General features: G+C 40.1%; 18 protein-coding genes and 1 long non-coding RNA gene across 30 annotated transcripts; 10 read left to right on the top strand and 9 right to left on the bottom strand.

Annotated features, from left to right (window-relative positions):
- The first annotated feature begins 8,320 nt into the window (after positions 1 to 8,320).
- Positions 8,321 to 12,178, top strand: svip (small VCP interacting protein). Its single transcript, XM_022755879.1, has 4 exons — positions 8,321 to 8,932; positions 9,183 to 9,233; positions 10,061 to 10,174; positions 10,735 to 12,178. Exons 1-4 carry the CDS (start codon positions 8,870 to 8,872, stop codon positions 10,747 to 10,749), a joined length of 243 nt encoding a protein of 80 aa, XP_022611600.1. The 5' UTR covers positions 8,321 to 8,869; the 3' UTR covers positions 10,750 to 12,178.
- Positions 12,179 to 12,428: 250 nt separating this feature from the next.
- On the bottom strand, positions 12,429 to 30,532 carry gas2 (growth arrest specific 2). The gene is made up of 8 exons (XM_022756212.1): positions 30,392 to 30,532; positions 25,961 to 26,122; positions 23,088 to 23,218; positions 19,918 to 20,062; positions 18,494 to 18,557; positions 18,166 to 18,376; positions 17,966 to 18,073; positions 12,429 to 13,935 (listed from the first exon to the last, which is right to left on the bottom strand). The coding sequence occupies exons 2-8, from the start codon at positions 26,103 to 26,105 to the stop codon at positions 13,726 to 13,728; spliced, it is 1,014 nt and encodes a 337-aa protein (XP_022611933.1). The 5' UTR covers positions 26,106 to 26,122; positions 30,392 to 30,532; the 3' UTR covers positions 12,429 to 13,725.
- Positions 30,533 to 31,188: 656 nt separating this feature from the next.
- Positions 31,189 to 32,779, top strand: fancf (Fanconi anemia complementation group F). 3 transcript variants are annotated; one of them, XM_022756303.1, is made up of 3 exons: positions 31,189 to 31,220; positions 31,491 to 31,902; positions 31,984 to 32,779. In XM_022756303.1, the coding sequence occupies exons 2-3, from the start codon at positions 31,539 to 31,541 to the stop codon at positions 32,565 to 32,567; spliced, it is 948 nt and encodes a 315-aa protein (XP_022612024.1). In that variant the 5' UTR covers positions 31,189 to 31,220; positions 31,491 to 31,538; the 3' UTR covers positions 32,568 to 32,779. The 3 variants fall into 3 exon arrangements, with proteins under 3 accessions (XP_022612024.1, XP_022612022.1, XP_022612023.1); XM_022756301.1 differs by having other exon boundaries at positions 31,491 to 32,779; XM_022756302.1 differs by lacking the exon at positions 31,189 to 31,220 and adding an exon at positions 31,221 to 31,243 and having other exon boundaries at positions 31,491 to 32,779.
- A 6,335-nt stretch (positions 32,780 to 39,114) lies between these two features.
- slc17a6 (solute carrier family 17 member 6) lies at positions 39,115 to 49,476 on the bottom strand. Its single transcript, XM_022756275.1, has 12 exons — positions 48,943 to 49,476; positions 47,238 to 47,493; positions 46,652 to 46,770; positions 45,516 to 45,630; positions 44,370 to 44,457; positions 44,050 to 44,136; positions 43,704 to 43,846; positions 43,471 to 43,620; positions 41,649 to 41,781; positions 41,445 to 41,555; positions 41,224 to 41,351; positions 39,115 to 40,892 (listed from the first exon to the last, which is right to left on the bottom strand). The coding sequence occupies exons 1-12, from the start codon at positions 49,026 to 49,028 to the stop codon at positions 40,563 to 40,565; spliced, it is 1,746 nt and encodes a 581-aa protein (XP_022611996.1). The 5' UTR covers positions 49,029 to 49,476; the 3' UTR covers positions 39,115 to 40,562.
- A 666-nt stretch (positions 49,477 to 50,142) lies between these two features.
- Positions 50,143 to 51,556, bottom strand: LOC111229747 (P2Y purinoceptor 4-like). Its single transcript, XM_022756218.1, has 2 exons — positions 51,491 to 51,556; positions 50,143 to 51,198 (listed from the first exon to the last, which is right to left on the bottom strand). The coding sequence occupies exons 1-2, from the start codon at positions 51,554 to 51,556 to the stop codon at positions 50,143 to 50,145; spliced, it is 1,122 nt and encodes a 373-aa protein (XP_022611939.1).
- A 128-nt stretch (positions 51,557 to 51,684) lies between these two features.
- On the bottom strand, positions 51,685 to 71,121 carry ano5 (anoctamin 5). The gene is made up of 20 exons (XM_022755994.1): positions 70,875 to 71,121; positions 67,693 to 67,760; positions 62,051 to 62,158; positions 60,500 to 60,568; positions 59,974 to 60,258; positions 59,592 to 59,711; positions 59,282 to 59,397; positions 59,040 to 59,174; positions 58,822 to 58,927; positions 58,580 to 58,640; positions 58,096 to 58,247; positions 57,201 to 57,275; positions 56,455 to 56,683; positions 56,119 to 56,297; positions 55,903 to 56,000; positions 55,647 to 55,777; positions 55,032 to 55,237; positions 54,734 to 54,933; positions 54,017 to 54,122; positions 51,685 to 53,792 (listed from the first exon to the last, which is right to left on the bottom strand). The coding sequence occupies exons 1-20, from the start codon at positions 70,942 to 70,944 to the stop codon at positions 53,562 to 53,564; spliced, it is 2,745 nt and encodes a 914-aa protein (XP_022611715.1). The 5' UTR covers positions 70,945 to 71,121; the 3' UTR covers positions 51,685 to 53,561.
- Positions 71,122 to 74,922: 3,801 nt separating this feature from the next.
- ano9 (anoctamin 9) lies at positions 74,923 to 88,231 on the top strand. Of its 4 annotated transcripts, XM_022756042.1 has the most exons (25): positions 74,923 to 75,133; positions 75,348 to 75,397; positions 76,106 to 76,180; positions 76,308 to 76,430; positions 76,518 to 76,654; positions 76,933 to 76,982; positions 77,075 to 77,133; positions 77,931 to 78,010; positions 79,194 to 79,328; positions 79,458 to 79,548; positions 79,630 to 79,690; positions 81,070 to 81,152; positions 81,260 to 81,364; positions 81,584 to 81,748; positions 81,830 to 81,866; positions 83,136 to 83,247; positions 83,414 to 83,471; positions 83,606 to 83,703; positions 83,818 to 84,014; positions 84,097 to 84,249; positions 84,936 to 85,083; positions 85,176 to 85,298; positions 85,651 to 85,744; positions 85,998 to 86,110; positions 87,320 to 88,231. In XM_022756042.1, exons 2-25 carry the CDS (start codon positions 75,377 to 75,379, stop codon positions 87,333 to 87,335), a joined length of 2,334 nt encoding a protein of 777 aa, XP_022611763.1. In that variant the 5' UTR covers positions 74,923 to 75,133; positions 75,348 to 75,376; the 3' UTR covers positions 87,336 to 88,231. The 4 variants fall into 4 exon arrangements, with proteins under 4 accessions (XP_022611763.1, XP_022611764.1, XP_022611765.1 ...); XM_022756043.1 differs by lacking the exons at positions 74,923 to 75,133; positions 75,348 to 75,397 and adding an exon at positions 75,170 to 75,290; XM_022756044.1 differs by lacking the exon at positions 74,923 to 75,133 and having other exon boundaries at positions 75,299 to 75,397; positions 86,029 to 86,110.
- A 4,315-nt stretch (positions 88,232 to 92,546) lies between these two features.
- sigirr (single Ig and TIR domain containing) lies at positions 92,547 to 98,975 on the top strand. The gene is made up of 10 exons (XM_022755944.1): positions 92,547 to 92,812; positions 93,972 to 94,250; positions 94,549 to 94,756; positions 94,860 to 94,987; positions 95,642 to 95,782; positions 95,873 to 96,016; positions 96,240 to 96,342; positions 96,496 to 96,646; positions 97,213 to 97,390; positions 98,127 to 98,975. Exons 1-10 carry the CDS (start codon positions 92,743 to 92,745, stop codon positions 98,297 to 98,299), a joined length of 1,575 nt encoding a protein of 524 aa, XP_022611665.1. The 5' UTR covers positions 92,547 to 92,742; the 3' UTR covers positions 98,300 to 98,975.
- A 381-nt stretch (positions 98,976 to 99,356) lies between these two features.
- On the bottom strand, positions 99,357 to 118,146 carry pkp3 (plakophilin 3). 2 transcript variants are annotated; one of them, XM_022755943.1, is made up of 14 exons: positions 118,079 to 118,146; positions 114,395 to 114,572; positions 109,897 to 109,988; positions 108,648 to 109,366; positions 107,502 to 107,625; positions 106,384 to 106,588; positions 105,081 to 105,255; positions 104,422 to 104,539; positions 104,161 to 104,325; positions 103,878 to 104,060; positions 103,628 to 103,781; positions 102,493 to 102,688; positions 102,241 to 102,328; positions 99,357 to 100,691 (listed from the first exon to the last, which is right to left on the bottom strand). In XM_022755943.1, the coding sequence occupies exons 1-14, from the start codon at positions 118,085 to 118,087 to the stop codon at positions 100,650 to 100,652; spliced, it is 2,448 nt and encodes an 815-aa protein (XP_022611664.1). In that variant the 5' UTR covers positions 118,088 to 118,146; the 3' UTR covers positions 99,357 to 100,649. The 2 variants fall into 2 exon arrangements, with proteins under 2 accessions (XP_022611664.1, XP_022611663.1); XM_022755942.1 differs by lacking the exon at positions 118,079 to 118,146 and having other exon boundaries at positions 114,395 to 115,100.
- A 3,605-nt stretch (positions 118,147 to 121,751) lies between these two features.
- LOC111229912 (CD81 antigen-like) lies at positions 121,752 to 132,004 on the bottom strand. The gene is made up of 8 exons (XM_022756440.1): positions 131,763 to 132,004; positions 129,761 to 129,875; positions 124,233 to 124,330; positions 124,010 to 124,084; positions 123,739 to 123,852; positions 123,484 to 123,582; positions 122,568 to 122,651; positions 121,752 to 122,446 (listed from the first exon to the last, which is right to left on the bottom strand). Exons 1-8 carry the CDS (start codon positions 131,826 to 131,828, stop codon positions 122,381 to 122,383), a joined length of 717 nt encoding a protein of 238 aa, XP_022612161.1. The 5' UTR covers positions 131,829 to 132,004; the 3' UTR covers positions 121,752 to 122,380.
- A 1,617-nt stretch (positions 132,005 to 133,621) lies between these two features.
- On the top strand, positions 133,622 to 147,466 carry kcnc1 (potassium voltage-gated channel subfamily C member 1). Of its 3 annotated transcripts, none has more exons than XM_022755985.1 (4): positions 133,622 to 134,360; positions 138,050 to 138,965; positions 139,560 to 139,733; positions 147,405 to 147,466. In XM_022755985.1, the coding sequence occupies exons 1-4, from the start codon at positions 133,794 to 133,796 to the stop codon at positions 147,464 to 147,466; spliced, it is 1,719 nt and encodes a 572-aa protein (XP_022611706.1). In that variant the 5' UTR covers positions 133,622 to 133,793. The 3 variants fall into 3 exon arrangements, with proteins under 3 accessions (XP_022611706.1, XP_022611705.1, XP_022611707.1); XM_022755984.1 differs by lacking the exon at positions 147,405 to 147,466 and adding an exon at positions 143,484 to 143,828; XM_022755986.1 differs by lacking the exon at positions 147,405 to 147,466 and adding an exon at positions 140,827 to 141,619.
- On the bottom strand, positions 145,240 to 155,863 carry sergef (secretion regulating guanine nucleotide exchange factor). Of its 2 annotated transcripts, none has more exons than XM_022755987.1 (11): positions 155,808 to 155,863; positions 155,379 to 155,517; positions 154,011 to 154,163; positions 153,274 to 153,368; positions 153,023 to 153,083; positions 152,830 to 152,943; positions 152,642 to 152,704; positions 151,844 to 152,002; positions 150,324 to 150,490; positions 148,887 to 148,923; positions 145,240 to 146,339 (listed from the first exon to the last, which is right to left on the bottom strand). In XM_022755987.1, the coding sequence occupies exons 1-11, from the start codon at positions 155,847 to 155,849 to the stop codon at positions 146,176 to 146,178; spliced, it is 1,194 nt and encodes a 397-aa protein (XP_022611708.1). In that variant the 5' UTR covers positions 155,850 to 155,863; the 3' UTR covers positions 145,240 to 146,175. The 2 variants fall into 2 exon arrangements, with proteins under 2 accessions (XP_022611708.1, XP_022611709.1); XM_022755988.1 differs by lacking the exon at positions 145,240 to 146,339 and adding an exon at positions 147,508 to 147,762.
- Positions 155,864 to 156,708: 845 nt separating this feature from the next.
- tph1 (tryptophan hydroxylase 1) lies at positions 156,709 to 162,524 on the bottom strand. 2 transcript variants are annotated; one of them, XM_022755957.1, is made up of 11 exons: positions 162,357 to 162,524; positions 159,930 to 160,064; positions 159,622 to 159,805; positions 159,412 to 159,512; positions 159,251 to 159,318; positions 158,966 to 159,162; positions 158,706 to 158,841; positions 158,487 to 158,613; positions 158,291 to 158,386; positions 157,781 to 157,914; positions 156,709 to 157,657 (listed from the first exon to the last, which is right to left on the bottom strand). In XM_022755957.1, the coding sequence occupies exons 1-11, from the start codon at positions 162,444 to 162,446 to the stop codon at positions 157,483 to 157,485; spliced, it is 1,443 nt and encodes a 480-aa protein (XP_022611678.1). In that variant the 5' UTR covers positions 162,447 to 162,524; the 3' UTR covers positions 156,709 to 157,482. The 2 variants fall into 2 exon arrangements, with proteins under 2 accessions (XP_022611678.1, XP_022611679.1); XM_022755958.1 differs by lacking the exon at positions 162,357 to 162,524 and adding an exon at positions 161,057 to 161,180.
- A 9,686-nt stretch (positions 162,525 to 172,210) lies between these two features.
- On the bottom strand, positions 172,211 to 180,052 carry saal1 (serum amyloid A like 1). Of its 2 annotated transcripts, none has more exons than XM_022756191.1 (13): positions 179,940 to 180,052; positions 178,896 to 179,095; positions 178,376 to 178,477; positions 177,871 to 177,954; positions 177,699 to 177,778; positions 177,564 to 177,623; positions 177,373 to 177,488; positions 177,001 to 177,187; positions 176,458 to 176,540; positions 176,143 to 176,328; positions 174,019 to 174,176; positions 173,765 to 173,857; positions 172,211 to 172,573 (listed from the first exon to the last, which is right to left on the bottom strand). In XM_022756191.1, the coding sequence occupies exons 1-13, from the start codon at positions 179,941 to 179,943 to the stop codon at positions 172,496 to 172,498; spliced, it is 1,431 nt and encodes a 476-aa protein (XP_022611912.1). In that variant the 5' UTR covers positions 179,944 to 180,052; the 3' UTR covers positions 172,211 to 172,495. The 2 variants fall into 2 exon arrangements, with proteins under 2 accessions (XP_022611912.1, XP_022611913.1); XM_022756192.1 differs by having other exon boundaries at positions 172,213 to 172,573; positions 177,001 to 177,166.
- Positions 180,053 to 186,902: 6,850 nt separating this feature from the next.
- LOC111229746 (mucin-2-like) lies at positions 186,903 to 195,997 on the top strand. The gene is made up of 27 exons (XM_022756217.1): positions 186,903 to 186,988; positions 187,117 to 187,372; positions 187,468 to 187,582; positions 188,090 to 188,177; positions 188,271 to 188,404; positions 188,509 to 188,725; positions 189,074 to 189,199; positions 189,305 to 189,419; positions 189,507 to 189,657; positions 189,778 to 189,891; positions 189,987 to 190,056; positions 190,188 to 190,325; positions 190,914 to 191,078; positions 191,250 to 191,344; positions 191,431 to 191,557; positions 191,685 to 191,940; positions 192,100 to 192,152; positions 192,245 to 192,354; positions 192,589 to 192,740; positions 192,862 to 193,000; positions 193,514 to 193,624; positions 193,711 to 193,890; positions 194,089 to 194,328; positions 194,426 to 194,582; positions 194,900 to 195,028; positions 195,217 to 195,378; positions 195,885 to 195,997. Exons 1-27 carry the CDS (start codon positions 186,913 to 186,915, stop codon positions 195,995 to 195,997), a joined length of 3,789 nt encoding a protein of 1,262 aa, XP_022611938.1. The 5' UTR covers positions 186,903 to 186,912.
- Positions 195,998 to 203,919: 7,922 nt separating this feature from the next.
- LOC111229602 (intestinal mucin-like protein) lies at positions 203,920 to 209,609 on the top strand. Its single transcript, XM_022755995.1, has 19 exons — positions 203,920 to 204,267; positions 204,371 to 204,540; positions 205,258 to 205,432; positions 205,539 to 205,786; positions 205,959 to 206,142; positions 206,235 to 206,445; positions 206,561 to 206,736; positions 206,893 to 206,962; positions 207,161 to 207,261; positions 207,353 to 207,384; positions 207,477 to 207,654; positions 207,759 to 207,863; positions 207,956 to 207,996; positions 208,123 to 208,245; positions 208,370 to 208,468; positions 208,651 to 208,779; positions 208,866 to 208,905; positions 208,981 to 209,104; positions 209,266 to 209,609. Exons 2-19 carry the CDS (start codon positions 204,421 to 204,423, stop codon positions 209,468 to 209,470), a joined length of 2,361 nt encoding a protein of 786 aa, XP_022611716.1. The 5' UTR covers positions 203,920 to 204,267; positions 204,371 to 204,420; the 3' UTR covers positions 209,471 to 209,609.
- A 2,503-nt stretch (positions 209,610 to 212,112) lies between these two features.
- Positions 212,113 to 228,110, top strand: LOC111229745 (mucin-5B-like). Its single transcript, XM_022756216.1, has 27 exons — positions 212,113 to 212,128; positions 212,229 to 212,490; positions 212,600 to 212,714; positions 214,593 to 214,683; positions 214,764 to 214,867; positions 214,952 to 215,165; positions 215,276 to 215,401; positions 216,703 to 216,820; positions 216,911 to 217,066; positions 217,170 to 217,260; positions 217,352 to 217,424; positions 217,525 to 217,662; positions 217,762 to 217,926; positions 218,012 to 218,106; positions 218,232 to 218,358; positions 218,453 to 218,708; positions 219,943 to 219,953; positions 220,092 to 220,192; positions 220,299 to 220,450; positions 220,564 to 220,702; positions 220,780 to 220,887; positions 220,985 to 221,164; positions 221,254 to 221,493; positions 221,636 to 221,792; positions 224,008 to 224,136; positions 224,391 to 224,541; positions 228,035 to 228,110. The coding sequence occupies exons 1-27, from the start codon at positions 212,113 to 212,115 to the stop codon at positions 228,108 to 228,110; spliced, it is 3,591 nt and encodes a 1,196-aa protein (XP_022611937.1).
- A 1,338-nt stretch (positions 228,111 to 229,448) lies between these two features.
- On the top strand, positions 229,449 to 237,138 carry LOC111229603 (intestinal mucin-like protein). Its single transcript, XM_022755996.1, has 18 exons — positions 229,449 to 229,508; positions 230,021 to 230,192; positions 230,322 to 230,566; positions 230,715 to 230,898; positions 231,047 to 231,248; positions 231,346 to 231,524; positions 231,623 to 231,692; positions 232,360 to 232,496; positions 232,583 to 232,614; positions 232,712 to 232,880; positions 233,625 to 233,729; positions 233,852 to 233,892; positions 234,046 to 234,168; positions 234,847 to 234,945; positions 235,058 to 235,186; positions 235,709 to 235,748; positions 236,202 to 236,325; positions 236,434 to 237,138. Exons 1-18 carry the CDS (start codon positions 229,449 to 229,451, stop codon positions 236,600 to 236,602), a joined length of 2,280 nt encoding a protein of 759 aa, XP_022611717.1. The 3' UTR covers positions 236,603 to 237,138.
- A 3,210-nt stretch (positions 237,139 to 240,348) lies between these two features.
- LOC111229902 lies at positions 240,349 to 241,006 on the top strand. The gene is made up of 3 exons (XR_002665421.1): positions 240,349 to 240,438; positions 240,530 to 240,594; positions 240,682 to 241,006. It is a non-coding gene; the product is annotated as an uncharacterized LOC111229902 (long non-coding RNA).
- The last annotated feature ends 5,724 nt before the right edge of the window (positions 241,007 to 246,730 follow it).

Below are 246,730 nucleotides of genomic sequence, written 5' to 3'. Positions count from 1 at the left end.
GTAACTGACAAATTAAAACTAGAATACAGTTGTGAATGAAGCTGCAGGTGAACTTCACTGTCACAAGACAAGTCTGCATCATAAAGAGGTGGATGAATCTTATTTAGTAACAAGTAGAAATTCTCCCTCCTCCCTCCTCCCTCCTCCCCATCCACCACCATCCATGGCTGTTGTCATGGTGACGGCCGGTAGGGGAGGTCCTGAGATAGACACGTCCCCCTCCGTCCTGATTTACTGACTCCAAATAAGCTGCGGGAAATTACCAGGGATAGCTGATTTCAAATGGACTGACAAGAACATGTATTGATTCGCTCATCAATCATTCTCTTTTACCCGCGCCGAAAGCTGCTTGAACCCCCAGGGATCACATATGAACTATTAGGTGCGAAAAATAGGCTACGGTTTGGCTTCTGAAAAAAACAAAACATGCAATAGCACCTTCAATATGCATATTAATTTCATTTTTTTTTATTTTAATGCCAACATATTATCTAATTTAAGACATTAGAAGCCGTTTTGGGTTATTTCTATCGGGCCATTTTGTTGCCATGAAGTGATACTTGATGAGAAAGTCATTCTAAATATAGGACAGCCTCTTTAGACAGACTGCAGCGCATTATAGCAGAAAATTCAGATAGGATTTCACATGCACAAAGGCCACCAGATTGTCTAAACCCACTGACCGTCATGTAATCCTCAACATAAATCACAGATGACAGTGTGTTGTGTTGTTGTCGGAAGCCATCAGTTTGTTGCCCAAACAGACACAGTGAGACTTTATACAAAGAAAATTAAACCAAAATAATAAAAGCAATATGGGCTTTTTTTTTTTTTTTTTTTTTTTTTTTTTTTTTTAAGGCTGAACAGTTTGCTTTGGCAGGCATTTACGACTGAGAGGCTGTGAGAAAAACTCTAAACAATCAATACTATAGCTCACTACTACAGGGCTCACAGATCAGCTGTGTAGACACACTGCTGCTGCTGTGGCAGGGGATCCCTTCTTTGAGTGCAAATATAACATCAGTCATGAAAACTGAGGAGGGTGGTAAAAATTTGTGCAGTATGGTTTAAGAGCCTCATATTAAAAATGGTGGCATATTTGACCTTTTTATATTTTCTGTCCTATTTATGAGGACAAGGGGAAAATGTTGAAGTTGAGTTGTGGAAGTTAATATAGATTTGGGGCGGTAGTAAGAATGCAAAATACAGTACATTTAGTTTAATTAAAAAACATTCACTGCCCATTGAAAAACAAGATAATATACAATACATTTTTGACAGCTTCTTTATGTGGCATGAAAAACTGAACAGGAGGCAAATTATTAATCACAGTGAATTCATGTGACTGCAAAACCTGCATCAAAGAAAGAATATTAAGACAAACTACTCAATATTGTCTCAATCGCTCCATCACTCTGCCTCTTCTTCAATTGCACTGTAGTACTGAGATCTTATGGTTTATCTGCAAGGTCACTGGTCTTATCTCAGTGTCAACAACAATGAGCTGCAGACCAGCAGACCTCCAATCAGGATCGGATCCCCCCGGGTGGGTGGTGGTGCTGGTGGTGGTGGGGCCATGTTGTTCATGTTGTCTCTATGTGAAAACACACTGAACTGCTGTGATGTGGTCAGTCTTCACTAGGACACAATAACACAGGCTGCCGTTTGGTCTGTGGCCCTACTTTTGTGTATCAATCTCTGTCTGTGCCGGGATTCTGTGGAGTAGTCTGGCATCTGTCGTAGATGCAAATACCATCTGTTTTTTCGCAGCTCAGCACGCCTCTCCTCCTCCCACTGTTCTGATGTTTATTGAGCACTGGTGGCAGAGCTGTGTGTGCCAACCCATATAACATGTCATTGAACCACCAGGCAAATGCGTCTCTTCCATTGGGCCAATGAATAAATAAAAAATCAACTTTTTATAGGGTCAGTGCCATTTAAAATTTTATCTCTTCCATTCCTGCCAGTTAGTTTAGAGATGTAGGTCAGATGACAGGCTGCAGAGGGAGTAAGGTTTTAGATAAATAAAATACTGCCACCCAGTGGTTAAATACAAGACTGACTGAGTTGTCGGCATTAATTTCCATGAAACACAAAGGCTTTTTGCATTATTCACCTCAGCGTATGCATGTAAATATACAACCAGGAAGTACTTCTCACCAGAGCATACTCTTACAGTCTCCAAACAAAATCGTTAACTGTCATGTCATCTTTGCATCTAACGCCAAAGAATCATTAGAAGATATCAAATCCCTCAGTAGTCCAAATGATATGACTGCAAAATAATCACAGTTATTAAATGGTAATAGGTTCATTAAAAGCTAACACTAAAATTAGCAATTAAATATTCCAATCAAAGAAAATGTTACAAGCTGGCAAAAACAATCAAAGCTGTATACCTGCCCTAATATTCAACACATCTCTGTGTTTGCACGCTGTTCAAAGAATCACAGAACTCCCCACTCGCTCTCACTCAAGAGGCTCCTGAATGACAGTGACATCTCACATCAAGGCGTTCAATTAAATTACTACTGATGGCAGCTCTGAGGCTCTAGCAGCCGAAGGATCTGCTGATGAAGCTCTTCTAAAAGTTCAGAGCAAACAATCCGACTGAGGGCGTAAACAGTGTGGTCAACACAGCCAATCATTACTGTGTTGTTGAGTACATCTGATGTCCAGTGGCCACAGCACAAAGACAACCATAGTTGACAGCCTCATTAACACTCACAAGGGCAGAAGTAGCAAGCTGCACAAAGGGTAAGACAGGTCCTTATTTATTGTTGCCAAACTCACCGGAGTGTTGGTCGGTCTCTGTCTCCGTGCCTCCAGAGTGGAAGCTGTTGGCGAGCGAGGAGCTCCAGGACACTGAGTGGCTGATGGTGCGATTGATAGCAACATGCCCGTCGCCTCCAGATGAGCTGGACGCCTGACTGTCCAGCAGGGGCACAAACATACAGTTGTCCTGATGACATGATCCTGCAAAACACACACACACACACACACACACACACACACACAACACACACACACACACACACACACACACACACACACACACACACACACACACACATACAAGCATCAGACAAAGAGGTGATCAGAGTATATTACTAAAGTATTGTTATTGCTTTTATCTTGAATACATCCTATATTGAAACCATTACACCAGTTGCTTGAGTCATCAGTGATAAAATCTAAAAGTTTGTATGATCAGATCAGAATAATTTGCAAGTGATCACAGCAGTCCAGCTCTCTACTTATCCCTCTCCTGTTACTGCACTCATACATTTTTAACACTTCTTTAAAATTCCTTTTAGCCTCTGACACTTGACACTAATGGGGAGCAAAAAAGTCTCTGGCTCCAAACCAACTGTGTAACTCGTCTGATCAGGTTAGATTGTCAATGAAAACCAGTAAAACTAACAGAAATGTCTAATAATGTCAGACTACAAATGTATTCATTTAAAGTGCTCTGGGATAGATGACTTGTGGATTAAACATTTGTCTAACTTGCAGCTTTGTTACCATTGAGTTTGTTTTCCAGCTCCAGCAAAATGTCTGCAACAGATTCTCTTTTTTCTTAAAAGTAAAATAATGAAAATCAGTAGAGACACTTCACTGACTCGATACATGTCTTAAATATTAAGGCCTATATGATTATGTAATATTATGTAATACTTCTCAACTGCACATTTAGAATATGAATCAATGTTGATGTTCACAACTATATAAACAAACTGATCATTCTTGAATTCATTTCTACACATGGCCAACTCTCATAACACACAGTATTATATGCAAAATGTCAGCTCCTCTGAAAATGTGGAGATGGGGAATAATCGGAACAGTAAGACTAAAAATGGATGGATGCACATTATAAATGAATGTTTACCCTTTTTGCAAATAGCTACTGAGCCATTACTTTGTAGTGATCGCCTTATTACATAATGTACAGAGGCTACCATTCTGAATCCTAAACAGGTCACTGCTAAGGTCAACCAAGTTACCACACAATAATGCATTTTAATTTGTTTACAATGGGAAAATAACATCTACATTCAGAGATTTTCATTCAGTGTGTGCTGATGTGCGCTCCCTCCCTCGTGTGTGCATTCAGCTTCATTAAAACCAACAGGAAGAGCCGTGGGGATGTGCTCAGAGTCCAAACAGCGTGACTCACCAACATTCAGACATACTTTGCATCTCAGAAATGATTCTCTACAGCTTCAATAGCGACATCTCCCTTCAGCATCTCTTCTCGATGGAGCTGGCAAGAGAACAACACGTGGATGCCAGACATGCTGGTGCTTAAATATGCTAAATGCTAAATATTAAAAATACACAGTTTTGTTTGTGACAACAACAGTAATTACTACCAGAGGTCTTTTTTACAAACAGACTGCAAGAATGGAGGGCGGTGTAACACAGCTGAAAATAAAGGGAGTCTGTTTGAGTGATTTCAGAGTAGTGCAAGTTGCCATCTCCCAGTGGTGCTTCACTGAAAAACACAAAGACTGCCATTAAAGAGATTCTTGCACAAAAAGGGAGAGTCAAGGCGTAATACTAAGATGGAAACTGCTGCACCTATGTCCCCAGAGACCTGGACAGCTGGTCAGAAAAAAAAAATCACTTTCCTTTAAAATGTGCTTTGTCCATTACAGCTGTTTAGTTTAAGTGCGTTGATATACTGTCCTGAAGATTTCAAAAGTATGGAGACATTAGGTAGATCGATTGATGACCCGGTACTTCCTGTGTGAACTTCCTGGCACATTGATTACTTATTTAAACAAATACATCTGAAAAGGTACATGTCACTAATTTCCACTCCCAAGTAACCGATGAGGAAAGTGTGACTCCATTAACCATGTAAATACATAAGGATAATCAGGTAAGTATAATTTATCCAGGAAAATAAGCAGCCATATGGTTTGGCAAATACTCCTTACTATACTACTTACCCTGACTAAATTACTGCTTTGCAATAAATGTCACAATCACATCTTGAGCTTATTGATAAGCTTAGGGCATTGCATAATTAGTGTATGTGCACAAACACTTTATAACATGGAAATGTCAGCAGCTGATAAAACAAATCTAATTTAGTTTGAGTGCAGCCAGGTGGACATCTTCTCCAGCAACTTGTTAATTCAATAAAAGTGGCATCAATGTTTATATACATAATACCTATAAGCTAAAGAGTCCGGAGGCAATTTATACAGAAGTATTTCCATTACATGATGGCTACTCCAACCTGGTCTGTGAGACTTATGTCTCTTAAACAGCTTACATAAATCAGCAGTGATTACTTCAGGGAAAATAAATGTTTCAATAAAACCATCACACTCCGGCCTCCTTCCATATTTCCATTGTGTGCAGATATGATATTGGGCTAACAACAGTTAGAGTCTGTAAATACTGTTTTAAACAATGAGCATAGTTGTAAATAGCATGCAAAATAAAGAAAAGTAAAAAAAATCATGACTCCACAACAGGACTTTGACTTTGAGCAGAGTGATACAGTTTCTGCTGAACTTGTTAAATCCTCCAAACCCCAGAGAGATTTCAGTTTTGACAAATAAAAAGGTGAAACATATGGGAGCTATTTAGAACAGAATGATAGACAAGTTCAAGAAAGAAGTTACCAGTAAACACAGCTAATACACAGCTTTATTTTATAGTTTTATCATGTTTTTTCATTAGCTATCACTGCTGAGAGAGAACAGAAGAAAATATTTAGCAATTTCTAATCAAAATCAGATTTTCTTCCCAGGGAGCTTTTTTTTTTTTTTTTTGCACACAACACCTCTATTATTGGATGAAGGGGTACACACTGAGGGATCCAAACCAGTGTCAAATGCTTGATGATTTATACTGTGGTAAACACTTCACCCAGCTTCCAGCAGAGCCACCACATCACAGTTTGCCCCCATGACCCTCTCAGAGTCTCTGCACACCACTGAAAATTATCCACATGGCTCAACACAGATGAAAACACTGTCCTATTAGCTATCACGACACAACCAAGAGTTTTGCCATTTTCATCTTTGCCTGGGGCAATGATGATTTAGAATAACTAATAAAAGCCACAGCATTCATGCAATGGATAGCTCATTAAACTGAATGATGTTGGATATTTCTCTAGAAAATAGTCACGCTCTCCTTGCTCCAGACTGGCTGACCATAGATGTTTAACCACAAGATTACAGCGAGCTTTCCTGAGTGCTGTGCAAACATGTCAGAGATAAAATGAACGGCATACACCAGAAAGACACATAATTTGGCCTGTATAATTATTATTCTATTTAATCTATGTGCATGCCCACTTAATCTATTTCTCATTTATGCAAAATGACATGAAGGAAGCATCCATGTGCACTCTTCTTAGAAAACTATCATTGGGTAATGTACCTTCACTAACTTCCCCGTTCATTCACTCAATATCCCGGTTCATGAATAAATTAATCGTATAAGATCAGTTTTCATCAAATAGATTAACAGCATATTTTACACACACTGAACTCATCTGCACTCATCACTATATATAGTGGTTTGCCACAGTTTTGGAATAACAGACTGAGAATTATGACGGCCAGCTGTTCAAAACAGGTGTACTTTTACTTTTTAATAACAAAGAACAAACCATTAAACACACATATCTGGTTAATAAGAAATCATATAAAGAAGCTATGAAATCAGTTAAATTTCATAGCTATCTGCAGTTTTACTACCATCCCTTGTGCCTCCTTCAGAAGTGAGTTAAACCTACCTGAGGAGATGCCAAGAGCCTGTGACACGTTGACTTCCACTGCATGTACTTGCGCCTTCAGTATAAATCCCCCATCCATAATTTTCTGAATGACAACTTTTACAACTACAAAAGCTGCGCAATCTCATGGACCTTCCATTCCCACAGTGCAGCAGCCTACCTTTGAGCTGTGAAACAGCCCGGGCAAGTGCAGCGCTGATGGATGGGTGGAGTTTAAAATGTTGTCGGGCTGTAGCCGTCTACATTTAACTCCCATGATTGAGGAATATTGATTGGACGGTACTGATGTATGGAGGATCATTCACTACACAGGGGGCTTTCTCATTAGTCTACGCGATTGACAACAAATTATAACAAGAGAAGATGAAGAGCCAGTCTATAGGGTAAGTCTTTAGATTAGTTACACTTGTTACAAATTCGGTTATTCGGGATGTCCCGTGTCTCTTAAATCTCGTTCAGTAGCCGGCTGTATTTATGGGGTAATGCACAGAAATCCACATTTGCTCTCATGAAAAGTAATACTGATACGTTGCTTTCATGATTTTAGATGTAATCTCGTTGTTTTGTGTAGGGGATTTAAAATCATTTACAAAATCAACATAATAGATGAGGGTTTGGAGCATTTCCACTTTGATGTACGAAAATGGTATTTGCCCATAACAATAAATAGATGAGCCAAATCAGATATATTAGATAGGCAAAGAAGATGAAAAACAATATAATATGGGAAAAATACTGAGATTCTATCAATCTTTAAGGATAAGCAGACATCGATGGTTTTTACAAAACAGGAAGGCCTAGGGGGGAAGATGGTTAGGGGCTGCTGTTTCCAAGATGCAAAAACAACACAGTTCATATTAAAACCTGAATATACTCAAATAAAACCCAAGTGGATGTTACAGATGTTATAGTTTTGTAATGTGTTCATTTAACATTGGGGGCAACCAGCCAAGATAAACAATAGGCTAAGTAAAAGTACTATATATGAAAAATAAAAACCCATAAGTGTGGGCCTGGGTTTTAGCCTCACAGTCTCCAAAATCATCTTCTTGACGAACTAGTCTGTTGTCAGCTTTTCTTTGGCTCCTGGACCCTAAAGGTGGGCGAGGAGCTGGGTCTGTCACTTTAAAGTGTTCTGTGTTAAATGTAGAAGAATTAGAGGGATGGCTCTACAGTGACATACAATAAACCTGTTACAAAAATTGTGAGAGAATCAGTCTGGTTTGATTAAGGACTTAATTACCTCATAGTTCCACAAGGTGGAGTTGTGATGAAAGAAATCTCGAGAAAATTGAAAACCAAAAAGAAAAACGCAGAAGCCCTTTTTTTTTTTCAAATGATCCAACATTTTGTAGGGAGTCATCGTTACTATGGTGATTTTTGTGTTGGTTTTGTCCCTCGCCACACAGTGGCGCTGTTTAACCAGCTATCAGAAGTGTCAACGCCACCACGGTCGCACTGAGCTATGTTCAAGATCACCAAACACAGACCACGAGCACTATGAACACATTTTTACGCGATGAAGTTAGTTACACTGCTACTTACGATTCATTAACTGTGAAACGCAGTAGTAGCCTCGTGGGATGCTGACATGACAGTGATGTTACTTTTGTGTCTAGAGCAAGCTATCTGAAATCGTCAACTGTGTTTATTAATTTAACGCTATTGAACATACTCTGGCAGATTTGTCAGCCAGTTGAATTCGGACCAAAACAAACACAGAAGGAAAAATATTTGGCTTAGACGTCTGACAGTCAAACAGCTATTTTCCAAATGCCGATACGATTAAACAAGAGGTGTGAGAAGAAAATGTTCATTATGCGGCCTGCAGCAGAGACTGGCTTTGTAGTGTAGCAGTAACTAGCTTTTAGCTAGAATGCTAATGTTACCGTAGCTAACAGAAGCTACCGTTAGATAACGGTAACGTAATGCAAGACGACCCGACAACAGTAGCTGGGAGTAGAGGCTACTGCTTCTGTTGCCTTAACTATCAGCCCAGTTGTTTGAAACGGGCTTGTCACCTAGCCAGGTAGCTATTTAGGCTAAACAGAATCTCTGATAACTTATTTTCAACGTTGCCTTTTTTCTGCCGGAATAACAAGTATGGGGATGTGCTTACCGTGCCTTGGTGGAGCAGCGGACGACGTTGTTGTCACTCCAGATCCCGTGAGTTAATTTACTACAGCATTTAATACCAGCTGTGATCCATTATAAACTATAAAATGTCTCACATTATTTGAACCTAAGTGAATTTCCCTAATCATCAGTATAGGCACTACTCGGTAATGTTTAGGAGGCGTTAACTGTGTTTAGCCTCTGTACACAATGGCATGACAAGTATGCTCCAGGCCCAACATGGTTAACTAAGAGAAGACGACCTGCCTGCAGTGTTAGCTTAAGTTTTCTGTGTTATCAGGATACAAGGAGACGACAGTTAGCCGAGGCCGCCGAGAAGAGACAAAAAGAGGTAAGTTATAAGTGGTTTTATATGTTTGCCAATGTGTCAATTGCTAAAACACTTTTATACAGCTATAACTAGGACAGCAATAAATCCTATCATGATGAAAGCTTGATTTATGGTAGGCTATGGTTTATAACCTTCTCTGAAACAGATTAATCAAAGACTGGACGTTATGATCTTTAAAAATATGGGATTTATTGGAGGGTTGTTGTTTCAGACTGCATTAGTTTTAGCTAGATCTACCTAATAATCCGGTCACTGACTATAGTATAACGTCCTAACCTTATATTAAATACATACACCCCATTCAAGGTAGATGCACTTGACAGTGTGGTGAGTAATTTTTTATTGTACAGAAAAGCCACTTGCAAACCCGTAAGAGACATGCTAAAGCCATATCAAGGTAAGTAGACATGGACCAGAATGAATCCTCTTCTTGGCCAGGTGAATCTTTTGGATTGACTACAATTTTGACTATAGCACATCTTTCTGCTCCAAATCACTATTTTCCTCTTTAAACTGGCACACTGTCAGTTCACACTTTTACTACCACAAATGAAAGCTCCTGAGTCCTAAGCCACAGTCACTAGCAGTACTGCACTATTCAAAGCAGCTTTAGCTGAATTGCCTTATTTGGCAGTTGAATGCCCTTTTGCTAGTTGTGATTGAACATGCCTTGAGCTTTCTGAAATGGTTGTGGTAATACAATTTACTACAAAAATGCTTTTGAAACACATGCATGTTTTTAAGACTCCTTGTATAGAACAGTAAATAAACAAGAGATAAACACCATTGCCTATATACCCTTGGTCATAGTCCACTCTGTTTTTCAGACAGCATACAGGGGTGTTAAAAATCCAGAAGCTGTCGAAAGGAAAAGGAAAAAAAACGAAGAGACGGAGAAGCAGGCCATGACCACCTCTGTGTCTGGTGGTGGTGGGTTGAAGGTTAGTTTTATGTTTATCCTTAACAGCTGTTTACCTACCGGTCTAGCAGAAACATTGAGAGTGCAGCATCACACTTCATTCCTTTACTTGCCAAGAGATACGTCCAGTGGTGAAAAGTAATGCCAATTTTTATTTCTCTCACTTCTTTCCATTTTATGAAGTTTCCGTGCTAACCAGCCAGCCCCAGCCTGGCCCATCTCATAATACAACTTTTTGATAGTGAGTCACCATAGTGAGTCTGCCCTCAGTTCAGCATGAGAGGATGAAGAAGTAGCGTTGCCAAGAGGGTGTATTTTAACCTCTCGGCTTGTAAATGCAATGATGGCTGAGGCTGTTGGCAAACTACCATTATCATGACCACCACCACCACCTGCTCCTGGCAAGAAACCACATTCGATGGCAGAGAAAACTTATTAGCACCTCAAAGTTAAAATTGTATACACACACACACACACACACACATAAATATATATATATATATATATGAACTAGCTCCATTTCTTAAAACTGAACAATGTTGTAATATTATGATATTTTGTCCCCATTTGTTTTTCCTATAGTGGCAGGTAGGATGAAAACCCTGATGGTAAAACCTGAAGTCTCGACTCTGAAGTCCAAAACAACATGAAGAATTGCTGCAAGATGACTTGAAAGATGTCGGAACTGCTGTCCATTGTTCAACCTTTTTTTTTTTTGCCTATTTTATGATGTTATGAAGTGATTACAGACAGAACAGCTGGACTAGCTCCTTTGTTGCCAAGTTACACAAGCCTGGACCTTTGGACAAATCAAGAACGATACACAGTATTGTGCAAGCAAATACATATACTACTGTATTAGTTTTATTTGACAGTTGATTAGACTAGAGTCTTACAGTGGCTCGCATTAGATAAAAACAAAATAATATAATTATGAAGTCAAGTTGTATCTCTGGTGACTGTGGTCATATTATATGAGCTGTCCTCAACACACTTATAACATAGGCTTCATCATTGCACTTTTCTTATTGGGTTTCATAGTCGAGGATCAATATTCACTGTATATCGGTTAATGGCCACATTACTTTTTGTATGACTTCTCCAAAAATCCATTATGCAAATGACACATTTCACAAGACAGTTTATGTTTACGAAGAAATCTGAGTGTGCTTACTGTAGTATTGGTGTACAGTAATAAGAGTCCAGTTAACACTCATTTCACCTTGTTCAGGGCTCTATTTGTTGGTAACACAAAGGCTATTGCAAACAGTGCTACAACTTGTTGGCAGTTACTGAACTTGTAATTCACTTTGACAGTCTCTGGGGTACTTTCGTGTTGATGAGATAGACAGTGCAAAGTGTTGGTGTCTTTCACATTTTGTTGAGAATAGGTCTTTCCTTGGTGCAATGTTGTTTGGTTGCTAATTTGGTGATTCCATCAGTAAGCACAAACTGCATACTTCACAAAATGTGCACCAGCTACAGATTAATGTAATTAATGAATACATTATTTAGTGTAAAACAACACATTCTCCAACCAGTAAATTTGATGACCCTTTAATGACCTATTGCACTTTGCACTGGCCTTTGCTATTTCTCCTTTTAATAGAGCCTTTTTTGGGTTTTCTTCTGCACAATTTCAGTTTGTTGTATTGAATTATAATGTATGCAAAACACTTAATATGTTGCCTGCTAATATAAATGAGAAATGAAATGTGTTTATGGATTACTATAGGACAAACAGAAGCTTTTGTTAGACATTTATTTGCACACAGTTTGTCAGTATTTGGTAAAGAGCGAATAGGCTTGCTTACATTCTATATTGGGAGAGATTCATGTCAGCTACAATGGAGATGTGAAGAAAGTGAAGGAAAGAATAAGTGTGTATGTTGTGAAATTTTTACTTTGACTTGCTTAAAATGAGTGCATTTCTTACAGCCTTCACTTGATCCTTAAATGCTTCCGGTGCTCTCGCCATTTTGTAGAAAGCCAACGTTATTTGCTACAATAAATCACATTTCTGCTACATTTGTGTGGATTTCGCCTGTGGAATTACAGTTTAACAGAAAGATGATTTAAGTTTAGATAACATTTTTTATTTGGTTAAAATGGTCAGTTATAAAATCAGCAAAATATTGCATTTGAGATTAATTCTTGCTAATAAATATTTACACATAGTTGTATATTTTATGAGTCTTCAGTTGATAAAAAGCTGACCCAATAATGGTTTGTATATCATGAAAAGACAGATTTTTCAAGTTTTGAAAATTCAAGTTTTAAGAATTTATTGAAATTTTACATCTAAAAACAGACATTGGACTTACCGCACATACAGGCTTATGGGTTACATTGCATAGCCACTGATCTCATAACAGTCCCACATTCATTTTCCAAGGAGGACGTTGGAGAAATGAACACATTGGACGATAATGTTGTGAATTATGTCTCTTAACTGCAAAAATCTAAAGCTAATCTTAAACATAACTCCTCAGATTTCAATGATTGCACTGCCTCTAGAGGCCAGTAATGTATAACATAAAAGAATTGCAGAACCATAGATGATTATGGCTACTGTATTATTATCAATGAGGTTCTATTTAACTACACACTGCATCTTGTCCAAGCGATTGTCCCCATTCTTATAAAAGAAATGCTATAAAACAGGAGCTAATAATCATTAAAAAAAATATACAATGGTATAAAAATGCATTGCATAGAATTGTTATTCAATATGTAAACAATCTAAGCATTGCGTCATGTTGTTAGCCTGATAAGAAATAGATTATAAAGAAAAAGCCATTACATTTTATGCACAATGTTTGGTTTCTAGGAGAGATGTGGTAGTTTTTACAGTAATACTATACAGTGGACTGATGTGTTAATATTTGTTTCACTTGTAATGCCACAGTTAAAGTTCAATTTGAAGCTTGAGTGTGGTGTCCTACTGTAAAGAATTTAGGATAGCAATATCAGCCAAATTACAATCAATTATAAAAAACAAACACAAAAAAACAGGAAAAACAATACAATGTCTTAGTGTAAAATGTATAGTGTAAAAAAATTCTGTCTGCCAACAAATCAAGGAATCCACTCCAGGTTGCCAAGGGCTACAGACTTCCTGAAGGTCCTGGAACCTCCACCACTTACAAAAAACTGAAAACATTCTACCTACTCAAAGTGATACTGTATATTGCTTAAAATACAAATACAATGTACAGCTCCACTGGTACCCAGTTAATTCATTATATTGTCATGATTAACACATTTTTTCAAAGCTTTCATTTTGCAGTTCTGCAAAACTAGATAAAACACAACCGCAGCCAATGTTAAGGGCCTACTTGTGTGACTCCAGACTTCATCTGATCAAAAACATCCATCTGATTGAATTCTCTTTGTCTGAGAAAACAAAGCCAAGCATCACTATTACACAAGTGAGCTTTCCATGAATGCTGTTGTGTCTGTAGCTGTGTTATTTATAAAATCAGGCATATGTTAGATAGCCATGTCCATTATGGAGGAAACAACAGAAAGAAGTCCTCCTCTGTGTCCTTCTGTTAATGGCACTTTTCAGTTTCACTTTTTGCTGCGGTAGTGAGCTGCCACCACCAGGTAGCTGTCAGGGGTGAGGTCCTTGATGTTCGGGGACTTGCCGCTGACAGGGGACGTCTTGCCCTCCACCCGGGAGATTTGGAGCATGCGGCATGGGTCGTGTTTCAGCAGGTAGCTCTCAAAGGTCTCCCAACCTCCACCAACGCGCACCATCACGTGCTTGTTGTGCAGCATCTGCAGAGAGAAATAGGATTATGGTTTTGCTTCTGATGTCAAAGGAGAGCTTTGAATGGTTGTTGCTGAGCTCCCCTTTCTACAGGACTAATGTCATTTCCCTGATTGAGGCTCTGGGTTGAAGTAGACTGAACAGTTAAGCATGGCTTTGATGTCAGAGCTTGTTGATTGATGGGGAGACCTCAGACTGGTTGATGTCCCTGGAGGGAGACTTTCTCCATCTCCCACCAGCTTAATGCCTTGTTGAGCAAGCTACTGACAAAAAGACTGACAGAGACATCTCACTGTTTGATGTATGGAATTACATAGCCCAATAAACAAGATTCTAAGATGCTAATGTTAAGCAGGTATTAAGTTTACCATTCAGCTGAGACTAGAATGTCATAAAACAAAAGTATTGAACACATTCAACAAACACAAATTCTGACCTTTTGATGGCGTAAGAGGTAAAGTTATTAAGGCTCGGCCTGAGAGGGACATGAATGTTGAATGAAGCAAATTTTCTTGGCAAATCAGTCCAGTAGTTCCCATGGTGGTGCTAGAGACAAAGTGAGGGGATCACCCAAGGCCTTACAAGTCTGTAATTTCAACCCAATTTTTGACTGACAGACAAAAACATGAACCTCCTGATGCGCTTCAGGAAAAGCCAGTCATCAGCCAAGTCAGTTGGATTCATGTGGGGACCATGTCTCCATTAAATCTTATGACAGTCCAACCAGTAGTTGTTGATATATTTCAGCCTGGACAATTACAGACACTACCGTCCCTAAACGCACACCATTAGCATTTCTAACAAATATTCTGCTCATGGACATTTCATCACTAAAAAGGATCAAACCCAAAAATGATATGCTCTGTTTAACCAATGAATTAAATGCAGTATTTGTTTTTGTTTTTTTTTCATTGTTAAATCTGCAGCATTTGCTTCAAAATGATGCCCCCTGCCGCATCAGGACACATTCTCAAGGCTGGCTACCATGGCAACATTAGCCATTATAATAAAGAGAAGAAGAAATAAAAGGCTCTGGTATATTGGAAGCTCAGACACTTGCATTCCCCAGAGGCCACACGCATAAAACATGTCGGCCTCACTGTGGAGCCTTATCACCCCCTACCTCATTAAGATATCATTACACCTCCACTAAAACAAGCCTTGTTACTGAACGCCGCCAGAAGCAGAGTAAATAAGCAGGTTACTGCAAAGACCTCTGTGATGCTACATTTGTCTTTAAAAACACAATCAGTAAGAGAAGGGTTCAGACAAATACCAAACTAAATCGTAATGATAAAAAGGGTAAACTACCTCATGAGATTGTCACCTCAGTCTGGCCAGGTATGAGGCTTCCTGCCCTCCAGCACCATAACATGCAACATTTATAAGCCTCTTAAAAGAATCAATCTAGAGGGCAGTGGCAGGGCAGTGCTTCCAATCACCAGCACCAGGCCTTCAGGCTTTGTGACTGTGGATTTAATGGATCCGAGTGATGCAGAGCGGTTTCAATCATGCTGCTCTGGGACGAGACCCCTACTGAAACCGAGTCTCCCCTCAGCAACCTAGAGAAGGGCAGAGGCCCGGGGCCGAGCTGGGACAGCACCTCTCACAGACGCTGCAGCGTTAGTACTGCTCCCTTGTTGAAGCCACAACCACCTCATTTATTCCAGGAGCTGAGAAGGTCAGCCTCTCAGGCTGTACAGATTATTGTGAAGTAGAGTCTTATGTGTGCTGCATGCCACTGTTGTCCTCGCTCTGCAGCTGCATACAGACACTGGCTGGCCGTGTATTCATGCCTTTTCAGTGAGAACAGCTGCTGAGGGGTCAAATAATCGGAGGAATTTTAATTAAAGAATCTTCTCCGTGAAGAGTGTTGGCAGAGAGACAGAGGAATAGAGGTTTAACACTTGGTTTGACTTGATCAAATAATGTATCACACATACTGTAACTGTGAATAGTACACATGATGACATGGTAATACACATGTAATATTTGTGTTTTTTTTAGACTACATACTGTACAACTGCACTGAGCGGGCACTGTGAATTTCTCACCATTTGTCCTTGGTTGCTCAGCAACACAATGAAGAAGCGTTCAGTAAATGAAAAGCATAAACAATGATAAATATTCAGATTTAAATTGTTTATCATGTTCATTCCAGCGTGAAATACTTTTTATCTTACAAATTAGCGACTTACTTTCCTCACTAATATTTCAAAACAGCTTTGTTCATCCAAACCGTACAATGATTGAGATTTGATTTGGTTGAGATTTAACAGTAGCAGTTGCAATATAATGTGCTGACAGCAGAGGACATCCAAGAGTAACCTCTCTTTTGCACGTCTGCACATCCTAAACATACCGTCGGCATGAATCACATTCTTAGAGGTGTGAATCCTGGTTGTGGGTTGCCAAGTAACCAAGATCCCGAGGGGACCGGTGCTACTTCTCTAATCTGTGTTAGCCTCCATTTATCTTTCTCCAGAACCATTTTATCCCTCCACTCCGGAGTCAAGCTACATTTCCTGGGCTGATAGATTCAGTGTGATTATAAGATGTAATTAATACAACAGCCAGTATTGGGTGATGCAGCTTAGTTAAATATTTTCCGAGTAATACCTTGGTCCTCAGATCATATGGAAATGAGTGGCTTTTATTTTCCTTTTATAGCTAGTGAGCCACATTATGCTTGGCTGAAGATGGACATTGTCGGAATACCATTACCAGCAAATGAAACCTCACAGCAAAGGCGGGCTCTTCAGACACAATGGATGACTTTCATCCCAAAGCCAGCCAAGTATCAACACACTGCCATATGGTGTGTGAATGGAGAGGAGTTTGCACTGCAGTGTGAGACTTTATTGTTATCAGCCCTGTGTTCCACTGTAAAAATCTATTAATTCTGTACAACAATTAGAGTAATTCTCCACAGCTAACTTGCACATATTTTCACTCATTAAGCACTATGAACAGACTCATAGAGGTAAGTTTAATCATACAGTTCACTTCACTTTTTTTTTTGATTATTTCCATTTTGTTGGACTTCATATTTTTATAAATATAAAGAGTAGAGAGTAGCCTACTCACTGAGCACGTCCATGTCAGAGTTGAATTATTATTACTGGAGCACTGATGTGCAAGAAAGATTTTAATGTGGCATTGTGTCTGGTTGAGGTGGAGATAATTCTTTAACAATATATCATATTTCATGCTGATGATAAGGTTTGTATAAAAAATATTAATTTGTAAAGTCAAAGTTAGTAAGTACAGCTGTCAAATAAATGTAATGAAGCACAAGTAGCATAAAACTGAGGTACTTAAGTAAAGTACAAGTATCTCATAATAATTATTGAAGTACACTTAACACCATTCATAACTGTGAAAGCAGAACATTCATCAGCTGCGGTCTGTATTTCCGACAACTTCAAATAAGCAATTCAGATCTTCTAATAGTGGAACTCAGCTCCCAGTAAAGTTGTAAACCCATCCCCAGAGGGTTTTATAAAACATGCTTTTCAAGTCTGAATAATATTTTGATTCTGGTCTGCACAGATGAGAGCATAAATGACGATTTTAGTTATTGTGCTCCTGAAATACGATGTTGTTGGAATGATGATATCTGATGCTCTTTTAATGGAACCACAATCCTTTTGTTTTGTTTTTTTTCTCTGCCTGCCTGCATCTTTTATGATTTTATATATTCAATTTTTTATCTGTCTTTTTATATTTCATTTGTGTAAATAAATTAACAAGCAACCTCTCTTCAGCCTCTCAAAACAATAAAATACTGCTTATGTGTTAATCAACAAAGATTCTTCACAATCAGTACTTTTACATTTAAATTGCAAAAATTAAGGTTTTGATAGTTTTATTCTTTTCCCTGTGTTAAACTTTTAAACCAGAACTTTTACATTAAATTAATCATTTTTCCACTGTGGTATTCTTAAGTTTCATTAGGATTTGAATACTTTCCAACCAGCTGATCCTGAATACGTCTAAACATGAAGCCACGTTATAGGGTGATTAGAATACACTCACTCGGATAAAGAGCATCTTCTCCCCAACACGGTATCGACCCTGCGACTGTCTCTCCACACAGAATTTATTTGGACACCTGCAGGGCGGATCATCAGCGATATGTCTTACCTGTAACACACACAAAGATAAACTTATTACAGATGTTTCCCCTCTGATATTTAAAATAGAAACAAAATCAGGAGTGAACTGTGCTGACTTACAGCATCATCCAACAGCTTCCCTGTACTTTTCTTGCTGGAAGTCACTTTGGGAGGAGTCGGGGACGGGGAAGGAGACGGGGAAGGAGATGACGCAGGAGATGCTGGGAGGGGCTGAGCTGGAGATACAGGTAATGGAGGAGGTAGAGGTGCTTTCTCTTCTTGTTCAATCTCTTTCTCCAGTTTTATAAGGCCAGGAGGCTCCACATTGTACCTGTAATGTTATTCCATAGGTGTCAAATTAAGAAACGATACACAAGAAGTATATGGGGAAATAGTCAAATATAAACGTAAATAAATAATGAGAAAATATGAAATAGCCAGACCGTACCGTGATGCTATCCGTCCCAACTCTAAAAGACAGAGGCACACTTCGCGTGGCTGCTTGTGAAGAACTGCAGGAAGTGATAAAAGAAATGTCACTCTTGGGTATTTACAGTATATTGACATTGTACGGTATCTGTTACAAGGCAATGAATGAGAGTGAGTGGCTGTGCGATGGAGAGGACAATGGTAAGATGCAGAAAAAAAACAAGCTCATGAACTTCATGCATTCATCCCACTGCAATCCTGTTTGCACCAAATGAAAAACTATTGTTCAAACTTGGGATGTGTACAAAGGCTCAAGGTGTTTATTTTACCTTCACTGACTATATGACCAGACAGTGAGAGTGGACACAAGATGAATGATACATGTGACACACCACACCATGCATTATAGACAGAATATCCACTGCATGATAGCAAACCTGGTGTTGTTACATCTACTGCTGAACTGATAAATCCATCCAGAGAAAGAAAGGAAGCGAGAGAGAGAGAGAGAGAGAGAGAGAGAGAGAGAGAGAGAGAGAGAGAGAGAGAGAGTGAGAGAGAGAGAGAGAGAGAGACAGAGACAGAGACAGAGACAGAAGACAGACATCAGGTATTGTTTTCTAAAGTGTTTCCACAACATTTTATATCAAAATTACATGTCTGCTGCATTTGAAGGAGCGGTGCTGACAGCTTGCTGTGTGTGTAACTTGGCCTTCAGAAATTATTTGCATAGTTTAAATTGCTTAGCCATGGTCAAGCAGCCATTAGTCAGAAATTACAAGAATGTATGAATATTTTAGGTATTTCTGTCACAGGCAGGGTCACATACTGTACATCTGATCGTCAGCCCACACATATCTTGCCTGTGAACATATTAAATGACATAACGTGCAAGAAATCCTTGCAATAGCTTGGAGAGAGACAGATAACATACTGAGAGCATAAATGAGAAAGAGAGCAAAATGCCCCTGTATGAGCTGAGGAAAACATTTGCATAGTGTTGGCCTACTTTTCCTACTAACTCACACCCTTCTGTCTGTGCTCCCTTTGTTTTACTCCAGACATTTTGTGCATGAGCACAGTATTCAAGATGCACACGTCCTTATCGGCAGGTAGAGCTGCTGCCCTCACACCGCTCCCAGCAGACTGCTGCCCTTGTGAGCTTTGTGTGGAAGTCAAAGGAGCTGAAGCAGAGCCTGGAGATGTGAGTCCTCTGAACCGCAGAGGGGAGGAGAGGGAAACAGTTCAACCTGTGTGATACCCTACCTGCACAATCAGGCCATTCACAGGAAACAGAAATCTGAGTCTGATGCCCTGACAGTGGCCAGAGACAGCCAAAGGTTGACAGAGGTACAACACTCTTTGAGACCTGGATCCTGTTTGTCCTACATTCAGGTTTTCTAGTGTTGTGATGTTTATGGCAGAAAAAAAAAACAGACTCACCTAAATCCTCAGACTCAAACAGACATGTCTCTCCAACTCCAACCTCGCGACACCAGGCCAGGAAGTTAGCTGTGTTGTCCCGTGCAAAGAAAGAGCCGGAGGGGGCGCTCTGCCGACATGGTATCCTCCGATTGGGAATACGCTGCTGCGGACATAAAGGTCAGTAGATGTCCTCATGTACGCTACTCAAAAATGAACCTAAGATGGAGAGTCACTTTCATTTTTGAATAGACTCTGAACTGAACATGAGCTTTTACTTTGTCTGTGACAAAGAGAAAACAAAGGTCCACCAGGGTGACTTGTCCACCCCAACCCCCAGAGTTTCCATCACAACACAGAGTCACACACTTTATCTACACAGATTTCTTCTCCATCTGCTGAGGCTCTGGTTTCACATCAGGATCAAGGACCCTTTTTCATAGAGATCAATATGGGAGATGGCGGGTTAGAAAACCAGGGCTACTTTACCAGGCCTTCTATGATTTGGGATCAAATGACATGCTTATGGGTCTCAGCCCCCACACGGTCTGTTCGGAGAGATTTATGCGCCTTCCTGTGGTTTTATACAGGATATGTGCGTCTGTGCTATGAGAAAGGTGCAATGAGCTCATGCTGGAAATATGCAGGCTTTTGTGGGTATTTTTCTTTTCTTTCCAGGCTCTCCTTTGGACTTTTTTTCTGGGATCCTTTCTGTTGTTGAATTACTTTGCATTCCTGGTGAAATAATCTCAACCACATTGGCAGTGCGGTTTGATCTAACAATCAAGAATGACATGTTATTATTTCTGGGGTGCCTCGCTGAATTATACCTGCACCTTTATGTGTGTAATGATTGCACAGAGGGTAAAGAACTTTTGGAAGACATTATGTTTAAATGGACGGGAAATAATAATGAGAATGAGGAAGTACTTTGCTCGAAAATCACGTCATTTTCTTTCAGTCAAGAAGAAAAACTTTATTATTTATGTGCACCTGCAGCATAATCTCAATTCCTCTACCCTCACAGCTGTACAGGCATTTCTTTAAAGGACTAGTTCAACATTTTGGGGGAATATTACTTGGATTTTATAACAACTACACAGAACCATGATAGCTTTTCCCCTTTTTCTCCATGGAGCCAGCAGAGAGATTTTATATTGGTATCATGTAATAAGGCTTTAAATTTGTGTGTTTCAATGTCTGTGTGACAATAGTTAGTGGCAACAGTTGATGAGATGGTTGTATTGAACATTGCACATGGCAGTAATATGACAAGAAAGAAATATAATCTTCATTCATCTGTAGTTCATGTTGATTGATGTGAAGACGTAGGAAGATGAGCAGGAAACAGCGCGCTTTATCCTGTCCCTCTGCTGGAATCACTTATTCCCACTCCACACACCACATCCACTTATAATGGGAGTTGAACACAGATGGATTTTCTCTTTAAAGTGGTGAAATGTAAACAGTAAACAGCTACAGCCAGAAAGAACCACGACAAAGCAACAGTTGTTTGACGTGAATTGTAAACCTGACGAGTCATAAGGTGAGGTACAGTACAGTGTATCAGGCATGAAGAGCAATATTAATCTTTCACAGCTCATTAAAGTGAAAGCACTTAAGGCAAGGTCTATAAAGCGATAACATGGACAAACAGCAATAAATCACGCTCACTATAAAACATCATAACGTGGCTTTGTTTGATTTTGAAGTCGCTTATCTGTCTGATCACTCCTCTGCTCTCTGTTGGCTTCCGTCATCAATAGGCTCCTCTATTTCAGCAGCTCCTCTGTCATCCCACGGTCATTGACCTCAAGTATTTCCTCACATCTGTGCTGCTGCTGCACTCACACTGAGATCAGGAGACCCGCCGTCATCAGCGCAGTAATGCCTCAGTGCAAACATCAACAACTTTCACTAAAGAGCCAACTGCCTCTTTGAACAGAAACATGAACTAATCAAACATATGATCCCACTGAGCAACAGACGTCAGCTCAATGTGTAAGTAGATATCTATAGTAACTGCAGATATTGAACAACATGCAATTCACACCTGCAAGATCATGACTTTGTCATATTAGAGATTATGACAATTTTTATTTTCATCTTGAAACTGGCATGAAGCCAAATGTTAGTCTTGAAGAAAACAAACCGAGCTAAAAATTTTTTTTGCAGGGTTGATCAATGCAAATCTCAACAGGATGTTTCTATTGACATTTACACAGGTAGAAATATATGTGAAGACCTCAGAATTGCCCTGCAGTAGCCCTGAAGCTGATACAGTCGAAGGATTTGTGCCCCAGTTGTTTGTAAAATATACATTTGCACTGATTGCTTGGGTTAAATTACAGATAACCACATAAAGTTATCCTTTAATCTTTTCAATTCCATAAACCCTCACTCACGACTCATGACTAGCTCTGCCAATTCTCACAGGGGATGTGGGGCCCCGTCAGTTAATGTGTCCTTGCCAGCCTCACTTTCTCATTTCTGCCCTGCTGAACGCTGCCGGCCCCCATCCCCCATCCCCCACCCCACCTTTGTGCTTTGCTTTCTGAAATTGTGGAGGCCCTTGCAAAACAGGGATTCATAGTCAGAGCTGCCAAAACCAATCAACAAGTAAGATGTGAGACACACGGTGGAAAACAAATGCTATTTATAATTTTTAAGTTTTGCCATCCAGAGGTCATGATATTGACATTTCTTTGAGATGAATATAGTTTATATTGATCTTGTTGAGGGAAACCTGGGGTACAGCTGTTTTCTGTCTCAGTGATAGTAAATAAAACTTCGATACTGTTGCCTTTAAACCATCCTTTCGAAATAAGTAAAAAATACACGGGATTTCAGTGGTTACTTTATGTGGCAATACCAAAAAATGATTCTAAATATGGATTTGAGTTAATAACATTCACAAAAACAGTATTTCTTATGTCTGGATTTCACATCTTTTATAATCAAGCGGTAGAGTTGTTAAAATAGCTGAGACTAAAGTGATTGTCAGTCAGTCTGATTCAATCATTGAATACTGCCAGACTGATGTTTTCCCTCTCAGAAACAATTTTCTGTCAAATCATTCAAGCTGAAAGTTAGTTTAGGAACACTTTCAGCCAAGATTTGGCTTCTAGATTAGTGTTTTCACTGTATCTGTTATCATGCCAGACTACTGTAATCCTCAGGTTTCTCTGTACCTTGCTGTTGCCAATGGCAGACAGGTCTCCATTACTTTGCCTGAACTTCTCCTGTAGCGTCTCAGCCAGCTGGCACAACAGGAAACCATTGTCTAAGCGATCCATGAAGCTCTCAGCGGTGATTTCCAGACCTGACCAGGGGACACATAAAGAAAGCAGAGTCCAGCACCATACATTCATCATAAAAGTGCTCATTTAAAATATATACTGTATAAGGAAATAAAATCTAATCTCCAGTCCATTCCCAGTTGGAGCTGAACCTGATGCGATGTTGTTGACTCTCAAGAAACTGCTTGGCTGATTGGGCTTGGCTTGCACTGCCGGGTTTATGCAGCTCTGCAGAAGCCAAATGTTCAAATTTTATGACATAATTTGGGGGAATCTGGGGGGATTTTCTGGGAAAACACCACGGGGTGGTAATGACAGCCACATATGAAAAGGTAGCATCTGATCGTGCACAGTAATGCTTCATTGCCCTGCACAGTTGCAGAGATGGATTGGTGATCAACATGTGGTGTCCAGTTGACTGACTTCCAGAGGACCATTCTTTCTTAGTTAGATCATTGTGAAATAGGAGGTGGTGGCAGGGGGGTGTCTGTGGAAAGAAACTGGAGAGATTTTTTTTTTTTTTATCCCTTTTCTGTTTCTTATAGGAGGAGGGGTCTGGGGGTTCGATGTTTAATGAGTTCCAAATGTTGTAAATGAGCCCAGAAAAGAGAGATTGAAATCTTGAGAAACACTCAGTGAGCTCCCGTCTTATACGCTCATTCTCTCCCTCACTCCTCGCTGTTTGAGGAAAATATATTCCAGAGGGCTCTCTGGGAAATATTCTAACTCATATACTCAGTCCTATAAATTGCTCAGTTCCTCCAACCAGCCTCCCTTCTCAACAACAATATGACTCATCAGTATAACCAAGCATCCACCTCCTACTCAATCAGTGGACTCATCCTCATACCACACCGCTCCTCCCACCTGAAACTGTAAACCCTGCTCTGCATAAAAAGACTTTAAAGGTACTGAGCATGGCTTTAACCAACAAACTGGTTCAATGCTGTGTATTTACAGGTGACACACTGGTGCTTGTGCTTCTGAAGCCTTTATATCCTTGATCCCTCACCACATCAGACCAGAGGTTTCTGGCTTAGCTGGTTCCAGTGCAAATACACAGAGCGCCAGAGGTAGAAAAAAAAAGAAAAAAAGAAGATACTGAAGTTGTTTTAAGTTGCTCGCACAAAGTCAGGAGTCAGTTTCAGGGACTTAATTGGCTTCAAGTCCATTAGGCAAATGTCAGTTTGACCGTATAAAGTCTACAGGATTTCCAATAACTCTCAGTTTTTGGGGGAACAATCTTAAACCATGTTAATTGCAGCCATACATGCTTCAAAAAGAAAAATCTCAAATAATGAGGCAGCAGACTGCTTCTCCACAGTCTAACAAATCTTAAAATGCTGACAAACACGCATTTTACCTCTTGGAAATTTTGCAAACAATCGCTTAATTCTTACATTGTCACCTACTCTGCTCGAGCAATTCCGAGAATTTGTGTTTTGCTAACAAGAACATTTTTGTGTTGACACTGGCGGGTCTGTGGTGCCACAGTTAAACCTCCCAATCAGCATCTTTTAGAGCAGTGGGCCAAACCTTTTTTGTGTTTTGAACTTTTGTGTTAACCGCTAACACAAAGCAACGGCTACTTGTTACCTCCATCACAGGGTGGATGCCCTACGAGTTGCAAGTAGTTCAGTCACAGAGAGAATTTCCATTCACAGACTTTTTGTTTCAATTGACTCATATTAGATGCATTAAGAAGACTCATATTGGTACATTAGTACATTGAGTTTGAAGGTTTGTTATCAACCTTATAAATGGTAGTTTGACAAAAAATTCTTAGCACAAGGTTCCATATATAGTATATAACTCAAAAATAATCAACGACTAGAGAAATGTCAAAAAAATAGATATAATTTTGTGTAACAGAATTTAGTTTTTTACTTATTTACTACCCTAGAAATCATCTCATGACCCCTTAGAGTCATCTCGAGAACCTTTGTGGAAGTCCTGACCCCCAGTTTGAGAACCAGGCTATGGAAAAAAGTCTGAACCACCCTAAGTCTCTCGTGTGTTAACCTGAAATGCAACTTTCTTCAAACATGCCCAAGAGTTGATTTGTGCTAAACTGGAGTCACTAAATTCAGGTCAGACCGACAGACTGCTTCATGTAGATTTATTATACAACAGCAACGACGCACAAAGCTTCTGCTGATGCTCGCTCCGCTGCTTAATCTCCACCACTGGCTGTGCATTTCTCAAGCACTGTTAATGATCCCCATTATTCAATTATGGCAAATCTATGGGAGCGTGTGTAACATAGAAACAGGTTCACACACTCTGCCGCTTTCAAATAGTTTGTAATGAGATTCAGATTGATTCCAGTCCCCTGCACAGGGGTTTACATCAGCAATACCAGTTCAATTACTATATATAAGAATAAGAAATAAGACAATGTGCAGGACTTTTCAAAGCCAAGCTATTTTCTAAGAGAATGATTTGAATGAATCAGCAACAACACCAGATAAAAAATCCTCATTTTGCTGCCCTGAGGATTTATAATGCAAAAATATGAACTACAACTGTTTGATTTGTATGTGAATTTGTGAAATTCTTCAAATCCAACTGTATATGACTATAACAAACACCAACAGATTAAAGTTAACATTTCAAGAAGATGTAGACCTGTTCTGGCTGTGTAAATTAGCTATACACTGTATTACTAATCGGTTTATGGCATGTAAACTATCACATAACTCTGATGCTGACCTATCCTCAAAGTCAGATTGGCCTTTCTTTTAATGTGCTGGAGTGTTGCTTACCGAGAATGTTAGTGAGCCACAGGGCCAGGTCCTCCTTCATGGGCAGCAGGCTGGCTTCATGTCGACTGGCCAGCCACTGGTGGTACTGCTGCATGTCTGTGAGGCCGGGGCCACTGGGCTGTTTGGGGCTCAGGGAGCTGCACATGGTTCCCTATTGACAGCCTGAGAAGAGAAAGGAGAGGAGGAAGACAAGACACACAGAGTTTCCTACAATGTGAACCTTCAATGTGATTTGAAAGGAACCCCGGAGACTTTACATGCATGTAAATCTATATTGATATAACCGTGCAGAGCGACTGTGCCACAGAGGTGTTGATTCAGCTCCATGGAATATTTTTGGGCCAGATTTTGTTGTTGTGTTGGTTTGAATTACTTAACACAGGGTTTGTCCCCTCCTTTTTTTATGTATATGTTGGAGTATATACTATGTGTATGTAAGCACTGAGATGTATAGTATTCAAATATAGCATGTAGTTATGTAGATACTTTATATAATTTGCTCTTTAGGAAGCAGTGGCTGTGACATCTACACTTAGTTACTTTGCAGAATAAAATACAAAACCTACAACGAGCTATATATATATATATATATATATAATGTGATGTGACAGACTAAACTACACAACAGCATGTAAAGTCAGTAAACTAGCTCAACCACAAGCAGCATTAAAAAGCTGCTTACACAGTAAGGCGTCAGTGATAATGATACATTAATATATGATGAAATAAACACATCTCAATAAAATAGCCTTGGCATTGGTCATTTTACTGCACAATGTGTAAGACTTTAAGGACAATTAGCTAATAATACTTCTGTGCTTTTTCTTTTGAATGCAGGACTTGTAATACTTGTAAGAGAATAGAATAATATTTCTACTTCTGATCTAATTAATAATCAGAATGAATCCATATGACAATATTCTTCAAATACAGCTGACATTTAGTCCCATTCTTTCCAAAAGGAGCAGAGGAGGACCAGATGGATATAAGAGAAGAGAGATCTGAGTGCTTTTGTCCTCTTGGCCAGATCCTGGTGTGGTTTACAGTTCACCTGATGACATGAGACGCTCTCATGGACCCTGACAGCACAGTTCCTGTCCGCCTCCTCACTGGACAAGAGAAACCTTTTATACCACACATCCAGAATCATACAGTAGGACTCTTATTCAACAAACACCAGACACAAACAAAGAGCTCCTTCACATGACTCTGCCATCTTTGATACAGACAATCATACAGTCCAAATCAATCCATTACAGTCAACACTGCAGCAGGCCTTAAATTACGACCTGGTGGAAGAGACTACAACTGACATAAATATTCAAGAGCAATATTTAACAGCTACTTAATGCCTGTAAAGTGAAGTCATTGAGTAAATGAGACATTTCTCACAGTCTTTTCCAATACCCTGCTACAGTATGCCAAGTGTTCCCTGTATGAGCTTTAATGTGAAAATCTTTCACATTTGAGTCCAGTGTCACTCCATTTGCTGCTGAGACGAGTGAGTGATTGAAAAAAATAACTGGGCACCAGATGTAAGACCTGAGCAGCGTAACAACACACATCAACAGCTCAGCAGTTAATATTCACAGTTTAAAAGCACGGCTGCTGTGATTACTGTGTCTCCAAAAAGTACACTCTGGTATGGAAAGACTTTGAGATGCAGAGAGGTGAAAAATTCAAGGCTTGACGGCAGCATCATAGGAATACTGAGGAACTTTTGTTTTTACTCAAGGCCTGCATTACTTCAAAGGCTGCTGTGGTCATCTAATCAAGGGATTTTATTTTAAGATATAAGGAGATGAAGACAGCATAAAATGGACAAAGACTCTTTCAGAATTTTTAAGATGTGGCTCTTTTTAAAAGTTGATAATGCTCCAGGTTGCAGCCTTAACTTTTTCCTATTGTTACAGATTGTTGAAGAGCATAGATGACAGACAGATGATATGATGATATTATGTTGTACTGTATCCATCCTGTATGTTTGTCACTGCTACATTCTATGTTCAGGCCACATTAAAGAAACAAAAAGTGGAAGTGAAATTTATTTGTCACATTTAAACAACGTTACCTCCAGCCTGGGCACAAACAAGAACACCTTACATTCCACCATGGTAGGCAAATAGCATCAGGATATTTAATGCAAATTACAAGAAGAGCTTATGTAAACAAGAGAGCAATGCTGCCATGAACAATTAGTTCATAGTGTGTGATAGCTGAAAATTTCCTTTGAATACCGAGGGAGTGCAACACAATGTGAGGAATCTGACCTTTAAAGCTGTGTAACATTTCAAGGTCCCACTGGAGTTGGCTGTAACCAAATCACACAGTGGTGCAACACTGGACATCAGGACCTTGATGTCGGACCGAGGTCGTCTTATCTTCCTGAAGACATGAGCTCCTCGTTGCGTACACACACTAAACTCCGGAGCTCAGCACTCACACACAGGTGCTACATTCCCATGTCCACTGTGGTGCAGGCTGACGGACAGAACAAGGGCACTGGGACAAATTCTCATGTCTCAAAGTACAAAACCCATTCACACAAACCCATTCACTGCTGCTATGTGTAAATAAAAACATGGGTATTTGACATAGCTGTTGATGGGCAACTATTTTCTAGCCCAGAGAAGATGTTATCTTAAATATCTTTCGCTCATTATTTTTAATACACTGTATATTTTAAATATCTTCAGTGTCTGATGAAAGCCATGTTTGTGATTTAGAATTTTGCAGATAAACTGAAGGAGCCTGCTCCTTTAAGGGTTGAGAAAATTCTACTTCTTGAGCTAAAAATATGATTTAAAACAATGCATTGTCCCCATATTTGCTGTTGAGCTGACTCAATTTTAGGGACTTGATCTTTTATCTTGATGTAATAGTAAGTCTTAGTTCAAAAGATTGTATTCTCCTCCGCAGGACCATGACCAAACATCCTGTGGGTTTCCCCTACATTTTCCCAGGAAAGAGTCCTTAGAGAAACAACCAGCTGTTATTGAACATACCTGGTTCCTCTCATCACACCGTAGCCTGACCTCTTCAACTTCAGACCAAAAGCACAGCCAGAACCACCAGGCTTTATGCTGCATGTACCCTTTGCTGAACTTGCTGCTTCATCTATCTATGTGTGATTTTCAGAATCCAGCTCAGAATTTGACTTTAGAGATGGGATTAGAATCAGAAACAAATAACCTTTATGGCTCAGAGATATTCAAATATACAGGGATATCTAAATATACATTTTCTCAGCTCGAGAGGCCTCATGACTTCAGTAAAGCCGTCATAACATGCCACAGTTGGTTGCAGATTGCTTCAGGAAAGGCATATGGATGGGAATTTTGACTGCTGAATCACATCAATTAGAAATAACAAGAGTGGCTCTGTCCTCGTAAGCCTCGCCGCTCTTCATTCCTTTCTCCTATACAACAGTAAACTGATCCGGAGGCTGATTTGTCCATTTAAACAGGGGAACTCAGCATGTTTCTACTGCAGATAAATACTGTGAGTGAGTGTAGCATTCAGGTAACAGATCGTATCAGCAGCTTTACAATGTCTCCAGCAGAAAATGTCAATAAAAAGCAGAATATTCTGCTGTATGATCTCACACAAGAAAACATAAATAAACAGCACAAAGCTTGTAATAATATCATATCATACATATATATCATATATAATATCACCCTGCTTTTGTCCATTAGTGCCCACATGGAGTGTCATAAATCCTCAGATGTTGTACTGCACTTTTAAAAAAATCTAACAGGCTGTCTCAGGCCATCAGTTGACCCCTGAACCATCAAAAAACAACATTCAAGGAATGTGATACACATATATTGCTCACAATGCGATACTCACATTTGTTGATATATCTGAACTTAGAGCCATAACTTGGTTTTGGACTGTGTTGCATTGGCCTATTAAAACCCTGGGCGGCACATTTCATTTACAACTACAATAAGGTTTTAAGGCTGTCTCCTCCTTTACAACTGTCACAAATAAAAAACAACCACAACAGACATTTCACCACTCTGGAAATAAGATCAAGGGAGGATGCCTGATGAGTTATGACTGAAATCCAGCTGAGCACACTCTAATTAAACCAATGAAATGACTGAGAGCTGCAATTGTAGAAAATATGCCAGAGTCTGGGTAATTAAATACACCTGGAATTAATTTTGAGAGAAATACAATAACAAAAACTTTACAGCTTTACATTAATTGTCAAGAAGTAAGAATTTTTCTGAGCCCCAACTTTTAAACAAGCAACAGAAGATGGCATTATTCTGGTAGAAGAGCTAATGACTGCAAGTTACACCCCCAAACCTAAAAAAGAATATGCTTACAGACATTCAAAAGTCTGGCATTCATTTGGCAGTAAGAAAGCAGCGAAAATGTCTTGCATGAGTCCACAAAAAGCTTCATATCTGTGCTCACCCTGAGGGTTCAGCTCGTTGGTGCGCACCTTCCTCTCACTCGTCCTCTGAACTGCTGGATCCCACTTTTCATGCTTTTCACAGCGGTGCATCGATCTACAGGTTAGGCTCCAAAACACTGAGCCAATGTGGACCGGGGAGGTCTTTCTCACTGCGCATTTGCACAAGGATCTGCCCGCACACAGACACATATATACACTCACAGCAAGCTGCTGCTGCTGTTGCTGCTGCTGATGGGAGGGAAGTTTGATCCTGCTGGCAGTGCCTCCCTCTTCTCTACTCTTTGTGTTGCCTCAATATGACATATCTGGGCTGAATTCAGCAGGTTACTCCGTGAAATTCAATTCACGTTGATTTAATGGATTTTCTCTTTTTTTTTCTCTATATGTGCCCATGTACTTTGATCCAAATGGCAGACCTTAACTGTGTCAAATTTGGTACATTTATACTTGTGAGTGCTACATTTTTATTTTTAGTTAAATGTTGAGTAATTCACGGCCATTATCATGACGCAGACAATCACAAATATATAAATGCTGCATTGCTATGTTCACAGAAATGCACGAATAGATTCTTATCATACAGGTTAGATACTTCTTTACAGTAGCATTGCCCATATATTGTAGATCATTTAAGTGAAAAGTCTGTGTGTGTTAAAAATGTGTGTATACTGAGTTCGTTTAGCTTCCTACCTCTTCTGTAGTCTGGCAATTATAGGCTTTTATTTTGAAGGAAAACAGCTGTTGAAGCTTTGGATGCACTGACGCATGCGCAGTGTTAAAAGCGACAAAACGGGCGGCGGGACAAGAGTAAAGCGAAAAAGAAGACAAGTGAGTTCAACAACAGCAGACATGTTTATTTCCACTAAACAGTCCTTTGTTAATGTTTCATATTCACTTTTGTGTGTAACACTAGCTGTTCGCTGGATGTTGTTTTGAAACGTGGCTCGGGAAGACCTGTTTAACGTTAGCTGCACTTTGTTGACTTGACTTGCTAACTAACCTATAGCTAGCTCGATAGCTCCATAAAGTTAGTTATATCAGTTTCTCGGCGGTGTGGGTGGTTTGGGTGAACATTTAGGTTTTGTCTGTCCTCCACAGTGGCTGTCCACGGCTAAGAGGCTGAACTCTGAACGCAGAGAGCGCCACATGGAGGCGGTGCTGAAAAACTTGGCAAGCACGGTGGAGCTGCTGGCCGTGGCGGCGCACAGCGGTGTGGTGGAGCAGTGGGATAAACAAACCCTGTCCAGAGCTTTCCACTGGGCCCGGTATTGCGAACACCTCTTTTCCAGGTTTCACAATAACTCAGCGGTAAGGAGGATTATGGAGAAGCAGCTCCAGCTCACAAATCAAAGTTTGCAAGCTGCCATCCCTGGATACACTGAAGTCTCCTTCTCGGACCTACCCCGGTGCCAACACCACTTGCTCCTTGGACTGTTAAACAACCCTAAGCTGCCCAGCTCCATCATGAGGATACTCTTTGACAGCAAGAGTCCTGCAGACACCAAGCACAGTGAGTATCCGGATGTTACCGGCCTCTGCAGCCACATGATCCAGTGCAAATCTGCATGTAAAGTCTTGAATCCTCTCACAGACCCGTCAGCTGTTGGTGCTGATGCTGAGGTGCAGGGGGTGATGCTGATGGAAAAGCTGGGTGCTTTGATGAGCCAAAGCAGTGAAGCCTGCAGGACAGAGCACTTTTTAGACTCTGTCCTCCAGGGATGTGAAAGAGCAGCAGAACATTTCTGTCGGGTCATTGCTGCAGCTCTGCTGACAACGGAAAACTCGGCCGCACAAACTGCTTTGCAGGATTTTCTCATGGACTGGCTGCAGAAAAAACACATGCTGAAGCACATGTGTTCTGCACTGCCTACTGCACTTCTTATGGACCTGGCCAAAGAACACCTGAAATTTAGAGATGCATACTATGATGTACTGAAAAAGTGGGCCTCTGATATGGAGTACAGCATAAGTGAGGGTGAATGGGTTCAAACCAGCACAAACCCCACAGTGTCCTTCCAGAAACTGACTGAGCACTTTCAGGCCTTGTTTGAGACTTGTCCCTCTTTGAGGGATGATGTGGAGAAAGAGCTGAATGCTTTGAAGATTTCTGATGGAGATTTTGATGTTAGAGGTCTGAGTGTGTGGGGAGACCTGCTGTCAGTATTAAACCGGTGACTGTCAGTCTTGGGGTCTTTGTAGAACTGGAAAATGGCCAAATGTATATGTCTATTTATATCTTGATGCAGTGTTTGACTAGTTTGTCTCTAGCACTGATTTTTCAAAAAAAAGTATAATTTTGGTTACAGTACCAAAGCTCAGGTATCACATCGACATCAAAACATTTCAAATGGTACCTATGCCTGTGTATGACATCCTTAATCTGTGAAATACACGTGAAAAACATACTGCTCTTGAATCTTGTCCAGTTTCTGTTCCATTTTAATATTTGACCCCTAATGCCACATGCTGCTTTTTCGACATATAATTGTACGCAGTCTAACACAAACATTAACACAACATATTGGATAAATTTTCAGTATCGCATTTGTGCATCTGACAAGCCCGGAGATACACTGCACTAGCGTGATTCTCACAGTATAAATACTTTTTATAAAATTTTAGCTATGTGCCTGGTGAGAATTTAAGTTATTGTTTCACAGCGTTTGGACAGATGGCAGCATCACATGCTGCCTTGTAATCAGCTGCAACACATGACCTGACTGAATTAAACTGAAGGCAGTGAATATTTTACACTTACACTATAAATTGGTCTCTGGAAAGTCAAGGCTACATTTAGTATCATTAATTCCAACTTACTACCAAATCATCATAGATATGCTGTTTTAATATCTTTCTGTTATTGTTGCTTTCCACAGTGTGCTGATGTGTAGACAGAGAGATGAGTTTACTACAATATTTTAAAGGACAACATGCTATAAAAATGGCAATAAGGAAGCAAAGGCATTGTGTAATCCAATTTTCCCTTCTCTATTTGTACACACCTAAAATCATTTTCAGTTTCTCACACACACCATCTGTCAGTATTGCCTCTTCACAACAAAGCTGCACGCTGTCTGAATCTAAAAATTTTGATTGGCCTAATGCCAGTCATGTGACTGGACTGCCAATTCACACATCTCAGCCCTGGCCCATGTGTCCGAGCACCTCTGCGGCGAGGGATCAATTAGTCAGATCTGGCGTCTTCAATCAAACCCTCCACAATAGCTGGTGTGTGACATAACTCTGGCAGACAGCGGATTAGAGCCCCGGCCGCCGTGTGGAGGGAAACACCAACACGGCCACGGCTCGTTTAACACACCGTGAAAGCAATTCACCTAGAGACAGACAAGGGTCACTGAGTCAGGGGCAGCATCTACACAACCAATTTATTTCCACCCAATGAAGAACATATGCATCAGGCTGGATGGAAACCAACTGTGATTGAAGGGATCTCACGTGCTCCCATGTTATGAATACATGCAAAGTCATTTAATGTTTATTCATGTTGATTGTAGATCCGATTTGAGCCAGTTGAGTAATCAAGACTGTGAGAAGAAAATAATTAAGTACTATCTTATTTAAGAATTAATACAGAGACAATTTTAAGGTTTTATTTCAACAAACTAATGAATCTTCAACTTCACCATGTTACAGAGCAGCACATTATCATTTTAGGATTTGGGATTGAACACTGATGGATTTCTTTTTACATTTTGTGTTTCTCACTCTGTCTTCACAGACTCACACATAAGTGGCAGGGTTGGTGAGCAGCCAAGGTGTCCGACTCCAAATGAAAGACTTAAAAGAAGGCAACATACCATAATTTAGTGCTATGCCTGTATCTATCTATGTTAACTAAAAACATGTTTTAGAAATTATTTTTATTGGATAAATACGCACGTGTGACACCTGATAAAACAAAAAGGAAACCCCGTTATTGTCAATCTTGCCCCCTGCTCTTAACCTCGAGGTAAAATTACAGGTTAGTGTTACTGTGTCACTTCAAACAGCAGGAGGTCGACACAGCTCCTTAATATAAACCAGCCCATTTTGATGTGACACTGTTCACTAAATTATAGGCTACATTACAAAATTCTGACATGTGAGTCTCTTAGTATTTGTGGGAATAAAACACTTCCTGCAAGATAAGAAATAAATTATTTGGATGTAAATTTACGACAGAAACATACTGTATTTCCTCCTCTTACATCTCCTCCCTCCTCTTGTTTTATCATCCAGTATAATGTTGTATTGCCAGGTACCAAACTGCAGTGAGACGTGCTGAGGGCGACTGTTGTTCTGCGGCTTTTAAAGGGTACTGAAGGATAGCATTCATTAAAACTCAGATCCAGCCCCCATCTGGTGGTCTGAATAGGGAGTCTCCTAAGGGGCGGGGTGGAGGAGGAGGAGGAGGAGGGAGGGGGGAGGTAGAGCCCTCCCTCGGCACGTGCCTAAGCCGATCCAGCCTGGCCCGTGTCTGGCCTCGGTGACGGATCACAGAGGCAGGAGGGCCCCTCTGCACACCTGTGTCCCACTCCAGAGGATGCTGATGATCAGCAGCCACCGTCATCAGGCACGCACGAGGCACAGGCAGTGTAATTTAATTTGGTTTGACGCAGCGAAGCTGTGAGGAAAAGATTGCTGTAATGTGTGTAATGTTTTTACAGAGTATTATCAAGTGTGGGCGCAGCTTGTGAAGAAAGAGATGGAAGATATTCACATCGTCCCCGGCCTGACATAAAAAGACTGCACCGTCAAGCACGCCGGTGAGCTGCTGTGGGTGCAGAGACACTTCTGTATTTTGGCACATGAGGAGAGGGAGCACAGCGGCTGCATTTGGGTACAACTGAAAAGAACAAAAGAAAGTAGAGCTGAAAGAATTACTGTTGTGATTATGGATCAATTGTTGAATCTATTTATATAAGAAAACAATCATTTCCTAGTTCAAGCTTCTCAAATGTGAAAATGTGTTGCTTTTCCTTATCTTAACATTACATTTAATTGATTATCTCAGTGTTTTAATCTGTTAGTCAAACAAAATCAGACACTTGATGACATCACCTTGGTCTACGAAACTAATGAGCATTCTGAAAATAATGGGCAGATTTATTGATTATGTATATAATCATTAGATGCAGTCCTGAAAGAAAGGTTACTGTGTTTTAAATATTTTATAGTCATGGAAAAGTCAGTTTACATCCATGTGGGAAAAAAAATCTAATATCTTCCCTTATCTTCTTATTGTATCATGACTGAATCCGGGTTTCTCTGTGAGCTGGCACTACATTGCCAGCTCTGAGAGTATCGCGTGAAATCTTATCAGCCTCTCATCCTTTGTCTGTGGTTGATACTACATGAGCATGTTGTAGAGAGGAGGCAATGAAGCTGTCAACATAATGTGATATGGGGGAGGGGAACTGGAAGGACCTGTGATAGATTACCTCACATGCAACCCTAGGAAAACCAGCTCTGTGGAGGAAAAACAATTGAATGTAGCAATCTCCTTTCTCTGATCAGGGAGGATACAATTCTCACTCTGGAGATGGCAGCTGAAAATGTTACTCTTTATATGGCATCGCCTCATTACTGTGGGTGATAGAAAATTTAGTTTGGTGCCAATAAATGTTTCAGTACAAGTAAGCACAGATGAAAATAAAGACAGCACACATTTCTTATTGCTGTTTTCAGCCAAGCAAGATGGAGATGTTTTGCAGTGGACGCAATTTGCATATCACAAAAGGAGGATTTTTTTTTTTCTGTTTTCATACTGAGCATTTTAAGCAGAAGCTCATTGCAGATTTAGGGGAGACTAGAGAGTAAAATATTTGTTTCAGTGTGTTGCAGTGGGTGGAGGGCAGCGAGATATTTCATTTCATGTGAGACAAGCTGATTTGGGGCGGCAAGCTCTCCATTAATAAAGCAATTAGCAAGGGGGGAGAGGGAGGTGAGTGTAAATTCAATTGCCCCGAGGTAGTGTAATGTCATGCTGGAGGGTGTCATAAAAGAGTAATTACTTCAATCCTGCTTTGAAATTTTGGGTTATAATTACTTTACTTTAGCATGTGAGGGAGTTGATTTCTGGACTGTGAATGGAAGGGAGAGAGTGCTGTGTACAGTCTGGGCTGCAGACGAGAAAGGAAAGAAGGAATCAGGAGGATAATTGCATGCAGGCAGAGTCCCAGGGGAGGAGTGCAACCCCGTCATCAAACACTCATTCTGGCTGGGCCTCATCCCATTACAGTCCCCCAGGAGCCAAACTGCACCTGCCCCACAGACTGACAACTACTCAATCCCCCCTCACTCTCCCCTGCGATTACACAACCGGAAAAACAACACCAAAATATCACAATGACTAAGCCTTCACAAAAACATAAGAAGGTGAAGTTTTCAGGCAAGTGAATGATGGGAGAATTTCCACCTATGCACCAAATGTTGACATCAGATTTAGTCCAATTAACGTGCACCCTAACAGGCACGTCACCGGTGCAACAGCCATGACCACTCTGGCTGGTTAGGCATGAGAAAACATGTTCCACGTGGCTGGTGACACAATTGTGTTTTCTGTCAAATTAACATGTGCACCGAGGAGCAGGCAGCGGTGAGCGTTAATGGTTTCCGCTCTCAGCCGGGCAGATAATCGGAGGAGAGGCTGAGATTTATTGTAATCGCTGCCACTGCTGCTACTGGAAGTGTTTCAGACATGGATCTGCTTCCTGTGATGGAAGCATCAGTCAACACAGCACAAGACTACTGTAAACTCAGCAATGCTACTGCACTGTCCGTCCCCCACCCACACCTGATTTCATACCTGTCTATCACTTCCTCTCAGGTGAGATGGAAGTTACAGAGTCTTCATTTGCAAAAGCCTGCAGAGGTTTTTCCTGCACACATTATAATCACCCTGTACAGTCAGAAGCAGCAGACCAGACCTCTGATGATTGACTCGCACATTAGAAAATGTTTTATCTGCTTCCCACCAGCAGAAGTTGAGAGGCACGGTTAGAATCAGGGTGTTTGATGTATGCAGTGTCTTTCACACCATCGAGCCCTTCCTGCTCCAGGGAGGAGCGCCATGTTTTGCTGAATTATTTACCACTTCAGTAATGGACTGCACTGTGTGGTGTGTTGGACACACTGCAGAGCGGCAGAGAGGTACCACAGAAAGTAAGATCACCTTTCTTGTTCACTCTCCACACCTGTGACTTCAGATTTAAGTGTGAGTCGTCAGACCTCCTTGAGAACCTCTCATGACTGTGAATGTGGGACAAAACAGTGATATGTTGACAGACAACAATCAGTGCTCTCTGTAGCACAATGAACATAGTATGACTGTGTGCAAACTTGGGCTACAACTAATGATTATCATAATTATCGATTAAAGTGATTCAGTTTACTCTCACAGGAGACTAATAAATCCAGTAATTCAGCCTATTAAATATTCATATTTGCTTTTAAAAATTACTTAAACAATTAATCGATTTTTTTTTATGTCAATTGACCAATCGAAATTTCAGCTCTGGTTCAAACACAGTATCCTGTTGTCATGTTGTAATATTATATATATTACATAACACTGTTTGCTTTGTTTTTCCTTGTCCCAGTCTCTTGTTTTACTGTTATATTTGTTATCAGGTCATATTCCTGCTGACTTCGCTAGTCTTTCTTTCTATTAGAATTTCTTAAGTCAAAAGATTATTTTTTATTCCATTTTTCATTCAGCTTTCTTAAAAAAACAAAGTGACCCTTTGCATTTATTGCTGATGGTTGCTGATATTGATAATGTTGCATTCATTATAAGTTACTTCATGTATGAACTTCAGGTCTATTGAGTTTTATTTATTATATGCTATGTGTTATAATTCAATTTGTTTTTCAAGCATGCATGAAATACTAACAACTAAAAAAAATACAGTGATTACTACAAAGGCAGCATCACCCTCCTTGTCATCAACATTAATTCTGAATTCAAACTTTCATCAGAAACCTTTTTGTTTTTAAAACTCCAGTGTGCTCTGGATTCAAACAGTTATTGATTGGTCGCGTGATTAGATTTAATGCAGGAGCTGGGTCAATAGTTGAACGTGTTGCACATAACACTGTTGACCTCAGATGTGTGAAACAGAGAAGGACACACAGAGGGAAATCAGCTTGTGTGTTGCACATATAATACACCACATTAAACACCTTACTTTCTCACAGTCTGTCTCTTTTACAGTTGAGCTTCTGATATTTTCTTTCTCCTGTTCAAGTTGGAGAGGTGTGAGATGCTGCTGAGAGATTTAATAGGCTTGTCACATTTTTTCTGCACCTACATGACACCTCAGCAGCAGATTTTACACTGCATATTAAAGTCAGGACTCTTTGTGAACACAGACAATGATCCTGGTTTGTAGGGATGTAAGCTCCTGTAAAAGCATTAACATCACTGTTCCTCCTTCTTTTTAGCAATTACCAAGCTGCAGTGTCCAATACTCTCCCCTCGACTCCGGAGACCGCCGTCATTGATTTACTAATGAGAAACATGGAGAGGATAGGAGATGCACGACACTGATTGGAGAAGGTGGGTAACTTGTCAAGTAGTTTGCGTACTGTCTCTCGGGACGTCTAACCTTCAATTGAATAGCTAAAGAAAAAATTTCCTCACGTATTACAGTAAAAGACATCAACACACAAGGTGAAACAATGACTAAGAACGACAAAAACATGACTTTTGGTTGTTTTTCTTTTTTATAAAATGATATGAGTATTTTTATAACACTTTTTGACATCAACATACCTCTTCATTAAACACAATATTAGAAGCCATAAAATCACATTTATCTGTTTACATAAATTTCAGGCACAAAGCCGTAATAGCATCTTTTGGTCATCTTAAACATTCTTAAATATTCATATATTTTAAACATCCTTGCAGATTCCATACAGCAAACAAAGAAAAAGTGTTCAAATAGCAAATAAAGTCAGGTGGAAGAGCCATCTATTAATCCATGTGGTCCACTCAAACGTGACAATATCAAAGTGTCAATAAAGTACGTTTTGGTGACGATGAGAACAACCGAGAAACACCAAGAGATCACAAAACCTGGTTGTTCAAATACAGTACTGCATTCCCCGCTGTCAAAATGAAACATGTCCTGCATCATGAGCACTAAAGCTGGATTCTCCAGACACTAGTAATTTGTTAAAACACACACCTTAGTGTTGATCATCACATGACTCCAAAACAATTACAGTTAGATACAGCAAGCCAGTGTTACATTACAAAACAGAATGTGATGGGTGGCGGCTGGTACACAGAATTTATTGCAGGGCACACCAAACATCAATAAACAATGTCTTCTGAGCAATCGCCTTCAAAACTCTTTTGATTTGTCTCACGTCACGGCCAGAACCTGAATATTAAAGTTCATTTTATTGTTTATAATGGCAGAAGACACTTATCTAAGAACAAAGCAGGAGGCTGAATGAGGACTATCGGTGACTGTGAGGCGGCTGCATCTGAAACATTGATCTGAGCAAATTCATGCAACAAACACACACTAAAACTCTACGGTTCAACTTCACTCACGCTATTTTTGTCTTATAGTGTATTATAGGCCTCGCTCGAGAAGAAGAAGACCTTTTTTGCAAGCAGACATCTCCCTGAAAAGGTACTGTCCATGAAAAATATGGCCTTTTATATTAATGTTAACACAGATCAACGACCCAAAATCCACAATAGTCTCACAGAAACAGTATACAGGTATATACAGTACATAAAACACATTTGAGAAACAGAATAGAATCTTGTTTTTAGAATACTTATAGTTTCAGTGCAATCAGAGTGGTATTTCAGAGAAAGATCCTATATGATGGTCAACTGCAGTGTCATCTGGCTCATGTTGTTCAAGTAGATTGATGAGGTTTGGGTGCCTAAGAAGTACAACATAGGCCTGCAGTTTTCTTTGCAACCGCTATCTGTATAGTGAAGCTCTACCGTAGGTACATGTGATGGGAAACATGTGAGAATCTAATGAGGATTGTTCTGCATTGCCATTAACTATTTCTTTACATTGGCTTTTTGAAACTAGTAATACACGGAATGGGTTTAAATATCTAATATAATGATTTCTTGTGCAATCTGTGATGGAGAGTCTCTTTCTGTAAGCAGACTCACCACAACTGTCTGGTTTAAGAGTAGCCACGCTCAGCGTACATCTTTCCCGCCGGTTCCTGTACATACTCCTCTGTCTTATCCCAGTCCTGCACCCAACCTCCGTTGAGCTGTGCGGTGGCCCCATAGCTCTTAGCCGGACCGCCCATCGCACCGTAACTCTGCGTGATGTCGCCCGTCTCCTCGGCCAGCTCGTCCTCATCAATAAAGCCGCACTTCTCTTCGCTGGTTTCTTCCGGGTCGGCCCACGGCTGCTTCTCCCCAGATGCAAAGATCCCATAAAACACCACACCTCCGTAGTGCACGAGGGAAGCAATGAGGAAGACGTACTGCCACTCTTCACGGGTCTAGGGACAGAGAAGAGTTGAGTCACTTAAAGGCCCTTGTTTACCTGTTTAACTTGATGACAGTTGTGAGGTTTGCTTATGTTTCCAGGTCACTGATCTGATCAAACCACACCCACACTAGTCTTGATGAAGCAGACCAGTCTTTTAGGATAAATATGGATTCCTAACAATGTTTTCTTGCTAACTTTAACTTTGATTGTTGCACATTTGGTAACAAATATTTAGTGTTAAACTTAAAATGTGAAACCATGTTTTCAGGAGCTGTAAAGGGTTCCTATCTGCATGACTCTCTAGATACATTCACACCATTGTGTGAATAGAAATGACTCACCTTGTTCTTTGTCATTGCTCCGACTATTAGAGGGCAGACCATCCCGGACAGGGTACCCACGCCGTTTGATATGCCCATGAGGATGCTGGCGTAGCGAGGAGCGATGTCTAAATGGTTGACATTGAAACCTAGAGCAAAGAGAGTGAATATTCTGACATTTGTCTTCATTTGAACACAGACGAGGGAGAATTTGAGCTAGAGTACATTGTTTTAAAACTCACCTGATATTGCAAAACCACTAAAACCCACAGCCAGAACTAAGAAAGAGATGGCCACCCCCTTACTGTGAGAATAACCAACCACTAATAAGAGAGTGGCCTCCATCCCAAAACCTGAAAACAGCAGGAGAAAGAGTCAAGTGATGCACTGATGGCCGATATTTCTACAATATCATGATAACAAAGACCTGATGTTTGAAGCCTCACCTCCACAGTTCATGATTTTCCGGACCGTAGTGGTGGACATGATGTTGTGGGTCCGCAGGTAGTCCGCTAACTGGCCTCCTAAGGGCACGATGATGGTCATGACCAAGTGAGGGAGAGCCGACACGATTCCAACCTGAGGAACCATCAAACACTTGTCACAACAAGTGGTCTCTCGGTCTCAGGACAAATCTCTGTCTGCCTTTCTCCCTCTGACTCCAGTGTCACATCAGAGCAATAATTCACCTGCAGCAATCACAGCGTGACTACAGGCTCATCCTGAGGCTGAATTACAGCTGCCAAACCAGCTTGATTCATGCTTCATACTCTCACAGCGGGGCAAAGATTATGACATCCTTAAGATTATCTGGACTCTGTCATTAGGACGTTCACTCATGAGAGGAGACAAGAACCACAGCAACTAAAAAAAAAAAAAAAACGACAGCAACTCATCGTAAAACTGCCCCCTATAAATGATTCATCTTCTTCAAATGTGTTTTCTTAAAACATCATACATTATACCACGTAATAACTCATAATAATAATCCCATCCATCTGACTGAAGCAGATTTTTCAGTCAAGACAAATCATGTCATAGATTTAGGCAAACAATTTATTTAAACTGTAGTCGATTGTTTCATTTTAGATGTGACCATATCCTGCAGAAGACTTCAGTATCTCTCACAGTACCTGGCCTTGTAAGCTCGAGCCTGTCGAACAGGAGCATGTTGAGGCTCAGTGTGCAGACTGAGGACAATAGAAAGAGCCAGAGTTTAATTGACTCCAGCTCTGAATTGATGGCTTATACACGCTACACCCTTATCAGGAAGCTCGTCACCAACTGTGCACACAACAACAAAACTCACACTATAACCACATTTTGTTCTTAATAATGAATTATAACAACAGTGGATTTGTGGACACGTTGACAATGTGAACCTCAATAACCAACCCTGTTTCTGTCTAGAAATTATGTTTATATGCAACTCAATCAACGGTCGGGGTGGAGGGAGGGTGTATAAAGCTCACAACTGTCACACCAGAGACCGAGGTTCACATCCACAGTTTTGGTTTTTGTTAAATTTAAATAAACACACAAATAAACACACACCTGAAGTCACCATTAAACGAGACCACGATCTGTCCCTAACCTGTGAGTGCCTGAACAATCAATCAATAATGCTGTCGTCTCTACAGGTGATATTGTACTGTAAGATCTTTTACTGATATTTGACTGATCTGTTCAGTATCAACATTTTTTTGACAACTTATCTTCAAAACATTGATAGATTTAATCTGGTCAACATTGTGTTTCCAATATGTGGTTGCAGTTTAGCTGCATATAAAGGTCATTTCTAGGCAACAGCTTTGCATTTACTCCAGTAACAAAGCATGAACACACACAATAAGAATTACGTCCGTGACTCTGTTGCACCTCAGGATGTTCAGGTATAAGCTCATGCAAACTATTCATATTGGTTTACTGTAATATTTGTCCATAGCCTCCAATTTAATTTAATCCAAATAAGAAATTTAGATTAAATCAATTTACAAATTTGGATTAAATCAAAAGTGTCACTTTTGTCAAAGTTTAAATTAGCATAAAATAAATAAATTATTTTTCACTGTTGGAATTACAAAATAAACACTGAATGAATGAACAGTATTATTATTATAGTTTTTTCAAAATGCCACGAATCTCCTTACACAAAGGAAATTGCACTGAGATTGTGTAATTCATACCTGAGAAGCTCTCAGTTTATAATCACATGCGTTCAAATATATTTTTATGGCTGATACCAGGCATTATTAGGGGTTTATTTACCTTGCTGATTTCAAAGCCAAACACCTCTTCAAAGTACGCAGGCTGACTGATGAGGAGCAGATAAAAAGTCCAGCTCCTGCAGAAGTTGGCCACGATGATTGCATAGACGGGCATAGAGGAGAAAAATTTCCTCCAGGGGGTCTTGAATTTCTGTTCAAACAAACAGAGAATCAGCCTGATGTGCAGTAATTGGCATGGTGTCACGGATAAAGGGATGCACACTCAGAACTCACTTCCATGGCGCCCATCAGCTGGGCGCTTTCACCGATGCTCTCCTCGATGTAACGCCGCTCTTCATCAGTGATGGTCGGGTGCTCCGCTGGGCTCTCGTAGGACACCAAGATCCAGAACATGTACCAAACAATCCCAAAGGATCCTGCACGGATCATTAGAGGGATGAAGTCAAGAATCAAACATGACATTACAAACTAAAGCTGCGCCACCAAATGTTGCTCAGACCCAACAAAACTTTATGTAAATTATAGTGGATATCCTAAAGTTTTCAAATATACCTTTTAAAAGTTACACGGTCTATTTTAAGGTGTTTACATTAAATCAGTCCATGAAGGTGACACTCACCATACACATAGAAGACAGAGGACCATCCTGTGTACTGGACCAGGATCCCAGCCAGAGGCATGGCTATCACTGCACCAGCATAGGATCCTGAACAAGACAAAATATCATGAGCAGGCAGAATGTGATCCCGGCTGCTGACTCAGAGAGCGGTGTAGTCCCGGTGTGTTCAGTACACATTTACACACATTTTAGGAGAAATATTTTGTCATTCCAAACCGTCATTGCAGTGTGTGCAGTAATGCGATGATAAAATCCATATGACACTAATGAGACGATCTGACATTTTCACAGAAACGTGACTATATGTGTGGATGTTGTACCGCAGAAGGAGATGGTTGCCAGACGACTTCTTTCCAGCGGTGGAGCCCATTTACTCCAGATCCCATGGCAGGCCGGGTAAGTCACTCCCTGCACGGTGACAAATGACATTACAGTCACGCTATGATCTGATCAGATGATCTGAACAACACATGAAGATTATTTCTTACCAACTTTATGATATTTCTCCCCCAATTTCATGACTGATAATTGTCCTGTGATTGCACGAGCGGTTTGATTTTCTAAATTCATCAATAAGATTCACATCTATTTTCCCACTTTCAGTCAATAGCAATTTACATAATGTGAAGATATTCTGCTGGATTGACGTAGTCTGTCCTTATTTGCCAACGACACACAGGACAAATTGTAGTTAATAACAAACAAACTGATATGCATTGTGGCTGACCTTTCTAATAGAGACTAATGGGTGAGGTGTGAGTCAGTGCAAATTCACTTCATGGAAGAAAAAAAAAACTGAATTGCGCCCATTAAATCTTCATTACACACTAAGTGGCATACAATCAACTATTGATAGACACAAATTGCTGGGGCTTGCAGTGGGAGACACCCTGAAATGCTAATGTTTAATTTGCAGTAATAAGTTGACGCTTGCTGAGCACAGGCGACTCTCTCCTCTCTCGATGGTCATGAGCTGCTATAGAAAAAACAGTATGCAGCTAAAGAAAATAACAAAAGAGGATGACCTTCAGTCTGATAATAGCATCTCTCTCTGAAATCATGTCCTTTCTCTTGAGCTGTGGGAGCCGCCTGTATCAAGTGGGTTTTATCCCTTTTGTTCCACGTGTTTCTATATGAACATGGAGATGTTTTGGTCAGGTAAACCAACAATCAAAATCCATGCTATTCAGGGTTTTATGTCGTTTTGTGTTTGTGGACTAATCTGGTAATTGTGTGCAGTGTAATGAATGGAGTTTGAGCATAATGGGCTCCATTTTCCAGTTCAAATTCAAGTAGAAAGCCGGGGAGCTCAGCGTGAAACAGAGGGTTTCTGTAAAACGTGGTTAAATATTGAATGTCAGGACAATTTCATTAGGGGTTGAGTTCAGCTCTCGGCTTGATAATGAGGCATCATTTTTGAGTCTTTTAAAAGGTCAAGATCTGATGTGCAAACTGTGTATCAGTACCTCCACCAACCCTTGTAATATCCTCACAAAGATGACACATCCATAGTGCGCCCGGGCGGCGGAGGGAATGAACATGTTCAGGGTGGATGTCAGCACGATGGCAGCCCCAAAAACTCTGGGTAAACAGTGTGTTGGGATTATTTGTCAAAATATTATCGAAACAAGATCATCATCTAATTCAGCCAGAAAAACAGCAGCAACATTCATCAGATTCAAGTAGGTCATAGAGATTTAAACAATCATTAAATAGAAAATAGTCTGCAGAACATTACAGTATATTGTATAATTCTTTACTACATATCGGAATAATAAAGACTGAGGGGGAAGATAAATCAGCGCTAATTGGATGCCACATACACACACACACACACACACACAACAGGCAGTTATTCAGTTTCCAGGGGAGTGAGGACAGGAGGTGTTTGCAGCAGAAGGCGTCAGTGGGCTCAGCTGACTTGGCATGATGAAGCTCTTCATCTTGCATCTTATTTAAGCTCCATTTCCCGCACGAAGAATCTCTTTCACAGTCCTATAATGTTAATATAGAAGGACTGTGACCTTACACTACTGTATCTCCTCCTGTAGTATCACTGTTACATTTACATGCTTTCCTCAAAAGGACTTTTGTTGTCATCATTATTTTTTTCTACAGTTTTTACAGACTAATTGTTCTCTGCTGCACATGTGCTCTGTTCCTTTAGTCTAACTGTAGCTGACTAATCAGTTGCTAGTGAAATAATGTGCTATAGATGCGGTATGGCTATTGAAATCATACTACAATCATTACTCAGAGGCGCATTGCACACGGGGCTTTGGCTGGTGTGGTTGCCATGCCTCTGAACATAAAGGATTAGACATGGTTGTCCCGTGGGAGCTCATTAACATGAGGAGGCACGCCTGGCGGGCATCAGCCAAATCCCCACTTTATCTGCTGTGAGGTCACACTCCTTTCTTCAAGCCCATCACACACATCCATAAGACTGACCAGCACAAATATTACAACCAGATTTTCATTTTAAGAATACAATAGAAACGTGTCCACCAAGGGGGCAACCAATATTTCTTCATCACACTCTACCACATTATTTGTTCATAGTTTGTTTAATAATAATAATTTGAATAATAATAGCTTTTACCTGTTTGCAGCCAGCCTTGAGGAGATGTACCCTCCTGGAATCTGAGTAACTATGTAGCCCCAGAAGAAGGAGCCATGAATCATCCCCACAGTCTCTGGGTCCCAGTTGAATTTCGCTTTCTTTCAGACACAGAAAAATAAAAATAAAGACAAATTTAATTCCATTTTACTTCCGGTAAAATAAATAAATAAATAAATAAATAAATAAATAAAACAGGCGTAAAATAGGCTATTGATATAAAATTGCTGAGAGTGAAATTAAAGAGCCTCTTTTCGAAGTGTGAAATATTGTCAGTGGACGATCATTTCATTTGATGCTGTAATACTTTCGCAGCTACAGTTAAATAAGGTGATAAATCAACTAATAAAGCAGAAATAAGCAGATATTCAAGAAAAGTGTGAATAATAATAATACAACCTACATCAATTTGCTTCTGTTTATAATATAGAAGCCTATAGGCCCATCTCCTGAATTACAATTATTATGGTGAAATTAACTACATTGGGGTTTTCCATGTTTTCACTCTATGGGCTATGGCCCTCATCACCTATCAAACACAGGGGGGGAGGGCGGGGTTTACGTGCACCTCTTTGATGATGATCTTGCCGTTTTGATGGATCGTGTGGTTATTGACCATGCTGACGATGGCCACACCCAAGTTACACCGGATACCGAAGGAGATGCAGAAGCCGAGCCCGCTCAGCATGGCGATGATGTATCTGCGCGGGAGCCCGAAGCATGTGCAGTCACACAGGGGCGTCTTCCTCTCCTGGTCCTCCCTGGGTCTCCCATCCTCCGTCAGCTCGATCGCCTCACCTGTTTGCTGCCGCTTTTCAAGCTTCCTGCACCACAAGCCGTTTAGATGCTCTTTATATATTTTATATGCTTTTTTATTTCATTTTATTTTTTAGGTTTTATTAGGGGTTTATGAAATGAAACATCGAGGCAGGTTGAGCTGCCTTTAAAAGAAGAACCACCAGTGGGAAATATAACCTGTGATTTCGTTAATTTTCTGCAAAAACAGCAGGAATAAATCTACTCACATTATACTCACATACATCCTTCAGACTATTTGCAGCTTCCTCGTAGAAAACGAGGTCCCATCTTTGCATTGGTCTTTCAACCACAGGCCTTAAATCTACCTTCATTTTGTTCCTCTCATTAGGCACAGGCCCCTTAAAGCCTGCGCCGTTTTATTTCTACTCAAACTGTGTTTTTTCCCCCTTCGTTCTCCGCTGAAATTCTCCATGTCTCTGTATCAGAAAAACGCTGGTTGGCAAACGAAGAGAAAATGACCTTCATACCGCATTGCAGCAACATCAGCATCATCGTTGTTTGGAGTTCATTTTGCTCCTTTTTTTTATTTCTGATTCGCTCTCATCAGTGAGGTGTTGGCATTTTTGCTTTTGGCGGCTGGCACTCGGAAATTTGTTCATAAAAAATAATAATAATAATTGAGCTTCATTTAAAAATCTAACATTGAAATGTGAAGGCCTCGTCCAGTAAAGCATCAGGCCTGCTACACCTCAAATGAATCCAACACATTTTTTTTTTGTCACAGCTTTGAGTCACGTTTCTGTGATGCACCTCGCAATCAAGTTCAACAACTGAGAGGCATTTCAGCACCAAAAAGAATCAACAAAAAAACTCATTATCATCTAAAATATTTGTAGCCTAATTGGGAAATGCTTCGTGTTTTCAGATTTTCTGCTTTAATATTCAAAAACTGATCATTTTTATTCGCAAATGCAATAAGAATTAAAACAATTCAATTTTATACAAATGAAAAACACCTAGCTTCCCCTGCTATGACTTTAAAACGAGGATGTGTTTGCTTTGCTCTGCAGTCAGTCATCCGGCTTCGTTCAGCTCCTTGTGACACTATAAAGAATATAAGGAAGTCTATTGCTATGAAGTCCATCGATCTTGAATTAATACAGATGGATACATAAGGTAATAGATATCCTCCGACCTTGTGTCACGACTCGCTCTGTTTCATTAATTATTAAAAAACACCCACAGCTGCTGGTGGAGGGGATCATTCTCCAGGGAAATATCTGATCCTTAAATATTCGGGCCACACGACTCTGCTTCCAGCGTCCTGTCCGTGATCCAGCTCATAAAGACTGAGATTTCCCCCGTGATTTCATTTTAATTCAGGAATAAGCACATTTAAACATAGTGAATTTTTTTATAGGTGTCATCATCATATATGGATATTTTCTGTGTTTAATTTCTGACTGCAGATCTAATTATATGATTAAAATACATAAATGTTCATTTCTTCTTACCTGTACAGATTCCCGAGGGCCTTTCCTGCGATTTGTTTTATTCCCTCTTTAGAGGTGGGGACAGCTTTCTCCTTGCCTGGCTCCATATCCAAATTGTCTTTTTTTTATTCTATAATACTATAACAAATGGAAGTGCAGCATTAATGCGCATATTGTTGAGATATTAATCCAAATAACGCGTCTCTTTCTTTGAAACAGAAAACGTCTCGGTGTCCTGAAAAGATGAGCCGATGAAAGAGGAGAAAGACGCTCAGTCTGAAAGGGCTGCTTTCACAGTCACAAAACAGCAGTCAAATAAGTCCGCTTCTGCCTTGCGCAATGTTAATCCATGCAGTGCCATTTTAAGATCCAGCCAGCGATTAGGAAAAAGAGACAAACTGAGTATAAAAAAAAAAAAAAAGTGAATTATTTGGTTAAAATTGTGCGAGGACTCAAGGACGGAGATGTGAAAAGCTTCTTAAGCCGGCGGAGGTCAGCGGAGCTCCGGTCTAATCTGAGGTGAGGATCTCCGGTGAGGCTGCAGCCGGAGCAGGCTTCAGCACCGCGGACAGCGCACAGCTCGTCTACCTGTCAGCAGCTCCTCCCTCCCTCCCTCCCTCCCTCCGCTCCCACCTCCTCTCCTCTCATTCAATTACTGCTCAAAAAAAAACCTGTTAACGGCGACAACTGTCTACAGCCGGACCCGTGTCCTTCACTCTCATCGAGCTGAGTTGAAAATTATTTCAGGTTGAGCTCCGACCACTTATAAATCACTTGCTGCAGCAGGCACAAAGCAATGACCCCCCCTCCCCTCCCCCCACATCACCCACCCCACCCCACCCCCTTTACATCCGGTTACTTCTCGGTTTACAGACTGTTACAACAACAGGGACACATTTTCAAAAAATATTTATTTTCACTTAATTTAATTAGCTGTGAATTCGGATATTTTTTTAAGAAATAAAGAAAGGCCTTATATTCACAGCAAGTGTAAAGTAGAGTGTGCAGTCAGCCACGCAGAGGCAGTGTTGTGAAGGAAGTTGAGGAGACCAAACCTCAACTGACATGAGATGAGATAAGAGACTGGAAACCATTGTTACAGTGGATTCGTCTGATTCTGTCAATCAAAGAAAACAGCTGATTAAATAAAGAACATACAAAGGGTTTCTATACACCTTCATAGTAGACACGTAGCCTACAGGTGATTAACGTTTCCACAGCTCATTGGGATCCAGATGCAGGCAGTGCGCACACGGGTGTAACAGTGGACATCCCCTGCCTCTTCCTCACCGTCATCCGGGTCCGCTTGGATATGAGAGAGGCCACCTGCATGCCTGGACACTGGGAAAACATGAGAGTAAACGTGTAGTGAAAATCTTCTCGGAACTGGCGGCCTATGAAGCAGCTGAACAGAGGGTTGACGCAGGTGATGAGGCTGCAGAAGCACATCTCCAGGGCGAAGGCCAGGTCTGGGGGCCCCCAGGAGGCGTGGTCGTCTGGGTAGACTGCCCGCATCACGACGGCGGCGTTGCGGCTCAGGTGGTAGGGCAGGTAAAACAAGGCGAAGAGAACCAGCGCTGCGCTCAGCACCCGCCGGAGCCGGCGCTGCTTGTGGTGCGGGCCGGGCCTGCGGCGCAGCTCTCTGACGCTGCGCAGGCCGCAGTAACAAATGGAGAGCAGCGGGAAGAGAAAGGCAACGGTGGAGCAGAAGATGGAATAGGGGAGGCTCTCCCCGGTCTCACTTAGCAGTACGTACAGGGTACAGACCGTGCGGTTGCTCCCAGGGCAAGTCTGGATAATAGTCATTCTGGCAACAGGTATGCTGAGGACCAGAGTGGCCGCCCACACCGCCGCACACAGCAGGCACGTCTTCCTCCGGCCCAGCAGCACCAGCGAGCGCAGCGGGTGCACGATGGCCAGGTACCGGTCCACACTGACGCAGGTGACGAAGAAGATGCTGAGGTAGAAATAGTTGTGGTAGAGCATCCTGACAGCTGTGCAGAGCGGCAGCCCCAGCCTCCAGTAGAGCCGCTCCAGATGGTAGTGGATGAGGAAAGGTAGGGCCAGCAGCCAGGCGGTGTCAGCCAGGGTCAGGTTGAAGAGGAACACCGTGCTGCGGGTCCAACGACGCAGGCGGTGGAAGTAAACCCAGAGGGAGAGCAGGTTGAGGGGAAGCCCGAGGATCAGCACCGCCAGAAAGAAGGACGGCATTACATAGAGCTGGACCACCGGTAAACCCTGATGTGTGTCCAGGTCGCAGAGGGCTTCCTCTGGAGGCTGCATGTTCACGGGCACAGAGGTTCAGCTTGGGAGTTTTCACACTCAGTGCTATCTAAAGACAGTTTCCTGCCTGATGTTATAAAGTAAACTTTTCTTCATCTAAAGCTTCATTTATAGATTGGGCTTTAGTTCACTAAACAGAAAATAGTGACATGTATTTAACATCATAGAAGAAAACACTAAACTTAAACCATCCTTTGCCTTCAGAAACTACTTTTTGCTGTTCCGTAAATCTATTTTTGTCTGATAGATAAAATGTTCAATATCACAGTGAACCTCTTCAACCTACCTGGACCTGAGTGTTGCCCATGTCTTTGTTACGGTGGCTTAGCAGTGTGCCAAGCGCAAGAACCATGCCAACATATTTTGGTGTAAAACACACCCACCAAAGTGAACAAACACTGCATAGTTATCAGTGTTCTCTCAGGCCATCTGTTATGTGAACAGCATCTTTCATGTCCTCAGCACAGGAGCAACAACTACTCAAGTTGAACTGGTACTTTATTTTGGAGAATTGTCTTTGTTGCATTACACGTTTGGGATATAGGACAATTGGAAAAATTACAGAAGAAAATAAATGAAAACATGAAATTGTAACTTTAAGCATACAGTAAACAGGTTCCCCTTTTTCATGTTTGGTAACAGTATAAAATAAAATATTACTACAACATGACGAAAGAGGATAGACATAAGAAAAAAGTTAATTTAAAGGAGATGTACAAAGAAATAAAAATAAAAGACAAAGTAATTAGATGTATTAAGGCATCAATAGGCATCAGTTTAGCTAAGCGCCGGCCATGAAAAAGGCAAAGTGGAACAGTCCAACATTTCTCTCAGCTGAAGTGGTCACATCTACACACATCTCAAACCAACATAAGATTTAGAGTTTGAAGCACAACCAATCAGTTATTTTACATAAAATTCAAATACTTCAACACTACTCACATATTTCTGTGTATGCAGCTTAATTAACATGAAATATCCTGATATAATCTCAAAACAAAAAACTACATGTTTCTCTACGTTGGCATTTAAGCTCAATATAAATATCAAAACCAGAACAATGAACTTCTTACGACAGTACAACTGTTGTTCCATTTAAATCAACAAAGACTATCACACATTGCTGCTTGAAAACACTGATTATGAATAAGTAGTTTCAGGACAACAAATAGACTGACATGTTTATGCCTTGGTAGTCAGCTTTCATTAAGTGCTTTGTGCAAAATAAAAAAAAAAGAATGTGTATCTTTCCTTCTCTACACAGACACAGCTGAGGGAACCAGAAGCATGAGAACTAGGCGATGGCTGATGTGCTTTGTGTAATGGAGCAAACATAGTTGAGTAGGTGGGGGCAGGCTTTCATTAGCGCCAATGTGTTGGTAAACAGAGGCACATTAAAAAGTGATCTCTTCACTCACACTTCCCATCTCCAGGAACAAGTCAACAGTCAACATGCACCAGCTGCTGCTGCTGCTGCGTCTGCTCAACAACTGGCCATTGCAGGACAAACTCTGCCCTTACTCACAGTGGTAACAGCAGCACAGGTTTCTCTTCATAAAAACCTACTTCACATGTCAGGTTCTGTCCTGGAGCAACTGTCGGGCTGTTATGAGATCCTAGCAAAATGTGACCAGGCCTCTGAACAGCCAGTGGAGCGAGGACAATAATTTGGTAAAAGTGTGTTACATCCTTGCCATGACCTCAATGCTGTCAAATAAACAATGCTCACATTTGTTGCAGTAAAAACAAAATAAATCGAGTTGAACGTAAACTTACAGTACATGACAGTGGAACCGTTCATATCGCTGTACATATAAACAAAGAAATATCCAAACCGGAATACAAGCAAGATCTCATTTCCAAATAATATTGTTATTCTACTGGCAGATACAGAATATCAGTGATACGTGTGTGATATATTAAGGCATCCAGTCTTTGGTTACTAATGGTGGCACTTAAATAAATAGTCCTATATGAAAACCAGACCAAATTGTCTGGTTTAGACACAGTGTGTAAGATTTCCTCTTTCTTTCCTTACAGAAAATTTTGATTATCCTCAGCACTATAAGGACAACATAGAGAGTGAAAAGCCATAAATATGAGACAGACATTTAAATTCAAGTGCCTGGAGTTTCAGCATGCATGGAGACTTGCTCTTTCACCTGTGTGCACTTCCACTATCAGCAGATTAGTAGAGAAAGGATGGCTGTGAATTAAGGAAGCCTCTAGTTCTTAATAAAGGTTGTTTGTATGTGTTTGCTGCACAAACAACTCAGGCACTGCAGCAAAGAGATGCTCAGTATCACAATACACAAGCAGGGCATCATGTCCAGCTGATTGACCAGCGGCTCGCTGGGCTAGAGACACTCTGACAGCACCTCATGTTGGGGCAAAGATGGATAGATCATGGGCGTGCAGGTACAGTCATTGTTGCCGTTATGGCTGAGTTGGACCTTCAGCTTCTCCACTTCGTAGTCATGGAGATACTCCTGGACCAGGTAGCGCTCTCTCTTTACTCGAGCCCTCACATCAGAGGGAACATCTGGGATCATCCAGGCTACGAAGAACTTGACAGAGAACACAACATGCTGAGGAGGAAAGAGCACAACAGGTAAATGTTAAATATTTACTTTAAACTCAGAGCTGCAGAAGCAACACTGCATGGAATCAGGATATGTATTATATATGGAAAACAGGTGTGAGGGATGATAAGGGGTTACTATTACAGTAATGTAACAATCAAATACAGTCCAATGTAAGAATCTGAGACTCAGTTCAAGTGGTCAGTAAGTGTTGGTGGTGCTGGTTTTACCTCCATGATAATGATGAAAGCCAGCTTGGCAGCCAAAATATGCCAGAACTGCATAGTGTGGGAGTACGGCTTCTCATGGCCAGGCGGATTGCGATAATCACGATACCTACAAAGAAAGAACACCAGAGCCATACAGTAAATGACCTGCAAACTTTTACACTTATTTCACTCAATGCACACAGTATTAACCACACAACATTTAAATCTCAAGTTAAATAGTGATTTAAGTGAAGGGGTTTGCTAAAATTACAGCTGTGCTGTATTTATCAGGCTTCACTGCATTAAAATTCTTAGCTAAACTTACATTTTAACGCATTCATGATAATAACTAACTGATGTAATATATTTAGCACTCAGAAAGGGGCCCTTCTTTGTAATGAATACTTACACTTTTGATACTTTAAGTACATTTTGCTGGTAAAACTTACAGTACAATCTCTTTAACTAGAATTCTGAAAAAAGCCTTTTACTTGTAACTGATGTTTTTCAACAATGTGGTGTTTCTTTTACTTAAGTAAAGGATCTGTGTACTTCTTACCCCACAGCTATACTGTATATAAACAGAACGCACATCATCCACCTTTTTACATCCACACTCTCTCTTTCTCTCTCACACAGAGCCTTACACTTCACACACACACACACACACACACACACACACACACACACACACACACACACACACACACACACACACACACACACACACACACACACCTGCAGGTAGTGATGGAGCTGTTGAACCAGGAGGGGTTCTCCCCTTCCTCAGGGCTGTTGGCCAGTGGGATCTCAGAGATGTTAAACACTGACAGGCTGTTGTTTATGTAGCCTTTCATATTCATCTCACCCTGTGGTCGGTAGGCATACATGTACACGAGCCGAGGGATCATATCAGAGGTGAAGGCCACAATGAATGCCTAGAAAGCAGGGAAAGAAATGATGTGAGGAAGACTATAGATAAAACTGGGTAGATCATGAGCAGGCACACATCATATGGATTTAATCTAGCACTCACATTTGTGACAACAGAGAGGACAGCAATCCCACTGAGGATTTCCTCCCACGCTCCGATACTGTGGGCCTTGGCTGCCACGGGACGTCTGAACTGAGTGGTGAGCTTCCAGGCATCCACTCTAACCTCAATGATGTTGTTGATAAGTGCCAGCAGTGGTGCCAAGGGGAAGGAGGCAACAAAGAGTGTGATGAAACCAAACTGGATCACTGGGACGCAGAGAGGAGAGGTTAGTGAGAGACAGTATGACGGAAACAGCTTCATCTGCAGGACATCAGAGGACACTGCATCTATCTATCTATCTATCTATCTATCTATCTATTGCTCTATTATTAATCTCTTTTTACTGAAGTTGAATTTGAATGTAATTTTAAGGATTTCAATTTGAAATTAGTAAATGTTGTACTGCAGTATTTACACAGCACAGTTTAGTATTTAAACAGCTTAATACTGATTTTTGTTTTGGTTTAGCTCTAGGCCTGGTCCAAATTCAAATTTAACCTGGTCTTGGTAGTGATTAGGACTCCACCCTGGTGGTCGTAACTGCAGTCTTATTTTCAAGCGTGTCTCTAAATCTCTCCCTGAATGTAATGTTTAGACTGTGTGACGGATGTTTACCCATTTCCAAGTACTCGTAGAAAAGGCCCAGCTGCCCAAAGCCCTGCAGGTCGTGGTCCTGCTCCCAGCGGCTGTACAGACTCTCTGGGTGGTTTCGTGCCTTCCTGCTGCCCCACCAGTTCATCAGCCACCTGAAGGACACAGGAGGGGGGTAAAGAGCTTTGAGGCGACATGACCACAACCGCATGACAGCCACAATACAGCTGTATTGAAATGCTAACAATGGCTATAAACCACATTCGGTTGGAGTACTCACGGGACCAGAGCCTCTTGGATGTTGCCCCACACCTGTTTACCGGTCATCACTATCACCAGCTGGGTGGTCAACTCAATCAGACAGCCACCAGGGTCACACTGAATGTAGGCAGGTTGAGGTAGAAGAGGGATGGGAAAGAAACATGAGCTCAAATTTATGCTCGGGCTGAATTAGTGATGCTAATCTTATACAACTTAATGTAGTTATATCTGGTACCTCTTCATTCCTCAGTTTGCTCCAGTTGCCAAACATGTAAGTGTAATTTCCAGGGTGGCCGACAAACTTGCCCTTGAAGAAAGCCACGTAGAAGCAGGAGGAGTAGTAGTTGACAAACTGGAAGAGGAACATCTTCACCGTCAGTTTGTTCTCATACTCCAGGTGGGTCTTTGGAATTTCTGTCACATAGTAAAAAGTAATAAAAGATAGATTTTAAATACATAAACCAACTAATTTTCACAGCTTCAAGGACAGTGATGATATGCACTGATGTCTGGAGACACAAAGACTGGAAATGTAATAATTTTGGATACGTTCTGTCTCTTTGGCCCTCACCCATATCAGTGATCCAAACAGCCACTCTCTCATACATGAGGTTGAGGACCATGATGATGACAAAGTTGATGCAGGAGGCGGTGACAGAGGTGGCCAGCTGTGGCGTGATGTAGGGGCCAACCACCTGCAGGTTAGTGGTTGGACTGTCCTTCATGATGCTGGCGAAGGCCGCGTATACCGCCAAGCGGTACGCTATCACCCCAATAATGCAGGCAATGATCAATGAGATCTTCAGGACAGAGACAACAGTGACAACATGAAAGAAAACTACAAGGCACAGTAAGTCACAAGACAAAGGTACAGTGAGAACATCACACCAAAACACAGATACATATAAGCATAAACAAGGTGAATTATGGCCAACATAAATGTTAGAAGCAACTGTCAGGCTGAAAGTGTGCATGCATGCCCCATGAAAACACACCTACCACAATCTTTCCATTAGCTCATTCACAGGTGACAATTTTTTAATTACAAGAGAATACAACACTTATAGATTCTGGGCTGGTATGTGTAAAACTTTGGTTTTAAATGGGTCACAATTGATTAGAGATTAGATTAGATTATTTCAAGGGAGCTCCACTTCTTAAAAGTTTTACACATACTGGCCCTGGTCACATGATACTGTTCATTGTGATTAGGATGATGAACAGTATGATGAGAAAGACAAATGACACAGGGTGGAGAACAGGTAGAAGATGAAAGCAGCTTTAACTGATCAAGTGTACCAAAGATACTATGCTCACCCAGAACAGGACGGTGGCTCCAGATAGACACATGCGTGCACACTTGCTTGTTATGGGTAAGTACGGCTCCATTTCCTACATCATAAGCAAGCAAATAATGGACACAAGAGTCAGTAACCATTTGTTATATCCTGAAAAGACAGCTCTAAAAGGCCAGGTTCCTTTAATTACCACTAGCCTCAGATGAGAGACAGATCTAGTTTGACCAATCAGAGTTCTTTGTGTGTAGGCGTTTCGGCCTGGGTCCAATTCTGTCATCTAACAGTCGCCAAGTGAAGCCATGCTTTTGCAAAAACCTCTTGAAAGAGACTGATCCACAAAACAAAAAGTAACGTGATAGAGAAGGAAACTTGTGCCTCCAAGTCTTTCCAGATATCTCTGTTATCCACACAAATGACATCACACCAAAACCTCTCCCTCACCAACACTGGCAGTCCACATTAAATGCCACCCTTACCCAGAGGATCACTGTGGCCCAGCACAGAAACAATTTCCCCAATAGATCTGTAGCAGTCCTTTCAAGAACCCACTCCGTTTCCTAAAGACGGGGTGGATGTGGTCACAGCAAATTACAGCACCCTGCTTCCATTCATTTCAAGTCTGTGTCTGCCACTATCACTACCTACTCACTAGCAATGTAAATAAATGAATGTTTTTAATCAAAGAGTCTCAAACCAGCTTTTTAGTTCAGGAACTGGCATAATGAATGACTGCAACCAACCCAGTGTTTAGAACCTGTATCCAATAAATACAACAGATACTGTAACCTGTAATCATCAAGTCCTAACATACAGTATGTCTGCCTGCTAAAGCCTTGCGGAGGCTACACAGATGTAGAGCTGTACAATAGAACAGTATCATACAGTATATTAGTATGTCATGAGCACACAAACACCTGAGTGATGCGGTTCAGCTTGCGGTTGGTGCACTTGGTCTCGTACTCTGGCCGAAGCTGCAGCTGCTGTTGCTCCTCCTCAAAGTCGACCAGATCCCACTCATACTCAAGACGGGCCTGCCGCCTCTTCCAGAACTCCAGGAACAGCGTCACTGAAGAGAGATTTAACCCGCCACACCACGTGTATCATAGCAAAAATATTAACCTTGTTTTATTGTTTATTTAAATATAATTTTTCAGTTTCAAGTCTTTAATATTAGTGTGGTAGCAAAAGTGTCAGAGCTCAACACATGAGCAAATGAAACCAAAACTAAAAGTGAGAGGTGAGTTTTTTGGTTTTTCTTTTGTGATTGGATATACTGATCCCTTAAATACAAAGCAAGCAACAGTGATTATAAACGACTACTAGTAGTTCAACATTTCCCACTAGGTGGTGCACTGGGTCAGAAAATACACAATTCAAAGAGCAGACATTTTTACTCACCCCAAATCCCCATGAATATGGCAAAAAACACTGTTCCTACGTTGTCAAATAAGTGTGATTGCTGAAAGAAGAACATGTTTGAGAAATAGTGGGATAATGAAAGACTGAATTGTTAACATGTAGCTCCAACCATCCTTCAAATGGGGGCAGAACATGAAAACATGAAACATGAAAACATGAAAACATGAAAACATGAAAACATGAAAACATGAATCACGAACAAAATCAATGGGATGTCTCACCCATGAGGAGTTGCATGTTGAGTTGAGTTTCCAGTAGCCACACTTCTTGTCACACAGCGGGCACATGACAATGTTGCCTCCAATTTCCTCGCTACATATTTCTTTACTGTTGGGAAATGACGATTGTTTTCAATAAAAGGAACATTGATGTATGATGTAATACAAATAATAACTTATAATGCAATGACACACCAGGTTAGCATTCTTGTAAGACTCACCTCCACTCGTTGTCATCATAAGTGAGGAATCCGTGGACGAAACAAATTGTCCCTACTATTGCAGCAAAGAACAACATCTCAGTGTAGAAACCCAGCCACGCAAAATAAATACCTATCTTCTCTCCATAATACTTCCTGTTGAAGGGGGAAAAAAAAAAATTTCTTCATTTTAATTCTTCCTCTACCAGACTATTGTAGAGTAAATACACATCAGATATGACAACTTCATTTTCAGGTCTTGCCTAATAAGGTTGAGGGGCTGCTCCTTGAAGAAATAGAAGAATCTGGCCCAGTTTTTGTAGAGATTGTATCGCTCACTTTCGCAGTTAGCATCCCTTGATCTTTTCCAGTATCTACACTGCATGCACAGGAGAACACAGTTCACTAGCACATTCGTTACTTTACTCATCCTTGCATTGCAACATCCACCGCTGCCTCCAACAGGTTGTTACTGTTGGAAATCAATGAGTGCACATTTCATTAAAGACATGTGTCATACGTCTTTTTCCAATGATAAAAAAAAGTGGCAAAAGTTCACCAAAAGAGACTCACATCATGTAGGGGGAAGGCAGCAGTGTAGGTGCCATTGTTGAGTAACCTCTTGATTCCCTTCTTGTCTTTGTCCCCACATTCATCCCTGAAGTATGAACAGCGGGACAGGATATAGTAGACCTGGGCAGAGAGAGAAACAGAATAACAGTGTTTTGTTCTTCAGAAGCTTGGAAATTGTATGAATAAAAACTATAATGCAAAAATTAAAATATAAAGTTCCTTCTGTGTTCACAGACATTTTAAGATAACTTTTTAAAAATGTTACAAGGTTTCAGGCCTGCCAACAGAACTACAGCATACTGTAGTATTTCTAGCAACATCAGTTTTTCAATGTCAGGGGAATATTATAACAAGATAAGAAAGCCAGAGTCAGCATCCTTACTATCCTGTTGCGAGTGGAAGGGGGGAAGAATGTGTCTTTGTTGTCGATAAGGAAGAAGTCCGACTTGCTCTTGTTGAAAGGAGCTGTGAAATAGTCTGGCTCAGGGTGCATGATTTCCGCTGGCAGACGAAAAGGGGTGGACAGCCAGTTCATGGGCATGTCGCTGTTGTCTGGGATGTCGTTGGCCTTGAAGGGGACTTTGATCTTCAGTACATCTGCATACGTTGCCAACACTTCCCATGGAGCATGGATCTTCACAAAGTAAGTCTTTCCATCATCTGACTCCTGAAGATAGTGACAGTGAAAGAAGTGTCACAGTAAAATGAGTATAAGGCTAATGATTCATAAACTAAAATAATAATTCTGTAACAAAGGAGCATTCACAGGTTTATGTAAAATTCATAGTTTAATGACTAAATAGCACAAGATAAAATCAAGAACACAGCAATGTGAAATGATATATGCATGTCTTTACAGGCCACTGCATTCCCTTTTCACATGATTAGACATTAGACAGAGCTCTTACTGATTTATGTTCCGTCTCCAGCTCCAGGCCAACTTTCTCTAAATTGGCCTCGTACACCTTCCTCCTCTCCTTTAGAAGTAAAAAAAAAAACAGACAATATATATATATTTATTAGTTTGATATACATTTTTGTACAATTATGACAATGAAATCTATTGTACAACTAATTAAGTACACACAAACATTAAATAAAACACCACATATGTTGATTATGAGGCATACAGACATAATATGTACGAATCTCTAGTAAAATGCGCTAATTTAAACTATCAACACACAGCCAAAATCACAGCCAAAATGTTAGGTTGAAGTAAATATTTCAAAACTATTTACGACTGGACAAATCTTGAAAAGTTAATGTGAGATGAAATGCATACTGTGAGTGCACATATAGCAAGGCACAAATTAAATGTAAAACCAAAGTAAACATACAGTCACAGTCAGCGCAGCAAGTATTCCAGTGGTAAAAACACAACTAAATAAGTTGCCTATAAACCAGTGTGGACAAGGCAGGGTCAGTTAATTCAGTTGTGAAAGTTACTTGTGGGAGTGCAGTAGTATGACATAAATTCCCATTTGGCACTTGAAATTAGGTTGAATGTTTTCAGAAATAGGCATGTAAAAAAGGAATTGCCCATATTATCACAGAAAAATTGACAAAGAGAATGAAAGCCTTCTAGTTAGAGCTGGAATTAACCCATGAACCCTGAAATGCCCCATTTTACGACACACGAATAACACAGGAAGTGGCCTCCTGCCTGGCTTTCCTCATACCGTGGAAAAAATGAGCAAGTTCCTGACCAGGCTAGAGGTCTGATTGTTGACTCAGTGATGACACTGTGGGCAACATGCCAGTCAGCTGTGACAAACTGCCACATACCCGAGGAGTGGTAACATCCAGATGTGAAAGGCTAACAGCTCAGTATCAAACACCAAAAGTGTTTCAGCACTCCACAGCTGATAGAGAGACTCACTAAAAAAAAACTTGTGATCAAAGACAGTATGGAGACACTTCAAGTAGATTTACTGAAGGAAAAATGCTTGTGAATCTACTTCAATGTGACCTTCTCAGAAAATTCCTTGAGAGGATTACTGATACAACTGAGAATAACAGTTTATCTAGCTTAACAGTGTTGTGGTATTTAAGGTATGCTGCTGACACACACTGTGACTCTGAGGATATCCTATAAGAACCAGTTCTTACTGTTTAGATCAAGAAGTAGAAATAATATTAGCTGTTCTTTTGTGTGATATATTAAGATTTAATTTTAAGGTATTTAGTTCTGGCGATGAATCATATTCACTGTTATTCTGCTAAATTGGATATACAACAATAACAACACTGGAAAACATAAATTACAAACATGATCTTGCAGTTAAACATGTAAAACCAGAGTGCACATACAGTCACAGTCAGTGAAACAAGTATTCAAGTGGTAAAAACACAACAAAACAAGTTCTATATAAACCAGCGTGGGCAAGGTAATGTCCGTTAGTTCAGTAGATTTAACAGCAGCAGTATACATACAGTACCTAGAAGTTGTTTCTTACCTGTTTTCTCTCACCATCTTTATCATCAACATAGGACAGAACAAAATCAATCCTGCGCACTCCATCACGGAAGAACACTGAGTCTTTACTTTGTTGTTGTTTGTCAATCTATAATGAGATAGAACAGAGGTCATAACATTTAAAATATACACTGGTACAGTTTCAGCTCAATGGGTCTTGGATGCATTCACCACAGCAGACCACAGAGTCAAACAATGTGTCAGTAGCTAACAGCAAAACCCCAAGAACAAAGCCTCCACACCACATCACACTCGACTGTTTGTCTAAAACAAACAAAAATGAGGATTATCACATTTTTACTACAAACACAAATGATATGCTAAATGTAAGGCGGCTGCTGTGACTAAGATCTTTCATGTTGCTCATGTCCTTAAGACTGGATTTATTGAACAATAACAATAGGCCTTAAAGAAACCTATGTTGCGCATGAGAACAAAATCCAGACAGATATCCAGAATCCTATGAATGCTTTAATTTCAGGTCATCTGACTACTTAAATAAAACCTCAGGCTATAGCAAAGGATATGTGGAGAGGACCACAAATTCATAATCCTTATTGTGTAGAGAAGAAACATAACTCTTAACATTCCACAAAATTGTACTTTATTTGCTTGATTGTCTGTAAATCCTGGGATTCATAGGGGCTGAAGCATCTTTTATTGGTGGCTAAAGAAATTCCAAGCATGTGGGGCAGCTAATGCTAGCCCTGCAGTTGCTGTCTCTTCGGCAGCTACAGGGTCGAGGAGAAATGAACTGCACAGGAATGCTTTACAGGAAGAAAGGAAGGCATTGCTTTCAGTGCTGCTTCAGCTGTTCAGAAAGCTAAAAATAACCATGTACCATGTACAACTGTCATCACCACACATCACTACAGTAGCTACCTACACAGGACTGCTGACAATTCAGAGAACTCACACATAAGCGAAGCAAAAGCTACAACACCCCACTCAGCCAGATCTATGGCTACTGTGCTGTAGTTCTGACAGAGTTTTCCCGTCAGTCAGCCCAATGCTGTGGTTGTAGGGAGGAAAGGAAGAGCACTTTACCTCCATGGCCCACTCCCTTTGGTTATAATGCATCAACGGAAAGGCCGGCTGCCTGAGCAAAATTTCCTTTCTCCTGGGAGCACAGTCCAGCCCTTAAAGTACTGCTTCTCTCACTCTCACTCCACTGATAACCCCCGTCAGAGGAGCTCCAGCCAGTCCACTCATCTCCCAGGACAAGCCCTCACTTGGCCAGACATTTAGAAAAGAGACAGAAGGGGGGAGCACAGGAGAGAAATAGAGGAGACTCCTAGAGATGACATCAACATGTTGGTAGCATAGCTGCTGCCAGCTCATGCTGCAAATCTAGCTAATGTAATAAGAGGAGAGCCTCAGGCAGGGGGAGATGACATCACTGTGCTGTGACCATCAGGAGAGTAAAAGAAACAGTGCCTGAAATAGGTTGTTCAATATCTCAGATAAAACCTTAGCTGAAAAGCCAAATGACTGCGTGAAGAAATCTGCTCTGATAAGACTGATGTGGACAAACTACAGAAAACCAGTGATTGATCCAGTCTGACTTGACTGTTTGAATTCAATTAATCAACGTGGAGACCTTAGCACAATGGTGTACAATGTGCAAATGTGGCACTATCAATGGAACATATATGTAAATTGTCTTAGCCATGTTACACATTGTCTGCAGCAGCAGCAGTTCCTGCTGTACGAACTCATAGAAGCATTTGTGGCTACATCTTCCAAGCTTTTTATGGGTTTTCTTAGGCAAAATGATGCATATGTTCTAACGACTGGTCTGCATTACCTCCCAGTTTAGATCAGACCATGTTGACCATGGCAGGTTGGGAGCTTTCTATAACTGGGATGTCCCTGCAGAAACTCTCTAATTTGCTGTAATTACAGATCAGCCATATGGAATCAGTGCATCTGCTGGGACCTGCCTCTGCTAAGTAAAGCCAGTAGAGGCCACAGACTACTATACATTTACCAACTAACCCCTAACCACTCAGTGTTTAGAGATATATGTACGTCTTAATTAAGGAGGGTGAATGTAGAACATGTGTAACATAAGAAGGCTTCTAATTTCAGGGAGAGGGTTCTGTAAAATATTACTTTCAAGGCATTTCTTTTTTGGGGTCAAGAATTTGAGCATATCATTTTTATTAAACTGGTCACTTTTGATTTTGATGTTCAATAAATTGCTGCTAAATTGTCTGATAATATACTATAGTAATGTATTTTCTTCTGAGAACAATTCTCCTGTTTAGTTGTAGTTTCTATGCTTCAAAATCCTCTCCTCTCCAACGTACTCTGATGTTAGTGCTACAAAATGTAACAGTAAGGTTGCATGGAACTCTTTCTAGTGTTTTTCTAAGTAAATTGTAGCTACTGTATCACTCCAATATGTCTTTACTGTGTTGCAATAAATCATTGCAATCCTCAAATTTGTTCTAAATGCAGAGATTTTAGGCTTTTCTCCATAGCTAAAAAGGAAAACTGGACACTCCTATATTCAGATTTGCAAAAAATTATATTTGGTTCAGCAACACTCTCTAAAAATACACATAAAAAAATATTGTTGAAAAATTATATGCTTCCACACAGGTGCACTGCATTGTACAACTAAGCAATTCAAACCCAACCATGCTCTGTGGCATGAATAAAAATATTGTTTTATATCAAGACAGCAAGAGTTAAAGATCTAAGACTTTGAAAGAGGGTTCATTGTTGGGGCATGGATAGCAGGAGCTTCAGTCACAAACGCTGCTTAACTGGCTAGTGTTTCAATAGGAACAGTGACTAAAGTGACATCCACATTTAGATCTATGGGATGTCAGTAAGTAAGGTCAGAAATTGACGGTGCACATTTGATCACTCGACTCTGATGCTCACACATTAGTGAAATATTTAAGGAAAAACAGAAGAGCACGCCTCCTCAGGTGACTGGGAATGTCGATCTCAATGCAGGACTTAATTGACTTATCCCATCAGACTGTGTTAGCGAGAACAGTCTGCTGATAATTACACAGAGAGATATCATAGTAGGGTTATAGTGCATAAACCCCTAATTACAAAGATGAATGCACATTTAAGCCACAGGTCTACAGAGATGTGGAAAAACGTGATATGGTTAGAAGAGTCATCCTTCACTACATCCTCAACAAGCAGGTGAATGCATGTGTGGCGTACACCAAGAGAAGAGTACAGGCCTGAATTCTTGACCCCTACAGTGAGGGGATCTGGTGGCTCCGTTCTGCTGTGGGCAGCATTTCAATGGCATGGTATGGGTCAAGTTGTCCCCTTTGAGGGAAGTGTCACTGCAAATCAATGCAAAGTTGCTCTGAGTGATCACTTTTATCCTGTCGTGAAACATTTCTATCCTGAGGAAATAATGATGTCAATCATATGCTATGGCCTTCACAGTCACCAGATCTCAAACCAACTGAACACCTATTTGAGATTTTGGACCGATGTGTTAAACAGCGCTCTCTACCACCATCATCAAAACATCAAATTAGGGAATATCTTTTTCCTTCCCTCCAGTGGAGTTCCAGAGACTTGTTGAATCAATGCCAAGGAGCAATGAAGCTGTCATGGCGGCACAACACTTTGTAAAGGCACTGTATGTTGGTTTTTCTTTTAATTTATCACCAGTCTTTTAGGAGGAGGGCTATACAGTCAGCTTCTTTTTCCATTCTTGATCACAGCGACAATTTATAGATGTGCAGCTGCCTCCCTCAAAAACTCCTTTATGTCATCCTCCACGCAGCCTTCAGTTGGAGGGAACAGGATTACTAGAAAAACTAATTGTAGGTTTTTTTCCCCTAAAGATTAGCCGCTGTTAAAAGGGGTAATGATTCCACTTTTCATTAAAATGGGCTGAACACTGTTTAAGCAAGACCATATTTTAGAGCTTTCAAAAAAAGATGCCTACTGTACAGTATGTGGTTAGCCACAGCAGAGTTCAGTCCTGTCATGAGCACAGGGCAGAGTCCTGATTAAAGTATAGACTGTATACTGTGTATAGACACACACACACACACACACACACACACACACACACACACACACACAAACACACACACACGTAAGCGCACACAGAAAAACAGCTAGACAAATGACAAATATGGTATAAAGTGTGTGTCCAAGTCTGTTTGTGTATGTGCGCTTGTGTGTGCAAGTGTGACCATTCTAATTACACTGTAACACCTCCAGGCTGTTGCTTCCTCTTCAGTGAAGCAGACGATTATCACAGGTGAGATCAAAGCAAGTGAAAAGGCCTTTTCCATTTTTAATGAACTCTAATGATGCATCAACATTATAGCTCATGCCAATGTTTCCATTCCTCTCTGCAGAAAACAACATGCTCTCCAGAAGCCACTATCAGCTCTCTACAAAGATACTGTATTACTGTACTTTGTATTGATTTTCAGCTCAATGCCCAAGCTTTATTTTCTGAATATATAATGCTGCTGGAGTAACTCAACACTGAAAAGCCATTCTTTAAGATTGAAATTAAGTCTGGCAGGCAGACATATGCATAGAGTTGCATCACATCACAATTCTGTTTTACCATGCCATACCCTTGAACGAAACTTCAGGAATAGAGCCCGCTTTCTCGAGAGCTGTGGAGGAATCAAGTGGACAGTGAGGGAAAGCCTAACAACACGACAAATTCAACAGCAGACAGCTAAAACTGTAGCAGCAACCTTACAGAGTTGATCAAAGCGGATCAAAGTGTCAGACACTCAACACTTGCATTACGTTTACACATCCTTACAGATTACACTCAAAAACAGTTCACGACACTAGAAAAACCAGTAAATGTTAGAAGTCACAATCAGGTCTTGAGCTCTGAAAGGATATGAGATGGCACAAACACATAAACACTGACACAGCAGCATGCATCTGTGTCCTCGACTGGCGTCTTACCCCAGCCAAAGAATTGATTTGCTCTAAGGTCTGAGCCTGAAAGTGTGGACTGTCGCTGTGGTCAGAGGTGGCCAGGGAGGCTAGGCTGGTGCTGAGAGACTCACAGGTCTCTACAGACACATCAGGCGTAAAATGAAACTTTAAGCACAGTGTAGAAGGGGGAGAATAAACAGGAGCATTAGGGTTGCATCTGACTCTCTTGTGACATTTTCAGGTTGTAAACAATTATTTGGATTGAAAACTGAAACTACTGGTTGTGGGCAGTACTAAGATCCATAAACTAGTGGGTGGGTTTACAATGAGAAAATCAGTGTGGCTACTAAACTCTGAAGAGAGAAGGAAGGGGATCTAAATAAAGCAATTAACTTGTACACAATTAACTTCCTGCTACCATGCTTATAGGGGGTAAGGCAGAAGTGAAGATAAACTGCTAAACAGAGATCTTTTGTGCATCTGTCCTGGAGACCTAAAACTTAGCATAGAGGAAGGACAAATCTTCCCATATGTAAACAGATGGTATATTCTCAAATCATCTAAAAATATGCAGACAATTCTGAGGCACAGGGTGCTATAAAACTCTCTCCCACCCACTATCTATCCACCACTGAGGCAAAATAATTTGCTTGACTGAAATGTCTGTATGAAGGTGCTGAGTGAATGTAAACATGTGGTGAGTTCTGTGTTTACCGCTGATTGTCCCTGCTGGAGGGATCCTGTGCTGGATGAGGCGTGTTGGTGGTAGCCATTTACATCATCTGCAAGACAGTGACATGAGGAACTCAGAATTAAAAACAGAATTACCATTGTTAATTATGGCAGTATTCTCTAACCATTGTAAAATAAGAATGGCAAGTAGCATACTGAATTGGAGGCAACGAAGTTCAATTTCAGGCTAATGAACAGCTGCCTGTATGGAGAGAGGAGCGCTGACTATCAGCCAATGTTGTGGTCTATATTTGTACAGCATTTTGTGGTGGTGCTCCCCACAAGGCCAGACAGCATGAACTAACGATCACTGTGAAAGAATACTCACAGCCATGTTGCTGCAATTCAACCACTACAGAAGTGACTGCAGGAAACCAGAAGTCTAGTAAACCCCCTCAATATGTTTAACAGTAAAAGCTGTGATGAAACATGGTTTTAACCCTGATAAAGTTCTTCGTTTGTCTGTCAAATTCATTCATTCATTGCCTGTCAAATGCAATTACAACCTTCCAAAGTACAGTAGATTCTGAGAAAAAAGATTTACATAAACAAATGGCAGATCAAGTAATGTTGGCATGATTTTTACAAAAAAACAAAACAAAGTCTGGTTTCAGCCTGTGTGTCTGTGTTTTTAAATAGAAAAGCAACAGTCTTAATTGATGGTCTCTCTGAGGTTATATTTAGTCTGGACTCAACACAGAGAATGTGCTTACACGGGCCTGAAACAAGCATTCAAACCTTGTAATATATAAACCTTTTCTGTCTCTACGTTATTACACACCAAGTCGGCAAAGTATAACTTAGTGGTTCAAAACTAGAATGAATGATATTTATTATAAAAGCTCTTGTCCAGAACTGGAATATAGCACAACCTGTGATGCAACTTTTCCCACTGCAGACTTCGATTTTTATTTTGTTGGACTAAACAAATGTTTTTCATTTAACATAAACTTTAAATGACTAAACTCTTGATACTGTAACTCACAGTAACAATCAAAGAAAGGCAATTGTATTTAGAATATGAAACTCAACCTTGCTGTTATCATGTACATACACAGAATGCTTATTGTTACCAACATCTTTTGAGTTATGGCAGGATGTTTAACTTAAAGGAGACTGTCGACTCCTTGACAATGAGTACTATATAGTACAGTTTACAGCTGATTTGGATTTCAAGCTAAAACAAAACTTGTTATGATACTGACCTTGTTTTGGACTGCTCTTCTTCATTCCAGAATATATTTCTTTCACACATATGCCTCTCAAACAGTTGTGCATATTTTTGCACAGTTGGACACAGTACTGGAGCTCTCTGTATTAGCCACAACTACGCCAAGAGTCTTTTCCCACCTAAGTAACCTCCACAGTTAATGCTTTGTTCACGAGAGAGCAGCTGATCACAGTGGAAATGCCACAAGGCTGCTTCTGTCTCTCTTTTTTATTACCACAGCAACAGCAGACTCAACCTCATGTATATGTTATTTACACAAAGAAAGTTATTTTACAACTCAACTTAACTGATAATAAAGGGCAAATCCTGCGGTATCCTAAAACAGTGGCAACAGATACAGCTGGTTTATTGAAATAACAGACATGATCTCCAAGCTACTAGTACTCTTTAGTATCTGTATATCTGCGCTGAAACACAGATTTTTTTTGTGAAATGAAATTCAGCAGCGTCACTTCAAGCATTTTGTGCATAACCACAGTGGGTGGGTTTGTCTGATGTGACAGGAAGCACGCACTCATGTTTAGAGTTGCGATTTTCAGGTGCACACAGACACATACACTTGCTTTCACATATCAAGACAGTCCGAGCTACATAATCTATGTTTTCAGAAAAGGTGAGTAATGATATGACAAAAAGCAACTGTGAGACCTTTAGCTGTCCACATGTTTGAACTTTAGACTCAAATTATCTTTTTTTTTATTCATTTAAACTCTAAATGTGTTTTCTAAAAACATTAGCCATCTGAAGATATATACTTAAGATGTACAGTATATACAGCCTGAAAATTCATGTTTGCTGGTTCTACATTGAATAAGTGTTACTTGTATGATAGAAATACTGCATATTCAGTTCTGATGGGTCATGGAAGCTAGAGAGAGGCTGTTTGCCATCACTAGACCCCATTGTACAATCTAAAATATGTACCACTACATTGAAATAATTGGAGGATTTGTGTGATCTACTGTTGTGAAGCTGTGACTGTGATGTGTGGATAACACTGCTTCTATTGTTATCTTTACACACAATAAACACGCAACACCAAGGTAACAGTAACTATAGTTCACGATCCTATAGCGATCACTCATACTCTCACACAGCTGGACCACAATAATATGATTCTCTCTATGCTGCAGATGAAACACTACTCTTTTACATCAATTCATACTGATAAGGGGTTGCTGGAGAGCATCCAGGGTGATTCATGCTCCATTCAACAACACCATAAATGGCTAAAAACACAACCCTCTGTCTAAGCGATTGTTTAGAATTCAAATTTAGTCAGGAGGAGAAAAAGGACTTGAGGTCTGTTCTGGTGGACAGTGGCTGCCTCTAAGCGACAACAGTGTTTCCAGTAAGCAAGCCAGCTGTCAGAGGCTGGCTGGCTGTAAGTCACCACTGTTTCCATGAACAGAAAGCAAGACTCTGACCTGGTTGGGGCGTTAAAGGGGGAATTTGCGATGTGGAATCTTTAGAAAATGTAAATAGTTGAGTTGTGTCACCTAAATTGATTTTAAAATCAATGTTTTTAGGTGAAGGTGATACTAGTTATTGTTGGTGACACAGCAAAGGCATGGCCACACATTTCACTGACATCTAATTTTCTGTCCTGTTTACTTGAGTTGTCAAGTGAGAAATGTTATGGTAATGGTATGTTGCTATGGTTGTTAGAAAGTTTCACTTCATGTAAGATAGAATACTCCTAAAGAATAATGATATTTTGTAGGTTTAGTGTAGTATTTGTTAATATTCCTCGAAAACTTACGTTAAGTACACTAATATTTTTCTCAAGGCCATACAGACTGGGGGATATCAACCTCAGTGAAATCTTAATTGATTACCCAGGAGGCAGATATTCCAACCCTAATGACGCCCAACATATCAACTTCATAGCAACATGCGCAGTTTGGGCTGGCTCTGGCATTTAGCTACTCACCGTTGAAAGATTCTGTGGGGCTCATCTCAATCAGACTGTCCCCTCCAGATTTTCCTGTTATTCGATGCATGTTGACTGTCTCGTGTGGCCAAATCGTGCCTGCTGGTCCTCATCTACACCATGAAATCCGGAGCCAGGCGATTTCTGTCCCGCCTGAACTAAAAGCCGTTCAGCTTCACAGTCGTCCTCTTCAGAGACTCCTCAGTTAGCTTGCCAGGCTGCTCGCCAGGCTGCCGTCCTTCCTGCACCCACCGACCACTGACTGCTGCATCATTCACTTCAGTACCAGAGGGAGGTTCATGAGGGGAGTGGCTCCACACCGCAGACCAATAGTTTACCCTGGAGTTGAACAGTTACCGTATCCAAATGTCTACATTTCATGTCAGAAAGAACGAACAGAAATAGACAGTCCAAATATGTGACATTAGCTAATTATATGCGAGGAGCATTGTGTTGGCTAACAGTCAGCTATCAGACAAGTTGGAGGCGAACTTTCCTCTATGGAGTTGATTAAATTAAGACAACCGGGAATGTATGTTTGTACTTGGGTATTCTACTTACCAAGAGAGAAAATAAGAGCTAACACTGCTAAATTGGGTCTAAAAAGTTGAATGTTTTTAAGTTCTAGTCAGTGAAACACAGAGGTTCATTTTTAACGGACGAGTGTTCATGAAGAATGTTGTTGCCATGGTGACGGGTTTATAATCGCCATATAAGATGTAAAGTTGCTTTATTAATGGTTTATAAATAATTTTACTATTGGTTTATAAATCAATCATAAGACATTAATAATAGCAGCTTTTGGGTTCCCGGGTTGTCCAGCATGACACTTTGATGGCGCATAAATTCATTAAGGAGACCCCTGGAGGTCTTCAGGTCAACAGTTAAGTCATTAAGAAAAGGTAATGGTAATGGTAATCTCAGTTTGTAATAAGCCAACAAATAAATGGTAAATAGATCAATGAAGGGTTCTACAATAATGAATTGTGCATGTAGTTGTAAGTGTTAATAAGCTGTTTATAAATTGATTTTGGTCCAGATGTCTTGCAGCTCTTTCCCAAATGTTCAGTGGTCAAACAGTCCACTGGAGAGGTCTCCCTAATGAATTAAATAGCTACCTAAAAAACAAAACTGTCATGTTTGAGGGTAATTTTTCCATAACCTGGCAATTTAAATTATGTTCTTATTAATGGCTTATATCAGATCTATAAAACATAAGCACATGTTATAATTTATGCCTTACAAGAAGGTGGTACTGTCACAGAGGGGTAGGGCTGGACTCAAATGCAGCCAACGCATGGGAGACGGTGCACACAGGTTTATTAAACTAACAAAAAGGAACTTAAACAGCATAGGGAACCACAGGGGATGACAACAGGAGAACATGAACAGGTAACATGAACAGACCGAAAACAAACCAGACATGAACAAACTAAGGACAAACCAGACATGGACAGCTTGGGGACATACTAGACATGAACAGGCCATGTGAACAGATTGATGATTAAACAGACATGAACAGATCGAGGAAAACCCAGGGAACAACAGAGAGACAACAGACGAACCGACCCAGACAAAGGGAAGCACAAAGACTATATAGACAAGGGAGGCAAGGGTGGTTGAACAAAGGTGAAACGCATTAGGGCAGGGCAGACAATCACCACAGACACAGGACCAAGACAGGAAGCAAAAACACTGACACACAAGGAAACCAATTACAAAATAAAACAGGAAGTGCGAAAAGTCCAAACAAAGCTAACAAAAGGTGTCTGCCATAGCAAACCATGACAGGTACCAGTAGTTGAAAAACTGTGAAGTCAAACCAGATGAGTGGACTATAACACTGAAACTGTAAGATATCAACCTATAGTGCACATAGCCATACCATGTGATAAGATCAGTGATCAGAGCCATTGGATGTGTATAGAAATGAGACATTAAACATGAAACATTAAACACAGACAGACATCAAGGATTTAGGTTTCTTGGGTCACTATGTTCCATTACTCATTTGCTTAGATAGGCTATTTGTTTGGCAAATACAGTGAGAGCTTCCAGGAACTCCTTCACAACCATTAGCCTATTACCTCATGCCTTTCCAAAACTGTTTCATATCAAGGATTTCACAAGAAACTTATCCTTTCTCCCATCTGACATATGTTCAAGAGATTTAAGAGAAACATCATTTTCCATTATAATTGGAGAATGAACCCTCAGTGATCATTTTATGCTCTTAGGTTGTAATTGTCAAAGTCTTTTGTAAATAAACAATTCATGTTCAAGTCTTTGCTGAAAAGCCCTTTCAAGGCCACAGACTGTGGACTTTAATGTATCTTTCATCAGTCACTGGGATGTTTAGTTCAAACAACTTCACGTTTGTCTTTTTCTTCCCACTCGTTCACACGTCAGTGTGTCTGTTCTATCAGCAGCTTTCCCCTGCTCCTCCCAGCCATCTCTCTACTCTGTACTTCCACTCCGGTCAAATTTAGTAGCAGTGGCCCCCTCTGTCACCCTTCAAGTGGTTTATACAGTCCTGTACTTGTGTAATTATGTTATCCTCCTCTGTGGGGTGTGGCTGAGTACAGAAATATAGCTGCTTATTTTTGCGACCACTTTTACTTCAACATCATTTCATCTCTCTTCCTTGACATGTGGGTCTTCCTGGGTGTGCACTCCTTCCCAAGGTTTCCAAGACTAACGGTAAAAATCAGGTTTAATAACAGGGCACGATGGGCCACCCCTTTGATATGTTAGTTTTTCTTTCTTTTCTGTCAAAGAGAAAGGATGAGAAACAGACATAGGTTTGCTGGACTGTGTAATGGGATTCATGAGTGAGATATTCTTTAAAAAATCAAATAAGTTCACAAAAGTAGGTAGTAGATAGTAGTTCTGTACAGAGAGGCCTCCTACTGCAAGTGTCAATATAAATTAAAATGGATAAAAACTAAAGCATTATAGTATAAAACTATGGACAATATACAACCACTTCAAACAGCAAGATACCAGTGTAAAAAATGACCTCAGAAGTAGAAGTCCTGCCTTTAAGATTTTACTTTTTAAGTAAAACAGTACTAAACAGTACAAGTAGCCATAAAACTTTCAGAGAGTAATGCTATTATTTATATTACATAACAAGATCATTACTAGTTATGGATTAGGCAGATTATCTGTGTAGTGGTTAAGGTGGAGTAATATTTAATAGCTTTATACTGTTGGGAAGTTTGATATGTCACAGTGTATTTTATAGGTTGATCCTATGTTTTGTATGTAAAATATTAATATAAAAAAGTATTGGATCAAATAAGAGATACTGGCGTAAAAAGCTAATGTATTTCCATGTGAAATGTCGTAGAATAGAATTTATGACGTTTGTTTTGGACTTTTTAGGTTGGTTATGAAAAAGGGGAATTGACAGTTGAAAGTGAAACTCCTGAAGCACCATCTTAGAAAGCTGATGTGACACTGTTAACTTCATAGAGGAATGAGATTGTTTTCATATTCAATAAGTTGAGCTCCCACCTCCAAACAGCTAATAAGGTGAGTTTATTTTGAACATGTGTAGATACAGTATTAGTTTAGCTTGTGGTAGCTTATTTACAGCTAAACTGATGGTATAGCTCAATGGCTACCTTACGCTAAACCTAATGTTTCTGATTAATGTAGGTGTAAATATTGACACTGAATGGGCTTTATTTTGTATTTTGTAATATTTCCATGCTGGTTTGCTCTTATTTGAATTATTCTGCTGTGAATAGTAATGCACCAGCTCAGCCTTTCCATTAGGGGCCTACTTAAGTAAGTACTTTCAAAGTGTAATTGAATGCCTCAAAGTTTGTTTTGTTTTTTTAACAAATGTCACAGCCAGTGCTGACTGGTGTGTGTGTGTGTGTGTGTGTGTGTGTGTGTGTGTGTGTGTGTGTGTGTGTGTGTGTGTGTGTGTGTGTATGTGTGTGTGAGAAGGATTATTCAGTCACAGCTGAATGCAGTGATTAACAGGCAGATGAAGTCAGTGTGTCTGCCTCCATCTAGCGGTGGATAAATGGCGTCTTGCATCAGCGAAGAGGAGGCAGCAGCAAAAATATGCCATTCCTTTGCACCTGACAAGCCATCTCGTGGTTGTTGTCTGTTTTTGAATGCAGTTGCTGAAGCACACAGGACACTCTGTTTATTTGTCAGTTTGTTGACCGCATCGCTGAAAGAGACTGAACGGAGGAGGAAAAAAAGAGGTGGAGGCTGGACAGCTGTGACACCAGCAACAGGTAGAGTCGCTTTTACATTCCTGAGCCAGTGAAACGACAACACGCTTGTTCCTAGAGGAAGTACGGAAGTTACCCAGCGCCTGTTCAAAAGCCCTCATGTCATTTTATAGTTTGGCTTATCGATGAGCTGGCCGAGCGGCTTTGGGATCAGTAAAGGGTGACTGAAGCTTTTTTTCTTTTTTCTTTATTTATTTATTTATTTTTTCTATCAGAGAAGTCGCATCTGCACATCAAATACACATCATGCCGGTCCACAGGAGGCAGGTAGGTGATCTTATTCATAGAATACAGGGATTATATCGATACATAATGGAGCTGTTGCTCGTGTTGTTATGCTGCCATAGGCCTGCTATGTCTTTAACATGACTGCCAGTCCTTGTCTGAATAGCATAACAACAGAGACTAATCCCAGTGCTGCCCAAGATCCACCCATACACATATCTGGAGTACATGTGAATGTTTATATCTGAATTAGGATTAGATGGGATATATTGGGCCTCCTTGACTGTGATATTGTTCAAATTGAATTTCTACATCTGCCACACCTTGCCACTGTTTTTGGCCTACATGCAACAATGTGTAGACTATTCTGTAAGCGAATAGCATGGGTAGGCATGACTGGGAACACACATCAACATGCCATGCTGTTCAGTCAGAACAGAAGTTAGATGAGCCCTCTCCACTGACAGTGAGTGAGTCAGGATCACTACAGGTTTTTGTTAGCTCAGTGGCATTCATTGACACACCCCCACAATATAGTTGGACAGGATTCTTTTGTAGATTATCACCTTTCTGCATTTTTTCACAAGCTCGGTATTGCATATCAATGAAACCCAATTCCAATTTCTGACCTAAGCTTTCCAATCAATCAATTTAAAAATATAACATTTATTCATGATGTGTACCTTTTCTACAATAGTGTGGATGACTTCTCCTTGTATTATTATTATTCTTATTTATTTTGTTGTATAGCCCAGTATTGAACTACTGGAATTAATGGGAGTGGTAAGAGAGAATGGCAATGAACAGACATCACTTCCTCCTGTGGTAAGACAGTTTAATGTGTCTACTGTGAGACTATTCTATCTAGTTCTGGCAGCTTTAATTTATCAATGAAGATTCATCCATAAAATGTCTGAAAGTCTGACTTTGGCATCTCATTTTTGTCACACAGCACACTCCACTGTCATATGACTATGTCCTGGTTGCCAAAACAAGTGAAAACCAGGAGAGAGTGGCTTTCAGGAAGCAAACAGAATACATTGAAGAATTGAAAAAGAAGAACATGAGAGTCACAGTAAGTCTTTGATAATAAGCAAAAACGTACCTTTACTGTGGCAAAGGTCACACGATTTATTCATTCATCTTTTTCCGATCCTGTTAGAAAATTATAGATGATGATCTCATCTTCTATGGGATTCAAGCGCCTAAAGAAATTTTTGAGAAGTACAGGTATCTGCTCAAAGTGTCTGATGCTTGTAACTGGAGCTCGGATCAGAGCATTATGCCTCTCAGCACCAGGTAAACCATGTTGTCATGTCAATGTGTCTCATATGATCTTATCATTACAAATGTGCTTGTTCTTGTGCAAATTGTCTCCTCTATGTGATATGGTTTTAGCTTCTTTTGTACATCTGTTTGTGTAAACTTTATAGTCTTAATGATCTCTTAGCCAAGCTATGCTTTGTTATTTATTATGGCTAAAAGACTCCATAAAAATTTGACTGAATTAATGAAGTTTTTATTGTCCCTTGCTGCAAGTTCAATTTTTAAGCGTGCGATACTTGTTCTATTTTCAGAATAAGGATTGTTCACTTTATCTTGAATCACACCCCTATCCATTCAGGAGGTGAGAAAGACTCATTGAAAAATTCCTTCTCTTTTATTCGGACTCCAAAACTTTTCCAATATTCCTCTAACCTTACCTGTAAATCTTCTCAGAGGGTCTGCGCTGTCTCATGAAGATGAAGGTTTTTGAAGCAAAGTTCTGCTTACATGAGGTAAAATTCCTAAAACATATTATTATACTGTTCTCTTTACAGACTCTTCCTTGTACAGCATCAGTGTATTATCTCAAACCTTTACAGGTGTGATATTGTCAGTTGTCACCATATCTGGCCTGAGCAGGCAAGTAAAAAGATATAGTCCTTCAATGAGACTTGGTTCAAAGTTTCCTTAAGATGAGATGTGAATGGTTCAATTAAACCAGCAGTATCTGCCATTGTTTTCTTCATGGAGATCCACACATTCTTATGCTGAAGATAGTGACACTATTATGTGCTGATACATCTCTGCTTTTCATTTGATACTTAAGTGTTTTAAGCGCTTCTAAAACTATGAAGTGAAACTTGGCAGTGGCCTTACAGAACAATACATTGCTGCCAAAAAATATTTGTTCACCTAGATCTTATGCAAGTCATATTAATACAGTGAGTCATCCGATGCTTGGAGTAAATGTGTATCTGAGAATACTGTACATTGCTACTGTACATACTATGTACACATGTTGGCATTTTACATGTGTGTTCTTCTGTTTACTTTACTTTATAACGTTATGGGTGAAGTCATTTCCAGGAAATTGAAATCTAAAGGATTACTCCAAATATGAGGCAGCAATCATTTTGGATATTTTTTTACAGTACATATGAGCTAGTAAACTCTGTTAGATATTTTAAGTAGATTATATTTTTTACATTGTAAGCATCTGTTTTTGGTATCACTGTATACTGTGTTAACCTATTTGTACAAAGCTCTTCATGTTGGTGTTTTCCTGTTTTTCTTGTGCTCCTGCTCTCAGAAAAGGAAACAGAGAGAGCTGAAGGAGAGCTGGGCACGATGGACAGCCTGTCTCCAAGGGCAACCCATAACTGCTGTCAGGTTTGGACAACAGCCTATTCATTATTCTTCGTTGGATACAGTTGCAGATATTGCAGCTTTATTGTTTTCCATGTCATCTTACTGTGAAGTAGGTTCAAGGATTAACAAGGCAACAGCAAACATGTCACCCCCCACACATCATGCAGTCATTGTTTGGACTCATCATTTAAAATGACGTACAGTACTCAATGCTGGTACTGATCAGAGCTGTCTTTGTCCTTAGATTCAGTTGAATAATGAGCAAACAACAGGACACAATTCAAACAGGCATCATGCCTCAATTTTTAAGTAAAACAATGGACATATGTAACCATTCAAGTCAGCATGTAAGCAGAGAGATAGATTCACATTAAAGCCTATTAACACACCTCGGTGACAAGAGACATAATCACTCCAAGTTTTGTCAAAATCAGTCCAGCCCTTAACAGCATTATTATTTTAAATATGAAATAAAATCTAAGAAATTTATGTTGTAAAATTCAAAATATTGTAAACTTTATGTATGAACATACAGTGTTTATGATGCCTCCGTGCCGGCGACAGCCAGGGCCGGAGGAATTATGTTTTCGGGTTGGGCGTCCATCTGCCCGTCCATCCCTCCATCTGTCCATCCATCCGCACGTCCCATTCTCGTGAATGCGATATCTCAGTAACGTCTTGAGGGAACTTCTTCAAATTTGGCACAAACATTCACTTGGACTCAAGGATGAAGCAATCAGATTTTGTTGGGCAAAGGTCACAAATTCATACTTTAATTATGCCACAATTTAACTGAAATGTCTATTAGGATAAAATGAAGCGAAAACATTTTATATCCAAAGGGTCAAAGGTCAACTTCACTCTGACATCATAATGTTCTGCAGAAGCACTTCTGGCCATTATTCAGTGCTTGTAGATGAAACATTATACTATGACGGTGTATATCACATACTGTTCCTAGATGTTTCATTCTAAGCATGACATGTACTGAGCATCATGGATGTCAGACACTAAAATACATCTATACACTATAAGCATATACAGTACTTATTATATAATGTTATATACAGTATATCCGTTTTTATCTTCATATACTTTGATTATAAAGTGTGTGTGTGTATGTGCGTGTGTGTGTGTATGTGCGTGTGTCCGTGTGTGTGTGTGTGTGTGTGTGTGTGTGTGTGTGTGTGTGTGCTCATGTCAGGAACTACTTTGGGGAGAAGGTGGCCTTATACTACCTGTGGTTGGGCTGGTACACATATCTGCTCATCCCTCCTGCTATCATTGGGATCATTGTCTTCCTCTATGGCCTTGCCTTCTTTAACACCTCACCCCTCATGTAAGTTTTTCCACAACTCTGCAGTGTCTTTGTTATTACTTTGTTTTTTACAGATCATTTTAGTTTAGTGAGATTATTTAGTTATTACAGATTTACACTGTAATAACCAAAGTGTTTGCTGTGTTGTAGAAAGGAGGTTTGTGAGGCTGACATAGTCATGTGTCCACTTTGTGATAAATGCAAAGTTTGGCAGCTCTCCGACACCTGCACATACGCCAAGGTACATCAGTGCATTTACTATTAGACAGCTGAATGGTGTACTTGTCTGTTGGTGCTCACTGCAGGTAATGTCTACCTACAGGTGAGCCTGCTGTTCGATAATAATGGCACAGTGCTTTTTGCGATGTTCATGGCCGTGTGGGGTGAGTTGTTTTTTTTTTTTGTCTATATTATATGCTTACTCTTGTGTTGAAATATGATGGATTTTCAATATTCAGGTCCTTGCTTAAGACAGATTGTTATTGATCACAGCCAATAAAAACCCATGCAACAGGCACATTTAATAAAAACAATAGCTAATCAGGATGCAGAACTCTTCTCCAATACTGTTGTTTATTCGCCTGAATGTTTTTTGCTATACAGGACAACTTGTACAGACAAGTCTTTTATCTGCCTCAAATATATTTCATCTAACTGCCAGGGTGTTTTTATGTTCACTGAGACACGTACTGCCAAGGAGATGCCACATCACAGAGAGAACCTACTCGTCCTGGCTACTCACATCTTAATCAGCACAGGCCATCTGGCGATGGGGGTGGTCTAGCAGTCATCTATAAGAACACATATCAGTGATCAGTCACTTTGTTATTCAGCTTTTACTCTCTGTGTTTGGCAGATTTTTAAATGTTTACAGTTTGTTTCCAAACCTATTCCTGTGTCACATGCATAACTCTTGTAGAAAAAAAGGATTTCATTTGCAATGATGATTTACTCAAGCAAAGTTTATTAGAACAGCTGTGGAGGAGGAGTACAGTACAGTTAACTACAATGGCCACTGCAGCCTTCAAAGAAAAGAGTGATTACATGAGTATATGAGAGGAAGTGTGTGAGGGAGGGGTGAGATAAAGAAAGAGAAAGAATGTCTCAAGGACATAAAAGTGGAACATTGATATTACAGGACAGACTGTGCACAGTTGAATGGAAGTCCCCTGAAAAACCCATATGTGTTGAAAAGCAATGACTAATAGCCTGTGACTTTGCATTAAACATCTGAGAAAAAGGTTTAAATCTCACATGATGCATATCTCCATCAAAGAAGTAGTTTACAGTCAGACCACAGATCAGCACCTGAGTTTTCTGCTGCCAGTCAAATTTCTATTTTTAACTAAAGCTTATGTGCACAAACCGTAACCTAAACTATAACCAAACGTCCCAAAACATAACCCTCATCTTTACTGTAACTTAAAGCTATAGTTTTTAATTTTGTCTGGTCCTGTGTTTTACTTAAGATGTGATATTTTCATACATTCAGTAACAGAGTAATGCAAAAGTGCCACCAAATATCCCAAAATACAAATTGGTGCTTCTGTTATTTAGCTTACACTCACTGATATAAATGGGATGTACAAAATAACAGAAACACCTGTCAGAGTGATGTAAAACAATTCAACACCATCTCAAACTATGTCCTTTAAGATGACCCTGTAGGGTCTGTTGCAGGGCTGCTGTATCAGGCTGTGTTAGTTTTAGCAAGGCGTACCTAATGATCAGTAAACTGAGTGTAAGTCCCTGTTTTTCACAGCAACACTGTTTTTGGAGTTTTGGAAGAGACATCGGGCTTCCTATGTGTGTGAATGGAAAGTGTCTGATTGGTGTGAGGAGGAGGTATGATCAGTTTTATACATTATATCCCATGTCAGTAAAACCAGTTCAGCCCTCGCAGTGGAATTCATGGCTGTGTGTTTTTTTTTTTCTCTTTCATTCAACTGTAGGAGGAACTGATCCTGGAAATTGTGAACAATGCAAACTGTGAACCCAAGGAATATAAGCACTCCTACCTGCGCAGCACTTTGGTTTTGATCTGTGTCACAGTTATGGTGGGTTCCTTGTCATTTTGCCACTATTCACACATTTAAAGGGGCTTGTACGGTGTCACAACCTTTATTTTAACTAAGGCTAAAATAACCTTTTAACTCTGGTTAAAATAAGAATCAGGTGGATGTTGCTATGGTTCAGGTTTCATGTAAAAACAAGTACTGTAAGTGAAAGCCATCACAAGTATCATGGTATAAATAAGTGTTTCTGCCTTTCCACAGATATTGGTTATCATTGGCCTGACACACGCCTTGGTGGTGTTCAGGGTGATTGCAGCAGTGCTCTTTGCTGAGGGATCATGGGAGTTCCTGAGCACCAACTCCAACAGTGGAGCAATGATGCTGGGGGCCGTGTTCCACTATCTTATCATCACTGTCATGACACGGGTACACAGGTCTCTAAATGTGCTTCTCTGTTTCCTAACAGCGATATTCTCTTTGACGCTGACTTTGTCTTTGTCTTTGCAGATTAACAGGATTGTAGCCATGAAGCTCTGTGAAATAGGTTTGTTTACGTATTCTGTTTATATCCAAATTTCAAATAGATGCAGTTAAACTCAGCAAGACTTTAACCTTAGCTCTTAAATGTCCCATGATGTACAGCTTTTATGATTTTATTTCAAAACGTATTGTGGTTCAGGATAGAAAAGGTTAAATAAGCAGTTATTTGAATAGTCAGTAACAGCTGTCACTGGGTGGGCAGTGAGAACAGGCAAACAGATCCAAGAACGCTGCAGCAAATCAAGACAGGATGCAGGTCAGACGCACAGATGACAGACTACCAGCAGGATCAGGCAGGCAAGTAATGTCTAGCGCACTACAGCAGCTTCGCAACATAAATGATGTGGCTAAGAGAGACTGAAAGCTGTCCTCTATTCAGTGGCCCAAATCCAGCGTTAAAGAATCACGGACTTTGATGCACATTTCTACAGCAGCAACCACAGTGTCTTTATCATACAGTATGAAAGCATTGTTCACAGGCAGAGTGCAGGGCTTAGCATGAACATTGGAACTGAACCACCATATAAAAGCAGTTGTAAAGATGTGCAATAGCTTAGGTGATTTATCAGAGGAGGGAGACACACTGAGGGCAGGTACATGGGCGGGGCAGGTACAGATCAGGCACAGGGCAGGTGAGAGGGGCAGGGAGATACACTAGAAATGTGGAGAGAGAGTCTGAGCTTGATGACCATGAAAATATAGGCCATGTTTTGATATTTAGTCTTACGGCACTGTCATGCAGAATATATCTGAGCCCCTCTGTATGCCATTTGTTTGTGGTACATGGTATATTTCTGCCTAGGACCCATTAGTGAATTAATAGTCCTTTTTCAAAGCAGATATTCTGACTTGTCATGGCAGGTGAAGCACAGGACACTGAGGCAACCTGCCTGATATCAGAGGAACATCTAATTAGAATGATGCCATCATTAAGGTTATCAAATACACCTGTGCTTTGCCCTCTATTACATGTCAATGCTCTATTCGGTGGAGTGAAGCGCCCCAAGCTCAACAGTAATGTTTATAAAAACTGACTGACAGTGTTTTTAAAATAACTTTAGATTTCAACACTGAAACGTCTTATCTTAATATTTCATGCACCAAATACACAATATTTAAGATGAACTGGATGTAAACAGAGTAACGCATAACGGAGGTGAATCTGAACGTCTGTGGGAAAGGGCTTCCGTTAAGTGAGATTGTGCCATCCATAGGCCAAATAGTGAAATGCAGCCACACGAACAAACAATGACATGAGGTCTGTCTTCACCAGAGGAAACGAGATCCTTTGCTGCCACAGAGAAAAGTTTCACTGTCAAGATGTTCACCTTCCAGTTCTTCACCTATTTCTCCTCGCTCTTCTACGTGGCCTTTTTTCTTGGCAGGTAAGGACTTGACTGAGACGGGGCTGGTCGATACTTCAACATTAGTGTGAAGTATCTGTGACTGTTAGTGGTGAAATACAGTGTATGACAACGTGATCATACTGTGGTCTTGTTTTTCAACAACAACAGACTAATACTGGCTTGTTTTTTGTAACATACCTGACAGGATAAATGGTCATCCTGGTGGTTACGTACGAATCGCAGGGAAATGGAGGCTTGAGGAAGTGAGTGAACATGGATCTCTACCCCACTTAAAACAGCTAAATTGTCCATTTCTTTACAGTAATTGTTGCATTTTCACATGAATAAAAATATTGCATCTGATTTTATTCCAAACATTTCACTCTCTTTCGTGCAGTGTCACCCCAGCGGATGTCTCACAGACTTGTTCATTCAAATGGCGATTATAATGGTTCTCAAGCAAACCATCAACAATGTCTTCGAGTTCACTGGCCCGTAAGTATAAAACAGATTTTATGATTACATAATGTACATGTCCAATGTACACTATACTCCACTTCGCTAATGCTGGATTCCAGGCTGGTGAAAGCCCACTCTTGTTTGTATCAGCTTGCTCTGCAGGTGGTTGAAGAGGAGAAGAACCCAGAAGCTACAGAGGAAATGTGCCCACTGTTATCTGAAAGATGAGTCAGAGGCCAAACACAGAGCTGAACTGTGTGATAACTGCAAGCTTCGAGACTGGCTCAACAACTACCGCCTCAATGATGTCGACTCCTTCAGCTTGTTCAATGAGTTCCTGGAAATGGGTACGTACTCTGCAGAATGCTTTAACAACAAAAATAGTCGACTAGTTTTGACAAATAATATTTTTCTTTGTTCTCTCCCCAGTCATCCAGTTCAGCTTTACCACCATATTTGTGGCAGCGTTTCCTCTTGCTCCCCTGTTAGCCCTTATTAATAATGTTATTGAGATTCGCTTGGACGCCATTAAGATGGTCACTCTGGAGCGTAGACTGGTTCCCAAGAAAACCAACGATATTGGTGAGGATCAATGATAAACTAAGTACTAATATGTTAACTCCTAGTTGACAGTATCACAGTAAAATAACCTGTAAGTCTTTTTTCCTGTAATTGTAATATCATAAACCTGTCTATAAGAAATCAGATTTCATGATTTGACCCTTTGAGTAGCTCATCTGCAATGGTCACACACAGTTGTTATCACATGATTATATAATATATAGTATTAGTGTATATATATATATATATATTCGTAACTGAGCTCCTTGTGAAATGTTGCTCTTTGTCACTCTCCTCTGACATTTTCCTTTCAATACTCAAGTAATATTTCATGAATGTCTTCCATCTTTGAAGCGTTGGTGCTTCCTTATTTTTACAGTTTTTGCAATATGAGTTTCTTAAAGACTAATGGTGAAAAAAGAATTTGCCATCCATGATTTGGGTATCAGATTTTCTCAACATTTTGAGAGAGGAAACCCATTGGTGAGAATGCAACTTTATCATCTAAGTCTCAAATGACCAAAAAGTATGTGCGAGGGAGTAACCCTGACTACCACATTTTAAACATCAATCTGAGGAGCAGATCGCTTGTTTGTACCTTAAATTGTCTGTTTTTCCTGCATTCATTTTAATCATAATTTCATTAACCTGCAGGTCTTGTTTGTATATTAATTCTTTCACTCTTCATGTCAATGTTGCGGTTGCAGGTGTGTGGACAGATGTGTTGGAGGCTATTGGCGTCTTAGCTGTCATAGCAAATGGGCTGGTCATTGGCATATCCTCGGACTTCATCCCACGACTGGTGTACCATTACTACTATGGCCCGTGTGCCAATGGCACAGCAACAGATACTGAGTGAGAACGTGCACTCTTCTAGAAAATATTTTTGTTTTTACATGTTGTATGCAACCCTCTTTTTAAATAAATTCTTGGGTTTTTTTTTCAAGCTGCATGGTTGGCTACATCAACAACACTCTGTCCATTGCACGACTCGATGACCGGAACATATACAACGACTTTTCAGCTAGTCAGATGACAATTCCTGGTGGCTTGAATGTCACTTACTGCAGGTTTGTTCTATTTTAATAATTTCACTGGCACAGTTCTGACATATCGGTTATGAGAAATAAAAGTCAAAACATATAATTTACAGCTAACAACAGATTTGAAAGCAGTGATTGTTCTCACCACCAGAGTTACCTGCTGTTGATCTGTCATTATCCTGATAGTATTGCACTGTTTCTGTGACGACTGTGTAACCTCTGATAATAGAAGTGCTACACAGATAAGGTTTACAGTCCTCATAAAAATGGGTTGCCATCACTGCAGCGGATGCCCACAATCATCAAGTGTTTGAAGACATTTAAAACAACCACTGATACTGGAGATAACATCAGCTCTCTGGTTTGTTCCTCTTCACAGCTATAAAGACTACAGGAGCAATGAGGACTACAGTTTTACCCCACAGTTCTGGCTAATTTTAGCTGTGCGCTTTGCATTTGTCATCCTCTTTGAGGTAAGTCATTTTGCACATAGACAGAGTATGCAGAGATTTTTTGTAAAACAGTTTGTAAAACCGCCAACACAACCCCAAAACCCTCCAAAGCCCTTTGTCTTATTTGAAATTCAGCAGGTCAGACTTGAGTCTTAAAATGTCAAAACAGTGAGTTGGGTTATAACAAAATCATGGTGTGTTGTCTCTAATGAAAACATATTTTCACAGATAGAAAGCGAGACTACATTCCTAACATTTACCTCTCTGCTTGCAGCATGTTGTCGTCATTTTTAAATTCGTTGCAGCCTGGTTTGTACCGAGCGCTCCCATGCAGGTCAAGAATGACAGACTCTTTGATAAACTCAAAAGACTAAAAGAGGAACTCAGGTGAGTGTCAGATAGTATGTGGTTGGACTGGTGTGGCAGCTGGTTGCTAAAAAAAAGTACAATCTTGCTCATTAGCTCTAAAATTGCTATAATGTAAAACAGCGTAACATAATATGTGCCTCTTGTGATTTTGTTTAAATAAATAAAAACATGCACTAACTACAGATTGACCCACCTGGATCAGTAATAGTTTTGATACTGACCTTATTAGTTGGATCGGGAATCACCCATAATGTGACCAATCGCCAGTAATTACAGTTTTGTTGTCAAAGTCATTGTAAACATTCAGTGTTTCCACTTACAGTTTAATTCATTATGTCACAGCCCAGTTGCCAAGTTTTTAGTGCTGCAGCAATCCCATCTCAATTAGTTCCACTCAGTGAGGTTAGCAGATTTTATGAAACAAGAAAGCAATGGATTGATGCTAGGTGTCACAATCGGGATCAGGAGAGGAAAAGCTGGATCCTGCATTCCTAGCCCAAAACATATTTCTCATTAGTTACTGCAACTGAAAACAAAAGACACAAGGCGCTCTTGCTGCATTTGCAGTGATCTCAAGAGTAAGATAAGCTTCTTCTATGTTTGGTTGACTAGCATAACTACTTCACTTATTTCCCAGTCAAAAGTCTATTTATCTTGTGCTTTATATATCATTTTGCTATCTTTAAAAATCCAGCTAAGCTCAGTCTTGTTACCTCTCCTTGCACTGTAGCACTCGTTTTTCACGGACCTTTTTACAGGAGACATTTTGACTTGTCAGAGCAGGAAGAGCACAAGTGGAACTAATAACATTGATGATGACTCAGTTTCATTAACTACTGCAATACCACGCCACAAATTAGTGCCATTATTGGTCACACCTGTGTCTAACAAGTCAAAGTGTGAGCTGTGAAAAAAATCGTTTCAACTTTAGTTTCACTCCACATTTTCACCTCTGTCATCTTGGCTCTCTGCCATTGCGTTACTCCCTCCCCACACCTTCACGTCAGAGCATCTAAAATGAAAGCAAATGAATGCCTGCACTATAGATATATAATAGAGCCAGCATCACTCAAAAATATACTTAATGGTAGTTTGTGGTATTAATTATGTGTTTACGATATGATTGTGCCAGATAAAATATTCCGAAAAGCTAAGACCCAAATGTTTTATTGGGTCTTAGGTTTCTTGACATAAATGCTAACCAATCCTTGCTTTTGTTTCCTGCAGCTCATTTGAAGCGTGACAGAATTCAGACACTTCAATGGGACACATTTTTCCCCGAGACCATGAGCCCAGTGTTGCCTTGTGCAGGGTCCAGGCTATCACAGTGTTGAGTCGACTTCAAAGCCATTAATCATCTCAGTGAAGAGTTCAGACAGAGGCCTCTCGCTCTTCTTTATTGTTTGGAATCTGGATTGTCATCCATGAAGTGGACTTTGAGGACAGATGATTTTTTCTCGGACAGAACAAATGTACAGAAACTGATTTTACTGACCACGTCTTTCATGAGATTATTCTTATTCTATTTTAAGAATGCACTGACGGCTTTCTGGTGGATCTCTATATTTGTGAGTTGTATGTGAGTGTTTTTATTGAAAGCCTAAAGATAATTTATACTGCCACTGCAAACACAGTATCAATTGTGTGTTATGATGTTGCCTTATATTGTAAAAAGCGCTGTGATGATTGTTGCATTATTGCAGATAGAATCTAATGGTGTCTTTTCAGACACAAGAATGTTTTGCATTATAATATTTTATATAAATGAATGAAAGAGGAAACTTTTCTCCTCATGAAATGTCTTTTAAATTCAAGTTTGTCATTTAAAGTATGTCATAGTCATAGCTGACATTTTGAATTTGCTAAATTACAGCTTTTCTTTGTGCTGGAACCATATGCCTTTTTTGTCTAAGGTACAGTAAGGTACAGTATTTCAACAACAGCTAAATTTATGTAACTGTTTATAAGGCTGATTTTAGTATTTCTTGTTGTGTTACTTTTTTATGCACAAAGGAAGAATATTTTCCTGCAATGTGGAAAAGACCATTGTGTAGGTAAATTCAAAGACAATGTAATTGAAATGAAGAGATACCACCCAATCTTTTATAATGGAGTTTTAAGTTGTAACAAATGTGTTTATTAATGGTACATAAAACATTTACTATTGCTTTATACTTAAGTTATAACCATTAATAAGGACACCGCTTGGGTCTCCAGGTTGTGAAAAAGCTCTTTAGCTGGTCGCTTACAGTCTGGACAAAACTTCATTTTACTAACAACTTGATAACTTGATGATTACAACCCTTTATTAAGGACTTACCAACATGTATACCTGCTATATTAATTGGTTGTTTGAAAGTGAGAAACTCATTAACTCTCTCAATAGATTAGTCACATTTTTAGCTGAATTTTAACCAAATAGAATAAACTCTATTACACACATTGCTATTTAAGATGGAACAAAAAATCACCTGGAGCCCATCCTGCTAAAGCCATTAGGTGGAAACAAGACAGCTGTCATCCATTCCTGTGAGTTAACCAATCATTGTAGGTTAGCTGTTATGACATCATTTAACACATCATTCAGCACCACTGACCGTGGCTTCACGGTGTCAGATGGATAGAGTGCAACAGTCAGCACATCCAGGAGATGATGCTGATTCTCCTGAACAGGCAGAGCAGAGCAATCACGGCTGACATGTGTTTGTCAAAGGACAAGAGGAAACAGCTGATGCAAGATATCACTCTGGAGTCGATAGTAGGTAGTCTGGAGTAGATAGACTCTTTTAATCAAGAGAGTCTAAGAATATTTGTAATACTTGGGCATCTGGATTGATGACAAACCTTTAGTGTACATATTAAAGTATTCATTTATAAACTAAGGATGAAGTTGAAGCTGTTAAACAAAAACCGGCTGTGGAAGGCATTTTTGTCTCAGTCCCAGATTATGGTGATGTTTTCTATGCTTCAATCTGCCTCCTGTTTTCATCATTTACCATTCTGTACTCACATTTTTAACTGCAATTTTCATGTGGGCTGGACTTTCCTCTGTGTAAGAAGCAAGCATCACTGGCTTTCAGTTATTTATGTAGCACTTCTAAATACTGAGGACATTATCAAACGTGTTCTGCAGACTGACTTATATCTACTGACAGGAACTGAGCAGCTCCACAGCAGCAAATGAGAACTGTATCTCGAACATCTAGCCGATGGTTTGCAAGGTATAGAGGAAAGTGTTTGTGGTCTTTTATATTGTAACACCCAATTCTCCTAGCTGTCTTTATTTAAGAAACTAAAGGGCCAAAAGTCACTGCTGCACATAAAGGAAGGAAGCTGTACTCTTCTTGCCTTTTAACACACATGATGCTGAGTGATGTGAACCTGCACCCACATTACCTAGCATCCTCAACTGCTGTTGATGAGCTTGCAGTTGATCGACCTTTACTTGAAGAGATCTGGAGAGGAACAGTGGGGAGGGAGTGCAGAGGATGGCCCTCAGCTAGGGGGTATAAACCCTTACAGAGAAGGCTTTAATGTGGGGAGACACTATTTTTTCTACCAAGGCAACATTACACATTAAAATTTCCTTTTTGTGAACACACAATAAGTGACAGCAATGTTCTTCTCTAATTTCACTGAATATTTGAAAGCAGTGAATGTCTGATGAATGTGTGGCGTAAACTCTGAAAAACAAAACTATTTATTCAAAGTTAATTATATTGTTTAAAGTAAATAATTTTTGATTGTTTGCACTGACTCATCTTAAAAAAATACACGTGTGAATCATTACTTAGTTTTTTTTTTGTTATTATTTTATCATAGTGTGGGAGGAAACCGGAGCACCTGGAGTAAACCCATGTAGACATGTGGAGAACAGGAAAACTCCACCATGCTACATATTTGTGAAGATTCATGAGCAGCAATCTTTTGCCCAAAACCCTTAATCTGCGTCTTCTCTGGGAGTGGCGGCACTAGTTCTTCCTTTGGGCGTGGATAAACCAGTAGCAATTCCTTCTTGGACTTGGGAAAAAACAAGAGCCATTCTTCTTCGTGTTCTGGAAAGGGCAAGTGCAGCACCACTGAGGAGTCTGGTGGAGACTGTGATAATCCACCAAGCCCAAGCTATGGGCCAAAATTTCTGTGGGTCTAAGTCATTGGCCCTGGCAATAATAGCTTCAATATGTTCTCTGGTTCTAGGTATAGCAGTTGCAAATCTGGCTGTGGTCCTGGAAAAGAGTGCTTTAACTCTTGGTCTTGTTCTGGAAAAGAGTGCTGCAACCCTTGTTATGGTCCTGGAAAAGAGTGCTTCAACTCTTGCTGTGGTCCTGGAAAAGAGTGCTTTACCTCTTGTTATGGTCCTGGAAAAGAGAGCTGCAATTCTTGCCGTGGTCCTGGAAAAGAGTGCTGCAATTCTTGCCGTGGTCCTGGAAAAACCAGTTGAAATTCTTGCTCCAACCATGGTAAAGAAAGATGCAATTGTTGCTTGGGCCATGTTGAAAAATGTTGCAATTATTTCTGGAGTTTGGACAAAAACATTTGCAGTTTCTCTAATGATAATGGACAAAAAATCTACAGATCCTGCTCTGGCCATGTTGAAATAAGTTGCAACTGTTTCTCGCGCCATTGATGAAAAAGCTGCAAGTCTTGCTCGAGCAAGGGCAAAAAACATTTCTCTGAGTCGTGTGATATGAGTTAAAAGTGCTCCTTCATCTATGGACACAACAGGTGTTGATAAACTGCTGTCTGTTGCTTCAGCTAAAACTGCTGGAGTTCCTCCTAACAATCTGCCAGCACACTTTGGTGTCTCAGGGTCAAGTGACTTGATATTTTTCAAGGCTCTCTCATTCAGGGGGCAAGAATGGCAGAGAGGTAGGGATAGGTAGAGAACAAGAGGAGGAGGCTGACTGTTTGAATCCTTCCTTTGCATCACAGCAGGGCTGCTATCATGCTGTTGTTCCCTTTGCTGAGTTTCATTACTCAAACAGTCCAAGCCTATGGATTGATGGCCAGCATCATGATACAGCAATTTGAGATTACTATAGTTTCTGACCTTGAAGTCTGTCTGGGCTGGTGGTGGTACCCACTCACTTAAAGGTGATCCATGACCCACAGGTTCTGTGGGGTTAACACTGGATGAACTGGGACAATTAAGTCCTAGACCAGACTTGATGAGGTGAACAGCATTTTTGGTGACCCAAGGCACCACAACAAAACCCACCATTAAAATTGGCATGTTGGCAGACAGATGAAGTTGAATAACTATGACAGTATTCCTTCTGCTACACAAACTAGAGCACTGCCTGTGACATCAGACTTCTGTGTGACATTTTAAAAAAAAAAAAAATTCAACTGTGTTTATTTTGTGATGTCACTGATGGTCACACACTCACTGATGACATCACAGTCCATACTTGTTTTATTTTTTGCCACTTGTTTATTCTTCATAGTTCTTTGTTATCCATTAATGATTACAAAGGATCAGTTGCACAATAAAGCGCAAACTCACACATCTTTAAACAGAACTGATGTTGTCACATTTAGGCTAACTATGATTCATAACTGGTATTTAACATTGATGTCTTATATTTCATTATCATTTACAAAATGCACAAAATCAAGGAGAACATACTGCTTTGTTTATTTACACATCTTTTTTTAATATTCATGGTTCCACAAAAGGTTTCTATAACATACTTTAAAATCAACCACTCAACGGAGAGAATAAGAGACAAATACCCTAACACTTTGTTAACTTTTCTCACAGTTGAGGCCTACTTAAACAATTAAAAAAATGTTTTATCTCCATGTATCTTCAAAAGACAATCTTGACTTGGCCGGGGCCAGAAATGAATAACTGAGACAGGTTACTGTTTTAACAGCAATCCTTGAACAAATACAGAAGTTATCCTGACATTGTTGTTCTTAATGGGTGATACGGGACAACATACAGAGAATGGGACTGTTAATGCTTAGCTTTTATATTTGTACAGTTAATGTGCATTTCTATACTGTCAATGTCCTTTTAAAAGGGCATCTCTTTATTTGCTGTCTGACTTACTGTCCATTTTTGCTTCTGAAGCTATTATTTCTTGCAGTTTGAAAACAAGAGTATCTGGACTCATAAAGACGAATTCTCAAAGTCAAAGACCTACAATAATAAGTCGAGTTATTCTTGTTTCCCATGACCAGTGGTTGAAAACCTACAAAAACCCACTGCAATATAGTTTCCTGAGGGTTTGAAGAGCTGAATTGATAATGTTATGTATAAACTAACAAAATATTTGGCAATAATTGATTTATTAACCATTAACAGAATCGTTAATTACCCCTTCTATAAATCCTCTATTAGAAAGTTATAGGCTACCTTTAAACAATTACAAAAGAAAAGTTTCACTGCAACGCAGGTAAAAGCTCGTGCAAGTGTCACGTGACCTCAGGGAGCCTATAGCCGGGAGAGTGTCTGGTCTGTCCAGGTGCAGTTGATCAACCTGAAGGCTGACGTCCGCGGAATCAGCTCTACGGCTCCTCACAATGTAGCTAAACTGTAATAAACTAACACGTTGACTTTTAGGTAGTAATGTAGATTTACAAAAACTCTTTTCTCGGTTCATTTCTCACCTGAGGACGGAGGAAGAGGAGACCTGCGGCTCATGGCTGTGATTGTAGTCGCTCTCATTTTGGTGTGCACCGGGTTATGGGACAAGACTTTCCTCACTGCCGGTAAGGATGTTCAAAATGAAACTTTGTTTACTTGAATTTTCTCAAACAGGATAGGTGTACACTTTGTCTGAAGCTCCAAATTAAAGTTGCTTCCGTTTTTCCACAGCTGTATGATTCACCTTCATGTTTTTGACAAACTTGTCCTTTATAATCAAAGTGGTCGCAGTCAGAGTTACGGGATGCTGGATAGGTAAATACCAGGTCAGTGTACATACGGTCAGTGTGTACAGCGTTTCAGTATCTGTCAGGCTGTCACATGATGTTGCTTGGTAACATGAGGACCAGGCCTGGACTTCGGACCCGGATGTGTTATTATGTTTGAGAAACGGTTAAAATAAACAAATAAAGCAAATGGAGAGTCAAGGAGGAACCAGAGAGAGCAGTCATGCAGGTGATTTGTGGGTCACGATGAGCGCATGCGCTGAATATGTTGACGAACAGGTCCATATTTAATGGGCCAGTGTTCTTTAGTTAGTTTGATGTATTTTAATTCTGCCCGGACAGAGAATCGATGAACACGACTCTGCTCTTTGCATTGAGCATGTCCTCAAACCGAGAAGATGATTCAGTACTTTTAAAAAACAATCTAAGTCAGCATTTTCTCAGCGCCAGCGAGGGTGAAAGAGCAAACAAGATCACCTTCTTGCTCCATTAGACACTCACTCTTTGTCAAAAGCAACACTAAAGCTAAACACACGGTCTTCTGTAGCTCCACACTGTATGCAAACTGTTTACATCCACAGGCTGTATGCAAAGCGTTTTCTCAAAAGGAAGCAAAGCCACTTCTAGGAATTTGCATAGTACTTGTGTTTGATCACATAACAAAGTTGAGCTGCATCTGCCCCAATACTGTCCTTGTTATGTGGACCAGGTGTTGGCCATATGAAATACAGTTTCACTTTAGTGTTTTATCTATTAGGTGCATCAGTTTTTAGTCCTTTTTAGCAGTCCTTGGTCTCAGGTTAACTCACATAAAAATGATTCCAGAGACTTCCACACAGTAAGGTGTAGCGATTTTAAATTTGGAAAGAAGAGAGCCCTAGTATGGGGTGTGTACTCAGTTCCCTGAATTTAGGGAAGTTTTGGGACAGAAAAAGTTGGATTGTTGGATCCCTAACATAAAGAAGACTGTGTAAACTTCCACTGTCTCTGTTTGTAGCTCAGACTTGTGTGGATGAGAGCAGGTTTAAGGAACAGATCGTCTACGTGGAGCCGCAGGGGCCTCCATATCGGCTGAAGTGCCCTGTAGAACCTTTTCAACCCCAGAGCTCCCCACAGCCCCGGGTGACCTGGCAGAAGGACTGTCAGCAGCTCCACAATCAGGAGGGGAGGGCCTACCTGGAGTTTATCAACCTCAATGTGGAAGACCAAGGGAACTACACCTGTATGCAACAAGGCAACAGCACAGCCTCATTCACTGTGCGTCTCATAGTTAAAGGTAAGTACTATTTATAGTACAGTGTAATAGTGTAAGTGCAATGAAGTCACTTAAAAGCTGACACTGTAATTGTGTGGCTCTCGTCGTAAGCTATTATTTGTCCCTGCAGTAAAATTAGAGTTTGTATGGGGAGTGAAGGGGCTAGTTGAAAAGGCTGGCTACAACATCAAGGTGGCATTTTGTTTCAGCGTGCCCTCCAGCAACTGTCTCAGGCTGTACCTGGCAGCTGCATATGAAGGCCTCTATTGTCTGCAGCTCCTGCAGTGAACACAGATAACAGTGGTATGTCCTTACACAGAGTCCCAGTGCTCGAAAGCCCCAGAATTTCAGCCTAATGGAGGCCTGAACAGACTGTGGAGCGATGTGGGATCCTCTGTGAAGCTCAACTGCACTGCTCTCCTCCTCTGGGACCCAAATAAGGAGCAATGTGGCACCACACTGCAGTGGAGTAAAGATGGCCAACCACTCACCAACCTCACACTTTACATGCAGAATACCTCCTCGTGGTGACTAAGCTTTTAAAACAGCAGATTTCAATTATCATGCTCAGGCTTTAATGAAAGTGTTTGAGAGTGAAGGTAAGATCGAGTTTTCTGTCCTGCTTACCAGGTCTCCTGCTGTCGGCCAGCTGATGGTAAACAGTCTGTTGGTGATTACACTCAGGGAGCTGGAAGATTTTGGGCTCTACAGCTGCACAGTGAGGAATGTTTCATCTGATTTCAGCCTACAGAATTCAAGTAAGAAAACATATCTTATATGCTGGATCTGCATTGTCTCATCCTGCATCTTGTGTCATATTGTCTAAAAGTGAACGTACAAAAGAATTTTACAAAGACACACACAAACCTAACAAAGCAGACAGGACAAAATGCAGCACAGAATATGTCCTGTATCTACACTGAAAATCAAATGAAACCACACACAGATACATCCTGTCTGTATAATCTCATAGCAGGGAGCCAGTGTTAAAAAGGTCAAAATCCTTGTGAGTCACAATATGAATTGATTGTAATTAATGTTACACATCTGTGAATTAATTATGCATTGAAAATGTGTTTTTCTTAGTTGCAAGGACCCAGTTGTTCAGACACACTCTACTAACAGAATCCCTCTATTGATCGGTTGATTATTATTATTTTTTTTTATATATATTTTTGGGCTTTTGTGCCTTTATTGGACAGGACAGTAGAGAGAGACAGGAAATGGGGAGGCAGAGAGAGGGGGAATGACATGCAGTAAAGGGCCGTCCGATGCGGGATTCGAACTGGGGCCGACTGCAGTGAGGACTGTAGCCTCTACATATGGGGCGCCTGCTTAGACCACTGTGCCACTCGACGCCCCTGGTTGATTATTTTATGCTTATTTTGTATTGTTTCTCTGTGTGTGCTCAGACAGACCCAGCCACACTGCCGCTGTTATCGCAGCCACTGTCCTCCTCCTCTTCCTGGCTATAGCTGCTCTTGTGTACTCCAGGTGTCACTTGAACATCAAACTCTGGTACAGGAACTCCTATGGAGACTATGAACTCAATGGTGAGTCTGCTGCTTGGTGACACAGCATACGATGGCTGTAGACGTGCAAGAATGCAGCAATAAAGCCAGTGTGTCTCTCTGTGTCTTCAGATGGGAAATTATATGACGCCTACATCTCCTATGTGAACAATGACTATGACAGGAAGTTTGTCAACTTTATTCTCAAACCTCACCTGGAAAATAAAAATGGATACAAGGTGCATCTCAATGACAATGACATCCTACCTGGTGGAGGCAAGTTCACACTATATTGTACTACATGTGCTATTTTACAATGATGAAACTATGTAAATACTCCTCTACACACTCCTGCCTTGTAGTTTTCTGGCTGTTTGTTCTCATTTTTTACCTGTAAAAGGACGTTTTGCAGTATATTGATATGTTGTTGTTTTTACCTGTTACTTTGGGTTTCCAATTATAAATTAGTTACTTAACACAACACACAATGTGTCTCCAGAACCTTCTGCAGAGCTGCTGATGAACGTGAGTCGTTCTCGGCGTCTCATCGTGTTGCTCTCTCATGCTTACCTCGAGCAGGACTGGTGCTGCAGTAACTTCAGGTCAGACTCACACAGACTAACTGAATTTATTATAGACAGAATAAACCTGAGTGAAACTGATGTGGCATGATAACAATGTACCACCTGAGGTCAGTGTTGCTGCCATATACTGCAGTTGCTTTTGTGACATACTGTAGCTGTGTGTGTCTTCAGGCAGGGCCTTCTGCACTTGTTGGAGATATGTCCGCAGCCTATCCTCATCATGTTGGAGGGTCAGTCCAAACGCATGAGGCCTGAGATCAAGCAGCAGCTCAGTGAGCACCAGCACGGCCTCACTGTACTCACCTGGAGACACAACTCTGTGGTAAGATCTTCTATAATACCTATTCTTTTAGAAGAGCGAAAGCTTTTTGAGCACACCTACAACAACATACAATGTGAGTAACTTTACACACCATTACTCAGTCCACTACAAACCAGGGAAAAAATAGAGACGGTCCAGTAATCAGACACTAACCGAAAACATTTCCAACTTCAAGCAGAAAAGTTTGTGTCCATGTATGATCACATCGCTCGTAGGGAGAGAATGATTCAGAAAACAGGGTCTCAAGGCCTCAAAGTAATATTGAGATTAATATCGATTTATTTAGTGTGGAAAATTATATGCCAGCAGTTGGGAGAAAGGAATTTGTGATTTGCTAATAAATCAGTTGGCAACAATAAATTATGAAATAACAATTATTACTCAGTGTGGAAATGTGTGAAATGAATCCACATTCATTTAGAAATGTACTTATACAGTAAAACATATTGTAATATGATACAAGCAAGTAAGGCTGTTTACAGTTGAGGAATAATTAATGCGTCAGTCTGACTCTGATAGCATGGTGTAATATATCATGTTGTGTCCCTGTGTGTTTGTGTCTACAGACTCCCTCCTCAGTCTTCTGGAAGGAGCTGGCCTTAGCGATGCCTCGCAGGGTCATTTTCCGCACTGAGCACGCAGGCGACCCACAGACAGTGCTGCAAGATGACAAAGACCCCATGCTGACCCTCGAACCCGACTACCTGGACTGCCGCTCAGACACTGACCCTGCTGGAGATCTGGGTAAGAGCAGCAGTCGCTGCACTAGTAAAGTCCTCAAGTACTAATGTTAGGTTCACTGCTCACTTAAAGATAAGATAAAGATATATAAAAAATGCCATTCATATTTTTTTACATATAAAACTTACTTAAGTGCAGTTGAACCCTGCTTGACCTAGTCTGAATCAACAGACAAAGATTTAACTAAAGTGAATCTCAAACTTCAATACCAGGAAATCATATCATATGATGAACCTGTACGTATCTACTGTACCAGCTTGTTTGTGATGTTTTGTATCCAATGACACATGTTATACAGTTCAAGATATTAGGAAATACGCTTATTTCAGTTGTTGTAGGACGTAAGAGTTGGATGAGTAGATCGATATCACTCTGATGAAGCTACACCCAGGAGATGGTTATCTTAGCTTAACACAAAGGCTGGAAATCAGGAAATAGCTGGCCTTAGTCCAAAAATAACAAAATCGACCTACCAGCATCTCTAGAGTTCCCCACCTAAGCATGAAAACAACAGGTCGTGGTTTAACATGAGGTTAGTTGCTGGACTATTTTTGTGGTGCAGTGACTTTTTGAAATCTTGTTTCACTGTGAGGCAATGAGGGACAGCCTGTACAGCCATACACTGTGTATAACCAAAGGCCGAAATTTCTTTTGAAATTTAGGAGAGATGAGACACTGAGTTACATAAAAAGTAACGACCTTTACGACCTTTTTTCCACCTTTCGTCTTTCTGTTGCAGGGCTGCGCCTCCCTGTGTACAAGGCTCTGGCCTGTACAGCTCCTGTCCTCCCTGCTGCTCCCATCACAGCCGCTGAGCCCAAATCCTCGGATATCGACGTGTCGGACTTGGGATCACGGAACTACGGGGCCCGCTCAGACTTCTACTGCCTGGTCACTGAGGAGGACATTTGAGCCACACTCCCCTCACTTCTACTGATCACTTAAAATGACCATCTACATGGAGATTCCCAGTAGCATTGCTGGGAGCTAAATTTATTTCTTTTCTTTACAATATGTTGTTAAAATCAAAATGTTACCTTTTTCTACTTCCATTCACCAAAAGAGAGGGGAGAGGGAGGTAAACTCACAGCCATGATGTCTCTGTCAGTCCCCAGCAGAGGGCAGAGTGATGTCAGATAATATGAAAGGAGCAGTTTGTTGACAGTACACAGATGGTTTGGAATGACTGAGAAAATACATGTGACAGACTCCAGAAGTCGGATTTTAACTGGGGCTAAATGATATGAGAAAAAAAGTAATTATTTTGACAGATATTCTGATTGTGATATGAGTCACAATTTTAGTTGAAATGGTAATTTTTGCATTTAATTTCACTGAATAAAATGTAAAAATTATGCTGATGTGATTTTTGTTGGGTCTGAACCAAACAAGCATGGTCCCTTATGTCCGGAGAAGATGAATTGCAGCCTGCAGTATCTCTGTTGCACCACAATGCTTCATTTATAATGGTATGTTGTGACACATTTTACTTTAATCGACAACTTGCATCTCCTGTCATTTAGATATTGCACTTGGCTGTATTGACATTTCAATAAAATTTTGATTAATTGTTCAGCCATAATTTAAACCTTGAAAACTTGACTTGTTTGCACTCAGGTCATTCGATACAGCACAATGTCCGAGTACAAAGATCTAACAGTTCTTGGCATCTCTGCTGTGTGTCATGTAAACTGACTGATAACAACGTGGCATTCATGCTAATAAAACACTTGTTAGCAGATTAATTCTCTCTGTAGGGACCGACGCTCTCTGTTCTCCCGCAGTGAAATAAGAGGCTAAATAAGGGTGCAGCACAGGTCTGGTATTGTTCCTGTCTGAGCAGGAGCAAATATGTAAACAGGGAGTGGCCGACATTTCACCGTGTTAGTGTCAGGGTGTTACATCTACGCAACATTGAATGCTGCAGCACACACACGAGAAATGCTTATAAAATGACATTTCATTTCCACATCTGTCTCTTTATTGGCTGAAAAATATCCAGATGATACATCTGCCTCTATACAACACAACAGTAAATATGAAAAGTCAGTGTTTTTAAACACCCACACAGAAACACACAATTACCATTTATTCCACAGAATAGTCATTTTTATAATTGGGTTTTTTTTTTAATTGAACGTTTTGCTTAAATACGAAAACAAGTTGCACAAAGAGTTTTAAAAGTATTCAACAGTCCAATGTCAAATAGTTCAAACAGTGTGTGAATATTGCAATTGGTCTCAAACAATAAACAAATATTGTATTTGTTTTGAAAACAAAGTTAGGACCGTATCCTTTCCCCCCATTTCACACACAGTATTTATAACATTAGACAGCAGATACAATGACATGTTAAAGAAAAAAAACTTTATGAGTTCTGTTTGACAAAGTGATTACAAATGACACATCAGCATTTTGTATGAAAAGACAGATTTCACAACTTTAAAAAGCACGTAGCTAAATACAAAAGTCAACTTTGAAGGTACAATCATTATCCCCAGATTTCTAAATCAAATGTATTAACATCCAAATTTCTGTTTTTCTAAATATCCTCTGGTTTACATTCAGTTATAACTATGTTACAATTTTGACTCACATATAAAGACATATTTATCTATCCAAAAACTACAAAAACAAAGTACATAGCTACAGTATACAAAATATTTCATCTGATTTCTGTGTAAGAGAGAAAGCATTATTTACAAAAAAAGATGCTATGTTAGTACCAGCCATGTTGCATTCATGCTGTTAATTAAGTGCAACAGCGAGAGGATAAGGCACAAATGTCCACTATATTGTCAATGAACAGTTTGACACTGTTTTTAAAAACGGCCATGGACCACAAACAGCTGCGGTTTCATCTGGAAACATGTTGCTCTGACAGAAAAGAAATCCCTGATTCCACGTTAAACCCACAGACAGTTCAAACAAAGACAGTAAATGGTTTAAGGTGCACACATATGTATCAGAGTCCATCAATAGTCCATCATACTGGATCCACGTTTCTTGCACTGTACTGATGTCCATTGAGTTTTAAAATATGCAGGATGTCCTTTCTGTTTTTTTTCCCATCAGGAAGATCCTCCATCACTTATGTGTTCATGTTCTTATCAGAAAGTATGGCAGATAAAGACTGAGCCTATGTTATCTTTGAATAGTAGAAAGAGTTTATTTACTCCTGCATACCTGGAAAGATTTCTTCCATAGGATGCAGGACTGATGGCCGTTTTATAAAGTGAACTTGTACAACATTACTTTTGTTTTAGAGAGTCAAATCTGCAAAATCCGGTCTTGTAAACCCTTTCTGTAAAGCAAAGAAGAGAAAGAGGAAGTGTTATGACATGGTATGGACATGAAACAAAAAAAAAGATGTAATTTATTTATTTAAGTATTAATTTAAGTCTTTATTCTTCTATTAAATATACTGCACACCACAGAGGTGTCTGTAAGCGTGAACAGCAGCTCACTCAAGGTTGAAATTTGACTTGGAGAGACGTCTGAGCTCACAATCCATTTCAGAGTTACGCAATTCATAGTTTGAATAGCTTCATTTTTTTGCACAAGTACATTGTTTGTCACATGAACTCGACCGATGTTGTGTGGGTATCTGATTATTAAATTCAAAACTAGAAGCAAGATGAGCATTAACGCATTTTTTGTTCTGTTGTGACTTGTTCATTAGGAAATAAGCTGAGTACCGCACCCATGGGAGGGGCAAGTCATGATCTGCGGAAGGCAGTAAACCTACCTAGTCCTGCCCAAGATGTGGACCTGCCTGACTGGGTGTGTATACGTGTGTGTGTGTGTGTGTGTGTGTGTGTGTGTGTGTGTGTGTGTGTGTGTGTGTGTGTGTGTTTGTGTGTGTGTGTGTGTGATGAAAGAGCAGCAGTGTGAGCAGCCAGAGATATATGAGTTTTGAACATATGCCATCCAACTGCCGAGGGAACTGCAGAGACTGAGGAATGTCATTCGTCTTTCTCTCTCTCTCACACACACACACACACACACACACACACACACACACACACACACACATACTTCTGTCTTTGGAGGTCACTCATTGACATTATGCATTCCCTTGCCACTTACCCTAACCCTAACCATCACAACTGAATACCTAAGCCTAACCTAAACAGAATTCTAACCACTCTAAGTAAACTCTAAAACCAAGTCTTAACCATTAAACAGCCCTTTGAATGTTTGTCGGAAAGTGAGACCAGCCAACATGTCCTCACTGATACTTTTTTTTGGTTCTTACACAGTAGCATTTACAAGTACACACACACAATCTCTGTCACTCTCACTTTTTTTTACACACACACACACGCACACACACACACACACACACACACACAGATACGAGAATGAGGGTGGGGCAGCGCCATGAAGAGAAAGCTTTTCCACTGAGCTGTGACTTGTGTGTGGCAGAGTCTAACACGTTGCTCCTGCCTCATGAAAAAGAATGTTTTTCATGTTGTAAATGTTTTGTACTAAACTGAGGACACCTGGACATGTTTTTGTCATTTTGAGGGTGCAACACTTTGGACAGAGTCTTTTATATCAGTTTTAAATGTGATTATATAATGTGTTGTCAGTGAGTTTCATACCTATTAAAATATAGAACCTTATGTTGTGGTTTGATAACGATAATAATCAACTTGATTTGTACAGTCTTAATTTCATCTGGCTGGATGTGATCAGAACCTGTTGCTCTCCTAAGATTAAAAAAAAGATTGAAAATATTTTAAAAACTGATGTTGTGTATGTTGTTGATTTTTATTCCCCTTGATTTTTTGACTGTATAATGATTGATCATGCAGAGCTCCGTTTCACTCATGTCTACAGTCTCTTACGTCTTTGTACTGTTTGTGCAGTTTCTTGTACTGGAACATGTTGCTGAGAACTGTGGCTGCTGCTTTGGACGCTTTCATCTTCCCAGAACTAGAAAGAAAAGATTAATTCAAGGTTAACACTCGGTAAAAATAACCTCATGTGAGAAGTCTGCAATAGTTTGTGTCACATTCAGCATCAAATGTCTGCAGTCTGCATCAAGGCAGCCAGTAGACACACATGTTGTATCAATTGTCATTTTAAAGAGCACTCACCTGCTGTCACGTGTGTTCTTGATGGCGACCAGTTTCGCCAGGCCGTCAAAGAAGGCGATGTCTCTGGCAGCTAAAGAGCTGCCGGTCACCAGGTTGTTGAGAACACCACAGATGTTGACCACCACCTCACTGGAGGGCTCCTTCTGGTGTCCGTCAGCAGGCAGCTTGGTCACCAGGTTGTTCACCACCTTTGTTGCTGAAGAAACCAAGATGTGTTGTTTGGATAATATGTTTAAAGGCCCTGAAAACCTGTTTTCACAATCAGCTAATTACCATCAGCGATGATATCCTATATGTAACTGCAATTTTCTGTCAAAGTTTGAATAGTTTTGGTTAATTCTCAAGAGATTTTCTTTGGTTTCTGTTTTCTGTCTTTTCTCACTGATTTGAAGAGGGCAAGACTCGGCTTGACAAAGGTGATGTCACAGATTTCTATGCACCAATCAGGATTTAGCAACTTTTGAATCAAAATCTAATGACGGTTGTGGTGTTGTTTGCTTTTTTGCTTTTGACAGAATGATTGATATCTGATAAAACAACACCCACAAAGTCCTGATCAAACAAACTAGCTCAAATTCTGAGAGTCAAATACTTTATAAAAAACCCTTAACAATATTTTCCCAGATTCAAATCTTGATTGCTGCACCTTTAGTGATAAATATTTAAATATAAACAGACGAATGTTTGATTCCATCATCCTTTGTATTCCAGATGTTCAAGTTTGTGTTTCTCGTCCTAAATTTTGGTGTCTGAATTTAAGCAATCCATTTTTTTTTGACTTGACTTCAATTATTCATTCAGAATTTGACTAATTTGACTTATCTGAAATTATGAATCCAGTAAAAAGAATACAGCATCAAACATTAAGTAAACAGTAGTGGTTATATCTCGCAATGAAGTATCCAGCTGCCTTTAAGTTTCAGATGATCATGGCTTATATTTGCTTCCATGTGAAAGAAAGTGAAGAGAATCAAAAAAGGCTACAACAGGCAACAGCAGTGTGTTAACTCACAATGCACCGAACTAGAGTTTGTCTCAAATGAGACACAACAACAACAGATTATAGACGTTCTGAACGAACCTGTGACTCAGAGGGATCCAGCTTTTTAAGAGGAAGGAAAAATGAAAGACTTACCCATGTCGCCCTTATCCCTGGCATGGCGGGACAGATTTCGGAGGAAGCCGGTGAGGGAACGCAGCTCCAGGTCATTGTTGGTACGTAGGAGGTCCAGCAGCACGGGCAGCATGCGCTCCTGCTCCAGAGCCACTCGGCTCAGCACCGACGCCCACTGCAGGACCAAGAGAGAAACAACTCGTATATGAGACAGTCTGAGGTCGCTGCATTTGAATGCTTTTACAGGAGAACTGATGAACATGCTCCTTACCCTCTTGTCTCCAGCTGTGATGTTCTGCAGAGCTCCAGCAGCTGCCTCGCGGGTGGTGGAGTTGATCTCACACTGATGCAGCACGCGGTTGTACACCCCAACTATCTGAGGGTGCCACAGCCACTCCACACCCTTTGGCACCCGAGCAACCTCGGTGAAAGTGGACAGATCCTGGTTCTTGCTCTGTCAGGGGGGAGGAACGTACAAGGAGACGGTGTTAATTAGACGTGCTGGTCCGCGCACACAAAACACCTGCTGATGGATAAATCTAACATGCACGTACATTTTTGGCTTTCCTGCTCTGAGGTGTAAAGCAGCCAATGGCGTCACCCTTCCCTGTGTCCTGAGCTCTGGTTGGTCCTTCCAGGCGCAGCATAGCAGATGGAGGCATCTCACTGTACAGCTGGTAGGAGAGGTTCCTCAAGACACACACTGCATTCTCCACCCCCTAAGAACACACACACACACACACAGATAGATTAACACACACAGTAAAGGTAAGACTAGGGTTGAGAAGATCAGGCTCAAGCTCTTCTCGTCTCACCTTGTCTTCTGACTTGTTGTCATCCAGGGAGGCCTTGACGTAGCCCACCAAAGAGTCCACCAGTCCGTGTGTCTCTCTCATCTGCTGACGGGTCTTTTCGTTCACAGAGCTCAGATTCCTAAGCGAGTGAGAGGTCAAGAGAGTTATTTCAGGTAGTTCATTCAAGAATCGTGCATTTTATTAGTTTAACGACATTGTGCAAACGGAGATGCCAAGAGGGCAGGACAGTTTGGGCCTGGGGATGTGTTTCCACTCCTGTGTTGCAGCAATGCGCGAGTAAAGCTTTGATTTTGCACCGACATGATGAATATCATGCAGACAGCATTGCAAATATTCCCCAAATGGTAATTTATTTGGAGATAAAAACCCAGTGCACACACAAACAGAACAGAACCAAAGCAACCAGAAGCTGGAGTCATGCAGGTGTTTGAAAACAACAGTGAAAAGTAATGGGTGTGGTGAAAAAAAAAAAAAAAGAAAAGCTCCGGTAGCTGTCAGCTGACACATGAGTTAGGAGTGTCCTGCCAGAACAAGCTCACCAAATGCAAATATCATGGTCATGGGAGAAAACGCAGGCCCAGACGAGCCAGAGGGAAATACAGTTTAACGAAGTAGCACGATGCAACCAAAGAGCTGAGACGCAGATAAATGAAGTGCACCTGAGGCATCCTGTGGTGTTGTAGAAGATGTCGGCCTCAGAGGGGGAGAGATTGACGTCCATAGAGTCTCCGCCTCCAGACAGAGGGATGAGGATCTTCTCAGTCAGCTCAGGCAGCGTCTCCCTGGCCAGTTTCTCCTTCAGATTGTCTTTGGATGAAAGGTTCCACAGGATACCTGCACACACACAACACCAGGGACATGTCAGCAAAACCAACATTTATTCTTCATTTCCACCACTGCTTATAGACATTTTAACATTAATCTTCTGATTTTATACTAAGCCCAGTTCAAAAACGCAGTTTAGCATTTTAGGAAATAAACTTATTATCTTTCTTGCCGTAATTACCAGACAGTCATTAGAGCGGTATCAATCTTCTCATCCAACTATTAACAAGAAAACAAATAATTTCCCAAAATGCTAAACTACTCATTTAAGGCTTAAACGAGCTATAAAGCACTTGAACCTATAAATCACATCAAAGAGAAATATAAGAGAAACTCAAAGGGCCACTCTGCATTATTTATCACCTCTTTCCCAAAGTTTCTTACTGGACACATGACATTGACATGAGTTTCTCAATGATCCAACCAATATAAATCAAGGTGCAACAGCTCAAGGGAAACAGTGACAAGGCCTTCACTCATAAAAGGGAGTGGCAGATACACTGTTGGTCCACAGGCCCAGACAACTCCCTCACACTCCCTTATCGTCTTCACACACCCTATAGAAAAGACAGCAGCTCCACCTCCAGCGCTTTGTGTACTCAGACACACTACATGCCTAGAAGATCTCCACACCATGGAGCTGGGGTTGCAACATACATTATTTTTTTTCTGCTGACAACATATATTTGCGAAGAATGACCGCAGGCAGAAGCAGAACTTACTTAGACTTGAACTGTGAATAGGCGACAGACATTAATGGCAGTTACCAGAGAAATTACGGCACACTGACTAAAACAAAGAACACCAATATACAGAAGACTGTTTGTGTCCATTCCTGCTTAATAAGACTAACTCAAACTATAATTTAGTTACAGTAAATACTGACAATCTGGATTCTCTTTGTTACAGCTTGCTGTCCTCCTGTTTATTTGGTGTAGAATAATATCAATTTCAAAGGCTACTGTTTGCTGAAAGGATTTCAAGGACACCACTGCCAAGATCATGTTGCATCCAAACACTGTCTAATTTGCATTCATTTCTGCTTGAGGTTAAAGTCCAAACCAAGCAGTCTGAAATTATCCGTGCTTGTTGTGTCATGTTTTTTATTTCTAATAACTGTGATCAGAGTTTTCCTACCTGTGATATTTTTGTGGAGCTCATCGTCTGTCTCCTTGAGCGCCTCGACCAGCTGTGGGATGCCGCCCTCCTCGATCAGGGCCACTTTGTTGTCCATATTCTCATAGATGAGATTGCGTGTGGCGCCAGTGGCATAACGCTGCACTTCCTGGTTGTCACTGTTGAACAGCTTCACCAGCTCCCCAATGCCCTTGAAGCGACGCACCTTGAGAAAAAACAATGTTCAGTTTAGGATTTGTGCATAAATTTTCATATATAATTGTTTTTTTTTCTTATTTGGCTTCAACAGAAACTAAACATGAGTATTCTCATAGATTAAAGCACCTATGGGGTAGAATTTCTTATGTGATTATAAGATCTTTCAAAATATTCTAACTTTAAGTTTTTGTTTGTTGAAAAATTGTTAGAGTTTCAGTTTCATCCTAATCATCTCAATGTGGCTGGATTGGATGCATGCTTAATTGCAGTAAGCAACAGTATTTCTTCATATGATTTCTAAGAGTTGCCAAATTCTGACATAAGGGCTTTAAAGGCTTTAACGAAGTACGTTTATTTGCTTTTTTGCACAAATTTAGATGAAAACATTCACAATCACTCTCAGGTCTGTATAGTAAATACTATCTTTGGCTAACTGTTCCCCCTGTTTCCAGTCTCTAAGCTAACCAGCTGCTGGCTGTACATTCATACTTACCACACAGATATGAGAAATGAAAGTAAGAAAGTATTTTCCCAAAATGTGGAACCATTTTTTTAATAAAGAATCATCTGGATCTCTTTTCAGACAAATCATTACATAACTACTCTAAACCAACTCAGAGGAGTCTGCATCCTGAGAGCTGAACATAATATCCACAAGCTAAACGCACTTCACACATCAGATAAGTTTTAATCTCTACTGTATGTCTGCCATACGTCACCTATACAGGGCAGAGTGCAGATGATAAAAACAAAGCAATGTGTGGAGCAACTGGAGCACACCAGTACAGGAGCAAAGCTGTCTTTAATTTATGTCACCAGAAATGGAGAAAACGATTCTCATGAATCAAGTTTCTCAATAGGGATTGGAGAAATGAAAGACTCGGGAATTAGAACCACAAATTTTAATCAGTTTGAAGTACCTCATTTTTGGCGTCGCTGTCATTGTAACACTCATGTTGAATGTAGGCGGCACCCAAGACCTGCAAATCATGGTCGGACTCCCTCAGGTGTTGCACTGCTGTGGACATGTCCAAGGAGTGGATCCTACCAAAGGAGCAAATTAACAAATTCAAGCACAGAATGTAAAACATGTAATTATGTCATTACCCCGCTGTTATGTATGGTAGCACAAAATATGTCTTTTGGATGTTTGAATGAAAAGCAACAGAGTAGCCACAGTAATTGCAGTAATTATTCATAAATGATTTGTTTCTTCTCTGAGAAATTCAGCTTGTTGAGTTTCTTCCAAATCACACAGTGGTCTGCAAATCCGCTTGGCTAACCACGCACTGTGGGATGTGTGAAATGTGAGGACTGAAACTAAGCTGCCACACCCAAAACCAGTCCTACCACTATAGGGCCACCTCCCAATCCACAGCTCTTAGGAAATACACTGTTCAGATCACACACTCCCTCTCTCTAGAGCCTCCTGGGTGACACATGGTAGTTGTGACACCACCATAAGGGTGCATTAAATTCACTTGACTGTCACTGACAAAGCAACAAACTGAGTCGCCAGAATGACAAGAGCTGTCATCTCTGTCATTGAGTGTTATTACATAATTGAATGATAAATCTGTCATAAATCCCCTTGAAAAGACCACAATCAACAATGCATTAGTCCGTCTCTCAACAATTTCTGACTTCCCTACGTTGGCTCTCAACCTTGAACCCATCCATTTCTACTGATGACATTTACTTTAAAAATTGTCACAAATATCAAGGTTCATTTAAAAAAAAGGTGTAATAGTTTTCTAAAACACCTAGGCAGAGCAGTTTCTAACAAACGTTACTCAAACAGGAATAAACAAAGCATTTGTTGGGAACTATTTTCAGCAGCGGAACAGGACGTGGCTTTGGCTACACAGACAGTGTTTGTTAGTAGGATCAATTCACTCTTGGCTCTTGGGAATTGATGACAGTATGAAAAGGACAGAAAATGACAATACACACTGAAGATCTGTCAATAACAGTATAAGAACATGTAATACACCCAGTGCATCAAATGAAAACATTTTCATTGTGAGTGTGAGCAGAAAAAGTGGATGAGCACGTGAGCTTCTCACCCGCTGAGGTTGCCCATGCTGATTCCAATCTCGTTCTGCCCGCCGTAGATGTCCATGCCCTTGCCGACACTATGCATGCTTTTGATTGACATGGCACGGGACAGGGTGCCCGGACGCTGCATAATTATGTTCCCCTGGGAAGCAGAGGAAATTCCGGATGCTATGAACCCCCTATCCAATGTGTCTCCTCCTCTAACGTAGGAGCCCCCAGACATGGAGCCCATACTCATGCGGTTGTTTCGGTTTGTAATCCTGCTGATGGTGCGGTGGGCTGGACCTTTGAAGGAATGTTGCTGGACGACCTCCACCTCTCCTCCTGTCATCCCTCCACTGCGGGAAAGAGTGCCACTAAGAGATCGGCGCATGGGCTGCGTAAAGGTCATGGTGCCTCCTGTTTGCCTCATCTGGCTGGTGTAGCCATTGAGTGTGCCCTGGCGGTTGTAGGTGGCGTCCCGGTCGGATACCATGCTGCCAGCATCGCTGCCGTCAACCATCCATGGATTTACAGGCACTGTCTGCATCCGCATTGAATGCATAGAGAGGGTCTCTGGGTCCATTCGGCTCTGTTGCCTGCCGGCTTGGTAGTTGGACATGCGCATGTCTTCTCGGTAAACACCGCCACCAGTTCCACCGCCTCCAACACTGATCCTGTGGAACTGGGCCAGGTCTGGGGCAGCAGACTGGCAGCTGAAGCCCGACCTCTGGGCTACATGAGGACCCTATGGATGAAGAGAAAAGTAACCGTTACAATCAAATGTAAATGTGTAAGAGTTGCTCATTGTGTTCCCAACAGTTTATGTGGGTGAATTTGTTGTGAGTCACTGCACATCATCAACAATGGTTTCTAAATTTGATCACAGTGAAGTAACCACCAAGACAGGAAACAGAGATCATGGCCTCAGTACATTTGTCATATTTATGTCCATTTCACATACAAAAATGATACTAATTTAGGAGTGAAGGGAATTATTATTGACTCAGATATAAAATATGACACATTGGACAGAAATCTACAGCGTCAAACATCTGTGGCAGAAAGCCAGTGTCTTCCTGTTGAAACACTAAAATAGAGGAATGTAGAGGGTGGACTTGAAAACCCTGAGCTGATCTCATGACAGCCTACTGTGAAATACCACACATGCTGAGTCCTGGATGACCCACTGTGACACCAGCAGAGGGTCAGTGATGATGTTTCCATGATATGTGCGAATACATCGCTGAAACAGTGAGATAATGCCGTTGTACTCACCATTGTTCTAGAGCCTGAGTACATGTAGGACGACTTGGAGCTGAAACTTGGGTTATAGGTTTGATATTTCACTGCTGAAGAACCGCCGTAGTCTGAAATAAAGCAATAAAATAGAGTAACACATGATTACTGCATTTAATATCACATTTATAACAGTGATACAAGTGTAAAAACTTTCCTGTAAGACTAAAAACTGATTTCAAATCATCAATTTAATACATTTCAATGTCTTAATAGATACGTATAAAAATGGGAAAGTAGCTTGGCAGCACTTGTCAGACATAGTGATCTGTAAAATCTGTCAAATCATGTTCAAAATTGGAAGATTAAAATGTTTTTCCCCAGTAAAACTGCAGATGTCAGCTTGATAAAAAAAGAAGAAGACCAACAGGCACTTCATTCTTTTCAAAGCCTCCTGACCTTCCAGTTGTACACTCTTAAAACTTGCAGCCAAACTAAAGTAACAAAAACAGAAGGTGTGAAAAAACAACAATTTTGAGTCTATATTGAGATACTTGTCGCTTATAAACACAAGCACTTCTAAGCCTGTGATTGCTGTTTTGCTTAATGTGCTATTTAGCCAAAATGTTAATTTATCAGCTCTTCATGTGGATTTTAACAGCTGGAAGTAAAAAGTGTATAAGTGCTGTCTGTTGTGCTTGAAATCTGTTTCCCCACATATCTGCCTGTCATGTTTGAGCCACTCTGTTCATCTCCTGTTCTGTATGCAGTTTTGCTGGAAAATGCACGTCAGAGGTGTTACTACATATTTGCTGTTTTTTGCAAGCAAGGATTTCCCAAATGCCATTCTCCAGAAAGTAAAAACTGCCTGACTCAGCTGCTGACTTGTGTTCCTGAAACGACGACTAAGACGTCATTTGCGGACGGAAAATGTGACAAGCGCCTTTTCTTTAGTTTTCCACCAATCAGGGACCTTTTTATCCTTTTAAATTTTTAAATACATGAACACTGTTAACACTGTTTGTTGTGTGAACTAATCATTGAGCTCTGCCACACACATAAATAATTTACCATCAAGTCAGGCAACCTTTGTTGGTGTCTCTGCACCATTGTTTCATTCATTGTTATTCAAATAAGTTCACTTGCATGTAACTGAGACAGATGTTTTGTGAATGACCTACTCTAAACATGGAAAAATTATAAGTAACAAAAAAAGACATAGAGGTAAAATTAAATTCTTAACGATGATCAGCATGAATAAGATTCAGTGTGAATAGCTGGTGTCCTGTTGCACTGAGGACTGCAGGTTCCCAGTGAGCAAGAAAACGACCTGACCCGTCTCCGGGTCTGACGTCTCCGGTTACCGTTCACTGGGAGAACAGTTTACATCTGACACACAAACGCATCAGTTTGTCTCCGTCAGCACAGCGAGCGCATAAATGTTTTGCCCCCGTTACAGATGAGAGTGACCTGACAGGTGAGCAGTGAACGTGATAAAAGGCATACAGCAAAAAGTTCACTACAGCAGGAGCTTTGAGCGGAAGCTCGTCGACTCAAATATCTGGGTCAACTGAAATTAGAATTCTTCAGTGACACAACCCTGAACCCTAGAAATTAATTTACTGTCAGAGAATTCTTCTGTTTTTCCAGGAATGAAGCAGTAATGCAAACAAACATTACACAAGAGCCTACAGCCATGCAGCGACTCCACGAGGCTGCTTTAATTCACATACAAACATATCCCAGTTTAGTGTGTTAGTGTGACAACATTTGCACTAAATACAAAGTGCAGATGAGGCTGATGGGAATGCCATTAGGTTTTAAGGTATTTGGTCTTAAATCAAAGTGCTGAACAAGATAAATCTTAAACTTATGATGGCACAAAATAATTAAAGAAAAAGTGTCAGGGGATCACCAGAGTCAGTAGGATTCATACTCTGCAGATCATTAATATCTGTGCAAAATTTCACAACAATACATCAAACTGTTTTAAAGATATTTAAAGCCTGTAACTAAAAGTGCCAAGAAAAATCACAAAATGATTTTTGTGACCATGTTTGTGTGTCCTGTACATGTGCGTCTGTCTGTGAGCAGAGGGGAAGGATTGCCAGCACGCTTAATTTCTACAGGGCACGAACACACACCAAACCAGTTGGTACGGAGGAGGGTGACTGACACATCCCTTGGCCTCACTCCAGCCCCAACCGTGGCAACGCCCTACACACCTGAAAGCCACAGCCTTTACAACACACAGGAAACACACCCTGAAAACTCCTCTAGCGAGGAAACAACAACTTTTTTTCTTCCCCTGTCGTTTTTGAAAAATTTACTTTGATCACGCACACACACACTCTTTTCCATTCTCACTTTCTGCTGAGGCTTGTCCACCTATAAGCACCAATTAGTCATTCACATAAATGCGCAGTTGTTGCAAGATTTACATACAGAGGAGGAGGCGCTCGTCACAGAATCCTGTGGGTGTTTTCCTCATGTGTGAACAATCATGCATTCATAATAAACTTCTCCACAGCCACAAATCAGACCACTGAAATGGCAACATTCCCTGTCGTTAAGAGATCTTCTCTTTTTCTTATACAGATTTCAAGAGAGAAGAGATATGACATGACAATGTTTTATGACTGTGTGCCTTCCTCCCAGCAAAGCCCAGGGCAAAGGACGGGCAGAGATAACAGTGGGAGCCGTAGTTTTTCATACATTGTGGTAATGTTCGACTGAAGAGTTTGACAAGTAGATTGTAGGTAAAAACAGGCAGTGACCCAGTTTGTGGACATGTTACATGTCCCTCTGCATTCCAGCCATTAAAAACGGCACATACACTGTGTTTGTCTGTTGGGGCAGGTAGTGTCGGAGCCTCGGGGAGAAACTTAAACTAGAAAGGTGAGAAAAAGATTCTTCTTCTGCCACTACACAGCCCACAATTCTAGAGGTCACATAAACAAGGCTCTGACTTCGAGCTGCTGGGTCTGCTCCCTGTAGTTTGGTTCAACACTGTGAATTATGGGACGTGAAGGAATGTCCTCCTGCATCAGGCAGCAGCAAGCACAGGTGCACAAATTTTAGTCACCATGTTTCTAAAGCAACACAAGAGAAGCCTGCGTCCGTGTGTAGATCTACATTTGACGCTCTTTCGGCTTCTTAACCACATCAAAATGATCCGATGTGTGGAACCTTTACTTCCACCTGTGGGAGTCTCATCGCTGCTTACATAACAATCCCACCTCCACCCTGTCTGTGTGACAAGATGATGCAGACCAGACACCTTTTGACAACGTGACGTCTTTGAACAGACGCGACTGCGGCTGGTTCTCACGACACTCACACATCTCCCAGGTATCTCCTGAACCCTCGCCACTATAAGCCAAGTAAAGCCCTGAAACCCAACCCCACAGAGGGAGGCTTTCACCTTGATCTGCTATCAGGGAAGTTCATGAAAGCAGCACTTGTTTGGGCCTGTTAAACATTAACCCTTTCTCACACATGCAGGTGCTCGACACACTGTAAGATCCCTGCTGCATGAGGCTTCGGCTCAGGTTCATCTGCTGCGAACCAGCAGAGCAGCTGAATGGACAAATTCCCTGATGAGAAACAAATACATAGGAATGCAGCAGGGACATGCAACACACACACACACACACACACACACAGACACAGACACAGACACAGACACAGACACAGACACACACACACACACACACACACACACACACACACACACACACACACACACGGACACACACACACACAGCAGGCGTATTAATGCGTGTACATGCTTGAACTTGAAAGCAAAAGCTTCTCAACTGATCAGATTCATGCTGAGGAAAGCAGATTCAGGTTCCAGTGAAATAAATGAAATGAGAAAGTAACTTCTGGTAATCTCCTGAGCTGAAATGACTAGGCAACTAAGTAATCGATTAGTCAATCAACGGAAAATGTATTATTTATCCTTCAACTCTCTTGAAACTGGATTATGCATTTGGGTTTGTTTTTTTGTTTTTTTTAACAACTCACTGGTTCCACCTCTTAAATGTGAAAAACTTCTGGTTTTCTTATATATTGATATATAGTTAATGTTGTTATACTATTTTAGCTGTAAATGAATGTCTGGTGTGACTCAATAAGATGAAACAATTTATAAAAATACACAGGATCGTGACAGTTTTTTCAGGTGGTGTCCAGTAGCTTATTTAATGTTCAACAATGTCGGTTTTTTATCAGTTACTTTGGGGCAAGGCCAAATGAACCAGGGTTATAGGGCTGACTGGTCTGAAAAGAGCTCCGGCTCCACAGCTATAGGTGACCACCTATATTAGGCTTCAAACTCAGCACTACTGTCACACAATGCCACCTGCACCTGCACCTGCGCGGTGACTTTTTCCCTTTAATTCCCCCACTTGTCCACGCTGAGCCCAGATCAGGTCATAGCACTCAGTCATACGGAAATGTCACAAAGCAGAAGACAAGTCCGCTGTAGTTCCTCATAAAAATCAACTTGATGCTTGATGTTGTTGATGTTTACCTGACATGGCGTAGTGTGAGGCTGATCCATTCTGCCGCGGAAGTGTGGGCTTCTCGGCCAGTCTCATCTGGACCTGCTGCTGGACGCGCCGCGCTCTGGACATCTCGTCCGACACGGAGCCCCCGTTCCCCAGCTGGATTTCAGACGGGAGCCCGTAGGTGGTGACCGAGGTGTTGGGCTGTAAGGCGGACAAAAACACGTTCTCTGAGGCCATGGCACTCATGGTGAGAAGTTAAGAAGTGAGACGCCGGGGGAAAAAAAGCGTCCGGACTGAACACGGGTTGTTTGCTTCGTGGCAGCCGAAAGTGTTTTGGAGAAAGCTGAGAACGGCTGAGCGCGAGCGGAGATTCACATCAGCAGGGGGTGGAGCCTCAGTGAGCCGAGACCACCTGACTCACAGGTGAGCTCAGACGCTGGTCTACTCTTGGATAAGAATCACACTGACTCATGCTCTCAGCTAAACTTTTCTCACAGCTTCTTTCCTTTTTTCTTTTGTTAAGTTTTACTTTGATTTTTGTTTTTTTGTTTTTTTAAAAAGGCTTCTTTGTTTGAATGTAACTACAGTTTTGTATGTGTATGTAAATGTAAAGTACATTTAAGTGTAAAAATACATTTACTCAAGTAGGCTACTATACTACACTGTGTACTGAGATTCTAAACCATATCACAATAGAAAAATACTCCATTACAAATAAAAGTACTGGCTGAACAATATACTTAAAGTATAAGAATTCAGTGCAAACTGATCCCATTCAGAATGTTATATGAATCACATATATTATTATCATCATCATCATCATCATCATATCATCCATCAATCATCATCATACGTATTGTTATGATGATGATGATGATGATGATAATGATGATGATGATAATGATGATAATTATTATTATTACTAATTATTATTATTAATTATAATTTATATTACTTAGTAGTAGTAGCAGTAGTAGTAGTAGTAGTAGTAGTAGTATTGGAATAATTATTTTTCTGTACATGTGAGCAGACTTGTGATGTTGTCATGGTAGAGATCATTTTAACAACTCATAGACTACTGTAGGGTAGCTTCATATATAAAGATTTATATTTTAAACAATGATCATATGTTTTATGTATAAAGTATTGAGCTGAGAAGGAGCTAGCAGCTAGAGCTGTGACATAAAATATAAAAATATTTCCATTTGAATTGTTGTGGAGTAGAAGTATAAAGTAGCATAAAGTGCAAGCACCTCATCATTGTACTTATATACAGTACTTGAATAAATGTTACTTTCCAACACTGATTTCATGCAAGTTATATTTACATTTATTAGACAGCTTCAGTCGCTAACCGTGTATTTTTCCACAGTGTAAGTACTTTTACTTTTGATACTTTAGGTTCATTTTGCTGATAACACTTTCATACTTTTATTTAAATAACATTTTCAGAACAGGAGAGTTTTTATATTGCAGTATTGCTACTTTAACTTAAATAAAGGATCTGTATCCTGCTTGGAGATTATGTGCACCTATGTTATTTGAAAGTGGATCCTGTCTTTTAAAATGTGTTAAAATATAATTTAATGTAGCAAATTCTTGATTTAATATTATATGTTTTCAACAGTAAATTGAGTGGATAATAATTATTTCTTATCATTATTCAAATACAAGCAAAGATCCATCTTATGACAGGGTTAAAGAGAAAGTGGCAGTGTGAACAAACCAGTTTAACCAGCTGTCAATCATTCAGTCCTGTCTAACAGCCATAGTCAGTGGAGTCATTAATTGATTAACAGGGCTGAATGTGATAGGGTTGAGCTTTTTTATCTGAAGTTAAACATGAATAAACTCTAATTCATTAACACCACATGTCATCCAGTGTCTTAGAAATATTAACATGTTACATATTGTTTAATTTTACATAAGCATTTCATTTACATGTATTTGAGTGATGCATAGAGTCTGAAAAATCCACCCTGCTAATAAGGTAAATTAAGATTATTATGTAATTTTTCCCGCTGTGACTCACCACACACAGAAAACAGTCAACAGTCAGACACATTATGATGCAGCCCAGTGCAGCAATACGGGTTCAAAAATGGACACTGGACACTAAAGTTCATATTCACTGAATAGATTCTACATTGTGTTGCATTAGCTTGCACCCCCTGAATGTGTTGTATAAGTGGATGACGTCCACTTAAGATCTGTTAAAGCTGGTCCAAATTAAATTGTCAATTGTTTGAACACAAATTTCATCTAAAGTTCATGTATTAACACCTATTCTGCTCAAGTTCTGTAGTCTCGTAGGAATATATCTAAATATATTCCAAAGTATGCTGTATGTGAAATTATTTTTTATATTATAACTATCACTTCATTATACAACTGTTCTTCTTGTAAATGTAATAATTAGGTGTATATCCCAGGCTGTCAAATATCAGATTTTCAAAACACGATTACTATGGCCATAGGAACGCATGACAACGATATTATCATGAAATCTATAAAAATAATGAAAAATAATAATGCTATGAGTCAAATTCATCTTTGTTTATTGTGTGTTTTGTCTCTTTTGTTGGCAAGTGTAGGAAGTGGAGAGAGAGTCTGTAATTGTAACTGTGCACAATATTATCACATGTGTATTATTAACACTATATTAATATTTCCTTCTTAAAATATGGCTATGGGGCGTCAAGTGGCGCATGGTAGAGAAGTCGCCCCATATGTAGAGGCTACAGTCCTCGCTGCAGTCGGCCCCGGTTCAAATCCCGCATTGGACGGCCCTTTACTGCATGTCATTCCCCCTCTCTCTGCCTCCCCATTTGTCTCTCTCTACTGTGCTATCATAAAGACATAAAAAGCCCCCCAAAAAATATCATGGCTATCATCCATACTGGTATATCGCAACACCCCTAATATCTCATAAACCTTAGACTACTGGATGCAGCAGAGAAGACCTTTACTTCACAAACTGACATGATATTAAATCCAATCTTGCAAATGAAGGTGAGTATGAATGGAGGACTGTTAAAGGTGTGGCTCTTTTAAACCAGAGCCACACCTTAGTTTTATCTGGCTTGTTCTATTTGAGCTTAGCAACTGTGAGTCATTGTAGCCAAAACAGAAAATGTGAGAGTTGTTACGTGTTTTATGGGGCATGTCTGTGGTTCCTACCTGTCTGGATACAGATTACAAGGTTCAAATAAATCACAGTTGGAGGAGAATAAACATCTTTATCTGAATGGATCAAAGAATTACAAACATCTACTGATCACTTTGTTAGCTGCATTCTTGTCTGCCTTCCTTTGTTTAAATGCATTTGAGAAGAAAACCAAGAGATGAATCTCAGGTTATTGAATCAGCCAATAATTTCCCTCAAGGGAGGCTGAAATTTTCATTTTCCTGAATCTGATCAAAGTCAATGGATTTACACTGAACCAGATGCAGCATGACATCTATGGAAATGACCTCCTCCCTCAGTTTGTTATGAAGACTTCATCTTCAGTGTCTCAGCATATTTGTGAGTAGAAACAATCAATCACAGCTTTTGCAAATTTCAGTAAAAACATAGAGATGCTCAGTGAGTCTGAGATGGTAACAAATGTTCTCAGTGGAATTAATTTTACTCTATAATTCAAACAGAAATGAAATACATTCATCTGGAATAAATATCTCTGAGAAGGCCATAGATTTCGACTTACCATTACCATTGGGGCTGAGTTGATTGTGGCTGTTCTCTTCTCTCTGAAGTGGCGAACCTGCTCGTCTAACAAGATGATCTGATCTGGTCTGTTATTAGAAAGTATCAAAAGTTATATTAACAGTCACCGCCCTGAAAATTACAGTTCTCTTTACCATCGCAGGTAAATGTGGACCATACACAAAACAAAAGAGATGAGTCAAAGACTATGACACCATAGGGTGTGTTACAGAACAGGGGAGCTGACTCTGACTGTGACAGAGATGACAAGTGAAAAAAGACAAAACACATTTAGATGTTTAGTTTATTAAGCTGTTGATTTTCTACTGAGGCAGAAAGTGTTCCCTAGAAGTGAGGGGAGTTTTTGCATGAGTTTCCTCAATACAGAATTTTATTTACTGTATGTTGTGATTCAGTGGTAGTGCCGGCTTCTTTTAGGATGTTGCAACATTTCGCTGATGAGTCACTCGCTCAGCACAGTAAAATATCTGAGCAGCTGTTTTACTGAATTCCCAGCCCAGTTCAGGAGAAGTGAGTGGCAGAAATCAACCTAAACGTTATTGACTCAGAGCAGTGTGTGTGTCTGTGTGTGTGTGTGTGCGTCAGAGAAAGTAATCACATGAGAGAGTGAGAGTGGCACCCTTGTTCCACCCGCTGTCTTCTGTGTCAAGAGTCAACTGTCTGTCTGCCGCCCGCCACACATGGCCAAGCATAAAGATGTGTGTGGATATACACACACATATACGTATATACGCATATACGTGTGTGTATATATATGTACGTATATGTATATATGGATCTTAGTGCTCAAGCAATACAGTGGCAACCCTTCCCTTTTGCCACAAACCGAGCTTTTGACAAAGATGACAAAATTACAGAGCTGACCACAAAGTGTTGTTTTAACACCACATAGACTTATATGATGTTTCATATGTTATATACGCTATACATGAGCAAATATATATTCATTTTGTTTTCCAAAAACAAATTCACAAACAAAGAAATGTGAAAATACTATCCTATGGCAATGTTACTTATATTTGAAGTCATTTAGGCCACAAAGATTTAGGTCCAACTGCCCGTTAGACAACCAGATAGAGTTATTTTGTTTCTGTTTATGTCAACACCAATCACAGATGTAGAGCAAATAGAATAATTATATTCAACTGTGTTTTACAGATGGGGTCTCTGAGACTCCAAACATGTCATTTCCTGCAGTGGACTGCTGAAACAAGACATCAGTTCAAAATCCTGTTCATAGAAAAAACTAGTCATTAAGAATGAAGCTAACGAAACCATGTTAAATATGTTTTGAGCTGTGAAACGGGGCCTGGAGTCTCCAGGATGCCAATCAGAACATGGGGGTAAAGACCTAGTGCAGATCTCTTAACCAGTTGGAGATGAGATAAACAAATGTGGCTGATGCCAAAATATAAAGAGTAGCAGTAAATGAGGCAGGTGGGTATGAAGGTATGGGTTTGGAGCTGACTGTCTGGATTTGATGACCTGATTTATTTGTTTGCTGAACTTCAGTGCTGAATCAAACATGGCTCCCAGATTCACAGCCATATGTGACTGATGATAGTTGATTACACCCATATGTGACTGCTGAACATTTCATGGGTTTTAATATGCTGCTGTAACAGCCTCCACTCCTCTGGGAAGACTTTTGGTTGCAGAGATTTCCTTCCATTCAGCCTCATGAGCATCACAGAGGTTGGACACTGATGTCAGCTGATAAGGCCCGCTGGTTCTCATTCCGCATTGCAGTTCATAACACAGGTGTTGCAGGAAGTTCTGTGCAGGCCACACACCACACCAAACCTGGCTTTGTGCACAGGGACATTGTCATGACAGGAAAGGGGGCTTCCCCAGACTGTTGTCACAACGTTGAGCAGAACAAACTACAGTCTAAATATGAATGTGTACTGTAGCATTAAGATTTCCCTTAACTGGAGCTAAGGGGCAAAGCCCAAACCATGAAAAACAGACCAAACATATACAGAAGTATGTGGGCATATAATTATATCATTATATCTAGAAAAGTACTTACGATTACGATTGTGGTTAATTTTTCCAGACTTTGTATGCATTTATTATTATGTTTATTATGTTAGCACTTTTGGCTATGATACTATTTTTTTCAGTTTACCAAAGTACACAGCTGTCAGCAACCCAAAATATGGAAAATGAAACTGTACATATAAAATGTACAAATCTCGTGATATACTGTACCTCAAAACATTATTTTAGAACAGTTCACGGATATAAAGAAAATATTGTTTATACAAAAAAATATCACTGACAAATGTAAGAAATACAAAAATAATAGTTTATCTACATGTAAAGTGATCTTAAACAGCTAAATGTTATAATTAAAGGTTTTAAAAAAAATGTCTACTGACATAAATGAAATACTGCATGAAAGCCCTACATCAGCAGTTTCTCAGCTTATCTCTAAATGACACATAAAAAGTCATGTTACTATAAATAAAACCGGTAAACTGTTCACCCTTGAATAGACAGACTCTAGAGGATTACACCTAATAAGGTAACCTGTACTGAAAAATCTTCATTCATATCTGCTCGGTACACTGAGCTAAGACTATTTCAGTCTAATCCAACAGTCCTGCAATAAATCTTCCCTTCATGAAGGTTATGATGTTCAGTTTTTATGGAAAGTTTTTAGAAAGGTGTAGATTTAGTTGTAGGATTATTCTGGAGGCTGTTGAACTGCGTTGCATTGTACTGAGGGGAAGAAACAGAAGTCACTGAGTAAACGAGAGAAGAGGGGTCATGTTTATGTGTTGTGTGGCTTCTTCTTTTAATTGTCACACTCACCGTTTTGGAGTTTGATTTAACAAAGTTTTATTTCTAAAATATCTTTCCAGTAACCATGCATCATGAAACAAAACAGAGATTGAGCGTGGCGGGCATCCTGACACGTGACATCATGGATCAAGAGCTAGTCCTCTGATGAGCAGGTAAACCTGTTGGCAGAACAAACACGTGTGTCCTGGGCGTGTCCGCAGCCACATGGCTAGAAATACAGGTGAGTTGAGATTTTAGTGTATTCAACCCTGCTGCTGTGGGAAAGATTGTGCTGATTGAGCAAGAGGGGTGTTGACATCACACTGCCCCCCTGTGGTGACATGAGGCAAATACAGCAGGTTTGAAATAAGTGAAGTATCAGAGGGAAGCGGAGAGTTGTACGGATCAAGCAGCTCACTGTAAGACAGAGGACTGACACAGTTAATGTTCAACAGACAAACACTGAATCTCCCAGTGAAGAATGTCACTGAGAGGAAATGAGATACTTCACTTGAGGATATGGATTGTTATGATTGGATTGAATCTTTGTATAAAACTGTGCAAACTTTGTATATTTAGCTCCTTGGACCATCTGTGTAGCACAGTGGTTCCCAGCCTGGGGGTTGGAACCCCTACAAGGGGTCACGAGATGAAGCTAGTTGGGTTGTGAGATGATTTCCCTGATAGGACATAAGAAAAAACGATATTCTGATACACAAAATGTTTATTTTCCAGACTTTTCTCTATTATTTGCTTCTCTTTTGTAAAATAGTGTAGTTTTACCTCCTTCAGCAGAAATCAAACTTACGAAGCAATATCTTCTTGATGGATCATGAGCAAAAGAAATGGTAGGAAATCAATGGTACAAGAGAGGTGACATAATTTATTAGCATTATTAAAACAGGTTAAGTAATAAAACCTAACTGTTTCTGTCATTATTTAAAGCATGAGATGGTTCACTGGGCACAAAGAAGAGACACAAGAACATGCAGGCTAACTCATCATCTGGACAATTACTAGAGTAAGACAGAAGACGATCTCAGACCACTGAAACCCTGCTGCTTAAATATATTGTAACACTGTGACGCTGCAGCGAGATGCATCTCAAACAATCAACCAGGGAATATATGGACTCTCCTACGTGTTATTAATATATGACAAGTATACAGTAGATATATACAATTTATACATCCATAAAAACAGCATTAGGTTCAATGACTTAAGAGAAATATTTCACATATATACTGTAAATATAAAAGATTCATATGAAGTGTTGTATGATAAATAAAGAACATCTGACAGATAGAAGCTAAATTACTGTGTAAGACAACTGAGTGATGACAGATTAGCAATATTAAACACAATTTATAGTTTCTAATCTAAAATAAAGGGAGAGATATCCATCTTGTTGTGTTATAATCAAAAGGAAAAGGAGCCGATGCATGGAAACACATAATAAAATAATTCCATTATACGCTTGTTGGCTGGACTCCTAGTACACTCCAGGGCTGTTACGGATCCCACAACAGAGCACCATGGTGAAGATCATCTCGAAGATCTAAATGGGATAAAGGACAGAACAGCTTAATCCAATATGTCTCTGTTCCTCATCACGGCTGATAAAAGCAGGAGTTTCAGGGAAGCTGTCGTGGGCCCTCTCGCACCAATCTGACACTCACCATGATGACGGCAACCACCAAGGCAGCCAGACCAATCAGGTGGAGCTTCTCAGAGAACAGCTCGACCAGTTTATCATGACAGCTCTGCGAGGAGACAGAGGCAGAGTGAAGACGTTGACCATGCCAACATGATGAATGAGTACACAGTATTTAATGGGTTAAATGGCATGGAGAGCAGGGTAATTATTATTAATTATGTTATATGTAATCAAATACTAAAGGGTAAATGCCTTTATTGCTGGTATAAGTCAGTTGGGTCAATATGGTACAAACACAATAACAGCAGAACTTCCCCCAGCACCCATGGTTAGTAAACCCCTTAGTACAAGGTGTTATTTTGACCTGGTGTTATTTTTTTTATTATGCTTTTCATATTTTTATATTACTGTTGGGTTATTTAACCAAACTAGATATACTGTTGCAGTTTAGAGTCTCATATGCACATTGTTTTGGAAATCTGACAACAGACTGGTGACAGTTTCAAGGTAGAAATCGAGCTTGTTGTCTCCAACACCGACACAGATTGTTAGTGTGTAGTAAAGTTACTGAGTGAGAATTAAATGAAATAATTGGACAGGAATGGGTGATAAATATAAGGTAAGTCACTACATCGATGTGAAATCTAATATTGTATAATATACATATACATCTTATAATTTTCCTCTCGTCCCCCCCTTTCTTAACAGCACTCGAGAATCAGTTTATCCAGCTTTATTTGCTTCATATGTTAAGTAGCTGTTATTAATCGATCCCTTTGTGTCCCTATTTCTGAAGATGCAACTGTTTTTGTGACTTTTCTTTAGCAACTAAAATTTATTTACAGACAACGTCAATGAAAACATTGGATGGATGGATGGATGGATGGATGGATGGAATCAACTGTTTATTATGAATTTTAGTACAAATTTGTGAATACCTGAGATTGGAGAAAATCTTCTGGAGACTTTTTTGGACACAAGGCGCTGGCAACTTGTTTGAAGAGCGCACTGTCATCTCCTTTACCACAGCAGTCGAGCTGAGGAAGAAGCCAAGAAGAGAAACAAGAGGTCACTCACTTTACAAAAATGCAAGATTCACATATATTTTATCATTTACACATAACTACACAACTTTTGTCTTGTTTTTACCACATCAGAGCCAAATGAAGAGAACGTTTTTCGTCATGACATACCGTAGTGTGGAAAACATCCAAGACCTTGATGGCAGCGTCTTTACTAGGAGAGCCAGAGACGTCCAAAGCCTTGATGTACGCAGAATCGTAGAAGTTGATCAGTTCTTTGGAGATCTGTGGACAGCGGGGAGTCGTGCAGGTTGTTTTAGAGACACAACAACAATCAGACAGAGCAGGTTCACTGGAACAGAAAGGAAAAATCAACGCAAACACTGAACATGGTGCAGTGATGTTGTGTGTGTGTGTGTGTGTGTGTGCGCATATCACTTACTGTGTCCCTGTTCATGAAACCCCAGATTGCTGCAGCCACTTCACAGGCAAACAGGATCACCAAAAAGAAGAAGAACTTAAAAAACAAAATGAGGGAAAGTGTTTGAATCTCAAAGTCTCTAACAGATTAAAATAAATTGTTTAATTTTAATTCAAGTAAGAGATCCTGCTGGATAATGTTAACAGGCGCGAGAGCTGCAAAATGAAAAAGTAGAGATGCTCACCGTCCCCAGCAGACACTGAGATTCCTGAATGGCTCCGTAACAACCGAGGAAGCCGACGAGCATCATCACAGCTCCAACAGCTATCAGTATGTACACACCTGTAAACACACAGACAACAGAAAACTGACTCTCTAACAGCAGAGTTTAAAGAGACGAGGTTCATCATGTGAGCACTGTGTCCTCGGCGCCACTAGACGGCAGCGGTGTCAGAGCAGTTTGTGCCCGCTGCCCATTTATTGATCCATACATTGTTTGATAATGGACTTCCTGGATGTTTCCCTTGCCTTACCCAGAGGATGACATGACATTATTGACATTCTGGAGATAAACAGCTCCCACATCGTTACGGAGAGAGGTGGAGCTGACTCTGTGCAGCTGCCAGGCCAGGAAATGCCTTCCAGACACCACCAACCCCCCACCAGCCCCCTCTGCACTGACCTCTGACCCCGAGCATTATCTTTCCCCAGGAACCGTGTGAATACACAGTCACCCACCCACACACATCTTTGTGTGATTAAACTGACATAAAGAGACGACTAAAAATCATTTGTAGTCCTACTGAAAGCTCAGGCAATGTATTTCCAATTTTTGGTCATGATCTACAGTGATGAGAAAAAAAAACAGTTTCACGTGACGTTTAATGGCAAACAGAAGTGTGCAACAGGCACCAGAGCAGGTAGTCCTGAATAGCAATAAAGCTCCAGTTACAGCAGAGGCCTGGGTTATGTTTAATGCATCTTAAAGAAACAAAGCACTGGACACAGTAGTTGATTTAGAGGACAAGGAGGGAGCTAGTGTCATAAAGACATTCAATAAAAAGATAAGAAAAATAACATGTCACCAATCTGCTGCAGCCTGCTCTACATTTATCTTCTGTACTTTCTAAAATAAAAGTACAGAAAAAATGTGTCATCAAAAGTAACAGTACTCATCATATGAGATAGTTCCTTGTTGTATATTCTATTATATTACCAGTTTATAGTAGTGATAATATGTGACCAGCAATTTAATGTTGTAGTTTGTCAATGTAAAGCCAATTTTAACTAATTTATTTACTGTTGGGCAGTTTAATCTACAAGAATACATCACGTTATAAACTGGGATTTTGTATTGCATGTAAAATCTTTATCTGCAAAGTAACAACTCAATAATAGTATTGAATAATTTCTACTGCACAATCTGTGGGGTTAGCACAATATTTCCCTCTGAACTATAGTGTAGTAGAAGTATAAAGCATGAAGCATAAAATGTAAAGACTCAAGAAAAATGCAAGTACCTCTGAACTGTAGTTCAGTACAGTACTAAAGTAAATGTACTACTGGTCAAATTTAAAAATTGATAATCCATGGGACGCATAACATCCTCTCTTTTAATTTTTAATTCGTCACGAAGGTCTTTCAGAGAATTTATTTTTGGCAGCACAAACAGGAAATAACATGACACTTCAGGATTGGTCTATTTATATACTTTCATTTTCAATATAAGTAAAGTCTGTGTGTAAATGAGAGGCAGAGGCTGAGGAACTTCTTGCCTTTCTGTACTTTCTGTTGATGGGAATCAAATAACATGATTGGAAGCTCAATTAATGAAACTTTTTTTTTTAATGTCAGCTGCTATTTCCAAGGCTGAGCTTTGAAACATTCAGCAATGTTGTTGGAATGTGTAGCCAATTCACTCCTGTAATTCCTGTAATTGGGTTATTTTTGTTTCACCAGAGCGATTATAGGAAGTACTAATGGGCAGCCCAACTCCAACATGAATTAAAAAAATAACAGAATAATCTAATGACTTCAATCCAACCATAATCCAAAAACTTTAAATCCTTTTTACCAATGATTTCATACAGAAATATTGTATGTTTTACCACACCAGATTTATCTGACAGCTCTGGTTACTAGTTACTTTGCAGGTTAGGTTTTTGCATAATCAAATAAATCCGATTTATCTTCCCTGACCCTTTGGAGGGGGCCTAAACTATATAACAGTTTATAAAATAGTGTAGTGGTAGTTTTACTTAGGTAAGGATACTGAATACGTCTTCCACCACTGCTTTTTAGCGTGACGTTCTGGGAGCAGTCTGTTTCTTGGTTTTCTATTCTTACACACACGCAAACAAAACACATGCAGCCTCTAATGTAGGCTGACAGTGCGGTCTGAAATGGACAGACAGTAAGAGACTCTGACTCTTCTGCAGGCCTCCAACCTCTCACAACGTACCTCAAATATTACGCACAACTCTTCCTACATCTACACTCTCTTTTCTCTCTCTGTCTCAACTCAACACCTCCTCCTTTAATACACCCTCCCCGTCTCTCTGTCTCTTTCAGGACTTGATGTTTTTGTTGTAGTGAGAAACAGCTACAGGGCCAGTAACCCGGCAATGCGGCAAAGCAGGCATTATTTCCACTGCCTTCCATTACTATGACAACACCCTTTGAGGTTTGAAGGCTATTGAGACTTTAAGGGAGACAGGCAATTTTATACCACCGGGGAAGTTCATTTATTTCTTGTCTCCCTCTGTAATCTCCAGAGGGGCAAAAAAAAGGGAGGTGAACACCAGCTAAAAGCCCCACTTGGACTTCTCCCTTTTCTTCTCGTCCACCATTAAAAAAAACAGGGGCTGTGAAGCCATGTCCACACTGTCAGAGCTTGACACCAATAAACTCAGATGAACCCAATCACTCTGTATGTCAGTGGATGAATGATGAGATGAGGATGATTTACTGAGTGTGTCATCTTGTTAACAGAAAGATGATGGAAAAAATGGCTCAAAGCAGACAGGCACTGTATCTCACCTGAAGTGTAACATGATAGCATGCTAAAGCAATAATTTGACATTTTGGGGGAATTCTCATTCTCTATCTTGCCAAATGTCAGATGAGAAGGTTGATACCACTCTCATATCTGTATGCTAAAGCTGAAGCTAGAGCCAGGAGCCAAGCATCTTACTTTAGCATAAAGACTAGAAATAAGTAAAAGCTAGCCTCCAAGTTTAACCATAATCAGCCAGCAGAGTAATTAACACATGATCTCATTTCTTCAATTTCTCACTTCCCAAGGTGTAAAAACAACCATTTGTGAGCTCCAGGGGTGTCGGGAGACAGATTTTGTTTTTCTCAAACAGAGCCAGGCCAGTTTTCCAGTTCTTTATGCTAAGCTAAGCTAACTAGCCACTGACTCTGCTCCCATGCTCATACTACTTTCATATCTGTGGCTTAACATAATGACTGAGACTAACATTCTTCTGGCATAAATTTACCACAGTAAAAATCTGTTCTAGAGTTAAATCGATGAAGTGCAGCCATGAAAGTGGTTGAAGTTTCTACTGCAGAGGAAGGGCATGAGATACATTTGTTTGCATTGAAAGCAGTTGAAGTTTCTGGTAACCACTGACAGCAGCTGAAACATCAGCATGAGAGTGGCAGTAGAAAAAAAACACTCTCATTTACACACAATGACTGAGAGAGAAGAATGAGAGAGAATAAGACTCACTGGAGTCCCAGTGTTTGTCTTTGGGTTGAACTTTAGTAAACAGCTTTATTACTGAGTAATACAGCAAACAGAGTTACAATAAATAAAACTTTAAAACCCATCACATCTTTGCTTTTTGCCATTTTCATGTGGGAAATTTTGGAAATTTCCTGTTTAAGTATCAACAGAACAGGTTTCAGTAGCTGTGAGGCTTTAAATAAAGGCTTGCCCATTGTGTACACTGATGTACACATGTAATTCATATTCACATATCAACATTAACTGTGCCTTCCTTTGCAGCCACTTACCCACAATACAACCTTTATATATATTTTAAGTTATGAAACAAAGCTCCAATATTTAGGTCTGAGCCTGTGAATTAAACATACAGTGTAAAGCAACAGAAATATCCTGTTTACTTGTGTAACAAAATGTGTCACACGTACTGTATCTGCTACAGTACGAAAGGCTGTAGCACTAACCACACCAGACTACTGACAACTGCCACCAATAATGATTTCAGGCACTGGTCAAGATGCAGGAGACTGTGTATTTTCAGCCTTACATAAATACCACTTTGGTGTGCCAGCATGCTAAAAACATCCACTCCAAACTCTAATTTGAGAGGTAATGTGCAGATGTACAAGGTTATTTGAATTATGCAAGGGCGTATGTTCAAGGGAGGGAAAAAAAAAAGAAACAATCCCTTGATCTCGCTTGGGTGGGCCTCTCTTGCCGCCCTGCCTTTAAAATCACGAGTGTGCCTTTCCTCTATAAAAAGCACGGGCTTGCCTTCGCTCCGTATACTTACTGAGGAGTAAGTATGGGAGAGCAGCAGGGGCCCAAATCTAAATGAATGGGCTCACTAAAGTTCACCACCACAACAAACTGAGATGATGGACCTTTGAAATGTTTAAAACATATCATGTATTGTAGGTTTTAGTGCCAATCTCTGTACTGCTGAGGGCAGTGAAGGGGACATGATGGTGATTCTGGGATTCGGTTGAACCTTTAAGACTTTTGCAAAGATATACAGAGAGCATGCTGTGCTGCATTCATGCAAAACTCCTGAAAATTCCTGAGGATCAAGTGATATAAAGTGTGGGTGACAGAAGGCACATGATGGCTTTATTTGTACACCATGCTCACAGACCGTTCGTTTCACTCAGAGCCAACATATGTCTCAACATCTGTCTGAAGAGTCTGCTCTGTCTTGAAAAAAACCCAAAGGCTGGGACTTTCTGAAGTTAACAAACATGTATATTTATCTGAGGATATCTCCTATGATGCCGGCTGTGCTACTCTTAAGTCATGCTGTGGATGTACGTAGGTCCTGTTTCCTGTTCTTCTCTTAAGAGGTCACACCGCTCTTACTATTTCTGTACATTACTCACATGGTCCCAGCTGATAGTGAAATATGGGTAAGTTAATTTCCACCGCTTTGTTAACTGTGAGCTTCCTGTCACATGGTGTGAGAACAGAAACGCTAAGGAGTAACAAAGGAAGAATAACCGGTGGGACATAAGATGACGACTGAGCGGCTTACAGGAGGCGGACAAATTAATTAATCTATACAACGTGATGAAATAAATTTAGTAGCACTGCTCCTTTTACAAAGATTGTAATATCGTTTATCTTTGTTGAGACTGGGAGAGTGAAGACATTTCACTTTTACAATATTTTTGAGCCCATAGTTTGTTGCATCATTCTAATTAAATGCATTATATTACAAGATGTGCCTCTCATTTTGTCTTCCCATTGTATTCCCAAACTGCACTGCACTCAGTGGACATGAGGCATTGAAGTGTGAAATTTAAACAGCTATCAAAACCTTGAACAATAAATCCAGCGATGCAATGATAAATAATATTCTATGTAGTTTTCAGGTCCAATCTAAAATTCTAATTTTATTTAAACTTTAAAATGAAATGATGATGAACCACCAAAAACATGACCTACTCAGAAAGGCAGATTTTACATAAGGAGGAAAGTCTTTTTTTTTGGTGTTTACACACTGGTGTGACGGGGAAACTCTAATGTTAAAGGTGTATACTCACTGATGTAGAAAGTGCTTGGCGCCTGCTGGCCTTCAAACTGAAGTATGAGGAGGTTGCTGGTTTGACTGTCATGGCGGAGCCACAAGGCCACTCCTAAGATCACACCTCCGGCCAGCTGTCCCAAGGAGAAAAGGGTTTTCATTATTCTCTTTTGTGTTTCTTCACTTTGATGAAACCATGAGGAGGATCAGAGCCTTTTAAAAAGGCTGATATTCAGGAGATGTTGGCATGAATATTAAAACAAACTTGTAGTTATCAATTTTTAAGACATTTTAAAAAGACCCATCAATGTGGTTTTTAATATGGCGGCAACAGAGAGTGGCGTGACATCTGGGACGGCTCGAAGCCCGACTCTCCTAAGATCAAATCAGTGACTAAACCTGTCTGCTAATGTTTCTTGCCCTGTGTGTCCAGCTGTGCCGTGAGGCAGTGAACTGTCCGCTGTCCTTTAAGAGAAGTGATGAGAGGATATCCTGACACCCCAGTGACCCATGGCACAGACCGTGTCCTCACAGCACTGTTTAAAGCCAACTCAACAACTTTGTTTTTCAGTGTTATCTCCCTCAATCTCTCCTCTATTCTGTATCAAACAAAGCAGAAATATCCTGATAAAAGTCTTATCATATAAAAGCTGATGGAGCATAACTACTGAAGGATCACATCCAGCACAGATTATTGGTCACATGTTGACGCCCTTTTTCTTTTTGCCAGTGTTTATATCAAGGTATCTGCACATTTAGTGCCATGAGTGCACTCTATTGTTCTCCAAGAAACAGGAAACTGAATCCTCGACATGAAAAATAGCAAAATGAGGAAGAGAGGGCTCAGAGTTTTCACAATGACAGGCACAGCAACAAAACCAACAGAGGAAACACTCAATCAATTGCAGCGGCTGCAGGATATGGTGACTCTGCGCTCTCTTAAAAAAAAAAGAAAAAAAGACAACTGTTCTGTGCAGGCAAAACAAATGGAAATTCACAAGCGAGTGATCAGTTCAGACTGTGCAAGGCCATGAGTGAACACATGAAGTGGAAGACACCTCTGCAGGAAGTCTGATGTGATGTAATGAAGCGTAAAAGTAGAAAGCTGCATTAGACCACTGGACTACTGTGACAAATCCATTATCACTGACATAACTTTTCAGAAAACAAGCCAGACTTCAGGAGAGTTCAGTTTGCAGGGGGAGTGGACAATAAATTAATAAAACTGCACCAACTGATGAGGTGTTTCCTGAGTTCAAAAGCAGCAAATGCTACAATTTGGTGACCGGGTAGGAACAAAGTAATTTCAGAGGGAAACAGCGTTCCCCTCCCCCAGAAACTCTGTTAGCTCTGTTCAGTCTCTCCCTTTATGCGTTTTTAATTAGGGGAGAGCCAGACTCCTCTGAACAGCAAGAAATCCTCCACTGCTCAGATACAGTTTGTTCAGTTTCTCCTCTAAAACATCTGCCATGATCTGACTTTACTGTGTGGAGTTCATGATTAACATGAGCATGAGGTGACTCAAGGAAATGATGAAACTGAAGTAGAGTTAATGTGAAACGTGCTAAGCATTAAAAAAAAAAAAAAAAAAGCAGTCCTATATCACAGTGAAATGCCCACCCTGGCCCAGACTGCTCCCCTCTCCCTCTCTTCCAGCCACCCTGCGCTGGTGCTCGGCCATGCAGAAAATAAGTGTTGATGAAGGGTAAGAGCATTTTCAACTCTGCATGGCCAAGGTTTTGTGTGTGCTGTGCCTCCTCTGTGCTGATGCTGCTCTCCTCTCTGAAGACAGAACAGCCCCACACAGAGCAGCGTAATGAGCACAGCAGGGCGGGAAACCCTGTGCGTCTCCTCCAGGATTTATCATTTATGAACTGAAAGCCCTGAGCTACACAGATGTGTAAATGTGAGCAGCTGTTATTTCGCTTAATCGAACAAAAGGAGGAGAGAAAGTTTTAAGAAAGCATAAGTATGTCAAACTAAATCTTACGCTACATATAAATAAAATGTGTTCAACTCACCCAGAAAATAAAATTAAAGAAGAATAACATATATTTAATGCATCTCGTGCAGCCCGCCACAGCCATGTTGCCAGTTTTTTAAGCAACTCGTCCTTTTGCCCAAATCAAACACTTTGTGAGGTCAGTCTACTGTCCGGGATCACGCAGTCTCTGCCAGAGGACTCCGTTTATTCAGGCCAGGCGGAGTAAAAGCGTTTCAGTGCTGGAAACTCCTCCTTTATAATCAGGAGTGAAAACCGAGACTGGGAACTGCCCACCAAAGAGAAGAGGAGGATGAGGGGACAAGCAGCTCTCCATCTGAGAGAGCGACAATGCAGCGAGTCTAAAAAATGTTTTGGAAAGAAAGAGAGAGAGAGAGAGAGAGAGAGAGAGAGAGAGAGAGAGAGAGAGAGAAAGAAAGAAAGAAAGAAAGAAAGAAAAAGAAAAATACATTCTTCTCTCTAATAATAGAACATGTTTAAATTTTAAAATGTGCGTCACAGTGTTAAAACATCATGATACTGCTCTCCTCGTGCAGCATTAGTAAGTCTTTCAATAAAAAATATATTGACTATGCCAACCTGTGATTACTCTGTCTGCAGGTTTCTGAGATCTCACGATAATAAACAAACGTTAACGAACAATATAAAAGAGGACCAAAAAGTTTTCTGTTTCCAGTGAATAATGGCGCCCTCTGCTGGTGCGTTAAAACACAGGTAGAGGCCCTATTGGCTAATTATTATACAGATCAAGTGCAGCACATTGAGTTGCGCAAAAATTAAATTCTCTCAACTCTCCACTGTCTGCGCACATGTACACTGTCAGCAGTGTGATTATTACAGGCTCATTTCTTACGCCCGTAAATCATCAGGCCATAAGAAGCTGTATGATCAGATTCTCTTTGATCGTATGGGCGGATCTGCGCGTTCATGGCTCCCGGGTCACACCTTCTCCAGTCAGCTGTGCATGAACACGATGAGTCCCCTGTGACAGTAACAGCCGCTGACCGACCGTAACCCTCCGAGCCACGACGTTAAATGAGAGGGAGAAGAGAAATTGGGCAGCGGTGACAATTTTCAACAGCCTTAATTGGAGAACCTGACAGCGCCCTGTAACAAATGCAGGTTCCTCCACTGGGCATGCTCTATGTGAGAGAGGAGCTGGGCACGGTGTGAGTAACAGGCAGTTTGGGCGTCTTTTTTTTAGTGAGGAGGTTTGTCACTCTCTCATCTCTGATTTTCTTTATTTAATCACGCAGCACAGAGAACAACATTTTCTCTCTCTCTCGCACACACACTCAAACTGTGGATCGTCTCTTCTCAACCGTGCCTGAATGAAAGGGAAAGTCTATGCGCAGGGGAGCAGCGTCTCTGAGCTGAGACAAAGACCTGCTGTATCGTGGCGGGGTGTCGGTAAAACGCAGAGAGAGGGAGCGGGCAGAGCGTCGGTGTGAAGGAGGTGAGTCTGTAGGCAGCAACAGAGGAGGGACTGAAAGCAGTGTACCGACTCTCCATCAGGAGCTGCCGGACAGGCGCTGTCCTCTCAGCACCACCGCAGTCACCTTGCTGTGAAAGTCATAAACCTGCTCAGGACTGATCTGATCAATTACTGCAACCTGGGGAGTCCAATGAGCTGGATTTATTCTGCTGGCGGGGGGGAAAATTGCCAGCGTTTGTCCTTTTACCTCGACATCTTGGATTTACCGACGATGTGACGTCCATTCTTAATGTGATGCCATTGGCTGCGATCATTTTGGATTTCGATTCTATACCCTACAGTGAGTCTGGCAGCTCTACGCGTTCATGATCCTCTAGTTGCATGTGGCAGGTGCGTGTAGAAAATACAGGGTTTTAGAGGGAATGTAGCCTGGTGCGTTTCCAGCAGTCCTGATTTCTTTCATAGTTGGTAAGAAACGACAGTTTGCTTTACGCGCTGCTTTTCTTTAAGTAATTGTTTCCTTCAGTCTAATCACTGCTGTGCATGCTTGCACGGGGCGCCTAGACTTACCTTTGCGATGAAGGGAACTTATTGGAGAAATGCCTAAGGGACGCAATGGGCCTGAGCGACGACAAGGATCGCATTGTGATAAACGTGGGAGGGATCAGACATCAGACATACCGCAGCACCCTGCGCACTCTACCTGGCACTCGCTTGTCCTGGCTGGCCGAGCCTGATGCACCCAACCACTTTGACTATGATGCCAAGATCGAGGAATTTTTCTTCGACCGCCACCCCGGCGTTTTTGCACATATCCTTAATTACTACCGGACAGGTAAGCTGCACTGCCCGGCTGATGTCTGCGGGCCCCTCTATGAGGAAGAACTGGCCTTCTGGGGTATTGATGAGACAGACGTGGAGCCATGCTGCTGGATGACCTATCGCCAGCACCGGGAGGCAGAGGAGGCCCTTGATAGTTTCGGCGGGGGGGGCCTGTTAGACCTGGGGAGCGAGGATCCCGAGCCAGAGCAGGAGCATGCCGAGGATGCTGAGGTGGATGAAATGACAAGGAGGCTGGCGCATGGAGACTCTCCTGATGCCAGGAGTGGGAGCCTGTGGAGCCGGTGGCAGAGACATGTCTGGGCCCTGTTTGAGGACCCTTACTCCTCCAAATATGCAAGGGTGAGTAGTTTTATAAGATATTTTCTTGTGCTAAGCCATGGCTTTGTTCTTCCTGTTTCACTTATGATTTGGGGACTCCATAATGAGTTATCAAAGATAAATTGTGAGCTAAAACAATACTCTAAAATGTTTCATTTGTTTGAAACTGTCAAACCTGCATGAACAGGAATACAGTTGTGAATTAGTTTACCTCTGTCCTATGATGGTTGAACAAAGACTGATGGATCTGGGAGGCTTTAGAGAGGCTTTTGATGACCTTGAAATTACTCTCCCAGGGGTTTCCACAGCAAGGATGTGACTATACAGAAAGGGAGGGAGAACAAAAAAATCAACAAAAGACTTAATCTGTCAAAATGATTTTGACAGACCCCCCCCCCCCCCCCCCCCCCCAACCTCCTCTAAATCACAGATGAAGAAAAAGAAGTTCGTTTTGACTCTCACAGGTTTTTGGATAGATGTTTCCAGGACACAGGGTTCCCTGAGCTGGCTGGCTCTTTGGTTAAATAGGTCAGCTACACATTCGGAAACCAGATCCTTGGCACCACCAGAATTTTAGTGGCAGACCTCCAGACAGAAAATTGGGTTGCTGTTAGAGGTGACGTTTTTGGACTTTGTCATGGGCACTTTTCCATCTGGGCGCCAAGCCCCTCATTGATGGCAATGAAATGACTTTACACCTTCTGATTTTTTTATTTTCTGACCACTGCCTCCTACAAAGACCGCTGCGCTGCACACTGCTTTAACAGCTGTAGCAGTCTGATTGGTGTAATTACTTATCAGGCCTCATCCAGCAAGTGTAAACTGTATTGACATGTCCTCACTCTTACATCAAGCATTAGGGAGAGTGGTATGACCAAGATACACACTGTTCTCTTAGATTTCACCTTTTGCATGCAGGGAAATGTTCCAAGACAGGAAACCCCTCAGATGTGTCCTACATTTAACAAAAAGCAGAGCAAAGATTGACAGAGGTCTACCGTGTCTGGCAAGTAGATTAATTAGAACTGAGCCTCACAGTTAATTACAGACTCTATTCTCTGTGGATGCATCAGTGGAAAACCCTTGTCACTGCATATCACTATAGGCCTGTGGTTTGCCAGCAACAGAGAGAATTAGCCAATAAGGAGCAAACAATCTTTGCTTGTCACCCTCCCTCCAGGCCACACTGTTCCTAACTGTCACAAAGACACATAATTTAAGAGGCAGTCTGATGAGATGCAGCGTTTGTTCAACAGTTTGAGGGGTGGGATGTTCAGAGGGCTGAGTGAACCAGTGCATCAGCGGTCGACATGAAAGTGGCTTATAAGATTGGAGGATGCAGGCACTGGTGGTGATGGATGTTTGTCATCTCTCTTTCTAAGTAATATACAAGAGCAGGAAAAAATTAACAGGAGAACCTGCCAGTTAGAGCTGCAACTAAGGATTATCCTCATTATGTGATTATTTTCTGGATTAATCAAGTCAAATTTGAGCCATAAAATGGTGAAACATGCTGATTGCCATTCCCTGAAGTCCAAGCTGACATATTCAAAGAACTTGTTTTGTCCAACCAACAGTCCAAAACCTAAAGAGATCCTATTTACAGTTGTAGGGGACTAATAAGAAAACCAGCAACAGTTCTCAGTTCAAAAACAATTAAAACAATTAATTATCAAAATTGTTGCAGATGAATATTCTGTTGACTGACTCATAAATAAAGCTTAAAATATTAACATTTCTGTTGATACAGCATCTGTAAGGTGTAGACAGGGCCCAATAAAGCCACTAGGGTAACCCCAGGGCAAAATTTTTTCTGTAGACCTTTTTTTAGTGTCAATTTGGTTAAACATAAACTTATTAATGAATATACACCATGTCAAACTCTGGGACCCTGAAGGTCTGGGGTCCATGGGGCAGATGCCCACTTTTATAAATTGTTAATCCAGCCTGTGGTGTTGCTTCCTCTCAGTGTTATTTATTGAGATAGTTATAGTTTGCAGTTGTATTGGATTGGATTGTAGTCCAAGGTGTACTTGTTATTTTGCACAGCACATACTGTAGAGGGGGTGGACAAAACAACATTATGCAATCTGATAAAACAGCACCACATACTAAAATCTCTCTTACACTGTGTCAGCACAGGTTGAACATTGTTAACTTGACGAAGCTACATTTTAAAAGTAAGTTTGTATGTGATTGTATTAAAAGGTGAAGTTTCCCTTTTGTCCACACTGTATGTTTCGAAGAAATACAATACTGAATTTAAAGTGAATTCAAAAACACACAGCGCCACTGACATGCTACATTACAGTGAATAAACTGCAGCGACTCAACAACCTGATGATTGAGTTCTAAGATTCAGATATTGAACAGTGGTGTCGTCTCTCTGAGCAAAGAGAGGAAGTCAGTGTGCTGTAGTCACTGCTAACACACAGGTTCCCTCTGTACTGTCATACTAACATGGAAGGGAAGGAGACATTCATAAGCAGCAGCGATTTCCTCAGCACAATGCGATGAATTGCCAGTGATGAGATATTATGATGAGGGCCTGTTTTCCATCTCATGCTGCACGCCTGCCTTCCTGACACACCGTGAATGGACACAACTGACTAAGACACTGAGTTTCCTTTGCTCAGTGGAATATATATGACTTCCTCATGCCCAGACATGCCCCACTCCAACTTACCTCCTCCCTGATACCATTAATTACTCCTCCCAGCTACTTTACAATGCTATGCATTAGTCTGAGAAGTACATGCATGAACAAACCTCTATTGATCCAACTTTTGTGATTCATTGGATGATTAAGTAAGTATCTGCTCTTCCTGTCTAGCTTCTTTGTCCACCAGCTCCGATCTATTGAAGATCCATTGGAGATATAGCTGGTTTTTCATCCATTCAAGCTACAGTAAATTACATGAGCGGTGACACATACCCTAAACCAGCACAGTATGATCAGAGGATAATATGAGGTCAGAGCTGCAATCAATACCCTGGAGAGAATACTGTATCTGTTACAGCCATGTAGTATGCATCAGAAATATCAGAACCTAAATGTGATGAAATGTGATCGCCCAATTGAAACATAATGAGGGCTAAAGTACTCTTTTGCCATTAAGGGAAATATGGGTTTCTCATAAAAGTGTCTCCTCAGCTAAGCGAGCCTCACCAGCCTCACAAGCGCACTACGATTCCCAAGAGCTGATCATCTGGACAGTATGACCTTGCATAGGGAAAACCTACTGTACCGATGCTGCTGAAGGGAAGAGCCCCAGCTAAATTTAGTCACGGGGGTCGACACTAATGGCTCGGCCGCTACTGCTGCTGCTGGTGGCTCTTTATAATTCTGCATGTAGCATACCCTTGAAAATGCCATGACCTTGAGATACAGCAGAGGGAAGGGAAGGAAGAACGGCAAGCGCGCATTGATTGTCCCCTTTACAATGACACTTGTGAATCAAGACGCACAGAGAGCAGGGTGGGTGGGGGGTATGGGGTAGAGGGCGGGTAGTGAGAGTGTGTCAATGCCACTGTCACTGTCAAACCAGTTGCCATTGTCTCAGATTGAATTGCATTGTGTCGTGCAAAGAATGGCAGCTGGGCCGTTGAGCTTGATTACACTGCATGTGCTTATTCTCCTCTCTGTCCTTCTCGCCCTCCTCTCTCCCCTCTATTTCTTCTCCTGCACCCTGCACATATTTCCTGCTCAGTGGGTGGCTCTGGCCTCGCTGTTCTTTATTCTGGTGTCCATCACCACTTTCTGTCTGGAGACCCATGAGGCCTTCAACCCCATCATCAACCGCACTGAGCTGGAGCTGGTGGACAACATCACAGTGGAGCACACCTACCAGGAGACGGAGACTGCGGCCTACCTCACCTACATTGAGGGTGTTTGTGTGGTGTGGTTTACTTTTGAATTTCTAATGCGAATAACTTTCTGCCCGAATAAATTTGACTTCATACGGAACGCCCTGAACATCATCGACTTTGTGGCCATCCTGCCCTTCTACCTGGAGGTGGGTCTCAGCGGGCTCTCCTCCAAGGCAGCTAAGGACGTACTGGGTTTCCTGAGAGTGGTCCGCTTTGTGCGGATCCTGCGTATCTTCAAGCTGACACGTCACTTTGTGGGGCTGAGGGTGCTGGGCCACACATTGAGGGCCAGCACCAATGAGTTCCTTCTCCTCATCATCTTCCTTGCTCTCGGTGTCCTCATCTTTGCTACCATGATCTACTACGCTGAACGGATTGGAGCTAACCCCAACGACCCTCGAGCCAGTGAGCACACACACTTCAAGAACATCCCAATCGGATTCTGGTGGGCTGTGGTGACCATGACGACCCTCGGCTACGGAGACATGTACCCTCAGACGACCTCTGGTATGCTGGTTGGAGCCCTTTGCGCCCTGGCAGGTGTGCTGACCATCGCCATGCCCGTCCCTGTGATTGTCAACAACTTTGGAATGTATTACTCGCTGGCCATGGCAAAACAGAAACTACCAAAGAAAAAAAATAGGCATATCCCTCGGGCTCCCCAACCAGGTTCTCCCAACTTCTGTAAGTCAAGCATCAGCTCCCAACCCCAGAGCCCCATCGCCCATGACGACGTTTTTGAGATAAAGTTTCAAGGTAAGAAACAAAGATCATATACTCGTATATTCTGATACACTGTTGTCTCGTCACTTGTCCATCCTCATGAAACAGACACGTCACAACTCAGCTGTTCCCACACTTCAATCAGTTGATGATTTCCCACAGAAAATAATCAATTAAAATATGTAATGAAAAGCATATTCGACTCTGGATAGAAGATTAGAGACTGAGGCAGACTGAGTAATCATGCTATTGATTTTGCACTTATTAATGCAGCAATTCAGTCCTTCCCTCATTTAAGACTGAGAGTCTGTTATCACCATGTATTTGTAAGAACATGTAAACAGACGCTTTAGTCACTTGATTCCTCTTGAATTCCTTTGGTTGCATTAGTGCAAAGACATATTGACCTTTGATACAGTTTGTGCTCAAAAACGTAGAACAAGGGACGGTGCGAGGCAAATATTAGACAGCAGCTATACATACAATGTTGTTATACAAGTTAATCCCTGCAGGTCGTAGAGTGAAAATGGCATATATATTAAAGAACATAGTACTAAGCTGGTATATCAAACCAGATTTTTTTCCCCGTGTGTTTTTCTTTCCTTTTCTTTATTGTTTTCTTATAAGATTCCAAGCTGAATGGTGAGGCAGCTAACGCAGCGCTGGCCAACGAAGATTGTCCTCATATAGACCAGGCCATATCTCCGGAGGAAATCTTCAGCCCCAGCGAGAGAGAGCGGCCCTGCTTCCTGGTCACCACTGCTGAACGCCCCAACCACACAGGGGGCAGAGTAAGGAGGGGTACGTACAGTAACAGCCAATCACAGGCCCCCGTAAGACACTGACACCCTGTAGAGCGTAGACAGGACACGCTTCCTTTATCCCTCTTTGCTGAGTGTTACATCTCAGTTTTACACAGGCACATGAACACAAATACACAGAAGCACACACAACTATAAAACCTCTTATTACAACCTTCACACACTTTCACAGCAGCTTCTTCTTCTCAATCATCCCATTGGGAATTGTATATATTCCAAGTCACAATAACATCTGTTAAGGCCAAGCACAATCACCACAAATGCTAATAGGTCAATAGTAATTGTCCACATCTACATAATATATTTTTTGATACCATGCATAATGTAATACCCCTATTTACTTACCAGTAAGAAAAGCTATTTTCGAGATTTATATGATCTAGAATGTGTTGTCTTACATGCCTAAGAAAGTATTTATGTGTTATGCGTGTATCATGTATGTATATGTGTTTTAATGATAAATACTGTGCGGGACCCTGACTTATGAGTACATTGGTCTTGACCATAACGGTGCATGAAGTGTCTTGCTGATGGGTGCTATCAGTATGGTGAAGGAGCACAACACAAATGGAGGAAGGCTAATGTCAAATATTATTATTAATATCATTAAGAGCCAAATTCTAGCTCACTGATTTTTATAGTTTAATACCAGGGTTAAGCCCCTTTTTGTTTACTTTTATTTAGTTACTATTAATGTTAAAAACATTCCTAAGAAAGTTAAGTTAGTCTCCGGCTGTGTGTGCAGCCAGCACATCAACAGTAAATGGCGTACAGTATGAAATTCTGCCTGTAGCTGAGAATACATTCCCTGCCTGAGGTGCCTACCTTTTCGAGTCTTTTATAGTGTTATACTCCAAACCATTCCAGTACCACCCGGTGCATGCTGTTGTACTCCTGATGCACTCAATGCATGGAGAATAATAATCTGTCTCAAGTCCGTGTTGACCTGTTTCTTTGGAGACAAAAACAAGAAAGCAACAGGTGTAGTATTGCCAGTGAGGAACACCAAAACATTTTGTCATGGATTTTAGTGCTGCAGTGTACTCAGAACGTTCTCTGTTTTTCAACTGAAGGTTATGAAAAGCCTTGGAGCCTTAACAGCATGTCTGGCATGAGCGGGGATGCCTCTGGAGTGTCCTCAGTGTCCGCCCTGCCCTGCAGCCCACCCTGTCTAATGCAGCACTCACATTCTCCCATCCCATCCATTATGTAGCATGGTTGAGTAGCAGACACAATGCCATTGGAAGGCCAGTCCACACTCCTCCTTCTTATCCTTCCTGTCAGATTTTGCTTTTACACTTGCCTTCGCTCCTGCTTTTTTCATTTTGATTTCTTTATTTTTCTGGAAAACTGTATCTTAACTGTGCTAATACTCAAGCTTCCCAAGTGTTCTCCTTGGGTGTGTCATCATATCCTCGACTAGAAAACATTGGCACATGCCACTCTGCATGGGTCACTTCAGTTGCAGACAAAGCACTGTTCTACTTCTGCCACAGGCTAACCCCACTCTTTCCCTGTGTTTAAATCATTGCCTGTTGCTCTGTTGCTTTTGATCTCGCATTCTCTTCTGCCAGTAACTTTTATCTCATCTGCTTTTTACAATTTTGTGAAAGAAATTTTCATAAGATGTAACCCCTGCTAATATGCTGGACATTAACAATACATGGCTTTTAAACATATCCAAAAGGTACCATTGCCAGCTGTTAAGGGAACTCCTTTTAAGTGCTTTGTACGTTGCAAAGTAGAGACGTTATCCTTCTGAAAGTGCAATCCAGACAAGGCTTAATGTTATCTGAGTGGCCATTACAAAAAATATTTTAACATGATGTTCATGATGTCCAATGCAATATGGAGATGATGACAATTCCTATGATACTAGTGATGAATACATCTAATGTCAAAAGAACTAAAACTGTTTGTTCATTTGCATGAACTGCATGAGAAATTATGTTCAACAAGAAGCTAACTGTATCGCAGTACCTGTAAGAAAAAAAAAAAAACTTTTTCTTTCAAAAGCTTCTACAGCTTTGTCATTTTTTATGCATTTTGAGACAGCTTTACAAGAGACTCAGTCATAGCAGAGATTTTTATGTAGCTGCCATTCTTTGCCTTTCCCCAAATTCATACAGTATATTTATTTTCTTTTTTTTATCTGACTGGGGCCTCCAACTAAAATAGTGTGGTTTAACTTGAATAATCTGTCAAAAAGCCAACCACTGCTGTTATGAGCATAAATAGTTTTTATACAGCTATATTTACAGGTATTTATGAGTTTTTAAACAGTATCGATAGTCTGCAGCAATTTCACTGACTGCTGTGATGCCTAAATTAAGGCAGGACTGAATTATTAAACAACGGTGCCTTCATACCTGGTGAGGCAAAGTAAAAGTGAGTAATAAATTGACATGATATTACATAAGTGCTCGCAGTGTAGCATCAATTAATTTTATACCATGCTCATAACAGTGTAATGAAAGCTTTATTTACAAGGTGCACCTTGTACCTTTTGCACCCTCGTACCCTCAATCACAGTAAAACAACCTTTTGGTTATTATTGTAACACCATACATGCATACTAGGATTTAGCCTTTAGTGAGATACATAACTCCAAGCAAAAAACACCTGAAAATACTGACTTAATAGTCCCAAACTCAAGAAAACTTTTGTATGATAAAGCACAAAATATTATCAAAGGGGACCAGGCAACTCTACAGAGCCAAAATATATCAAGTTATCAACCAGAGATGTCAGGATGACTCCTACAGTATGTATGTCTATTGATTTAAAACATCAATACTATTACTGTTACATGTATTGATACTGTCCCAATAATTATGCACAATTCTTTCAGGGCACTTTAACAAATTTTATGTTGACCAATCAGAAATGTTAATTTCTAGAAGAATATATAAGTATAGCAACTCATCTAAGTTTTGTTTTTATTCTGAATGAGCAGAGTTTTACATTTTGAGTCATGTCTCTTGTGGTAATTAATGGACGTTATATATTTAAAAAGAAAAAAAAACCTTGTGAAGATTTGATGTGAAGAGATGCAGGTGAATTATATGCTCATGCAATTCAAGTGAAAAAAAAAAGTACAATACGACACAGTATGGGATGTGGGTCTACTTGGGGAAAGGTAAATGCATGTATTTTACATTTATGCAACAGAAAAGTATTCAAATAAAATATGTAAATATAAGTCCTTGCATGAAATAAATTTTATACACAACGAGCGTTTAGACTCCGTTTTTATTCAACAGCACTATGCATACATACAACTTTCCTTTCCCACTAGCTTAAGGCTAGTGCTTTCAACTGCTGTTTGACCCTCTGTCTACCTGTGTTCGGGTCAAAGAGAGCATAAAAAACGAGGTGACTGTGAGAGCATGACGCAAAGTATACAAACGCATGACAATGACTGAACTACTGTACATCAACCTGTAAAACGCAGCATGATTGGGCATGTTTATTAACCGACTCAGAGTCCAGCCTCTGTACACAGACAGTACATCGTTGTCTGATGCCTTGGCTAAGCATGGGAAATACATGGTAAACCTGTCGTTTACCATGAGGAACTAACGGAGCACATTTTCTTTACTCTCCAAGCTAGTGTCATCCCTCACCTCTCCCCGCACCTCCGAGGTATCCATCGTCGCCATCATTTCCATCATTATACATAATTTGTGTAATAATTTATTTTTGTTATTGTTTTTTTATATGTTTATAGAGACCCAGCGACAGCACCGGAGCAGACAACCAACAGAGTCAGTTTGTGTTATGAACCATGGTGTACCAACCACTATGTGTATGACCCATAATGGCCCATCACCCACCTGATAGTCCTGTAGCATTGTTGTGTGTATTACTTAGTATTTTTAAATGGGTGTGACAGTGACAACCTGTACATCACAAACTCAGCATAGATGTAGCACTGAGGAAGTTTTGTTGTCAAGCCTTATGTAGCTCAGTATCTGTGACTGGTTACTGTGTTGTAATTTGTGTGCCTATTTTTGGTGTGTGCCAGTGTTGTAAATACGCTTTTCTGTGTGCTGAAGTTGTGTGTACCAATGTTTTTGAGTGATCATCAAATATTTGTGTGCTTCTTCTGTTGAAAGAAAAAAAAAAAAAAAAAAATGTTGCTCCGATTTAACCCCCCCCCCAGCGAAAACCTGTCACTTGTCATGTCAGCCAGACTAAACAGTGGGAAACAAATCGTTAACTTTGCACTGTCATGGTCACATCTTTGTAGACTTTTTGCACTGTTTTGCACCAGTGAATTTTTAACATTCCTTTGATATGTTTTCAGCCATCAAAGAGATAACATCCACAAAAAAATGAAAAAGGTCATACTTTTAAAAAAAACAACAACAAAAAACAAAACCAAAAAAACACCACTTTTACCTTGTATTAATGATGCATTAAAATGGCAAAGTGTGCTGTTAAAAACACGTAAGTCATTTAATGTTAGTCAGACATGAATAATAAATATTCAACATTAACCGATGTTGATATATCTTCATATGTAGCTATACTTTGATTAACAAAGACAGCTAATATATAAAATACACAGCTAGACATTAAGAATTATTCTGTTGTATGTTTTAATTGACAATCATGTGGAATCGGATTATTATTCTTTTTCTGCACACATGCAAATTGGTAAATTAGTATGTAATACTAAGTGATGCCAAAACATCATACGCCTCATACTGGACAAGTGCCTCTGTTATGCAAGTTCTTCTTACCATTCAGGACTATAGCTTAACCAACACGATGAACTTATGTACATTTTATTTTAAATTAACCATCAATCACCAGCCATTAAAAACAAGCACCAGTTCAGACTTAAAAAGTACACGGATACAATAAGGACCCCCGTATGGATCAGCTTCTAAAAGCAAGCAGTGAGAATACCTAATTAAAAAATACCCATCAGGTACAAAATATTGATTCATTGTTTGTGTGGAAAAGTTAGTGGAAAGGGACCAACTTTTTACCAAACAACTGCAAACACACTGCCAACAACTTGCCGAGATCTGTGTGCAGTCAGGCACAGCAGATCTGGATCTGCCAGTAGAGCTGAGCACAAATGGGGGGACAGTGTGCTGATCATTGTTCAATGAAACAAACAAACAAAAAATATATATATATTAAAATATATATATACATATATATATATATATATATATAATAATACAGCAGCAGTTATTATTAATGGAATCAATAACGCAACAAAGAGGCAACTGTTGTGTGCCATTTAGTGAGCCTTCAGAGTGTGTGTTTTGAACACCGTGCATTTTGTGGTTAGTTATCTCAATAAGGTGTTCAGTGATCGTTTTGATTGGTTTGTTGTTTAGGGGTTTTTTGTGTCTTTTTTGACCAATACAGTTCAGGCTTGTACAATAAATAGTGATAAATAAAAAAAACACAGAAATGATCATTTTTCAGTGAGTGTTGATTTATTTTTTCAAAGTAATCCAGGGTAAAGCACTTTAATTTAACTTTCATTAATGCATAATTTCCGTGACACAGATGATTTCTACATTTAATTTGCCTAAACTATAATCATAAAATAAAAACTTTTGAAATAAAAAAAGGTAAATATAAGGGAAAATATCATCCCTGACCCATTCCCATCGCCCTTGACCAAGGCATTGCTTAAGACCTGCAGCTGGTCTCCGGGTGTGCTGCACTGCGGTCACCCACACCTTATAAATATGTAGGTTGGGTCAAATGCAGCAGACAAGTTTCTCCCAAAAGGAATTAATGAAGTATACAGTATGAAAGTGGTGCAAATAAGACAAACATAACAACAAAGAAAATCGCACAGACTGACAAGAATATAAATAAGTGATGGACAGTTAGCAAAGAAAAAATACTGTCTTGTATGTCTGAGTGGTAAATCATGAGATTTTGCAGGGATTGACTGCCTCCTGACACTCAAGATCACAGCAATAAAACTGCTGACATGGGAAGATGGAGCTATAGCACCAGTCTAGCCCATCCCTCACACGATCCATTACGGCTTCATTCAGGAAGACAAACATGGCAGTTGGACCAGGAGCCATAGGCATGGCCATGTCCTGCAAAGCCAACGCCCCCAGTCATGTCCATCAAAGTGATGGGCTGGTCAGAGAAATTATGGCCTCTGTTCACATGAAACATAACTCAACCTGTGTCCAACCACACGATAGTATTTATAACAGTTCAGCTTGAAGTCTGACCTGTTCAAGCAACTCAGGTAGCCTTTTCAGAAGGTGAAAGTTACTGTATATTCAAAGGCACTTCAAAATAACATGCATAGCAACAATAAGCCACTAAATCACTCAGAAATGTTACTTCACAAAGTCACTGTTTGTCTCGTCTCTGATTGTCACATGCCGAATGAATGTTCCTGCTAGAGTCGGTGCAGAGTTTAATCACGAGCCAGTTGCCGCGGCGCACACTGCCATAGAGTGTCCAGCTCCACAGCCAATGAGAAGAGGTCTGAGACCAGATATGAGCTGAGGCTGAAAGACGTCGGTCTGTGAACCGTCTCCACACATTCCATGTTCGTTCCAGCCCCAGGAAAGGAGACAACCCCCTGAAAAGGAGAGGGGTCATGGGTCAGTGGAGCTGACAGAAAAGAGACGGGGCTGCAGCACTGTACCATGTAGGCTAAAATTAGCAGCCTGAAGGAAAAAAAACAAGGAAGGCTGTGAGCACGCATGCACACACAAACACAAACACACACACACACACACACACACACAGTCTCTGTTCCTAACGTTGACACTCAGCCAGTAATAAAGCCTCCCCGCTCTTCACAACTGGTGAGCTTGTTGGTGGGTGTGGTCAGGTCTGCATCACCGAGGAGACACGTGCCATGGCAACATAGTTACCTAATAGGCTCCATTGCCATGGCAACAGAAGCGAGCTTGCTTTCTCAAGGGTAACACATCTTCAAGCTTTCCCCATCCTGCAGTTGTGTGTCTTTCATGCCATTTTTTCATTTATTTTCATCAAAAGGCTTCTTTGTCTTTCTGCGTATTTAGCTCCTCTCTGAAAATCAGGAGCTTCAAAGATGGATGTTTTTTTTACAGTTACCAGACCAGGATATCGTGCCAGCACCTTATGTGACAGTCTGCCAGATATGGCTTGTGCATAACAGACACACACGTAGCCCCGTGTTTAAGATACTGCATGTATTTATAACTGGACTGTATCCGTCTCCATCTTTGATTAAGATTAGTCATTCATCATCCTGGTTCTCATTTATTAGTGAACTTAATCTGTTGAAACGTTTCGTTCATTGGGGGAAAAAGCGTTATTTTGGTACTGTGCTTAATTCATGGACTCACTGACTGGAGTACAGCACATCAGTGTTTCCATGGCAACAAAGTGCCTGCGCAATATCCAGCACAACAAAAGGATGAAAATCAAGACACTTAAACCAAAAGCCATTTCCTTGTAAACAAATCCTGTCATTCGGATTTACATTTGACAGTTTAAATTTTCACACCTAATTAACATCACCACATCTGCAGGAGGTGCATTTGTTAAGCATATACTTCAGGTACAAGTTAAAACAGGATCTGATCTAAGGTGTTTGTCCTTCTACAATCCTGTGAAGTTCAAAATGTTCACATTAACAAAAATCTTTCCTCAGATTGGATGAGCTGTGCCCACAGCGTCTTTGGCATTTCTCCCACCTCTGACCACCGGCGATGAATTTTCATACTCGAGGAGCACTTCCTCAGGTGCAAATGGGCAAGGGCTGAACAGGCAACAGATATCATAAGCAGCATGCAATGCTCTCCGTTCCTTTCTGCCTGACCTACTTCAGCACCAGAAATAGCAGCACTCAGGTCTCTGCTTCAAATCCTGTTTTGCTATTTCATTGCTCCTGCCACCACGCTCGAGACAGGAGGAGAAAAAGGGGAGAACATGGCAGAGGAGCGGGGTGCTGGAGGTTCACATGAGCTCCCCCTTTACCGGTTCTGCTTTCTCATCACATAACCGAACTTCTGAAAGCACAGAGTGGCACTTTGTGAGAACTGTCATTATGATGGATAGAAGATGCATTAACACTATACAACCTAATTATAATGGCACGTCCAGTTAACTGGTTAAATTGGTCAGGGCATTAAAAGTGGATGGCAGTTTGCTTGTAGAGATACCAGTGTATGTTCGGCGTTACCTCTCCAATGGAACGCTGTGCTTGTGTTCATCTGCTGTATATTCATGCTGATGTAAAAAACTGGGTCAGTGTTAAAAATTTAATGCAAAAGATTTTACTCTCAAAATGTTTTACAGTGCTAGTTGGTGACTATAGGAAAGCAGGAAACTTTTGCCAAACCTGGAAAGAATGAAAGCACATTTAATCTCTTTGTAAGTCTGATGAAGAATCACAAACACTCAGATATGTCTGTTTGTTTAGTATTCTTTCAGGGATGTGTGTGACTGCAGTGTCTGTGTTCTGATCTTATGTGGATAAAGGGAGATTGCTCTCCAAACACTCCACTGGAAAAACATGCCTGTAATTGTGCATGTGGCTAATTCAGGTCCTTTACAGGCCTGTTTGGGTAATTGCTTCTGTCAGTGATACCCATGTATTCATGCTGTAATGACTTCCTGATGCAAAGGCCACAGAGCAATGAGCTGACCTGAGAAACCCTCTGCAGCATTACCAGAAGGATTAATATTTCACACAGACGTTTAACTGTAATATATTAAACAGCTCTCTTACCAGTTCTTTGGTTCAGAGAAGAGGATTAAATAGTTTAGCCTGACCTATGTGTATTCCCTATTCCTTTATATGGTCAGAGCCAGAGTCAAGTCAGGTCAGAAATGATGTCTCTTCTTTAATCCACTTGCACTTACTGAAACAAATAAGTTTAAACTATTTCTGCTTAATTTCTCATAAACCTCTCTTCCTTGATGTACCTTTCCAGTGCAGTTGTGTATTATGTAGTCAGATGTTTATGCTTATTTACTTTCCTGCAACATCTTTTACTGGCAAACATATTGGCAAATATGGCTGTTTTTTATAATAACATATAAAAAGAAAATCAGAAGAAAAGCTTTATATAAGCTAAATGAGAGGAAAAGCTAAGAAAATGTAAGAACATGTTTGAGAGAATGCACTCACCCACGATGGCAAGGTTATGTTCCGATCCACATGCGATCTGTAGAGAAAAAGATTTGAAAAATGTTTAAGATGCATGTTGAACGCAGACACACAATTTTAAGACTGTAATATCCAAGAATTGTTATGCCAACACCGATACTGAGATACTTTGTAACCAAACCTGCTTAAAAAAATGAAATAAAATTCAGTGTCAAGATGAAGTCATCCAGCTTTTATTCAGAACTGCATACAACATGAGTGGACGCAACACAGATGGCATTAGAGGTGATTTCACTCCAACAGACACTCCAATATGAAATCACTCACTCCACAATGCATCATCAGAAAGCAAAGCAGACAAATGTAATATAAATGCCAGCTCATTCATAAAAGCTAAAACACTGCTGAGCTGCCCAGAGGAATTAATGCCACTGTTTCAGACTGGCTGCCTTTCATGATCAAAACCTTTTACAATTTAATGAATTTTTCCCATATTCCTCTGCTTCACAGCTACTTCAGGAACTGAAGCGACAAATTTAAATGCTGATTGTGAGCTTGTAATAAAAGAATTGAATATATATATACTGTATATACACACACATAGTTTGTAATTCAGGGATGCTTTGATGAAGCAATGTTTTTGATAAAGCAAACAGCTGTGGCAACAAACACACCCACTGATTCCTGAGCCACTGATAGATTATAATTTGTTACTCCAGTAATGTTCATAGGCCTCATAATATTGTGAGTTTACTAAATATTGACTCTGTGGGTGTGTATGTACAGTGTTAGGACCAACATGCTATTGTGTGCTGAGAGATTCATCGTCCTCTCAGCTAATCCATCTTGCCTTTAGCTTTACACACACAAGGTGACTACACCTTGACATACACCAGTGCTGCAATGATCTATGCACAGTGGAAGAATGATCCAAAGCTTGCCCTTGTCCATCCGTGACATCCACTTTACTGGCAACAATCTACTACCATATAGATGCCATTTAGACTGCAGGTTAACTGCTGCAATCCCGTGATCCTCACACGTAATTGCCCTCATGGGAGAAGAGACCTCTGCCTTCACTAAATGTAAGTGGTTCTCTCCCAAGTGGAAGATAATAGTAGTGTGTGTGTGTGTGTGTGTGTTTTTTTTTTTTTTTTTACAAGCTAGATATTGTCAAGCAAATTATTGAGATCCAACTCTTTGTGGGCCTGGCTCGCATTCAGTGGCACTATGATTCACCTCATACTAAACAATCTTCAACTACCTGTTCTATTTGTGGTTGTCTGCTGCCCCCTTCTGGATTGACACAGCCATTTTCAGACACAATACAAAGTTGACCACCACAATAATAAGAGTCTAGAGTGTATCATCAATAATCTAATAAACATCCGATTGCTATTAATGTTTGTCCCCTAGGCTATTCAGTCTTAAGAAGTGCCAAACACTGAGATGTCTTACCTGAGTTGCTCCATTGAGGACTTTAACCTCTGCAGGGAGGCAAACCTCCTGGTTTCCACCTTCTGCTAAAGCACCAGCTGACTGCTGTTCTGGGTTCTGATTGATTGATGCTTGTCGGCCCAGCTGTCCATAACCTCCTCTGCCCCATGTGAACACTCTTCCACTCTCTGAAATGAATTATGGCCTTGTTCAGATATGGCAACTGTCCTTTTCTCCAGACATGACACTTAGAATTGAAGCCAAACAGTTCAATCTTTACTATTTTCACATATGAACTCTAGACAATGTCTAGAGAACACAACCAGAGATTGTCCGTGTGAGATGCATTCTCACCAACTAGAAAAACTCAGTTTGGTCGAGGGGAGTGGTAGCACCTGGGTTGACCGTGTAGGAGAAATGATAGAAATGTCATTAAAATACCTACTCGCTCACTGTGACAGCGTTATTCATATATCGGCTCAATCAGACATTACAGACTTTGTACTAGGGAGCTGGCAGGGTGAAGTCTGTTTAATGTATGGTACAACAGATTTGGACATTTACATTCACACATACAGCTCTTCTGAGTAATGTCTAGAGAAGTTCAGGGTTGCAGTGCATGAGTGAAAGCAGGTTTGGTTTCATCAGACCAGAGAACTTTGTTTCCCACAATCTGAGAGTCCTTTATGTGCTTTTTTTTTTGTTGCAAACTCCAAGTATGCTTTCATGTGTCTGTCACTGAGGCAAGGCTTCAAGTCCATATTGGTGGAGAGCTGCAGTAATGGTTCCCCTGGAAGGGTCTTCCATCTCTACACAGGATCTCAGGAGCTCAGCCAGAATGACTATTGGGTTCTTGGCCACCTCTGTTACCAAGGCCCCCAATTGCTCAGTTTAGCCAGGAGGACAGCTCTAGGGAGAGTCCCGGTTGTTCCACACTTCCTCCATTTAAGAATTATGGAGACCACTGTGCTGTCGGGAGCCTTGAATGCAGCAGAATCTTTTTTGTAGCCTTCCCATGCCTTCCTGTGCCTCAACACAATCCTGTCTCTGAGCTCTGCAGGAAGTTACTTCCTCCTCAGGCTTGGTTTTTGCTCTGATATGCATTCTCAGATGTGAGACCTTATATTGACAGGTGTGCACCTTTCCAAATCATGTGCAATCAGTTGAATTTACCACAGGTGGACTCCAGTCAAGGTACAGAAACATCTCAAAGATAATCAAGAGAAATGTGAGGCACTCAAGCTACACTTCCAGTGTCATAGTAAAGGGTCTGAATATTTATGTCAATGTGATATTTCAGTTTTTCATTTTTAATAAATTTGCAAAATATCAAAATTCTGTTTATAGTTTTTCAATATGGGATATCAAGTGTAGATTGATGAGGGGAAAATGACTTTAGATGATTTTAGCATAAGGCTGCAACATAACAAAATGTGAAAAAAATAACAGGGGCTGAATACTTTCTGAATGAGCTGCAAATCCTGTTAAAACTGGTGAGTATCATAGTCGTAATATGTAAAGTATATGTTATTATGTTTCACCTGTTTGAGCAACAATGTGTGTCCAGCCGCTCCACAAATTTATTACTTTCTCTCCATCCAGTAACGAACGCTTCAGAAGAGTTGGAGAGGACAGGAAGGGCTCTGTGGTGGTCAGCTGACCATGTTTGTTGCTTCCCCACAGAAACAAATCACCGTCTTCTGCATACAAGACAGGAGAAACATTACTCTTCATCCAGCAGAGGCAGCAGCAGAAAGGCAGAGCAGTAATTGAGTGGTACTGGTCAACTAATTACAAGACAGAGGGGAGCCCTGCCATAATGATGTCTGAACATGAAGTGGAAGGCAACTCACTAGTACAACCTGAGAGTATAAATGCTCCTTGAGGAAGAGCAGCATGAAATGCATATCTGCTTTTAAATTATATTTGCTCTGCTCTTTACTGTTTGCAATCCAGTGACTTTATACACTTCTACAAATTCAATGAAAACTTCTTATAAGCTGGGAGCTTCCAGTCTTGTTTTTTTCTGAAGGCACTCTGGCCAGTTTCAAGCAATTTCCTGTTGTTTCTGGTGTAAATAACTTGCTGGAATGCTTATATCCAAAATCACAAGTTCTTTGAGCTGCATTTCCTCTATGAAAGGTGCTACACAAATAAAGTTTATCATTATTATCATTATTATTATTATTATTACTGGAAAATGAAGCATGAAGGTTTTTTTGCTAGTTGGAAAATTTGGAGCCTAAAAACACTTCCCAGTCTAACTCAGTGGCTCATAACTATACTAAATAAACCAAATGAACACAGCATAATGGCTGTCATATATACCGGTGTCATACCTGTAAGGCACACACAGTGCGCTGAGCCTGCAGCTACCAGGTGTGGTGTTTTCTGATCCAGACCTGCAACATTAGCACAAATATCTCATCAAATTTGTCAATCATCAGAACGTAAATCACTGTAAATCACTTAAGGCCTGAAAAAGTTGTGTCTTATGTATTTCTGCTCATTGCAGAGTTCCACTTACCTGGTACCAGACAGGGCACCTTAGAGCAGAGGTGCGATGGGATAGGGTGAGGACTGAGTGCTCTCTTAGCCAGACTGAAAAGACCAGTTCCCCATTGATACACGCAGCCTGAGTCTGAAGGCCAAACAGAAGATTAGAATCTGTTGACTGTCAAATGAAAACTTACTGAGGACAGTTTTTGGTGCTAACTTACCAGTAACAGCGAGTGAGTGTCTAAGTCCTGCTGCTACGCTCACCACTGGATCCTTCAGACACTAAGAACAAACAGCACAATGACATCTGTTTCAAAGAAACTGATCAAACTGATCATGACATGAAGTTGGTTTGTAACAGAACACTCAGAATTGATTATATAAAGGTACGACAAGCATTAGAGAGGCTTCCAAAGTTGTGGCTATATTGTGTTATTAAAGTAAGTAAAAGACACCCGTGCTTTGTGCTCACCTCAACAAACAGTAGATCTGCAGAGTGCCTGACTGTCGGTCCAACACCCAGTTGTCCAAATGCATTGGAGCCACATGCCAGTACTTGGCCACAATCTGTCAGTATGATGTAAAAATAACAGAAGTATTCATAAATAAAAAAAACACTGAAATATTCAACTTTTGTACGGGTGGAAGGTAGTTCCAGACTTTCTTTGTCATTCCTATTTCTATCATTACTCTGCTATGAATTCTGGGTAATTACACAAGCAGCTGTAATTACAAACTGCACATTGACATGAATGGTATTTACAAGTCAGAAACTGGTTATTACAGTAAATTCCATATGACATGAATGTGGCATAAATCTGTGGGTCTGTGAGGACTGCTCCAATTTTCACTTACTGTGTTTAATGCAATGTGGTTGCATTCTTTTATAGATCGATCAGTTAGAGCTATTTTACTCTGTGTTCGCACAAACTCCCCATTACTATCATCTTACTTATTTTAACTAACTTACTAAGTGTAAGTTATATATATATATATTTACATACAATTCATTTGTTCTTACATATCTTCATTTAGGTCCTGCTGTAAAATCCAAATGATTGCCTCAAGATTAATAAAATGTCATCCTATCACATACATCATCTCTGCCTTGAGGGAAATCCTTTTTCAACTCTCACAAAAATGGCTAATCCTTCTCAACCTAGTGTACATGAAAAACAGTACCACTTCCTGGTCTGAAATCGTGCTCACCAGTGAGAAGAAGAGTAAAATCCCAACCACAGGTCACATTTGTGACTGTCTGATTTAGGCTGGGGCAGAGTTGAAGAGTTGAGATGTCTGTATTGTGGCCAAGGCCCAGCTGGCCTCTGTTGTTCTGTCCGCACACAAACACCTCTCCATTCTCTGTCAAAAACAAAATACACCATAATGAAAACCATGTGTTTGTTTACTTAAATATACACACAGACAGTGCTCAAAAACTAAGTTAACAATTCACACATGAAAGAATTAAGTTCAGAAGTTTCTTGGAGAAAGCTGTAAAATGAGGGGAAAAAAAACATTGATTAAAAGACTATAGCCTGCAAACTATAACTGTGTTTAAACAAACACCTAGACGCATAAAATTACACTCCTTCTAGTGAGGAAAAAATGCCCTTAGATTGGGGGGGGGGTATTGGCAGCATTATTTGGAATCTGGTATAAAACATGTGATTTAAATTATGTATGTATGTATATAACATTTTTCCCAAAACTTGTAAATGTGTCTTAGTGCAACTCTTTTCTGTTTGACATACATTGGTGTCTTACAATCCTGAGGGATTGGCTGGCAGTACACGGAAATAAAACTAAAACAACTAACAAGCCAGTGTGGGAAAAAGTACTTTTACTAAGTAAAAGCAGCAATACCATCGTATAGAAATACTCTGTTAGAAGTAAAGTAGCAGTTCTGCAGTCAACATTTTACTTAAGTAAAAGAACAGAAGCAGAAGAATCAAAATACATTTAATGTACCACAAGTAAAAGTACTCATTATGCAGAATGGCCCATTTCAGAATAATGTATATTATATTACTGGGTTATATCTACTGATGCAATAATTTGTACATCACTTTAATATTGCTTTTAAAGGTTTGGCAAATTTTAACTACTTAATATACTCCTGGGTAGCTGGTGATTTTCCCCTTCTATCAATAAAGTCTTATTTTAACCTATAAAAATGCATCATCTTTTTATGCTGATTATATTTTGTATTATTAATATGAAACAGCAAAAACTCAGATTGTAGAATAAATGTGGTGGAGTAAAAACTATAACATCTTCCTCTTAATTGTAGAGGAGTAGAGGTATATGGTGCCAGAAAAATGGAAATACTTAAGTAAAGTAAAAGTACCTCAAAGTTGTAATTAAGCACCACAGTAAGTATCTTAAATAAACAGAGAAAATAATCAACGTTTGGCTCATCTGGCCAGTAGGGGGGGCACATGACCTCTTAAATGCTTCTTCAGACTTTGTTGACATGACTGAACCATGACTGAACACGTTAGGTAGCAGGTGGACAGAGGCTTGTATTTAAAATGAATGAATGAAGTTCCGTTTGGAAAACAAACCGTAACCTACCGGTGACAAACACAGAGTGACCCCCGCCGCCGCTCACAGTCCGGACTGCCCTGCTTTGTAAAGCAGCAGTGTCAGAGAGCCGGGGCGCTGACTGGTCCTCCACATGTCCCTGTCCCAGCTGCCCGTAGCTGTTCGCCCCCTGACATTAATGACATTAATCACTAACTGCAGGACACAGAGACGACACTGTTAACGCTCATTTAGCCGTTAACTAGATTTTAACGGCCGTTTGTTTTCGCTGCAATTGTAGCTAGCAATTGTAGCTAGTTCGCTAACTGTTTGGCTAACGTTAGCAAAAGTGCTACGGTAACGCTGCCAAAAAAGTGTAACTCTGCTACCGGTGAGTATTTGAAACCATTTAAATACATGGCCGGACACACAAACAACTTTAATATTTAAACATGTTAACGGTAAAGATAACGAACTTACCCAAGAGAGTAAACTTATCTCCGGCTGCGACTTGGTTTCCATGGAGTACTTAGCTACTAATAAGTTAGTCTAGTATGAATTACGACACTGTCGTGAAGCAAAATGCCCTTCTTTCCATAGTGTTAATAGTATTATTACTGGTTGATGAATAATTGACTGATGCTTTATGGATCAGCTTTATAGCCGTTATTAAGAACAACTTTTGGCTTGCCAGGTTGTGGAAAATCCACCTTCAGCATGACACTTGTTGATGATGTTGATGGTAGGATTTATTTAAATTGCTTTAGTTTTAGCTGGCTATATGAGTAGCAACTGGGTGTAGAAATGATTAGTTTTATTAGTCACATTATGTGCTATTTTGATCAGGTTTTTCCCTAAACTGGACAGAAAGACTGAGTGATAACATTCTGGAAGTGGGACATATTGAAAATTTCTGTCAGCCCTAACTTTAAATAAAACTGTTTAGAATGTCATACATCCAAAAATGAAAATTTCCACAGAGACAATCAATAATTCAATGTCCATGAACCAGCTTAAAATGTTACTCAGTGACACCATCAGTCAAGTCTTGATAGTATGTTGTCTAGTTTAGAGAGTTGTCTATCATTTCTGTTTCAGGGTAGATTATTTTAATAATACAATAAGGTGATCTGGCCCTCAGATCAAACAGATCATTATTCTTGCAACCCAAGATTATACAAACTACAACGTTAACATAATTATTATCATCGCTTTCAGGGTCTTTACTGTCTTCATTCTCCATCTCCAGGATCATAATGAGCATCTTTCTGAGCATCCAGCATCCAAATTACCACCATGATGACACCAAAAAGTGATAAATCAACAGGTAACAAACCACTGTCACACTGTGAAGACACAATGAACATTTTTGTTTATTTTTTTTAAATAGTTTGATACATAGTCTACTCATAATGTCTATATTTCTTTACAGTAGAAAAATAATGTTTTGATTTTAAGGAGTACTACAGTTATATTCACTTCAAGAGGACATATTCAAAATCATCACTGTAAAATAAAATAGGTCAGGGTACATGGGCCAAATCTGTCATAACCAGTAATGAAAACATTCTTATAACATCAGGTTTCACTTTCATAATTTCCCTCAACAGCACACAAAAGGAGCATGATACATACACCAAAAGAATACAAACAAGGTACATTTTATACATATGACTGAAGTGAGGAAGATTAAATGTGAAGAAGAAGAAGAATGAAATGAATTACAAAAAAATTCACATGATCATGTACAACAGCAGAGTTGACAATAGGAGGAGGAAACCACATTTGTGTTTGTAACAGCTGGGGATGCTTTTAAAGGATAAAAACTCACCATGAAAGCACATTAAGTGTTTGCAATACAGAAGCCAATTTAGCCAAGTACAACTGATGCAAAACAGTGTCTCAGGTAAAGCAGCTCTTTGGGTTTGTGCAATGTACTCATATCGGTGGCTAAACATACCTAATGCACCTCTGGAAACTGTATATGCCATACACCATGCAGTGGGGACAACAGAGCATTTTGCCAAAAGCAGTGCACATTCATTGTACTGACGAAGGGCAATACACGAGCAGTATCTCTACAGCAGTGCTGGGGGTGACACGGCGAGCATTGATGGACTTGTAAGGTGGTTAACTTCAACTGCAGTGTCGGCAGTCAGACACCCAGCTGCTTGTTCAGCCGGCTGAGGGCGTCACCGACAATGTCAAGCTCGTGTCGAAGTTCCTCCACGACGCTGTTGATACTGGGAGTGTCTTTTAGCACATCCACACTCTGGGTGTAAGGGTTGTATCGGACTGTGAAGGGACGCTTGATGGTCTTGGCAAACTCCCTGAAATGAGCAAAGTATAATCACTGAATAATATGTAGTAGATATAAAACAACGGTGGAGTTTATAGATTCATGCAAGGTGTATCATTATTGTAATGTGAAATTACTGAGCAACCAAGCTCACCTCATCTTCACTTTGGCCTCCTCAAAGCTGTCGGACACAAAGTAAACATCCTGAAATGTTGTGATGATGCATTCTTGCTTGGACGTAACTTTGGGGTCAAAAGGCATTATCCTTGCATTACCAGAGAGTGCATGCTGTAAGAGAGAAACATAATAACGATGTTGCCAATATTTCATGTAAACACAAGCCTTCATCTGGGTCATATGATTAAATGCAGATTAATCTGTATTTTGATGGTTCTACAAGACCAATAATGCAGTTCCTATATCAGTTGTCTTCCGCATTGGATTTATCACAAAAAAGAAAATGTAGTGACAACTCTGCCTGCTTAATCAGGTTTCAGCTGGTTTTACAAGGAGGGTGTTTTGGTTTTAAACAGCTGTTGAGGCACTCGTTTATATATATTGCATACACACATACTTATTTATAGTATATAAAATACCAATATATTTCATGGTGCATGATTATAGGATGCCATGCGCACTGGACACCTTGTTCAAATATATTTACCTTTAGCTCACTGATAGATGACAGCAGTCCTGCTCCATATGCTCGCAGCTGCCCTTCTTGTTTGCATAGGCCAAACTCCACCGTGAAGAAATAGCACTGTAACAGAGGAGTAGATAAAACAGAAACACTTATTTACACTTATTCTGGATTTACTGAATTTGATTTGATGGAGTCTGCCTGAATGAGTGTCACTCACTGTGGCCAGTTTCTGAACTGAATCATCGGAGGCCCCGAGTGAAGCGAGACCAATCTCCTGAGAAAACTGGGCGAAGCTGGGCTCTGCTAGCAGAGGGACATGACCCAGCAGCTCATGGCATGTGTCCCTAGATGATAAAAGACCACAGAATATTAGATCCAGTAACCTTATATGAGCATTAATACCCGTTTTCTGAATATAGCACTGTATATCACTCACGGCTCTGGAGTGTATAAGGGGTCAGAACTGTGCCGCACATACTGGGTACAGTGGAAAACACGGAAGGCCAAACCAGCAAGGAAGTCACGTGGGGACAGATAACCTGCCACAGGCCTGATAGTAAATCCAGTACGTTCTGAGAAGATAAGATGTATGAAACATTCATGTGAGTATTTACATTTACAAAGCTGAAAAAAATAATCAGTAATTTTCAATTTTGCATTTGAAGCAAAAGAGGAATGTTTTATCAAAGAAATTACCCCTGAGGAAGCGTGAGACATCTTCCAGCTGAGGGATGTTGTCCTCCCGACATTCACAGTATTTGGACAGCAGTGGCAAGTTCTTCAAGTATTCGCGACAGGCATGGGTGGGGTACAACTTGTTGAGCTCCCTGTACACAACACCCCAAGTCTTCACTTCCTCCTCTGTGAACTCAATACGAGGAACGGGATCCCCACTAGAACAAGACAACAAAAATCTCTCAGTATCAAGTAAGAACTTTGCCCATTTGCAAAATAACCATTTAAATATACAGCAGAACTTACTGTTTGTAGGCCATGGCAAGGTCTGCAAAGTACTTTCTCCTCTTCCGGTAGACATTGTCCTTGAAACCCTGACGGAGAGGAGCATAAAAAGATATGAGAGTGCTTCATATTAAAAGGATTCTGCATTTAATGCCTATACAGGTTTATTTGGACCTACATACCGGATGGTCAGCATCCAACTCAGAGCCGTACATCAGGACACGGTTTGCACACTTGTCCAAGTCTGAAATTTTCTTTGGGAACCAAGGTACATTATACATATCTGAGAGGAGAAGAAGAAGAAGAAGAAGAAGAAAAAAATAGTTGTTTACTGTTAATCAGGTTTATTTGGATACAGTATGTCTGCGGCATTTCATTCAGTGCTTTCCTACCTTCCTCGTGTAGACAGGAGTTATCTGGAGGCTCCATGTCCACAACGTTCACGTGTTTCCGAAGCAGCTGGATGATTTCATTCAGTTGTTCGTGGTTGCTATCGCAGTCCACGAATATCTCAAACTCAGAGTTGCGTCTTTTGGATTTTCTGGACTCTATGTGTACAAGGTTGACATGGTTTTCCTGCAAGAAACGAGAATAATTTGGTTATCATCTGTAAATTAACTTCACATATTTGACAGAAACAGTTAAGGATAGATATGAATAGATAGATAATGTAAACATTATATTATAAGATTGTGCATACTTGGAAGAGTTTGAGTGCCTTTACAAGTCCTCCCACTTCATTCTTGAGGGAAAAGATGATTGTTGCTCTCTCTTTTTCTGATGTATTCTTCTTTTCAGTGTTTTCCTCAATTTTTGTGAAGGTTGATTTGTTTATCTGAAAATAGTAATAAAGGACAGACACATTTTAATTTGTGTAATAGCAAATCATTCAACAACCAACAGTTGTTGTTGTCTCCTCTGATGGTCAAAGGAGATATCCAACTTTAATCAACTTTTTTTTAATGCATATGTAATTATCTTAATTCAGCTGAGGAAGTGTATTGAGATTCTACCCCTGTTGTTTGTATCAGACCCTAAAAGTAAAGAACTAATTACAAACAGAGGAATAAATTCATTTTAGAAATGTGGCACCAACATTTACAGTAGGGGGAAAACAGCTCTGTGCTGCATAGTTTCAGTAATCCCTCAAGATTGTAAACATTGTTTGAAAGATTTGCAGTGTTAGGTTCTAAAAATGACTGATACATGTGTCTGATATGAGTCCAGCTCACACAATACATTTCTTCCGCAACTGAAGCATAGCTCAGGACAGGTAATGACGTGAATGCACAACTTCTAATCACTTAAGAGCATCTAGCCATCCAAAAATCCTATGAACATATTATCTTATGAACATGCATTGCCCCTAACAACAAGTGAGCAGAGAGGATAAGAGTCACAGAGAAGAGCCAACCCTGGGAGCATAGGTATAATTCAGTCATCCTGAAATGAACCACGGGCTGTTTCTTTACATGCATATAGACAAAATAAGTAAAGCAGTGGATACAAGCAGAGGGCTGAGATTTGTTACCACCAGCCCTCATGTCCATTTCAGCACGTTGGACAGCTCTCACGTTGACGCTGGCATGTGCGCGGTTGCACACGCCAGGGGAAAATTCATGTAATCCTGCATCAGACTAACACGCCAACAGCACAGAAAAAACTCATCTCTTTCCACTGACTGAAACGCTTTCTGATTCATTTTAATTGTAGCATGTGATTCGCAACTACATTCGGTTATAGTTTGCTTTAGAAATGTAATGAGCTAAGAGTTATTAGTGGAGTGGGAGTAGAGCATCGGTTAAATACAGTTCAGTTACTTCCTACCATATTTCGCCCTTCCAGCATTGTGTAAACCGCGCGGCAGACCAGTTTTCGCTGGGCTCTAGTCGGTAGTATCCCTGAAAGCATTAGTGCATGGAGACTGGATCAGGACGCTCGCCGGGGTCAACTCTTTGCGTCTCGGTTTAACGAAGATGAACTTGTCTCTGTCTCAAAGAATCGCCTTACTGCAATCTCATTTAGACAGCGGGGAAGCCTATTATTAGCTCCCTGCATGTTGAAATCTTAGCAGACATTAGGCAGAGTTTAATCACTGCAGGCTTTAGGCTGCAAAGTGTGGAAGTTCCCCATCAATTAGCTTTTTTGTTTGTTTTCCCCTTTCTTGATGTCATTAATATGCACATATACACAGCTTTACATGTGTTTTTGATGTGCACATTAAAAAGGCATGGTTTTCACTGTTATTTATAGCAGCTTAATTCATGTTTTTCACATTTATTATTCACTTTTAGGTATGATCCAGTTTGTGGCCAACATTTGTTTGCGTGTCCTCACCAGAAAAGGCCTAAAAATGTATTAAAAAGTGTTAAGTCTTGGTTGAAGGTCACAGACACAGCCAGATTGGTTGCTAAAGCCTAAGAAATGTAGTCACAGTTTCTAATCTACAACATGTTGTCTTCGGCTTGATCCATGTTTTTCTTGTGTTGGTTTTTTTTCTGTATTTTCTAACATTCTGCAACCTTGAGATGGATCAGGAGTCTGCTACTGCATAGATAACTTGCTCAAAGTATCAAAATGCGCGCAGTTATTAATGTAATATATCGGTCTAAACTTTTAAGACAGTTTATCAAAACGTATCATTATCCTAGGGAGGAGCTTGTCTCCTGTCGCGGTGTTTAATGGAGGCTTCACTCTGCAGGTTGATCGGTTTATCTTTTTTTCTCTTCTGTCTTTTGCTATGGAAACCAGTGAAGGATGTTCAGATTGAGCAATAATGAGTCTTTCATTACATGAAATTCGGAGATATCCCATTTTTAACCCTCTTAACCCTTTGACGTAAATTACACTTATAACAAAACGGCTTAAATTAATCCGGCTGACGACAAAGTGAAGGCTTATTCATTAAGATGACCGGACCGAGCTCCCCACCACTGTCAAAAAAAAGTGGTGTTAAAATATCACACACACGAAAACCATGTGCACCTCGGTGGTTTAAATGCGACAGGATTACAGGACAAGACACTAAAAACAGGAGAAGACATCAGTGCTGCTGGCAGGTGCTTCAAAATAATAAAAAATACTTTTTTTTCTCCTTTTTTTTTCTTTTTACCGACGAAATTCTTACCTCATTGTTCAGCAGTTTTTCTTCAAAGCCAATGTTCATGGAGTCAAAAGATCTTCCTCTACGTGGTCCTTCGATTTTGTTTGAGTACATGTTCAAGTGCTGCTCGGGTTTTTTGCCTTTTTATGCAGCTCTTACTGGTGGTTTATCTAAATAACCTCCGCTATGTAAAGTAGGCTGTCTACCCCGGGAAGCAGGGCGCTTTGCTATTTAACCACAGAGAGAAAGAGGGGGGGGCAATAATCTCCCCCACAGCAGCAAATGGAAAAAGAGCAGCAGCGCCCACGTCATGAGGGAAAATTGTATCTTTTATTTCAGCTAAAGGCCTGAAACAGCGTCAATGAGATCAATCACAAAGTCTAGTTTTACTGAGAATAAAACAAACGATGAAACTGTTTTTATGATCACATACTTCAATGTGCTTGAGAAAATCCTAAATGCAGCACTTGTCAGAAAAAGATATAAACAGGAATTATTTTTATATTTTTACTCATCTGCAAGCATTTAAGAGCTAAAACTAAATATGGGGAATGTGTCATTATATTGAAAAAAAACTGAGTTCACTTTGGATGCAGACCTGAGGGTTCACCTTGGACTCAGACGTCCTCTTGTTGGCACAAGTATTTAATTCTTCTTGTTTGTTGACACCTTGAGACTAAGAAGAGGTCAAGGTTTAAGAGGATTCAGACATAGCCCACCTGCCTTCATTGTACTGTGATCCAAACATGCCCCCCTTTTCAAAATCCATTCCTCTGCACTGTAAGCACCTCTGGGTTCTCGTGCACATAACAGAAATAATCTGCGTGTTTTCCTTTCTTTAACACCATGAGCCTTTTAATAAGATCAAGACAATCAGTGGAAAAGGCGTCGGAGGCCTCTGCAAAGCAGAATCACGGTGAGAGAGCAGTGAACCTACGAGACCTCATTACTCTACACAGATAACACCACTGTTCTCTAAGCTTTAGTCACCTCTCAGATAGGACAGGTGAAATGTTACTTTCAGCTCCACACAGCTCTAATGCAGTGATAGCCTACATGTGGCTGATGCACATGCTGTTTGTCTCAGGTGGTCTTGGCCCGTGTCACTCGTGACATGGACAGGAGCTTTACGCAATTGAGGAGGCAGTGAAGGGAACTTCCTTTTCTCAGGAGCTGAACCCAGAGCTGCTCTCAGATATTGTGTTAGGCAGAGTAGTAGCAAGGTCAATCCTTAATTATCCGGCCATGTTTCAGAATGGTAAAGCAATGTAAAAAGAGATCGACTTAAAGGTATAATTCACCACTAATTGTGTAGGCGCCCGTCTGTTCTGGTGCTCTGTGTTGTCCATTAAAACACATCTGGCAACATTCATATTGACAGAGGAATTGGTGTTCTCCTGCTCAGTGACTACATGTATCAGTGTGTATTGCTCATAAAGTCACAGCAATAGAACAAACCCCCCCCCCCCCCCCACCCCCCCCCGCCCCCCCCCCCCCCCCCCCCCCCCCCCCCCCCCCCCCCCCAGCCCCCACCCACCCCTCAAGATCAGATCAGTGACCATGTTTACCTGGCTGTTAGCTTAAGCTCCTTATTATCTCCACCTATATAAGGCAACCATTTCTGCTTTAATGCACAAACAAATATAGATTACCTGAGCAACAAAACACAACTAATGTACATCTCCATGTTACCTCTGCTTAGAGCTGGTGGCAGCGTTAGTCACACTTAGCAATAATAACCACAGCAAACAAATTATATATGATCCTACAGCTGACCATAGAAACACACAGGCTGGGTTACAGAAACACTCAGTAGTGAGTGTCTTGTTTTTGAGGCCATTTTAATAGAAATTACAGCAGAAATAATTAATTGATCAGTGGATGAAAAGAAAATAATTTAATCGACAAACTACTTTGATAAATAATTAATTTCTTCAGCCCAAACAAAACACCAAACATTTCCTATTTGCAACATTTAAAATGTGATTTGCCACTTTTTTTTGCTATATGATTGTAAATTAGATATTATATTTTGGACTGTTTATCGGATGAATCAATCAAGTTGAAGATATCATCACTCTGGGAAATTGTGCTTATTTTTTACTTTTCTGATATTTTGCAGACAAATTTTTTTAAAATAATGATAATACAATTTTATTTATATAGTTCCTATTGTAACAGAGCTAAGGCGAAAATGCTCAACAAATAAAAAGACGCATAAAACCACTGAAACAATATAATGCTGAAAACTGAACTGAAAACAGGCAAGTATAGATAGTATTTTAACAAAGAAATTTTAAATGGTCTAAAACTGTAGAATTGTTAACTATTGGGGAAATACTTTTTATAAAAGATATTTGAATAAGGTTAGTGTTCTGATAGATAAGACCTGATGTGATCTGGCATTAGCTGCATTATCTCTGAAGAAAGTTTTACACTGTCTGCTGTCACACATCATTTCTGTCTCTGGCAACATTGAGAACAGCGACTAACACACTGAAACTGACTGTTGTATAATGGATTTGATTGGTTCTGGTGGGCAGCTGGAGCAACCTGCCAGCTGGACAGCATCGGATTCAGCCTAAACCTCTGATTCTCTACTATACATTTTCTCCATTTGGTTTATAAAACCAATGTGCTCTGATTCTGACATTTTATAAAACATAAAGTAGCTATTCCATATTGTCCTCAGCCTGTATAGAGGGAACTTGGCTATTCAAAACACATTTCTCTGACAGGAAAAGAAACAAACTGTCCTTGTAGTTCTGCAGCCATCCATTTACACCGGCACGCGTCAGTGAACGTCACAAGTAGTTAACCAGGCTGCAGCTGCCTCAAGCAAAACAAAGAGCATTGTGGACCTTATAGACATGTTAACTCTATGACTAATACACAGAAAAAGGTTGAATTTTCTTTCCCTAGAATAGCTATTGAGGCTTGCTTCTTTATTAAGAGGAAAGAAAAAGCAGGAAAAGGACAAAGCCTACTGAATGGTATGACCATGTCTTTGTTCAGGATTCAGTAATGAACTGTTCCTTTCATGAAGCCAAAACACTGATGTAGCCTCCTGCAGAGCAGGATCAATCACATCCAAATCTACTTATAAATACATTTTCACAGCATCACTTTCATGCTGCAGTTGCTGCGTCCATGTCTTTAATCTCCCCATGTCTTGACAGGTCCTGGATCAGATCTCCTTTATTTAATGTCATACTCAGAGGTTCATTAGATCTCATGATGCATCCAGTTTACAAATCATGCATTGTTTTTATCCATCTGGTGGTTTTTCAGCAGTGATCATGAATACACATACTCTAATATTATCTTTATACCAACTTATCTTTTTTATTTATTATTAACTGTGAGTTTAAACAGTTGGTACTGACTATAATAAATAAAGTGACGTGGCTCATAGTATCTCTGCCACTCAGAGGGTAATTGACACAGATGCCTTGAGATGCTTTAAGCCAAGGAGGACTTTGACAGGGGTCAGAGAGTGCAGCATGAATATGATGGCTTATTGTGGTTCACTCTCCTGGTGACCCAGCTGTGGATAGTGGTCTCTGGATAATGAGCTTCAAGGATGAGATAATATGACGCAACAAGTCATTAATAAACATTTTCCAGGTGGAAAATTTAAGTTATTCTCAACCTCAATAGTCCATCTACAACAGAGATATTCTTCCACATTAATTATACAAACTGTGCCAAATGTACTTAGTCAAAACACAAATTAGACAACATGTTGAAAAGGCACAAAGTGGAAATATTCTTTAAATATTTCTGTATATTCATCAAAATGCATGTGTACCATGAAATAATTTTTCCTTAGTTATAACTGAACTAAAATACTCAATTACACTAATATTGACCATTTGCAGCTCCACTTGAGGCACTTCATGCTCTATACTGGAGTACTTGATACATTTACACATCTCTATACTGAAACATGACCTACTTTTGAGGAAACCACCCATCGAAAGGCTGTTGATGGGCTGCCAGGCTAATCCAGGTGACCAAACTGTCTTTAATGCTCACATGAAATCTGTCAGGAATAAACAACATTGTTGTACAAGCTCTTATTTCTTGATCACTGTAGGTTTGTGAAGAGGAGATGTTATGTTGCAGATGTGTCCGAGTGTGTCAAAGCTGCACCATGGCCACTCTGTCCCAGTTCTGTTCACTTCAATCAGAGGGATTTACTCACAGTGTCTGAGCATCAAGCTGCAAGAGATCTCCCCAGCTAATCTCACCCATGGCACTAAGGAGCTGCCCAACATGAGCATTAGAATGTGTTAAACCTGCACTACAGCTCACTGGGCACATGGAAGATAAATTACACTAAAATACCACAACAACAATGTGCATTCCTACTGCATTCTCCACAGGGTGGTCAGACGTCAGTGTCTTTGATAGAGATCAGTGTCTTAATCAAAAACACCTGAGCAGATGCCATCTGTCAGGACTAAAATAACTAATTACATTCTCACCTGTTACTATGATTGAACATGTGTTCAAATGTTTTCAACTCAGTAATTTTACCTGTATTTAACAAAGGTAATAGTTGCACATCTGAACACATGGAGAAATCACAAGAAACACACCACAGTGGTCAGTTTTAATACTAACTATAAAAACAGAAAAGAATTTTAACAAATAAAGGGAATACTTTGTTTAGTAATATAAAGCTAGAAAATGATTTTGTAAATAAAGATGACACACAAAGACTGAGTTGGCTGTTCACCTGTGCAAAACTTTAGTCAGTTACTTGGAGAAAATCAGGAAAATGAGAAAAAAAGCCTTAACTTTTGGCTTGTAGCTTTCCTTCCTTCCTCTTCTGCTAAATATTTGCATCTAAGCAAATAGACAAACAGATAATGCTGCAATGGATGCCCATTTGGGATGGGCAAATGTTTGGCATGAGACTAAAATGAAAACTATTTAAACTGTACAACATGAAACTATATGAATATATAAAAAGTGACTTCAGTTTATTACTTAAATACATCCTATTCTCATCTATTGCAGAGTAAAGATTTTGTAGAGTTTTTCAGCATCAAATGTATGCGAACACTACAGTTAACATAGTGTAACCTTAATGCTCAATTTAATCCGTGATAGTAATTTAGATAACATCTGCTCAGCTGCATTTGTTTGCTAAAAAACTAAAAAGAAACATCAGTATACTGTAGTAGGTCTCTTTTTTTTTTGATTAACAGACTTAATCAGTATATTCATAGTGAACACTTATATTTTGCATTGAAAGATCTTATGTACATGTGTGTGTTTTACTCAATTCTTTTTATAGATTTTATATCTACTTGAGAAAAAAATCAGCAGAGTTTCAGTGGTTCTACTTCAGTAGGATGTTCAGGCAGCTTTTCCACATCTGACCAGTGTTATTTAAATTTCCAGAAAATTCAAGGTCTTCTAAGAGCACTTCATCAACACTGAATTCCAGTCTTTCACCTGATCCTGAGCCTTGTTTGAACAACTAACTAATCAGAACTGTGAATGGTCTGCTTACGTACACTTCCTGTGGCAGGACTACGTCTCTTTAATTAGCTCCAATTCTTTCATTGCAGAACAAACAGTAACATATGCCACTTGGTGACAGGCGTCAGTGTACACAAGGACAGGACAGGATAGAGCTGCGACCATAAACACCTGCCACATTCAAAATAGAAACGTTTTACATTATGCAAAAAAAAAAAAAAAAAGAATGATAGTGATTAAAAAAGGGTGGCTGAAAGTACTGATTAAACACTGATTTCGTTGGATTTGACACTAGATTAATTTGGAAATGTTTTTAGACATTTGCGTATAATGCTTTAGGTGGGTTATTAAAGTAAATTCTATCTCCAAATACCACATGATTTCTCAGATACTAATAATTAAAAGACAATTTACAAAAGCCACAACAGTTCTTGAAAACTGAATTTATTTACTAATATATTTAGTATAATTGTATGTATAATATATAGGATATATCATAGGTTGATGTCTGGCTAAAATGAAACATGGATACATTCACACTTAAAAATTTTACCACATTCATTCAGCTTACTCACACTTATGCAAAAACTAATGAATTCAGTCAGAAGTCGGGAGCTGTTGCTGCCATTGGTGATCAGAAATCTGAGCAGATCACGAGCAGAGACATATTGAGTTCCCCAGGGTTCAATTCTTGGGCCACTGTTAATAATAATAATGATAATAACTTTATTTATATAGCACCTTTCTTAACAAAGTTACAAAGGGCTTCACAAGAAAAAAGTAAAACCAGACAAAAGAAAAGTCCAAAGTACCTGGGTATAATATAAAAAATATCTCAATTCAACATTATGCAAAAAGATCTGACAGTAAGTGAAAAGAGGCAATAGAATATGTAAAAACAATAATTAGGGATGTTGTTGTTATTCACAGCCTGTACATGCTCCTTTTATAGGTCAAATCATGCATGACAATAATGTTGGTTATCACAGCTACACAGACACACTTAACTTTTTTACAATGACTATGAATATGGCCCTTTAGACTCACTCTACCAATGTTTACACAAGGTAAATAGCTGGATGCAATTAAATTTCCTTGAATTAAATAAACACAAGATGGAAATAATGGTATTTGGCAAAATGGCGGAAAGAATGAAAGTTACTGCTTGGCTTGATTCCACAGTTATAAAGACAAAAACACAAATTATCCCAATAATCATCTTTGTGACACGTCAAAGCAATAACTAAAGCACAGGCAAAATTTAGTTTTAGTTGAAGTCATTCATGCCTTGATCACCAGCAAGATAGACTTTTCCATCAGTCTTTTGTCTGGTCTTCCATAAAAGACTGTTAGAGCATGTCAGCTCATTCAGAACACAGCTGTCAAAACACAAACCAGAGGAACTGAGCACAAAATAGTCCTGTTCTTCTATCTTCACTCGTGCTTCCAGTTAGCTGTAGAATAGATTTTAAAATGCTGCTGCTAGTTTATGAATCACTCAACAGTCTGAGACCAAAATACATTCATGATCGCCTTGAAGAATATAAACCCAGTAGGGTTTTTTAGATCTAAGAAGCAGTTAAAAACCTCAAATCAGAATGAAGCTGCTTTAAGCTACTATACTGCACAAAGATGAAAACAACTTCCTGATGATTTCAAACGCACCCCAACTACAGACACTTTCAAAACTAAATTGAATACTCTGCTGTTCTCCTTTGTTTTTGATTGACTGACTTCTCTTCTGTACTTTTATTTCCCTTGTTGCATTTGGGAAAATTTACAACGTAAACCTTAACTTTTTTTCAATTCTATTTCACTTAAGACTCATTTTATTCTATTTTAACTTATTTTATTCTGTTTTTTATTACTTATTGTTTTGAATGTTGTTTGAATGTTTTTCTTTGCATATAAAGCATGTTGAAACGTATGTGTTTGAGCTGCCTTGCTTTGTTTAAAAAAATTACTTTCCTTTTTCATTGTTGGTGTATAGACAAAAATTAATATTTTTTAATCCAAATTTTTTAATTGATTTGAGGATGTTCAGCCTAATTGTGAAACTGACACTGAGCATGCCTGGTGAAAGATTATTGTTGGGAATATACCTTTTATCCTCTGTATGAATTCACTTGTGTTGATAACATTGTGAGAGAAATATTATTGACATCGGTCGCACACGGTATAGCATAATTACAATACCCTAACAGATAAGCTAGTTGAAGCAGCAGAACCGACAGTTAAGGCAAATGCAAACATCAACGTCACCACATCACATCACCAATCTCCTTTGCGAGGAGGAAACGCCAATGTCTTTGATATTCGGGGATCACGAAGGGGAAAGTTTCATTGTGATTCTGTTGACAAGAGATAGAAAGCCCAGGGAACTCAGGAAATGAGCTGAAGGGGGCTTTGATTGCACCCAACAGCATCATGTGTCTTTATTAACACGCCTTGACCAGGTGGTTGTGAATAGGCCAGGCCTTGGAATCAAAGGAGAGGGAACGTGATGCTGCACACGCACGCATTCTTCATCCCTTCATTATCCCTCCTGCTCGCCCAGCAACAGGTACTACTCCAGTGTCAGGGCCATTTTACACACTCAGGAGGGCTTAATTCAGATGGTCCAGCCCTGACCACATTGTTATTTTTGTCATCCAAGAGAGATCAGTCTCGGCCTGACACAAAAATTATTCTTAGAAAATATGCTCAGTTCATGTCGAATGACGAATGACGAATGCCTTCAATCATGAGTCTCCTAATCCCTTTCACTGACGTATCCACAGAAAATACTTGTTCATCCCATTTGGTCACAGATTAAAGACTATTTGTTGTTGTAGAAAAGCTGTTTATTAGCCCAAACACTGACAGCCCACACATGTGAAAGGTAGTGTTATATTCTTTCTGTGTTACATAAGGACTTTGAACACATGAATTTTCACACAAATGAGAGACCAAAATAGAACACATTTCACTGTGAGGCAAAATGTCAAGTCATTTAAAAAAAATACAGCAAGTTAGTTTTGTGGGCAGAGGTAAACAGAAAAAGAAATAAATGACATCCAGCATCAGCATCAGACAGGCCTGACATGCCTCGGCGTCACTGATGTGTATAAAGCACCGGCCACACGAGCAACAGCCTGCTGCGTTAGGTTCATGGAGTCAGATCATATCAAGCTGCTGTGAAGCCTGGCAGACTGACAATGAAGTTTGGCAGGGCAGCAGGAAACATCTGGGCTTCACCCTGATCTCTATGACATGACTTGCCCGGGAGCGAGGCCTGAAGACAGAGCAGCCAGCAAAGTGCAAGTCACTGGCCACAAGCAATCTTGAAAGGCCAAGCATGATTACATCTACATCATTCTCGCCATTTACAACACAAACACAACATGACTCGCAGATCAAGGCACCGGCCACCATGTGCATCACGAGTCTAGTCAAGGTTCAGAATGGTCTCAAGATAGCAGGATTAAAAAGACAGTTTTTTTTTTTCCCATAGGTGGTGATCTCTGTCTCGCATACACTCTGACCATTTCAGGATTTCCATTAGAAAGAGTGTTCTACATATCAATCCAAGCTTTAATTAAAAAGCTGCTATATTCAGAGCCTTCGTAAGCTTGCTGGAAAATGCGCAGGCTGTCCTGCTCTTCTCCATGAGTGGGTGAAATGGTGCATTTGGAAACCAAATGAGTTCATTGTTGCCAGGCTAAAGCCTTTCATCTAATTTTATTGTCCTTAGCGAGTGACTGTCACCCTCTGGTAAACACTTGATGTTGTCATCAGCATTAGCACCATTACTCATATGCTTGGAAAGGTGACTCAGTATACATTCAAAGCAATTTAATTTGATACAGAAATGTATATTTTCATTGTATTAAAAAAAACTAGTGATTAATTAAAACAATATATACTTTGTGATGAAGGTATTTAATGTTTAAGAAATAAATATGGAAACATTTTGTTAAGTTTTGGTTAAAAATGCTGCAGTGAAGGCTTGTGTGTCAAATTTTCTGGAAACATGACTGACAGACATTTGCCTTCATGTAGTAGAGCCCAAAATGTAATTATCAAAGGTAGTGTATACTTCATTGAACTGTAAAATGTACACTACAGTAAGATCTTCATTGTACCAGTGTCTTATTTACATTTTGAAATAATAATAAAGAATAAATAATTAAAATAAAAAAGAGAACATGCTCACAGGTTAATGAATTTGGATGCCAATTGACTGCCTTCATATAAATGCTCTGTAATTTTACAGTGATATGTGCAAAGGTAGTCCGATGAAGGCCATTAATATCATTATTATTATTATTAATATTATTGTTATGGTTTTCTGTTGATTCTTTAGGTTGAAAAAGTGAAGCACCTCTCTAAAGACTGTTCTGCTGTTTGGCTGAGGCCTGTGCATCCAGCAATGATAAAAATGTTTGAGTAAAAATTACAAGCACATATTGTTTTCAATAAAAAGACATTATTTAATTAATACAAAAATAGCATTCTAAAAACAAGTAAAAACTTTAAAACATAAGCATAACTTGGTGTGACATCCGAGTCTTTCCGGTGGAAATGCAAATATTCTGACTTGTATCAGGATCTTTGGAGAGGAAATAAAGTCCACTATAAAAAGCAGTGGTGAGAGTCAGGATGAGTGCTGAACACTGATCTGCGTCTCAGTCAGGAAACTGTTTCCTCACCACGTCTGCCAGCTGGGGATCAGTCTCTGCCAACATGAGCTGCAGGTGCTGAAACTGCACAGGAGGAGGAAGGGTGGGGTGGAAACATGATGTTTATTTTCCACAGGAGCTGGTGGTGTATAGTAGCAGTCCATCACATGTCCTAAACTGACACAAGCTCTAAAAATAATCCTTTATGTGAACAATGGCATTACAGGCAATGGTTTGCACACGTGACCATTAAGCTACTACAGAGAAAATATGTGGTCAAGAAATTTGAAGAAAATTCAACATCAAAAGCAGCAATAAAGACAGTTATCCATCACAAGATACCAGAGTCTACGATGATATTTTAAAACTGTTTATTTTGTTTCACTAACAGTGGAGAAACCCAATGTTATTCCACTTAGAACTACTTGAAGGAGCTAAATTGTTTTCTAAAGCTAAATAAATTCTCTATTATTCCTTTTAGCAGAAACAAAAAAAATATTACAAAGTATAATTCGTTATTAGATAAGGAGTTTAAGATTGGCCAGCATTGAAATTACCAAGCACTTTACAATGGACTTTGATCTAATGAAAAGCAGAAAGGATATTAAAGCAATAGTTCAGGTTATTTGACGTGAGGTGAATGGGGTCAGCAGATAAAACATATTTTAGCCACTTCAAAAATGTCCACCGAAAAAAAGCTAACATCAGTTTAAGTGTACACTTTGAATATTTTCACTGCTTTATCTTGCTGTCAAACAGCCCACTCGTTTGGTACTAAATTTTCTCAACCGTTGAACCACCATATTACTCCACACAAGCAAACCTGCTGTATTAGTCACAGATCAGCTGTTTAAGTCAAAAAGAGTTAAGTGTATGTGCTTGGGAATACTGTAGTTAGACAGTGGGTGTTCTTTAGGTGGCTAAACAGGTTTTTTTCTGCTGACCCCCCGTCCCCTATCCAAACTGACAGTGCACTGATCCAAATGTACTACAGGTAATACACTAATTATGTATCTAAGTATCTCACATAACCCCATGACAAATAACCCAAATTATCACTTTAATATTGCACAACAAACTGTTACAAGTGGAGCTTGATTGTATTGTACCTTGGTTGACAATCTGTGTAAGGGATTATAGTATGTGCAAGGAAAAGAGGTAAAGCCTCACTCCTCATGCTGACATTAAAATTATATATCTTTCATTATATTTACTCCATAAATGTATGCAATGCATGTTTTTAATCTACTTAAACCGTTTGGACAAAATACTTACTGAAGTCTTAAAGTTGGGCAGTAAACTGCCAGCAGCTGTGAGACATGTCTTCTCTGTCAGAAAACCTTTATTGACCAAATCTGCCACAGTGTCCTATGAAGAAGGAAAAACACGATGGACACTTCAGTGACCTTAGAACAGAAAGTTCTGGTTCATATTGTTGCATTTTATCCTTAAACAGCTGTATTTAAGAATCTGAGTAAATAATATGATGCAACAGGAAAGTGAGCAGGGTGTTCCTTTGGTGGCATTACCTTGGTGATCTGATTGAAGATGTCAGCTAGAAACTCAGCTGTGATCTCTGCCAGGGTCTGGAGCTGTTCATCTTTTGTGCTTTCTTTGTTGGTACCATCATCTTTGCACTCACTGTGGTTCTGGAGCACCCGCAAAATGGTCGCTATAAGGGAGGGACCTGGAAACAACAGACAGAAGATATTTGCAGAATAACGGATTAAATTATTTATTAAAAGTAAGCACATTAAAAAGGAAAAGGAGGAAGGAGGAAACACTGCACCTTTTTACTGTCAAAAGCCTACTGTAAGTCTTTGTCAATACTGAGTCTGAGCAGGTATTCTTATTAAATTTGTATTGTATTCTTTTTTTAATATAAAACTAAAACACTATAGGACATACTAGTGTTCACTGGTGTTTTGTTCAATGTCCACATAGAAAAGAGCTGTGACTGTTTTGGACAGTCTCTCTTCCCACTGTGAGAGAAATGCACTAGTTTGAATGCAGTTTCCAGCGAAAAGCAGCAGCTGTGTGTGAACTGCACAGACAAAACAATCCCTTCAGTTTTGGGGGATTTGGATGTTTTTGTTGGCCAGTAACCACTTCAAACAAGGAAACAACTTGGAAACAACAACATTCACGTGGCGCATTTAGAAATATCAGTGTAGCTGCTCAGAAAAAAAAAAGTATATACGTTTTCAACTTTTCACTTGAATATCCATAGTTTTCCTAAAAACTATGACCACCTAACTCAGTACTTATCCACTATAAAGCATATTTTTTCAGTGATTGCTCTAGCAGAAACTTGGCTCAATGAGGATATAGCATGTCTTTATCCGATGTCACAATTCATTTCTGTTCATTCTTGCAGGGAGAGCAGAATAAGAGGTGGAGTCTCAATTTATTTACAAAACCACTTAGTCTTAATTTAGATAAGTCTGATGTAGAGTCACTGTTCATCAAAACTAAAAGTATAACTGAATGTACCTATAGACCACCTGATTCTGTCATCAGCACTTTCACAGATGCCCTCTACTGTACCCTGGGAATTATATGTAAGGAAGGGAAGATGTGTGTGTTACTTGGCAATTTCAATATCAACCTCCACAAAGATGAAAGAATTGTCATCTACTGTTGATTTTCTTAACACACTTTCTTCAACTTATTTTTATCCCGGGATTCATACACACTACAATAACAAGCTCATCTGCTACGCTCATTGACAACATATCAATTAATTATCTAGATTACAATATTACTGCAGGATTATTGTTGACTGATACTTCTGATCATCTTCCTGTATTCCAGTTGATTCAGACCAGGGCCAATAAGCACAGCAAATCTAAATACTCCACAAGAGATCACAAGAATTTTAATGATACTGGTGAGCTGATTTAATTACAGGTAAATTTTCCTCACTTTGTAATTTTGAGCCAGCCACTGCTAAAGAAATACTTATCATTATTATCAAGTATCATTATGAAGTTAAAGGATTCTGCAGAGGGACCCGATGGACTCAGAACTAACTCGATAAAAGAAATTGTTAATTCAGTCATTGATCCTCTTACCCATATTTTCTCCTTATCCATGATCTCAAGGTGACCATGATACTTTTACAAATTATCGTCCAATCTGATCTGACATTCACTTATTCATTGAGGTGCTCAAAGGATTTTCATTTACCTTATTGTCATACTTCCAATGATACATTTTTCATCAAATTTAGAGGTCCTCATCTTTGGAATTCACTAAGCACAACTTTGAAGTCGTCATCTTCTTTAATAACTTTTAAAAACTTTTTTTTTTTTAAATCCTTTATCTAAATAGAATTTTGTGTGACTGGGTATGTATTACATCTCTCGCACATTTAAAGTATTCAAACTTCTGTCTTGATTCATCATAATTATCATTATTATTATTATTATTTTAGATGTTTTTATATCTTTTTTACTCTACTTCTATTTGATGTTGTATTGCTTTATGTAATATGTTTTTACTGACTGGTTGAAATGAAGGGTGAAGACTTTGTAAAGCCCACTGGGCTCCCTTCTTCTCCTGCACAATTTATATATCTTTTTACTGTGTAACGCCTCACTGTAACTTCTGTGCAAATAAACTAAACTAAACTAAGCCGTTAGAAAACTTACTTGTGTCACTTTTGCTGGGCCATTGCTCCTGGCAACTATAAAGAGCCTGAAGCACAGAAAACGCCTGAACCAAAATGCTCTTCTGCTCTTGCAGGACAACTGGAGGATCATTTGGCTGGCAAAGGTCCTCACATACCACCCCACAAACAAAGTCCCATATTGCTTTGCCAGGTCCATCAGGGGCCGCTAGAAGAAACAATAAAACAATGTCTTATCTGTTAAGAGTTCACTGATTGAGTCAACAACTCCAGTGAACACGTTTAATTTCTGAGATGGAAAGCCAGCAGCTGAACTCAGTATGATGATCAGTCTTACCAAATACCTGAATGCCCTCATCTATGGTGGTGAGGAGTTGGAGGGCATGAAGGTAAACCTCTAAGCCATTCGGACTCTCTTGTCTGCGAAAACAATTTAATATTATTGAATGCTAAGGGTCAACTACATCATCAACATCATGTATTTAGTATAAACTCTGCTGTATCACACAAATAATGAATAATGTATCTGTTTTATGAGGGAACAATAAAAAACAAACTACTGGTGCATTGCATTAATATATATACAAATATAAAAAAGAGAGGAGGCAGTACCAGAAGGTGTGTTCAAAATCATAGACAGAATTAATCTGTACTTGCATAGTTGGTGCCTTGAATTCTAAAACTTCTATATCAAATTTGATATCAAGTGATGTGACTGGCTGTCGTATTCACAAATTCCCTGCAGTTTATACACATAAACTCATTAAACTGGTTCATTTTTTTTTTTTATACCTGTAAAACTTTTTTATTCCCACTGAAAATAAACATGAGCATGAAATAACAACTAACATTCTCCTGAATTAAAATTTCAGATTCCCACCTAAGCTGCTTGGCTGCCTCAAGAAGGCATGAGGCCACGTCTAGACAGCTTTCACCATTATCCTCCTCCTCCTCACTTGGCTGAGCTGTGATCCAACTCTTCATCAGCTCTTCGTCAAGATCAAACAGTTTGTCAACCAGCTCTCCAACCTTCTCAAGCAGGTCCGCTGGGAAAACACACACAGTATCTACTGATAATAACCATTTTAGAAAGCAGACAAAAGGTTACAAATAGTTAAGATAAACAGCTTACAGGGATTTTGAGTCAATGTAATTCATCTTGGTATGTCAACAAAATATTCTTTTTTTTTTTATCCACAAGTAAAATTTCATAAGCTCTTTATATAGAAAGGAATGAGTAAAAACAAAGTACTGTTGGTAGAACTGCACATGATGAAACAGAGGCTGGAGTGCACAGACGTCTGCTGTCGTATTCGCTGAAGCCACAGGGAACTAACATCTTTCTGAGAGACACAGGTCAGCAGCAATCTGCAAACATCAGAAAAGGTTAATACTTCTCTCGCAGTCTCTCTGTCTCACGTCTACAGAAAATGCAGATATCACCTGCTTGTTTCCAGAAGCGTTGGAGGATCTGTATCTCCGAGAAGAAGCAACAGCACAGCGCTGTGGACACACGGGGAGTTGCAATAAGTTGAATGAATTGCAGTAGGACAATTACAGATGATGACTTCCACTCACCCTAAATCTTGATTTTGGCTGAGAGTCAGACAAGTGTCAGGAAAACAAGCAATGTTTCCAAGGATTCCCACACAAATTTCCTATAGAAGCACAAGAAAAACCTATGACCTGCCATTGGAAAAAGGGTTATATTTTGACACAGAATGCATATAAAGAAAAGGACTTCACTCACAGTGAGACGTGGACAATGAGATTTGGCTATCACCCCCAGAAGGATATCTGTAGCTTTGAATTCCTGCAGAAAACCAGCCACATCCTGAAAAAATAGTTACATTACTAAATATATGAACCTTTCCATGATTCACTGTTCACTCCATTTAGACTCATGAGGGTAAGATAAATAACAGACACACCCGTCAGTATATACAGGTAGACAGTATGGCAAACTACATTCTCCCAAATTATCATGATGTTAAATCAACTTCTCTAAAACAGTTTCAATAGAAGAATATTATAACCTTCATGAAGGGAGGATTTGTTGTAGGACTGTCTATTAGACTGCATCACTTTTAGCTAGGTGTACCTAATAAACTGCCAACTAAGTGTATCGTTTTAATTCACTGGTAATATTTTATGAAGCAACATATTTCATCACTTGTGGCTAAATTCCCCTGATGAAGAAAATAATTTGTAACCAAAGAATGTGATGCCTATGGGACAAAGATAAAGAACTCTACCTTATCCATTGCCATATCCCAGACTCTACACAGATCTTCCTCATCATCATCAGGGAGCTGCATTTGACCTTCAGAGTCCTTCTCTGCATGCTCTGTGACCATCTACAAGACACGACCATTTTACAAACATTAAGACACCTTATCTATAAAGGGCAGTGTGCATCAGAGAGACGGCACAGAGGGACAATGTGTAACACAGTGGGGATGGGTCCATCAGTCATATCAACTGTGATTGAAAGATTTTACATTGCAAATGATTTGATCTGTAGTCTCTAAATTGGCTGATCAGAAAAGCCTGTTGTCAAATGGTTCTAGAAAATAAATGCAACACAAATTGTGTTGTCATGGATCAGGTAGTGACACTGGCAACAACAATGTTGTCCCTGTTTGGAATGAGCATACTCTAGCATCTTTTCCAGACAAATTCAGATTAAGATTAGTTGCTATTTTCTACTGAGCCCATGAATTACTGCTTCATATTTGACAATATATTTGACAATAACAATAACAGCCTGCCTACATGGATGAGACGAGTCAGGGTGCTGAAAAGCCAGTGCTTGCTGTAGACAGTGTCTCCAATGGCATCCAAATCTTCGTCCTCCTCTCCATCAGCCGTTTCTGGGGGTGGCGATGGGTTACGGTCCATTACAGGGGACTGTATTCCAGTTGGAGATGTCAAGCTATCGTTCTCCACCTCCTCTGCACCATCAACACTGCAGTCTGGTAGGGAAAAAAACAGTGATATGAATTAGAGTTGGGGAATAAGATTAAACCACCATGTGACAGAGATTCATCAGCAAATACAGATTTTGTTTCTACTAAGGTGACTAATATCTCAAGATATCTCAAGATATTGAGATGCCTGACAGATATTGAGAAGAGGTTTAAATTATTCTCTGAATGTCAGGATTTATACTTAGTTGCCAGTTTAAGTTTATTATTTACACCTAAACACATCTAAAACTAATGCCACTTAATAGAATATCCTTGCAATAAGTATTTCCTTCATTAAATCTTTAATTCTAAAGTTTAATTGCAGCAGTTTTAATTGCAATGTTGATTCAACTTCATTATCATTTCGGAGTTTATACCTATACTAGTGCTGTTGAATTGTATATGTTGGGTACTGAAAAGTCTTTATATTCTGTCCACCCTATTAATTCACTGGTGGAAGAAGTACTCAAATCTTTTACTCAAGTAAAAGTACTGATGCAACAGTGTAGAAATACTCTGTTTCTCTGTCTGCATTTAAAGTACCAACGTTGTAACATCTAAATGAACTTAGGAAAGTACCAGTTACCAGTACCAAAAGTAATCTTTTGCATTTATAATCTAAATCTGCCAAGTAACTAGTTACTAAAGCTGTCAAGTAAAATACGTTGCTACCTCAAAATGGCACTGAAGTACAGTCCTGGAGGTCTGTAGGTCTGTCCTTGGTCACTTTAGCATTTATTTTGGCTTCCAATTACTTTCAATTCAACAATTTAGCTAGCAGATGCAAATGTCGCTGTTATCGGTAGGTAATTGTCTAGCTGTCATATTCATAAACGTCTTGTCAACTCACCCATAGCGACCGCCCTCTGCAAACGTAACTAGCTGGTAAATACTTAAACCAATATAGTCGTGTTTAGTTTATCAAAGCACAAGACGTTTCAAACAGCCTCCATTTGACTTGAATCACTAACTGCGCATGCGTTAAAGCTGTACGTACTTCCTTTTGTGGTCGACCACCTCAGGGTTTAAAATATTACTGCTGCCTCCTACAGGGCGCAGGGGGAATGACAGGGTATCGAGGCTATTGAGGTGTGGCTGGAGGGAGGATGAAGCATGTACTGTAGGCTGCATGTACCTTTTTTCATTAGCCCTAATCCAGAGCTGTGTGCTGTCTTGAGTTTAGTGCTCATAAAGTTCACTATAACCTCACTGCAGTGATTGTAAAGTTTTAGTGACTCATCAGCACTGGTTCAAAGTCACACAATACATTTACAAATACTGTACTTGAGTGCCATTTTTAGGTAGCCTACATGTACTTTACTTGAGTATTATGTTTCCATTTTCTGTTATTTTACACTTGTACTCCATTACATGTCAGAGTGATTTATATGATAATTGTGTTCCCCTTTCTGATAAGGCATCAAGGGGTTTGTGAGCTGTAATAAATGGCTTTATTAATATTTGACAAATCATTCACCAAGGCTTTAGGAACCGTTTCTGTTTGTCTGTATGTGGGATTCCAATGGGGCCAATGGGTGTCAATATTCTGGGGCAGACAATATAGGTAGGACCCTTTCATTGAGGGACAGGTGTTGTTAGACGGAGAGGGCATATAGTTTTTTGACCGCAACATTGTGTTACGTCACGCCAGGTATCCTGCATTTATAGATTAAAATATCATGTCGTTGGGATGTTTATGGGCACTGCTTGACGGAATCCTGTGTGTGTTTTATGGACTACAACGGTGAAAATAAACTTTGCATCATAAACAATAATAGGGAAAATTGAACGATATTTCTACTATACATCAGCACGTCACGTCTATGCAGCCCCACAGCGACTTAAAGTTTTAGCCTTAGCCACTATTAAAGCATTAATAGGAAAAACATCTGGGTTAGCAGTTTGTGGAAATCATCCTATAGCATGACACTCTGACACTTCGAGCTCTTTCATTCATTATACGGAAAGGGCTGCGGGACATCTGGACCAACATCTTTTTTATTAGCTGCAAACTTATTGTGATATACGCATTTATTATCTTATACATAGACTTTGGCTAGCTGTTGATATGTATGCAAAACTTAAAATTGTACAAATATAGAGTCAATACAGTAAAATGTAAAACAAGGTTTGCAGTTATAAATGTTCGTATTACATTAATAAAGGGCCTTGGTTTTCCCGATTTCTAATGAGGCATTAGCAGTAGTGATTGACCTGCAGTTGTAAATATTAATAAATCATGTGCTCTAAAATCAAGTCTGCAGCTGTACAAGTTAATAAGCTGTTTACGAATGGATTTTGATCCAGATGTCCTCCAGGTCTTTTCCAGAGGTACAGTATAGGCAGTCCAACAGCCCATTGGAGAGGTCTCCTCAATGAATTAAAGAGCTAAAAGGACAAAAGTGTCACAGTCTTGCAGCCCAAAATATGTTCTTATTAATGAAATATAAATATAAGTAATCTATAAAGTATAACTAAATGATATATTAACCGTCAATAAAAACCATTATTTACAGCATATAAATCCTTTATAAATGGTGCCTTACAAGGAAGTGCTACAGATAAATTTAATCACTTATACCTTACAGATCCTGATTAATAATTGGCCAATAATCAATTAATTGTTAAGGAATGTTTGAAGCAAAAAAGTTGAAAATCCACTGGTTATATCTTCTAATAGTGAACATTTACAGTAAACAGAATCTCTTTAGATGGTTGATTGGGCAAAACAAGATGTCTTCAAGTCAAGTCAAAGAAGACGTGCTTTGTCTGTTTGGTTTTGTGTGTCATTAACAGCACAGTCAGTGTCGCCTTTACATACTTTCATGCAAACAGAAAACTTGGCTCTGGCACAAAGCAAACACAAAAGCTTGTTCTGGCTGAGCCTTGGCACGATTAAATGTAGCTGGAGTTGGAAAACATGAAACATGTTTCAGTTGCATCTACTTTTTTACTTGAGAGTAAAGGTTATAAAAAACAAACCAATGGGTATTTTGTTTCATCACTGTTTTGGAGAGCCTGCCAAGTACTAGTTTGAGGGCGTTACGGAAAGTCCAGTAAAGTGCAAAAAAAAAAAAAAATTATGTTGGTTGGTGGAGACATGAAACCTAAATTTAACAAGAATCTCTTTCACTCTACATCACAAGATTCCCTCTCCAGCACACAGATCTCTTCCTGTGAATAAAATCCTAACTTTCTTGTAACTAAAATTCTCATTTTCATTCTCAACTCTTGAGTACATTTTATTTTACATTACAATCGACTGTAGTAAATGTAGTAGTAAATTTTAGAAACACTACAAAGCCTGCATACATTTTAAATAAAATTACTGCTTAAAAACTTCACTGAATGTAGAAAAAAATACTGCAGCAAAATCATGTATTTATACTCTTCTTTTTGTTGTTCAGTATTAAGTGTCAGTTCAGTCTGTTTTAATGTAAGTTTGAATGTTAAACAGTATTATTTCAACATGTATTACAAAATGATGAATGTTCCCTCCACTAATCAGAACTGTCTTCAGGTAATTTAGCATCAGCACTGTCCGACCAGATTCAACACAGATACATGCTGTCAGACTGCAATATACATTTTACTCATTACGCAGCTGTCCTCTGGGAGTGGTGCTGTTTGCACTTGGAGGAGCTGCCACTACAATCGAGAACATGCAGAATAACATCTTATGTATTTGCAAGTTATAACCAAGGGTAAAAAAAAATGAACAAACAGCTTTTGTAAAACTGAATGTGTAAGATGGGATGTAAAAGATCAATTCACCAGCTGGAGTAATTAATATGCTCTTGAACTGTATAACAGCCAGATACAGATACAGATAGAGGCAGAGCACAACCATATTCCCATGACTTTGTTTGAGAGTTGGAGAGTTTGCCATTTAATATGATGCCAAGTTTTATGAGACACTGCAGGTAGGATGATTGCAATCAAGGATGTGGGCCTGATAATCAGCAGCACATCCTGTCATTCATAATCCTGATGCAATTTAGATGAAACAGTGCATTGTCTTACCACATTAAAACAAATATTAACAGACGCCCTGGTAAAGTTCAGTTGTTGAAGCCCTTGTTGCATCTCCATCTCTCTCTTTCCCCTCGTTCCCTGTCATTTCAATACTGTAGCCCACCATGTACTACTATCAAATAAAGGCACAAATGCCAAAAAAATACCCCAGAAAACTAAAACTAAAACTAAAACTACATTAAACATATACACAACGCAAACAAACTCAATTTCATTATCCTTGTATCTTGTCAACTGATGTCATCAGTGATCATGGGTCAATCAGTCCATGAAGTTACGGGCCCTCTCTGTGTCCCTTTCATTTTTAAGAGACAGCTGATGAAAAAGAGAATATTTCAACACCTCACTTTGTCCTGCTGTATATTCTGACACATGCTAACTAATGGGTTACAATTAAGTTTCATCCCTAAAATCTCTAATAACCAGTGTCTAAGTCAAACCAAATCTTCCTTAATTTTACAACAGTTCTGGAAAGCATTAATGAATGAATCCATAGTCCCAGTTTTCAGTTCTCTGATATGCCACTGCCATATTTATGAATTCTATCTCACACAAAACACATTTGATACATTATCTTACATTGGATTGGCCTAACTGCAAATTTTTATTACATTTTTGTTTAATCCCAACATTCCCTCCATTTTAAACTAACATTATATTTCTGCAAGAATATACCAGTTTATATTATAGAATATAGTTAACTAAAAAATGTCAAAAATGAAATGTTTTTATCAAGCACATCTTTATTTTTCAAAGAATGCCTTGTAAACAAGAAAAGTTATGGAGCCTGTACATTCAGTTCTGGTAGTTTACTTTGTGTGTATTCTTGAGAACTAACAAACACATTGAATGCTTTTCCTTTCTCATGAAACATTTTTGATGCAGATATTTTTTTTAAAATAATTAATAACATCCATGTTTGCATGTACAGTTGCAGTTGGAAGTTTATATACACCTATGCTGAAGTCATTAAAACAATTTTTTTTAATCACTCCACAGATTTCATGTTATCAAGGCTAAATAACATAAGTTAGTTAAGAGTTAATTGGAGGTGTATCTGTCCTAAGTCCCTCTTTGCTTGACATCATGGGAAAATCAAAAGAAATAAGATGAGATGAAAAAGATATGGACCTCCACAAGTCTGGTTGGGAGTAGTTTCCAAATACCTGAAGGGTCCATGTTCATCTGTATAAACAACAGTACACAAGCACCATGGGACCATGCAAGTGTCATACCACTCAGGAAGGAGACATGTTCTGAATTCAGAGATTAATTTACTTTGGTGCAAATGAATCCCAGAACAACAACAAAGGACCTTGTGAAGATGCTGCAGGAATCAGATACGAAAATATCTCTATCCACAGTAAAACGACAAGGGGACAACAATTTTACTTTCTAGAGAAATGGCCCGTTGTTTCATCAAACAAAAATTAACTTCTTGAAAAAAGGGTGAATAACACCATCCCAACTGTGAAGCATGGGGCTGGAAGCATCATTTTGTGGGGGTCCTTTGCTGCAGGAGGGACTGATGCACTTTACAAAACAGATGGCATCATGAGGAAGACATCATCTTAAGACATCAGCCAGGAAGTTGAAGCTTGGTCGCAAATAGGTCTTCCAAAATGACAATGACCCCAAGCACACTTCAGATGGTGTGGTAAATCTGGCTTAAGGACAACAAAGTCAAGGTATTGGTAGTGGCCATCACAAAATTCTGACTTCAATCCAATTGAAAATTTGTGTGCACAACCGAAAAGCACACAAATTCATGTGTAAGTAAGGATGCCTACAACCCTGACTCAGTGACACAAACTCTGTCAGGAGGAATGGGCTGAGATTCCAGCAACTTATTTTCAGAAGCTAGAGGAAAGCTGCACAAGACGTTTGACCCAAGTTAAACACTTAAAAGGCAATGCTACCAAATACTAACAAAGTGTATGTAAACCTCTGACACGCTGGGAATGCAATGAAAGAAATAAAAGCTGAAATAAATCATTCTCTCTATAATTATTCTAAAATGCCACGTTCTTAAAATGAAACAGTGATAACCTACTTAAGACAGGTAATGTTTATTAGGATCAAATGTCACTGTGCAAATGTATTTGGCCAAGGTGTATGTAAACTTCTGACTTCTACTGTCTTCTTTCCTGGTTTTGCTGGTGCATTGCCATCATTTTTGCAAATAGTGTGACTGTGAGCAGGAACATGTGTTGTGTCATATCCGTGCTCACATCCTCACATGTGGGTGTAAAATTCAAACAAAACAGATCCCTGTGATAAAAAAAATATTGCTTCATAACTACCAGTGGTCAAAAATACAAAGGTTACCTTTAATGTGCTTCACAGTAGCTTTATTATAATATTATGGAGAATTGTGGCTAAATAAAATATGGCTACTATTTAAATTGGGTAAAAATTTGTTCTAATAGCAAACAAATTGGTGATCAGTAGTGTATAGGTCTGTCAGTCGAGCCCTGATACCTCACCTGGTGATAATTATTCAATATATCAGTTTTATTTCTAATGGACCCTGTAGCATTATATAATCTGAAAGGTCACAGATTTAGGTATAACACTGGCTTCAGTGTCCATCCTGAGATCAAGTAGTCTGAAGAATAAAGACTGTTCCCCAAAATCAATATAGTTACAAGAGACATGCAAACACGTATAACCTAATATGCCTTCACATTGAATTCATGAGGTTGTATTTGAGGTTCAAATTACAGGACTGCTCATTAATTTGCAACATTGTCTATAAAAGGACAGAGGAATACAATACAGAAAAATCTGTGCTGGTAAACAAATCTTTTATCTGCCTCCAATATACAGCATGGTAATATTGTCAAACCATGCCCTGAATGAAATCTCGATGAAAGGTGATTTAAAAAAGCAACATCCTTAGTGGAAACACTGATTCCTTGTATCTAAAAAAAAAATACATTTAACATTGTAGATTGATTGAGTTTGTTAATGATCCACCTGCCTATCAATTGCAAAGCAGATGGCAGATAGGGTGACGTAGGTTGTGTTTAAGGCAGCATCATTAGGTGACTCTTACACTAATGTCATTGTCTCTCATCAGATCTCAACTTTCCTTTTAGTTATATAGCTTTGTCAATATTGTCCTTGTGCCTAAGTTCATTTATGCTCATTAAAAAGTCAATTATTACAATTTTATCTAATTTTGTTAGTTGTCCTTAGGGTCAAAAATGACCCGCCTTCACTAAACTCCTAAAATGCTTTCAAGAAATGTTTATTTTGTGTTTGAAATTGTTTGAACTTGAGTCATGTATGGGATCATGGAAAGTTGATGCTGCACCTGCACAAGAAAGTTTTAGTTCTGTGTAAGATCAATCAGTAGCACACATAAACTCAATTGCTTGTGTGTCTGTGGTTCTGTGTAACTGACTCTGTGACTGTGATTCTAACTGCCAGGATAAAAATGACCCTAAGACAATTTTTGTACCCTGGTGGTGTACAGCTTACATAGAAATAGGAATAAATGTGATTTTTTAACTTTTTCTAATGTTGGATTCACTCTAGGAAGAGTAATAAAATTTCAAGTTAAAAAATTTTTAGGGAGTTTCCCTAACAAAGGTTCATATGTAATTTGGCACCTGTGACATATGTGGTAAGCCTTGGACATCCTTTCAGCACATATTTGTCTATGGAATAACACCAAGAAGAAAATGGGAGGGGTCAAAATATATGCAATCTGAATATAAAGGGCCATTGAGTGCTGTCTGACTATTACCTCCTTTGGTGACATCAAGCCCACAGTGGCAACAATGGGGTGGAGACGTGTGTCGCTGTGTTTCCTTGCTTTGTCTGTTGCCATTGTCACTGATGTTCAAGCCAGACTGGGTAAGATGCTTTTCAGGACTGTGTGAATGGATTGTTGTGATTAATTTACACATACTGTATAAATGTACTCGAACTGCTTTCTATACTTTTTTCTCTCTTTTTTTTAATTTTATTTTTATTTTTCTCAGTTCGCAACCATGTCAACAGCATCTGCAGCACATGGGGCAGGGGGCACTTCAAGACATTCGATGGCAATGTATACCAGTTCCCTGGTATGTGTGAGTACAACCTGGCCTCCGACTGTCACGAGACCTACCAGGAGTTCTCTGTGCACATAAGGAGGAAAGAGGAAGGTGGAAACCCTATAGTCAGTTATGTGGTGGTCACCATCAATGACCTCTCATTCCACCTCAGCAAGAATCTGGTCAATGTGAATGACCAGCTGTAAGTAAAAGACCTGTGAAACTAGCTCTGCTTCTCTCTTCTGATGTGTTCATGATAATGTTATTAAAAAAAAAAAAACATTCTCTGTTTCCAAGGGTCAAATTGCCATTCTATCAAGGAGGGGTACAAGTGGAAAAAAATGCTGTTTACATCAAGCTCCAGTCCAGCGTCGGCCTCACAGTCATGTGGTACCTTGGTGATTCAGTCATGGTAAAAACTTAAGATAATGGATTTTATATTCACACTCCAGGTCTGCTCAAAACACATTGTTGTGTCATGTAAAGAACATTAGAGCTCTCAGATACACCAGGCAGAAATCTATCCACACAGCTCTCCTTCAAGCATCTTATATGATTCACACACTTTAAGGAGCGAATTGTAACACAAATGCAATTAATGATGATTGGACCACGTCTTTCTTTTATTATTATGGGACGGACCGACCCCTGGAGATACAGATATATTTCCAAAGGTTTCTGGGAAGATATTAAATACACAGACAGTCCGTCAGTCAGTTTTCTTTCTTGATTCAGTTATTTTTGACAAACAGGGCATTTGCTCACACTATGATAACATAAAACCAATCACAATAACTATTCGATTCATGTCAATTTATGGGGCAACTATAATTCACAAGTGTTTTTTTTGTGTTTCAATATTTTAATAGTGTTATGAAGTTAGTTTGAAAGATTGTTATACCCTCTTGCTGTGTTGCAGGTGGAACTAGATCGTGACTATGCCAATCGTACTTGTGGACTTTGTGGAGACTTCAATGGTGTTTTAGTCAATGAGTTCATTCATAATGGTATATATGGTTATTCACTTTATGGATACACTCATTTCATCAGTCATGCACCGCACCTCTTGTATGTGATACCATGAATGTAATTATATGCAGGTCGCCAAATTAGCCCAATTGAGTTTGGCACCAAACAGAAAGTCCACCTTCCAAATGATGATTGTGAGGACCCCTTTGAAGAGGAAGATGACTCACGCGAGGCTAGGAGTGTGCCGGATTCATGCAAGCAGTTTGTGGGTTTATGATCCTCTAACTTATATATACAATAGTGATATGTAGCAATATATAGCATTTCAAACTTTGGTTCTCCCACCCATCATTTATTTTTACCTTTTAGCAAACCTCCTGTGACCAGATGTTGCATTCAGAATCCTGGAGCTCATGCACCAAACTGATTGACCCTGAACCTTACATCCAGACGTGTGTGCAGGACATGTGTGGCTGCCCCAACACTACAAATGACTTCTGTGTCTGCAGCACACTGTCTGAGTTCTCTCGAGAGTGTTTGCATGCAGGAGGGCAGCCTCCCAACTGGAGGACACATCAGTTCTGTGGTAATGTTTGCTTTTCTCTGCTTTGTTATCACCTTTATTTTTTAAACGGTTTGAGGTGGAAGGAGTATTACAATACTGAAACCAGCTCAGTAAAAAACAACTAATTTAAATTGAATAAAAGATATTGAGTTACTATCTGAACATTATTTTAAATTATACATTTTCTCATGCTGCTCTGATTGATTATATTATATTATTTATGTTTCTTTAAAAAGAAAAAACCTTTAAAAACAGCATAAAGAAGGGCCAGATCTGATTTAAATAAAATTTCTTACATTTCTGGAAAAAAAAAAATCAAACAAGTCCCTTCCTACCTCTGTTAATTTCAATTGTACCTTATCTTCACAGCTAAACAGTGCCTATACAACATGGTTTATGAAGAGAGCGGTTCCCCTTGCATTGATACTTGCAAAAATCAGGGCACAAGTTCAATGTGTGAGCACCACAGATTGGATGGCTGCGTCTGTCCACCTGGTGAGTGATCTTCCCATGTGAACCTATGTTTCTTACTACATAATACAGTGTTGAGAGTTTCCTGTTTCACCTATAATTACCCTTTCATATAACCGTCTCCTTCAGGTACTGTGTTTGATGACATTTCTAATAGAGGATGCATTGCTCAATCTAAATGTCAGTGCTACCACAAAAAAATCTATAACCCTGGTGAGGTTTACCGACAGGACCAAGATGAATGGTGAGTCAAATGTTTCATAGTGTAAACAGAATGTATTATTTGGGTTGTGTTCATGTTATTGATATTAAATTATTTGGCATGTTTCAGTACATGTTTGAAGGGTGGATGGGTTTGTAAGAGCCTTGAAACACCTGCTACATGTGCAGTTGAAGAGGGCTCACATGTAACTACCTTTGATGGGAAAACCTACACCTTCCATGGAGACTGTTACTACACCCTAGCCAAGGTGGAAAGCAAGGTGAATGAGATATTGCTTTGCACAATTAAATGGCAGAACAAATATAATCAATTGATGTAAAAAAAAAAAAGAAAAAAAAAAAGGTATCTATTTAATTGCACTTTGCACTGTATTTTGCAGGATGATGCAAGTCCAAAGTTTACCATCATGGTCCAGTTGGTGCCATGTGCAAACCAAGAATTTGACACTTGTCTGAAAACCCTTAAAATCCTGCTGAACAATGACAGAAACAATGTGAGTTCAAACCTGTCAGTTAAAACGATTGTAGTCATTTATTATTCCACACTGATATCTGCAACATTCAAATGATCAATTCTGTTTTTATTCAGGTATTAATGTTCACTTCAGATGGCACAGTAAAGCAGAACATGCAGCCCATCAGTTTGCCCTACCACACAGGTGGGTCAGACAATAAGAAACCCTGAAGAGATCATATTATTGTCTTCTTTCATTTATGCTATGACATTTGGCAAATGATCTTACTGTTTCTTGTTGTAATGTTTCTTACAAAAATGTTTCTTCATCCAAAGGTGACATCAACATATTCCAGGCTTCATCCTTTCACATCTTGCTCCAGACCACTTTTGGGTTGCAAATTCAGATCCAGCAGGTGCCTCTCATGCAAGTCTACGTCAGACTGGACCAGAGCTACAGAGCAAAGACACGTGGTAAGTTTTACATTTGTCATAACACGAAGCATTCAGTCATCATCAAAAATATGTCAGTACATACAATACATTTCAGATAGATTATTATACCATCTAATGGGTAGTGAGGATGAAAACAATAATCTTTATTTATTTGTGTATTTGGATACTAATTTTGCCATACACAATGTCAAACCAACCCAACAGATTTACCTGAAAAAATGCTCGAAGCTACAAAAAAATCAGTTCTAAAATCTGTGACAATACTGACTGACACAGTTAACAATGAATCACTGTCAAAACATGTTGGTGAACACAAATGTGCATGATAATGTTTGGTAAAACTCTTTATTTAATGGTAATTATTCATTATACTAATAACTCCCCAGAAGGAAATGTGAATACAACACAATATACAGAAAATAGATAAATACATGATGTTCATCTTAATTCAAGTTAACTGAATTAATGAATCCCTAAAAAATCCTATAATACATTTCCATTTTGCTAATTTCATTACAGTAATTGACACTTTCCATTTTCCTATGAATAGTATAAGTGCCGATACTCTAATAAAAATTAAATGTCTAAAATATTTGTTTTCTTCAGGTTTATGTGGAGACTACAACATGGTCCTGTCTGATGACATGAAGACACCTCAGGGGATCGTCGAGGGAACAGCAGTAACTTTTGCTAACTCATGGAAGTCTAAGGTCACGTGTGAAGACAAAGAGGAAAGAGTTGAAGACCCCTGTTCCCTCAGTGTGGACAATGGTAAAAAGTAGTGGTTGCTTTTTCTGTTGACAAACGTGTTTCTTAGATTGATTCTCTGCCTTAAACACTTAGTTCCAGTCTTTAAGTATGTTTATATATTGAAGGCAAGTGCACAGTCTAACACAGTTGAGGACATGAAAAATAAAAGGGCTGCTGTTTCTTCATTCTCAGAGTGGTACGCGAAACACTGGTGCGCCTTGCTGCAAAATCCAAATAGTACCTTTGCACAATGTAGCTCAGTGGTGGATCCTGAGATGTATTACAAGGTACAGAAAAATCTTTCAGTTTGTCTTTCATTTAATGAAATTTTGATGGGACTGTAGTCCACTAAAACTGTTTTTCGGTTGTGCAGCGATGTACTTATGCTAGCTGTAACTGTGAGAAGAATGAGGCCTGCCTGTGTGCTGTCCTGTCCTCTTATGCACGGGCTTGTGCATCAAAGGGAGTGTTCTTGAAAGACTGGAGAGAGAATGTGTGTGGTAAGGATTTCTTTCATTCGGTTGTGGTAAAATGAGGTGATGATTTCTAAAGTTTGATTAACATTATTGCTTTCATTAGTTAGTCATAAACTATTAACTAACTATCCTCACATTGTGCACAAAACAGACAAATACTCAAGGAGCTGCCCACCATCCCAGACCTTCTCTTACAAGCATCAGAGATGCCAGCTGACCTGTAGATCACTCGGTTCTAAGCAGCAGAGCTGCACTTCTGACTTCTTGCCTGTGGATGGCTGCTCCTGCTCTGAGGGTTTCTACCTAAATGAAAAGGGCATCTGTGTCCCCATGGCAAAGTGTCCATGCTACCATAATGAAGAGTACATTAAGCCAGGAAAGTCCATCAGCATCCAAGACGACCACTGGTGAGTTAGTTGTTTCCAATTTCATGACTTCAAATCAGTTTTCCTAGACTTCAGCAGATTTGGTGCAACTGTAAAGCATGCACATGAAGGTTTATAGAAACCGAATGTTAAGTTTTTACGTACCTTTGTGTTGCATTTTAAATCTTTGTCCTTTTCTAGTGTGTGTACCAATGGAATGCTTCATTGTCATTCTTGGAGAACCCATTCATCAAGTACGTTTCTCTTTTTTTAAGTTTTATGTTTTGTTTTTTAACTCAGCACCATCATTTGGTTGATATGTGTATTGAATCTGTTTCTCTTTCAGTTACAGCATGCTCTTCTCCAAAAGTGTTCTTCAACTGCTCCACTGCGGGCACAGGAGAGCTTGGAGTGCAGTGTGCTCAAACCTGTTTAAATCTGGACAGCAATGATTGTGTGAGCTGTTTTTGCTGCTGTGTCCAAGATGGCCTCTCAGTCTCAAATAAAAGATCAAATATTTATTTTCTGAATTTAATGTTGGACAGTATGTTACACTGAAGATGTAACATGCTGTGCATAGATACACTAGTGTCTACAATAGTTTCTAGACATTATTGAAGAGTCATTTTTTATCAATATCATTAATGTTTGCACTTTTTTTAAATCCCTGTGATCTGTCTATCTCTCCAGGCCTCCACTGAGTGTGAATCTGGCTGTCAGTGTCCCAGTGGCCTCCTTGATGATGGCAAAGGTTCCTGTGTGAAAGAAAAGGACTGTCCATGTCGGCATAATGGGTATCTGTATGCCCCGGGAAAAGTCATTCTTAACAAGTGCAACAACTGGTATGACCTTGTTTTTTATCATATATATAATATAGCACAGTAAACAAATATTATCTTGTGTTTCACTTATTTGCAGTATGTAAAGAACTGTGTTACTATTAACCATTTTTAATGCGTCTAGTACCTGCAAAAGTGGAAAGTGGGATTGCACCAACAAAAAGTGTCAAGGAACTTGCACTATTTACGGGAGTGGTCACTACAATACATTTGATCAGCAAACATATGCTTTTCAAGGACATTGTGCCTACGTTGCTGTCAAGGTAAAAAAAAAGCATGTACACATCATCCCAATGACAGACTGTGTTCAAAATCACTCTCTTATTTAAACACTGACTCCCTACATAGTGGACACTCAGTACTTTACTTAAATAGTGAGCAGTAAGTTTAAATTTTATATATTTACATCATCATCATCATCATCATTTTCATCATCACTGACATCTATAAAATGTAGTGTGGGATTGTTAACAGAAGGTATTGCACATGCCATATACACCAGTGGATACATTTACAATATCAGATACAATGGCAGACAGTAAATGTAGTGCACTATGTAGAAAACAAGGAGAGATTTTGGACACAGCCAACATGCTCAATATATTATGTTCTGTCTGGTCCCATCCTAGAAGTTCATAGATATAACATTTATACAATTCTTTAGCAATCTTAAAGTATAGACTAATAAAGGTCAAGCTAAAGTTTGATTTGATCAGTTGTCTCTGTGTACTATGATGCAATTATGCAAAATGTTTAATAAATGTCTCTCTTTTAAGAACAAATGTGGCAATAAAACAGCACAGTACACCTTTGGAGTTATCACAGAAAATGTACCATGTGGATCAACGGGCACCACATGCTCCAAAACTGTCAGAATCCAACTGGGGGTAAGATCTCATCACAACACCTGATACTGTATTCTGGCTTAAAATATTGAGCAATGAAAGTAACAGAAATCTCTTCAACATTACAGCGAAAAGAAATCAAATTATCAAAGGGTAAATATGAAGAGGAGGACCTGGAACATGGCACTCACGTTCCGTACAAAATAAGGACGACTGGCTTGTATCTGGTGATAGAATCTGCCATTGGTGTGACAGTAATCTGGGATCGCAGAACAACAGTTCACATCCGCCTGGAACCAGGGCACAGCGTGAGTCACAGTAGTTGTTTTAGTGATGATGACTGAAATCTCTGATTTTAAGAGTTCAGAGCTAAAGTTTTGAGACTGTGTACAAGTTTTCTGTAGTCTAGCTGTCTTTGTAGATCATCTTCTTCCATCAAAAAAATGCTTGTTCAATATAATATTGTCCTCGTTTAAAGAAGTCACTGTCTCTTTTTGTTTGTACAGGGAGAGGTATGTGGCCTGTGTGGAGATTTTGATGGCAATGGCCAGAATGACTTCACCACCCAGGGTCAGTTGGTAGTGAGCAATCCTATAGAATTTGCAAACAGCTGGAAAGTGTCCAGCACCTGCCCAGATGTGGAAATGAATGTTGACCCTTGTGTGGTAAATAAGAATCGACATAGCTGGGCAAAAATGATGTGTAGCATTATAACTGGAAAAACGTTCAAAGATTGCCATCATAAGGTAATAAAAGATTTGTTTCTATTTTATCATTTTATAAAGTTCCATGGTTGGGATCATGTTTTTAAACATCTGTCATCAATTTTGAATGGCTGAACAGGTAGATCATCGTCCATTTCATGAAAACTGTGTGAAAGACTCATGTGCCTGTAACACTGGAGGAGACTGTGAGTGTTTCTGCACAGCTGTTGCAGCTTATGCTCAAGCTTGTAGTGAGGCTGGTGCCTGTGTTGCATGGAGAACTCCAGAAATCTGTCGTAAGTACACAGCAATTTTATCCATTGGTCATTAAACTGAGTTATTTCAGCCTTTTCTGGCCCAAGACTATTGTTAGACCCCAAAGTTCGTATGACCTTTGCATTTAGAGATTTATAGATTTAGAAAAAAGAAAAGACATGTGTTGTGAGAATGTATTTGGTGAAGTTCAGGTTTGAGTTCCTGTTAACTTGGTGACACTTAATACAGAGAATAATGTTTTAATAATAATGTTTCAAACACAGTACCTGAAGGAGTTATTTGAATCAATGTTTCCTTTATTTAAATACCTAACATACCTTATATCATTTCTTCCTAGCTGTCTTTTGTGACTATTACAACAGCCCAGGTAATTGCAGTTGGCACTACAACCCATGTCACACACCTTGCTACAAGACCTGCTTGAATCCAGAGGGAACTTGTACCAACCCATTACCTGAACTGGAAGGTAAGAGGTTAACTCAGAGTGTCTCACCTCAGAGTAATGTGCTAGTTAAAATTTTTTGGCATACTTTATTTATCAAAATAAGAAAAGAGTTTCAAAGATCACTTGGCCAGCTTTATTGCCCAAGATCTAAAAAACAATGTAAACAACATCATGGGGTAACGTGATATTTTATGATGGGATTTTTACAGGGTGCTACCCCATATGCCCAGAAGATACGCCCATATTTGATGAGGAAAAGCAGATATGTGTGGAAGAATGTGGGGGTTGCTTTTACAATGGGAAAAGATATAATGAAGGCGACATTGTTTACAATGTGACTGATAACTTGGGAATGTGCTACTACGCGATCTGCATCAATTCAACAGTGAAATTTATAAATGAAACCTGCCCAACATCAACTGTCCCACCAACAACAACTACATCCAAAATAACTACTTCCACCACTACACATATTACCACAACAACTGAACTGCCAACCACATCTACAAGACCTACGACTACAACTGAGGAACCAACCACAACCACAATATCTACAATCCCACCAAAAACTACTCCATGTTTTACAACGTGTGAGTGGTCAGAATGGTATGATGTCCATAACCCAATATATGACAAAAGTGACTGGGAAACATATGAAAACATCACAAACAGTGGGAAAGAAATATGCAAAAAACCCAAAGAAATTGATTGTAGATATGCAGATGATCCTTACATAGACTTCAATGACTTTGTGAGTGAAACTGGCCAAGTTGTTACTTGTGACGTGGGATATGGTTTAATATGTAGAAAAGAGGACCAGACAGTACCTCCATATAAGTGCTTCAACTATAAGATCAGAGTATGTTGTGAGGTACAGATATGTGGACCGACAACACCTTCAACTCCATCAACTACACCTCCAACTACAACAGTACCAAGCACAACCACAAAATCTACAACACCATCAACCCAACCTCCTACTACAACTGAGGAACCAAGCACAACCACAAAATCTACGACACCATCAACCCAACCTCCTACTACAACTGAGGAACCAAGCACAACCACAAAATCTACAACACCCTCAACCGAACCTACGACTACAACTGCAGGACCAACTACAACCACAGAATCTACAACACCATCAACCCAACCTCCCACTACAACTGCAGGACCAAGTACTGTTTCCACAACTGAATTAATAGAAACTGGTTCTACACCAATTCATTCTACGCAGAGTCAAATTTCCACAGATACTACAACAACAAGTACGCCGAGTTCTACAACACCACCAACCAAACCTACCACAACTGAAGGGACAACCACAACCACAAAATCTACAACACCATCAACCCAACCTCCTACTACAACTGAGGAACCAAGCACAACCACAAAATCTACAACACCCTCAACCGAACCTACGACTACAACTGCAGGACCAACTACAACCACAGAATCTACAACACCATCAACCCAACCTCCTACCACAACTCCAGGACCAACCACAACCACAAAATCTACAACCTCATCAACCAAACTTCCTACAACAACTGCAGGACCAACCACGACCACAAAACCTACACCATCAACCCAACCTCCCACTACAACTGAGGAGCCAAGCACAACCACAAAATCTACAACACCATCAACCCAACCTCCCACTACAACTGAAGGACCAACTACAACCACAGAATCTACAACACCATCAACCCAACCTCCTACCACAACTGCAGGACCAACCACGACCACAAAATCTACAACACCTACAACTGAGGAGCCAAGCACAACCACAAAATCTACAACACCATCAACCCAACCTCCTACCACAACTGCAGGACCAACCACGACCACAAAATCTACAACATCATCAACCCACCCTCCCACTACAACTGAGGAGCCAAGCACACCCACAAAATCTACAACATCATCAACCCACCCTCCCACTACAACTGAGGAGCCAAGCACACCCACAAAATCTACAACATCATCAACCCACCCTCCCACTACAACTGAGGAGCCAAGCACACCCACAAAATCTACAACATCATCAACCCACCCTCCCACTACAACTGAGGAGCCAAGCACACCCACAAAATCTACAACATCATCAACCCACCCTCCCACTACAACTGAGGAGCCAAGCACACCCACAAAATCTACAACATCATCAACCCACCCTCCCACTACAACTGAGGAGCCAACCACAACCACAGAATCCACAACATCATCAACCCAACCTCCCACTACAACTGAGAAACAAAGCACAACCACAAAATCTACAACATCATCAACCCAACCTCCCACTACTACTGTGGAACCAAGCACAATATCTACAATCCCACCAACAACTACTCCATGTATTACAACGTGTGAGTGGTCAGAATGGTATGATGTCCATAACCCAATATATGACAAAAGTGACTGGGAAACATATGAAAACATCACAAACAGTGGGAAAGAAATATGCAAAAAACCCAAAGAAATTGATTGTAGATATGCAGATGATCCTGACAGGGACTTCAATGACTTTGTGAGTCAAACTGGCCAAGTTGTTACTTGTGACGTGGGATATGGTTTAATATGTAGAAAAGAGGACCAGACAGTACCTCCATATAAGTGCTTCAACTATAAGATCAGAGTATGTTGTGAGGTACAGATATGTGGACCGACAACACCTTCAACTCCATCAACTACACCTCCAACTACAACAGTACCAAGCACAACCACAAAATCTACAACACCATCAACCCAACCTCCCACTACAACTGAAGGACCAACTACAACCACAGAATCTACAACCTCATCAACCAAACCTCCTACCACAACTGCAGGACCAACCACGACCACAAAATCTACAACACCCTCAACTGAACCTACGACTACAACTGAGGAACCAAGCACAACCACAAAATCTACGACACCATCAACCCAACCTCCCACTACAACTGCAGGACCAACTACAACCACAGAATCTACAACACCATCAACTCAACCTCCCACTACAACTGAAGGACCAACTACAACTACAGAATCTACAACCTCCTCAACCAAACCTCCTACCACAACTCCAGGACCAACCACAACCACAAAATCTACAACCTCATCAACCAAACTTCCTACAACAACTGCAGGACCAACCACAACTACAGAATCTACAACCTCATCAACCAAACCTCCTACCACAACTGCAGGACCAACCACGACCACAAAACCTACACCATCAACCCAACCTCCCACTACAACTGAGGAGCAAAGCACAACCACAAAATCTACAACACCATCAACCCAACCTCCCACTACAACTGAGGAGCCAAGCACAACCACAAAATCTACAACACCATCAACCCAACCTCCCACTACAACAGAAGGACCAACCACAACTACAGAATCTACAACCTCATCAACCAAACCTCCTACCACAACTGCAGGACCAACCACAACTACAGAATCTACAACCTCATCAACCAAACCTCCTACCACAACTGCAGGACCAACCACGACCACAAAACCTACACCATCAACCCAACCTCCCACTACAACTGAAGGACCAACCACAACTACAGAATCTACAACCTCATCAACCAAACCTCCTACCACAACTCCAGGACCAACCACAACTACAGAATCTACAACCTCATCAACCAAACCTCCTACCACAACTGCAGGACCAACCACGACCACAAAACCTACACCATCAACCCAACCTCCCACTACAACTGAAGGACCAACCACAACCACAGAATCCACAACATCATCAACCAAACCTCCTACCACAACTGTAGGACCAACCACAACCACAAAATCTACAACACTATCAACCCAACCTCCCACTACAACTGCAGGACCAACCACGACCACAAAATCTACAACACCATCAACCCAACCTCCCACTACAACTGAGGAGCCAAGCACAACCACAAAATCTACAACACCATCAACCCAACCTCCCACTACAACTGAGGAGCCAAGCACAACCACAAAATCTACAACACCATCAACCCAACCTCCCACTACAACTGAGGAGCCAAGCACAACCACAAAATCTACAACACCATCAACCCAACCTCCCACTACAACTGAGGAGCCAAGCACAACCACAAAATCTACAACACCATCAACCCAACCTCCCACTACAACTGAGGAGCCAAGCACAACCACAAAATCTACAACACCATCAACCCAACCTCCCACTACAACTGAGGAGCCAAGCACAACCACAAAATCTACAACACCATCAACCCAACCTCCCACTACAACTGAGGAGCCAAGCACAACCACAAAATCTACAACACCATCAACCCAACCTCCCACTACAACTGAGGAGCCAAGCACAACCACAAAATCTACAACACCATCAACCCAACCTCCCACTACAACTGAGGAGCCAAGCACAACCACAAAATCTACAACACCATCAACCCAACCTCCCACTACAACTGAAGGACCAACCACAACTACAGAATCTACAACCTCATCAACCAAACCTCCTACCACAACTGCAGGACCAACCACGACCACAAAACCTACACCATCAACCCAACCTCCCACTACAACTGAGGAACCAAGCACAACCACAAAATCTACAACACCATCAACCCAACCTCCCACTACAACTGAAGGACCAACCACAACTACAGAATCTACAACCTCATCAACCAAACCTCCTACTACAACTGCAGGACCAACCACAACTACAGAATCTACAACCTCATCAACCAAACCTCCTACCACAACTGCAGGACCAACCACGACCACAAAACCTACACCATCAACCCAACCTCCCACTACAACTGAAGGACCAACTACAACCACAGAATCCACAACATCATCAACCAAACCTCCTACCACAACTGTAGGACCAACCACAACCACAAAATCTACAACACTATCAACCCAACCTCCCACTACAACTGCAGGACCAACCACGACCACAAAATCTCCTACACCATCAACCCAACCTCCCACTACAACTGAGGAGCCAAGCACAACCACAAAATCTACAACACCATCAACCCAACCTCCCACTACAACTGAAGGACCAACCACAACTACAGAATCTACAACCTCATCAACCAAACCTCCTACCACAACTGCAGGACCAACCACAACTACAGAATCTACAACCTCATCAACCAAACCTCCTACCACAACTGCAGGACCAACCACGACCACAAAACCTACACCATCAACCCAACCTCCCACTACAACTGAAGGACCAACCACAACCACAGAATCCACAACATCATCAACCAAACCTCCTACCACAACTGTAGGACCAACCACAACCACAAAATCTACAACACTATCAACCCAACCTCCCACTACAACTGCAGGACCAACCACGACCACAAAATCTACGACACCATCAACCCAACCTCCCACTACAACTGAGGAGCCAAGCACAACCACAAAATCTACAACACCATCAACCCAACCTCCCACTACAACTGAGGAACCAAGCACAACCACAAAATCTACAACACCATCAACCCAACCTCCCACTACAACTGAAGGACCAACCACAACTACAGAATCTACAACCTCATCAACCAAACCTCCTACCACAACTGCAGGACCAACCACAACTACAGAATCTACAACCTCATCAACCAAACCTCCTACCACAACTGCAGGACCAACCACGACCACAAAACCTACACCATCAACCCAACCTCCCACTACAACTGAAGGACCAACCACAACTACAGAATCTACAACCTCATCAACCAAACCTCCTACCACAACTGCAGGACCAACCACAACTACAGAATCTACAACCTCATCAACCAAACCTCCTACCACAACTGCAGGACCAACCACGACCACAAAACCTACACCATCAACCCAACCTCCCACTACAACTGAGGAGCCAAGCACAACCACAAAATCTACGACACCATCAACCCAACCTCCCACCACAACTGCAGGACCAACCACAACCACAAAATCTACAACACCATCAACCCAACCTCCCACTACAACTGAGGAGCCAAGCACAACCACAAAATCTACAACACCATCAACCCAACCTCCCACCACAACTGCAGGACCAACCACGACCACAAAATCTACAACACCATCAACCCAACCTCCCACTACAACTGAGGAGCCAAGCACAACCACAAAATCTACAACACCATCAACCCAACCTCCTACTACAACAAAAGGACCAACTACAACCACAGAATCTACAACACCATCAACCCAACCTCCTACCACAACTGCAGGACCAACCACGACCACAAAACCTACACCATCAACCCAACCTCCCACTACAACTGAAGGACCAACTACAACCACAGAATCCACAACATCATCAACCAAACCTCCTACCACAACTGTAGGACCAACCACAACCACAAAATCTACAACACTATCAACCCAACCTCCCACTACAACTGCAGGACCAACCACGACCACAAAATCTACGACACCATCAACCCAACCTCCCACTACAACTGAGGAGCCAAGCACAACCACAAAATCTACAACACCATCAACCCAACCTCCCACTACAACTGAGGAGCCAAGCACAACCACAAAATCTACAACACCATCAACCCAACCTCCCACTACAACTGCAGGACCAACCACAACCACAAAATCTACAACCTCATCAACCCAACCTCCTACTACAACTGCAGGACCAACTACTGTTTCCACAACTGAATTAATAGAAACTGGTTCTACACCAATTCATTCTACGCAGAGTCAAATTTCCACAGATACTACAACAACAAGTACGCCGAGTTCTACAACACCACCAACCAAACCTACCACAACTGAAGGGACAACCACAACCACAAAATCTACAACACCATCAACCCAACCTCCTACTACAACTGAGGAACCAAGCACAACCACAAAATCTACAACACCCTCAACCGAACCTACGACTACAACTGCAGGACCAACTACAACCACAGAATCTACAACACCATCAACTCAACCTCCTACCACAACTCCAGGACCAACCACAACCACAAAATCTACAACCTCATCAACCAAACTTCCTACAACAACTGCAGGACCAACCACGACCACAAAACCTACACCATCAACCCAACCTCCCACTACAACTGAGGAGCCAAGCACAACCACAAAATCTACAACACCATCAACCCAACCTCCCACTACAACTGCAGGACCAACTACAACCACAAAATCTACAACACCATCAACTCAACCTCCCACTACAACTGAAGGACCAACCACAACTACAGAATCTACAACCTCCTCAACCAAACCTCCTACCACAACTCCAGGACCAACCACAACCACAAAATCTACAACCCCATCAACCAACCCTCCTACCACAACTGCAGGACCAACCACAACCACAAAACCTACACCATCAACCCAACCTCCCACTACAACTGAGGAGCCAAGCACAACCACAAAATCTACGACACCATCAACCCAACCTCCCACCACAACTGCAGGACCAACCACGACCACAAAATCTACGACACCATCAACCCAACCTCCCACTACAACTGAGGAGCCAAGCACAACCACAAAATCTACAACACCATCAACCCAACCTCCCACTACAACTGAAGGACCAACTACAACCACAGAATCTACAACACCATCAACCCAACCTCCTACCACAACTCCAGGACCAACCACAACCACAAAATCTACAACCTCATCAACCAAACCTCCCACTACAACTGAGGAACCAAGCACAACCACAAAATCTACAACACCATCAACCCAACCTCCCGATACAACAGAAGGACCAACCACAACTACAGAATCTACAACCTCATCAACCAAACCTCCTACCACAACTGCAGGACCAACCACGACCACAAAACCTACACCATCAACCCAACCTCCCACTACAACTGAAGGACCAACCACAACTACAGAATCTACAACCTCATCAACCAAACCTCCTACCACAACTGCAGGACCAACCACAACTACAGAATCTACAACCTCATCAACCAAACCTCCTACCACAACTGCAGGACCAACCACGACCACAAAACCTACACCATCAACCCAACCTCCCACTACAACTGAAGGACCAACCACAACTACAGAATCTACAACCTCATCAACCAAACCTCCTACCACAACTGCAGGACCAACCACGACCACAAAACCTACACCATCAACCCAACCTCCCACTACAACTGAAGGACCAACCACAACCACAGAATCCACAACATCATCAACCAAACCTCCTACCACAACTGTAGGACCAACCACAACCACAAAATCTACAACACTATCAACCCAACCTCCCACTACAACTGCAGGACCAACCACGACCACAAAATCTACGACACCATCAACCCAACCTCCCACTACAACTGAGGAGCCAAGCACAACCACAAAATCTACAACACCATCAACCCAACCTCCCACTACAACTGAAGGACCAACTACAACCACAGAATCTACAACACCATCAACCCAACCTCCTACCACAACTGCAGGACCAACCACAACCACAAAATCTACAACACCATCAACCCAACCTCCCACTACAACTGAGGAGCCAAGCACAACCACAAAATCTACAACACCATCAACCCAACCTCCCACTACAACTGAGGAGCCAAGCACAACCACAAAATCTACAACACCATCAACCCAACCTCCCACTACAACTGAAGGACCAACCACAACTACAGAATCTACAACCTCATCAACCAAACCTCCTACCACAACTCCAGGACCAACCACAACTACAGAATCTACAACCTCATCAACCAAACCTCCTACCACAACTGCAGGACCAACCACAACCACAAAACCTACACCATCAACCCAACCTCCCACTACAACTGAGGAGCCAAGCACAACCACAAAATCTACGACACCATCAACCCAACCTCCCACCACAACTGCAGGACCAACCACGACCACAAAATCTACAACACCATCAACCCAACCTCCCACTACAACTGAGGAGCCAAGCACAACCACAAAATCTACAACACCATCAACCCAACCTCCCACTACAACAGAAGGACCAACCACAACTACAGAATCTACAACCTCATCAACCAAACCTCCTACCACAACTCCAGGACCAACCACAACTACAGAATCTACAACCTCATCAACCAAACCTCCTACCACAACTGCAGGACCAACCACGACCACAAAACCTACACCATCAACCCAACCTCCCACTACAACTGAGGAACCAAGCACGACCACAAAATCTACGACACAATCAACCCAACCTCCTATTACACCATGCTTCTGTGTAGTTAATGGCAAGCAGTATAAGCCAGGTAAACAAAACAAAAATTACATATTTCTCTGACACAATTTGTTCTTTTGTTTTAAATGTTTATCACTGTTTAATGTATTATTTGTCTTTCTTCTCATCTTTAGGGGAGGTAATATTTGACAGGGAACACCTTGGATCAGGTTTATGTCTCACAATGATATGTTCTCATACTTGTGAGATTCGCAACAAGACAGAAATTTGCACCACACCTGTGCCTACACCTACTCCTACAACCACACCTCCTGGACCTACCTGTCCTGAATGGGGCGCAGTGGTAAGAACCTTCTTATCTCACGTCGAATTATATGTTTTATGTTATACTTAGAGCACATTTAAAGGTTAAATTATTGTCACTGCCACTAGATGTTACACTATACCACCTGCATCTGAGACCAAAACAAATGCTTCGTCGGCCACCCTTTGCCCCCCCTTCATGTTCTTAGCAAATTCTCACAAAGCCCAGTGAAAGCAGTCAGTAAACACACAACAGGAAGTACAACTGAATAAAGTTACCCTGTGTACACACTCACGCCCATGCTAGCACTGATGCAATATGCACAATATTGGCATTAAGGCAAAAAGTGATAGCAACAAATTCATAACATCGCTAAAAACGAGTTAACTAACGTTATCAAGCCATCTGTAACCAGTGATAGAAACAGATATCTGGCATTATGTAGCCATGTTATGCATGGAAGAGAAGAAGAACTAGTTTCCTTGTCAGGCTGGAACCTTTTAATCAGTCGTAGGGCTCTCCATCTCAGCAAAGCCAGGTGTGTGTTTGCTCCCTGCTCAGGTCATAATTACTCCACTATATCTTTACCAGAAAATATTTGTGTCTTGCTAAATTGTTGTGTAAAACCTCGTTCACAGAACCTTTAACGAGCACATTTTCACTTTAAAAGAAAATAAGCTTTTTTTGCACTTGCATATTTTGCTAAATATTTCAAAATACCACTAATTTTATCCTCTTTTTTTCTCTCTACAATAGCAAAATGAGACCTTCTATTTGTGCAACTGCACCATGGCCAGATGCATTGAGAACAATACAGTTGAAATAGTTCCTTATGAATGTCCACCCCTTGAGAACATCACTTGTACCAATGGAAAGAAACCAGTTCTTGTTTATGACGAGCACTACTGCTGCCAATATTATGCTTGTGACTGTAAGCCATTCTGTGGTTAAGGATGCATGACACATTTATTGACTCTTATGTTTCTCTTTTAAAACAATTTTAGATTTTGAACTTTTTTTTTGTTGTTTCTTGTCAGGTGTATGTGAAGGCTGGGGAGATCCACATTACATCACATTTGATGGATTGTACTACAGTTATCAAGGAAACTGTAGTTACATTTTGATGGAAGAGATTTCACCAAAACATCAGTTGAAGATTTATATTGACAATGTCTTTTGTGATCCCACTGAAGATGTTTCTTGTCCAAGATCAATAATTGTATCATACAGATCGCAAGCTATCAGACTCATCAACCATAACCTTAATGGAGCAGTTGAATTGGAGGTAAAACAATACATGGCTATATCAAAGTTTTATAGTATGTTCTGAAAAATTCACCAACAAATAACAAATTAATTTGAACTGAGTATGTAATTACTGTCAGTTTAGATGATGGATCTTTTTGTCTTAGTATATTATGTTTTTTCTTGTCACTAGTGTATTTTTTTCCCTGCAGGCACTGAAAAACGAAAAACATCTGAAACTACCTTATTCACAAGATGATATTAGAATCATGGATTCTGGCATTAATTTGGTTTTGGAGATCCCTCCCCTAAAAGTTGTCATTACATTTGGACTAGTTGGCTTTAGCGTTAATCTTCCATTTCAGTACTTTGGCAAAAACACACAAGGCCATTGTGGTAAGAGCATCCCTCTCTCCAGTGCCATATTAATAAATTATTAGTTTGAGGTTAGCATGTAATATTAACCTGTTTTGTGACTGTATTATCAGGAACATGCAACAACAACCAAGCAGATGACTGCATGTTGCCTGGAGGCCAGCTGGTGAAAAGTTGTGCAGTGATGGCCGACTATTGGCTTGCAAAAGACATTTCCCCGCCCAGCTGCAAGATACCACCTGTGTTGCCCACCAACAGACCTGAACCTGAACCAACTGGAACTTCATGCACGCCAAATGATATATGCGGCCTGCTTAAGAGCAGGTAGACATTCACTAATCCATTGTAGCAGTTCACATACATCCCCATAACTTTGACATATTGCAATGAAAACTCAATAGCATTTTAATTTGAATTAATGTTTGTTTTACTTTCACAGTGTCTTTGCAGCGTGCCATCCCTTTGTCTCCCCTGACCATTTCTACCAAGGTTGTGTTTTTGATAGTTGTCATCTTTCCAACAAAGCAGTGGAGTGCACAAGTTTGCAGACTTATGCTGCTGCCTGTGCTCAGGCTGGGGTTTGCATTCACTGGAGGAACCAAACAACACTATGTGGTAAGCAACCCCATATTATTATTTTCGTGTAAACATTGGGACCAGTGGAATCAGGAGGGGTAACTTAATTACATTTGTTGCATTTTAGCATATTTTCAGTTTGTAGACAGTATGTGTTTTTAAAATAACCAATTGAGTTCTTTTCTTCACTAACAGCAAGTGACTGCCCATCAAATAAAGTTTACAAGCCATGTGGTCCTGCAGAACAGCCAACCTGCGAAGACGAGTAAGTTTGAACAGAAATGGAGTGTAATAATTTTACAGTTCGCATACTTCCTGTGAGTAGGGGCACATAGGAACATGGCAATCAATATTTTTTATTAACAAAATAGTGATAGATACACTGTATTAAAGTTATCTGTTGTAGAAAAGTGAAAGAAATAATGTAAAGCAACTGTTCCTTCCTGATGATTCAATGTTGCAGTCCAAATGAATCAACTTTGAACTTCACTACTGAGGGTTGCTTTTGTCCTGATGGAAAGAAACTCTTCAACAAAGAGTCTGGCATATGTGTTGATAAGTGTGGTGAGTATGATGTATATCCTCAAGTCTTATTAATGAGCTGAACATATTTTAACAATAACAAAGCCTTACAGGGTTAATCATTTTCCTACAGGATGTCTTGATTCTGAGGGCATTCCTCGTGAGGTGAGTCTTCTGTTTATGCTCAGTTAAAATCCAAACGTGTATTGTTTACTTGCAAGAGACAATAAAATCACTACTGTGGTTTATTCTTTCAGTTTGATGAGAAGTTTGAGCACAATTGCCAAAACTGCATCTGTAAGGAGTCCACTAGGACTGTGACTTGCGAGCCTAAGGTGTGCCCAGTACCACCTGCAGCAAACTGCACCAGTCCAGGGTTTGTCCTTGTCAACCAAACAAATCCCTTAGACCCCTGCTGTTCTGTCTATGTTTGCCGTAAGTCATGTAGCATCAATACACATTTGTCTTCCAGATTTTTCAGGATGCTGTAAATTGATATTGATTCTTCAGGATGGCTCACTGTTTTATCATCTCCACAGAATGTCAAAGCAACACTTGTCCAGTTTACAACATGAACTGTCCAGTTGGACATATTCCAGTTGTTGATGTCCCTGAGGGAAAATGCTGTCTAGAGCATACCTGTGGTGAGCTCATTAATTCATAGCTTCAACTTATATAAAACCTAATGATTGCAGTTACATTTTAAAGTAATTCCCATTCTCTTATTCTTATCTAGAGCCCAAAAGAGTTTGTGTCCACAGAGAGACTGAATACCAGGTAAATAAGAAATGGAAATGTGAGGATGGTAGTCTCATAATTTGTTTATATATCAGATTTTTCTATTAATAATTTCTATAGCACTTCAAACTCTGAGTATGACCACATTTCCTCTTTATTTGCAAGCCTGGTTCTTCAGTTCCTGGGCCTCTATGTCAAGATTGCACCTGTACCAATGAGGTGGATCCAAAGACTGGTCTATTCAAAATAAAGTGTGAGTTTCAGCAATGTCAAGAGGACTGTGAACTGGTAAGAGAAAAACCATCCATCATATTCATAAACACATACACATACAATGCAACTTGTTTTTCCTCAGAGTAAGGGTAAACTTGTAAAACTGGACATGGCAACTTAACTCTCTCTGTTCTCTCAGGGATATGAGTATAAGGAAGGTGAAGCAAATGAATGCTGTGGGAAGTGTGTACAGACACACTGTATCTTCAGTGTTAATGGTACCAATCAACTGTTGTCGGTAAGCTTATCATCTCTGTTTTTCTGTACATGTAAATGTTTAAAATCTCAGCATTTTGATGTGCGTATTCTCGCTTAATGTACCTGTGTGTGTGTGTGTGTGTGTGTGTGTGTGTGTGTGTGTGTGTGTGTGTGTGTGTGTGTGTGTGTGTGTGTGTGTGTGTCCATCTCTCTGCTCTTCAGAAAGGAGACACCTGGTCACCACCTGACAGTAAATGTGAACAGTACATATGTGTTAAGAGTGGTGAGACTTTAACAACAATCAGATCACACATTGTATGCCCACCTTTCGAGGAGAGCAACTGCCAACCTGTAAGTATCACTTTCAATGATTGTTTATGTCTGCGAGGACATAAATTAAAACAAATTATGCTGATGTTGTGTATTTTCCTCCTAAGGATACAATTCAGACCGCAGCAGATGGCTGTTGTACAACTTGTAAGTATGACATTTCCTTTATTTTTAGCTAGAAGTTATATGAAAACAAACTAATTGCATGTCTTTTCTGAAAAGGTGTGGAGAAAGAGAAAGCCTGCAAGTTACTATCCATGAAAACCGTTGTTTCGCATAAGGGCTGTCAGTCTTATGAGGAGGTAGAAATACCATATTGTGAAGGATCCTGCAATACTTTCACCAAGTAAGTATGAGATTGCTTATACAGTATATACAGTGTATAAGCAGTATATACAGCTTATACAGCACCAAGTCACAAAGCCATTCAAATTTGGAAAGTTAAAAAAATGTTTAGGTGTAGTTTGCATAGGTTTTTATTTTTTCATTCTCTTCTTCTTTCTCCAGGTACTCCCAATTAGCAGCAAGTATGCAGCACTATTGCTCCTGCTGTAAGGAGACACGCTCCAGCAGGCGTACTGTTAACTTGTACTGCCTGAATGGAGACGTGGTTCCCCACTCCTACATCCATGTGGAGGAGTGTGGCTGTGACCAAACAGAATGCACCAAAGCTGCTGGACACCCTTCTCGCAGGAGGCGAAGCCTCCCATAGTGTAACAAAAAATCGGTCATCACATTAATGGATGTGGGCTGTAAAAGTTCTTCCCATATTATTCATAATATAGTGATTGTATTAGTGAAAGTATAGCAAAAGTATTTATCAACTGATCAAATAAAAAGATGCAACTCTGTTCATGTCTGTTCTCTTGTATTGTTTTGTTGTGTTACTACTACTAGTATACTATCATTATGTTTCAAATAAAACGTGACTATTAAACAATAGAACAGAACACAACAGAATCAAGTATCTTGACTGTGTTTGGCGGAGTAGGTAGGCGTGACTAAAGCTGGAGAGTGATACTGGGGGAGATGTCTGGGAGGAAGGGGGTGGGGTCCTGCTGAATATACACTATATATACACTATACAGATAAATTCCATTTTTCAATAATGAATGAATGAATCCTCCTCATTCCTTACTCCTCATCATTACAGAACTAACAGAACTAACATTTTCATATGTCTCTTGGGCTCCGTCTGCTGGGTCTGAATAAACTCAACGCAAATCATCACCAGAGCTTCAGGTCAAGTTATCCTTTTAATATAACAAATTCAATACAGATAAACTTATCACAAACACTGTGTAAATATTTCAGTAAAGAAGTTAAACACAAATTGAATAGATGAGCATAGTGTAAATTTATTTAGCCTTTCTATTTACTTCCTTGCACTGAGGCAAAGCCAAGCACCAGGGCCTTGCCGACCTTACCTGCTACTATGTTCACCACGAACCTGCCTGTGGAAATTTGCCAACAATGATGATGTTTAAACAGAGCATTCAGTTGTACATGCTATTTAATTGGGATGATCACGTAACCAGTCTCCCATCCCAGGATTTATAAAAGTGTTTAGCTTTATAAAACTTGAAATGCTGTTTACTAAAGTTCATTTATCTATCGTCTTCTGTGGGGTTCCTCGAAACTAAAGCGGAATATGAAGTTATTTTGCATGCTCTCAAATAGCGACTCAAATGGGAGCTCCTCCAAGGGCAAATATGGCTTTGGATCACTTCCACAGTTGGACAGCTGTATGATGAGGAAGTTCAATTTCCCTGTGATGTGTTGATTCAGGGAGGGCAGTCAATTTGCCAAATTCCCCTTAGAGAGTTTTGATTAGAGGCAGGACTGTTCAGGATGTAATATATATTGACATAAGACTATTTAACTTGTAACACTCCTCATTTCACAAACACACTGAAATGACTGTCACTAAGTTGTTTTAAACAAAGTAGTGTGTTAGAGTACTGTACACATGTTTCTGTCGTGCTTCTAACATAGAAACACAACACAGATGGAACAGAAGGCCTTTTGACAAGCATGAAAAATGATGTGAATCATATATTTTGAGCTTCACGTTCACCAGATTTCAACGGATACAATAGACAGCCATTCAACAACCATCCAAACAACAAATGAGGGAATATTTTTTGAAAGAGTGGTGTCGCATCCCTCACCAGTTGGCAACTACCACGTCTGGAGGCTAAGGCCAAAGTGGAAGCACCTTCAGGTGCAATATAACTGACGTCTAATAGACCCTGACTCCAAAAAATCCTGGCGCCATGTTAGTCCCATTCAGAAAGCATAAACTTCTCTAAAGTTAGCCCCCAGTCTAGTGGCTGAGAAGTCAACAAGCCATTACTATTATCAAACACATAGTTTTTCTCATGTGTAGCTTGTAGCTGAAGTCATTTGGCAAAGCGGTTCAGTTTTTGTGTTCAAGCGTTAATCTAAGAGTAGTGAATGCTACTGGTAAGGGAAAAGGGACATGCTAGACTGCTAGACTGTCAGTACCTGTTTCATAAGTCTGTTAAGTCTTTGTCAAATGTTTGGTCAATGAATGAGCAAGTGAATTGTGAATTTACTTAACAGATAGAGAGGCACAAACCATATATGCCAAGGATCAGTGAGTAAAATACATGATTCCTGTTTAAGTATGCATGAATACTAATCTTGCTCTCTCAAGAAACAGGACATGAATAAAAAATGGCATACAGTGGAGTGTATCATCATCTAAAAATGAATGACAGCTTAGTTGACACGTTGATGTTTACCAAAGAAAAAAAATTCAAAATAGTTCTGTGGAACCTCAGAGTGACTGATAGGATGCTTTATAACACAGACAGATGCTACAAGCAATCTCTTAATCGTATGTAATCTTTGTGGAAATAAAGGCTTCCAGTGTTGACACCCAAAATATCTCCTCCTAAACTGCAAACATCCAGCAAAGTATATTACAAGTCATTGACGTCGTGTGGTACCATTTGGCTTTTGAGGAGTCATCCACCATCTCAGGACAGGGACCACGCAAGGATCATGAGAACAGCCAGGATGCCACTTGAATGGGTGATACCTTGGCTCACCCTCTGCCTTGGACTACCTGCAGCCACCACTGGTATGTCCGCTGAATGAGACACAAACAGAACCTTATTAATTGAGAGTGTCTATCAAGTAAAAATATATATCCTGAGAGGAAAATTCAAAACAGTCAACCTAAATTGTTGGATTTTTTTTTTCCAATACCATACCGGACAATGCAAATATAAATATAGACCGCTTTTATCTGACAGTATGATAATTAGTACTGACTGTAAAAATGTTTTTCTTCTCTTTTAAGTCATGGTTCAGTCAGTGACTAAAATGCCAGTGATGACAGGTAATTGGGGTTTTTTCTTTGTAAGATGAAAGATAACAAATCAAACATCATTTATAATTTAAACTACAACATAATAAGTGCTTTTCTCTTCACAAACTAGAAGTGAGACACTCTCACGACGACCAGTTCTGCAGTACATGGGGAAACTACCATTTCAGGACTTTCGATGGAGATTTCTTCCAGCTTCCTTTCACTTGCAACTACATCCTCGCATCCCAGTGTAAAGGCAGCTATGAGGATTTCAATATTCAGCTCCAGCGACAGGAGATACATGGGGTCATCACCATCAAGACGGTCACTATGAAACTTGAGGGGATTGTTGTGGAATTAGCCAACACTTCCATCAAAGTTGATGATAACCTGTGAGTCTGTTATGATAATGTGTCTTTTCATTACCAGCCGATTACTGGTTACAGCAATGTTTAATGTCACATCTTATTACTATGATAATTTTTTTTTGGCCCTCTCTAGTGTCGCTATACCATTCAGCCAAGATGGCATTTCAATTGAAAGAAGTGCTTCATATGTCAAAATCCAGGCAAAGCTGGGTTTGGTCATCATGTGGAATCAAGAAGACTCCCTCTGGGTATGTTAATTCATATTAATTCAATCATATTGTTTCCCTCTTTCCTGGACTTCATGCATCCCTGACAAAAAAAGCATTCAATATTTTAATATCTGTATGGAGTAGAAAGAAAATAGAAACACTTGACACTGTGTATAACAATGATTTGTTTTAATGGTTAAAAAAAGGAGTATTAGGGCCATGGATGAGAAAAAAATGAGAGGAGGAAGATTTTTTTTCATCATGCACTTCGAGAAAAAAAGTCGCAATGTCGAAGAGGAAGATTTTATTATTATTATTATTATTTTGCCTTTCGAGAATAAAGTCGAAATGTTGAGAATAAAGTCAGGTCCTCCTGTCATTTTTCGTGCCTCTGTCAGCGCGCAGTCTTTCCGGGCATCCTCCCAAGCGCGCAATGGATGTGCTATTACTTTGCGGTCGTTGTTTGTTCTGTAAGCCTCCATCTACACTACATAGCGACTAAAACCATCAATATCACCATTGATAGCAATGCTGCACGACTTGGGCTTATCGTACGAATCCATGTGCCACAGCGCGTTGGATGGCTGTCTGCGTCTCAGACGCCGCGCCCGCCTGAGCTCCACAGGCTTATTGTGTCTTGTGATACAACATATCCCCTCTGAATTGCACGCAGGTGTAACTATCGATATCCTTGCATTTGTCCATTACCCGCTATTTCAGTTTGCACAAATGCGGCCACCTCTCTCAAGCTTGTGTAGTTTTTTCTTCTGAACAGATGCAGTTTTCGGCACAATCTCTTCAAAGTCCTAATGCTGACAACTACACTGTGTTTATGAGCCTAATATTATTATCATAATATAGGCTATCAATAACATGTTTGATATCATCGACTTTAATCTCGAAAGGCAAAATTAAAATTAAAATCCTCCTCTTCTGAATCAGTTCAACTTTTTTCTCGAAGTGCATGGTGAAAAAAATCTTCCTCCCCTCATTTTTTTTCTCATCCATGGCCCTAATACTCCTTCGTATCATCCCGAGTCCGTGGTCTCGAGCGTGCCAGAACAATAAATGAAAGGCACTTTTCTCAGGCGCTGTGAGTTGCAGAGTAATCCCTGATCGTCGCCTCACACACAGCTTGTCTGAGCAGCTGTCTGTATTGTTGGAATAAGACAGAATATCCTGAAACATAACAAGATATTCTACTACACATTTTACTCGGGAGATTTTGCAACAAACATGCCTGCTAAACGATATTAACCAGCTGCAGCGCGTTGGCGGACAGCACTTCTGAACGACTTAGAAGCAATTAATACGGAGACTACGTGTTGTTTAATATGACATAACGTTGGCGCGTGTGTGTGTCTTTCGCTGAAAATGTGACCGTGACTTTTTTTTTGAATGTGGGTTTTGGGCAGGCAGCTGCTTTCCCCTTTTATCGGTAGCCTTCTGCGTACCACCACTGAATCTTTTAGTAGTACGCAGTACCGGACCGCACCGGCCTATTTTCACCCCTGCGTATAAATGATATCTGATATTGATTATTTTGATAGCTTACAAATAAGCGTATATACTGAGCTCTGAAAATACATACACAATATTCCATTTGACTGCTAATCAAGAGATTAGGGAACAGATTCAGGTGAAATAAAGAACTGTGAAGATTCAGTGTCTTGCTCGATGACATATTTTTTCTGTCTATGACTGCACTGAACCTGACACACTGTGTTGATGATAATGTGTATACAAAATGTGTGTGATTGAATCGCATGTCCTTCACCAGTAGATGATGAAATTCTTTGTGGTATAGTAGAACACAAAAAAGAAAGGCAGCTTCATCAGACTACAACTAGTGACAAGCAAAAATGAAATAATACCAATTGTCGAGTTTATTCAAATCTAATTTTCACTGGTTTAAAGGTTGAGCTGGATGCAAAATTCAAGAATCAGACATGTGGCCTGTGTGGTGACTTCAACGGAGTCCAGATTTATGATGAGTTCATCAGAGCAGGTAAATACTAAATAATAAATCTTAAAAGAAACGGAATTGTACAAAATTAGTCTTTACATAAACTCTTTCTTTTTCTACAGGGGATTCTGTTACTCCTGAGGATTACGGGGAGGTCTGGAAAGTCAATGGTCCCACTGAAAACTGTGAAGAAATCTCTACAGCTACAAAGACCTGTGCAGACCAGGTATGTGAAAATGGATTTGTTTTATATAATTTCATACACAACATTTAGGTACAATTTAAATACATCATATACTTTGAACCACAGAAAGACCTCTGCAAGAACCTGCTGTCAGGACCTGCCTTCCTCAGCTGTCAAAACCTGATTGATACTGACTCCTTTATCAAAGCCTGTGCAAAGGATTTGTGCCATTGTAAGAGCAACAGCACTTCATGCTTGTGTTCGACCATCTCAGAGTACTCCCGTCAGTGTGCTCACACAGGCGGGAAACCACAGCAATGGAAAACCACGCAACTATGTGGTAAGAGCAGCAATCAAGAACACATGTATGTTCAAGCTTCAATTGTTTCAGGGTAGTTATTTATCAAAATCAGTGTTTCTGATGTGCATTTTTTTTTGTGTGCTAAACAGCAAGAACATGCCCCTTCAACATGGAGTACAAAGAATGTGGTAGTCCCTGTACTGACACCTGCAGCAACCCCCAGAGAAGCCAAATGTGTGAGGATCACTGTATAGATGGATGCTTCTGTCCACCCGGTAAGTTCCCTGATGTTAAAACCAGCACAGATCATGTTAAGAGTCCAGCAGACTTAACCCCTAGCTTGTGTATCGGTGCGTAAAAAACATGGATGAAAACATTCTACGAAACGAGACTGGCTTTTCCTTTGATGCTGCTGCTAGACAAGGCCGGCCCCAGTAGGCTATAGCGGTGACATGGGTGAACATGAGCCCAATGAGACAGACAGCAGATATAAGGACAAAAGCAAATCAGCAGAACCAAAACAATCAGAAACAAAAATTACTAAAATGATAAATCTTGGCCTTGTATTTCTCAACCTGCTGTAGCTGCTGTCTAGTAGAAATTAGCCTGTCATATCTTTTCAAATACGATTTTATTGAAATGGCCTGTAGGGTGCTGTTTTGTTGCCCTCTCTTAGTTGATTTCGGGTATAGGTATTATCATTATATTCCATGTATCTAGCCTGGCTCCAGGAAAATTGGTGCGTCCGAATTTTATTGCATCAACGATCTATAAACATTAAGATCACAGACATTTATTTGTTGTAATGAACCCAGTCCGCCCATTTCCTTGTCCCCTCAACACTGTTATCAAATGTTTTCACTTCAAGGTCCCCTACACTCACACACATTAGACCAAGGACCCCCATTTGATAAGATTTGTGCTTTTAGATGTTTTATTATAGAAAGTGTTTGTAACCCATGACCAAAATAGTCATACATTCTGTCGTTGGGTTACCTATGGATGGAATTATAGTGAAAATAAATTATTCCTCTTTTGCTTAGGTCCCCTAAGAACCCCAGGTACCCCTAGGGGTCCCCAAGCCACAGACCACTTTGAGAGCCACTGCTTTATACAGTTGCGATGCTGCAGTATATTGGACATAGGTTTGGCTGCAATCATTTAGGTGCATAATTATTATTGCCTAATGTATTGCAAGATACTGTAAAAGGTGTCAGTTGTCAAATAACGAACAGTGAAATCTAAATGAGGTGCTTGTATTAAATGCAGTTTTGTTTTAATTTTGGACGGATATGCTCAAGATTTAGTCTGTTGTTATCTGTCAAAACGTTTTAACATGTGTTAATATTTCAAAAATATTGTCTGTTATGTTCTATTAATCTGTGCACACAAATTATTGATTGAGAACACAAATTAAGTAATTGAAAAGCTATTTACTAATTTTCCCATGACACCTACGGTGTTCTGCACACTTGGGACACTGATAATAAAATAAGTGCAAAATATTTTGCAATATAAATGTAGAGCATTCTACTCTTGGTCTAAGAACTAAGCATGTCATTATATCTCTCCCCAGGGACTGTCTTTGATGACATTACACAAAGTGGGTGTGATGCTGTCAACCAGTGCTCCTGCTTACACAATGGCAAGCCATACAATCCAGGGGAAACATACTCAAGGGCATGTCATGAATGGTAATCACTTTCTTAAATTCATTATATTTATATTTACAACGTGTATTTAAGATGGTCTGTCCAGTTGAACTAACTATACTCTGTTGACAGCACCTGTACTAAGGGTGAGTGGAGCTGCAAGGATATGAACTGTCCTGGTATCTGCTCCATACTGGGGGGCTCCCACATCTCCACCTATGATGACAAAACATATACTTTCCATGGAGACTGCTCTTATGTCCTCTCCAAGGTTAGAAATTCAAACTAATTCATTTATCCTTTTTACACAAAATTGAAGTACAGGTAAATAAGAGAACAATTTGTAATCAAATATATTTTAATCCTCTTGACTTTAGGAAACTAATGGGACTTTCACTGTCCTTGGTGACCTGGTCAGATGTGAAAAATCAGACAAATCAACTTGCCTGTCTGCAGTCACTCTAATGCTGCCAAAACACACGGTAATATTACAGTATACTATGGTTCTCTCTTAATAACGTGTAATGTGTGGAAATATGTTTCCTGATGTTTTTTTGTCATTTTTTCCCGCAGCAGATGATTGTAGTTGAAGCCAACGGACAGGTCTTTTATAACAAATTGGTCTCTCAACTGCCTTTTTTCATGGGTGAGGGACCCGTTCTGTTAGTTGTATGTTTAGATATTGACATTGCTGAGTAAAGTAAAAGTCTCTTTATTCAATGTGAAAATGTTTTTTTCCTTCACAGATGACATAACAGTCTTCAGCCCATCGACATTCTTCATTGTTATCCACACCACCTATGGGCTTGATCTTGAGATTCAGCTCACACCCGTTATGCAGATCTACATCAAAGCCAGTGTGTCCAATAAGGGAAAACTCAATGGTGTGTTTTAATTCTTGAGCACATTTGATAATAGTATTAAACATCAACCTTTTACAGGGAGTACATCAGTGAGTATAAAGTCAAAGTATCTTTTTTCAGGCCTTTGTGGAGATTTTAATGATGTTGGGGCTGACGACTTCAGAACCACAAATGGATTGATTGAGGGAACGGCTGGGACATTTGCCAACACATGGAAGACCAAATCAAGCTGCCCCGATGTGACAAATATACTAGGGGACCCCTGCATTTTGAGCGTAGACAAGGGTAGGTCGCAGGCAGTATGCTCCATATTTTATTGTCACTCTTCAAAACCCTCTATCAGTAAACAGGTTTATTTGCTTTCTTTTAGAGAAATACGCCAAACACTGGTGCTCCTTGCTGTCAGACCCAAAAGGGATTTTTGCCAAGTGCCATTCTGAAATAAACCCAGAAAACTATCAAGCTGTAAGCAGTGATTTCTTTTTGTATATAGTCTAATGTGTGTGTATTAATGTATTTGTGTTATGTTGCTTATTGAACAACTGTACATTTCAACTATTCATTAAGCTTGTTGCTGCTTCTCTCTGCAGTTTTGTATTTATGATACTTGCGCCTGTGAAAACAGTGAGGAGTGCATGTGTGCTGCCATATCGTCCTATGTCCATGCATGTGCTGCTGAAGGTGTCTTACTGAATGGATGGAGGGACACCACGTGCCGTAAGTTTTACTCAAAATATAAAAATGTGCAATAAAGGAAATTGGTGTTTATTTATAGTATTCAAACCTTAAGCGATATATTTCCTTTCAACAGAGAAATACACAAGGGCCTGCCCTTCTACTTTGGTGTACGACTACCAGATGAAAAGCTGTGGTCGCACCTGTCGCTCTCTTAGTCAGTCAGACCTAACATGTGAGGTTGAAATTACTCCACTTGATGGCTGTGGCTGTGCTGAAGGAACTTACCTAAATGAGAAGGGGGAGTGTGTATCAGCCTCACAATGTGCTTGTCATATGGGAGACACAGTGGTGCGGCCCAGGCACGTCATCAGGGTCCATGGACAAACTTGGTGAGGATTTCACAAGTTTTCTTGTAAAATTTAAGCAAAACAATGTTTTTTATTGTAATATTTTGGGCATTTTATTAGTCAGCTGATCGTAGTGAGATGAAATGAGAGGAGAGAGGTGGTGAACACGATGCAACAAAGGTTCATGGCAAGAGGATGAACCAGAGATGTTGCAGCTAATGGTTGGTGCCTTAACCTCTCAGCCACAGTCTCCTGAGTGAATTGTGGGTCAACTTCACTCACTTTTAAAGTGTAGAGTACGTCCAGTACAGTGTTATTTTTTAAAACTAAAATCACTAAATAGTGAATTGCTGCATTAAAGAGTGCAGCATTTCAAAATAAGTAGCCTAGCAATGGTTGCCCTTCATGTTGTGGCAGACCCTCTGGGATCTCCACTGCTAATTGCAGGGGTGGAAGTGTGTTCCACAACTTAACTGCTTGACAGAAACATGACAAATAATATATCACATTTTTTTTACTGCGAGTGATGATTAACCCAAAAACCCCTCAGTATATTGTACTCAGTGAAGTACGGCCCTTACCGGCCTTGCCTTAAGTTTAACTTGTAAACAACTTTTCTTCTATTATTTTCAACAAAACAAATTCTTTATCCCTCTGTTGATGTTATTGGGCCTAAGCTTGAATTTGCTAATTGCTGATGCAATAGTTTCAATATTGATGGTTTTTAATCCATAATTGCACTTTTTATTGCAATGGTATTGATTTCATTTGGTAATACAGCGGTTCAGTGGACAGGAGGAAGATCCAGGGGTTTGACCTTGTGTCAGCATGGCTTTCTTCTCAAGGGATTGGTTTCACTGGACACAGGCATTTCCAGAAACACTGTTGTGTCTGTTGAACTGGAATCACTAAACTTCCCTATGTCAATGTAGTTTTCTGTTTGTTGCAGTCAAGTTAGCCTATGTGTAGACAAAGACAATGTTTTTTTGGCTCAGTGACCCTGCGTTGGTCTGCCCGAGCCCCTGTGTTAGCACCACCACTGCATTGACAGCCTGTCTGCATTCATATGAATCAGAGGTCTGCGTTTTTTTCATGTAGGGCACAAATTAGCCTGAACATGGCCTAAGGAAAACTGCAGATCCTCAAGGCTAGACCAATTGGGAACCACTGTTCGAGTTTTAGTATCAGAAAGAAACTGAGCAACAACTAGCAAGAATTAACAAGAAAATGTATTTCTCTTCTTTGTCCACCTTGTTTGTCTTTCTATGCATTCTAGCTCCTGCCATGGTGGAAAATTAAACTGTACAGGAAGCCACAAAAATGAATGTAGGTACAAAGCACTCACCCCATCATAGTATTCCTACTATAGCGAAGTATGAAAGCTATATGGTGATGTCCTTTGTAACACACTATCATTGTCATCAGCATGCGCCAGTCCAATGGTTTTCTTCAGCTGCTCCAATGCAAAGCCAGGTGACAAGGGATCAGAGTGCCAAAAAAGCTGTCAGACTCTGGACACAGAATGTGTAAGAATATCACTAACACTAGCGCATTACTATTGTTGAATATTCTATACATGTATGCTAAAGCAGCAGAATCACATGTTAACTACTCTACTATTAAACTGTATAGGTCAACACACAGTGTATCTCGGGCTGTGTATGTCCTGCTGGTCTGATGGCAGATGGTAAAGGAGGCTGTGTTGAGGAGAAGGACTGTCCCTGCCCACATAATGGACAATTTTATAATTCTGGACAGACTCTCACTGTGGACTGCAACACCTGGTGAGCTTTCATATCTTACCCTGATGAAATGCTGTGTCAGCTCTCTGTTGTAGTCACTTTTTTTTTTAAATTGAGGACATACATTGACATTAATTAATCCTTTTAAATCATAGCACCTGCAAAAACAGTAAATGGAATTGTACACATCATGAATGTGGTGGAACCTGTACCATATATGGAGAAGGGCATTACATCACTTTTGATGAAAAGGAATTCTCCTTTAAAGGGGGCTGTGGTTACATCTTCTCGCAGGTATAGCACATATTTTTGTTTAGTATTTGTGATTAGTCAAAAATCAATCTTGTCATACTAATATCAATATCTTGCAGGATTATTGTGGGGATGATATGAATGGCACCTTCAGGGTCGTGACTGAGAGCATCCCATGTGGAACAACTGAAAGCATCTGCTCCACTGTTATCAAGCTCTACTTAGGGGTATTTAACACTATTATATGCAATTGAAATAATTCTTTTAAAAGAATGCTGATTATAACTTTATGGGACTACAATGAGCGTGTTTTATTTCTTTCAGAACAAAGAAATTGTTCTTTCAGAAGAAAATGTCAGAGTTATTGAGCAAAGCAAAGGGGTGGACATACCCTATCACATCAGCACTATAGGTACATATCTTGTCATTGAGGCAAAGAATGGCCTTGTTGTCATCTGGAATAAAAAGACAACACTGATGATCACACTCAGCTCCACATTCAAGGTGAGTGAGCAGATATACAGGTAGCCAAGTGAGATACATGTTAATAAGGTTATCATTTTACAAAGTAAGCGGATCTCATTTTATACCAGGGCAGAGTCTGTGGTCTGTGTGGGAATTATGATGGGAACATCAAGAATGATTTCACCACCAGAAACAAAGAAGTTGTGGTTGAAGCCCTTGAGTTTGGGAACAGCTGGAAAGTGTCGCCTACCTGTCCTAATGCAGACAAGCTAAAAAATCCCTGCAGTCTGTACTCACACAGGCAGGCCTGGGCATTAAAACACTGCAGCATTATCAATAATGAAGTATTTGCTGAGTGCCATTCAAAGGTAAGAAAACTGCCAATGAATGTCACATGGCATATATAGTCATTGTAATTAGTTTCAGGTGTACAGAATGGCTTTATGTATAACTAGCAAGGAAAATACAATTCAGCTTCTGCTTGCATTTACAATGGCTTCCTTCAAAAAGGTGGATCCCCAAAGCTTTTATGATGCCTGTGTGAAAGACACATGCGCCTGCAATACAGGGGGAGATTGTGAGTGTTTCTGCTCAGCAGTAGCAGTCTACGCAGCAGTCTGTAAAAAGGCCGGGGCCTGCGTGAAATGGAGGACTCCCACAATTTGCCGTACGTGTTTTATTTGTGTTTCTGTGAGGAGATAAAATGAATATTACCATGTATTATGTCATCTGTCAGCATCAGCATCGGAATTTAAAGGTTCTGTAAAGGATTGTCACAGCCACTAGGTGTCGCACTAGACCACCAGCATCTCAGACCACAACAAATGCTTTGTCAGGCACACCTCAGAGCACACTGAAAACAGCCACTAAACACACAAGTTGCACAATTGAATAAAGTTACCGTGTACATAAGAGCCAACAATAAACAATCCAGCCACAACCATTAGCCCATGCTTGTATTGTTGTGACATGCTGCACAGCAATGCTGGCAGTAAGCCAGCTAGCAATAGCAACATTTGCTGAACAAATTCATGGTTGCACAAATTACTCGGAGGGGGACTCATACACAAATTATTACTGGTACTAGACTGGCTACTAGTGGCGGATCTAGAAAATTCTATATGGGGTGGCAGAGGGGTGGCAAGAGGTCTTGGCAGGGTGGCATGGGGGCACGGTATGTGGGAATCCCCATATACTGTATATGTAAATGGATTCAACAAAAGAGCCACAAAAATACTTTTAAACTATTTATTGTTATATCATGCCCAGTATAAACCCACTACCCAAGTGATTGTAGTTTCTACAACAAAATTCAGTTTGGCATTCTCATAGAAGCAGCAGGCACAAGTTTAAAAATACAGATTGACACAGGACAAAAACTAAATAAAAGGGCAACACATTAGATAAAACAACAACATACCATGGTCCAGCTGGAATTGCAGAAGGAGGACCCTCTGTCTCCCTATCATCATCATCTGCCTCCTTATCACTCCTTGCCTCTGTCACTCTTTCTGAATCTGAAACTTCATCTTTATCCCTCACATTAATTTCTTCTTTTTCCTCTTCTTCTTCACTTATTTCTTCCACTCTTCATTCTGTGGCCTTCTCCTGCTCTGACCCTCCTGGTCTCTCCAGCATGCTGTCTTCTTCTCCTTTTTCATTTCTCTCCTACTCTTCTTCCTGTTCAGTCCTCAGCATTTTCTTGCCAAAAAAACTGGCAATATCCCTACTTTTACATTTCCTTTTTCATTTTAATCACTCCAGCTACTCTGGCCTGCGGGAGTCAAGATGTGAAAAGCTCTAGTTAAAATCCTTGTATCTGATAAATATAACAAATATAAGATTTATCACACACACACAAGCAGTTATGTTTAGACTACTTAAGCCCATTGTGTTTGTCATTTTCCAAGTTTGACAGTAAGGGAAGCAACCTGGTCTAATTTGTGCAGCCTCATTGCTGTGATATGTGAGAGTATGTGGATTCTATAGTACTGCTTAGCTAATCAAATAAAAATGATCGATCTCCTAGCACTGTCACTGTCAGTTGTAACTTAACGCCCCGAAACAGCGACCCTCTGTTAAACGTTATCAATTCAAACATGCCAGTTTTCAATATTTTGTATCAAGCTCTTCTGGTCTTTAATAAAAATCAAAACTAATCAAAGTGCAAAATGCTCCTACAAATCATGAGTGAGCAATTTCACTTTTGGCTAATGATTAATGGACGTGCTGTTATTGCTGAGTCGCCTTTATCTTACATTAAATTCATTCCAAATTTAACTTTTCGTTAAATTGGTGCGTTTAAACGTCACCTGGGGAAACCAACCGTTCTCGGAGCACCTCAGCTGTTCCACTCTTTGCAGGCAGACTCGCTCTGTGTGAACGCCACTCTGCACGTTTGATGCAGGGCCGTGGCTAAATATTTGAGAAGCCTAAGATAACATTTACAATGATTCACTTTTGGTCAATTCATTGTTTGATTCAGTGCTTTGGGAAGATTGTGGACATAGTGGCAGTTTGTTTTTAGTACAATTTTAAAAACACAAAAGTTAGGGGGGCAGCTGGGGGGGCAAGGCTTTACAGTGGGGATGCAGCTGCCCCCCCCTTGCCCCCCTGTAGATCTGCCCTTGCCGGCTACCAAAACAAAGACCAGAGAAACTCAGATTACAACACACAGAGGGGGTGTGACTTTGTTGTCTGCTAAGGACGCCATTACTACACTTAGCTAATCTTTACATAGAACATAGTCTCTCTTTTACAGAACCTTTAATAATATAGTTTTCAAATTAAGGCTGACACTCATTGTATTATAAAGGTTTCATAGTTAATGTTAATTAAGTATGAGAATAACTATATTAATGTCCCTTTCTTTGTTCCATTAGCTCTATTCTGTGATTTTTACAACCCTGATGGAGAGTGTGAATGGCACTATGAGCCTTGTGGAAAACCTTGCATGAAGACATGCAGGAATCCCTCAGGAATATGCTACAATCAAATCCCAGCATTAGAAGGTACAAATGACATGAAAGGGATTATATATGTATAATTAAGGCTACTATTATTTAGAGAGAAATAATTGACCATGAATGGTCTTTTCTACTTAGGCGGTTTAGCAGAAATATGCTTTTTTTGTGCTTACTGATGTGTTATGGATTTTTCATTCAATTTCACCACTCAGAGTTGCACACAAGGTTTAGGTTAGACACCTTGTCAGCACCTGTTCTTTTCTAGTTTTGCAGTTTAATTTAACATGTAACTTTTTAAGGGTGCTATCCAAGATGCCCACCTGAAAGACCTTATGTGAGAGAACCTACCATGGAGTGTGTATCAAAGGAGAAATGTGGCTGCTATGATGATGAAGGAAAACATTACAAAGATGGGGAATTCATGCCTCCAAAGGAAAACTGTCACAACTGGTAAGAAAACTTCCTTAGTAATGCTAGAGTTGGTGAAAAATGAATAATTATTTATCATTATTAATCAATAATAATTAATGATAACCTATATATTTTTTAAGAGCTGTTATACTGAAATAATGTACACTTGTTCTTCAACTATATGGAGTGAAAACTATCACAGTAGCTATCCTTATATGTATTTATATAGTAAAGAAATTAAAGTGGCAATAGACAAGTTTTTACTTCATCTTATCATTGTAAAGTAAATGTTGATTTCAAAATTTAATAGCTAAGGAATAATGATGCTATCTGCATTTAGATCGGTTCCCTATAAGCCTAGCTTCCACTATGCAATTCTGTCTGCCACTGGGCACAAAACTTTATGAAATAATTAAGACTCAATTTACAGCACAAAAAAAGCACGTCTGCTGCTGTGCAACCAAAACAGAAAGAGGGTAGTTCCTTTGTTTTCCCGAGTAGTCATCTAACTGTGGAAACCTGGTGAAAGAAAAGAGCCTTATTGTCGGAGAAGGCAAAGAAGGTGAGGACAGAGAGTGATAGAAACTGAGGTAAAACAAGAGTGAACCTCAGATGGGCATTAACTCGATGGAGAAAGCCATGGTTGGACTAGGATAAAAATTCAGCCCTGGACTTATCCACCAGGACTAGAGAGACGGTCGGTAAAGAGATTGACAGGGTTAGTAAAAGCAGTCCCGATGGCTTTCTTACTATGGAGAGAGCTCCAAACCGACACTCAGTTGGCCTTATTTCTACTTATTAATACAACCAGGGGTTTTACTCTGCCTACATCATTGCACTGAGATCGAGGTTTCAAGTTCAAAATCTTAAAAGGTTAAAAAGTTGTTGTTCTTCTAAATTCTTACATCTATGAATCATTGTCCATTTGATAATATAAACAAAGAAACCATTTTCTGCTGGTGTCCTTTCATAAAATAAGCAGTAGTTAAACTTACTATGTTCAGTTATATTTGAGCCAGTCTTTGTGCAGCGGCACCAACATTAATACTACTTGGAAATGCAAGGGGGGTTAAGCTGAAAGGTTGCCGATTGCCACTTTAAGGTAATTGTGAAAATAACTTGAAATGAGACAGAAGAAATTAAATATAGACATAAGGCAAAAAATTTACATTCATTCTGTTTACACTGTACATATTTTCAAGATTAACTTTTCTTCCTTCATTTATCTTTCAGTTATTGTTCCTCAGCAAAGGTGAATTGCAGCTATGATGTCCACGGTGAGAATCATAAACATTATTATGGTTATAATTAGTTTTGGGTGATATACAAATAATATGATATATGATATATGATATATATCTTGATATTTTGAAATCTCCTATAAAGCACCTCATAATTGCATAATTTAATACCTTGATGTATAAAATCGCAGGAGTATGATGATTCCAGTCCTTGCAACATTTGTCTGAATTAAAACAGACTTTTTTTGCTGTATATTCATCAGTCGTTTCTATTAGAACAATTTTAAATTTGCAAAAAGGGAGAAATCATAACCAAATGACAAGACTCCCTGAGAAAGAAATTTCACCCTAAGGTCTTTGTTTTTCATTTCAGCTCCCATTTTAAAAGGTTAGAGTGGCCTTTTTTTCAAGCATCACATGCGCGGTTTCCAGCAAAATAGACATGCTAGCAACATTGCATAAAACAGACACCTTTGGAGGGGTGGGGTAGTGTTTGTGAGAAAGAGACCACCACAGGAGAAAGCATGAGGAGCGAAATGCCTATGTGACTTTAATGCCGGTGTCTTAGAAGACTTATGTGACAATTTATACTCGGTGTTGGTGATATAGTCATTTCCTTTATTCCACATGAAACAAGCTGCAATACATCAATTATATTTGATATATTGCCCAACCCTAGTTATAGTTTTACCGATTGCCTCAGTTCTCAATGACAAAGCTACATAATGTACAAATTAATTGAAAAGACAATATTATGAATGGTATGAAAACAATAAAGATTTGAATGATGCCTTCTCTTTTTTGCAGCTTGCACTTGTTCATATAAAGGACATATATACAAGTATGGAGATAAGGTCTATGACACACATGATGGAGATGGAACCTGTATCACTGCTGTTTGTGGGAAAGATGGAAATATTACCAGAAATATAAGAAGCTGCCCTACAACTCCACCCACCCAAACATCAACAACAACAGCCTTTACTTTCATCACATCTGGTAAGAAATAGACTTTCACATCATAAGAGTGGAAGATTTCTAGTGAGTGAATTTTGAACATTTGAAAGATGACTTGATGATTTACCCTTTTACTTTTTTTGGCATCACAGAAAAAACAACCTCAACAACGAAAGAAATGACAATCAAAACAACAAATCTCATCTCTCCCACTCCAAGTTTTACAAGTGAGGTCGTGACCACCACCACAACAACAACCACAGAAAAACCCACCTCCACTACAACCACAATCACAGAAAAACCCACAACAAAAACCACAGAAAAACCCACCTCCACTACAACCATAATCACAGAAAAACCCACAACAACAACCACAGAAAAACCCACCTCCACTACAACCATAGTCACAGAAAAACCCACAACAACAACAACCACAGAAAAACCCACCTCTACTACAACTACAGTCACAGAAAAATCCACCTCCACTACAACCATAATCACAGAAAAATCCACCACCATTACAACAACCACTGAAAAACCCACTAGCACTACAACCACAGAAAATCCCACCTCCACTACAACCACAACCACAGAAAAACCCAAAACAACTAAAATCATAGAAAAATCCACCACCACTACAACCACAAACACAGAAACACCCACGAGCACAACAACAACCACAGAAAACCCCACTTCAACAACAACAACAATCACAGAAAAACCCACAACCACAGCAATAACAGGAAAGTCAACAACAATAATCACTGAAAAGCCCACTGCCCTTACGACTAAAAAACCCACAACACCTGCTGAAGAAATTACAAATCCAGTGGTTACATCAACACCACATACAAAACCACAGGGTGAGATTACAACTACAATATCTACAGAAAAGCCCAGCACTAGTTCTGTAACAACCATAGAAAAACCCACAACAACCACAGAAAAACCCACCACTACAACAACCACAACCACAGAAAAACCCACAACAACCACAATCACAGAAACACCAACCAGCAAAACAACCACTGACTGCTTTCGTTGTAAGTGGTCAGACTGGATAAACAATGATTACCCTGACAATGGTGGAGATTATGAAACCATAGACAAAATTACTGATCCAGATCTAAATGTTTGCAGTAAACCTCTGGAAATTGAATGTAGAGCAAAAGAATACAAAGATATACCTTTGAAAAACTTGGAACAAAAAGTAACATGCAATCCAACAAATGGACTAATCTGTCATAACAAAGATCAAGATACATCTCCTATTTGTCTCGACTATGAAATACGAGTCAAATGTTGCATTAACATTTGTGGGCCTTCAACCACAGTTACATCTTCACCAACAACTACAACAGAAAGGTCCTCCACAACGTCAGTAACAACTACAGAAAAGCCCAGCACTAGTTCTGTTACAACCATAGAAAAACCCACAACAACCACAGAAAAACCCACCACTACAACAACCACAGAAAAACCCACCTCCACCACAACCATAATCACAGAAAAACCCACAACAACAACAACCACAGAAAAACCCACCTCCGCTACAACTACAATCACAGAAAAACCCACTTCCACTACAACCACCACCACAGAAAAACCCACCTCCACCACAACCATAATCACAGAAAAACCCACCACCACTACAACAACAGTCACAGAAAAACCCACTACAACAACAATCACAGAAATGTCCACCAGAACAAGCAGAAGTACATTAAAGTCCACCACCTTGACAACAACAGAAAAGTCAACTGCAACTTCCACAATCAGTGAACGACCCACAACCACAACGAAATCAACCACAGAAACACCAGTTGTAACAACTGAAAAAATCATCACAGCCACAGGAAAGCCTACTACCCAACCATCAACGACAGAGAAGCCCACTTTTGAAACTCCAACTGCAACACCTTCAACTTCTCAGTCTTCAGCTTCAGGCAGAACAACTTTATGTTTTTGCAAGTACCTGGATCAGATTTTCTCTCCTGGTAAGTAATGTGCTTAGCTCGTGCTCGTCATCATTTGGTTTTCATACTAGTACAATGATATTTTGGTCATAGTTACACTTCTCCTTACCATGTAGCATGCCAGAACACCTTAAGTGAGAGATGTTTGTGCTCTGATGTCAAATCCTATTTGCACTGAGATCTGTTACCAGAGTCCACAAATGTGGTAAAACTGATGTGTATACAGGCAATACACAAATGCTAACAAACACAATTGGCTTCATTCAGTTCAATAAAGGGTTTTTTCATCCTTATCTATGCAATAGTTACCTTTAATGGTTAGCCTGCATAGTGGAGGGATAAGTAACCACAGTTTGGTCATTACCTCGTCCCTACTGGTGCTGTAGTCAAAACATGCATCAATTGGAGCAATATTTAGCTACGATTTAGTTGGAATGATATGGTAGAGTAAATCAATTTCCCCCATAGACTTTGCATTTAAGCATCAACTTTGAAAACATTAATGTGGTCAGACTTGTATTAACAAAAATGCATTAAAAAGACAACAGCAACCCTGGCTTTTGATCTAACTTCATTGTTTCCCCCCCATATAGGTAGTTTCATGTACAACAAGACTGATGGAGAAGGCTGGTGTTTCACTGCATACTGCAGTTTAACTTGTAGTGTTGAGAAGCATGCTACACCATGTCACTTCACTACTCCACAAGCAACTAGCACCACCACATTAAGCCCTGCCACTACAACACAAAGTGCCTCAACTGTAGTCAGTACAATGACAGGATCCACATTGAAGCCTTTCAAAGACTGTCCATATCTAAAGCCACCTAGAAAGGTATTCAAATTCAGTTATATAAACATTTACTTGGAACACATTAGAACACAGGCCAATTGTTATCTTATTTAAATTCCTTTCATTCATTAAGGTCCCAGTTAGCTTAATCAAAGGTGACGCTGTTCTTCCTGGTGTCCAATCACATAATTAACAAACAACATAAAAACACATTCAAGCATCCCATAACAACAACTCACAACATACAAAACCAGACAGAGATATTACACAAACACATAAATAAACAAATAGCTCCAAAAAACAAAATATTTTACAGGTAAGTAATATGACATTGCTCAGCAATTTATATGTCACTAAAACACGTAACACTTGCATATACTGCAATTCAACTTACCATTATATCTAAGTACATTTTCCCTTGTTCCCTGAATTTCACAAAATTATAGATGTATATATTAAAATAAAATATGCATACATTTACTTAGGGGACTCAAACATAATATTTCTTTTGCTATTCTTAGTTTGTTAAAAAAGCACTACTTTGCCATTTACAGCATGGCGAGTCATGGAAGCCAAACAACTGCACCACAGCAACATGTGACGATGGTAAAGAAATCACAGAACATGTGCTATGTGAAAGCATGACCATGCCTGTATGCGAAAATGGGCACCCACCAGTTAAGGTCTATGATGAAGCAGGCTGCTGTTTTCACTACAGCTGCAGATGTAAGCTCAGACAAAAACATTTTAAAGTTCAAGCAGCATCATAAGACTGCTGCACATTCATGCAGCAAAACACAATATATAGTTTTCTCTGATGTAACATGTAATGTTATCTCAATCTAATATTTACAGGTGTTTGTACTGGCTGGGGAGATCCTCATTATACGACATTTGATGGTCAATACTACAGTTTCCAGAAAAATTGTACATACGTCCTGGTCAAAGAGATCATTCCCAAACACAATTTTAAGATTCTCATCGACAATGAAAACTGTGATGCCTCTGGAACTGTGACCTGTACTAAAGCCTTGATTGTGTTTTACAAGGAGTATGAAATTATTCTTTCACAGGAGAGAATCCCAAAGACCGTAAACTTGGTAACTATGGCTACAAAAAAACTTGAATATATTAAATGATATGCAATGCTAATCTGAAGAAAATGTTTTGTCTTGTGTTATATATGGTGAATATGAATAAGCCTGAGGCCTGTTTAGAAAGACTCTTACAAATGTTACAATTGTTTAGGTGCACATCAACGGCAAGCGGGTATTCCCAACTTACTCTAATAAAGACTTCATCATCACAAGTACAGCAATTCGGCTTTTTTTGAGAATCCCGGCAATTGATGCAGAAGTGACATTCAAAGGACTTGCATTCAGCGTTGAATTGCCATTTGCCCTTTTCCACAACAACACAGAGGGACAGTGTGGTAAGCTGATAAGAATTTGTTAGCATAAACTTTGTGAAAAGCAAATGAGGGTGCATGTTGCATTCATAGATGTAACTGCCATTGGATTTAACAAATGTGGTAACAAATGAGTTGTAATATCTGCCATGTTCATATTTATTTTCACAAGGTACCTGTGACAATAACAAGAAAAATGACTGCAGATTACCAAATGGCCAGATTCATCCCTCATGCTCTGAGATGGGATATCACTGGCATATACCCGACAAGAATAAGCCATATTGTGAGGAACTGTCTCCTCCACCAACACCAGGACCTACACCTACACCAACAACCTGCAAACCTGATATCTGTGAAATTTTGATCAGCAAGTAAGGATTTACAGAATAAACATGAACACATTATACCACTTCATTCAGCAGTATCACTCGATATAACACCCTACTTTCTTTCGGTTTGTACATTAAGGGTGTTTGAGAAATGCCAGGAAGTCATCGCACCAGAGCCCTTTTATGAGGCTTGTAAATTTGATGTTTGCCACATGCCGAATTCCACTGTGGGTTGTTCAAGTCTGGAAGCATATGCAATGTTGTGTGTTGAAGCATCTGTCTGTGTAGACTGGAGGAGCATCACGAATGGACAGTGTGGTAGGAGGGTTTTGTTTCAGTAGAAATCAAATAATGTTATTCTCAGATGTCCTGATTACCTTGTTTTTCATGTTTAAATCCACTTTCTCTTATTGTAGAATATAAATGTCCAGAAAATAAAGTCTACAAGCCTTGTGGACCAAGCTTTGTACCAACTTGCAATACAAGGTAATCCCTCAGTTTTATTTATGCAATATCACAAATTAAATAATGTCAGCATCTTGTAATTTAACAAGGCTAAGTTTCCATGCTTACACCTCTGAGAGGCTGTACTTAAGCTGACCTAAATGCTAACATCAGGATGCTAACATGCTCACAATGACAATGCTAACATGCTGACGTTAAGCAGATATTTGGTCATAAACCAAAGTATATACCACAAATTCCAATTTTGATATAATGGTGGTGCTAGAAAAAATAGTCAAGTGATTACCAAAGTGATTACAGTTGATCCTGATGGGGACATGAATGTCTGTAACAAATGTCTTGGCAATCTATCAAATGATTGTTGAGACATTTTAACTTACAACCACAAATGTTAACTGTATTGTGGCAATAGAGGAAAAGTCAGAGGATCACCAAAGTCATTAGTATTCATCATCTAGGGACCATGAACATTTGTACAACATTTCATGGCAATTAATATAACTGTTGAGATATTTCAGCCTGGGCCAAAGTAGTGGACAGACAGACATTGCTATCCCTAAAGCCTGCTAGCATGACAAAAAAATAAATAAAAAAATCAATACTCAGCACTGCATTATACACATCATTTATCATTTTATTCCTGAAATTATTATGTGTATTTTTCACCATCAACTGTCTTCACATTTAGATACAATGAGAAGTATGCACAATTCCAGGGAGAAAAAGCTGAACAGAACACTGCCTTTAATCAATTCATTGAGGGATGCTTCTGCCCAGAGGGGATGACTTTATTCAGTTCAAACTCTGACATCTGTGTCACCTCCTGTAAGAGCATTTTCTTTGGTGAAGAAAAATCTAATTCTTTGTGAATGAATGAATGTGCAGGTAAACTCAGTGTTTTTATGTTGAAGGTTGCACTGGACCTGATGGCCAACCCAAGCAGGTATGCTACGTTGCATGAAAACACTACATTGCATTCTTATTATTCACAGTGTATTTGTTGCTGTCATAACAACACTTCTGTTCCATCACTCAAACAGCTTGGTGAGACTTGGCAGAGTGGCTGTCAGCAGTGTGTTTGTGATCAGGACACTTTGAGTGTTCAGTGTAAGCCTCTCACATGTCCCACTCAAGAACCAGTTATCTGTACCAAGGTGGGTGAGGTGTTGGTGAACCGTACAGTGGACTGCTGTGAGAGACTGACATGTGGTGAGTGATTTGAAACACCACTCCTACATCTGCTGACAGTGTTTTAAGAGAGAGGTAGAACAGTTTAATCATCATGAGAATTATAACCACAGATGTCTGTGACTGACTGAAATAGAGTTGAGTGATTATGAGTGATAATTTTACAAGTACATATAGGCAAAATTACATCACAGTCTTTGTCATTAATTTATGTGTTTTATGATTTTGTCAGACCGTATCATGGTTATAATTTCAGGATTTTAGCAGGGCAGAGCAGCAGCTTGGAAATGGCTAGGAGGTTATCATATAGTCTTAATGGACTACATTTGAGTCACTATTTCGTACTTGTTCCATTGTCAGACAACATAAACAGTAAAACATGTAAATGAGAACAGCTTTATTGGAAATTCAGCTGCATTAAAATACTAGATATGTGAGCACATAGAGTAGGAGAGAAGCAAACAGATAAAGAACTGAAACTGGCTGACACAAATAAAAAATTTGCTGAATGTGTTGCAAATATGACACAATGATGTTAGCTGTTTACAGCAATTCCACAAGTTTTCAACTACGTCCTCAACTTTGCACATTGACCATACACGGTCCAGCCATATACAAGGTTTTGACCTTGTCTTGTTGATCACTGTCACTTATTATGCAATTAATTGACCCACTTTTATTTTAAGTTATGTTACAAATAATCACCTATTTTCATTTTATGTTACCCTCACCAACCCTGGAAATGTCTTACTTTTCAACCAACAGAATGTGATAACAAACGCTGTTCATTGCCAACACAGAAGTGTAAACTTGGATTTGAGTTGGACATCCACATATTGAATGATAGTTGCTGTGCTCAATCCCTCTGTGGTGAGTTCTTCATAAATGTTTCATTTAGATTTACTTAAAGTATTAGTGAGTGAAAGATTTACAAGCTAAACTAAGCATGAGGCTTTCATGTGATCATAATTGTTAACATGTTTTTAATCTAGTACCCAAAGGTGTCTGTGTCTTCAATGATACTGAGTACAAGGTAAGAAAATGTATACCATATATATTTTCAAGGTGCACTGTTAAGAATATATTGCACTGCCCTTCTGTATCCAGTGTAGTCACACCAGAGTCACATTTGCTTTGCTGGACTCTATATGAAATTGACTCAGACTTTACATTTTATTGTTTACAGCCAGGTATGGATTTCTCCAAAAACCCATGTGAAACATGCCACTGCACTGAAATTCAGGATCCCAACAGCAAGTTGAACACGATTAAATGTTATCAGAAGCAGTGTTTCATACACTGTCCACAGGTACTTTGCATGGAAATATTAAGAGTATTGCAGTTTTAATCATTTGAATTTGAAGCCAGTGAAGTTATATATGGTACTAAAGTATTTAACTTGAGAGTACATAGTAAATCTAGGGGAGCTCACTCATACACTTCACTCTCAGAAATCTACCTGAACTGTACTGCTGATCTGTGTGATAGCTGTTGATGCAAAGACTTTGTTATTTACATGTACAGGATGATTGTTTTGAAGATGTACATTTTGTGGATGTCGCCTCATGATACAAATGCTTATCAAGTTAAACTAAAATGCAAAACTAATGTCTTTTCACTTATCCATTTAGCATACAGTTTTGTAGATCTTTTGTTTTATTTGCTCAGGTTTAGGACATCTCATCTTTCCAAAACGATGGAGATGAATAAGATTTAGTTTGTGCTGCTGCTGAAGAAATTGTCCACTGTTTACTGTCTATTTTATGGACCATTCAGAGAAACATTGTCTCTGGAAAAAGTCTTCTGTTGATTTTTCTTAACAAAAAACCTTTGCGTTTTGAGCACCGCAAATGTTTCTTTTTTGTGATTGGGTTAAAACTATCATGATAGATGAAAGTATCCCGTAGATACTACCAGTCTCTAATTACGTATACATTTAATCGATTACAGTTCAGACCATATTGATTTGTGCATTTTTTTCAAATAGGGCTATGTGTATGAACACCAACCTGGACAATGTTGTGGAACATGTAAAAAGACAAAGTGTGTTTTAGAGTTCCCAGGTCTCACTCCGATAATTATTGAAGTAAGTAGATAGTAATGGAAACATCTTCAGAATCAGTGTCTGTAACCTTTAATTGTGTTATTAGTTACAATTGTGTATATGTACTAATTGACCACTTCTACACTTCTGACAGCCTTCTCAGTCTTGGTCACCACCAGGTGACAATTGTACCAAATATGATTGCCAAAGGGTGAAGGATGAGTTTATAGTCTCTAAAATCCAAACAATATGTGCTGAATTTCATCCAGAAAACTGCATTCCTGTGAGTATAATCCAGCTCTAAAAGGAGCATAAATTCTTATTTCTAAATGTCTGTTAATATCGCTGAACTGATGCTGACTCATCTTAACGTTCACTTCACATCCAAACTGCATCAAAAACAATTCAGAATTTGCTTTTGTCAAATTGAATAACAACAATTAGGGTCTGCTTTTTGTATTTATTAATTTTTGTTTGTACCTTTCTGAAATTAAACTTTTGATTCAATCTAATTAGTCTAATAAACATTTTAAATGTACTTGGATTGTGTAGAAGGCCAAAATTTGCACTGCAAGCCAAAACAAAATAAATATATCTAAATGGGCTAAAATGATAAATATTTTGAGCTGATGTGTATGGTTAGAGAAAAATGAGGGACATAAATACACCAAATGTGCTCAAATACACAAATAATGAAGAGGAAATAACTTAATATCGCCTTGAGCAAAAGCATTGGTAATACACTTGTGTGACTGTATAATTGTTACTGTTGTATACTTCACAGTCCATATTGTTTATATTACAGGGAACTGAACAGACTGACAAGTATGGTTGTTGCAAAACCTGTAAGTATTACTCAGTAAAATCTAATTAAACACTATTTTTCAGTGAACTTTCTTTAAAATGCATTTTTACATATATCTTATAAAATCCTATAAAAGTAATGGTTTCCTAATTAGTATAATTCCACTGGCAAGTGAGTCCATGGCAGTATGTGTCAATAGTGGCAGTATAAATAATGTCTCCATGATAATTTGTCTCAGACTGATACCTACAGGCTCATTCTGGAAACATATCTACATCTTTGTGGTCAGACAAAACCTATAATGTTGTTTTTTACATAAACAACAGTCTGACCGGAATTCATTCATAATGGTTCAAAGGCTAAACCTTCAATTTCCTCCCACATATTTGATGCTTTATTTTGTTTTGTCACTGAAATGATCATGTACCCACAGTTGTGTGCTGCATGTAATATTTCTGGAAAGATGAAAGAACAATTCATGTGTCATTCACAGGTACTCCTCATTACAACTGTCAAGTGAACAGGAACACCACCTATCTGCAGACAGAGAATTGCAAGTCAGTTGTGCCAGTGGAAATTGCAGCCTGTAAAGGATCCTGCGGAGCTTCCTCATCAATGTGAGATTTATTAGAAAGTATCTGAGGATAATGGCAGGATAAATGTTCATTTACATTGAACAGCAGGTGGTACACTGACACTGATCCTGACTGAACATTTATTTACAGGTACTCTGCGGAGAGCAACAAGTTGATGCATTCCTGCTCATGTTGTCAAGAAATGGCCACCAGTAAGAAGGAGGTGGAGATGATCTGCTCTGATGGCAGCAAGATAAAGCACACCTATGTTTCGGTTGACAAGTGCAGCTGCCAAGTTGCGAAATGTACTAAGAACTAATGAAAAAACTTTGAAACTGAAAACTTATCTGACTAAAGTACTCTTATAAACTTTGATGATTCCTCTTCAAAAACTATTAGAGAATCAAGACTCAATATGTGAAAACCACTGAAGACATACCTCTGTGCATTAGCTGAAGGCGTGGACCTGAGAACAGTCCAGTACAGGATATGTTACAGCAAATTAGTTGAATGTTTAAAACAGCGGCCTGAAAGGTTTTTCTAACATGAGCATCGCTTTGAGCTGTTACACCTTTGTGTTTTATGTCAGTAATGCTTAGGGCCACCGGTCCAGGTAGTGTTTCATGATGACAGCACATATTGGTGTCATGGTCTTTTGTAGCTTTTGAAGAGGTAGTTCCTTTTTCCAAACTTTATGATATGGTGTTTTCATGGTGTGTCTCCTCCTTAAACTGTGTATAATTTGAGAGATAAATGCAAGGTTGTGATATTCAGTGCATAGCAGTTATACTTTGCTATCCTTTCTTTCTTTGTACTTTCTTTTGCATTGGACATGAGGAATATATTGTGATCATATATGGGTAAAAATAAATTTAAAATATGAATTTAAATTTGAATTGTTTGTTGGCCATCATTTCTAACAGCTCCATTCACACAAATGATGATCCACTCAATGCAGCTTAGTGATAAAGATGTGTTAAGAGTATCCATGCTATTTTTGTCAAATATCAGTTGTGTCAAACTTAAAAACTATTGATTGTGTCCTTGTTTTTTCTTATTTCTCATTCAGATTTAACTTGGTATTGGTAATTTGTTATTAACGGGAAATCTTTTAATTTCATTAAATAATATTATTCCATTTACCTAGGTTCATGACTTAATAAAACGATTTCATTATTATTTTTTATGTTTTTGACATTGGCTAATAATTTAAATAATGGTATTAAAAATGTTTATACTTATACTAAGGATTTCTTAATATTTGGAATGTTAACAGTCGTTCCGGGCATATTCGCATAGAATGCTTCAAGTTGGCACATGACACTTTTGTGTAAATTGCAGCAGATATATGTGCATAGCTATTGTTGCATCACAGTCAACTACTGTTGCTGTCACAATCACTTATTGTTGCTTACAGTCACATTTTTGTTGCATCAGTCAAGTGTCTCTGCATCATAATGTCAATCACTTGTTGCATCGCAATCCCCTAATGTTGCATCAACAATTACCTTGTTGTATCACACTCACCTGTTGTTGCATCACTATCAACATACAGTACAGTATAACTACTACTACTAGTATAAAACCAATTGTATGGTAAGGTCTGCTAGAAAATAGTAGTACTAGCTTGTAAGGTATCTGTTATAGACCCCCTCCAATGAAAAACCAGAAACCAAAGTTTGTAATCTTGTTAACAGGTGTTAACAGGTGTTTTTTATACATTAAAAGACATCATGAGCAAAGTACGCAGTCAATGCCATAACTGCATATTTCCACTTTGAACTACAGTGAAACCAATGACAGTCTAAATAAAAAAAACGGATTCAGACAGCCAGAGGTTTCATATGTCCAAAACCTAAGGAACCAATCCCATCAAATTGCAGGACAGACCTGACAAGTATGGTTGTTGCAAAACCTGTAAGTATTACTCAGTAAAATCTAATTAAACACTATTTTTCAGTGAACTTTCTTTAAAATGCATTTTTACATATATCTTATAAAATCCTATAAAAGTAATGGTTTCCTAATTAGTATAATTCCACTGGCAAGTGAGTCCATGGCAGTATGTGTCAATAGTGGCAGTATAAATAATGTCTCCATGATAATTTGTCTCAGACTGATACCTACAGGCTCATTCTGGAAACATATCTACATCTTTGTGGTCAGACAAAACCTATAATGTTGTTTTTTACATAAACAACAGTCTGACCGGAATTCATTCATAATGGTTCAAAGGCTAAACCTTCAATTTCCTCCCACATATTTGATGCTTTATTTTGTTTTGTCACTGAAATGATAATGTACCCACAGTTGTGTGCTGCATCCCATCAACTTGCGGGAATTAATAAACCTGAAACCTTATCAGTACATAGAGCAAGAGTTTGCATTAGAACAACCACTAACACTGTGTCAGCCACTGTCAAATACAAGCTAACAAACAACATAAACAAATAGGCCTAACTAAGCTTACCGTCTCGTCTCGTCGTCTCCCGCTTATCCGGATCCGGGCAGCAGCCTCAGCAAAGAGGTCCAGACGGCCCTCTCCCCAGCCACTTCCACCAGTTCCTCCGGGAGAATCCCGAGGCGTCTCCTCTCACCAGCACACAACTTTCAACACACCAGAGTTCGCTACCGCGGGAGAATGTACCGAGGACGTATCCAAAGGCCAGCCCGCCGAGATTTTGAATAATCCCCGCCCACGCGGGTTCCTTGGTCGACCTCGAGGGTCTCCTCCGCGGTGGGACATGCCCGAAACACCTCCCGGGGAGGCGTCCAGGAGGCATCCTCACCAGGAGTGCCCGAACCACCTTCAACTGGCTCCTTCTCGAACATGGAGGAGCAGGGCGGGCTCTACTCGGCGAGTCCCTCCCGGATGCACCGAAGCTCCTCTACCTAGTCTCTAAGGCTGCAGCGCGGCCACTCCTGACGAGAGGACGCAAACTTCATTTCGGGCGCCGCTTGTATTGATGTCGCGATCTCGTTCTTGTCGCGTCCATTACTCAAGCTATGACCAGTAGGGAAGTGCAGGATCGGAACGTAGAAGTCGAGCCGGGTAAAATTGAGAGCTTCGCCTTGCCGGCTTAGGCTCCCTTTCCCAGCACAACGCGAGCGCGATTCAGCGGCCCCGCATCACTGCTGACGACCGGTCGCGCCATCCGTCATCCAATCGACTGACTCGATTGTCCCGCTCCATCCTATCCCCTTACTACATCGTGAACAAGATCCCCGAGGATACTTAAACTCTCCACCTTGAGGCAAGAGCCCCCCCACCCCCCGACCTGGAGCGGGGCAACCACACGGCCGTTTCCGGCTGAGAAACCGAAATGGCCTTCAGACTTGGAAGGTTGCTGATTTTCAATCCCAGCCGTTTGTCACACTCGCGCGCGAGACCGCCCAAAGCGAGAGCTGAAGGTCGTGCGCTCGATTGAAGAACTAAGAGGACCACATCATCCGCAACAAAAAGCAGAGATGAGATTCCTACAGCGCGGGCCATCCCGGAAACCAGAACCCAGGATTCCCACCACCCGGCTCGCGCCTACAAATTCTGTCCATAAAAGTTACCTAGACAGGAACGGTGACAAAGGCTGCCCTGGCGAGTCCGAACCCTACCCCCGGGGACAGGTCTCGCACTTCACTGCCAGGCTACGCGAACTGAGACTGGGGACAGCAACTCACGTCTTGGTACAGGGTTTATGGCGCAACTATCACTAAGCCGGGGGCCACTGCACCCACTACGTTCCCGTAGAGTGCCCCACGACAGGAGGAGCCTCTGCGAATGGGAACTATCGGACCGTATCGTACGAAGCCTTCTACCAGATCTTACAAAACACAATGTGGACTGGATTGGCAAACCCATGCTCCCTCCAGCACACCCAAGCAGAGGCGTAAAGGAGACGTGAGGTCCACAGAATCCACGCCCAGGACGGAATAAACCAGACATTGACCTCCTCCTCGATCTGAGGTTCAAACCTATCGGACGGAACCCTCTTTTCCAAGTACCCTGGTGTAAGGCAGTATGGTCATGCTGGCTGGGGGCTGAATTGTACTTGTCGAGGGTATAAAAGGCAGCCGTGTCCCTCTCTCGTCCTCTCACTTCCTGGTCCGAAGCCCCTTCCGCTTCCCGGCCTTCCGCTTCTTCCTCTGCTCTCGAGTCGGGTAGGTGCGTGGCTGCAGTCTCTGCAGGTTGCTTCTTTTTTAATCACATTAACCTCTGCATTGAATTGTTTAACTTTGTGTGGGTGTGTAGTGGTCCCTGGTGATTGAGGAGACGGTGGCGATTCTCCCTGTTCGCTATAAACATTAACGGACAAGGTACAGACACCTTAACATTTATGTTCCATTCCAACGATAGCCGTTAGCTCAGGTGTTAAACACCTCACCTGTCCAACTTTTTTATAGCGGATCCCGAACGCACCGCAGACGCTCCGGTCCAGTACAGAGCGGAGCAGAGCCTCCTGTCGCTATCCTCCTCGGGAGGGTTCCTGCTGTTCGGGATCTGTGGTTAACGGTGGATTTCAAGTAAGGTGCAGGAACACTGCTGCTTCGCCGGCCCGCAATCGGTGGTGGCTGGGCGCTGTGGACTGGCTTGCTGCCCCGTTCAATAGACTGACGGGTGTGCGTCTTTCCTGCTTCGCTGGCTTTTGCTTCGCTTGCTGCCTCTGCTACTGCTGTTAGGTGACGGCCTTTTCCTGCCGGTTGCCGCTCGCTCCCCCCCGGTCCTCCGGTGCCCGTTTCCCCTTCTGGGAGGCGGACTTAGTGGGAGTTGCTCCGTCACGACTGTGTGTGTGTGTGTGTGTCTGCGTGTGTGCGCGCGGTTGTGTTGATTTGAGAAGAGATGAATGGTCATATTTATTGACTGGCTGTGTGGATGAGTGAGCGTGTGCAGGGGTTGGACGGGATCGGGTATTGTTTTTTTTATGAATGTTTATGCATGTCAATTTCTAAGAATGTATTGGTTGAGCTAATGGGTTGGTCATTTATCATTTAGTTTATTTCAATTGAAGGATTGGTTAATTTCTTTTTTTTGTTATTTACCTCTTGTTTGGAGTTTCAGTCTTAGACTGTTAATATTGTTTGGTTTTGTTTCTTTTGGACAATTAGTAGTTTACGTTTTTTTTAATAAGGGGTTTGTGTTATTGTGCCTTGTGTTGATTAATTGTGTTTTCCCTTTCCTCCATAGTTGCTGAGAGCCGACGGTGGCAGCGGTGTCCTGGGTGGTGGTTCCCCTTTTGTGTGCCGTGATTTTGGATTTGGTTGTTTCGCACTTCACCTTTGTATGCGTGTCACGTGAGAGTGGGGTGCCCTTTTCTTTCGTTTGGACCCCCTCCCTCTACATTTTCCTCCACCGTTGGTCAGCTTCAGCTATTGGAGTAGGGTATTAATTATTAGCTTTGTTTTGAAATACCCTTTCTTTGTGTGACCAACCTATAATAAACGTGTTAATTATTTTTTTGCTACTGTGAACCACGTCTCCTGCCCTTCTTTGTATGACTTCCCTGTGTGCCTTTTCCTTATAGTCATATTAATTTACAGTTCCCTGGGTGCAATTCCCAGGGTGGCGTTGTTGGTTTCCTTTTTTTTTTTTTTTTATATAATTGAACTGGTATTACAATATTCTGGGCCCTCGAATCGCCACACTGGCATAGACCTTACCAGGGAGGCTGAGGAGTGTAATTCCACGGTAGTTGGAACACACCCTCTGGTCTCCCTTCTTAAAGATGGCGACCACCACCCCGGTTTGCCACTCCAAAGGCACTGCCCCCGATGTCCACGCAATGTTGCAGAGGCGTGTCAACCAAGACAGCCCTACAGCATCCAGAGCCTTGAGATACCCAGGGCGGATCTCATCAACCCCCGGGGCTCTGCCACCGCGCAGTTGTTTCACTACCTCGGCGACTTCTGCCCCGGAGATTAGATCATCCATCCCCAGGTCTCTTGGCTCTGTTTCCTCCACGGAATACGTGTTGGTGGGATTGAGGAGCTCCTCAAAGTATTCCTTCCACCGTCCGACTATATCCTCAGTTGACGTCAGCAGCTCCCCGCCCCCACTGTAAACAGTGTGAGCGAGTTGCCGCCTTCCCCCCCTGAGGCGCCGGACGGTTTGCCAGAACCTTTTTGGAGCCGATCGATAGTCTTCCTCCATTGTCTCACCGAACTCCTCCCACGTCCGAGTTTTTGCCTCAGCAACTGCCGCAGCTGCACTCCGCTTGGCCCGCCGGTACCAGTCAGCTGATTCCTGAGACCCACAGGCCAACCACGCCCTGTAGGCCTCCTTCTTCAGCCTGACGGCTTCCCCCACCGCCGGTGTCCACCAGCGGGTACGGGGGTTACCGCCACGACTGGCCCCAGCTACCTTGCGGCCGCAGCTTGCAACAGCTGCCTCAACAATAGCAGAGCGGAACAAGGCCCATTCGGACTCAATGTCCCCCACTGCCCTCGGGACGCGGTCGAAACTCTGCCGGAGGTGTGCGTTGAAAATCATCTTGACGGGTTCTTCCGCCAGGTTTTCCCAGCAGACCCTCACAACCCGTTTGGGCCTGCCAGGTGTGCGAGGCGTCTTCCCCCGCCATCTGATCCAACTCATCACCAGGTGGTGGTCGGTTGACAACTCTGCTCCTCTCTTTACCCGAGTGTCCAAAACATGCGGCCGCAGGTCTGATGATACGACTACAAAGTCGATCATAGACAGGCGACCTAGGGTGTCCTGGTGCCAAGTGCACCTGTGGACATCCTTATGTTTGAACATGGTGTTAGTTGTGGCCAAGCTGTGACTAGCACAGAAGTCCAATAACTGAACGCCGCTCGGGTTCAGATCGGGCAGGCCGTTCCTCCCCACCACACCCTTCCAGGTCACGCTGTCATTGCCCACGTGAGCGTTGAAGTCTCCCAGTAGGACAATGGAGTCCCCTTTTGGGGCACTTTCCAGCACCCGTCCCAAGGACTCCAAAAAGGGCGGGTAGTCTGAACTGCTGTTCGGCGCATAAGCACCGACAACAGTCAGAACCCGATCCCCGACCCGAAGGCGCAGGGACGCAACCCTTTCGTCCACCGGGGTAAACTCCAACATACAGGCAGAGAGCCTGGGGGACACCAAGAAGCCCACCCCGGCCCTCCGCCTCTCACCCGGAGCAACTCCAGCAAAGAGGAGAGACCAGCCCCTCTCAAGGACTTGGGTTCCGGAGCCGACGCTATGTGTCGAGGTGAGGCCAACTATATCTAGCCGGTATCGCTCGACCTCTTCCACAAGCTCCCGCTCCTTCCCCGCCAGAGAGGTGACGTTCCATGCTCCAAAAAACAGTTTCCGTAAAGTTTACCATTCTGATATATCTTTTAGCTGACAACAAACTCCTCAATCCTCAAAAAACTCCTAAGTCTGGGTCTGACTGTGGCCCAAACTGCCGAGTCTCTGTGATGTTTCCTCAGCTAACCATCTTGATAGGCACTGCTCTTTCACCTGTCAACCTAGCCCAAGCAGCGGTGGTGGGCGGGGCTTAAGACCTTAAACAGAATTTCTCAAAGAGGAAGTAAGTGTAGATGTGGTTCCAGCCCCAGTTTTCCATTTTTCCATTTTTCCCACTTTTTATGTGGGAAAACCATGTCAACCAAAATATTAATCATAGCAGAGTATCTTTACATAGTTTAAAACATGTCTGGACAGAAACTTGATCAAATATTGCTTTTTTAAGTTTGGATTTAAACATAACTGAACTCATATTTTGACAGAATGAGTGTTACTTAATAAAGGTTGTTATTTTAGCCAGTGGCGTAATTATTATTATAATTATTTTTCATATTAGTGTTATCATTATTTCTTACGGTTATTTGTCACTTCACCACAATTTAATAATTTTAATATTTATTAATATAATAATAATAATAATAATAATACATTTTTATGTAAGAAATTAAACCATAATTTAAGACATTTAACAATAAATGTCTCTTTATGTACAATGTATATATATATATGTATCAAGCACCAGCTAATTACACAAAGACCCATATCTGTCCTTCTTGATTGACATGTGTCAGCTTAAACTGTGTAGTTGTGGTTGTAGTTCTGACGTTGTAGCGAGGACCTTTTCCTCGGTCCTATCATTAGCTGATGTGCATTGTTTGGGCTACATTCCAAGTGGAGCATGTAATTGTTTACCTGCTGCGGGGGTATGTTCTGAAGCTAGTGATTCATAATGTCAGCTGTCACGCCATTATACTGCATTGCACCATCTGTCTTGAGGTCTAATGCTGCTGTCCTGTATACGATGAAGCCTGTTAAGATCATCGACTTCATAGTTATTGTTATTGCTTAAGTGTCATAATTATACATTATTGAACTTTAAGAGACATTAGGTTGGTTATTCACAATCTGCGTGTATAGCTGTGACAGCTGTGACACACTCACGAAGGTCCGACCTGATGCCGGGTATCCTGTTTGTTGTTGTATTTGCGGGGATGGGGCGTGTTTAACGCCCGCCTACACCTGTTTGGCCAATATGCTCTCAGCACTGATTCACGTGTCGCAACGTGGAGTCTCTTACTATCACTGGAAACACTGATCTTCTTGAGCATTCTAGAGGAAACATAGTATATTTTCAGACGCCCGTTGCTTATCTGTTCAGATTACGCAGAAAATTCTTAATGTCACTTGCCGTAACTTCTTTGTAATGATCAACACGGAGACAGATTATTCGTTAATTTCTATACTAAGTTACGTACTGCAGTGAGTCTTCACTGTATCACCTGAACGCACCTACCAGTGATAGAGAATTAGTTTAAACATCATGTGCACTCAACTATAAGTCTAGCAATTCCACTGTAGTTTTCAGTATGTTGATAATCCATTAATAGCATCGATATAGATACATTCATGATGTAGGACTGCATAGTGCTATGCTACATATCTACTACTGATTCTGCATCACTCTATCTGAGGAGCTAGATATAAATAATTGCCCTGTCAGTACACAACACAGCCGTCCATATTACGCAAAAGTTTATCCAAAGGCTGACATACCAGACGTGTTAACTGCGTGAAGATAATGGTTGTGGTATAGGACACAACCACTGTTAGGGTAAGGACTTAAAGTCTAGAGTTGGTTTTGGTCTTTTTTATGTCATTTATGACATAACAAAAATATAGAGGACTATCTTGTGAACAGCTGAGACTCACCTGTTTTTCTATGTTTGGCTTTTCTTCTTGAACTTGGGCAGTAGCTGCTGAAGCAGTTCCTTAGCAGCCATCGGTCTTTGAGTGCATGTGCTCTCATTGGAAAAGTGGAATGTGGTGCTCTCGCGGTGTGAAGAACCTGAGCAGCTGACTTTGGATTTACCATCTGTGGATCTTCTGACTGTACAGCAAGAATTAAAATGCAGCTGAGACACAACCACAGCATCGTTATCACTGCACTAGATGTTACATGGTGGTGTCCAGTACTCACAGCGAATATCTGCATATAGGTGACTGACTGTGAAGCGGTTCCTTGCCCTCTGGACCCCAGGCTATACGTTCAGCCATCAGATAAAGTGTGCATCCCTGCTTCCTCTGACGAACCTTTTCACCACCGCAAGCACTCTCTGAGGTGATGCCATGGCAAAAAGAGAACTGAAAAAACATTTAAACTGTTGATGATTATCATCAATAATCATGTCCTGTGTATGGATTCTGCCACAAAGATAAAAAAAAAGATGAACAGGGCGTTTGATAGAATTGTGTTTTACCTCTTAAACATCTGTTTAGCGCTATGACAAAAACCACCCAGTCGTTACTGTGTGGAGTGGTGCAGAATTCACATTAATGAACATTACACTATGATATTTAGCACTTTGTATGATTGCAAACACGACAAATTCAGCTGATGGACAACGTCGTAAATTTATGTTTGTTTACGCGTTCATCCTCCGCTAGATACCTGAACACAAAATAGCCACTGTTCGGTTGACGGTTTTTATTACATCAACTTAGCTAACCAGTTAGCTACCGTTAACAGACAAGAATAGAAAAAGCTGAGGGGAGAAGTCGCCAGTAAAATTACTTTACCTCAAAAATAAACCAATACTGCAGCGAGTACCTCGCTTTCCGTCAAACATAATCTCGAGTTATATGTTATTTGTAAAATCATAGTTTGCAATTAACTGAATTTAGACTACTCTAACATGAGGCCCTGACTTCAGCGCCGACAATGAAGCAGAGATGTAACAAAAAATTGTTCGGGGGATAAAACGGTAAAATAAGAGTTCCAGTCAGAGCGGCGACAGCGACATTTCAATAATATTTACAGTACAGTCACAGTATTAAACCTGCTAATAATACACACACATACAACACACACACACAACTATATTATTTAGTATATCATATAATAGTTATTATATATATATATATAGTATATATTAATACTACTAAATAATATAATATATAATCATATAATCATATATTAATATACTTTAC

Source organism: Seriola dumerili, unplaced genomic scaffold (genome assembly GCF_002260705.1).
Source record: "Seriola dumerili isolate Sdu_G_001 unplaced genomic scaffold, Sdu_1.0 BDQW01000242.1, whole genome shotgun sequence".
In the NCBI taxonomy this organism is placed as follows: domain Eukaryota; kingdom Metazoa; phylum Chordata; class Actinopteri; order Carangiformes; family Carangidae; genus Seriola; species Seriola dumerili.
Note: the sequence above shows the minus strand (reverse complement) of the source record. Positions and strands in the feature narration are given on the sequence as shown.

What these genes read in the sequence shown, in the direction of transcription:
- fancf (XM_022756301.1), top strand. Translation starts at nt 31,539, where the DNA reads ATGGAGGCGGTGCTGAAAAACTTGGCAAGCACGGTGGAGCTGCTGGCC.
- svip (XM_022755879.1), top strand. Translation starts at nt 8,870, where the DNA reads ATGGGGATGTGCTTACCGTGCCTTGGTGGAGCAGCGGACGACGTTGTT. An exon ending in TTGTTGTCACTCCAGATCCC is followed by an intron (nt 8,933 to 9,182) that starts GTGAGTTAATTT and finishes CTGTGTTATCAG; the next exon opens with GATACAAGGAGACGACAGTT. An exon ending in CCGAGAAGAGACAAAAAGAG is followed by an intron (nt 9,234 to 10,060) that starts GTAAGTTATAAG and finishes TCTGTTTTTCAG; the next exon opens with ACAGCATACAGGGGTGTTAA.
- sergef (XM_022755987.1), bottom strand. Translation starts at nt 155,849, where the DNA reads ATGGAAACCAAGTCGCAGCCGGAGATAAGTTTACTCTCTTGG. An exon ending in AGATAAGTTTACTCTCTTGG is followed by an intron (nt 155,518 to 155,807) that starts GTAAGTTCGTTA and finishes CATTAATGTCAG; the next exon opens with GGGGCGAACAGCTACGGGCA. An exon ending in TCACTCTGTGTTTGTCACCG is followed by an intron (nt 154,164 to 155,378) that starts GTAGGTTACGGT and finishes TGTTTTTGACAG; the next exon opens with AGAATGGAGAGGTGTTTGTG.
- LOC111229602 (XM_022755995.1), top strand. Translation starts at nt 204,421, where the DNA reads ATGATATGTTCTCATACTTGTGAGATTCGCAACAAGACAGAAATTTGC. An exon ending in CTGTTCTGTCTATGTTTGCC is followed by an intron (nt 207,655 to 207,758) that starts GTAAGTCATGTA and finishes TCATCTCCACAG; the next exon opens with AATGTCAAAGCAACACTTGT. An exon ending in TCCTGCAATACTTTCACCAA is followed by an intron (nt 209,105 to 209,265) that starts GTAAGTATGAGA and finishes TTCTTTCTCCAG; the next exon opens with GTACTCCCAATTAGCAGCAA.
- sigirr (XM_022755944.1), top strand. Translation starts at nt 92,743, where the DNA reads ATGGCTGTGATTGTAGTCGCTCTCATTTTGGTGTGCACCGGGTTATGG. An exon ending in TTTCAGCCTACAGAATTCAA is followed by an intron (nt 94,988 to 95,641) that starts GTAAGAAAACAT and finishes GTGTGTGCTCAG; the next exon opens with ACAGACCCAGCCACACTGCC. An exon ending in TGACCCTGCTGGAGATCTGG is followed by an intron (nt 97,391 to 98,126) that starts GTAAGAGCAGCA and finishes TTTCTGTTGCAG; the next exon opens with GGCTGCGCCTCCCTGTGTAC.
- LOC111229603 (XM_022755996.1), top strand. Translation starts at nt 229,449, where the DNA reads ATGACAGGATCCACATTGAAGCCTTTCAAAGACTGTCCATATCTAAAG. An exon ending in CATCACGAATGGACAGTGTG is followed by an intron (nt 231,525 to 231,622) that starts GTAGGAGGGTTT and finishes CTCTTATTGTAG; the next exon opens with AATATAAATGTCCAGAAAAT. An exon ending in ATCCAGAAAACTGCATTCCT is followed by an intron (nt 235,187 to 235,708) that starts GTGAGTATAATC and finishes TTTATATTACAG; the next exon opens with GGAACTGAACAGACTGACAA.
- LOC111229745 (XM_022756216.1), top strand. An exon ending in AAGGTTAGAAATTCAAACTA is followed by an intron (nt 217,067 to 217,169) that starts ATTCATTTATCC and finishes AACTAATGGGAC; the next exon opens with TTTCACTGTCCTTGGTGACC. An exon ending in CATTTTGAGCGTAGACAAGG is followed by an intron (nt 217,927 to 218,011) that starts GTAGGTCGCAGG and finishes GCTTTCTTTTAG; the next exon opens with AGAAATACGCCAAACACTGG.
- ano5 (XM_022755994.1), bottom strand. Translation starts at nt 70,944, where the DNA reads ATGCATCGAATAACAGGAAAATCTGGAGGGGACAGTCTGATTGAGATG. An exon ending in CCCCACAGAATCTTTCAACG is followed by an intron (nt 67,761 to 70,874) that starts GTGAGTAGCTAA and finishes ACTGTCTTGCAG; the next exon opens with ATGATGTAAATGGCTACCAC. An exon ending in TCCAGCAGGGACAATCAGCG is followed by an intron (nt 62,159 to 67,692) that starts GTAAACACAGAA and finishes ATCTCATTATAG; the next exon opens with ATTGACAAACAACAACAAAG.
- LOC111229912 (XM_022756440.1), bottom strand. Translation starts at nt 131,828, where the DNA reads ATGGCTGTGGCGGGCTGCACGAGATGCATTAAATATATGTTATTCTTC. An exon ending in GCCAAGCACTTTCTACATCA is followed by an intron (nt 124,331 to 129,760) that starts GTGAGTATACAC and finishes GTGTGTTTACAG; the next exon opens with GTGTGTACATACTGATAGCT. An exon ending in TGGTGGTTGCCGTCATCATG is followed by an intron (nt 122,447 to 122,567) that starts GTGAGTGTCAGA and finishes TATCCCATTTAG; the next exon opens with ATCTTCGAGATGATCTTCAC.
- LOC111229747 (XM_022756218.1), bottom strand. Translation starts at nt 51,556, where the DNA reads ATGGTTCTTGCGCTTGGCACACTGCTAAGCCACCGTAACAAAGACATG. An exon ending in TGGGCAACACTCAGGTCCAG is followed by an intron (nt 51,199 to 51,490) that starts GTAGGTTGAAGA and finishes GTGAACATGCAG; the next exon opens with CCTCCAGAGGAAGCCCTCTG.
- LOC111229746 (XM_022756217.1), top strand. Translation starts at nt 186,913, where the DNA reads ATGGGGTGGAGACGTGTGTCGCTGTGTTTCCTTGCTTTGTCTGTTGCC. An exon ending in TTCCCTCAGTGTGGACAATG is followed by an intron (nt 191,079 to 191,249) that starts GTAAAAAGTAGT and finishes CTTCATTCTCAG; the next exon opens with AGTGGTACGCGAAACACTGG. An exon ending in CCCATTACCTGAACTGGAAG is followed by an intron (nt 195,029 to 195,216) that starts GTAAGAGGTTAA and finishes GGATTTTTACAG; the next exon opens with GGTGCTACCCCATATGCCCA.
- saal1 (XM_022756191.1), bottom strand. An exon ending in GGGATATGGCAATGGATAAG is followed by an intron (nt 177,955 to 178,375) that starts GTAGAGTTCTTT and finishes CTATTTTTTCAG; the next exon opens with GATGTGGCTGGTTTTCTGCA. An exon ending in ACGCTTCTGGAAACAAGCAG is followed by an intron (nt 177,489 to 177,563) that starts GTGATATCTGCA and finishes TGATGTTTGCAG; the next exon opens with ATTGCTGCTGACCTGTGTCT.
- slc17a6 (XM_022756275.1), bottom strand. Translation starts at nt 49,028, where the DNA reads ATGGAGCCAGGCAAGGAGAAAGCTGTCCCCACCTCTAAAGAGGGAATA. An exon ending in GCCCTCGGGAATCTGTACAG is followed by an intron (nt 47,494 to 48,942) that starts GTAAGAAGAAAT and finishes CTTGTGGTGCAG; the next exon opens with GAAGCTTGAAAAGCGGCAGC. An exon ending in AGCTGATGGGCGCCATGGAA is followed by an intron (nt 43,621 to 43,703) that starts GTGAGTTCTGAG and finishes TTGTTTGAACAG; the next exon opens with AAATTCAAGACCCCCTGGAG.
- ano9 (XM_022756042.1), top strand. Translation starts at nt 75,377, where the DNA reads ATGCCGGTCCACAGGAGGCAG. An exon ending in CAATGAGTTCCTGGAAATGG is followed by an intron (nt 84,015 to 84,096) that starts GTACGTACTCTG and finishes TTCTCTCCCCAG; the next exon opens with TCATCCAGTTCAGCTTTACC. An exon ending in TTGAATGTCACTTACTGCAG is followed by an intron (nt 85,299 to 85,650) that starts GTTTGTTCTATT and finishes TCCTCTTCACAG; the next exon opens with CTATAAAGACTACAGGAGCA.
- kcnc1 (XM_022755986.1), top strand. Translation starts at nt 133,794, where the DNA reads ATGGGCCTGAGCGACGACAAGGATCGCATTGTGATAAACGTGGGAGGG. An exon ending in TTTTGAGATAAAGTTTCAAG is followed by an intron (nt 138,966 to 139,559) that starts GTAAGAAACAAA and finishes TTTTCTTATAAG; the next exon opens with ATTCCAAGCTGAATGGTGAG. An exon ending in AGGGGGCAGAGTAAGGAGGG is followed by an intron (nt 139,734 to 140,826) that starts GTACGTACAGTA and finishes TTTCAACTGAAG; the next exon opens with GTTATGAAAAGCCTTGGAGC.
- tph1 (XM_022755957.1), bottom strand. Translation starts at nt 162,446, where the DNA reads ATGTACTCAAACAAAATCGAAGGACCACGTAGAGGAAGATCTTTTGAC. An exon ending in AAAAACTGCTGAACAATGAG is followed by an intron (nt 160,065 to 162,356) that starts GTAAGAATTTCG and finishes TACTATTTTCAG; the next exon opens with ATAAACAAATCAACCTTCAC. An exon ending in CTTGCCATGGCCTACAAACA is followed by an intron (nt 159,163 to 159,250) that starts GTAAGTTCTGCT and finishes GTCTTGTTCTAG; the next exon opens with TGGGGATCCCGTTCCTCGTA.
- pkp3 (XM_022755942.1), bottom strand. Translation starts at nt 114,617, where the DNA reads ATGAGTGCCATGGCCTCAGAGAACGTGTTTTTGTCCGCCTTACAGCCC. An exon ending in ACAACAAGTCAGAAGACAAG is followed by an intron (nt 104,326 to 104,421) that starts GTGAGACGAGAA and finishes GTGTGTTCTTAG; the next exon opens with GGGGTGGAGAATGCAGTGTG. An exon ending in AAGAACACACGTGACAGCAG is followed by an intron (nt 102,329 to 102,492) that starts GTGAGTGCTCTT and finishes TTTTCTTTCTAG; the next exon opens with TTCTGGGAAGATGAAAGCGT.
- gas2 (XM_022756212.1), bottom strand. Translation starts at nt 26,105, where the DNA reads ATGTGCAGCTCCCTGAGCCCCAAACAGCCCAGTGGCCCCGGCCTCACA. An exon ending in GGAAGCTGTTGGATGATGCT is followed by an intron (nt 18,074 to 18,165) that starts GTAAGTCAGCAC and finishes TGTGTGTTACAG; the next exon opens with GTAAGACATATCGCTGATGA. An exon ending in AGAAGATGCTCTTTATCCGA is followed by an intron (nt 13,936 to 17,965) that starts GTGAGTGTATTC and finishes TTCTCTCTGCAG; the next exon opens with ATGCTGCACAACAAGCACGT.